The 213460-nt window shown below is 46.8% G+C and overlaps 71 protein-coding genes and 1 non-coding gene across 72 annotated transcripts; 40 read left to right on the top strand and 32 right to left on the bottom strand.

The window, feature by feature from the left end:
* Positions 1 to 4945: 4945 nt before the first annotated feature.
* Positions 4946 to 8990, top strand: EDB93DRAFT_1276132 (uncharacterized protein; the record flags this gene model as incomplete). The annotated part of the gene is made up of 13 exons (XM_041454405.1): positions 4946 to 5046; positions 5121 to 5139; positions 5185 to 5276; positions 5431 to 5533; positions 5683 to 6250; positions 6307 to 6372; positions 6402 to 6488; positions 6524 to 6555; positions 6631 to 7141; positions 7271 to 7403; positions 7460 to 7610; positions 7878 to 8178; positions 8233 to 8990. 13 exons carry the CDS (start codon positions 4946 to 4948, stop codon positions 8784 to 8786), a joined length of 2718 nt encoding a protein of 905 aa, XP_041308732.1. The 3' UTR covers positions 8787 to 8990.
* A 130-nt stretch (positions 8991 to 9120) lies between these two features.
* Positions 9121 to 10386, bottom strand: EDB93DRAFT_1139936 (uncharacterized protein). The gene is made up of 6 exons (XM_041449251.1): positions 10132 to 10386; positions 9972 to 10066; positions 9838 to 9922; positions 9658 to 9784; positions 9541 to 9596; positions 9121 to 9489 (listed from the first exon to the last, which is right to left on the bottom strand). The coding sequence occupies exons 1-6, from the start codon at positions 10231 to 10233 to the stop codon at positions 9463 to 9465; spliced, it is 492 nt and encodes a 163-aa protein (XP_041308731.1). The 5' UTR covers positions 10234 to 10386; the 3' UTR covers positions 9121 to 9462.
* EDB93DRAFT_t59 lies at positions 9169 to 9251 on the bottom strand. The gene has a single exon. It is a non-coding gene; the product is annotated as a tRNA-Glu (tRNA).
* A 1245-nt stretch (positions 10387 to 11631) lies between the features above and the next one.
* EDB93DRAFT_303297 (uncharacterized protein) lies at positions 11632 to 12520 on the top strand. Its single transcript, XM_041456029.1, has 8 exons — positions 11632 to 11828; positions 11892 to 11924; positions 11978 to 11997; positions 12047 to 12061; positions 12117 to 12155; positions 12215 to 12243; positions 12307 to 12320; positions 12375 to 12520. The coding sequence occupies exons 1-8, from the start codon at positions 11756 to 11758 to the stop codon at positions 12446 to 12448; spliced, it is 297 nt and encodes a 98-aa protein (XP_041308730.1). The 5' UTR covers positions 11632 to 11755; the 3' UTR covers positions 12449 to 12520.
* Positions 12521 to 23971: 11451 nt separating this feature from the next.
* On the top strand, positions 23972 to 25339 carry EDB93DRAFT_302047 (uncharacterized protein). Its single transcript, XM_041456026.1, has 7 exons — positions 23972 to 24170; positions 24232 to 24288; positions 24339 to 24398; positions 24456 to 24590; positions 24649 to 24874; positions 24933 to 24984; positions 25043 to 25339. The coding sequence occupies exons 2-7, from the start codon at positions 24273 to 24275 to the stop codon at positions 25247 to 25249; spliced, it is 696 nt and encodes a 231-aa protein (XP_041308729.1). The 5' UTR covers positions 23972 to 24170; positions 24232 to 24272; the 3' UTR covers positions 25250 to 25339.
* A 332-nt stretch (positions 25340 to 25671) lies between these two features.
* On the bottom strand, positions 25672 to 28819 carry EDB93DRAFT_1249393 (ABC transporter transmembrane region 2-domain-containing protein; the record flags this gene model as incomplete). Its single annotated transcript, XM_041452850.1, has 11 exons — positions 25672 to 25981; positions 26034 to 26124; positions 26173 to 26224; positions 26315 to 27020; positions 27126 to 27228; positions 27314 to 27497; positions 27663 to 27747; positions 27798 to 27910; positions 27958 to 28072; positions 28120 to 28298; positions 28352 to 28819. The coding sequence occupies 11 exons, from the start codon at positions 28817 to 28819 to the stop codon at positions 25672 to 25674; spliced, it is 2406 nt and encodes an 801-aa protein (XP_041308728.1).
* Positions 28820 to 29729: 910 nt separating this feature from the next.
* Positions 29730 to 30549, top strand: EDB93DRAFT_303038 (uncharacterized protein). Its single transcript, XM_041456028.1, has 2 exons — positions 29730 to 29976; positions 30027 to 30549. The coding sequence occupies exons 1-2, from the start codon at positions 29892 to 29894 to the stop codon at positions 30392 to 30394; spliced, it is 453 nt and encodes a 150-aa protein (XP_041308727.1). The 5' UTR covers positions 29730 to 29891; the 3' UTR covers positions 30395 to 30549.
* EDB93DRAFT_302429 (uncharacterized protein) lies at positions 30550 to 32163 on the top strand. Its single transcript, XM_041456027.1, has 4 exons — positions 30550 to 30712; positions 30781 to 30869; positions 30921 to 30998; positions 31065 to 32163. The coding sequence occupies exons 1-4, from the start codon at positions 30704 to 30706 to the stop codon at positions 31951 to 31953; spliced, it is 1065 nt and encodes a 354-aa protein (XP_041308726.1). The 5' UTR covers positions 30550 to 30703; the 3' UTR covers positions 31954 to 32163.
* An 838-nt stretch (positions 32164 to 33001) lies between these two features.
* Positions 33002 to 34812, top strand: EDB93DRAFT_1139806 (uncharacterized protein). The gene is made up of 4 exons (XM_041449250.1): positions 33002 to 33636; positions 33691 to 34082; positions 34137 to 34263; positions 34314 to 34812. Exons 1-4 carry the CDS (start codon positions 33502 to 33504, stop codon positions 34593 to 34595), a joined length of 936 nt encoding a protein of 311 aa, XP_041308725.1. The 5' UTR covers positions 33002 to 33501; the 3' UTR covers positions 34596 to 34812.
* A 1674-nt stretch (positions 34813 to 36486) lies between these two features.
* Positions 36487 to 37254, top strand: EDB93DRAFT_1249390 (uncharacterized protein; the record flags this gene model as incomplete). Its single annotated transcript, XM_041452849.1, has 4 exons — positions 36487 to 36501; positions 36562 to 36653; positions 36710 to 36787; positions 36843 to 37254. 4 exons carry the CDS (start codon positions 36487 to 36489, stop codon positions 37252 to 37254), a joined length of 597 nt encoding a protein of 198 aa, XP_041308724.1.
* Positions 37255 to 37856: 602 nt separating this feature from the next.
* Positions 37857 to 38560, top strand: EDB93DRAFT_301267 (uncharacterized protein). Its single transcript, XM_041456025.1, has 2 exons — positions 37857 to 38399; positions 38456 to 38560. The coding sequence occupies exons 1-2, from the start codon at positions 38006 to 38008 to the stop codon at positions 38461 to 38463; spliced, it is 402 nt and encodes a 133-aa protein (XP_041308723.1). The 5' UTR covers positions 37857 to 38005; the 3' UTR covers positions 38464 to 38560.
* A 1837-nt stretch (positions 38561 to 40397) lies between these two features.
* EDB93DRAFT_1249388 (uncharacterized protein) lies at positions 40398 to 41490 on the top strand (the record flags this gene model as incomplete). Its single annotated transcript, XM_041452848.1, has 4 exons — positions 40398 to 40532; positions 40586 to 40977; positions 41032 to 41158; positions 41209 to 41490. 4 exons carry the CDS (start codon positions 40398 to 40400, stop codon positions 41488 to 41490), a joined length of 936 nt encoding a protein of 311 aa, XP_041308722.1.
* An 819-nt stretch (positions 41491 to 42309) lies between these two features.
* On the top strand, positions 42310 to 43294 carry EDB93DRAFT_301185 (uncharacterized protein). The gene is made up of 3 exons (XM_041456024.1): positions 42310 to 42888; positions 42942 to 42995; positions 43053 to 43294. The coding sequence occupies exons 1-3, from the start codon at positions 42609 to 42611 to the stop codon at positions 43253 to 43255; spliced, it is 537 nt and encodes a 178-aa protein (XP_041308721.1). The 5' UTR covers positions 42310 to 42608; the 3' UTR covers positions 43256 to 43294.
* Positions 43295 to 43847: 553 nt separating this feature from the next.
* On the top strand, positions 43848 to 44550 carry EDB93DRAFT_1224928 (uncharacterized protein; the record flags this gene model as incomplete). Its single annotated transcript, XM_041451201.1, has 2 exons — positions 43848 to 44211; positions 44265 to 44550. The coding sequence occupies 2 exons, from the start codon at positions 43848 to 43850 to the stop codon at positions 44321 to 44323; spliced, it is 423 nt and encodes a 140-aa protein (XP_041308720.1). The 3' UTR covers positions 44324 to 44550.
* Positions 44551 to 44594: 44 nt separating this feature from the next.
* Positions 44595 to 47725, top strand: EDB93DRAFT_1139738 (MFS general substrate transporter). Its single transcript, XM_041449249.1, has 22 exons — positions 44595 to 44792; positions 44851 to 44958; positions 45010 to 45035; positions 45094 to 45219; positions 45275 to 45312; positions 45379 to 45388; positions 45435 to 45488; positions 45543 to 45569; positions 45621 to 45629; positions 45679 to 45768; positions 45820 to 46001; positions 46061 to 46078; positions 46133 to 46205; positions 46255 to 46305; positions 46373 to 46451; positions 46501 to 46544; positions 46597 to 46894; positions 46956 to 46983; positions 47030 to 47103; positions 47158 to 47243; positions 47299 to 47485; positions 47538 to 47725. Exons 2-22 carry the CDS (start codon positions 44920 to 44922, stop codon positions 47589 to 47591), a joined length of 1593 nt encoding a protein of 530 aa, XP_041308719.1. The 5' UTR covers positions 44595 to 44792; positions 44851 to 44919; the 3' UTR covers positions 47592 to 47725.
* A 266-nt stretch (positions 47726 to 47991) lies between these two features.
* On the bottom strand, positions 47992 to 50389 carry EDB93DRAFT_1327749 (uncharacterized protein). The gene is made up of 4 exons (XM_041455098.1): positions 49016 to 50389; positions 48862 to 48950; positions 48622 to 48808; positions 47992 to 48571 (listed from the first exon to the last, which is right to left on the bottom strand). The coding sequence occupies exons 1-4, from the start codon at positions 50292 to 50294 to the stop codon at positions 48486 to 48488; spliced, it is 1641 nt and encodes a 546-aa protein (XP_041308718.1). The 5' UTR covers positions 50295 to 50389; the 3' UTR covers positions 47992 to 48485.
* Positions 50390 to 50458: 69 nt separating this feature from the next.
* EDB93DRAFT_1139733 (mitochondrial carrier) lies at positions 50459 to 52153 on the top strand. The gene is made up of 5 exons (XM_041449248.1): positions 50459 to 50594; positions 50671 to 50839; positions 50901 to 51056; positions 51108 to 51283; positions 51338 to 52153. The coding sequence occupies exons 2-5, from the start codon at positions 50747 to 50749 to the stop codon at positions 51936 to 51938; spliced, it is 1026 nt and encodes a 341-aa protein (XP_041308717.1). The 5' UTR covers positions 50459 to 50594; positions 50671 to 50746; the 3' UTR covers positions 51939 to 52153.
* A 1409-nt stretch (positions 52154 to 53562) lies between these two features.
* Positions 53563 to 56635, top strand: EDB93DRAFT_1224916 (CHAT domain-containing protein; the record flags this gene model as incomplete). The annotated part of the gene is made up of 2 exons (XM_041451200.1): positions 53563 to 56153; positions 56205 to 56635. One exon carries the CDS (start codon positions 53563 to 53565, stop codon positions 56143 to 56145), a length of 2583 nt encoding a protein of 860 aa, XP_041308716.1. The 3' UTR covers positions 56146 to 56153; positions 56205 to 56635.
* An 845-nt stretch (positions 56636 to 57480) lies between these two features.
* EDB93DRAFT_300919 (uncharacterized protein) lies at positions 57481 to 59072 on the bottom strand. Its single transcript, XM_041456023.1, has 5 exons — positions 58853 to 59072; positions 58681 to 58747; positions 58538 to 58590; positions 57887 to 58466; positions 57481 to 57830 (listed from the first exon to the last, which is right to left on the bottom strand). The coding sequence occupies exons 1-5, from the start codon at positions 59029 to 59031 to the stop codon at positions 57792 to 57794; spliced, it is 918 nt and encodes a 305-aa protein (XP_041308715.1). The 5' UTR covers positions 59032 to 59072; the 3' UTR covers positions 57481 to 57791.
* Positions 59005 to 62860, bottom strand: EDB93DRAFT_1224913 (uncharacterized protein; the record flags this gene model as incomplete). Its single annotated transcript, XM_041451199.1, has 5 exons — positions 59005 to 59559; positions 59616 to 61296; positions 61351 to 61611; positions 62575 to 62631; positions 62687 to 62860. The coding sequence occupies 5 exons, from the start codon at positions 62858 to 62860 to the stop codon at positions 59204 to 59206; spliced, it is 2529 nt and encodes an 842-aa protein (XP_041308714.1). The 3' UTR covers positions 59005 to 59203.
* A 1591-nt stretch (positions 62861 to 64451) lies between these two features.
* On the top strand, positions 64452 to 66587 carry EDB93DRAFT_1249380 (uncharacterized protein; the record flags this gene model as incomplete). Its single annotated transcript, XM_041452847.1, has 9 exons — positions 64452 to 64476; positions 64527 to 64565; positions 64615 to 64923; positions 64982 to 65211; positions 65263 to 65775; positions 65824 to 65979; positions 66030 to 66224; positions 66276 to 66445; positions 66494 to 66587. 9 exons carry the CDS (start codon positions 64452 to 64454, stop codon positions 66585 to 66587), a joined length of 1731 nt encoding a protein of 576 aa, XP_041308713.1.
* Positions 66588 to 72504: 5917 nt separating this feature from the next.
* On the bottom strand, positions 72505 to 74548 carry EDB93DRAFT_1275952 (uncharacterized protein; the record flags this gene model as incomplete). Its single annotated transcript, XM_041454404.1, has 4 exons — positions 73732 to 74548; positions 73295 to 73485; positions 72982 to 73245; positions 72505 to 72747 (listed from the first exon to the last, which is right to left on the bottom strand). The coding sequence occupies exons 1-4, from the start codon at positions 74537 to 74539 to the stop codon at positions 72505 to 72507; spliced, it is 1506 nt and encodes a 501-aa protein (XP_041308712.1). The 5' UTR covers positions 74540 to 74548.
* Positions 74549 to 74651: 103 nt separating this feature from the next.
* Positions 74652 to 75283, bottom strand: EDB93DRAFT_1249375 (uncharacterized protein; the record flags this gene model as incomplete). Its single annotated transcript, XM_041452846.1, has 2 exons — positions 74652 to 75031; positions 75211 to 75283. The coding sequence occupies 2 exons, from the start codon at positions 75281 to 75283 to the stop codon at positions 74652 to 74654; spliced, it is 453 nt and encodes a 150-aa protein (XP_041308711.1).
* A 1474-nt stretch (positions 75284 to 76757) lies between these two features.
* EDB93DRAFT_1083563 (uncharacterized protein) lies at positions 76758 to 77856 on the bottom strand (the record flags this gene model as incomplete). The annotated part of the gene is made up of 4 exons (XM_041445765.1): positions 76758 to 77045; positions 77096 to 77222; positions 77276 to 77667; positions 77722 to 77856. The coding sequence occupies 4 exons, from the start codon at positions 77854 to 77856 to the stop codon at positions 76758 to 76760; spliced, it is 942 nt and encodes a 313-aa protein (XP_041308710.1).
* Positions 77857 to 80442: 2586 nt separating this feature from the next.
* EDB93DRAFT_1327743 (ribosome recycling factor-domain-containing protein) lies at positions 80443 to 81570 on the top strand (the record flags this gene model as incomplete). Its single annotated transcript, XM_041455097.1, has 4 exons — positions 80443 to 80898; positions 80955 to 81052; positions 81105 to 81243; positions 81300 to 81570. The coding sequence occupies 4 exons, from the start codon at positions 80443 to 80445 to the stop codon at positions 81378 to 81380; spliced, it is 774 nt and encodes a 257-aa protein (XP_041308709.1). The 3' UTR covers positions 81381 to 81570.
* Positions 81571 to 82162: 592 nt separating this feature from the next.
* EDB93DRAFT_300784 (SNF2 family N-terminal domain-containing protein) lies at positions 82163 to 87445 on the bottom strand. Its single transcript, XM_041456022.1, has 23 exons — positions 87322 to 87445; positions 87177 to 87248; positions 87090 to 87120; positions 86924 to 87039; positions 86786 to 86872; positions 85935 to 86734; positions 85492 to 85871; positions 85366 to 85430; positions 85177 to 85315; positions 85056 to 85130; positions 84954 to 85008; positions 84789 to 84907; positions 84571 to 84734; positions 84463 to 84521; positions 84129 to 84399; positions 83903 to 84080; positions 83397 to 83854; positions 83296 to 83346; positions 83162 to 83241; positions 82970 to 83100; positions 82767 to 82921; positions 82585 to 82718; positions 82163 to 82536 (listed from the first exon to the last, which is right to left on the bottom strand). Exons 1-22 carry the CDS (start codon positions 87400 to 87402, stop codon positions 82650 to 82652), a joined length of 3636 nt encoding a protein of 1211 aa, XP_041308708.1. The 5' UTR covers positions 87403 to 87445; the 3' UTR covers positions 82163 to 82536; positions 82585 to 82649.
* Positions 87446 to 97368: 9923 nt separating this feature from the next.
* On the bottom strand, positions 97369 to 98105 carry EDB93DRAFT_1240053 (uncharacterized protein; the record flags this gene model as incomplete). Its single annotated transcript, XM_041451709.1, is given in 5 exon segments — positions 97369 to 97634; positions 97673 to 97846; positions 97866 to 97867; positions 97912 to 97962; positions 98017 to 98105. 5 exon segments carry the CDS (start codon positions 98103 to 98105, stop codon positions 97369 to 97371), a joined length of 582 nt encoding a protein of 193 aa, XP_041308707.1.
* Positions 98106 to 99650: 1545 nt separating this feature from the next.
* EDB93DRAFT_1083449 (uncharacterized protein) lies at positions 99651 to 100331 on the top strand (the record flags this gene model as incomplete). Its single annotated transcript, XM_041445762.1, is given in 3 exon segments — positions 99651 to 99846; positions 99861 to 100088; positions 100147 to 100331. The coding sequence occupies 3 exon segments, from the start codon at positions 99651 to 99653 to the stop codon at positions 100329 to 100331; spliced, it is 609 nt and encodes a 202-aa protein (XP_041308706.1).
* Positions 100332 to 103832: 3501 nt separating this feature from the next.
* EDB93DRAFT_1103143 (uncharacterized protein) lies at positions 103833 to 105256 on the top strand (the record flags this gene model as incomplete). The annotated part of the gene is made up of 10 exons (XM_041447278.1): positions 103833 to 103844; positions 103977 to 104032; positions 104080 to 104204; positions 104254 to 104358; positions 104413 to 104608; positions 104661 to 104736; positions 104793 to 104999; positions 105049 to 105099; positions 105142 to 105204; positions 105233 to 105256. The coding sequence occupies 10 exons, from the start codon at positions 103833 to 103835 to the stop codon at positions 105254 to 105256; spliced, it is 915 nt and encodes a 304-aa protein (XP_041308705.1).
* Positions 105257 to 107134: 1878 nt separating this feature from the next.
* EDB93DRAFT_1327741 (uncharacterized protein) lies at positions 107135 to 109002 on the top strand (the record flags this gene model as incomplete). The annotated part of the gene is made up of 6 exons (XM_041455096.1): positions 107135 to 107205; positions 107255 to 107411; positions 107467 to 107574; positions 107615 to 107809; positions 108281 to 108403; positions 108477 to 109002. 6 exons carry the CDS (start codon positions 107135 to 107137, stop codon positions 108579 to 108581), a joined length of 759 nt encoding a protein of 252 aa, XP_041308704.1. The 3' UTR covers positions 108582 to 109002.
* A 280-nt stretch (positions 109003 to 109282) lies between these two features.
* Positions 109283 to 110145, bottom strand: EDB93DRAFT_300572 (uncharacterized protein). The gene is made up of 3 exons (XM_041456021.1): positions 110105 to 110145; positions 109696 to 110045; positions 109283 to 109629 (listed from the first exon to the last, which is right to left on the bottom strand). The coding sequence occupies exons 2-3, from the start codon at positions 109996 to 109998 to the stop codon at positions 109624 to 109626; spliced, it is 309 nt and encodes a 102-aa protein (XP_041308703.1). The 5' UTR covers positions 109999 to 110045; positions 110105 to 110145; the 3' UTR covers positions 109283 to 109623.
* Positions 110146 to 111285: 1140 nt separating this feature from the next.
* Positions 111286 to 112747, top strand: EDB93DRAFT_1048925 (glycoside hydrolase family 16 protein; the record flags this gene model as incomplete). Its single annotated transcript, XM_041444654.1, has 9 exons — positions 111286 to 111424; positions 111481 to 111608; positions 111659 to 111739; positions 111795 to 111819; positions 111871 to 112132; positions 112190 to 112205; positions 112262 to 112416; positions 112471 to 112531; positions 112586 to 112747. Coding segments are annotated over 9 exons (1029 nt in total), but the record flags the coding sequence as incomplete, so codon positions are not given.
* Positions 112748 to 114586: 1839 nt separating this feature from the next.
* Positions 114587 to 117200, top strand: EDB93DRAFT_1327738 (amidohydrolase family-domain-containing protein; the record flags this gene model as incomplete). The annotated part of the gene is made up of 17 exons (XM_041455095.1): positions 114587 to 114674; positions 114706 to 114777; positions 114839 to 114988; positions 115047 to 115118; positions 115174 to 115298; positions 115346 to 115514; positions 115572 to 115734; positions 115783 to 115807; positions 115858 to 115981; positions 116035 to 116072; positions 116131 to 116226; positions 116296 to 116455; positions 116511 to 116538; positions 116594 to 116627; positions 116681 to 116727; positions 116788 to 116919; positions 116975 to 117200. 17 exons carry the CDS (start codon positions 114587 to 114589, stop codon positions 117198 to 117200), a joined length of 1749 nt encoding a protein of 582 aa, XP_041308701.1.
* A 510-nt stretch (positions 117201 to 117710) lies between these two features.
* EDB93DRAFT_300423 (glycosyl transferase family 90-domain-containing protein) lies at positions 117711 to 120196 on the bottom strand. The gene is made up of 6 exons (XM_041456020.1): positions 119551 to 120196; positions 119122 to 119495; positions 118377 to 119062; positions 118240 to 118325; positions 117984 to 118187; positions 117711 to 117930 (listed from the first exon to the last, which is right to left on the bottom strand). Exons 1-6 carry the CDS (start codon positions 120000 to 120002, stop codon positions 117861 to 117863), a joined length of 1872 nt encoding a protein of 623 aa, XP_041308700.1. The 5' UTR covers positions 120003 to 120196; the 3' UTR covers positions 117711 to 117860.
* Positions 120197 to 120988: 792 nt separating this feature from the next.
* On the bottom strand, positions 120989 to 121607 carry EDB93DRAFT_1083378 (ubiquitin-related domain-containing protein; the record flags this gene model as incomplete). Its single annotated transcript, XM_041445760.1, has 3 exons — positions 120989 to 121212; positions 121272 to 121358; positions 121418 to 121607. The coding sequence occupies 3 exons, from the start codon at positions 121605 to 121607 to the stop codon at positions 120989 to 120991; spliced, it is 501 nt and encodes a 166-aa protein (XP_041308699.1).
* Positions 121608 to 123883: 2276 nt separating this feature from the next.
* EDB93DRAFT_1103137 (kinase-like domain-containing protein) lies at positions 123884 to 125337 on the top strand (the record flags this gene model as incomplete). Its single annotated transcript, XM_041447277.1, has 7 exons — positions 123884 to 123919; positions 124062 to 124186; positions 124307 to 124424; positions 124472 to 124609; positions 124762 to 124784; positions 124971 to 125096; positions 125277 to 125337. 7 exons carry the CDS (start codon positions 123884 to 123886, stop codon positions 125335 to 125337), a joined length of 627 nt encoding a protein of 208 aa, XP_041308698.1.
* Positions 125338 to 126316: 979 nt separating this feature from the next.
* Positions 126317 to 128638, bottom strand: EDB93DRAFT_299932 (amidase signature domain-containing protein). Its single transcript, XM_041456019.1, has 7 exons — positions 128362 to 128638; positions 127475 to 128303; positions 127351 to 127423; positions 127215 to 127302; positions 127100 to 127161; positions 126690 to 127048; positions 126317 to 126635 (listed from the first exon to the last, which is right to left on the bottom strand). The coding sequence occupies exons 1-7, from the start codon at positions 128391 to 128393 to the stop codon at positions 126360 to 126362; spliced, it is 1719 nt and encodes a 572-aa protein (XP_041308697.1). The 5' UTR covers positions 128394 to 128638; the 3' UTR covers positions 126317 to 126359.
* Positions 128639 to 129987: 1349 nt separating this feature from the next.
* Positions 129988 to 130871, top strand: EDB93DRAFT_1240048 (uncharacterized protein; the record flags this gene model as incomplete). The annotated part of the gene is made up of 3 exons (XM_041451708.1): positions 129988 to 130398; positions 130462 to 130594; positions 130651 to 130871. 3 exons carry the CDS (start codon positions 129988 to 129990, stop codon positions 130869 to 130871), a joined length of 765 nt encoding a protein of 254 aa, XP_041308696.1.
* A 2597-nt stretch (positions 130872 to 133468) lies between these two features.
* Positions 133469 to 136889, top strand: EDB93DRAFT_1275926 (uncharacterized protein; the record flags this gene model as incomplete). The annotated part of the gene is made up of 10 exons (XM_041454403.1): positions 133469 to 133898; positions 133962 to 134229; positions 134285 to 134302; positions 134353 to 134431; positions 134484 to 134614; positions 134667 to 134691; positions 134743 to 134837; positions 134888 to 135017; positions 135076 to 135114; positions 135164 to 136889. The coding sequence occupies 10 exons, from the start codon at positions 133469 to 133471 to the stop codon at positions 136577 to 136579; spliced, it is 2631 nt and encodes an 876-aa protein (XP_041308695.1). The 3' UTR covers positions 136580 to 136889.
* Positions 136890 to 137919: 1030 nt separating this feature from the next.
* On the top strand, positions 137920 to 138805 carry EDB93DRAFT_1139585 (uncharacterized protein). Its single transcript, XM_041449247.1, has 5 exons — positions 137920 to 138086; positions 138198 to 138261; positions 138313 to 138410; positions 138466 to 138545; positions 138597 to 138805. The coding sequence occupies exons 1-5, from the start codon at positions 137940 to 137942 to the stop codon at positions 138610 to 138612; spliced, it is 405 nt and encodes a 134-aa protein (XP_041308694.1). The 5' UTR covers positions 137920 to 137939; the 3' UTR covers positions 138613 to 138805.
* Positions 138806 to 139221: 416 nt separating this feature from the next.
* EDB93DRAFT_298316 (uncharacterized protein) lies at positions 139222 to 140417 on the bottom strand. The gene has a single exon (XM_041456016.1). It carries the CDS (start codon positions 140180 to 140182, stop codon positions 139382 to 139384), a length of 801 nt encoding a protein of 266 aa, XP_041308693.1. The 5' UTR covers positions 140183 to 140417; the 3' UTR covers positions 139222 to 139381.
* Positions 140418 to 140738: 321 nt separating this feature from the next.
* On the top strand, positions 140739 to 142291 carry EDB93DRAFT_1103132 (uncharacterized protein; the record flags this gene model as incomplete). Its single annotated transcript, XM_041447276.1, has 12 exons — positions 140739 to 140770; positions 140828 to 140862; positions 140913 to 141089; positions 141177 to 141244; positions 141386 to 141393; positions 141438 to 141508; positions 141631 to 141774; positions 141827 to 141842; positions 141891 to 141933; positions 141963 to 142007; positions 142050 to 142087; positions 142144 to 142291. 12 exons carry the CDS (start codon positions 140739 to 140741, stop codon positions 142289 to 142291), a joined length of 825 nt encoding a protein of 274 aa, XP_041308692.1.
* A 775-nt stretch (positions 142292 to 143066) lies between these two features.
* EDB93DRAFT_298883 (uncharacterized protein) lies at positions 143067 to 144843 on the top strand. Its single transcript, XM_041456018.1, has 13 exons — positions 143067 to 143117; positions 143171 to 143205; positions 143255 to 143421; positions 143523 to 143584; positions 143634 to 143731; positions 143786 to 143865; positions 143916 to 143923; positions 143987 to 144127; positions 144180 to 144195; positions 144255 to 144297; positions 144354 to 144362; positions 144415 to 144452; positions 144509 to 144843. The coding sequence occupies exons 3-13, from the start codon at positions 143357 to 143359 to the stop codon at positions 144660 to 144662; spliced, it is 714 nt and encodes a 237-aa protein (XP_041308691.1). The 5' UTR covers positions 143067 to 143117; positions 143171 to 143205; positions 143255 to 143356; the 3' UTR covers positions 144663 to 144843.
* Positions 144844 to 145728: 885 nt separating this feature from the next.
* Positions 145729 to 146585, top strand: EDB93DRAFT_1139514 (uncharacterized protein). The gene is made up of 4 exons (XM_041449245.1): positions 145729 to 145887; positions 145941 to 146008; positions 146057 to 146319; positions 146370 to 146585. Exons 1-3 carry the CDS (start codon positions 145744 to 145746, stop codon positions 146238 to 146240), a joined length of 396 nt encoding a protein of 131 aa, XP_041308690.1. The 5' UTR covers positions 145729 to 145743; the 3' UTR covers positions 146241 to 146319; positions 146370 to 146585.
* EDB93DRAFT_1139509 (uncharacterized protein) lies at positions 146442 to 147036 on the top strand. The gene is made up of 5 exons (XM_041449244.1): positions 146442 to 146585; positions 146636 to 146651; positions 146706 to 146748; positions 146802 to 146810; positions 146867 to 147036. Exons 1-5 carry the CDS (start codon positions 146465 to 146467, stop codon positions 146939 to 146941), a joined length of 264 nt encoding a protein of 87 aa, XP_041308689.1. The 5' UTR covers positions 146442 to 146464; the 3' UTR covers positions 146942 to 147036.
* A 1626-nt stretch (positions 147037 to 148662) lies between these two features.
* On the top strand, positions 148663 to 150586 carry EDB93DRAFT_297523 (uncharacterized protein). Its single transcript, XM_041456015.1, has 12 exons — positions 148663 to 148689; positions 148754 to 149007; positions 149061 to 149175; positions 149235 to 149332; positions 149377 to 149450; positions 149501 to 149508; positions 149569 to 149712; positions 149763 to 149778; positions 149831 to 149873; positions 149923 to 149931; positions 149988 to 150025; positions 150076 to 150586. Exons 2-12 carry the CDS (start codon positions 148864 to 148866, stop codon positions 150221 to 150223), a joined length of 837 nt encoding a protein of 278 aa, XP_041308688.1. The 5' UTR covers positions 148663 to 148689; positions 148754 to 148863; the 3' UTR covers positions 150224 to 150586.
* A 14-nt stretch (positions 150587 to 150600) lies between these two features.
* EDB93DRAFT_1139496 (uncharacterized protein) lies at positions 150601 to 151774 on the bottom strand. Its single transcript, XM_041449243.1, has 4 exons — positions 151608 to 151774; positions 151439 to 151505; positions 151227 to 151386; positions 150601 to 151165 (listed from the first exon to the last, which is right to left on the bottom strand). Exons 1-4 carry the CDS (start codon positions 151699 to 151701, stop codon positions 150956 to 150958), a joined length of 531 nt encoding a protein of 176 aa, XP_041308687.1. The 5' UTR covers positions 151702 to 151774; the 3' UTR covers positions 150601 to 150955.
* A 284-nt stretch (positions 151775 to 152058) lies between these two features.
* Positions 152059 to 153185, bottom strand: EDB93DRAFT_297423 (uncharacterized protein). The gene is made up of 3 exons (XM_041456013.1): positions 153133 to 153185; positions 152456 to 153073; positions 152059 to 152400 (listed from the first exon to the last, which is right to left on the bottom strand). Exons 2-3 carry the CDS (start codon positions 152853 to 152855, stop codon positions 152177 to 152179), a joined length of 624 nt encoding a protein of 207 aa, XP_041308686.1. The 5' UTR covers positions 152856 to 153073; positions 153133 to 153185; the 3' UTR covers positions 152059 to 152176.
* A 394-nt stretch (positions 153186 to 153579) lies between these two features.
* Positions 153580 to 155355, bottom strand: EDB93DRAFT_297444 (uncharacterized protein). The gene is made up of 11 exons (XM_041456014.1): positions 155133 to 155355; positions 154967 to 155028; positions 154823 to 154920; positions 154692 to 154771; positions 154634 to 154641; positions 154429 to 154572; positions 154356 to 154371; positions 154262 to 154304; positions 154198 to 154206; positions 154104 to 154141; positions 153580 to 154053 (listed from the first exon to the last, which is right to left on the bottom strand). The coding sequence occupies exons 1-11, from the start codon at positions 155135 to 155137 to the stop codon at positions 153900 to 153902; spliced, it is 657 nt and encodes a 218-aa protein (XP_041308685.1). The 5' UTR covers positions 155138 to 155355; the 3' UTR covers positions 153580 to 153899.
* Positions 155356 to 157887: 2532 nt separating this feature from the next.
* EDB93DRAFT_1275887 (flavin-containing amine oxidoreductase-domain containing protein) lies at positions 157888 to 160328 on the bottom strand. Its single transcript, XM_041454402.1, has 5 exons — positions 159817 to 160328; positions 159151 to 159749; positions 158467 to 159098; positions 158302 to 158416; positions 157888 to 158243 (listed from the first exon to the last, which is right to left on the bottom strand). Exons 1-5 carry the CDS (start codon positions 160156 to 160158, stop codon positions 158006 to 158008), a joined length of 1926 nt encoding a protein of 641 aa, XP_041308684.1. The 5' UTR covers positions 160159 to 160328; the 3' UTR covers positions 157888 to 158005.
* Positions 160329 to 164049: 3721 nt separating this feature from the next.
* EDB93DRAFT_1275877 (TPR-like protein) lies at positions 164050 to 169879 on the top strand (the record flags this gene model as incomplete). The annotated part of the gene is made up of 8 exons (XM_041454401.1): positions 164050 to 164185; positions 164288 to 164416; positions 164471 to 164593; positions 164643 to 164793; positions 164845 to 164984; positions 165038 to 165156; positions 165209 to 169037; positions 169114 to 169879. The coding sequence occupies 8 exons, from the start codon at positions 164050 to 164052 to the stop codon at positions 169485 to 169487; spliced, it is 5001 nt and encodes a 1666-aa protein (XP_041308683.1). The 3' UTR covers positions 169488 to 169879.
* On the top strand, positions 169598 to 169955 carry EDB93DRAFT_1139393 (uncharacterized protein; the record flags this gene model as incomplete). Its single annotated transcript, XM_041449242.1, has 2 exons — positions 169598 to 169810; positions 169871 to 169955. Coding segments are annotated over exons 1-2 (221 nt in total), but the record flags the coding sequence as incomplete, so codon positions are not given.
* Positions 169956 to 170139: 184 nt separating this feature from the next.
* On the bottom strand, positions 170140 to 172117 carry EDB93DRAFT_296019 (uncharacterized protein). The gene is made up of 14 exons (XM_041456010.1): positions 171970 to 172117; positions 171875 to 171909; positions 171680 to 171821; positions 171491 to 171528; positions 171403 to 171441; positions 171344 to 171348; positions 171217 to 171296; positions 171159 to 171166; positions 170948 to 171091; positions 170881 to 170896; positions 170774 to 170816; positions 170710 to 170718; positions 170623 to 170660; positions 170140 to 170572 (listed from the first exon to the last, which is right to left on the bottom strand). Exons 1-14 carry the CDS (start codon positions 171996 to 171998, stop codon positions 170419 to 170421), a joined length of 780 nt encoding a protein of 259 aa, XP_041308681.1. The 5' UTR covers positions 171999 to 172117; the 3' UTR covers positions 170140 to 170418.
* Positions 172118 to 174262: 2145 nt separating this feature from the next.
* On the bottom strand, positions 174263 to 175111 carry EDB93DRAFT_1204359 (putative cyclophilin). The gene is made up of 4 exons (XM_041450969.1): positions 175040 to 175111; positions 174744 to 174975; positions 174556 to 174690; positions 174263 to 174505 (listed from the first exon to the last, which is right to left on the bottom strand). The coding sequence occupies exons 1-4, from the start codon at positions 175052 to 175054 to the stop codon at positions 174399 to 174401; spliced, it is 489 nt and encodes a 162-aa protein (XP_041308680.1). The 5' UTR covers positions 175055 to 175111; the 3' UTR covers positions 174263 to 174398.
* A 121-nt stretch (positions 175112 to 175232) lies between these two features.
* On the bottom strand, positions 175233 to 176491 carry EDB93DRAFT_296409 (uncharacterized protein). The gene is made up of 3 exons (XM_041456011.1): positions 176107 to 176491; positions 175700 to 176050; positions 175233 to 175653 (listed from the first exon to the last, which is right to left on the bottom strand). The coding sequence occupies exons 1-3, from the start codon at positions 176197 to 176199 to the stop codon at positions 175315 to 175317; spliced, it is 783 nt and encodes a 260-aa protein (XP_041308679.1). The 5' UTR covers positions 176200 to 176491; the 3' UTR covers positions 175233 to 175314.
* A 183-nt stretch (positions 176492 to 176674) lies between these two features.
* Positions 176675 to 177570, bottom strand: EDB93DRAFT_1249344 (uncharacterized protein; the record flags this gene model as incomplete). Its single annotated transcript, XM_041452845.1, has 3 exons — positions 176675 to 177025; positions 177076 to 177453; positions 177502 to 177570. The coding sequence occupies 3 exons, from the start codon at positions 177568 to 177570 to the stop codon at positions 176675 to 176677; spliced, it is 798 nt and encodes a 265-aa protein (XP_041308678.1).
* Positions 177571 to 177672: 102 nt separating this feature from the next.
* EDB93DRAFT_1139362 (60S ribosomal protein L18A) lies at positions 177673 to 179046 on the bottom strand. Its single transcript, XM_041449241.1, has 5 exons — positions 178942 to 179046; positions 178678 to 178811; positions 178577 to 178628; positions 178326 to 178502; positions 177673 to 178271 (listed from the first exon to the last, which is right to left on the bottom strand). Exons 2-5 carry the CDS (start codon positions 178809 to 178811, stop codon positions 178122 to 178124), a joined length of 513 nt encoding a protein of 170 aa, XP_041308677.1. The 5' UTR covers positions 178942 to 179046; the 3' UTR covers positions 177673 to 178121.
* Positions 179047 to 180767, bottom strand: EDB93DRAFT_1139360 (JAB1/Mov34/MPN/PAD-1 ubiquitin protease-domain-containing protein). Its single transcript, XM_041449240.1, has 8 exons — positions 180481 to 180767; positions 180377 to 180427; positions 180138 to 180321; positions 179964 to 180092; positions 179648 to 179911; positions 179461 to 179595; positions 179353 to 179405; positions 179047 to 179295 (listed from the first exon to the last, which is right to left on the bottom strand). Exons 1-8 carry the CDS (start codon positions 180681 to 180683, stop codon positions 179157 to 179159), a joined length of 1158 nt encoding a protein of 385 aa, XP_041308676.1. The 5' UTR covers positions 180684 to 180767; the 3' UTR covers positions 179047 to 179156.
* An 84-nt stretch (positions 180768 to 180851) lies between these two features.
* On the bottom strand, positions 180852 to 181873 carry EDB93DRAFT_1139358 (uncharacterized protein). The gene is given in 3 exon segments (XM_041449239.1): positions 180852 to 181334; positions 181383 to 181491; positions 181511 to 181873. 3 exon segments carry the CDS (start codon positions 181754 to 181756, stop codon positions 181075 to 181077), a joined length of 615 nt encoding a protein of 204 aa, XP_041308675.1. The 5' UTR covers positions 181757 to 181873; the 3' UTR covers positions 180852 to 181074.
* A 30-nt stretch (positions 181874 to 181903) lies between these two features.
* On the top strand, positions 181904 to 183526 carry EDB93DRAFT_295897 (uncharacterized protein). Its single transcript, XM_041456009.1, has 4 exons — positions 181904 to 182460; positions 182515 to 182823; positions 182883 to 182984; positions 183036 to 183526. Exons 1-4 carry the CDS (start codon positions 182107 to 182109, stop codon positions 183345 to 183347), a joined length of 1077 nt encoding a protein of 358 aa, XP_041308674.1. The 5' UTR covers positions 181904 to 182106; the 3' UTR covers positions 183348 to 183526.
* Positions 183527 to 183950: 424 nt separating this feature from the next.
* On the top strand, positions 183951 to 185749 carry EDB93DRAFT_295796 (kinase-like domain-containing protein). Its single transcript, XM_041456008.1, has 10 exons — positions 183951 to 184096; positions 184151 to 184254; positions 184302 to 184467; positions 184517 to 184573; positions 184628 to 184813; positions 184864 to 184894; positions 184949 to 184986; positions 185037 to 185258; positions 185310 to 185530; positions 185588 to 185749. The coding sequence occupies exons 2-9, from the start codon at positions 184151 to 184153 to the stop codon at positions 185517 to 185519; spliced, it is 1014 nt and encodes a 337-aa protein (XP_041308673.1). The 5' UTR covers positions 183951 to 184096; the 3' UTR covers positions 185520 to 185530; positions 185588 to 185749.
* Positions 185750 to 186268: 519 nt separating this feature from the next.
* EDB93DRAFT_1240040 (uncharacterized protein) lies at positions 186269 to 187345 on the top strand (the record flags this gene model as incomplete). Its single annotated transcript, XM_041451707.1, has 3 exons — positions 186269 to 186718; positions 186767 to 186992; positions 187227 to 187345. The coding sequence occupies 3 exons, from the start codon at positions 186269 to 186271 to the stop codon at positions 187343 to 187345; spliced, it is 795 nt and encodes a 264-aa protein (XP_041308672.1).
* Positions 187346 to 187404: 59 nt separating this feature from the next.
* On the bottom strand, positions 187405 to 189106 carry EDB93DRAFT_1083352 (glycosyltransferase family 4 protein; the record flags this gene model as incomplete). The annotated part of the gene is made up of 6 exons (XM_041445758.1): positions 187405 to 188039; positions 188090 to 188217; positions 188273 to 188438; positions 188487 to 188815; positions 188875 to 188995; positions 189052 to 189106. The coding sequence occupies 6 exons, from the start codon at positions 189104 to 189106 to the stop codon at positions 187405 to 187407; spliced, it is 1434 nt and encodes a 477-aa protein (XP_041308671.1).
* Positions 189107 to 191565: 2459 nt separating this feature from the next.
* EDB93DRAFT_295675 (uncharacterized protein) lies at positions 191566 to 192811 on the bottom strand. The gene is made up of 3 exons (XM_041456007.1): positions 192237 to 192811; positions 192091 to 192183; positions 191566 to 192036 (listed from the first exon to the last, which is right to left on the bottom strand). The coding sequence occupies exons 1-3, from the start codon at positions 192417 to 192419 to the stop codon at positions 191935 to 191937; spliced, it is 378 nt and encodes a 125-aa protein (XP_041308670.1). The 5' UTR covers positions 192420 to 192811; the 3' UTR covers positions 191566 to 191934.
* Positions 192812 to 193920: 1109 nt separating this feature from the next.
* Positions 193921 to 194962, top strand: EDB93DRAFT_1139313 (uncharacterized protein). Its single transcript, XM_041449238.1, has 4 exons — positions 193921 to 194141; positions 194211 to 194532; positions 194620 to 194830; positions 194882 to 194962. The coding sequence occupies exons 2-4, from the start codon at positions 194399 to 194401 to the stop codon at positions 194888 to 194890; spliced, it is 354 nt and encodes a 117-aa protein (XP_041308669.1). The 5' UTR covers positions 193921 to 194141; positions 194211 to 194398; the 3' UTR covers positions 194891 to 194962.
* Positions 194963 to 196143: 1181 nt separating this feature from the next.
* EDB93DRAFT_1240038 (cyclophilin-like domain-containing protein) lies at positions 196144 to 196716 on the bottom strand (the record flags this gene model as incomplete). The annotated part of the gene is made up of 2 exons (XM_041451706.1): positions 196144 to 196440; positions 196486 to 196716. The coding sequence occupies 2 exons, from the start codon at positions 196714 to 196716 to the stop codon at positions 196144 to 196146; spliced, it is 528 nt and encodes a 175-aa protein (XP_041308668.1).
* A 327-nt stretch (positions 196717 to 197043) lies between these two features.
* On the top strand, positions 197044 to 197904 carry EDB93DRAFT_1139297 (transcription initiation factor IIA, gamma subunit, helical domain-containing protein). The gene is made up of 4 exons (XM_041449237.1): positions 197044 to 197204; positions 197252 to 197339; positions 197398 to 197457; positions 197517 to 197904. Exons 1-4 carry the CDS (start codon positions 197167 to 197169, stop codon positions 197670 to 197672), a joined length of 342 nt encoding a protein of 113 aa, XP_041308667.1. The 5' UTR covers positions 197044 to 197166; the 3' UTR covers positions 197673 to 197904.
* A 148-nt stretch (positions 197905 to 198052) lies between these two features.
* EDB93DRAFT_1275807 (uncharacterized protein) lies at positions 198053 to 200189 on the top strand (the record flags this gene model as incomplete). Its single annotated transcript, XM_041454400.1, has 3 exons — positions 198053 to 198436; positions 198596 to 199052; positions 199105 to 200189. The coding sequence occupies 3 exons, from the start codon at positions 198053 to 198055 to the stop codon at positions 200043 to 200045; spliced, it is 1782 nt and encodes a 593-aa protein (XP_041308666.1). The 3' UTR covers positions 200046 to 200189.
* Positions 200190 to 200894: 705 nt separating this feature from the next.
* On the top strand, positions 200895 to 203338 carry EDB93DRAFT_1249334 (uncharacterized protein; the record flags this gene model as incomplete). The annotated part of the gene is made up of 6 exons (XM_041452844.1): positions 200895 to 200971; positions 201033 to 201412; positions 201465 to 201484; positions 201537 to 201737; positions 201794 to 202648; positions 202703 to 203338. The coding sequence occupies 6 exons, from the start codon at positions 200895 to 200897 to the stop codon at positions 203336 to 203338; spliced, it is 2169 nt and encodes a 722-aa protein (XP_041308665.1).
* Positions 203339 to 205028: 1690 nt separating this feature from the next.
* On the bottom strand, positions 205029 to 206846 carry EDB93DRAFT_295132 (uncharacterized protein). The gene is made up of 10 exons (XM_041456005.1): positions 206592 to 206846; positions 206410 to 206504; positions 206354 to 206360; positions 206243 to 206299; positions 206002 to 206194; positions 205920 to 205943; positions 205808 to 205861; positions 205728 to 205752; positions 205349 to 205674; positions 205029 to 205289 (listed from the first exon to the last, which is right to left on the bottom strand). The coding sequence occupies exons 2-10, from the start codon at positions 206474 to 206476 to the stop codon at positions 205104 to 205106; spliced, it is 939 nt and encodes a 312-aa protein (XP_041308664.1). The 5' UTR covers positions 206477 to 206504; positions 206592 to 206846; the 3' UTR covers positions 205029 to 205103.
* Positions 206847 to 208794: 1948 nt separating this feature from the next.
* EDB93DRAFT_295054 (uncharacterized protein) lies at positions 208795 to 211180 on the top strand. The gene is made up of 5 exons (XM_041456004.1): positions 208795 to 209337; positions 209407 to 210011; positions 210064 to 210683; positions 210734 to 210848; positions 210908 to 211180. The coding sequence occupies exons 1-5, from the start codon at positions 208987 to 208989 to the stop codon at positions 211155 to 211157; spliced, it is 1941 nt and encodes a 646-aa protein (XP_041308663.1). The 5' UTR covers positions 208795 to 208986; the 3' UTR covers positions 211158 to 211180.
* A 1016-nt stretch (positions 211181 to 212196) lies between these two features.
* On the bottom strand, positions 212197 to 213171 carry EDB93DRAFT_1139246 (uncharacterized protein). The gene is made up of 3 exons (XM_041449236.1): positions 212818 to 213171; positions 212473 to 212759; positions 212197 to 212424 (listed from the first exon to the last, which is right to left on the bottom strand). Exons 2-3 carry the CDS (start codon positions 212688 to 212690, stop codon positions 212259 to 212261), a joined length of 384 nt encoding a protein of 127 aa, XP_041308662.1. The 5' UTR covers positions 212691 to 212759; positions 212818 to 213171; the 3' UTR covers positions 212197 to 212258.
* Between the last annotated feature and the right edge of the window lie 289 nt (positions 213172 to 213460).

The raw sequence follows: 213460 nt of genomic DNA, 5'->3' as shown, positions 1-213460 counted from the left end.
ATCATTTACAACGTTGGACATCTGTTTTCAATGTGGTGTCAGTCATTTGCAATCGTTGGTCACCACCTCATAGAGATCCGAAATGTTGACCGGAGGCATTTGATATCATGACCACCGCAGGTATTTACCATCCGGTCATCATGGATTTCATTAATCTTGGGATAAAATTCTTATATAACTCTGGGTCAATGTTGGCCTCATCGTGTCGGCTTGTGAGACATCATATGCACGTGGAGGAGGGCAACCAGATTGTCACTGCATGGTACATGCGAGATAGTATCCATAACTTTGTTGGAACTCCGAGAACAGAGTATGCAAAATATGGCAATGTGAAATATGGTGACCTGGTCGAGCAGAGTGCCTCTGTGTAGAGACATTATTGTACACATTGTATACAAATTTTAGTCAGATGGCCCTTGAGTACCTACCTGATCTATACTACATACTCTCATAGATACCGGATGATAACTTTGACCGGATGTCCGGTGTCACATACTCCGGCCCACCCGTTTGCCTGGAGTACACACATACTCCAGCCCACCCGTTTGCCTTAAGTACACATCCCCCAGCCCACCCATTTGCCTTGGGTACACACATAACCCAGCCCACCTGTTCGCCCTGGGTACACACATTGCCCTGGCCCACCTGTTCGCCCTGGGTACACACTTGTCTACGGCCCACCCAATGGCCTTGGGTAAACATTACATCAGCCCACCCGATTGCGCTGGGTACACACATTCACCTGGCCCACACATTCATCCGGCCCATCCATGTGTAAGTTGGGTACACACATCTGCCCTGTCCACCTGTTTGACCCGTTACACACATCCATCTGGTCAACATGCATACCCAGCCCATCTGTGTCCTCGTATGCATTTGGCCCATTCCTCTCCGGGAATCAGCCTTGGCCCATCCGTGTGAGGTGGGTACACATCCGTCCGGCCCACTCACTTTATACCCTCAGCCCACCCGTTTGCCCTGGGTACATGCATTCCTCCGGCCCACCTGTTTGCCCTGGGTACACACATTACTCTGGCCCACCTGTTTGCCCTGGGTACACACATTACTCTGGCCCACCCGTTCTCATTGGTTACACACGTCCGCCTGGCCCATCCGTGTAAGGCGGGTACATATATACATCCGGCCCATCTGTTTGCCCTGGCTGCAAACATCTGGCCGGCCAACCTGCATACCCGGCCCACCCATTTGCCATGGGTACACACAATTCCCTGGCCCATCCGTGTAAGGCGAGTGCATACATATGTCCGGCCCATCCATTTGCCCTGGTTTACAGCCCATTGCTCTCCAAAACCAGCCTCGGCCCATCCGTGTAAGATGGGTACACATCTGTCCGGCCAACCCACTTTATACCCTCAGCCCACCCATTCACCCTGGGTACACACATTCCTCCAGCCCATCTGTTTCCCTCGTGTGCACCTGACCCATTCCTCTCTGGTAATCAGCCTCGGCCCATCCATATGAGTGGGTACACACATCCGTCCAGACAACCTGTATACCTGGCCCATCTGTTTCCTCCTCTGCACCTGGCCCATTCCTCTCCGGTAACTGGCCTTGGCCCATCCCTGTCATGTGGGTACACGCATTCCTCTGGCCCACCCATCTCCACTGCACACTGTATTCATTACATGTAATGTCCCATATAGTAGTATATCTATATACCAATGTCTATACTTTTTACCCTCGGCCTACCCATCTCCATTGTAAGACCGGATTCACCATAATGTCCTGTATACTAGTACATTCCTATACTACTGTCTGTATTATATACCCCCGGCCCATCCATTTGTCTTGGATACACACATGACCTCGGCCCACCCATGTATCATGGTACAATTATTGGCATGGGCCCACATTGGATAGCCCGTCCCCATTGGTACATTGTCACGTTTGGCTGCCCATCTGAGACGGGTGTATGTTACTGTATTATGTGATCTTGGAGTCCTCCCACATCGCCTGTGCTATAGTGTCATGACGCTGTTCTGCACGCTGTCTCTCAGCAGCATCAGCAGGCCCATCCCCAAGTTCCCCATGAACCCCTCCATCCTCTCTGTCATCTATGATGCAGTTGTTCTCGTTGTATTCATCTTGATCGAGTAGGTCAGTGTCAGGGTCATGCCTCAGAATAAAATTGTGCAAGGCACACAAAGCCGCTGGCACTCGTGCTTGAATGCTCATGTTGTACTCTAGCAGTAGTTGTAAAATTTGCCACTGGTGCTTGATTACCCTGAAAATCTGTTCCACTACATTGCCCAGTTTTGCATGCCAGAGGTTGAATAGTTCCTTTGGATTCTGAGGCCTTAAAAAATGCACTGGTCAAGCAAAGCTGTGAGAATGAGAACATGAGAACATACCTGAGGTTAGCCTGCCACCATTCCTTGAGATGATAGCGCACACCGCAATATGGAACAAGCAGTGCGTTGCATGACCTGAAGCTGGCATCTGTGAGGAAGTATTTTCCAGGGGGAATATGCAAGTCCTTTGTGTGCGCGTCATTCCAGAGAGCCGCATCAGCGACAGAGCCATCCCACCCACAAAGCGAGTAAATAAAAAAGAAGTCGACATCACACATGAAAAGACAATTCTGAGAGAGATATCCTTTATGGTTCCACATGAACGGCTGGTCCTCAATGGTGGTGAATGTGTGGATGTGAGAACCATCAACAGCACCAAGGCACTGATCAAAAAATCAGACATGCGCATTGTTTAAGATTGTGGGAGAGATGGGAGTGTTGTGTTTAGGGAATTGAACCTGTGAGGAGTAAAATGGGGGTGTTGAAAAGAACAGTAACATGCGCTTGAAGTACCTAGGGTCATAAGTTTGATCTTAGACGAATTATAATACAATATTGATTCTCTACTTACCATGAGACTGTATCTGATGAACATTGGAACCTTTCTCCAATATGGCGGGTCGAGAGCCCTGTGACACAGGTGTAGTACAGAAATATTGCAAGCTGTTCCTCCACAGAAACTCCATTGTGGGACCTTACAAACCCATTGGCTTGTAGGACTTCCAACAAACCATTGAAAACATTGAGGTTCACACTGAGATTGTGTTTGATGCGATCAGGGTGACCGACCATGAGTTCCAACACCCACGCTTCGCCCATTAAAGCAGATGTGTGATAGGGTATGCGCGCATGGCAGGTTAGGAAGTGTGTCTGATAGTCTATGAGGGCCTGGGCAACAACAGCAACTAGAATAAACATCAGGCACTGTATACGCCCTTGTTGCACCATCCCAAGTGGTCCATCATAGTCAAGTTGTTGTAGGGTAGCAGCTGGCATGGTCGTCGTACAGCGCTGATGATCGTTATCGTATTGGAACCTGATACGGTAACCCAGCTTATATAATTATGTTGCATGTGACCACGAATCCGAAATTTGAAAATGGAATTCGCTGTCCAAATGGCACCTTAACAATACTACTCGAATATGGCCTCACATGCCTTCTGATCCATTTGTCTTGCTGGAGCATCACTTAACAATTTGTTTATAAAGCCGTTAAGGTCAGGATGCACCTGATAGAATGCAAATGAGGTAATCAGTTCCTGCACTTGCAGATTTTCTTGTAGATGCCTGGATGTTTTCAACATCTGACATGACCTCCGTAGAGTTGGGGAATGACTGTGTTTCTCTCAAGACACCCAGTACAGTACCTCAAGTTTGCAGTGCTGCATCTGATTTACGATTGTCGTACATACTTGATCATATATTGTATATTGATCAACTATTTGCTAGCTTCATTAAAGTCAGGGACTGGTGCTTCGACTAGCACCGCTACAGTGTAATGATGGTCACGGCGCTGGGCTCAGAACCAGCTATTTTGATACTGATGTCAAACAGTATTTGTCCGATGCACTTCTGACTACCCCGACCCGAGTCCAACAGTCCAATCCCAACCCGACACACTTTCCGACAGTCCGATGCATGTCCGATCCCGACCTGACATTCCTGCGCATCGGACCAGTCCTCCCTATGTCCTGTCCAGTCGCATCTATCCCCACTAGGTGCGTATTTACTCCTTTTGACTTGCTAAGCATTGTATACAGCGTTATTACATGTTTTCTCATGGTCCGCAGTACCACATGTCCTATTACATAGGATTCAGACCCGAAATATTGCTACTACTCTCGCCTATAGCAGTCCGAATTTCTACATGGTCACTATTTAATATCTAGTACTTCCTACCTATTGCATTACTTACTTTTCCCTACTCAGTAGTAGGATGGAAGTCATTGGATATTAGTAGTACTTTATTGTATTGCAAAATATCTATCTGCTCTTTTTCTCCAAAACACTCCGACACATCCGACACTCATTTGACTGACAATCTGACACACTTCCGACACATTTCTTTACCGTCTGACGCTTTCCCGACAGTCTGACACATAGTCCGACGCCCGGCCCGACTCCGATATTTTTGGACCCGACAATTTTCCTTCAGATGAGTAGTTCCTAGCTTCGGATTATCTTCCTATTATTGATAACTAACTATCTAAACTAATACCAAACAGCTACCCCTATAGGATTGAATGCACTTGCTCTGAAAGTATAGCAGACTAGGTCATGCTAAAGATCTACCTAAATATTTGTTGTCTAGGTAGTACGATTTCTGCTGAGCCCAGCAGAAATCAGCTCTCTACAACAGTCTTGAAATGCGATAAACATCATCATGATATCTCATAAAGACCAGGGCTTGCAAAGGGATTTGTCACCATGGTAAGGGAATCAGTTCACTACAGGGAGCACTCACGAAAACCCTTGGCATCAACACTTGCAAGCACGTGTTCGATGTTCATCACTAGTCATAGCCACCTAACCCACCTGCTGTACCACCACTCTGCTCTGTCTGCTCACACAAGACTCTCACTAGTCTTTGACTCTTTCTTGCAAGCCAATATATTCAAAGGTATAAATCCCTCATGTCACAAGCATCAGGCCCAGGTACCAATGACACCAAGGATCAGCACACCCACAATGAGCAGCCTCCCCAGCAAGATGACACCACAGGACCCATCAATGAGTAAGTTGGAGCTTCCTGGAATCTGTCACCCGTCTAACTGTAAGACAGAGGGAAGATAGATCTTAAACCTTCAGTGGAACTGCCATCAGGGATGTAAGTGTTTCTGCTGTGATGGGCATCTGCACCATTCCTCACTAGAACTGCAGCTCAAATGCTGGACCTTCACGGCTGTCGGGACCTCAGGTACAGGAAAGTGCATCCAATGTTCCACTAGTCAGAGGTTTAGCACTGTAAGTTCTTGTCAATAATGTTGTCAAATATGCTCCTCAATCGTCTCAGAGAGGAACAGGTCAGGGCGTAGAATGACAGGCCAGTGACTCTAAGCAATTTGTGAGCAAAAAACTTGAAGTCAAGCAATCACAGCTGACGACAACATACATGCAGAGCAAATATCATGAAGCAAGTCTTGGATGTTCTTCAGGACTCAACCATTGTATTGAAGACTGGCAAGGACGATCAGTCTCATTTCTGGTGGTTGTACAAAAGAGTCACAGTGGAACATGATGGCGACTTCCTTGATTGATACACAACTGACATGGACATTGTCTTGATATTCGTAAGTTTAGTGTGCTTATCTTTGTTCCATTTGGAGACTGATGTTTAGTTAGTCTGGTCTTTTCACCACTGTCAGCTCAGCTTTCATCATCGCAATGGAGTCTAATCTCAGTCCCGACCCCAGCAATACCACAAATGCCCTTTTTAAAGCAAATTGTGCTGATCGGACTCGGAAACCTCGCCAAGGCAGGATCCATGCCTGCAGACCTGGCATCTACGTGGTCTCCGACCACACCGTCCTTATGGATCAATAAGATCGCATATGCAAGTCTGTCCATGAGCTTGCTCGCTGCATTTGGGGCTGTACTGGGCAAGCGGTGGCTGGGGTACTACAAGTTGGAGAGATATGTGTGTGGCTTGGAGGAGGAGCAAGCAAAGTGCAGGCAAAAGAAGTTCAATGGCCTTGTCAAATGGCATTTCGATGCTATCCTGCAATCCTTTCTGGTCCTCCTTCAAATATCCCTTCTTCTCTTTGGGATCGCCCTCGGCGCCAATATGTGGTACAAGCAGGCGAGCACCGCTTGGGTCATTACCGGAACGACAGTCTTTGGATTTTTGTTTTATTCCCCGACTGTGATGGCATGTTTAATATCTCCCACTTGTCCATTTCAGACACCAATATCGAAGATATTACAGTTGTGCATCAAAAGTAAGATGATCTTACTGAATTATGGCGGTCATTCCTCATCTGAATTAACATTGCAGAGGTTTTAGACCTGAAGTTCAAACAAGTTTCCAGTTATTTCCAGCAGCTCAAGAAGTCACTATACGGTGAGTTATGTTTTCTTCCATGTGCGCAGGTTTTGACCCTTTCATGACAGAGCTGCCAAACAAATTGCTTGATATCGTCATATCAGGATGGACCCGATTGTCTGGAGTATTCAGAGGTGATGATCTAATCTACTATTGCAATCATACACAGTGCTCATTCACTCTCCAGGCCCTGCACATGGGGTAGGTACATTCACATGATGATATCTTCAGCGGTTAATAACTAGGCTTCGTCACTGTCTGCGTTCTTTGGTTCAGCACTCTTCAACAAAGCCTGGAAATGAAGAGACACAACAGACACAACCGCTCAGCCAGGGTTTGGCAGGAGGTCATGGCACCCTTAAACTCGACATCTCTGACATGCCCATCAGCGATCTCAATGTGCCTAGTGTCAAGTGGCTGCTCGAGACATCTACAGATCCTGAAGTCTTACTCGCCGCTACCAGGCTTGTTCCGGAGGTCGAATGGCCCCTGGGTCTTGACATTTCAGACACGCTGCATCAGCTGTTTCGTATTTTCGAGAGCTGCATTGTTCAAAGGTGCATCGTACCATCATTAGAGGAGAAGGCCCGAGCATGTAGAATGGCTCTAACTCATCTATACCATGGACGCATTCTTCAGGCATATTCTGACCGTGGCAAATTTATTGTCCATGGGGAATTTATTGCCCGTGGGAAACATGATGAGGATGTGTTTGAGGTTTTGGATGAGGGCTTGCACATAACCAACATGAAAATATTTCAAACAACCAAGAATCTTTGTCGTCTAGGTGAATCCAGGTGTTATACTTATTGGCAAGAGACTCCCCCTTCTGTCCATGAGCAGCTGTCACATCTTCTTCCTTATCACTTTGTCACTGGGCAAGTGAATAAATACACTGAAGACCTTGTGATAACAGTGATATCACAATTGCTATCACCCCCACCCCCATCATCTCCGTTGAAACAAATCGTAGCCAATTGCGTTATTCTTGCTTGTGTCATGATTGGAGTTCAGGTTGACAAGAAAGACATAGTTCGGATTGACAAAAGGTGCCTTCGACTCACTCAGTGGTTTCTTTGCCATGATTAACAAAGAGATTGTGTAGTTCTGCTCTGCCTCAACTCTGTATGCCCCTTTTGACGCACTTCCAAGAGGCTCTCGGGGCATGGGGTGGAGGTAAGGTCAACATACTACATGACCATGATAATCCCTTGAGGATCCAGCCAGAAGGAGATGACGAAGATAGCACTGGAGTTGTACACCGGGCATTGAGCCTCCTCAGCATTATCTGCCACATTCTGGAGCTTACTGAAGATCTGAATCATACTCCAATCTACAGTATATGGAATTGTACTCCATTCAGCATGATACAGGATCTACATCCCTCCAACATCATATGGAACCTGGGCATGTGTGGGAAGATTTATTCATGAGCGATGTCAGAACAATATGATACCTTGGTTTCATTGACATCGCTGTGAGGGGCATTGGACATCACATTTGCTATTGACGATATTTCTCAGGACCCTGATGGGCTGTGGGATCTGCAGATGTTGTTGAAAGGCCAATCCCACTCCCCCAACAACTTCAACTGGATGATGAACTACATCAACGATATCTATTCCAATGACCGTGAAACAACATATGACATCCTTTTTTTACTGGGTATTATGGGAGTATGCTGCAGCTCCCCTAAACAACCTCTGTTCATAGAGAGGCTCATTAACTGCATGGACAGTGGGATGCCTCATAAATTACATAATACCACTCTTTGCACTGCTCACGGTGCCCGAGAAGAAATTGCTTCAATGGATGCCATTGATGGTGTGAGCCTATGACTCTCCCGCACCATTCTGTCTGTGCTTAATCTGCACTCAGATACAATGCGGGCCCGCGATTTGTGCTATCTCAAACTGGTCTTTGCCCTCGCAAGTAAACCCAACTGGCACCCCCATTTGTTTAAGGATGGCCATATAAGTCGGTGCTTTGACATGACTCCAGTGTACTGCAATACCACCTCCATGCATACCATTTGCATAGCTGGTATTCTCCTTCAAATCACACGTGGACAGAGGTCGCTCGATTCTGAGCAGTGGCCCATGATCCGAAGGGCGTGGGAACATGCTAGGCATATTAAAGTTTTTTTCAAGCCACCCCGCGGCTATCTCAAGCTCCTTCATGTCCTTGTGAATGACACAAAGGATCGGATTGCTTTGGAATCTGATCTCGAGTGGCTCATCGGACCTGTGGATGGGTTGGTCCAAAGGCTGGAACCTGACATGCAAAATAAGAGGTCTATCCAGGAGATAGAACAGAGCATAGGAGTAGAGATGGGAGAGGAGGAAAAGCAGGATTTAAAGCAGGGAGAGGAGATAGTCATTGCTGCGAAAGAATTGAGAAACATGCTGGCCCGGGAGAGCTTTGGTCAATAATTATTAGTCCCCTAATCAGGTTGTGTCAGAATCCTGGAATTATGTGGAATAGGGTTACGAGTCTAGTGACAAAGAGGAATTCATGGGGCAGCGTATATACGGAACTGGAAGTGTCAAGTGTCAAGACCTTTAGCGAAATCATTATTGAATCATCAGTTGTGTCTGAATTAGTAGATGCTGTCATGCGTGAGGAACAACAGGCACTGACTGAATGTTGCAATGAAGTGTCGTGTGTTTGAAACGGGAGCGACGGGCGGGGGAAAAGAAATGAGGAAAGACAACGTTGACTGAGATGATAGGGTGCGTCGCAGTGCGAAGACAAAGGCATCTATGGCGTATGACAACTCCGCTGTAAATACCGCTACGAATGACAAAAAGAAAATTCGGATACGGGGAATCGAACCCCGAGCTACCGCGAATCCTAAGCTTGAGAGGCGGTAATGTTAACCATTACACCATATCCGATATATCATAGTTGTCATTACAAACCTCTACAATCAGCATCATACCGTCGCAAAGATGACATCATTACCATACATGTACCTCCTCTAAACTTCGCAACCAAGATATGGTACACCAACGCAGCCCACATTGAAACATGTTGCACTTGATAGATGTAAAACCACATGGCTGACAGTTAATAATTAAGATGATAAATGGTCCATCAGTTATCAAATCAATGACCCCTACGCGTCACGAAATTCTAGAGACACAAAATCAGACAATCCTAAGCATGAAGAAAATGCTGGCTCACGTTTAGATCTTGCGATGTAGCCACAGCAAGCACAAAATTCCTGCTCTGGTCTGTAACTATAACAATCACCGTCAGAAGTCAGAATCGTAAAACCGAAACATTCCAATCAAGATGCACCTAACGCAAAGATATTGTCCTGCAAAAAATCTGCCAGTTCCGCGAGGGGAGTCAAGGGCGTTATGAGACTGTAATGCTGAGATGCACTACGATTGAACTTGATCATGTATTTACTGATGGAGTCGCTCTGAGCGTCGGATTAAGCATGCAAGGGATTATTGATTTAATAACAACACGTACTGGCGATGCTGTGCCTGCTTCCCATTTCTCTTTCAGAGCAGCTACGTCTACGTACCCGAGCGGACGACGATCACGGTTGAGGACGCTGAACATGAAAAATTAGACCATGGCGCTCGTGGGAGATACGCACTTACGGTATATGGGAGAAGTCACGATCATATGCTGACTCCATTGCGCGAGATACAGATTCGGAAGAGGGTAAACAGAATGCAGGGGGAAGTTGCAGGTCCTAACAATCGATGATGCGTTGGGTTTATCTTAGTTTCGTACGATAATTAATCTAATGATACGCACCTCTACAACAGCGCCACGGTATCTATCATTTGCATGCATTGATGTTAAGGCAAAGATGTTGAAAGGGACTGCGTCTGATGGGAGCTGAATTGAGGTCGCCATCTCTTGAAGGTGACTGGATGAGTTAGTGTACACACGCACCACTTAAATCGTCAGAGCTTTGAAGGGTGGACCGATTCCTGTCAATTTCGAAGCGAAGGTTAACCGAACCGCACGATGCCCGATGCCGATGCAACATGTGACTGACTGTGACAGTGTGACACTGATGGCCATCTGTTCGAAACATCTCTTTCTTCTTAAGCTCCACGAGGTCAAGGACATTTTCACAGAATACTTGTATTTTGCTGTCGTATCAATATTAATGTTTTGTAGCAACTGTCGTGCAATGGCTCGGAGATCGATGGTCGACCAGTTATTCGTGACAATTGCTATAAAGCAAGTGAGTACTCAGTTTTGGAGTTCTGTAATCGAACCCATGCATGGCGATAAGTATTATGTTCACCGGTATTCTATATTATCCTAACACGAACAGCAATATTTAATTTCGCTGGCACACTGCAGTTCTTTCTGGTTTCCATGAACAACGAGTAAGTAATTGATTTATGCGCACTGGGAAGCTGTTAATCTAAATTTCTCCGCTCACAGTCCACACACCGGTCGGCTGCAAAGTAAGCATCTGCTCTGTTTTGGAATCAGGGACCCGCTGCCACAATATGTATGTAGCTGCTATCTGACATCAAGACGACGAAGAGCGACCGGCGGTCACCCCTGGATCCCACGGAGAGGCTCCAACATACATATGGACGCAATTAGTGTTCATCAATCTATAAATTCGGAGGCTTCGCTGCCCATTGAGTTAGGTCGGCTCATTTGCTAAGCATAGCCTCGACTTCTGAAAGAGCTTCCTTGACACCCCAATCGTGCCAGAAATGAGCTAAGTTCACCGCCAGTACGTCACCGCATATTGATCATCCGATAGTGTTGTGGGCAGAACTACTTGAGGTTAGTTTTGCCGGCAGAATCGGCAAAATAACCAATCTTGCCGCGTGGGCTAACTCTAGCAGTGAAATTTTCCTATTGACAACATCAACGACAATCCTACAGAAAACATTAATCCCGCCTCGTCCTATCCATCGTCCTCACCATCATGATCACGGCATCAACCTCATCTACAACAGCTTGGGGTACTATCCCTGGGTCAGCCCACTCCAATTTGGCAAAATCAAATGCCTCTCCTCCGAGTCCGAGGACCTCCGTATTGCCAATACCGACAAAGAGAACTTGGTCACCATTATCGCCTGTTTCATAACAAATGTCCGGGTGGCGGATACGGCTAGGCAGATTATTGTCACGACCTTGTATTTTGGAACAAGGTGAATTGTCGAGCCTCCTGCAGTTAGATTATCAACTACATATGGTCACTGATGGAACTGATGCAGAGGTCCCCGAAGTTACATCACGAACGGATCTTATCGGCGTTCAAATATTAGGCTGGATCTAAAAATGTGCTTTGCTTTGAAACGTTCCGAGTAGAGCCTAATTTCATGGATATCAAACCAATTGCTATAAAAGCGATACTGATCGGTGGTAGTCCTGCACGCTCTCAGATACGCCCCATCTCGAAATGACTATAGTCTCAGATGATCCCTCTTGGTGGCCGCTCATCAGTTACACTTGTCTTATCAATTATTTTATAGGTTCGTGCAGAACAATTGGGATGCCAATGGTGACACCTCAATATCTTTAACCATTTTTCGCAGCTGCAAGCTCTACTGTGGTGGCATATGACTGGGGTGAGTGAGATAATATATTCCGAAAGATCATTGATATGTATACAGCATTCAAGTATTGACATTCGGACAAGAGGTAAGTTGATGTCATGACCTACGCATCTCGCTAAAAATCGCTTGAACAGTTCGAATTAATCTTGGTGGGCAGAATCGTATATCAGAACCAAACAGGACGATGCAATTAACTCGGGGCAGAGGCAACATTGGTCCCTCATGACTGTTTTGTACATTTGTGTACGTCAATATTACTATGAGCGCAGTGGGCATGTGGTGCTGACTCCAAAATATGCTAGGTGCGCTACATTGGACTATCATATTACGTGTACGTTTGCAGGCCTGTCTACATAACACTGCAATGTGCTAATAAGTGATCTCTCGCAACCAGCGCCTACCTCTTATGTATGTGTCCTCAAATACATACGTTCGCTTCTTCTTCTGACTGGCGGCATGTAGCAAGTTTCCCCATTTCGATTCCTGACGCAGTGGGTATTATGCACCAATGCATGCCATTCCTATTCAACTACTGACTACGCTCCTATACAGGGGTGAGTGATACTCTCAGTCGGTTTGTGTTTTCAAGACAATGACTTCAACAGTTGTGAGTTTATTTGACGTATCTATTCTATCACCAAGTAACTGTGTTTCAGGCACTATCCTTTGGTTCATACATGCATGGGCTCCTATCATCGTAAATGCCATGCTGGGAGGTGAGCTCGCCCGTGGTGCCTTACGACTATTGAATCCACTGAAATATAATGCAAGTTATCATGATTGCTAGGATAAATGCCATGTATCAAGGATCCAAAAAGATGCTCATGTTTCTCATTGTAGTGTTGCTGGGTACCACGATCTCTTCCGGAGTCATGACAGTAATTGGAAATTTGGGTGTTTCAGGGCGTAAGCTTCAATTATCGATGAAAGTCCGGAACACAAGGAACTCATTGACATTTACCAGAGCAGCTTATCCTTTCCGGTTACCATATCTGTGCTATAGACACTGACGCGATGCAAGAACTGAAATATGGGCCTACGACTCTATGGGAGGTCGTCGCCTTACTTCTCACAGTCTGGATTATCATAAAACACATCTGTGAACTGCGACGATCGCCGGCAGGATCGACCATTGGGGACTATTTCACAATGTTAGCAGAGACTCACACGTTTTACTTTCTAGCGTGGGTTCGGTTATTTGAGTGTTCTTGCGTTGTTTCACTGAAGTTCCGCATTTGTTAGCTTTGCTACTATGGCTTGCCTCGCACTTGGCTTGCTATCTCCAAGTAATGTGGTGCGCCGACCTGTGACTGGCATCTATAGATGGACACTTTCTCATCATTTCTCTACAGCATTCATCATCCAATGGGAGTGCTATTTACACTGGCATTTTGTCGGTTGCCCAAATGTTGCAGATGTATATTTTGGGACCGCGTCTGATCCTCAGCATCCGAGAACATCATGCCAAGCTCGCTGCTAGGGCCAACGGGGGAACAGGCATGACATCTATTGCCTTTTTCTATGCTGGTGGAGATATGTCCGTCGGTGGAGATACGTCGACTGGCGGTGATGTGTAGCATATAAAGTTAACCGAATGTCCAACCAACTTGGGTGCTGTGCGTGGAGCATGTATATTTAGCTGTTTCGTTGTGATATTTAGCCTCGCCAAGTTGTGTATTTGTTTTGAAACGATATAGAATATAACTCCTTGTACTTGTGCTCTGCACGGACAGCGAAAAGCTCATGGGAAAATCGTTGGTCATACAAAACACCGCACTGGAAAAATCCAGGATCTGACATGCAGTACAACAGTGGTATAGTTCAAGTGCCGATTCATGACCAAGGGCGCAACAGTGCTGTCACTGATAGTAAGGGTTAGAGTGAAACGAGTGCTACTAGCATATTCAGAACCTAGAACGTGTCAGGACTAAGCTCTGTAAGGATGAGTGCACACAAGCTAGAAGACAATGACACAGGGCCGGCATCAAGAAAATGTTGAGGCAACTTGAAAGAACGAACCGGCAAACAGGCTCAAACAGGTAAGCAGGCTTCTGTTACGTAATTTAGTACTGAGTCTGCTGACGCGAGCATCCCTTCATGGTCACTTGACACAACGAAATCCGTCTCCTCCGAGTCATGCAATTACTCTGGCGGCGTTAGACTAATCATTGCATGGCCGTTGGTAAAACTGATGGGCCAGATCCCCTTACATCACCCTATAGGTCCTATTGCCGGTGTTCAAGTATGCAGCGGGTTTCAGAGCTAAAATGTGCCTTCTCGCGTGATAGGCTCTATATATAAAAGCGACTGACCGCGTTATACTATCTGCATCCACTCAAATACGCATCATTCCATTTCCGACATGATTCGAGTCTCAGATGATCCCGCTTGGTGGCCGCTCATCAGTTATACTTCTTTTATCAACTACTTTATAGGTCTGCAGAGAGCAATTTGGATACCAGTGGCGACGTCTCAATATCTTTGACTGTCGCTTTGCAGCTGTATGCTTTGCTGTGGTGGTATACGATTGGGGTAAGCGAGATGATACGTTCCGAGAAATCATTGATATGTATGCGATATTCAAGTATTAACATTCGGACAAGAAGTTAGTTGATGTTATTTCGGACCTGCGCAGCTCACTAAGAATGCTACAACAGTTCGAATTGATCCTGGTGAGCAAAATCCGAGCCCCAAACAGGATGATGATGCAGTTGACTTGGAGCAGAGGCAACGTTGGTCCTTCATGACCATTCTTTATATTTGTGTACGTTATTGTATTCCTCGCCACTGCGCAGTTGGCATGTTGTGTTGACTTCAACATATACTAGGTGCGCTACATTGGGATATTTTATTCTGTGTAAGTTTGCCAGGCTATCTATATACGCAATACTGCGATGGGCTAATAACTCAAAACTTATATATTTCGTAACTAGCGCCTACCTCCTGTGTATGTGTCTTCAAATGTGTTTGCTTCTTCAAGTTCTGACTGGGCGTGCAGTGAATCTCCCGGTCTCGATTACTGATGCAGTAAGTATTCTGCACCGATGCATGTCGTTTCCATCCTCATTCGACTACTAACTACGCTCCTATATAGGGGTGAGAGTTATCCTCGGCCGGCTTTATCTCAAGATAACGACTTCAATAGCTGTGAGTTCATTCGAAGTATCCATTACACCATCAAGTAATTGGTTTTTCAGGTACTATCCTTTGGTTCATACAGGCATGGTGCCCTGTCATCGCCAATGCCATGTTGGGCGGTGAGTCCACCCGTGACCTCCTTACTGATATTGACTCGACTGAAATATAATTCAAGCCATTATGATTGCTCGGATAAATGCAATGTATCAAGGGTCCAAAAAGCTGCACTTCTTTCTTGTTGTAATGTTGCTGGGTTCCACCATCGCCTCCGGAATCATGACGATAATTGGAAATATGGGTGTTTCAGGGCGTAAGTTTCAATTTTTTTTTTATGAAAGCCTGAAACACGAGAGACTCATGGTCATTTATCAGAGGAGGTCGTCCTTTCCGGCTATCATATCTGCTTTAGCAACATCGACACGTACATGGCCAACCTCACTTATGAGAGTGTGATACCCATCGCTGCATGGGAGATTCTCGCCTTGTTTCTTACAGTCTGGATTGTTATAAAGCACTTCCGTGAGCTGCGACAATCGCCGACAAGATCTACCATTGGGGACTATTTCGCGATATTGATAGAGAGTCACGCGTTTTACTTTCTAGCGTGAGTTCAGTGATTTCAATGTTATTATCTTCACCGAGTTCCCGCTTTTGCTAGCTTTGCTACTATGGCTTGCTTCGTGCTTGGCTCACTATCTCCAAATTTCGCGGTGCGCTTACCTGTGACTAGCATCTGGAGCTGACCACTCTCATCATGATCATTTCTCTGCAGAACTCATCGTCAGTGGGGAGTGCTATTTACGTTGGCGTTCTGTCAATTTCCCAAATGCTGCAAATGTTTGTGCTGGGACCACGTCTGATCCTCAGTATCCGAAAATACCACGCCAAGCGCGTTGCCAGAGCCGATGGGGAAATAGGCACGATGTCCATCGCTTTCCATGTTGATGGAGATGAGTTGACCGGGGGAGATGTGTAGCATCAATCACGATGCGATACTGGAAGCATACATATTTATTTGTTTCATTGTGATATTTCCCCTTGTATGTATTTGGCATTCCGAAGCGATTTGGATAGAACTTTTTCGTGCGTGTCTGTGTTGTATTGCTTGGACAGAATAATGGTTGTAGCGACACAGGTTGGACCTTGTGAAAAACTCGACAACTGATGCGTCGACATCCCCTTCGTGGCACGGAGGTAACTTCCAAACGGATTTACACTCATACCGACATCCCCGGCCAGTAAGTGCGAAGTACTAGCTTGTTCATCTGAGAGTCACAAGGCAGATTTTAGCTGGCAATTTGCTGGCATTTTGCAGATATCATTTATTAGAAAGGTAATTCCAGTGCATAGGTTATCGTACATCCTCATGATACCCAGCATATAAAAGCGAGGCATCTTCTATATCGTCCTCCGAATTATTTCACTTGATCCTTTACCACATCCTCACAAGTGACAATGCGTATCTCATTTGTCCTCGCCGTTATTGTTGCTTTGACACCATTGATATCTGCCAGTGACACTGAGAAACAAGATTGCCCTATCTTCTGCTTCTGGCCATCAACTTGTGAAGATTGCTTGTCAGAACTTTGCGTGAGTATGAGTAGTTTGCGTCCCATATTGAATTGCATGACTCACCAGTTGGCAGTTTCTCTTTGTATGCTCCTAGTGCGGTAGTGAGTCGAGTTTTTGTTTTCACATCCGCACGGTATCCATAAGGTTGATAGCACGACGTGCGAGTTACTAGCAGTGTCACAGTGTTGAAACGTTGACGGGTTGATCAACGCATTTGAAATTTTATGGGCGCTTGAGCAATAGAGATCTTGGAATACATAGAGGATTCACAGAATAGTGTGTTTGCATTTCGAGAGTTACCAAATAGCCCAAATTGGAGAATCATCGGAGAGGGTGCGAGAAAAATCATGGGACAGTTTCCATCCTAGTACTGTGTTTGAGCGGTCGAAAGATGAACATGTTACGTGACGACGAAACTCAGGTGGGTCTAAACGATCTGGCGGAGTTGGAAAAACGGTCAGACCGCTCCCCTTCTCATGGCGCAGCTGCCGGTATTCTTGTTCTAGGTAAGAGGCAGAAAGGAAAAGATGACGAAGTTGAAAGTCCAACAGGGGTGAGAGTTATCCTCGGCCGGCTTGTATTTTCAACTTCAATAGTGAGTTTATTCGAAGTATCTATTACACCACCAAGTAATTGGTTTCTCGGGCACTATCCTTTGGTTCATACAGGCATGGTGCCCTGTCATCGTCAATGCCATGCTGGGCGGTGAGCTCACCCGTGGCCTCCTTACCGATATTATTCAAGCCATTTTGATTCAAGTTGCTCGGATAGTAAATGTATCAAGAGTCAAAAAAGTTGCACTTTTTTCTTGTTGTAATGTTGCTGGGTAGCCTGGGTTCCACCATCGCCTCCGGAATCATGACGATAATTGTAAATATGGGCGTAAGCTTCAATTACTGATGAAAGCCTGGAACACAAAAGACTCATGGTCATTTATCAGATGAGGTCATTCTTTCCGGCTATCATAACTGCTTTAGCGACATCGGCACGTACATGACCAACCTTACTTATGAGAGTGATACCCATCGCTGCATGGGAGATCCTTGCCTTGTTTCTTGCAGTCTGGATTGTTATAAAACACTTCCGTGAGCTGCGACAATTGCCGACAAGATCTACCGTTGGGGACTATTTCACGATGTTGATAGAGAGTCACGCGTTTTACTTTCTAGCGTGAGTTCAATGAGTTCAATGTTATTATCTTCACTGAATCCTTGCTTTTGCTAGCTTTGCTACTATAGCTTACTTCGTGCTTGGCTCACTATCTCCAAATTTCGCGGTGCGCTGACCTGTGACTGGCGTCTGGAGCTGACCACTCTCATCATTTCTCTGCAGAACTCATCGTCCATGGGGAGCGCTACTTACGTTGGCGTTTTGTCGATTTCCCAAATGCTGCAAATGTTTGTGCTGGGACCGCGTCTGATCCTCAGCATTCGAAAATACCACGCCAAGCGCGTTGCCAGAGCCGATGAAGAAATAGGCATGACGTCCATTGCTTTCCATACTGATGGAGATGAGTTGGCATCGGCATCTCCTTCATGACCGACCGTTCTCTGTCAATACACAGCTTTGACATAACGAAGTCCTGCAGTTATTGTGCGTTAGATGGCTTGCCGCCCACTAAGTTGGATCTGCTCATCTGTGATGCAAAGTAGCCTTGATTTTTGAAGGTGCTTCCCTGATGAACCACCTGCAAGCAGTGGTGCGAGAAATGGGCTAATCTCATCCTGTCGATAGGTCCATTATGATCGGATGATGTTTGGGACAGTACTAATAATTCCTGATAGTCACTAGTCTGCAGTTAATGACGCGTCAACCTCTCAAAGACATAGACTACTCACAAATCTAGATAGTTGCGCCTAAGTCAACATTGACTCAGGCGTTCCTTGGGCGTTCCTACCAATCTGTCACTTGATTGTATGTGGACGTCCTCTTGTACCAGATTGGTCGATATCTTATAGTGTACTTGGCATGGCACCTCACTCCGGCCCTCGTGATGCAAATTGTGGTGAGGATGACGGACGAGGCAACCGTTTGACGTCGTCGTTAGGAATGTCATACGCATAGTACTAGTACATTGTTAGCCTAGCGAGTCGGAGTTTTGCCGGCTCCCCCGGTATGAGCGGCACGCCGGCAGAACCAGGCAACCTTAGCCTAGTAGTCAATTCTGCGTATGGTCACACCATTATAAAAACAATGGACGGCGGGATATCTGCATGCACTCCATAGGCCCCATCCTGATATGACAATAGTCATAAATGATCCTACCGAGTGGCCGTTCATCAGTTCTTCTTTGCTTGTCAACTATTTTGTAGGTTTGTGGAGAGCAATTAGGATGCCAATCGTGACATTTCAATATCGTTGTTGATTACTACTTTACAGCCGCAAGCTCTACTGTGGTGGTGTACGACTGGGGTGAGCAAGATAATATGTCCCGAGAAATCATTGATATGTATACAATACTATCCAAGTATTGACATTCGGCCAAGAAGTGAGTTGATGTCATTACCTGCAAATCCGCCACTAAGAATGGTTGAACAGTTCGAACTTATCTTGGTGAGCATAATCATGTATCAGTACCAAATAGGACGATAGAGTTGACGCGGGGCAGAGGCAACGTTGGTCCTTCATGACCGTTCTCTATATTTGTGTACGTCATTGCTACGAGCAGTTGGTATATTTGTACTGACTTCAACATATGCTAGGTGCGCTATATTGGAATACTATTTGCTGTGTACGTCTATCCAAATAACACTGCAATGTGTTAATAAGTCATATCTCGCAACCAGTATCAACATCCTGTGTAAGTATCCTCAAATGTGTTCGAACTTAGCCCTTTCTGACCAGTGGCGTGCAGCAATTCTCCCTGTCTCAATTCCAGATGTTGTGAGTATATTGCACCTGTTTCTGCCGTTCCGACTCAACTACTAACTACACTCCTATTTTAGGAGTGAGTGATATTCTTTGCTGGTTTGTGTCCTCAAGGAAAATAACTTCGTAACAGCTGTGAGTTCATTTGAAGTATCTATTCCACCACAAAGTAACTCGATTTCCAGGCGTCATGATATGGTACATAGGCACATGGACCCCTGTCATCGTCAATGCCATGCTGGGCGGTGAGTTCATCCACAGCTTCCTTACTGATACTGAGTTGACTGAAATATCATCCAAAGTCACAATGATTGCCCGGGTAGTTGCCATGTACCAGGGATCGCAAAGGCTATACATCTTTCTTGTTGTAACTTTGCTGGGTTGCACGATCGCCTCCGCAGTTATGGTGGCAATTGAAAACCTGGGCTTTTCAGCGCGTAAGTTTTAATTATCGATGGAAGCCTGAAACACGAGAACCTCATGGATATTTACCAGAGGAGGCCGTCCTTTCCGGATTCCATACCTGCATCGACTACATGGATACGTTTAAGACAGATCTGACTTACGAGAGTCTTATATCCACCGCTGTATGGGAGATCGTTGCCTTCCTTCTTACAGTCTGGATTGTTATAAAGCACGTCCGTGAACTGCGACAATCAAAGACAGGATCGACCATTGGGAACTGTTTCAGTATGTTAATACAGAGTCACGCGTTTTACTTTTTAGCGTGAGTTCGGTGATTCGGATGACATTATCTTGTTTCACTGAAGTTCCGCACGTGTTAGCTTTGCCATTGTGGCTTCCTTGAGACTTGGCTTACTGTCTCAAAGTATTAGGGTGCGCTTACCTACGACTGACCTCTGCAACTGAGCGCTCTCATCATTTCTCTACAGGACTCAACATCCATAGGAAGTGATGTTTACGCTGGCATTTGGGCAATTGCCGAGGTATTGCAGATGTTTGTGCTGGGACCGCGTCTGCTCCTTAGCATGCGAAAATATCACGCTAAGCTCGTGGCCAGGGCCGACGGAGGAATAGGCATGACGACCTTCAGTACTTTCCAGGTTAGTGAGGATGTATTGACTGGCGAACACGTGTAGCATATAATACGATCCAACTGATCAACCACGGTAGCATCAGGGAATCACGACTTTACCTTTTCGGCCTAATATTACTTACAGTCATTTGTATAATGCTAGGACAACTTTTTTTACCCTACATACACAGTTGTATTTTAATTTGTATTTTCCGATCAATCGTTATGACGGTCAATCTCGATCTACTACGGGACGATCCATACCCAAAGAACGAAAGCAAATTGCTGTACGAGCTTGCTGACCCAACCATACATTGTTACATCGGGAGACCAGCGAAGTCGTGAGGATGCCAGGTTTGTACAGGTCGACCCTACACCCTTGATAGCCTTGGTGCAAACGTGAGTTTTTGTTTCTGTTCGGTATTACTTATATGTGATCGATTGATGCGTCGACATCCCCTTCGTTGCACGGAGGTGACTTCCAAATGGATTCACGCTCACACCGAGATCCCCGTCCAGTAAGTGCAAATTACTAGCTTGCTCATCTGAGAGTCACGGGTGGATATCCATGGGATATCCATACCAAATTGCCAATACCTTGCTCCTACAAGCTGCAGATCTTAGGTGGCAGTTTGCTGGCATCACAGATATCATTTATTCGAAAGGTAATTCCATTGCATACTAGGTTATCGTACATCCTCATGATATCCAGCATATCATAAAAAAGCAAGGCATCTTTTGCATCGTCCTCAGAATTATTTTATTCGTTTCTTCATCACATCCTCACAAGTGACAATGCGTATCTTGTTTGTCCTCGCCGTTGTTGCTGCTTTGACAACATACATATCTGCCAGTGACACTGAAAGCGAAAATTGTCCCCTCTGGTGCATCATCCCGAAAAATTGTCGAGGTTGCCCCCAATACGGTTGCGTGAGCATGAGTATGCATTCCATATTTAATTGCATGACTTACCGCTGGCAGTTTCTCTTTGTATGCTCCTAGTGCGGTAGTGAGTTGTTTTTTTGTTGTCGCATCGGCGCAGTAACGTTGATGGCACGACGTGTGAGTTACTAGTAGTGTCACGGTGTGGACAGGTTGATCAACGGATTTTCAGTTTTATGACCGCTTGAGTATCTTGGAACGCATAGAGGATTCACAGAATGATGTGTTTACATTTCGAGAGTAAACGAAAATCATCGGAGAGGTGGTAGTCAAACCACCTCTCGACTGAGCAACTAGCAAGGATCAACGGCAGTCAGTGGTTCTAGTCCAAGAGTAAAATCACACTCACACTTTATTACTGAATTCCAATCTCCCAAAAATTTGCATACTTTTGCCGCGTCATTTGGATGAAGATGGGCTTCAAGAATCAAAGGTGTTCGGCATACTTTCCCACGCCTCTGTACGCTATCAACGGCGATAACTTGAGGAAAAAGGAACCTGTCGGTATAATGCGACACCGTCGCAAAACCATCTGGAAAATCCCAGTATTATTAACATATGACTGAGGTGATCTCTCCACTGTACAGCATAGATTGAACAAACGCCAGATTCAAACAACGTAGTACGATACAGTATGTCATGTCCAGCATAGCGTGACCAATAAACAAGGATACAAAAAAGGTGAGCTCTCTCATTAATATTCATAGTTCTACGTACATTTTCCTGACTATTACCCTACCTAGTCCCGTTCCCATTCCCATGCATGATCCACAGCAGCTAATCGAGTCTTTTGATCCAAGACCGAATCTCTTTCCCGTTCCTAGTTCGAGCCTCCTCATTCTTTGAGAAGGATCTCACATCATCACTGACCAAATGTAGTATAGTTTAGTTTAAGTGCCGATTCATCACCAGAGGCGCAGCACTGACAACGACGATAAAGGCTAGAGCGAGTTGGGACCAAACTTTGTAAGTATGATTGCACACAAGCTATAAAAGAACAACGAAAGTGCGAAATTCAACGAGGCAAACTCACATGTACGAGCGGACCGATACCAATACCAAAGGGAGTCGTGACATAATCGCATGGCTGAGTGAACGAAGTGTATCACTATACAGTACCTGGAAGCAGGAGGTACCATGAAATGGCAAGCGGTAAAAGGTTTTACCGCACCAAGCTAGAAACCCACAGGTTTAGACACGCCATCAGGCCTCATGCCCAGCTGTAACGTCTAATTAGATCAAGTACCTGGCCTGGGCATCGGCATCTCCTTTATGACCGACCGTTCTCTGTCGATACACAGCTTTGATATAACGAAGTCCTGCAGTTAGTGTGCATTAGATTAAAGATTACATGGTCACTGGTGCCGCATCTGTTTGAAGATTTGCCCCCACTGAGTTGGATCTGTTCATCTGCTACGCATAGTGGCCTTTGTTTTTGAAGGTGCTTCCTTGATAGCTACACAAGCCATGGTGCGAGAAATGAGCTAATTTCATTCTGTTAGTAATACGTCCATAATGATCGGATGATGTTTGAAACAATATTAATAATTCCTGATAGTTACTAGCCTGCGGTCAATGGCGCGTCAACTTCTCAAAGACACAAGACTGCTTACGAGTCTAGATAGTCACGCCGAAGTCGACATTGACTCAAACGTTCCTGCCAATCTGTCGTTTGATCGTGTGCATGCTTGAGGACGTCCTCTCGCATCACTGATGAATGGCAATTTCAGTTGATATTGCTGTCGAGACTACACAGGATCTTGAAAAATAGCACCTCCACTCTTGACAGAGCCTCGTGATGCAGATTGATGACGGATAGGACGCGGCAATCGTTTGACGTCGTCGCTAGGAATGTCATACCAGCCTAGCTAGATTCGGTGAGTCGGAGTTTTGCCAGTTCTGCCGGCTATAGCCGGCAGAACAGACCCTAGCCCAGTAGTTCTGCCCCGGCCTACACGCTCTAGTTGACTACATGGCCACTGACATGACCCGAACCAATCACTATAAAAACGATTTACGGCGGTATATCTGCATGCACTCCATACGTCCCATTCTGATATGACCATAGTCTCAAATGATCCCACTCAGTGGCCGTTCATCAGTTATTCTTCTCTTATCAACTATTTTGTAGGTACGTGGAGCAATTGGGATGCCAACGGTGATATCTCAATATCGTTGATTATTGCTTTGCAGCTGCAAGCTCCACTGTGGTTGTATACGACTGGGGTGAGCGAGATAATACGTCATGAGGGATCATTGATGTGTATACAGTATTCAAGTATTAACATTCGGACAAGAGGTAAGTTGATGTCATGTCCTGTAAATCTCACTAATAATAATTTAACAGTTCGAACTGATCTTAGTGAGCAAAGTCCTGTATCAGAACCAAATAGGACGATGTAGTTGACTCGGGGCAGAGGCAACGTTGGTCCTTCATGACCGCTCTCTATATTTGTGTTCGTTATTGCTACGAGCGCCGCTGCGCATTTGGCATGTTGTGCTGACTTCAACATATACTAGGTGCGCTACATTGGAATACTATTTTCTGTGTACGTTTGCAGAGCTATATACATAACACTGTAACATGTTAATAAGTCATCTCTCGCAACCAGCATTAACATCCTGTGTATGTGCCCTCAATTATGTTTGCTCCTTCTAACTAGCGGCATGCAGCGATTCTCCCTGTCTCGATTACCGATGTAGTGGGTATTCTGCACCGATGCCTGCCATTCCCATTCAACTACTAACTACTATTCTATATAGGAGTGAGTGATATTCATTGCTGCTTTGTGTCTTCAAGAAAAATGACATTCAACAGCTGTGAGTTCATTTGAAGTATTTATTCTGTTACCAAGTAACTGGGTTTCCAGGCATTATGATATGGTACATAGGCACATGGACCCCTGTCATCGTCAATGCCATGCTGGGAGGTGAGCTCACCCGCGGCTTCCTTATTGATATTGACCTGACTGAAATATCATTTAAAGTCACCATGATTGCTCGGATAAATGCCCTGTATCAGGGATCCAAAAAGATGTTCATCTTTCTTGTTGTAGCCTTGCTAACTTGCACGATCGCCTCCGGGGTTCTTGTGGTAATTGCAAACCTGGGTGTTTCAGCGCGTAAGTTTAAATTATCAATGAAAGCCTGCAGCACAAGAGACTCATGGATATTTACCAGAGGAAGCCGTCCTTTCCGGCTTTCATACCTGCGTTGACGACAATTACATAGCAAATCTGAATTTCGAGAGTCTGATATCCACCGCTGCATGGGAGATCCTTGCTATGTTTCTTACACTCTGGATCGTTATAAAGCACATCCGTGAACTGCGTCAATTACCGACAGGATTGACCATAGGGGACTGTATCACAATGTTAATAAAGAGTCACACGTTTTACTTTCTAGCGTGAGTTCTGTTGTTTGGATGTCATTATCTCCTTTCACTAAAGTTCTGCATGTGCTAGCTTTGCTATTATGGCTTCTTTGAGACTTGGCGCACTGTCTCAAATTCTTACGGTACGCTGACCCGCAACTGACATCTGCAGCTGACCACTCTCACTTAATTTATCTGCAGGCCTCAATGTCCATAGGAAGTGATATTTACTTTGGTCTTTGGTCAATCGCCGAGGTGTTGCAGCTGTTTGTGCTGGGACCGCGTCTGATCCTCAGCATGCGAGAATATCACGCCAAGCTTGTAGCCAGGGCCGACGGAGAAATAGGCATGACGACCTTCAGTACTTTCCGGGCTGGTGGAGATGTGTTGACCTGCGAATATGTGTAGCACATAAAATGATCAACCACGGTACTATGTAGGGACCATGCGTATTTAATTGTTTCGTTGTGGTGTTCAGCCGAGCTCGTCATGTTATGTATTTAGTATTCCGAAGTGATTAGCTTCACCAATCCACTTGATTACGAGGCCATGGCGAAAACAGATACTATAGTAATGACTAATTTGCGATGCAATCACTATCTATATACGATAGACTGCAAGCCAAGCGGCGCTACCAGATCACCGTCGTGTTTCGTTGTGGTATCGATATCTTATATAGCAATTGTCATGTGGTCGTGTACACCCAGTCTACATATATGCCAGTCAAACCATGCCACGTCAAAAAACCATCGCCCTACCGTTCCCGAGCCCATATACAATATCTCGCAACCCCTCACAAAAAATCTCTAACCAAAGAAAGTACCACCACATCACTTCGCCTTCAACTCCTCCCCAAGCTCCCTCACCCTCTTCTCCCACTGACACGACTCCTCAATCCGTGCCTCCAGCACACGTATCTCTTCAAGGACACACGCGAGGTATTTGGCTCCTGTGTCCTCTGTTGTTAGTGCGCGTCCGCCATCCCCCGAGGTTGATTCGCTTTCGCTAGGCGGTGTCGCCAGTCCGCTCTCACCACGCCCCTCATGAGCCTGAGGCTTAGCAATCCGGTTGAAGGTCCAACTCCCCGTTCCATCGCCTGTAAGAGTCAATATATGCGTGTGATACTTTGTCAAAGACGGTCTACAGGTGTGGACCATCAGCATCGACGCATAAACACGACACAAAGACGCACCGCAAGGAAATGGTGATCAAGGTGATCCCTAATGCCTTTGCGTGTTCATACATCTGACCTTCGACGTCGGAGCTTACAGCGGATGTGCATTCTGTTGCATCTCAGATCGGATCAAATGCCAGGGAGGCAAGAGACTCACCGTCTAGAATCGCGAATTTGGGACGGTGATAGAAAAGACGAGCCATTGCAAGCTGTTAACAAGGATATCAATATCATTCCATCTCGTTCCAACAACCCCTCGAACAAAACAAGATCCAACACCAAAAAGAAAGAAAGCTCACCCTCTGCTTCTCCCCCCCACTCAACACATCCCTCCACTCCTTAACCGCATCCCAGCCACCCTCCCTGTCCACCAAATACCCAAGATAAGCAGCATCCAGCACGCTTTCAAGTTTTGACAACGCCGCGGAGGACGCAGTGAACTCAGATACAGAGTGTGGGTAAATGACTTGGGCTAAGAGGGACCCTGTAGGGTGGTAGGGACGTTGGGGGATAACGAACACGCCAGGGCGTCCATCTGCGTCGTCTGTGGGATGCGTGAGTGCATCGTCAACAGGATGCGCAACCGCGCCGGAAGTGTGCATTGAGCCCTTGAGCATCGAAGAACTTCCAGGTGCCCAAAGCCCTGCCAGAACACGCGCGACAGCAGTCTTCCCAACCCCGTTAGATCCTGTAATCATAAGATGTATACCTGGTCGGAGGGTGAGCGTGAGTGCGCGGACGAGGGTGGTGGTGTTTGGCCCTGAGAGAGTTTCTGAGGGTGACGGTTCCGAGGATGGGGGTAGGGGAATTGATTCTGTGTGAGCTTGGAGCTCAGAGATGGTAGCGAGGGAATGAGAAGGTGTGGGTGAGGGTGAGTCGGGAGAGCTAAAGGGATCCCCTGGAATGCATATATCCACGTCCTTCAGCGCGAATGTATTACCGTCCCCTGGGAGTGCAGAGGGGAGTGGGGGGATGTTGTGGAGAGTTGAAAGGAGGGTGTAGAGTCTTTTGGTGGGTGGATAGGTCGAGTGATCCAGAATATCAAAGCGGAGTAACACGAGCAACCAAAATGAGACCCATAAGCATACCCAAGAAATACAAGGCACTCACCGCCCAGTCAACCCAGCAACCTCCTGCAAATCTTTATACGCATACATGAGTCTCCCACCCGCATCTGCGAGGGAGAGGAGAAGGCGGCGATTGGAGATGTAGGCTGTGCGAATTTGTTAGTTGTGTTTGTACGTTGGAGGATACAAACAAAGGAGGACGGAGATCATACCAAGCACCAAAACACTCACTTTCCGTCCTGCCAGCAACGATACCATCCGTGTCACTCTTCTGCTCTCGTCCCTGCTTTCCATCCACACTGTGCGAGCGGCGCTTCCTCGTGATGAGCAACGGCACAGCTATCAACCCGTACCCAGCGGCGGACCAGAGGTATTTGATGACAAAATCTTCTGTCCATTCATATGCGATGCGGATCTATGAAGGAAGTTATTGATTTTTTGAGAGATAGTTGGATTTAGAATGAGGAGAGATGTATGCAGAAAGGGATTGGTTAGAAGAAAGGACGATGGAGTGAGGTAGAAAATGGAGGAGCGTCTGATATAAACAGAATGGCTATCTGTGAAGCAAACACGAACGTACCTTGTATATCGAATTGACATGTTTGATCAATCGCAAATACGTTCTGGTGAGGATATCTCGTTCCCGTGCGCCTCCATCATAGAACCTGCGTTGGCGTTAGATCATGGCATAGCAGACAGAAGGAAGAATACTCACGCAATTTCTTCGCTCTCTCTCCCGACACGTCCGACGCCAGCTCTATATTCGCCTTCCAGACGGGCTTCTACAGCTGCGAGACGACCAAATGCAGGTGTTACGGCGCGGAGGATCTAGGTGGATGTTTATCATTGTTCCTGTGATGTAGTACTGCACAAACCTTGGCAGTAACATAATAATTGATGAAAAGCAGTACAGTACCTCTGAATCCGAGGGACCTTGCTAGTTGTGAGGTGAAGAGAAGGAGGTCGAGGGAGGGTTTCATGAGATTGCCACTAATAGAAGAATTAGTTCTGTTCAGGCGAACGAATTAAGGTCGTACTAGATACCAGCAACGCTCTCTGCCCAAGCGTCGACGTCTGCTGTAATGTACTGATCGATACCATGGAGGGGAACGCGATAGTAGCGGAGATAGGGAGCGGGTGACAGGTAGAGGTCATGGATGTATCGAGTCAAGCGGGTTCTGAACCTGAGGGAGAGCGTAGATTGAAGGTGGCGAATCTGAAGAGAGTAAAATAAATGGGGATAGAAGGGGAGTTAGAGAGAATACAAACCATGGAGTTCGTGTATATACTTGGTATAGCAAGTGCGAACCATAGAGCGAGGCCGGTCAAGAACCCCTTCCCATCTGCACTGACCAAGTCTCTTACTATGCGACCATCTAGACGGGCGACAGCTATGCTCAGCACTGTACGAAGAACGAGAAATGTAGAGTGAGCAGTGAGCAGGAGCGCTTCACGAGTGTAAAGCGAAGGGAGGACTATGCGCAGGAGCGAACGGAGCTGGTGCACAAACGGAAGACCGAGTCCTGGAGTCGCATTCACCAGCGGAAAGTGAACAGCATCAATGGCAAGCCCGCTTTGACTGTGCGTTGGTTGTAGACTGCTTGACTTGTTCGTGATGGGCTTAAACAGTCTAGATCGAAGGATGAGAACTGTCGCTAGCAGGACAAGCAATGGTTGTCGTGATGACTGGTGTCGAAACAATTTATTGAGGTTGAGCGGTTTCGAGAATATCGCCATGCTCGCAATGGGTTACAGCCTGAGCGATACAGCGAGCAGTGCAGGGCAACTTCATCGTGTAGCACCAAACGAGCATGTGATTACTGGATCGGTTAGCACTTGTGCAATGTTTGCACATGTTCCTCCCTTCAAGTAACGATACGGTTCCTGCAAGAATGTACGACTTGGGCATACAAGTCCGAGTCTAACCGGGCCAGAGCGAATACTTCAGTACGTTATTTGCATATTTTCTTGATACTCATTTGTACTTACATTCATACAAGGGTATTGACCGCGGCAGACTCGACAAGTCGCCTCTTTGTACCGATATTACATCGGAATGGCGCTGTCTTTTTTGATATTCTTGTTTATTGTCCGGTGGGGTGGCGCCCTAGTAGACGATACAAACAATATATACTAGTGCGAGGTTCTATTCTTCCAGGTTGTGAAGTCTTTGCTAATGGTCCCGGCGTTAGCGAGGACGGATGTTTGTTGAGACATCTGGGGTAGGAGCGGCGGTATGCGCTATGCGGCGATTGGGTCCGCTCGACTCATTCGTTGTCGCTACTTCTTATCTGAGGGTGGGGAGACAGACATCTCCGAAGGTCTGTTCGAGTCTCCTCGTGCGTGCTATGTAGCGGAACAGAGGGTTTGATAAAGCTGTCGCTGTTGAGGAGTTGCTGAAGTTGACTTAGCCGGTCCTAGATTCTTGGCGGATTGCCACACGTTGTTGTGCGTAACGTGGGTATGTTAATAGGAAGTACTTGACCGTCTCCTCGTTCGTTGCATTGCAGGCAGCGTGCTGTGGGAGATTTGGAGATGCGGTGGAGATACTTGTTGAGGGGAGCGTGTCCGGTTCGGAGCTGGAAGAGGAGTGAGCATTGCCGGCAAGGGAAGTCGTCGATTAGGTTGGAGAAGTTTGCTGGGTCTACGATGCGTATTCTGTCATACCGTCGCGATTGTTGCATGATTAATCTTGACTCGCGTCCTATCAGCTCGTTGAACGTTTGCTTTGCCGTTGCTTTGCTGTCCGGCAGAATGGTGGGGTGGTTTGTTCTGGTCCGCAGTGATTTTGGGAGGCGATGGCATTCTGATGCGTCCCCCTGGCTGCCCTCTTCGCGTATTCATCCGTGGCTTCGTCTCCTGCTATGCCCTTGTGACCTGGGATCTATCTTATGGTGAGTTTCCTACCGTCTTTGTTCGAGATAAGCGTTCTGAGGTCGTCGTGGAACATGCCTACGAGGTGGTGACCGGGTTGTGTTCGGAAGGCATTGGTGGCTCTTGTTGCGTGCCTCTCTAGCATTAGCTAGTAGCGATAGACACAAATGCACTGACCTGCACGGACTCGATGACCAAGCGCGCGTCCGATCTCTGAAGTTGACGAATCGCGACCACGGTCATACCTACGACGACGACCGAACTATCACTCTCGGACATATAAAGTACCTAGTGACTCATGGGTTGGTTAGGTTACTGCTTGTTGCATGGGCCAGGCCAGTCAGACGGCAAAGACCTTCAGGACCCTGTCGGACATCAATGTCAAGTAGTTCGACGTGCATGTCGATCGTTCCATGTCTAGTTCATCTCCGTCAATAAAAATTACCTCAGGAAAACATCTCGATCCCGGTATTCACGCTGTAACAGAATGAAGCCTTCAGACCGATGTGGTTACTCAAGGACAATGCACTCACGCGTTCATGGCATGGTCCACAAATATTCCACAAAGCATCGTTGTACGAAATCCACAAGGGGCTATCCACAGAAAAGGACTGTGGAAATCACCACAGTTGGTAATCATTTATATACTTCTTCCGATACTTCCACAGGACCACCATCTCCGCAAGTTGAAATACACCACTTAAGACAGAATCAAGTAGTACACATTACCATTGCTCTATAACGACCATGTCTAAGGTAAGCCTCATCGCGCGTATACCTCATGCATCAACGTGAAGACTGACTCGGACTCTCGGAATATTTAGATCTACGTTTGCTCTACTTCTCCGGGCTGCAACGCGATTTTTACCAAGTTCTTCGAGTTCAAGAAACACGAGGCCGGACATTTAAAAAAGTACATGTTTCTCTATAGTATACAGCTCTCCTCACTTACATTCGCTCACAGTGGGTACCGCTGCACCTGGCCCGAATGCGACTTTGTGACAAAGACGAAAACTAGCTACCAAATACATTCCGCTAGACAGTACGTATTTATTCACCACCGTCACCGATCCTACCTGACCACCAATTTTATTTTACTTGATTATAGTACGGGCGAGCAACGTCACATCTGTGAACACGATGCTTGTGACTTCAAGACTCATGACCCTGCCAGCTTCACACGCCACCGCCAGAACAAACATGGGTATGTTGCTCAGGCGCGCGGTCGTGGTGCCGCTGCCAAAAAAGGGTCGGGCGGGACTATGCCGTCGTCCCAACCCCCGGCACAGCCCTCGCCCCCGGCAGAGCCCCTCCCCACTGGTGTATTCCACCAATACAGACTTCAACTACAACCCCTGCCACCACAACCGATGCAACTGCAGCCCGTACCACCACAACCAATGCAATTGCAGCCCGTACCACCCCAACCGATGCAACTGCAACCCACACCACCCCAACCGATGCAACTGCAACCCACACCACCCCAACCGATGCAGCTGCAGCTCACACCACCCCAACAGATGCAGCTGCAGCTCACACCACCCCAACAGATGCAGCTGCAGCCCATCCAACCCCAACCGATGCAGCTGCAGCCCATCCAACCCCAACCGATGCAGCTGCAGCCCACACCACCCCAACCGATGCAGCTTCAGCATGTGCCGTCCCAACCCATTCCCCAACCCATGCTACTGCAACCCATTCAACGACAACCCACACCGCCGCAACCGATGCCACTGCAGTCCATTCAACCGCAATTCATGCTGCCCTGGCCCATACAATCCCATCCCACCCAACACAAACCTCATCCCACTCAATACCAACCCGCTCCACCTATCTGCAACCCATCGTTAGGGATCTTATACGGGTCAATAGATGCCGTGGACGATTATACCATGTATACCGGACCCGCGAGGGCCTCCAATGGGTGGACTGAGGGGTGCATGTGTCCTGAATTGATGCAGAAACATCCTTCGGAGATAGTAGGCCATGAATATTAGCTTTGTTAGTTTTGTATAGTCTTAAGACACGAGAATTATCTGTTACGTTTTCTTTCTTTCTTGGCTATGTTTTTCTTTGCTGTTTGTGTATCTGGGGATTCACGTACTTGTTTGTATATATCCTTTATGTAAAAGCGTTTTGTCTAAAGGCTAATACGCTCTTTTGTCAATGCAACACGGTCCAAGTTGCAAATGAAACTTTCGCCTCCCCCTCGAGTTGGATTTAGGCGCGTTCAGCGCTCTGATTGCCAACTAGTAACACCGCGTCCTAATCAAGGCGCCAGTGGCTTTTTTTGTGATTGGTCTGCCAATGAGTCGCAGTGTACATCTACCGCCCTATTCCGCCCGAGTAAAAAATGCGCGTTCGGAACCGCTGTACCGCAGACCGCAATGACAACGAACCCACTGCATTTCTAACGTTCCATCACGATCAGGCAGCCACGAGTACCAAACTCTCCTCGTAGACTCTGATAATATCCGCCAACTACTACAGAATAGCTCTGCTAAAAATATAAATATGAATTGCATCTATGGTGACTCGTGTCGGTGTACTGCTCCAAAGAACAAATCTACGACATCGACGGAGTGTTAGCCAGGTCTGGTCCAATCAATGAAGCGTGAATTTGCAATTCACAGGAACCGCGGAGTTTAAATTCAAATATGGTAGTACTTTGTATGTAAGTTACCACAAAAACATGACTTTTTATGTAATCACTCATGATGTCCTCGCTCGATCATGATCGAAGATCGGCGCCGCCTGCTTCTCCCTGCAAAAATGAGGAAATGCTGTATGGAATCTGTCAACGGGTCAGAGATCTCTTCGTTGAGTTACTTTGCACCGAGTTTGTACCTGTACGTACGCCGAGATGTGTCGCAACGAGATCTTTGTACCGAGTTCAACACTCCTTGCACCGAGTTTGTCGCACTGAGTGACGGAGCGATGCGTCATACACCGAGTTACTAATGCGCAACCGGGGTATGTCACGTTGCGAGCGGAGTTTAAAAAATAACTCGGTGTGAATTGTGTCCGCGGAACGTTCAACACCACCTTCACATGATAGAAATCCCAAACAAGCTTGGCAAAATGTTTGAACGTGAGTGCTCCACAGCACACAAGTATCTATAGGGTTTGCTATCTCTTGCGCACACTCAAAAGCGATGATTGTAGCGTCGGATCAGGAAAACCGGGTGTGTGCGTCAATACTGCCTTCATGTAGTCCTATTGACCAATTGTTGTGAATTCGAACAACCCGAGACAGACTATAGAATACTTTGTGCGACTTCTCGCACTACCTTTAGCTCAGGCTGCTCAGCCCGTAGATATCGAAAGCTTAAGCGCCAAGTGAGGCAAAAAGCCAAAGCCAAAGGGCGCCAGCGGCCAGCGCCAAAAAAACACAGGATTGAACAAGGTTTCAACGTTGATTCTAACGTACAGATAAGATGACCTAAAATTGATCAGTGCTAATCTTTCGAGCGATGGAGCATGGATGCACCAGTATAAAGAGCGGGCGAGAGTAGCATTTGTCTACAGTTCAGTCTCAATCCAAGATGTCAATCCTCACTATCCCGAAGCTTGCAGATGAGCTCTTCTTGCGACCCATCGTAATATCGATGAACAGCTTGGCCCTGTCAACCCTCATGACCTATGTCATGTCCGCCAACGCAAGTATCGACTGGAGACCGGTACGCTCATTAATTTGATACTAGAAAATATCGCTGATGCAAGTGTCTTCACAGATAACCATCTGTGTCACGTCGGATATCCTTGCCATGGGCGCTGACCACCTCAAAGATAAAGAAGAAGAATTTTCGTCAGATCGCAATACCACCAAAAACCCACGCCTCGCCTCTTGGTTTATGTATGCACGAACATTCCTCGCCGTCAGCGCTGTGCTTCTTGCATTTGCACTATCTCAGTGTCCCATTTCGACGCTCCTCACCACGGCAACTTTCGTCGCTCCTGCCTTGCTCTGGACCACTCCGATCAGTTTCAAGAAGTTTTGGCTGATCTCGAGGCGCTTATCCGGGAGGTTTTCCGGAGACAAGCGCCAGCCTTCCACCTCTGCGCCTGTCCTGGTCATCAAACGCATCCCTGGCATGAAAGCCATTTTTAATGGGATAATTCGAGGGTACGTCTGCATGTTCGCCTTGAACGATGCACACGTAAACTAATGCTTTTTCAGATGTGGCATCTACACTGTAGTCTTCTCCGTTTTGTCAGGGTCAGGCAATATGACCAACACGTTGCCGTCTTTATGGAACGTCGTTCAACTGATAGTCTGGTCGACCGTCAACCGCTCATGCCACGCTGTAAGTAGACAGTACATGATCACTTCATTTGACCCTGACCGTGTCTATAGATCATGACCGATGTCCGCGATTTCGAAGATGATATGAAGGCCGGGGTCCCCACTATACCCGTCCTTCTCGGTTCGATACTCAAAACGAAGGTCATATTGACGGCTTGTCATATGGTGGTCATGTTGACCTTCATTGAGAACCCATATATTATGGGAAGCTGTCTATTTGCTTCAGCTCTGGTGTGGATGCTTAGCAAACGCTCGCCGAAAAAGGCGTTCTTGTTTAGCTCTCATTCACAGTCTTTGTTTATTATGTGGTACCTTTTGACGACCCATATCTAGCTCCTGTCGGCAGTATCTTCTGCGACAAAATATTCACAAGTATCTTAGTAATATTTATAGATTGGTAACTGGTTGTCGAAGGACACATTCATACTTACGTAGATACTTGCCTTAGACCGCTCAGTGGCATAAGCTCAATTTCCTAGCTATAAACCAAGTTCTTCATAATGTTAAAACGCAATACGATTCTTTATCAGCATCGTCACGCATAATTACCCTGTCACTGATATCAGTCGGCATCCGTCATGTTCAAGCTGAACGAAAATATGAGTACTGAGTGCTCGCACCACCAAAATCATGTACTTAGTTGTGTCGATTACAACCTGTGCTCGAATATCACGTGTAGAATACGAACAAACGCGGTCACGTGCGATGCCTTTCCACTGACTTCGAGAGTCCGAGTCATGCTCATTGCTCACTTCGACAAGCTCCAGGCTGTTTTGCATACGCCAGTTTTACTAAAATGGAACCCAGCCTAAGACAAGAGTGTGAGTGAAGACTATCCGTTTCAAGATCACGATTTAGTTGACCCAGCTCTCTTTGTCCAGCGCACTTACCTTCACTTACTATGGTGTCCTCATGTAGTACAGTACGCCCGGCTTTATGTTCTATATGTTTACTAACAACATTATAGACTAGGTATTAGGTGTTAATAAATGTGTTCCGTCAGCTGCGTTACAAGTGAAGATTTCAGATACCTCTGTTGGGAAGCGTGTGGAGCTTGGTAGTTAAGAGCGTTAGTTTGTGCTGCGAGAGGCGAAGTGTGAGGTAGGTGTTATTGCTCGTGCAAAATATGTTGACTTCTGAGCACATAGCCACTCCTGGAGCGCAGCTATAGTCACATCGGATGTACGCATAATCTCTCATGGTTCTTGTCCGCGCAGGAGTCTCACATGCGCACAACCACTTTTTTCACCGACCAGGTTCAAGATGCTGCGTCTTTGAAGGCCGTGGGACACCTGCACTTGCGTCACCATACGGGATCGGCATACTGGTGATCAGCCCGTCTATGAGGCAACCCCTCGATAGATTCAAATTTTGAACTTTGCGCTCATCTGTCAGTGTCTGTATGGTTGCACGGTCTCTCTAAGAATGCATACTGCGTTTGCTTCCGTATACATGCACGACTCGGGCATACTTGCTAGTACGTTATGTTATACCTTTCCCTGGTATTCCCTCATGCTTACATTCATATAACTCGAAGGATGTCTACCGCGAACTCGACAAGTCCCATGTACTGTCTAGCATTAGACAGTAGCAATAGACAAAAATTTACCGACCTGCACGGACTCTATCAGTGACGTGTCCGATCTCATTACTTCGACCATCTTACCTCTGAACTTGACATTTCTCACGCAATCATGCATACAAGGGCCAAACTCTCAAAGCCCCATGCTTGGACATGCAAAACACCTAGTGACTTGAGGGATTGGTCGAGTGATTGCCTGTTGCATGGCGTGGGCCGGTCACGACGACAAAGACCTCCAAAACCCTGTCGGACCTCGGCGTCAAGCAATTTGACATCCATCCCAGTCTTTATTCAACTCTCCACATCGAGTGGATCTCCATTGACATGACTTATCTTTGGAAAATAACTCGATCCTCGTATTTACTGACGCTTAACAGAATCAAGCCTTCAAACCGATGCGGTTGCTTCAAGAACAATGCACTCATGCATTACATAGCCCACAGCTACCAGTAGCCTCAAAGCATCCCTATACAAACGCCACAAGCGGCTGTCAACCGCAAAGCACAGTGGAACGACCACCGAGAATCGTTTATATACCTCCCCCAATACCTACCCAGTACCATCATCACCCCAAGTTGAATCATACATTCACCTCAGGCAGAATTAAATAGTACCATCACTCATATTCTTCTATACCAAATCATGTCAAAGACAAAGGTAAGCCGGATCACACGCATACCTGACTGGATGACTGACTCGGACTTTCGGAATATCTAGACCTACGTTTGCTCTACTGGAGGACCTTTCTGCAACGCAACTTTTAGCAGGTTCACCGATTTCAAGAGGCACGAAGCCCTGCATTCAACAAAGTACGTGTTTCTCCTCTGTGGTCGACAGCTCAACTCACTTAAATTCACTCACGCAGTGGGTACTTGTGCACCTGGCCTGGGTGCGATTTTGCGACTATGACGAAATCTAACTACAAAATTCATTCTGCTAAACAGTATGTATTCATTCATCGCCGTCATTAATCCCACCTGATCAGCAATGTATTTTAGTACGGGCGAGCAACGCTATATCTGTCCTCACGATGATTGTGACTACAAAACTCACGACCCTGCGCAGCTCACGCGTCACCGCCAGAAAAAACATGGGTACATTCCTCATGCGCGCGGTCGTGGTGCCCCCTCCGCAAAAGGGTCGGGCGCAACTGAGTCGTCGTCCCAGTCTCACCCCCCTGTGCAGCCCCTGCCCTCTGGTTACCAATACCCCACTCAATACCAGCCTCCCCAACCTGTCTACAACCAGTCTTTGGGAGTCTTATACGGCTCGGCAGGTACCGCGGACGACTCTGTCATGTATACCGGATCCGCGATAGCCCCAAATGGGTGGACTGAGGGATGCATGTGTCCTGAATTGATGCAGCGACGCCCTTCGGAGATGCCGGGGTATGAATATAGGCGTTATTAGATTTGCATGATCTCAAGAATCGAGAATCATTTTGTATTAAGTACCTCTTTCTTGGCAATGATGTATTTTCTTTGGTTTGTTTATTCTGCGCACCAAATCACTTGATTATATCTTATCATTTATCACTTTGCGATGTTTTTCCCTAGAGGCTATATTATACATTCTTTTTGCATGTGATCCCTTCTAAGTTATGTTATGAATCCTTCAAGTGCGAGTCAGTCGCGTTCAACTTTCCCTCGTATAGACTACGTGCTCGCGGAGATTAAAATATGGGCACACAATGTCCATCTCAATACACCCACTGACGATTCCATGACATACGTCTTTTGCCCTGCGCCTTCCGAAACCAAATACACTCCTCATCAGATATCAGTCTTTGAGCACTATACAGAATCGCCATACCGAGGTGGAGAAATATTCAGTCACCCTGAAGATTGCCGAGATACTTGTTGATATGGCGCAGACACATTCCAATCCTATAGGCGGGTTTGTCAGCCGCACAGACTACACCATTGGACCAACTGTATAGTGGAGCAAGTTTTTCAAGGGACGCGTGCCAGTGAGTCTTTGCCGCATTTTGCATATTTATTACATCTGGATAGGCAAATTTCATTCTGATAGATGTCACCCCATCGATCCATACAAAACTACAAAGGAAGACATTCTCGCTTGCTACGACAAAGAGATATACTGGTACTGGTACTATATACATGCCCCCGCGTCCAATATTGATTCTGACTGATCCAAACTCATGTCTCTCGAAGATTTTGTGCAGCAGCTACGTCAGATAGAGACCAGCTTCGTTGCTGAAGATGAGCCATTTGTGCTCATGCATGGAGACTTTCACGGTCGGTATATCGTCATGCATGGCACGGAGGTGCAAGCTGTCCTCGGTCGGGAGTTCGTAAGTGCATATCCTTTGGGTGAGCTTTTGGGAGGGATGAAAGCTGATGTCCCAGAAGTCGACGATGACGAATCAGATGAGGAGAATGCACTTTGGAGCAGGGAAATTGTGCGTAAGGCTGAAGAGACGGCACGACAAAAAGGATGCGATGATTTATCAATTTTGTTACGAATCCGATGTCGCGGCTCCTACCCCATCACTAGTAGTCGTCGATCTGTGCGTTGGCGTACTGACGAAGCGGGTATAGGAACCTTGCTTGTCCTGGAATACTGTCTTTGATAATACTGAATTCCTTAGGTACATAGTCACATCCATACTCCCGCGCGGTTCTGGGTGGTTGGCGCCCAAACCTGCTGGGTTTGAGGCTGCGAGGTTGCCCACCCGCCCTCGCAGCTCACATCGAGTCACTTTTTCACAGGTCGGGGCCACTACCTGGGCTGTATTTCTTAGGGACTTCCACCCGATAGCTATACAAGCAGGGGCGCACAAAGTTCAAGATCAAGTCTGCAGTAGATTTCGCCTTAAACCTCGAGGCGTGAAGCTGGATGTACGATGTTTTGGGTGACCGAGAAATGGAATTGTGTTCTGTATTGGACTAAGAAACTGAAGACTGCGACGAGACATACAGCTTCTGGCGAGCAGGAGACAGCAAGCTGCACAGCACTGGTTAGTGACATGATTGGCTTGCAGAGTATTTTTAGTTTTCATACTCTTGCACAGAGATATATATAGATTCACTCCGAGGAAGCGTTCGTCCGTAACGCGTAACCTGACCATGCTGATGAAACATATGCCTCGAATCTCAACGTTGCAACATATAGTAGGCCCATCATATCATGCTAATAAAAAAATACTCGCAGCCATGGCACAGGCAGTAAACGTGCATGCCTCTCGTAAATATCCATCAGCACGTCGGTGGGTTCTGCGGCGACCAGGTCGGGGCCATGTGGTGTTGTATATCGGCATGTGGCAATAATATTATGTTCGGTCTGATCGGATGTTGGTGGAGCCAAAATATTATATAGAGCTGGCGTCAATATATTAAGTTCAGACGCTTACGCAGCAAATCGAACGCGTCTAAGACTGGAACCACTGCGGCTAGCACCGAACTCGAAAAATTCAAGGTTCAGAACAACCTGCTCCATGTATCACCGCCTTCATGAACTCGATATCTTTCGTAATGGGCCCTGTCGGTGCACATATACCGCCTAGCTAGAAACGTGCATCCGGAATCGTCACTGCCACCTGGAACCGAGATCGCAAAGCAGCTTCACCATGTGGTCACAGACTCTAATGACATCATCTGCTCAATTCTAGAATGTCGTTGTCAGAGCCCAACAAACCTTTTCATATTAAAATCTCTCCTCGTCCTAATCCTATTCCAAGTAAACCTTTCTATGTAGTATTGCTCGATAATTTCTAAATCTATCATGAATAAAAAAAATCAGGAAAATTACTACTCCTACATGGGAATTTTCAGGTAGCTAACTTGGGCTCTATACAGCGAGGATTGGGACGAGGATACTCTGCGATAAGGTGTAAAATGTCTCCATGCGAAGGTTTAGCTGACAAGGTAACAGCTAAATCAGGAAAGGTTCAGGGTCCTAATTTACGAGAGGACGGCCATAAGGTCAAGTCGACTAGGGTAGAGCACGGGTACGGGTAAACCCGCAGTTTGTCTCTGACGGGTATACTTCGGTAAAGCTGGGTAGAAACACATTCGAGTTGACTCGGATATCTCCCCTAAAATAATCCACGACATCGACGGAGTGTTACCCGGTCTGGCTTGTTTTTCTTCTCACTCAAAGCGAAAAGATGGTCGACAGGCAACCAGAACGTTCAACAACGCAATTTCGCATAATGATAGCTTGAATGCAAGCCAAAATGTTCAAATGTGAGTGCTGCACAGCACACCTGGGTGTGTACCAACGACCAACTTAGGTTATTGTAGGGCACCGTCTGTAATTCGAAGGACCCGAGCCGGACGATGATACTTAGAACTTCGACTTCTCGCACCGCCCGTTAGTCACGGTAGAACCGAAAACCTAAACCCTGCCAAGCGCTTGGGCGCCAGTGCTAAAAAAACACAGGATCGAACAAAGTTTCAACGTTGATGGATTAATCTCCTACAGATAACATACGGATCACTGCAATCTTACGAGCTCAGAAGGAGCATGGATGCACCAGGTATAAAAGCGGGCGAGAGTATCATCTGTCTACAGTTCAGTCTTCATTCAAGATGTCAATCCTCACTATCCCGAAGCTTGCAGATGAGCTCTTCTTGCGACCCATCGTAATATCGATGAACAGCTTGGCCCTGTCAACCCTCATGTCCTATGTCATGTCCGCCAACGCAACTATCGACTGGAGACCGGTACGCTCATTAATTTGATACTAGATAACATCACTGATGTATTTCCTACACAGATAACCATCTGTGTCACGTCAGATATCCTTGCCATGGGCGCTGACCACCTCAAGGATAAAGAGGAGGAATTTTCGTCGGATCCCAATACCACCAAAGACCCACGCCTCGCCTCTTGGTTTATGTATGCACGAACATTCCTCGCCGTCAGCGCTGTGCTTCTTGCATTTGCACTATCTCAGTGTCCCATTTCGACGCTCCTCACCACGGCAACTTTCGTCGCTCCTGCCTTGCTCTGGACCACTCCGATCAGTTTCAAGAAGTTTTGGCTGATCTCGAGGCGCTTATCCGGGAGGTTTTCCGGAGACAAGCGCCAGCCTTCCACCTCTGCGCCTGTCCTGGTCATCAAACGCATCCCTGGCATGAAAGCCATTTTTAATGGGATAATTCGAGGGTACGTCTGCATGTTCGCCTTGAACGATGCACACGTAAACTAATGCTTTTTCAGATGTGGCATCTACACCGTTGTCTTCTCCGTTTTGTCAGGGTCAGGCAATATGACCAACACGTTGCCGTCTCCATGGAACGTCGTTCAACTGATAGTCTGGTCGACCGTCAACCGCTCATGCCACGCTGTAAGTAGACAGTACATGATCACTTCATTTGACCCTGACCGTATTTATAGATCATGACCGATGTCCGCGATTTCGAAGATGATATGAAGGCCGGGGTCCCCACTATACCCGTCCTTCTCGGTTCGATACTCAAAACGAAGGTCATATTGACGGCTTGTCATATGGTGGTCATGTTGACCTTCATTGAGAACCCATATATTATGGGAAGCTGTCTATTTGCTTCAGCTCTAGTGTGGATGCTCGGCAAACACTCGCCGAAAAAGGCATTTTTGTTTAGCTCGCATTCACAGTCGTTGTTTATTATCTGGTACTTGTTGACGCAGTGTATTTAACCCCTGTCGGCAGTATCTTAGTAGCATTTCCAGATGCAACTGGCTACCAGCATTCGTAGTCAGTGGCGTTGTGGATCATTATACCTTTCCAGTTACCTACTCCTAGACCTTTTAGACGCATAAGCACAACTTCTTGGACATTCAAGATGTATATGTCAATATCGCTGTATCACTACTTATAGACTTATATTTATCTCTAACAAAATCTTAACTCGCAGTCACAGTCGTGGATTTGCATGTCTCATCAGAGTCAGTTTTTTCTACGATGTGTCTTCAGTACTTGCTAATCAGGTTTGATAATTTTATAATGCAGATACAGATGCTGAGGTACGGGGGTCCTTGTGCGGCTATGGTCGCCTCAGGGCTTGGCCATTCGTTGCGAAGCCAGTACTATCACCTGATTCGGAATGCACAATCGATGGATAATGCACAATGCACTCCAGAGCTCACCACTCTACATATATTTCATTCGGAACAGCTGGTGGACAATTATTAGCATACATTCAATAATACTACCAATTCAAAATTTTAAAATCGGTGCTGTGAAGCCTTCCCGAGATGAAACATTGTGCGAGTGTGCCCAAAATGAGTGATTTTTGGACACTAAATCCAAGATCCACCCAGATCCCATTAACCTATCAACACAGAAAGTTCAAAATATGTGAAATGCACCATCCTGAATCTACTCCAGGTGTTTCTATGTCAATAGGACACCACCACAGCATGCTATTCGCGATTCATGAGCAAAGCGTGACGGTCAGGCTAGATTGGGAAATCACACTCTCGGCTTGGTTGAGTCTCCGCTTTCTTTGCATTCGGCAGAATCGGCACATACCAGCATCTGTTCCTTTGAAGACACCAGAGGACATTGTTACATTACAAGGACAGTCGACCAATGTCAAGGACAGCTCGAGTTTTTCGCAACCGCCCTTCACCACATTCACAACCTCCTCTCACACGCGAGGATCGTGAAAAACGTATCAAGGATGCAATCGATACATGGCGTGGGGGTGAAACTAAAAGCCTCCTACAAGCAGCCAAGATGCATGGTGTCGAGCACATATATTCCACAGTGCGTAGGAGATGTGAAGGGTTGACTCTGCCACGAGACGAGGCGCATGCAAAACAACGCCAAGTCAAAATCAGAACTGGAGGATATTGCTACTGCTCTTTCGCTGTCAACCGAGGGCACGAAGTCTGAAATTTTAGAACGCATCAAAGGACACTTGGAGAATACTCCCGACCTACGCCAGGACCACCGCTTTTCTGGTCTTTACACATCTCGTGGAAATCGGGCACCCCATGAGTCAAACGGTCATGCTGGATCTTCAAGAATTGACCATACTGCTCCCATTCAAGCTACACCATCTCAGCAGCTCGTTCCAAGCATCAGTCATGGTTGTATTTCACTTACTTCCATGTTTATTTTGTTGCTGATAATGTCTGAATAGCTATGCATAGTAACGGCGCTCCCTTCTCGAGTCAAGCGGCACAGCAAATGAACGGTCCTTTACCCTTCCCCTCATTTAATCCACCACCTGCATACCCACTCCATTATCCAGGTCGCGAGACACGATTCATGCAGCCAGTGCCAGCCCCAGAAGGGGCTCGTCCTCTTCGAACTTCACAAGACCTCCCACCACAGCTACATGCTGGGCCGTCCACTGGCAGATACATGCCTTACCCCCTGCATGGCCTTCCTGCACCATTAAATAGAGTTTCAGCAAATAATGATCACTCAGCACATCCTAGTGTTTGTTACTAGATATTATTCCCTCAATGAAATTTGATTTGGAGCTCGTTATTGAAGCTTGAAGTTATGAACGGTGCGGAACACTGGACTTTCATTCGCTTTGCACGCTGTCGGACTGTGAATATCATTGTGTATTGGCCGAGGTGCCGCGCGTGACATAGTGTGACGAAATTGTGCATTTCTATTGTGTTTTCGACACCTCAACTTCCAGTGCTGCCGCTGCAACAAGCTCGCAACAAAATTAAAAAATTCTTGTTGGGCCTAATGCACAGAGACCTAAAGTATACACTACAGTAGATCCGATACGAATATGTGTTGTTGTTGTGTTGCTATTCAGCAATAAGTGTAAATTGTGCATTTCCCGTCGAATGATAGTACTTGCCAGCACTGATATGTGGAGATTCGGCGGTCAATTTACCAAGTGAACTTTTCAGCAAAGTCTCAAATAAACCAAATGATGCTCGCAAAAATTATCATGCATATATGCAGTCAGCTCTACGCTGGGCCGTCGCTGGCAGTATAAGTAAAGCCTGCAGAACTCAACAACTCAGGACAACTCAGGACATCCTCTGTTTTTTTTTTTACGATTCCCTCGCGATTAATCATGCCTATCAACACCTCGCCCCGTGCTATTCTCACTTCATTCTTCGTACTTCTCACGCTTCTCTCCTACGCATCATGTGCTCCCAGTGTTCCTGCCGTGATGCGCCGTGATGCATCTGATGTCTGGACACCCAGAATCACCTCCCCTACAAGTCACACTAAATGGACTGTTGGAGGAACATTCCTTGTCACCTGGGATACATCCTCGAAACCTGCCCAGGTGACCAACCCTATTGGCGAGGTATTCCTTCACCACAACGGTCGAACCCAATCCAATCCCATTGCATCTGGATTTCCACTTTCTGATGGTGAAGTCCACGTCACAGTCCCTCATGATACTACACCTGGGAAGTACAAGATCGTATGTGAGTATCTTGTATTGCGATATCTTGACCCAGAAAGTTAACGGTTAATTCAGTATTCGGTGACTCTGGGGACTGGAGTGCAAGGTTCTCGATTAACGCGGCCATTGAATAAGCTTCTTGCAGAAGTTTTTCAATCTCAGACGAGAATGAAAGATTGGGAAGAAAGAGCGTATGATTTGATGCTTGGTGAACTTGGCGATGAACTTAAGCCGTCATGATGAACTGAACATGCAATGAACAATTGGTATCTCATTTGACTTTTTTGATTTGAAAACTACTGTACTCTACATACATTCTTCGTTTACAACTTACATACAGGTTTCGGCGGCCAATTTAGGAAGTTTCGGCGATCACGTGATAACATCAAAACGCGCCGAAAACTCACCATAAACAGCAAACTTCCTTCTGACATGCGCAATTTAGTATTATGGGTCTTTTTGCAGCTGTGTTGCAAATTTTGAAGAAGTCATAGCCCTTGCCACCGTCTATCCTAGCTCTGGGGTATCCTCAGTAGAATCTTTGAAATTTGGCCTCCTTGTTGAGGTAAGAACGACATGAGAAGTTGAACTCATGATTGCTCGGTGAGGACACTTTTCTGTTAATGAAATACTCACTATGACATGCAGTGTGATGATCCAGTTGGCGAATGCGTGGATACGCATGCTCGAATTCGTTGGTTGAAATTTCCATTATGAACCGAAAGAGCATATGAATTGCCTGCCAGCTCAGACCATCAGGGTCGTCACGGTATGCTTTGAAATTGACGTACGCAAAGAGATATCATCATTATATAGGCAGATCAAACAACCTACAAGCGCTGAAAGGTTCATCCTTTACTCTGTTGCCATTATCACCTTCACGCCCTCTCAAAATCACTTTGAGATCCTCTAGCGACATGTTCGGGGACGAGAAATACGCAGGGATCTCTGCGTCTGAAATTGACACTGGCGCTCAGCTCGTTGCTGGGTTGACTTCGACTCTTGAGCCTGATGAGGCTTTGAGAATAAGGTACGCTCTGAAAGCTGCTTGCACATCAATATCGTTCAGAAACCTTTTGTTTCAGGAAGAAGATCGACAGACATGTTATGCCTCTGATGTGTGGTGAGTCGGCTGTTGTGGTGATTCAGTCGTCCAAGCCGATCGCATTTGACGATTGATTATGTTCAGTTCTTTTTGGGTTAGTTGGCCGCGTTCGCTACAGATAAGCGCTTACGGGCGCATAGGATCCAACTCGTGGACAAGATAACCTTAGGTTCTGCGGCTATCCTTGGAATTCAGTAAGGACTGTACATTGAGACCAGCCAAATCCGGTAACTGACGTGTGTCGCCAGGCAGGCCACACACCTGACTGTGAATGAGTAAGTTATCCCTGTCCTTGGTATTAAAAGTTTTACGTTACCTGTTGTCAGGTTCAATTGGTGAGACATTCATTACTCGAGTTTGTATAGTCCTCACACTATCTTTCAGGCTTGGCACTGCATTTTATCTCGGTTACATTCTCTTCGAGTATCCCCAGAATCTTGCCCTTCAGAGATTTCCGGTCGGAAAGTGGATGAGGTAGGCTTCGTATGCGTTATCAATGTGAATGTCAATGACAGCATTTATCAGTATTAATATCTTCGTCTGGGCAATCGCGCTTGCATGTCATGCAGCGTGCAAGAACTTTCGTGAGCTTCTTGTCGTGCGCTTGTTGCTGGGCGTATGCGAGGGGTCGAACACTGCGGGATTCTTGATCGTTGGTTCCATGTTCTACACGCGGACGGAACAGACGCTACGGGTTGGTTATTGGTGTAGGTTCCCATTTGCAACCGATTGACGAAGTCGACTGATTGAACACTTGGGAACCTAGCTATGATGCTTGGCTCTGGTGCGCTTACTATCATATATATTCGATCTTGCAGCCCAAGCTAGTGAAATCTAGCACAAGTATTCTCTGGTTTTATCAGCTTTGGTGTTTTGCATATTCACACCTCATGGTTTGAACCGTGGCAATGGTCTGACATTTTACTTTCATTGTTCCATGTTCTCTCTGATAAATCGCAGGCTCATGGTTATCACCGGTATGATAACGATGATCCTTGCCATCTTATTTTGGTGAGTTTACGAAGCAACTGTTCTTAGTGACTGATCTTCATAATTGAGACGTCTCCGCCTGATAAAGGTTCTTGTTCCCTGATTCGCCTACGAACGCCTGGTTCCTGACTCACGATGAGCGAGTGAAAGCTGTGCAGCGCATCAAGGTATGCCTGTTAAGCTATGATACCACCCATTATCTTACGATTATCACAGGAAAACCAGACAGGGGTAGAAAACAAACACTTTAAGATGGGGCAGTATGTATTTGATGCAAATGTAACTTTCCATGCCTCATGTACACATCTCTAGGATGATCGAAGCCCTGACCGACATCAAGACATGGCTCTTCGCTCTCCTCGCAGCTCTATGCAATGTGCCTACCTCAGTCTTAAACCAACAGTCACTCATCCTCGTTTCGTTTGGATTTAATTCTCTACAGACGACTCTGTTATCTTGTATTACTGGTGTGATTCAATTCTTGGTAGTCTTCACTGCTGTCCGGCTTGCAGCACGATGGCCCAATGCGAGAGCATACGTTGGTGCTATATTCTACATCCCGGGGTGGCTGGGGGTCTTGCTAATCAATTTAGTTCCTTGGTCGAATCGGGTATGTGGTTTGCTTCTGCGAGTCTACCCCGTCTTTAATATCGCATCTTACACGATATCAGGCTGGACTTCTCGCCGGCCAGTACCTGTGTGCGTGTGACACCTGTAGTGTGTTTCTATTCTTATCTCCCTATAGCTGCGTTCCCTGTGCCCGGATTTGTACTGGCATTGTCGTGGCTTAATAATGTGACTGCTGGTCATACAAAGAGGGTGGGTACTCTGCCAGTCATTGAAGTCACTCCTCGAGTGAAAACCGACCTGCAGGTTGTTACTAACGCCACTATACTCTCGGCTTACTGCGTTGGCAACGCAACTGGCCCCTTGATGTGGAAGGCACAGTATAAGCCACGGTAAGTCATTCATCGACCGACTCTAGGAAAGAAAGATATCATTAATCATGTACAGCAACCATATCCCATGGGCTGTGATCGGCACATGCTACGTCGTCTGCCCGCTACTTCTCCTTGTCATCCGTGCTGTTCTTGTCCGCGAGAACCGAATCCGCGATGCAGAGCCTGTTGGCGAGGGAGAAGAATACGTTATCGAGCGAATCGAAGAGGATGGGAAGTGTGTTAAAGTCAAAGTCGACAAGGTGCATCCTCCGAATCTCTTCATGTACAATGCTGATATTTTGTCTGCATTAGGAATTCCTGGACCTGACGGATAGGCAGAATAGAGACTTCAGATACGTTTTATGATATCAATCAAGCAATCTCGGTCCTTTAAGTGTTCAGAAATGGCATCGTGTTCATTGATCAGTGACACGGCCTACATGTATATGTTAATCACGCTGTCTGTAAACGTGGAATAAAATAGAGACTCCAAACCGCTCTCCATGTTGGTGCTCTGAGTTAGCTGAAGAATCGGCGGATGGTGTCCTCTGATGAGACAACCACCTAACAGTCGAACCTTCCGAGTCGTGTTGGCTGAGATCAATGAGACCCTCACTGCAATACAGGTTGGCCTTGACTCTAACGTTATTGAACGTTAGATCGTTAGGTGTCCTCATGGAGGACAGTCATGACATTGTAAGTACATAAATTGTTATATGGTCAATCAATCTTATTAGCAGAGATTTTGTTACAGACTTGTTCCATTCTTGATGATCATTGCTTATGCATCTTGTCTCTCTCTCGAAACTCGCGACCTCCAAGTCATATATCATACTCAGGTTCCACTTTAATAATATGGCGCTCATGGCACGACCGTCTACTTCATCGATATCTAATCGGGGCGATCAGAGAATCGGCAATCCATGTTGATCGGAAAGCAATACATTTGGAACAATATAGAGGCGCTTCCAGACTGTGTAGGGTATTGTAGTCAGAAATATGGTCCAACGATGGAACGGTTTCATCGTATGACAATGTAGTAGTAAGGTCTGGTGCAATAAAAGTTGTCCGGGATGAGTATAAAGTTCGAACAAGAAGAACCAAATACAACACAGCAAACAGCATGAAATTTGTAAGTCTCGTTCAATGGTATGGTTGGTTGCGTACAACGCGAATGCATCGCCAGCCTGACGTGGACATAGCTTCTCTGCTTAAAAAGATAAATAAATAAATTCTCTTTTAAAAAGCAAAGCCAGTGCCTCATGAGACGGGTACCGAAGGCCCAGCACCGGAACCAGCATAGACACAGTCCATCTTCACATCCGGCAGCGGATGATCGCTTGTTCCTTTTGAAAAGTGTTAATGAAGCATCATCGTGAGTATACAGGCACTCTACCAGCATGACAGTACAGAATTCCATCCTCCTTGTGTCCCCACCACATGACAGGCGACCATTCATCCACGAGGTTAGCGAGCGTCTGGAGGTGGCCGTATGCAGCCGGCTGAGGACCACACGGTCGGCGCAGTGCGATGAAAGTGAAGAAGCAGGCAAATACGAAGAGCCCAATACATAGATTCCAGATCTGCATGAATGTGTGAGAATGTTGCGACAATTTACATGGGAGTAAGTGCGAACCTGGGCAGTGAACATGACTACTGCCACACCTCCTAGGCGCTCGTTAACAGCGTCGTCAGCTGTGCTGAATGAAAGCCCAAACATCCAGTCTGTGAACCGCCAAGGATAGTGTTCAATGAGACCGACAATAAATTACTAGGTGTGAATGACTCACGCAAGAAGGGCTTCGAGATGAAAAGTATGAGACAGATCGGATCAGTCAAAACCGACTTCAGCGGGTTCGTCGCCACTCGAAGTCCTTTCCTTCCAGTAGCGCATCTCCACTGTCTTTCGTCTCGAATGACATTTGTGATGAGCTCCGAACAATGTAGCCCAAGCGTCAACGGTCCCTGGACCATTACGATGTTGACAAAAAGCAGAATCCACCACTCAGGTCCGACGTATGGCAGAGCATATATGATGTAATTGGACTTCTCGTTGTGGAAGAACGACCACGTTTGCAGGATCAGCTGGGGAGAATCAAACCCGCCGAAGAGGTCCCAGATACACATGACGAGTGCGGCCCATCCAACGCATGCTGCAACAATGACCCAAAGAAAAATGATGACTTTCCGGATGCTAGGGTGGGCATGCCACGGAGAAGGTTGTGTCTCTGGTGGTTTCGCTGGACCTTCATAAATGTTTATGTCAGACACAGGACGCATGCATCGGAAAGTAGCAGGGGTCAATTGTGTGTGGTGGACCAATGCAGCGGTCAAGTCGAATGGTGAGGAGCTCCATGTCAATATGTTGGCAGCCCGCATCCCTGACAATGCAACCATCACCTGGAGGAGGAGTACGACGCCCAACATGAGTAGAGGTAACCCTGCGATGGCAAGACCCTCTTGCCAGTGGGACTCTGAGATAGAATCATCTTCAGAACTGACTTGTAATATCTCCCGGACGTCCGGACATACGATGAGCGAGGGCAAGCTGTAAGATACAATGAGGAGGATAGCCGAGATACCGTTGAGAAGGGCGCCATTAGGGTTATGCCATCCACGAGCTGCGGTCAAAAGGCGCAAATTGGTGTTGAAATGAAGTCGAGACTCTGAGGCTAGCGCAGAACGCAATGAGATGCCGTGTACAAAGCCTACGGACTCGGTACATAATGTAACGATTAAGTCAAGTATCAGGGTCAATATCTGCCCCTGCAACGACAATCGCCTAGTATTCGAGCCGTCATCCATATCGACCACGAGGTAGGGCAGCCTAGTTACTCCCAAGATTCCGTGTTTGGCTAAAGTGAGAACACCTGCAATGATGCATAAGCAGCTGAAGATACTTGAACATGCCACTCCGACAAGGGCATATCTGCGACTCGTCAGATTGCGGTCGTAGAAATGAGTTCCAGTGTCAGATATTGTCGAGTCAAAGTCCTGGTGACCCGGGTATGTAAAAAGGCTGGATGGTTGAGAGTTTTCTTCTATCGATTTGAAAGAAGCTGCCCTCATGATTGGGGGCAGCAGAGACAGGAAGGCCAGCGCATTATAGATGTGCAGATTAAATATATTTCGCTTATGACCATAGCCTCTGGTGTATGTAGTGAGGAAGTTTATATGTGACGGTGTCACTATAGTAGCCGTTCATCACGCTCTTTCTCACTCCTGTCCAAATCGTTATTGAACTCATTTATTCCTATAACTACAATCAGGTCGATGCCAACAGCTACCCCCAGTATAAAAGCTGTGGCTGTACCCCCAAATATCAAACTTTTAGCCTAAGACTCAAAAATGCCAAGCCTATCGAATTTAGTTACGGTTAAACCCGGGTGATGGTTTACATAACCGGACCTCTACATATGTTCTTCACATGTTAACGCTCATACAGCTTCTCCTCCATGTGCTGACCGCATAGTACACTCGAACACCGTCTTTCTTTGCTTTTATTACTCCATTCCTTATCGATGGAGGCAGCATCCGGCCCATCATCTTGGGATAGCATACCCTCAATGCCCTCGTCGGCGATGCGAGCAGCAAAGGATATCATGTTCGGGAGTGTGCGTTTTTGAGGCTGATTTATTTTCCTGAGCCACAAGAATGACAATCAGTTGTGAACAGATCGCAGGCATGGTCTCCAAAGTCTTTGAACACCCATTCGACTTGACGAAAGTGCGATTGCAATCTCAAGTTCTCGATACCACTGCTAGATTCAATGGACCAATAGACTGTCTTGTCAAAACATGGGAAAATGAAGGCGTTAGAGGTCTTTACCGCGTACGTGACCTCTACCCACCAGAACCCTGCGTGAGCTCATACTGGTCGTAGGGCCTTCCGGCGCCAATAGTGGCCGCCATGCTAGAGAATGCTTCTTTGTTCCTGTCATACAGCGAACTTCAAGACGTGATACGACGGATAAATTCTCAGCCTTTGTCACACGAACTTTCGTTACCTCAGCTTGCATTGGCCGGTGCAGGCGCGGGCTCCATCACTAGTTTCTTACTGCAAGTCACTCACGCCTGGTATACAAGTTGTAATTGATTCTTATTTTTGACTAGGACACCAGTGGAGCTTGTAAAATGTAAAATCCAAGTACAGATGATTGCCCCCAAGCCGCTTTCAGTCTCGATACCTGAGTCTACCGCAGCAGCAAGCCTAGACTCAACCCTGGCACCTGTTTCTCGCCCTCTTCCCGGTCCTATAGCCGTTCTCATGTCCGTCATCCGCACAGAAGGCCTCCGCGGCCTTTGGCTTGGCCAAACTGGCACGCTCATCCGTGAATGCGGTGGTGGAGCTTCATGGTTCGCTACAAAAGAGTTCGTCGGGACAAAACTAATAAAGCGGCGCGGCTCCGAGCTTACACGTAAAGACATCCTCCCATGGGAGTCTGCGTTGTCTGGTGCATGCGCAGGCGGAGTATTCAACTTTTCCATGTTCCCTGCCGATAGCATCAAGAGTACAATGCAAACTGAGGAAGACTTGCGTCCTCGAGGCAGTAATGCCCCCAAGCCAACGTTCCTTGGCACCGCGAAAGCGATGTACAGGGCACAGGGTGTGAAGGGGCTTTACGCTGGCTGCGGTATCACTGTTGCTCGATCAATACCCAGCAGCGCGATTATATTTCTGATTTACGATGGCCTAAGTAGCCGTTTTGGATAGTAGAATGGGCACGAGAACAAATTACCCCGGGCGTATTCATAATATAGCTGACCTCTCATGCGATGTCTTGATGTCAAAGTTAAATTTACATGACATGTCCTACGTGCCCGACTCCCACGAGTGGGAGGAGGGTTTTGTCAAACGTCGGCGCTCAGGCACCTGCAATCACTGTGAGAAACTGTTTCCCCAACGTTTCCGATCAGGCTCTTTTTTCGCCGGTAGTCCTGGTCTGACTGTCAGGGAAGTTCAAAGCCGAGTTTCGAGGCCGTTTTCGATGTCGGAATTGTCCGAAGACAGGATCTAATGACAGCCTGATTTGGCCTTTGCGACCTTGCTAGCTCACGGAAGACAAAAAATGTTGCGCCTTGGCGCCTTTACTGTATCTAAACAAGGTTGCGCAGGATGCTGATGCGCTGTCGCTAGTGCCTGGATTGTGTACTTAGCATATCTGAACAGCACAGGCGAGCATTACAACCATGTCGACATTGAAGGAGTTCTTGTCGAGGATGCAATAGCAGGCTGTGTTTGCATGAGCTAATTATATTGATACAACTTGGTACGGTGTGGCGAATGCTTGGCACCTATGGGTTTTCTCGTTTTCAGGTCATTTACCTGACGCCAAGATTTGAATAGCTGGTCCGCTCTAGACAAACACGCCGTAAAACTGTATGGGTGACAGCGGTCACTCTTGACAACTCTGTGATGGCGTGTGGGTATTGCAATACGTGTCATCTTGGCACGACAATGTTGACTTGCCCTGGCCATGACATGTAACTTTGACTGTTTTGACTTCCTTCACAATCTCTGATTAGGTGTCAGTGTCGGTTATAAAATTATATGGCTGGACTATGTTGGACCACATTGCCTACAACCCGAGGGTGCCGAACATCCGCAATGCGGTACCAAGCTGTCCCCTCGACAAGAACTTCCCCAGCGCTGACATTAGGTAAGTGCCAGTGCTTGTCATGCTATCCTGTGCTAGCTACATCTGCCAGGTGCACAATTCGGGCAATAATCCACAGGGACCCGACTTCGATGAGATACGATAAACGTACATAAAGTTGGTTTTTATCGGGACCTCACAGGTTCTGCAGTATTTTCGTGACCTCCAACACACATCTTATTCTCAAGTGTTAGTTGAAATCCATCCCTTAGTCACATGTCAAGATCCATCCCTGGCCATTTCAACAACTGCCCTTCAGCCTTGGAAGAGGGCCTCAGTCACCCAGAACACCCCCAGGATACAGGACATAGAAACCTCGTGATCAGTGAAACGCTACAAGTTGTCGTCAATAGTATGTGTCACGCCTATCTTCATTTACCACGTACCGATGATTTCCCAAAGCACTCCTGGCGGCACTTTATTTCGTCGTTAATCTCTTGTTTTGTTTCACGACAAACTCCGTGTCAGACCCGCCCAATGATAGCCTCCAAGCCTTAGGCGAGGGGCCGGGCCAACCAGAACAACCCAAGGATTCAGGAGAGACAAACTTGGTGACCAGTGAAATGTTACAAGTCGCCATCAACAGTATGTGCCATCTACCTTCACTCAGCACGTGGTGCCCATGATTTTCCATGACAGATTCTGTGTCGAATCCACTCGATGATGCCCTCTCAGTCATGGATGAGGAGCCAAGCCACTCAGAACACCACACACAGGACTCGGGAGAGATACACCTCAGTGGAGTGCAACAAGTCGTCATTACTTGTATGTATCATCTATCTCTATCCAGCTCTTATTGACAATTTCCCTCAAGCCATTCGCACAACCGATCTTCAGCAGGAGCGGCCTGCCACACCCATACTTCCGTTATCGCCAAATCAGCTTTTTCATCGAGCACAGCGGTGTTTGGAGAGAGATGAAACCTGTGCCTTAGATGAAGTGATATCCCTTTATTATGATGCACTGGGATACTACAATACCGGACATGCTTACCGAGGGCAATTGCTATGTAATGCGGCTACGATGCTGCAAATTCGCTTCGAGCGTCGAGGCAATGGCAAAGACTTGGATCAGGCTATCACGCTTCAGATGGAAGCGCTGGCCTTGCACCCAGTCGGTCACACAGATTGGTCCACGTCATTAAATAACCTCGTGACCCACCTCTTCTCCCGCTTTGAGCATCGAGGCAACGACGAAGACTTGGATCAGGCTATCGCACTTCACAGGGAAGCGCTGGCCTTGCACCCGGTCGGTCACGCAAATCGGTCCATTTCATTAAATAATCTCGCAAATCAACTCTCCTACCGCTTTCAGCACCGAGGCAACGACGAAGACTTGGATCAGGCTATCGCACTTCACAGGGAAGCGCTGGCCTTGCGCCCGGTCGGTCACACAGGTCGGTCCAAGTCATTACATAACCTCGCCAATCAACTCTCCGCCCGCTTTCACCACCAACACAATAGAGAAGACCTTGAGGAGTCACGAGAGAACCTCCGTTGTGCATTGGCTCTGATGATGCAACATGATCCTCGTCAATTACCAGTCCATAGGGTGCTGGCTAGCGTTTGTTTGTCGTTCTATCGTTCAAGCCTTGGCGATACCGGCGCAGCTGAAGATACCGATAGTCTGAATACTGCCATGCATCATCTCAAGGCAGCAGCAAGTACTGTCTCTGGAGGCTTGCGATCCCGCCTGCAAACAAGTCTGATTTGGGTCGGTCAAGCTTCTCAATATTCACATCCCACTGAACTGGAGGCATATGCAACTTCCATCCAACTTCTGGACGCTTATATGTCTACAACATCTTCAGTATCGTCTCGTCACAATATCATGAAGGACTTCCCAAGTACACTTGCCGTTGATGCTGCATGCTGTGCTCTTTGTAGTGATGATGTGTGTCGTGCTGTTGAGTTGTTGGAAGAAGGCAGGACTATCATCTGGACCCAGATGACACGACTCCGCACCCCTCTTGACAGCCTTCAGACTCACGGCGATCATGCAGTAGTCCTGATGAAGAGATTCAGAGACCTCAGCTCCCTCCTTGATAAACCTCCTGCAAACTATTCAGAAGGTAACTCAAGAATCGATATAGAGGCAGAGGAAACCCGGTACAGACGTCTAGTAGAGGAGTGGAATAGAGCTGTAGAAGAGATCCGGAAGATTGAAAGCTTCTCTCGCTTCCTCCTTCCCCCCTTGTTCTCCGATCTTCAAGATGCAGCTCGTGATGGGCCTGTTATCGTGCTCATTGCAAGCGAGGCGTCGTGCCACGCCATCATTATCCTGCACAAGCAACCTCCGACTAGCATTCAACTCCCTACCGATTGGCAGAAACTCGTCAAATTGGTACTAGCACTCCGAGAGGCAGTTAAAAAAGAGCCCGGTCCTAAAGGAAACCAAACAGCGCTGATCAAAGCTTTGAGAGAGTTGTGGGACGGTGTGGTCGGTCCGGTGGTCGAAAGTCTGGATGGAATCGCACGACCAGGTTCCCGACTATGGTGGTGCCCAACGTCTCTCTTCAATTTTTTGCCATTACATGCTGCTGGCGAGTACAGGCCAAAGGGAAAGTCCCTTTCGCAGCAGTATATCTCTTCATACACGCCATCGCTCACCGCGCTGATCAAGGCTCGCAGAAGTCGTGAAAGGTCCTTGTCGGTGCCCTTCGTTGCCATCGGTCAGGATTGTCCAGCTGGTGCCTCACGCAAATTGGATGCTGTGGAGCCTGAGCTGGAGTTGGTGCGGGGACTTTTGCCTCCTCCCCCTACTGTTTCTTTTTCCAAGGTCACCAGTGTTGATGCCACGAAATCAAGAGCACTGTGTGCATTGCGGGACAATACTTGGCTCCATCTTGCGTGTCACGGGACACAGAAAGTTGACGAACCCTTCAAGTCAGCCTTTCTTATGCGCGATCAGCCGCTTTCGCTCCTCGATATCACGCAAACGGATCTGTCTCGGCATGAATTTGCATTTCTTTCAGCCTGTGAGACCGCAGTCGGTGACTTTCATACGCCCGACGAAGTGATACACCTAGCGGCTGGCCTGCAATTTGCCGGGGTTAACAGCGTCGTGGGGACAATGTGGAAGGTCACCGATAGTACGGTGCAGCACTTAGTCAAGGCATTCTACAAAAACTTATGTGGGGATGGCCCAATGAATTCCAAACGAGCTGCCTGGGCGCTGCACCGAGCGGTCCAGTCGTTGGCTCGTGACGAGGACATCATAATGCCCTTGGACCAGCGCATAGTGTTCGTGCATATTGACATATGATCAGTTCAGTGCGTCCTCCCACCTTGTTGATTAAAGCATTCTGACGACTTTACATATAGCATCCAGTCATAGCCACGCCACACCCAATTTTGACTTCAATTTTTATTTATTTTCCACTTTGTTGCCTCGCTGAAGTTAACTGATCTGAAAATGTACACTCAATCTGTATTTTTCAGTTTGTTGCCTTGAGGCCAGAGTTGCGCCAGATGTTATCGCCCCTAAGATGCACTCAGGCTGACGATTTACGGGTAAGTTGCACGATGCATAACACTCCATGTGGCAAGACACAATTTGCTATGGACGTGATAGTCAAGGGTCTGAATTGCGTGAGGGCGTTGGATTTTCTCCCACCCATCATGCAGCACAGAATGCGATATTTATGTCAAGAACCTTGGACCCAGTGGCAGTATGATAGATAGATCATGGACGATGAAAACATGTAGTCGTTAGTTCTCTTTTCGAAATAGATGTTCTGGCCTGCTGTCTCCTGCTATCTATGCCTGATGCCATGCATATGGCGTGTGGGCCGCTTTCTTCCTCATGTCATTGCACAGGTCCTTGTCAACAACCGATGCAATAAAGTCGTTAGTTGCATGCCACATATCATATCCCGAGAGAGCGTTAAGACGAGAATGTATTGTCCTACCATGGAGTACAAGTTTACAACTCTGCAAAGGGAAGAAATTGATTTTCTAAAAAAAAATATCTTTGCCGTACCGTCTAGGCGCTCACGTGCCATTCAACATACTTGATTTCTCGATATCTCTCTGTCTCCATCTTCCAAAACACTGTCATGGACAAGTCATTCAATTCTTGAAACCACCGCTATTTGAAGCCAGACGCTATCCCCGACTTCCCAAATGGCTCATAATTTAGTGCGACCATACCAAAGGAGCAGTCTCCCGTTCATCGTTTTACCCAAGTTTTACCTTAGCTTGGTTTTGCTACCGGCCAAGGAACGGGACCGTCGTCCTGGTTCTCCATGCCGGGATGCTTGAGGCAAACTGGTGTATACCCTATAAATTAGGCTAATGATCTGTTAGAAGTTTGAACCACCCAGGAGCGTGTCAACTTGTAGCTATGTGCCATGTTTGTGTTAGCCGGTATGACTGACGAGTCACGTTTATGTTGAACACTTCCGCGGTCGACCAGCCCGGTTCTTCACCTCTTTGACGGCGTTCTTCCACTGAAGTTCCGCATAGGACAGTTCCTCCACTACAGTCCGTCCTCTGCATCGACAAGAACGTCTTGACCGTTCACGTCTATTTGTATCTACTTGAGCATTATCGTAGCGGCGCTGGAAAGCGCCAGTCCCCGACTCCAAGAAACAACGATGTATAATGACAGCAAACAGTAATCAATATATGACATTCGAGACGTAGAACTGTCAGGCTATTCGCAGGTCAAAGGTAGCACTGTTGTCTATTCCAGTCTACTCCTCATCAGTCCCCAGATCCATGTCGAATAAGTCACGACCCTTCGATGGCATCTTCGAGGTCTTAGTAGGTGACTGGCCTTGGAGCTCGTCGTCGGCCTTCCTTTTTCCTTTCGAATCGTGCAGAGCTTTCTTCGTGTAAGCTGCACACGGCAGCAGCTGCATACGCCGCAGTATAAGTTGGTATGCACGGGAGCCATTAGCGTCGCGACTATTGGACTGGGCATCTTTGGGAGGTCTGATGTTCCAACTGCCGGTGGTAATGACTGTCAGAGAAAGCCGAGGACAAGGAATGAACAGACATACAGTCCTGTGCTTGACGGACCGCGACACGATTTCGTGCGACAAACGTTCAGTAACGAGCGCACCAAACTCGTGAGTGATAATCTGATGGAAAATGTCCTGATCCGAAAGTGAGTCGAACGTCAAGAACGGAAAATACGCAAGATAAATATCACCCAAAATACTTGCTCCAGCATGAAACAGGGACAGTGCACGTTGTCGAACATAACCAGCAAGCACATTGCACGTTTTTCGATGAGAGAGCCTGTTGTAGAGCGTGCGATAGCGGGGTGCGAGTTGGTGGATACATAGCTGGACATCAGTGCGTCTCAGCTTCTCTAAACGGGAGGTGAGATCATCGACTGATGCCGAAATCCACAGCAAAGACATGGCTTCAGATGCTCGCATAGCAGCTGAATCGATAGCAAGAGACACACTGATGACAGGAGGAGTGCGTAGAGCAGTGGCTACCTCAGGACCATACAAGTTATGAAACTCGGCAGCAAGCAGAGTGCCCCGCGTTGTTGCACAGCCAGGTGGGACGGGAACTGTGGAGAGACTCTCGAAGAGGATGTCATCCGACATGCTCGAAAATTTCGTGCGTCTAGTGGTGAAATGAGAAGTGATTGCGTTAATGCTACACTCCTTGTTTCGCACATCCGATTTTTTACTCACAACACGAAGCACGGATTTTCGCAGTACAGGCGCAGACAAAGCAGATAAATTTTCTGCATAGCAAGCATCCTGGTAAGAAAACCATCGAGGATCGTCTTTTAGCCTGGACGTAATACACGAGGCAGCAGTTGGGAGGGAAGTGCCTTGCCGAGCAGCAGCTCGATAAGTCTTAAAGCGCTTGGACACGCTACGATGCACGTACGTAGCAGACTCAAAATGTGCACGAGTGAAAGTCATCGAGACGTCATCCACGCGGATAGAGAGACCTACCCCATCAAAAACCACAGCAACGGAGTGACGAAAGGGACCACATACGAGACACAAACTGTCACAGTGGGAGGTGAGTGATAGTTGCAACCAACGAGAAAAAATTTCGGCTGTTGCATACACAGATTCGTTATATTGCGGGTAGTATAAAGCATCGTAGAACAGAGAATATTTTTGTATATCATGAAGAACATTATGAGGTGGACAGTCCTTAGCATCGAGAACATGAGGACATGTACTTGGGTGTTTCAAGACATCAGGAAAACCCTCCCAAGGCAAATTAGGGAGAATTCTCAAAAATTCGTAACATTAGCACAATCACAGCTTTTTATGAAGAAAGTAGCTAAAGATGATAATGTTAGACGAGTTTTTTTCTAACATAGTAAGAGTTATTGAGCATTATCTGAACATTGAAAAAGTATATCTATCTATGTACGAGTTCAACCAGAAGGAGTCACAGTCCTCGAGTACTGTATCACTCGTCCACTCTCGTTGGGCCATAACACCAAACCTCGGTATAAGATGAACACTGCGCTCAATGTCAGCAATCGACACAATACTAGCCATGGTGTCACCACCGCGCAGTGAACGCGAGACTTTATATAGTCCGCTATTGCGGTCTGGAGCTGGCGAAAACGGTGTGAACCACTCGACATATGCAAGGTGAGTAGGAAGACGGATTGTTGGTGGGAAGAGCAGTGGGATGGACTTTGGTGGTAAGGTGAAAATGACTCGAACTTGACCGACACGGAATTCTATGATCAGTACAAAGTAAGTATTACATAGTAACACTGACTGACAGTTTACACACCTCGAAGATCCTTCGAATTCGCACCCAGCCTCACTAGAGCTGTATCGGATCGGCGAGCAACGAGACGAGAGCCGAACTTGCGTTGTGGTTTTGCATGGACACTGTCCAAAGTAATGCGTGCATCGCCATGGCCGCGGGCATCAACCGAGCACCACTTGACCTTATGAAAGACAGGCAGTCGATGGAACGGAAAATGGATGTCGTGTGCCAGTACATCGAGTGCGTGACCGTGGAGTGGTGCGGGATCATTTCCTCGACTCTGCTGAGCAATATAGCGTGCAAGGGCATCTCGAAAATGAGTAGCCCCGTAATCCGTAGTCAGCTTTTCGAGGCTGACGGACTTTGCGCTGGGGTGTTTTGTCATGACCTGTTCATGGCCGAATGTCATATCTGGTGGGCGTGAATGGTAAGGATCAGACTCGTGGCCACCTGCGAGTCGCCAAGTAACATATTTTTGGTGTCGCAGAATCTTCTCCTTTCGTTCGAGCCAGCGCGTCATTTGGGCGAACTCGTCCTTGTGATTCGTAGCGCGGTAGGCATCTTTCGCCAAATCGATGTGGAGCCGTTCTGTGTACTCTGTGTTATAATTGTCAGTTGAGCCAAACAGCGTGATCATCAGAGGATAATGACGAGCAGCGTGCAACTTCGGTAGGTTAAAGTTGTTTCGAATGCCGAGGTCAACAAAAATGAGCTTGTTTTCATGAAAAAGGTCTAGTGCCTCGTCCAGTAACTGAAGGGTCTCGGTGCTATGGCAAGGGTATTGCGCAAGGTACACGAAGTCGAGTAGCCCCCGTACAGCTCGTAGAAGACGACCTGTGTTGAGATTGTTGGGCAGACGAATGTCGATAATGATGCCGAGGAGGAAGCGGCATATTTGCGCATGTTCGGTGCCGCTTACACGCGATAAGGTGGTGATACCCTTGGTGAATAATCGAATGTGATGGTTGGGAGGAAGCCGTCGACAACGAGCATCAATTTCCGTGGCTCCACAAGCGGCCTCTAACCATGCAAAAAGGTGTTTCACCAAGCCCTGATATAGCTGATGCAATACATCAGGCGTGACACTCTGAAATATGTTTGCGAACGGGAGTTTCTCCCAGAAAGGATGTATCACAGGTTTGATTCCTACTGCGGCACATGCGCGAACAAAGGCAAGATTGCCTTGATCAAGTGCTGCGAGTGCATCCAGCACCTCACCTATTTTTCGTAGGTGGAGCGGTACCGTATTGCTTTCTGTGTCATCCTTCTCGACATCACATTTCGGGCAGTCGCCAAACTTAATTCCTGTCGCGAGAAGTTGCTCTGGATAATCCCCAACAAAACTCGCGAATAAGGGGTGGCAGCGGCGAAGAGCGCCATCTCCACTGCACATGTTGATGCCCTCTAATCCAGCATGTTGCAATGGTGCAAGCACTCGACTCAGGCAAGCGTGATATAGGTTTGCGAGAGACCGACGGCGTGAAGCCTTATTGGTGATTTGTTCGAGACGAGTAGTTGGTAGATAGGCGAGTAGGATGTGGCCACCACGCGAAGGTTTGCGGCGAATTTCCTTTGGGATATTACCAATGGTGAGATACACTGGGTATGCAGACTTGTTGCGAAACATAGTGACTTGCGTTTTGTCCGTCGAGATGATAATTGGAACAATGGTCCCACCTGGACAATGCTGATCAAGTTTTTTCTAGCCAGGCATTATAAGTTACGAAGTCCAATTGATGTCACATCGAGTGCTTACCTGTGTGTTCCACCACCACTTTCCGGTATGCATGTCATGAAACAGACGCACAGTCTGATCTTCGTCAGTGTAGTGGCGCTCGGGGGCAAATGTAAGGTATTTTGCGAAGTCGGGATCGCCGTACAGCGACTTGATGCATTCGAGGATGTCGCGGTAATACACATCGAATGATTCTCCCGCGACAACGACCTGCTCCCGTTTGAATTTGGGGCGTCCGGTTGGAAGTTCGTAGTCGATGATTGTTACAAGAACATCTAGACGCTTGGGCCCCTACTATTTTTCTCCTGATCCTCCTCGTATCAGCCCTCGCATCATACCCTTACCCCGACCTCACCCTTGTCATCCTCGTCATCCTCGCATTCCCCTTCGCCCTCTACCTGTCGCTTCAGCAAAGCCAGTACATTTGGCCGGATCCTTTCGCTGACGAAGCATACCCATGCTCCGTTTCACCACCTGACTGATCCTGCGGACAGTCCCTTTGCCTTACCGTCCGGACGGAAACCTATGATATGATGCACGACGCATCCCCTTTGCCCTGTTCCCTTTTATGATCTCTGATTCGGTACGCAGTCGCACATGCGACATATACTTAGATCCGCAGTTGCACGATCGTGCCCCTGCGTGTTTCACTTATTATTTCGATCTTTGACTCACTTTCTTATCTAGCACGTTCTACCCAGACCGAACGTGCCTTCCTATTATGGTCTTACCCTTTACCGATTGCCTCTCCCGGTAGTACGAGTTATCACCCACTAATACGTTTCTTGTCCTCTATATAAACTCGCTACCATGTACCATATTCCCTAACTTGAATCTACTTGGTTCTTGACCTCCTACTCTCACCAGAGTGATCCTTCTGCCTCGCCAGCAGTCTATATTCTATCTTCTTATCTGCTCTTCGCGGATAAGCCTATAGTCTCGATCTTTACTCATCGACTTCGTCGACGAGCAAAGCCCCTGTTAACTAGTCGGACTTCTGTCCTTCTAATTAACGACGATCCTTACGATTAACCTTCGGGTGTCGTAAGCCTAGGCCGATATAGCTTATCGTCTCGCATCCGCGTGACATAAGCTACCCGATTTGGACATAGGCGTCAAATCGTACTTGCCGAAGACACGCCAAGTACGACCCCTAACCTTGGGCTAGCCCAAGGACTGTCCACCGACCGTTGACGACACAAGCTCTGTTTGAGCGTCGCCAACAGATACCATCCAAGTCGTAACAATGATCTTGTTCAGTTCGTTGGCGTTCTTGAACGACAACCCTAGACGTTCACTAACCTAGGAGTATTAGCTATTAATGAGTGATACTTGTGAAGCGGCAAAAGAAACTTACTCCATCAATCGAGAGCAGGTCCGAAAATGCCGTCGATGTTGCTCCGCGAAGTTTCGCCCATCTTGCAACCTCCCATTCAATCTGGGAATTAAAAGGATGGTATGGGTTCTCGTCATTGGCGAGATGCGCCCCATATGCCACATTGGCACCATGGTCAACTGAACCATGCGACATACTTCGGCCAGCGCGTGGATCAGGATAGGGCACCCTAACGAATCCAGACTGGCCTTGTGCGCGAGCCTCAACGTCTTGATGAGTGTTCTGTTGAATATCCTCCAACTCGTCATCTTCAAAGGCAAAAACATCATCCAGTAGGTCCGAGTCGTTGTCTTCATCAGCCTGAGGTTGCAATGGTGCAGCCTCCCATTCAGGTTCGAAGAGCAGATGCTCATCAAAATCTTCCTCATCACTATCAGCTGCGTGCTCACTCGCAGCACTGGCAGGCCTCTCAAACTCGTCCTCATTGTAAATTCTGTTGTAGTCTCCCTCATCCAAGGCAAGCTCGGCTTCGGTGTCGTCTACCAAGTTGGCTTTGTTGTTTGTTCTTGATCGCGACTGGCTGTAGAGCGTGTGACAACGTGGGTCACGACTCTTTGCGATATGCTGGCTGAGACCAGTTACAGTGAGATCATCACGCCCACAAGCTGAACATGTGCGGTAACCCGGGTCATTCATAGTTAGAAGCTGCCAGTGAAGTGATATGAGTGGGGGATGAAGGGATGACGAAGCTGAAGCGATGCGAGCAACGGGTGACGAAGCTGAAACAATATGAGTGGGTGACGAAGCTGAAGCAATGCGAGCGACGGGTGACGAAGCTGAAACGATATGAGTGGGTGATGAACTTGAAGGGATGATGGGAGGGATGAAAAAAGGGCAGGGGTGTGGTAAGTAATGGCCCGAACAAATACTAAGTTCAAGCACTAACCCACCTAGTATTGAAGCCCTCAAAAACTAATTGACTTACGTCCATTGCACGGATCATGGATCTGATTGTCTTGTGGTGGGCTGAGTAGACTGAGGTTTAGGTGGCGCCAATGGATCTGATTGTCTTGTGGTGGGCCGAGTAGACTGAGGTTTAAGTGGCGCCTAAGTACGTTTAGATATATGCAAATTATGACGAGCGGCTACTAAAGACTGACCAAGGGTGCGGGATGATAGCCCATTCTGGAATGGGGCACACTCTGAGCATTGCGGAATGGGGAGGGATGAGCAGGTAGTATGGGACCATGTACAGCAGCCATAGTGAGCAGAACAGGCGGAATGATGGTGTCGCGAAGGATGACGGTCCAATTGCCGTCATTGGTGGCCCGATCATCCTAGCAGATATTAGCACTGCAGGGTAGTTAGTGCCCGATCAACCTAACAAATATTAGCACTGCAGCCAGCAGAGTGAGGGAAAACATACTATTTGATGGTGGTGGTACCGGTACAGGCTCGTGTTTTGGGATGCCTGGGGATGGCGATGGGAATCTGAGTCACCTGAGGACGATGATACCTGTGGACGACGATGCTGATGGGGGAGTGTCCCGAAAGTCAGGGACAGACAGTGCCGCTGATACAGCGCCGGCGAAAATACAGTTTAGCGCCCTTCACCTGCTACATAATTGCCCTGTTACATTGCGTTAGTAAAATTTTCAGTCCCATTCCCTTTCGTTTGACCATCACTCACACTCGTTTTTAAAAAAATCCACCCGGGTTCCTCAACGCTCCTTTATTCTTTTGAGTCCTACACACTCTGAGTCTCGAAATTAAAGTAATAATAAAAATGACTTTACCTTGGCAGGATCAAGGTAAGTGAGTATAAGCAACTCAGCAAGTGACTGACTGTAAGGCTTGACAGGAGCGCGTGGTGCCAAGAAAAAAGCTATCGAAAATGCAGGTGAGCGACCGAAAACACCATCAATAAATCAAACTGACCTGAGATTCAGTTTGGAAGCAAGATAAACCAAGACGCAAGAATGCAACAGCAACATCAGCCCAAGACCGTCCTGCCCCAAAAAAGAGAACTGACGCGTCACCAGCACCTACTCCAAGTCGGAAGTCCAGCTCCACTGGCAAGTCAAACAGGACTAAGGCATCAAGAAAGCCGTCAACACTGAGTCTGTTGATACACTTGAAACTAATTTATGGTACTTACATGGAAAAACGTTGGGCACTGGCAGAGCGTCCGCGCGACATGAGCGACTCAGATGATGGTATCTTGCAGGCTCCACTGATGGTTGATAAGCAACTTGAAGGTCAGCCTACGCCGTGACAAAAAAGGAAGTTCGAGTCTCACATGATCACGGTGTGCAGCGCAGCTGCCTTACTATCGACGACCAGCGAAACTCTGCCGAACTTACGCTATGCAAGATGTGGCATTGCTTGAAGATGAAGATGAGCAGAGTACTGACTCTGATACGAGTCGGCCCAGGGACAAACCGAGTCGGGACAGCTTACTAATTGATTCAGACGGTAACGACTCGGAGAGCAGCGCCACTGACGGTGAGGATGAAGATTCGGCTGCGTTGAGGCTTTTCGATGAGGTCAGCTTTTCTATATCATATGCTTGTGAACTCACATTTGAAAATTTGAAGGTCGTGTCGGTCGTCACCAACAAGCAGCAGGTAGCATCGAAATCCGAGTCACGTGGCACCCCAAGTCCAAAAGCCGAGTTCAAGGCCCGAGATCACAAACAAGCAGCAGAGACTCCTACCTGGGCCAATATGGATGTCGAAGATGCAGTTTCGGAGTCCATTGAAGATCGCTCAACTGGTGGCGACTCAGAATTCCAATCCAACAACGAAGGCACTGCACCGACTCGGAAACTTACCTCTGACGCGAAGACTCGGAGTATCGCCTCGCTCATTCGAACAGAAAGTGGAAAGGTGAAATTACTTGATCAGAACCTAGAGACTCGCAAAGTCCTTCAGTCCGCAATCATGGAAGTCAAGTGCCACCTTTTTTTCACCCACGGCTATCCTGAACTGGTTGACAAGAACCAAGTCGCGCTGCAAGCATTGATAGTTGTCGCCGAAAAACGTGGTGTGCACCCAATCAAAGAACGTCTTCAATCGGACGAACGGTATGCGTCACAACTCGGTAGCTTGGTGAGTTCAAATCGCACCCTTTCTTATCAGTCTCTAACCATATGCGAGGTGGATGCTCGTGTTCCAATATTGCGTCGTGAGCTGAAGGAAGACGCATGTGCACATGCCGATGGTTACTTTCGCCTTGGACACACCGACACTGGGAAAGCTGCAGCGAGAAGGCTATTGGATAAGCTTGCATATATATATGCCTTGAAGTTTGATGTGAGATCTCTCCCCTTGTCTGTACTACTGACATTGTTGAAATTATACAGATCAATAACGAGGCTTCGCCCATTGGAAAGAAGCCCTACCAGGGTGAACTCTTAATTTTCTTAATATATCGGCAGCTCTTTCATAGCTCGAGGTCCATTGCCATCAAGTTTGTGGAACACTTCGTTGAAATCGCCAACAACAAAGGCCAGCGCCCCGAAGTCCCTATCCCTTTGCTGGCATTGGTTGCCACTGCGGTAATGTGCTTGTCGTCATTGTACGGATGCGCTGTTTAACTTGTTGCAAAGGTGTACGCAGCCCTTCTGTGGAAGTCGCAAGGTTCACCATCGAAATTCAACTTTACAGGAAATTTATTCAGCGAGACATACAACTACCATGTCAGGTTCCTGGAAAAACTGAAGAAGGACGCACCTGCAAAATTCCACTGTATGATGGCCGACATCTATGAGGCTGCACAGTGAGTTCCACTTAGGTAGTATTCCCTCGATGCTCACTCTGCTTGCAGGAAGTTGCGATACAGCGGCACCGCTGCCAGTGGCCATGCTGCTGAGCTCGAAGCATTCGAGTTACTTGACCTCGACAATATGGAAGAAGACTGAATCATCCCCCACTTGTTTTCATGGTGTACAATACGGAATTGTGAAGCTGATACATAGTCTCCCGGTTGGTCATAGCGCGTACTGTTATTTAAATTAGCCTACTGCCCATATACCCATTTTTAATCAAATTTAATTTTGTTCTTGTTATCTTATTCTGTCTGATTCGGTTGGAACCCTCGTCTAAGATCAAACAATCAATTCTACAAGTTATGATAATGTGTTTGAATTGCTGAAAATCATTGCTAATTCTTGTGTTTTTATTAGGGGGTAAAAAAACCGAACTAAACTTGCTAAAACTTGAATTTGTAAAATTTAGACATAATAACGCAGGATTAGTTCTAATGTTACATCTTTAGTCAAATTTGTTGGGGGAGGGTTTTCCTGATGGAGAAACATGGACATGGTAAAATATAACTGAATACGAAGGTGGTCAATTCACTTATAACAAGCACATGGAGAGCAAAGAAAAGACGTACGCAAATTTCTTCCTGTAAAGATGAGTCAGACAATCAAACGACCTGAGTGAACCGAATCGCGCATGCATTGATATCCATTACTATCATTCCGGGTAATTTGTAACATGCATGTAATATGCAAAATGTTCAAAACACCACAAAGCACTGCTCAACTCACTTCAAAAAAAATTCATGCATATGTAGACTACTTATATATGATATACTGTCCAAGTAAAATGAAAATTTCTTGAGTGTTGCAGCTGCGAGAGATGAAAAAGTGGTAATTTGTAAGCATGCAAGAACATAAATCACCCAGATCCCATAGATCCTGCAGGTATATTCATGAAGTTATACCTGGAGCATAACATGATCACCTTGTCAGGATTACAGTGCACAATTTCGATAAAGCTCATCTTGTCATTTTAAGATGCTATAGAGGAAGAATTGACGACATGTCTGAAAACGTGACAGCCAGATAGGAGAGTGTGTAACAAATTCAATCTCCTCTACGGCACACTCGGCAAGTGCACGAAGACTTGCATTGTTATCTCTTGCATTATTACAATGGCACCAAACCACAGACCTACTACCAGGCAGAAGAAAGCTGAAGAAGAGATTCGTGAAGCCAACTTCACTGCTGCTATTCAGGCTATCAGAGAGAAAAAGACCAAGAACCTCCGAACAGCAGCTGCAGAGTTTAAAGTCTCATACCATACTCTTTGTCGACGGGCTCATTCAAAAGCCCACAAAAACCTCCAATTACTTACTGAAGGGCAGGAAGTAACAATATGTGACTGGGCCAAGTATCTCGCTATGACAGGTCACCCTCTCTCCAAGTGCAACCTTTGTGCAAAGGTTTATTTAATCCCTCTCGTTCTCGCAGGCGGCATGTTGAAATTGGCAATAACACTACCGAGTCAGTACCGCAAGACACGCCAATTCATCAAAATTCGATGCACGCACCATTTGGCACCTATCAACCACAGCCTATCCCTCAACCCTCAATGTCACACATAGATCTTCCCTCACTCGGCAGGTATGTGCCTCCACCCATTCCCCAATTTGTGCCGGCAGCTGGTAACAGAGGGGAATTTTGAGTTGGTGCTGAGGTACAGATGTATGATGGCAGGAGTCAACCTTATTCAGGACCATATCAATGGCAGTACACTCACAATAATAATTACATGGATCATGATGCATAATGGTTGATGACAATATATTGCTGTATTCCAGACCAAGCTTCCAGTTCGACAACTCAGTACTCAACGCCAACAGATCAAGAGCACTTGCGCAGTGCGGAGAGTCAAAGTTGACTGTGCCAGTGCTATGCCGAGGTGTGACTCGACGTGACCATATTTTGCAGATTAGCAGTCAGACCCTGAATTTTCTCGGCTTTCATCCGACACCACACCACAACGTCCTAAAAATGAGGAAAAATGATATCTATATAGAGGTGGTACAAATCTACAACACTCTAAATTCGTGGAAGATAATATGAAGTGGTTGATGAGCTACAAAAGATTTGCTGAAAATGTTGCAGATTACCCGGAGTGATAGTATGGACGATAGTGTGGCTGAACATATGACCAAACAAGTCCGTGTGATGTCATCAACACCCCGACACAACATTTGAATGCAGCAATTAACTCAGAATGAGACCTCCCACCTTGCGATACTATCATAACAACATTAAGTAGATGATTATTGTATCTACATGACATATCCTAGATACTAAAATATGTACACAATGTCGTATAGGTACTGTAATCAAAGTCTTTGCACAACATACAATGAAAATGAAAATTTGATGCGCCGAGCATTCGATCGATCGAGAAGTGTGCTAAATACATCAAAGTGCGCCATATCCTTCCTCTGCAAGCATGTCATCATCGAGCTCCTCTCCTTCGTCAGCCATGACTCTACCCTCATCATCACCTTCTTCATCACTGCTCTCGCTGTCAGCATTGTCATCCTCAATATCCTGCCACTCCTCCACTGTATCAGCCACGTCTGATACGTCGGCAATGATTTCTTCAAGCTGATCACCCTCTTCCGGTTCTTCGGCTCCATGTTTCTCGTGTTGGAGAATATTGTCCCAGTCTCTGGTAGCTTTATGGCCGATTCCACCACCATGAAACCTCATGAACATGTCTCAATCGACAAATCTATATACATGATGTAGATATATCAGCCTTAGTTGCAAGAATAAATAAAAAACAAATGCGCACATGTTCACATATTGAAAACGGCAGTCAGACTCAGGATCTTGAGGATCCGAACAATGTTGAAAACTGGGAATCAGATGAACCCCATGAACGACAAAGTCTGGATCCAAGAATCCATATGTGTCAGGACTGTCTTCATCGAAGAATTCGAGGTGCTGGAGGCGTTTTGCAGCCCAACCTGCAGGTGAACTATCCCATCTGAACCATCGGACAAATAAGAAGTCCATCCGAGTTGGGTGTGAGTATGTCTGAGTGTCATCCTCATGGTATTCAACATTGATATGAAAGATCCCGATCACATGGGCATACCAGTATGGATGAATCTTCTCATCTTCGTGGGAGAGAAGCATAATGTCGGCACAAGTACAGGGATTGATGGTGTCCTGTTCGCATCGTAGATCGTAGGTTGTATAGTTGATGCGCAAGATACTGTGATGGTATATCTTGTTGTCTGTGAATAGAACCGAGGTGTGATCAGCATCGGAGAAGTCATGCTCATCTCCGTCATATGCAAAATTGCGAAGTCGTGCAAGGAGATGGTCCTTGAGTCGTGGAATAAACTCCTAAGAAAATACAATGAGAATGTGAATACACATGTACGAAAATAGCTTACCTCGATTGCAAGATCAGGCAAATCTCCAATGTCTCTGCACTCGATTAACCAAGAGGTGATGTCGTCATTTGTGCGAGCATATGTTGCAATTGAATAATGATCCGAAGGAGACATTCAGGTGCGTCATGGTCTCAGAATCTGCTTTGCTGCAAGGGCAGCAATCACCTCCTCAATTAGGTGTTCCCATGCTTCTTGAGAAGTCATGCTGGATTGGGTTTGATCTGTCTTCTTGGCTGTGCGAGGGTATCGGCACTTTGATTGACGGTGCTCGAGTTCTCCCTGTATAATATTAGATATTGTATGAATAACATTATGAAGAGATCACTTACTGGTTGTGTTGAATAGCTATCTGAAGTACCAACTCGCTGGATAGTATTTGGGTAATCAGCGAGCGCATGATATTTGTAGGTGAAAAGATTTAAGGTTTTCACCTTTGGGTTAGACTTCTGCAACGTGTTTGCAGAACCCACTTGTTTTGATGCCAATGCAGCCTCACGGCATCCACGTGCAGCGTACTCGTTTGGAAGTTCAGTTGTGTGATAGTATGCACAAACAGTGCATTGAAATTTGCGAACTGATTGTCCGAGGATCACAGTGACAGAGTCGAAGAATGCGAGAGTGTCGTCCGTATGTACACTGAAGTTTTGCGTAAGCGTGCCAGGTAGCGAGGTTGAAAAGGAGGTCAAGAACAACTGTATCATGTTCAGGAGGGAGTAGTCCTTCGAATACTGGGATAGCGCACTTGAAATGAAAAGCCCATCAAATTCTGATCTGAATGTCTGATCAGATCGATCTTATCTGCAACATGTCTTCGAAATCACGGGCCACCAGACGCTTCATCGCAGATGCATTTTTATGGAAATGTCTGATCGTTCCCCTGCCAAATGTAGGAACTTGACGGTACCTGTATATAGTCTTATAAGTGTTGTGTTACTGTGGTGAAAAACACTATGACTTACCTGAAATTGAGATCTTTGACTACTGTACCACCTGCAGCAAGAAGAATGGGCATCAGATGTATGAAAATAGCTTTCCACACACCCAACTCAAACTCGTGAAGCAAGTCCACGACAAACATTGAAAAAAAATTGAATGTATATTTGAGGAACCAGATAGAGAATGTGTTCTGATATGAAGTATTGAGGTATATATATAAAATTCATACATAAATTACTTACCCGAGTTGGAACTAGTGACTCGTCTTGTAAAATCCTCTTGATGCATTGGCCGTTGATACCAACACCACATTTAAAAATGAGCCTGCGGGCTTTTTCAATTTTGCGATGACATCATTCGTCATCAACATGCTGAGTTGCTTGGTGCTTCTCAAGATCAATCTTCAGTCCCATATTGGGTATGTCTTCTTTCTTGACAAGGCAGCGGGGGCAAGGACATTCGCCAAGAAATTTGATGCAAGCAAGTAGAATCCTGTAACAATAGACATAGAATGAGACACAAGTATAAGAATTAAAATCAAAACACGTACTTTTCAGGATAGTCTGCGGAGTAAGTAAAGAAGCGGGGGAAAACACGTCGAGTGATACCATCACCACATCGAATGACAATACCATTTTTGTAGGCGTCCATGAATTTTTCATCCAGTAAAAGTGCCCATATGGCTTGCATGAGCTCACGTTTGCAGTGAGTATAGACATCACTGGATGATGCCTCGCCAAAGAGACGGCCATAACGGTCTTGGAAGTCATCAGGAAGCTTAATACATCAGAATGAGTATAATCAAATTAATAAATCACAGATGTAACTTACATTAGGAATATATGCAACATGATGACAGGCAGACGCTGTTGGCTTGCCTCGCATGTACTTAGATTGATTGCCAAAACAGAGGTAGAAGGGCCAGAGAGACGCATCTCCAAAGCTGGCAAGATGAGTGCTGTTGGACCACATCATCAGCAAGGCTACAACTCACTCGAGATTATTGCCTGGATCTCGGGGAAGTGCGTTAATCTCCTCGTAGGCTCCCAGAAAAGAAGCCGAGGAATACGCCTCGCTGTAGACATTTATAACATGACCTTCAGAGATCTTCCATTGCTGACGGAAAGGCGTTAAATGAAATGTCAATATGATCTTGTCCTCAAAGATGAATGTAATAATGTCAGTGAGGGAGCAGTGATGAACACCCAGGATCTCCAATTCTGGGGCTTCTTCTTCAGATGCAAATGCGACCTTTTCTTTAGGCAGGCATATTTTTACTGAGGAGCAGCGCCAGCCATTCTCCACACGGAATGGGTTAGATCTGTCTTGAAGATATGCATTCATAAGCTTCTTCTCACGCACATCATCAAAGACACGCATGACTTCTCTCTCATATTCATTGTTATCTAGAAACAACCATGTGAGGCATTTCATTTCGGCACTCGATTTGGAGTTCATGCCAGAATACTGCCAGCACATTATGGTGCAGTTCACCTATGCGCCACTACTTTAGTGCAAAATTTCCAGTGTTGTGAAAAAAAGTCCTAGGATTTTTCTATCTTGCAAAAATGCTTAGCTTACTGATAGAAACATATTGTCAAGACCAATTTCGCATAGCGTTAAATTTGAGCAAGAAAAATTTTTGGACAAGACCCAAATTGGCGGTGAGGGCTACGGTACCGGTAAAATCAGTCGAAAAGACATGCAAGAGTCTCCAGTACATGTCTATGAGATTTGTACTTCCTTGAACTGAACTCCTTGACCTGCAACTGTGCTGTTTTTGTCTCCAGACCTGACTGGTAAGCACTCATCCACCTGTGCATCCGATGTTCCCATAAACGGATTGTACTGAGACGTACGGAAGCCATAGCCTTCGGCAAGTTGGTCTTGAGCGTTTCGAAGGTGTAATCGCAGTTCTCGTGCAGATACCTCTTTACTGCCCCCCAAAAAAACTCGATAAAATTGAGCTCGCAGTGGTATTTTGGCAAGAAGATGCACAAGTGACCAGCAGCCTCAATGACATCTTGCACAAGTGGTTTCTGCTCAGCGAAATCTGGTTGAAGTTCGAGAATTCGTTTGAGGCAGCAGTTTGTTGCCTCGTCAGGACACTTTGATTGGCACCTGCCTCGATGTCTCCCCTGCAAAAGACCACATTCCTGGAGAACAGCCTTGATGCCCTTCGGTTCATTTGGGTGATCATGGTGATCAGAGGGAAACATCATGGGCTGAATAACTTTTTGCCCACCAGCATCAATGAACCAACCATCTTTCATCTGTGCCTGCTTGCCCCCCGGATTTATATTCATGCGTGAGATCGGCAACACATCGTCGGCATATGCTGAGTGTCCCTGAGAATTATCGATGAGGAACAATGCCTGGTAACCAGGTCCGTGAGCACGTTCGAATGCTGGAATTATTTTGTTGTGGAGCTTCCCCTATTTTCAGTTTCATGCATGATATCTGAACAACGACACCCACCTGCGCAACAAACATTTCCCCATTCCAGTATCCATCATAATTTTTGCCATACTCGATGGTGTGTGCTGCTTCCTCGAGATGTCCAACAGTTGAGCAAATGATACTACTCTGATGCAATCCTTGACCCGCTCCTTTCTTTCTCAGCTTGTGCTCACCATCCGGCACCCAGCTCATTGACTGTCCATCGTTTGCTTGAGTGGTCATCTCGTCATGTGCACAAATGACGAGCCATGTTTCGACAAAATTGGAAGGAGGGATATCAGACTCCTTCTCGACATCTCCAACAACATATCGAACAAGACGACGCTCGTGTTCCATCATTGCAGGAAGAAAGACATTTTGTCGATATTCAACAACATCTGGTCGATCGTGGCCGTCAAAATACAGCCCTTTCTTGTATGCCATGAACCGAAATCCTTCAAGACGGAGCCAGCGACAGGCTGTGCTCAATGATACCCCACGCCCAACCTTCATGTGAATACGAGGAAAGAGCTCAAGCTCGATGTATCTCTTCAGCCCCTGGGGCATTTCAGTCTGCACAAGCCCCTCGAGATATTTTGTTGCTTCGGTATGGAGAAGTTCGTTATTGGTGAATTTCGCCAGCTTCTGAGGGTCCATTGACCATTTGTTTGAGCGCATGAATGTGCGGAGCTTGGATGCGATCACAGGGTCATCAAGGAGTGACGAAATCTTGGCATGCCATCCCCATTGTGAAACTGGAAGCATTCTTGTTCGCATCCACTCACAAGTCCACCCACAAACCTGGCGTCCTCCCCACTTTGCAGCAAACCCGTTGGTCTCTGCAGCCATTTTGGAGGCCACCTTGAAACTATGCTTGTTCTTGACCACAAGCATGAAGTGAACCTCGATAGTACGTGCACGACATGCCTGTAAACCACATGGACCCCCAGCAAACACCGTCTTTTTCGACTTCAAATGCTTCGTGATATCTTTGTACGCGTGCTCCAGGTCAGCTTGCTTTTGTTTTCGCTGCTCACGATATGGAACCTCGAGTTTTTGGCGTTTCCGAGGTAGTGCCGAGGAAACACGACTGGTGCCATCACGATCGTCACTGTGATCCATGTTGGTGTTGCTATCCCCATCATCTTCATCACTCGAGAAATCAGAAAGGAAGCCCAGCAAGCTTGGAACATATTGCGTGGCTGCGGGGCATGCTGCCTGATTGTGCACTGGTGCTATCACTGGCTTTTGTGCAGCACCCTTTTGTGTAAATGCACGCATCATGCTGATTTGTGGATCGGTACTGAACAGCCACACCAGTAAGTGTTCTGATCTGATGGGGTTGTTTACTGAAGAGTCCTGCTCACCTTGTCTTTGCATATTCATGAAAATCCTCTCAAGCACAAGCATCATGCAGTCGACACTCCTGCGTGCGCTTGGAGTGTCCATCATATCCTAATCCTCGGCTTCTCTCAGCTTTCTTCCAGTTCTCGCCTGTCTTGGGTCCAGCCACCTTCTGATAAGGTGTGGGTTCTGCCAGTGAGGTAACCTCGTCTCTCAACTGTGCCAAACTACTTTCAAGCTCTTCGCCCGCCAGCTCAACAACACTCTCTCCGCTATCTGATTCTGAGTCCCAATCGATCTCAAATTCTGAGTCACTGTCGGGGTCAGGCAACAAGCAGTGAACACCGCCAGTAAACCCGCAATCGAAGTTATTGTCGTCGTCGTCACCATTGTCGTTGTTGTTGTCAGGCTCCCGCACAGTAGCAGGATTCACTTAAATTTGTCGGGCGAGTCTCGCGCGAGCAGCTGCCAATTTGTGGTACTTGCAAGCCATTGTTCAAAGGTTGAAATAATTAACTTTAGCCTGTACATAGTACTACACTTGTCTGTCGCGACTCGCAATCCGACACCTTGTACACTAGCATCGAAGCTGTGGTCGCTGCCGCACCTACCATTTTTAGCAACGGGATTAGAGTTGGAAATTTTGGCCCTCGATTTGGCGGTTGCCCCAAAGTAGCGGCGCATAGGTGAACTGCACCATAGCAAGCTCCGATGCCCGAGTTGTAACAACTTGGCAGCTAGCACGTGACAAATCACAACATCTCAAAACACGCGATGGTTAACGTTACGACTTGAAGTATCACTGTGAACTTGTTCCATTCCGAGATAGATCGGCTCTATACCTTAGAACCACAAAACTCTGACAGGTTCAAGTTGAAGGATTGCTAGCCTCGGGAGCTAGAAACGCGTCAGGCCGTTGCACAATGATTTGCCATTACCTTTATACTCCGAATCATCGACATCTTTCAAATCATACTAAATTCATTGACTTCGCATCATGATACCGTATCTCCGGTCTCCTGCCGGAATATGGATCTTCAAACGCTCCCGAAAAGGGTCCTATGGCGAGTAGGTTTATGGTCTCGATATGCTAAAGGCCACGAGGCTTGAGGTCTGGAGCTTTCTACCCTCTCCCCACTAGCACCGTAAAATGTCCTACCTGTGAGTCAATGTCACGCAGCTGGGCGGTCACCGAACGCAGTTGCAGTTGTGCGACGTGAACCTGTACTCCTGCTAGGTATACAGGCTCAGCACTATTATCCTAAACAGAACGAGAAGGTCAGCGCGGTTGGGGTAGCAGTAGCCCCCTGACGAGAACTTTCGCAGGTTAGAAACCGCCGCCATTCCCGCTATCCCGGTGTTCCTCTTGCCCTACTAGTAGCTAACATACTCTTATCTTAGTACACGAGTAACTGCAGCGCGTGCTAAGAACATGGTTTGCCTCGCGGCACTCTGCTGGACGATCTGGTTTGGTCTTCGCTCATCCAAGCCAGTTGATATCTATGCGTTTCCTGATGAGATGGTACTTTTGGCCGGTTGGGACCGTCTCCCATCCAAGGTCATGTAGTGGGGCTTGGAATGTACTATGTCGTGACAGGAAACCACCTCTCTCCATTCACAATCATTCTACGTATCTACAACTGCTCTCTCGAGCCAATCGGAGTCGTTACAGTGGTATCATGCTTAGACTTTAGTGATAATAGACTTCATGGGCGCAGCATCATCTAAATTTCGTCGATGGCGGATCCCGACTGATATCACAAAGCGATCACGCGTGACAGTGCAATTTTATGGGATGAAGCAGTTGCATTTGATTTTATGGAGAATTTGGCTAATCGTAGCTAGGAAATTGCGCTTATGCATATAAAAAGTCTACGTAGGTAATGTAAGATTTATAATGGGTTCGACGGGGATCGAGATATCGATGGATCGTGAGAGACGGGTGAAGAGGGAGTCTATTCTAAATATACGGAAAGTAAGAACAGGCTTTTATATCTAAGTGAGTGGCTAGTATAACAGGAGTTTTATAGCCAGCAGCGACAGTAACTTAACACGACAAGTACAGTGAGAGAACTCAGAAAAGATATAATCTATGCAATTGACCACGAATATATCCTTCGATAGCCAGTTGCACCAGGAAACGTTCCTGAGCTACTTACTAATGATACTGCCTTGTCTTGAACAAATACCAAATAATGAACAGGGACTGCGAATGAGAGCTAAACAAGAACGCCTTCTTCGGCGAGTGTTTGCCAAGCATCCACACCAGAGCTGAAGCAAATAGACAGCTTCCCATAATATATGAGTTCTCAATGAAGGCCAACATAACCAGCATATGACAAGCCGTCAATATGACCTTCGTTTTGAGTATCGAACCGAGAAGGACGGGTATAGTGGGGACCCCGGCTTTCATATCATCTTCAAAATCACGGACATCAGTCATGATCTATAGACACGATCAGGGTCAAATTAAGTGATTATGTACTGTCTACTTACTGCATGGCATGAGCGGTTGACGGTCGACCAGACTATCAGTTGAACAACGTTCCATGGAGACGGCAACATGTTGGTCATATTGCCTGATCCTGACAAAACGGAGAAGACCACAGTATAGATGCCACATCTGAAAAATATCAGTTTACGCGTGCATCGTTCAAGGCAAACATGCATACGTACCCTCGAATGATTCCATTGAAGATGGCTTTCATGCCAGGGATGCGTTTGATGACCAGGACAGGTGCAGAGGTGGAAGTCTGGTGCTTTTCTCCGGAAGACCTCCCGAGAAAACGCCTCGAGATCAGCCAAAACTTCTTGAAGCTGATCGGAGTGGTCCAGAGCAAAGCAGGAGTGACGAATGTTGCCGTGGTGAGGAGCGTCGAAATTGGACACTGAGATAGTGCAAATACAAGAACCACAGCGCTGACGGTGAGGAATGTTCGTGCATACATAAACCAAGAAGCGAGGCGTGGGTCCTTGGTGGTACTGCGATCCGACATGAATTCCTCCTCTTTATCCTTAAGGTGGTCAGCACCCATGACAAGGATATCCGACGTGACACAGATGGTTATCTGTGAAGATAATTGCATCAGTGATGTTATCTAGTATCAAATGAATGAGCGTACTGGTCTCCAGTCGATACTTGCGTTGGCGGACATGACACAAGATATCAAAACTGACAGGGCCAGACTGTTCATCGATATGACGATGGGTCGCAAGAAGAGCTCATCTGCAAGCTTCGGGACTGTGAGGATTGACATATTGGTTAAGACTGAAGAACAGGAAAACAATACTCCCCTGCTTTTTATACTGGGCAACCGCGTTCTCAAATTTCAAAGACTGACACGAATCAATCTAGGACATCTCATCAGAGATGCTTGGCAGCAGATTGGAAAACCACGTACCAGCGTTCAAACCTGTGTTTCTCATCACTCGCGCCCCTAAAATTTTGCGTTGCTTCAGGGAGGCTTAGGCTTTTATTATCTGTACGCCGGGCCACAGGCGGTGCGAGAAGTCGCGCAAAAATTCTGTAGTCCGGTCCAAGCCGTACACAAATTGTGTCCTAAAACAGTTGGTCAGTAGAAATACACGAAGGCAGTATCAACAGACAATTCCCAGGTACATGTGTACTGTGCAGCACTCACATTCAAACATTTTGGCTTGTATTGATTTCTGTCATGCAAGTTGAACGTTCTGGTTGCTTATCAACCATATTCTCCTTTCATGAAAGAGGATACCTGGCCAACGCTCCGTCGATGTCGTATGTTTGTTTTTGGGGTATGGCTCATTGTACCCAGGTACACCGAAAGTACACCGATCATCATGACTATACTACGTTTGAGATCAGGGTGTCATTATTTTTAGCAAACCTATCAATGTACCTGAAGCCATTACAATCACTGTATGGGTTCACTGCAGGAACGACCTTCAAGCTGCCTGTGATGTCATTCGTACCCAAAGCCCATTATTGGGATCTATCCTTGACAAGGCGACCTTGGTAGTCGTATCTGTCTGATTCTGGTAAAAGGATAGAAATGATGTGCCTTCCGGTTCTACGTGGTACAACAGTTCCTAACGCGCATTTTCTAGCCGGGTGGGAAGGTGGTATGTGTGCATTTTGACTTTCTGGAAGAGCGCATCAAAGCTAGAATGCATAGAATGCAACAGCACCTTGATAAAGAGGTGATGATACTGGTTAATTGGTATATGAAACGAGCAGGTGGTACCGGACCTTGGATTCTTGTGGGCACAATCAGTGACGCCTAACAGCGCCCAAGAGATATGCTCTAACGAGCGCCGGCCCAGGCACGAACTACTCCACTGGCATACGATCTAGAATAGCCCGACACTGTCAGCCCCCTGAATTCACCGGGGTGACCAGGCACGGGCAACGAGGTACTAGCGGATGTTTGCGAGATCATCATGGTTGCCCACCCGGGCCCATGCTAGATCCTGTGGCGGTGAATGTTTGCCTTTGTCGAAAATTCCTAATTTTGATATCAACACCTTGGCAAGGCATTTCAACGTTCGACGGTCTTGAAATGGGTTAGTCGTCCTTGAAATCGCCATAGATATGCGGTCAAGTATGGCATGTCCTGTGTCGCAAAAATCCGAACATGGTTTGCAAATTGCAAACTTCGACTCCCACGTTCAAGTTAGTGAAGGAGGGTCACATACGTCTAATTATATGCCTGCTACATAGTTCTCGATTAATTTCGCGGAGGTGACAATGGGTGAGATGCCATTATTGACTGCTCGAAGGCCCTCTCTTGCTTTGCAGTGACATCCACGCTCCCTTGGGGTTCGCATTGACCCTTGTGCGCAGCATGGCACGAGTCACTATTGCTATCAACGCCAATAGTTTTATTCAAAACCGGTGACCCCGTTGTCCCCACTGTTAATAGATAACGAGGACAAGTCACCTTCTTTCGTTCTTACCACTACGCCCAAATAGGATAGATCAGCTCTGGCCAGAGCGCCAGACCTCGTTGCAGCGATGAGTGGGCGCCAAAAAACGTGTTGATTTCAGATACGCCGTGGAGGGTGCCATAACCTGGGTACACGTTCTTTCCCGAACATCTCGCAGTTTATGCAACAATGCGTTGATTCGGAGGCTGACATGTATCGACGCGAACGTAAATGACGTAGAGAGAAATGCGGGGAAGCACAACGACTTGATGGACTACGAGGAAGCTAACATGTCGTGGGTCAGCGGAATCATAAGGCTGTGATAAGGACTGCAACTGTCCAGCTATATCAGTATATCTCAACCAACAAATCCTGGAGGTAAAGGAAGGATTCGAATGGAAGGCCAAGGAGCATGTGACTCTGTCGTGGAGAGCAATATTCTCGCTCAAATGTCCGTAATGTTCGTGGTGATCTCATTAAGCACAAATATAAGTTGTGAATTGTGGATAGACGAAATAAAGTGGACTCATCATCTCTCTGAACAAACTCTCGAAATTCGTTTCTGCGAAACGGCTGCGATCCTTGAGAGTGACAAAACAGTCGGTATTCTACAGCTGCCCAACTTGAAAAAACCCGTTGCAAGCCAACCGAGTCTGCCAGTGCGTGAGTAGCGTTACTGATTTGGTATCTTTGAAATGAATTTGGAAGGAATCTTGTTATCTTTCAACATGTTGCATATAGTGATCACATTGCAACGTGCCGTACCCCCAACGTTTTGTCAAAGGTTCGTGAGTAGCGGAGTTATGCATTACATAAGTTGGTAAGCGGAAATTACCGAAATATATGACGGCTACATTAGGAATTTCCGACATCATGTGACATTGGGTACCTACTAACGAACTTGGCAAAAATTACATCCAAGTTTAAGACAACTCTACATGTCACTACTCAGTGCTGTGCGGCTTGCTGCCTACTGCTCGCCAGGAGCTGTGTCTCGTCGTAGCCTTCAGTTTATCAGAACAACACCGAACAGCTTCACACACAATGCCATCTCTCGGTCACCCAAAACATCATGCATCCGGCTTTACGCCTCAAAGTCTAAGGCGAAATCAACTGCAGACTTGGTCCCGGGATCTAAACAAGCTCTTACTTCTGAGGCCGCTCGTTTGGAATATGGAAAATCTGAGGCCAAGATGAGTGCCGCTGTCGAGTGGTACCGCAAAGAGGTAGCTAGTCTAGAGACTCGTGCAAGTGGTCGTGTCACCCCAGCCCTTCTCTCGCCAGTACGCGTGGAACTTCCAGGAAAAGGAAAGGACCTCTTGAAACTCGAGGAATTAGCCACTGTTGGCGTTCGAGATGGTTCGACCTTGATTATCACGGTGTTTGAGGAACATGTGAGCACCTCGTCGCGGTTAGGCTTGAGGATATTCACTTATTGGTGCACCAGTAGAATTTGAAAGCAGTAGAACAAGCCTTATATGCCGCAAAGCTACCAAACATAGTTCCTCAGAGACAGGACTCCAGGACAATCAAGATTCCTATACCTAGGTCAACTCGCTCCGTCTTCCTGTGGCATGGTCGTTCATCATATCTCTTTTAGGCCAACAGTTGAAGCCCGAAATGCGCTAACTACCACTGCTCAGCGAATGGCAGAGGATACCCGGGTACAACTTCGAAAAATACAGCAGGCCAGTGTCAAAAAAGGCGACTATAAAAAGCACTCGGTTGAACTCGAAGAAGTGAGTCTAACTTATCTTTGACTCAATTCATCATTTTATCTTATCCAACCCATTAGTTTCAGAAGCTCGCAGATAGGAACACTGCCGAAATAGACAAGATTCTTGCACATATGAAGAAATCAACTGGGGCCCGGTAGGGTGTCCCTCCTGGGAGGATCCAGAGTCGTACCCTGACAACGTGTCAGGCCTCACTGTCCGTATCTGTCATTATCGATGATTGTACTAATTAAAGATTCATGATACATGCCAGCCTTCCACATACGATGGAATTTTTCAACATTACAAGTGAAACCGGAAGAGTCGACAGTAAGAATGTCGACGGCAGCCACTGCACTGGGCTAGCTAGTGCGACTCGAAAACGATAAATAATAAGTCGTGCAAGGCCATATCCGCGGCAGGGCCCTATTTGAGATTTTTTCCTATGTATATCATTACAAGGAAGACCATCAAACCTATGCGACGGCGCAAAACCAAACAGCTGTTCACGGGATAAAGTCTTACAAAAATTCAATACCAACGGCGCAAAAGAACCAAGAATGCACCAAGATTGTCTATCGATGTTCACTCGGCGTACGACTGTGCAAGGTATCACGACAAAAAGCAGACCAATCACTACATCGCGAAGTACAAATGGAAAGTCGGTGGAGGACCGAACGTTGCCTTTGAGCAAAGTCACGAGCGCGCGAAACACGCACTCTTGAGAATGAGCGACCACATCTGAAGTCAAAAGACGCGGAGAGTGGCAACACTTTCAAAGAGTGATCTTCGAGTGATCTTGCGCGCGACAGAAACGTTGAAACGTTGACACCCTCAATCATCAACGACGTCATACCGTGACTGATCCGAGATTTTGTACGTTGTTAGTTACAGAATGGAAAGTCTGGCGTCCACGACGGCAAAAGTACTAGTGTTGGTTTCGACCTCGCTCTAGACTTTGCGTGCAACGAGCACAAGGTAGCTTCATGAGCTTGAACAGCAAACAATTTCGATCGGCCAACTACGCTACTACTATTGTAGCTCCTATCTGCAACAAGAAACTTTGAAAATTATACATTGATAGCCATAACTAACTCAGGACTGCAAAAGACCAACGGGATCTAAGGTATAAGTATATGTGCGAGGTATAAGTCTACAAGTTCGATGAATTAGGATAATGATAACCGCCAGAACAATTTTACAGCAGCGCCAATAGCAGGAAAAGAATGAAGCATTCACAATGCGTGAAAAGTTTTCGGGTTATGTGGTATTATGCGTCTCATCAAAGAAGGTTGCCTCGGTGGTCGAGACCAAACACTGGCCAAGCGTGAGTAAACGTGCATGAAAAAGCAACACAATACGTACAATTTGCTAGTTCACGGACACTCATCCCTGCAATCAAAAGTGCCTATGAGCAACGTCTCCAAGACTCATGGCGAATACTTACGGCCAATCTTCTTTCCAGAGCCTTCACCAAGGCTGCCATCCGCAAGGTTTCGCTGAAGCTGTATTAACAGAGCACAAACATAGAGTACAATTTGCTCTACCTTGCGCTCCTGAAGAGCAAGAACACGATCCTCGACAGTATTGGCAATGACCAACCTGTGTACGAAGACGTCTTTCTGTTGACCTAGACGGTGGACTCGGTCAAACGCCTGGCTTTCGATCGCTTCGCTCCAGCCAAGATCCAGTGAAATGACGCCTGTGGGGGAGTCAAAACGCAGCGATATAAGAAACTGGAGAGGCTTACGATTGGCCCTTGTCAGATTCAACCCAACACCTCCACATTTCAAAGACATAAGCATGACCTGTGCAGTATTGCCCGTCATGAAGACTCGGACAGCCTGATCCCTTTGACTGCGACTCATCGACCCTTGATACCTAGACCGAAAGGCAACATCAATTCAAATAAGTATGCATGAGGTCATCAGAAGATTCGCACTTGACATGGGGTACTTTCTTCTCCACAAGGAAGTCGGAGACGAGTTTGAGACATTCGGTCCACTGCGATATGATTATGGTCTGCAAATGTCATCAACATCACGATCACTGCATTGTTTGGAAGTCAAGCCGCACCTTGTCTCCGGGATATTGCTTAGCCCATTTCTCTAGATGTTCTATCATGTGCTGAGAGACGACATTTAAGACGATTTCGGAAATGAAATGCGACAACCTACATTCATCTTTGTAGAAGGAAGGAAACGCGACATCATTCTAACTTCACCAGTGGAAGCAGGCACCTGCCTAGGGTTTCTGCCTATGACCACGTCTCTCTCGTCTGCGTCAAGTTCATCATCAGACTCGACGACTATTGCGCGGCGCGTTCTCAGACGTTTCTTGATGTTGCGCCTGGCATCCTTCTCTTCTTCATCCTCGCCATCCTCGACAATGAAATCACTCATGTCGTCGTCGTCATCATCTTCTGATTCATCATCCGAGTCGCACACAGCACGCTTTTTACGGATGCGCCTAGCCCCGCCTTTGCCTTTCGATCCCTGAAGTATCATCTCAGAGATCTCGGGCATTTCATCATCGGAAGACGCCAATATATCTCCCGACAACTCAGTATCAGTGGGTTCGAATGCTTCGCGGATGAAAATAACATCTGCAGAAATGGGAGCGCGACAGCTAGGACCTGCAAAATAAAATGAGTGTGGCAACAAGCTTTACGTGCGTGACTCACAAGGCTTCTCATTACTACGGTATTTACGAGGGTCCTGTGCGTCTTGGACAAAGGGAGTATTAAGGACGCTGGCAACACACTCGCGACAAAAGGTATGACCACATGCCGTTATACGTGCTTCGGTGAATGCATCCATACAGATGGGACATTCCTCACCATCGGCAGTGGCATCCAGGGACTATATCCATGTCAACATCATGAAATCTATTTGACAGAAGAAACATACCTCCTTTTCTGCTTGTATACGTGCCAGCGCGCATTGGAAATATTTTGCTTTCAGCTTCGTGACGAAATCTGATGACACCACTCGAGCTGCGCGGGTCAGCTCAGCCTTGAGATCATGCCCACCATCCAACTGATCTGCTGCAAGAAGGGCTTCGGAAGTCTCTTGAATAAGAGCGGGGTGGGAGCACACTTGTCGAAGACGCAGAAGCATCACAAGGACTGTTTTTAAACGAGTCATTAACGACACTTGACTTAGCGAAATGGTGCAGTACCTTGGTGATAGTTTCTAAATGAGTGATAATTGAGTAATTTCCTTCAAACAGTGAGTGACTTACTTCAAGACAGTGCCAGCGCGGAGAAAGCGATTGAACTTAGCTTGGGAGCGAGCTTCGACCTGAAAAAAATGAATGAGCGCGACGCATATATGCACTGGTAGAATATACCATCTGGTATATTTCGCGCTCTTCCTTGGAGAAATCTAGTTTCTCCATTTCTACGTGTTTTGTGGGAAGTTCGATCAGTCTCTTGCCGTCTAACATTGAATCCTTCTTGCGACGCAGCATAATTGATATGAAGATAGCTTGGAGTCTCTTGCTGGCCAATTCAGCTGTAGTGCAGCATAGTTAAGTGAAGGCGAGATCTTGGGCGAATATTGACGTACGATTCTTTCTCTCGATAATGGAGACGTGCCCATTAAATTCGTGCCAATCATACCAAGGACGGAAGCGAAGGAAGCGAAATAGCGCATATGCATCAACTAGGCCGTTGATAATGGGAGTGCTGTCGAGAATTAACAAATAGTGGTCATGATGGATGAGATGCTCACCCTGTGAGGCACCAGCGGTAGATCGTGTCAAGATCGATGACGCTGCGAGATATTCCTACAAGGTCATAAGTATATATGATGGTAAAAAATGGCAAGTATTACTTGTGCGCCGGTTGCGAATGTTCTGTGCTTCATCAAGAATAACACGGTACCATTGGACTTGAAAGAGAAGCCCCACTATATAAAGTCAGTCTAGGTGACCAGAGTAATCGCTGTGGCTCACATTCTCTCTTTTTCTTTTTAGGTTTCTTGTCACCCCCCGAATCGCTTTCGATGAAGGAATCGGTCTTCCTCTGGCGCTTCTGAGCCTTCTGCTTCGCCTTTTCTTCTGCCTCCGAGTCTGGCCATTCCAGTGCAAGAGTCTACATACCCAAGGTCAGTAATCGATGAAAGATATCGCACTCGAACGCACATGATAGGTAGTTAATACGACATCGTATTTCATCAAGTCGGTTTTCTTGCGGGGTTTGTTGGAGCCTCAATGAAAGAGAACGTGAGACTTGCATTAATCGAGACTCATACGCAACTCTGAACGTACCATGGTAAATGAGGCACTTCAAATTGTTGGTGGTCTTCATCTCGATCTCAAGCTTCCATTGTTCCAGTAAGGCCAACGGAGCAACTATAAGGTTCGTCTTGCATCTAGGATCATTGGAGGGGTTGGCGACGATCACCGAGATTATTTGCACCGTCTTCCCCAGGCCCATCTCATCGCTCAAACAGCCTCCCTTGTCGCCAGATTTCTCGCGTTCCAACGCCCATGCGACGCCGATAACCTGGTGAGCCAGCAAAGAAATAGCCATTCCTGGAAGAAAATTGTACAGGCTCTTCAATCCGAGTTTTTCGAGGGCCTTGTCGACACTGGCATTGCCATCGAATTGCTCCGCATTGCCAGCAGCAATCAAAAACTTGTTGATACTGCGAACAGCACAGAAATGAGAACGTAAAAACACATATATTCAGAAGGATATCGCGACGTACTCGCCCGGATTTGCAGTCGGTCCGATAAACGAATCTTTACCTCTACCGTAGAAGTCGCCATCCTCGTCAAAGCGTGTGTCATGAGTACCAGCACCGCTGAAGATATTGGGCAGCTCCCAATCGTCCTCTAAGTCTGTGTCCAACCCCATAGCAACGCTGAGACGAACGTGGGATCCCGATGCAATAGGTTGGCGGTTAAAAGTTGGATAAGAATATCCAGCATTGTCGCCATTGTGGCGAGGGACTAGGGATATCATAGCGGAAGTTCCTTGATCGACGGTCCTGTCTTTCGTCAATTTAGAAAGCTTGGCTAGGGAGCTTAGGTTGTTCTGAATGTTGGCGATTCTTAAATGGGTTTCATCAGAACTGCGGTGCAAGGATGGCTGGTGGGCCACAGGAAGCACAGCCTTTTGATCTGCGAGCTGTACAGGATTGTGGCCTTGCGAAGGCTGCGTGTTAGAATTGACAGGCGCCTTGGACAGGTGGAGAATTGTGCGCTTAGATATAGGGAGAGTGGAAACACCAGATTTGTCTTCCTCGTTCTCCGCACCAAGAAACATGAGAGACGAAGAAGTGCGCTTGCGAGGAATGACAGCGTCAGTCGGCTCAGGCTTTATGGCAGTCCCAGCATTTTTGCGCCCCAACGGTAATGACACGAAGGCTCTCAATGAAGGGGCTCGTGGCGCAGATGCACTTGTGCTGGACAGACTATTTACATTCAAATTTGCATCGAGCTGTGCCAACAAACCACCTCGCGGCGGCTTTGTATCAACGGCGATGTCTGGCACATGTACATTTGGCTGCGCAATCATTGTCATCATGGAGGTGGCAGAAAACGTGACTTTACTTACGGTTTCGTTCTTGATCGCGTTCTTCGCATGAAGCGTTTTGACGCGCAAAAGCCTCGCCTGTTTGTGCTTGGGTATACTAGCATGGACCTAAGGAGGTGATGTTCATACGCAAATTGACTTTCATGCGCAATACCATACCGCATAATTGGCCAAACTACCAAAACCTTCTGCTTTGCCATCCGAGCGGCCGGATCTGGCATTCAACGGGATATTGATGGTGGCGCAAGCCTGCTCCAGGCATGTGATCACACCATCTACAAATTTAACTCAGCGAAATTTCACATCCACAATAGGAAGTGCATACATCCAGTCTTTGGTTGCAACGTGACTCTGAACTGTAATTGGGGTCATTAAAGATGTATTGATGTGACGCTGGATGATAGAAGCGTACGTTGGTGTCATAAGGATCTATATCTAGATGCCGACGAAGTGCTGTGAGATAAGACTTGGGAATAGACGCGTCCTGGGATATGCCAATTCAGCCTGCCGCACAAACGACACCGCACAGACGAGCACCAATTGAATTGTGTGCTTACCTTCGCGTGTTTCTGAAGGCCGAGCTGCTCCCTTGCGATAGCAAGTATATCAGGCTGATGTGGCAATGTTGATGCGTCCATGATGGCATCAAGAAGTGAAGTAAGTAACGAAATGGAAGAAGTGCAAATTGAAAGACGGGACACGACGTGACGCGACTTTCTGAAAGGCGCGTTTGTTTGCCATTCTTTGCTTGTCCACCCACATTTGGATTGGATGACCCAGCTAAGAGCAAGATTTAATTTCTTCCCCTTTGAGCCCATCTATGACACGGTGACTTCAACTTCTCCAATGTGCTTTGACTCTGTTCTATCTGCGTAAGGGACAACTATCTTTTGAGCGCTTGTCGATCATTTCAAGGTGGTTGCCTTATAACCAGTGTCCAGCCCTACTTCTGTGATGTTGGGTCAATGGATGTTCAATTAAACCGCAGACCTCGGATGTCGAAGCTCCTCGGGCTTACCATTGCATTGAAATGGCATCCAGTGATTCGATGATAATGTTGCGTTCAAGAACAGCCTCAGAAGAAGAACAGTCTGTCTTTCGATACAGTCATCTCGCAATTCACCTGGTAGCATTGTTCAAGCTCGAAATCTCTCGCTCTACAACTTGAATATTGGCGCATTTCCTGACATTTGTACTTTGTTTAATTAATTAATTTTGCACTCTTTCGTGTCACGTGAGGTTCGTTGGATTTGTCATCTACTTACCGGAGAGAGACTCAGGCTGTTGCCGATCCAAACTTTCAATAAATGGATCCCATGGCCATAGGCCAAATATCGATCTCTTCTGGGAGCCTCCAGATCTACTATCAGGCAAATTCTCGGTACATGGTCACCTGAAACGATCGCTGCCCTTATGCATTCAAGTCATTCGTCCAGAACCAACCTCGTAGAGGACCCTGTCAGCCCCAATTCTGACTTGCTAAAGACCCGAAGACTACACTGATCGGCATCTGTTACTGTACAACGGTATCTGCAGAGCACCACCCCGAAGACGACCCATATCTCGCGAGCAACACACTACTCTTTACACCCCGTCTTGCCGTCAACCATGCTACGCCGAGTGACTGTAAAAGCAAAATATGGCTCATATGCACCAAAAGAGTACCTGACAGCCGGTGAGTCATGTGCCAATCAAATGCGGGACGCAAACTACTCATACTCACGCAATATCCATAGTGGCAACCGATACATTCTGTAGGCCAGACGCAATACCACGAGCATTGGGCGCTGTCAGATGTAGTGTCATTGGCAGATATTAATGCTGTCAAAGCAAGAACAGCGTCGAGGACAAAATAGGCACGCATTGTTGTGAGGATGTGATAAAGGATCAAACAATTCTGAGTACGGTTTGGAAGATGCCTTGTTTTTATGTACTGAACATCATTTTTGTGTCCTTGTTTATCCTGTGGGGCTGAACCCTTATTCTATTGGTCCAGGCGAATGCGAGGACTGATGCGCCAACTGAAGGCAGGTGGTTTCTCATTGCACTGCTTCGCAGTCTATTCATTGGCTCTTTGTTGCGGAGGAGTGACATCTCCAAAGATGTGTTGTAGTCTTTCCGTTCACCGAAGAGGTTCGATGTGGTCTCGACTATCGAGCAGTTGTGCAACTGATTTGCGCGTGGTTCAGGCGAATGCTATATATCATAAAGATGGACGATGTTCTATACACTGAAATCACCTTTCGAATAAATGATATCCACAATGAGTCAATGACAGCCAATTGGCACCTATGACCTGTGATGCCAGCAAAGTTGCCACCTGAATCGCTTCTTGGACCCACACCAAGTGGCACCCCGACTAGGACCCCAGAAAATCCACGTCAACACTGCGCTCAACGGCGCTACTGCCGCTCAACTAACTCACCCTAGCAACACCAGAACTCTAAATAGACAATGCCTGGAGGCAGAAGAAGCATCAGCGTGGGAGCAGGAACCCCCCCAGCATCCACCCAATGCACCTCTTCACCAACCTACAGGCTCAACACCTGCAGAACAAACAGGTCGGCCATCACACAAGACTCTATCGAAGCCCTGGAGAACACTGTCAAAAACGCTGAAACCGGAAAAGCATACTTGTCTTCCAGACTTCTGTGTCAAGCCAATCAGCCATACACTATTAATCACTTAATCTCGATTCTATTTCACATCATGCAGATCTCCACCTCTATTCCGGTGTCAGTAACCACAGCCATCCGTGCAGTCGCATTTATCCTCAAGGAACATGAAGCACACAAAATAGTCGAACAAGTTGCAAAGACATGCACAGATGACATCGCCATGAAACTTATCGACAGGATATCAGATGGTATCATCCCCCAAATCACCTCAGCCCACTCCGACCTCATCAAGGAACACACTGCCTCCAAGCTAGTAGACCACATTATAGCCGCCATTGCACCACAGGTAGCATCAGTACACTCGGCCTCCCAATCCATTGAGACAACCATAGCAAGAACCAAGGCGTTGCACACCCTAATAGGAAGAGAACAAACTGAAAGGGAGGATTCCACAACGACAGCAGCTGAGCGAGTAGAGGAAGCTGCAGATGCACTATACTCATCCATAGAAACATATCAACAACTTTTGCAAACACTAACCCCCTCTTTAGATGCCACCCAGGAAAAGGTCAATCACCTCTCAAAGCACCTCTCATCAGCCGCAGTACAACAAACCGTCCACACAAAACCATCATACAGTGCTATTGCATCAGCCCAACTCCCACCCATAGTTGAAAGAGCAGTAGGACACATGGCCATCCGTGCAAGAGAGGTTCTATTGGACCCAACACCGGGTGAAGCCTTCTTCCCACCGGACATGTCCAACTACGAAATAGCCAGAAAAATCAAGGAAGCACTCACCAAAGCTCGGGATGACATGACACCACCTGGCACAATTCGATCGGTCAAGTCCTTACGCAATGGAGGACTAGTAGTAGAGCTGGAAATGGAAGTGTTAGCACAATAGCTTAGCAGTCCATCAGGGAAAACAGCACTGGAGAACCACCTAGAGACCACAGTATCGTTCCACCACCATACCTACACTCTGGTGCTAGAATACTTACCTATCTCAACACAGATCGAAAAGGAAGGATTCCTCAGCCAAGTCGAGAAGGACAACGACTTCCCTCCCTCCTTGCTAGTCAGCATTAGATGGATAAAACCACTGCTAAAGCGATCTCCGGAACAATGAAAGGCCTTCGCTCTCCTTCAAGTATCTGACATCCACCTAGCTAACAACATTCTTCGAGAGGGACTCTGCATCACTAACAAACATTTCAACACACAGGGACAAGAAAGAACCAATTCGGTGTGCGAGATGCCAGAAATTCAACCACATCGCGAAGAACTGCACAGCAACAACAGATACCTGTGGTACCTGCAGGGATCAACACTGCATGAATAACTGTAAAGTGTTCAAGACCACCAGATGTGCTAACTGTCACAGCAATCAACACACGAGTTGGAGCTGCATCTGCCCTGAATTCACCAAACGATGCAGGGAAATCAATAAAAAGTACCCAGAGAACAGCATGCCCTACTTCCTGACTGAGAACATATGGACTCACATCACCCAGCCATCCAACCCGCCCAGAACATCCATCTCCCCGACCACCTCTCCTCAACGCAACCAAAACCCGAGACCGAGACAACTCCAGCAGACCAAGATCACATTCGAACCTCAAACTGTCTCTCCACCTGCATCTCAACCCTTCTCTCAGCACCAACATGAAGAAGAATTACACTGTGCCATCTCCCAATCCCAATCGTCTGGTTGGGGTGACCCAATGGCTATTGCAAGTACCTCCTCACCCTCCCTTTCTAATGTCTGAACAAACTAACTCACATAACGCTAACCTTCGCATCTGGCAGCAGAATCTCAACAAATCTATGTCTGCCCAAGCCTCTCTCCTTAATAGTAATATAGCCTTGAAATGGGACACCATAGTAATTCAAGAACCACACATCAACTTCCTCCGTAATACCAGCACCAACCACTGCTGGCATGTTCTATATCCAACCCCATTACACTAACCCTCAACAGTGTACCCACACTATAACACTCGTTAACACATCCCTGAATACTAACCTATGGAAACAGCTTCCCTTCCCATCTCCAGATATAGTAGTCATCCAATTCTCTGGACCATACAGCCGCTGCACAATCTTCAACATATATAATGATGGTGTCCTGCAGAGCACCCTAACAGCACTTAGCGAATACCTAGAATGGCACATTGGCATCATCAGGCAGCATGACAGCGACCACATGCTATGGATGGGAGACTTCAACTGTCACCACCCCTTATGGGAAGATATATGCAACCGACATCTATTCAATCATGAGGCAGCCTGTCCCCTGCTGGACCTCATCGCCGACTATGGCATGTTGCAACTACTCCCCCAAGGCATCCCCACCCTGCAAGCATCCTCCACGGGCAACTGGACTCGACACGACAACATATTTGGAATGGAACACACTGTGAATGCCATCATATCCTGCAACACCAATCCGGCACTCTGAGGGCTATGCATGGACCACATGCCCATCCAACTCACATTGGAACTAGAGACACCCCAAGAAGAAAATACCCCCCGCAGGAATTGGCATGACACAGACTGGGAGGAATTCAACATGCACCTCAGCAACATCCTCACACCATCTCCTCCCACACCATTAGCATCAGAAGGTGAATTTCAACAAGCAGCCGACAGACTAACAAAAGCCATCACTGAAACCATCGAAGCCACAGTCCCATTCACCAAACCTTGTCCTGACTCCAAGCGATGGTGGACCTGTGAACTGACTAACCTTCGCAAACAGGTTAATGAGCTCAACTGCAAGGCCTATATGTTGCGCGGCCTACCCAATCACAAATGTCACGGGGAACTCAAAGCCATCAAAGCACGCTACGCCAAGGAGATTGAGATGACAAAAACGCAACACTGGATAGAATGGCTCGAAGATATTGAAGGTAAGGACTTATGGACAGCTAACAAGTACATTTCATCAGATCCCAAAGATGGCAGCAAAACGAGGATCCCAACGCTCTCAGTCAAACGACCCGATGGTACAATCTTAGAGGCCAACACCAACAGCGAGAAGAGCACCATTATAGCTAAGTCATTCTTTCCTCCACCTCTGACTCACGACACCATTCCCCCCGATGCAGAATATCCAGATCAAGTAGAATGACACGCCCCCTTCACCTCAGCCAAAATCACGCAAGCGATAATCAAGCTCAGTAGATACAAAGCCCCAGGCCCAGATAGAATATGCAACATTGTCTACAAGAATTGTGCCGACACCCTGGTACCATACTTCACCTATCTGTTCAACACCGCGTTCACCCACCGAACATATTATGACCCATGGCGCCGTTTCACCACGGTAGTGCTCCACAAACCAGGTAAACCGGATTACACCGTACCAAAAGCTCACAGACCCATAGCACTGCTCAACACCATGGGTAAACTGCTGACAGTGGTAGTAGCCAAATGCATGACTTTCATCCTAGAACACTACAACCTACTCCCCAGCACTCACTTCGGAGGCAGGCCAGGATGTTCAACCACCGACTCACTGCACCTACTCGAAGAAAAGTGAAAAATGCCTAGAGATCAGGCAAGGTAGCCTCGGCCCTCTTCTTGGACATAGAAGGGGCTTTTCCCAATGCAGTCACCTCACGCCTCCTTCGTAATATGCGTAAGTGTAGACTACCAGATGAACTAATATGTTTCACAGAACAGGTCTTATCAAACCAGCAAACTCAGTTGTGCTTCGATGGATACACATCAGACTGGATCCCTATTAATAATGGTATTGGTCAAGGCGACCCTCTCTCTATGATTCTATATGTTATCTACAGCTCTGACCTGGTGGATATAGCCAAAATGTGGCTGGGACGCGAATCACTTACTGAACTAACACTCACTTTTGTTGATGACACGGCACTTATTGCCATTGGTAAGGATTTTCATTCCACTCATCAAATACTAACAGATATGCTAGAACATCCTAACGGAGGCTATGAATGGTCCAGAAACCATAATTCTAAGTTCGAGACTAACAAGTTTGCCCGTATAGACTTCTCAATGAACTGCACCCACCTTCATCCCAACATGCACATCCAAGGTGCGATCATCCGCCTGGCTGCCACACACCATTTCCTAGGCGTAATAGTAGACCAAGAATTACATTGGAAGGCACAAGTCGATAACACCATAGCCAAAGGACTCATGTACATATTCCAACTACGCCGACTATCCTCAGCTGCCAAAGGTATCCCGCTACGACTCATGCGCCAGCTATATCAAGCTGTAGCCATCCCCAAGATGACCTATGCCGCTGACCTATGGTACATGCCAGCATACCATACTGGATCCAACACTCCTCAAAGAGGCTTCATCAGGGTGGCCAAACACCTGTCCTCGGTACAATGCATCGCTGCCCTAGCAATTATGGGCACAATGAGGACAATGGCTACCAACACCCTCAAAGCCCATGCCAACCTGCTGCTCATCTCCCTACTCCTGCAGAACATATATTACAGAGCCATAACATGCATCGCCTCCCATCTGAACACACATCCTCTACACCTCCCAATCCGCCATGCTGCTCGACATTTCATAGGGTCTCACTGCACATCCCTGCACTGCCTCACACGGCAATATGCTACAGATCCGGCAGAAATAGAGATGTTAATCCCAGCACGCCGTGCCCCAATGAGTTCAAACTCATACAAGACTCACATTGCTGCATCCAAGAAGCAGGCAATAGAGGAGCACGACCAGATCACTGACGACATACAGATTTACTGCAACGGATCAGGACATCAAGGTAATATAGGAGCGGCAGCAATTTTATTCAGAGCTGGCAAACACCCTCGAGTACTTCGCTACTACCTAGGAAAAGATGTGGAACATACCATCTTTGAAGCAGAAGTGGTCGGACTATCGTTAGCAGCAGAACTCATAGCAATGGAGGAAGACCCAATGTTCCCAATATCTATCTTCACTGACAATCAAGCAGCCATCCTATCAGGTGAAGGATTCTATACGCACCCGGTGAAGATGAGGAATCCAAACTGTGGGGAAAGTTGGTGCTAAGCTAAGCAAACACAGATAGACCCGGGCGCGAGTGAAATCATCGTCCCAAGGGCAGCTAACTGAGTAAAGGAAACCTCTCTTTGTAAAAAGAGGGACACCAAACAACTAATGAAGTACTAAGTCTAAGTAACGCGCAAAGTGGAAACGATGCGATGTACGAAAGGTGAACACGCGCAATGACACGCAAGTGCGAAAGGGCGAAGGTCGAGATGCACGACGTGGAGGTAGTGCGCACGAGCAAAGGCAAGGGACAAGCAAGCGAGAGAAGCAAGGGAAAGACAAGGTGAGACGAGTATCAACACCCCAACTATGGTTGGCTGATGCTAAGACGGAAACCGAGAACCGAAGTGCGCAACTTTGGATAGTCACTTGCAAACAACAAGTAAAATTCTTAGTATCTAGAGACACACAGAAAGTGGGTGGAAAATTGACCCAGAAAATAGAGTAAAGAAATAGTATAAGTAAAGTAGCTAAGCGGCGCTAGGCGCGCAGGTCCGATGTAACGAGCTGAACAGACTAAAAATAGTACACAATGTATGTAACAGGGTCTCGGTTATGTGCGAAGCGCAGAGCTGAGAATTAGCGATAGAAACCAATTAATTGAAAAGGGAATATGATGGGAAAACGCACCAATGAACATCTAAGGACATGGGATGGACGGACAGATGAATGCGCGGACTATGCGAGTGCGAATGTGCAAAGTGCACTGATGCGCTAGACTAATCCTGTGGATTAGAGCTGGAGTTTGTAGGGAAAGTGGGAGAATTTGGAAGGAAGCATCTGTGGAGATGCGAGGCTCTACACTGGATGCATACTTAATAGATCGTTTTTGCAGCAGAATAAAACAACTTGCCAGAGAACATAACAGCCCCAACATCACCATGCACTGGATTCCGGGACATTTGGATGTACATGGCAATGAAGAAGCTGATAAGCATGCCAAGAAGGCTGCAGAAAGTCACCAGAACAATAGCCCACCCGCCTCGCTTCCAAAATTCCTCCGCTCTAACACTCTCCCTCTCAGCATCCTGGCCCTCGCAGCAGCACATCATCAATCAATGCACAAATGATGGTCACGAATCTGGCGCAAATCACCCAGATTCAATTGTACTAACAGAATTGATCCTAAGATTTTGCACCATTCCTTTGTTAAACTGACTGCTGATTTCCCCAAATGTCTTACAGGTCTCTACATGGCACTGCATATGGGTCACGCCCCTCTTTGACAACATCTCCACAGAATAGGCAAAGAAACATCCCCATACTGCTCGCACTGCCCAGGAATCGAAGAAACGGTACCCCACTACCTCCTCGACTGTCAACATTACCGCCATCAAAGACATGTTCTGTCAAACGCTCTGGGACGCAAGGCTTCATCACTCTCCTACCTCCTGTCCGACCCTAATGCCACTCCCCACCTTACTCGTTTCATCAACATGACAGGCAGACTCCATCAGACATTCAGTGAAGTACCTTTACCCCGCAAACCACCAGATTGAAATAGCACATCCCATATAGCACACCACACGTACATATCAATAGTACAAACTGTAACATCTGTAACATCATCAACTCCTCAAACTCCTCAACCTGTATCACAAACACTCACCCAACATGGAATCACCCGCCAAAACTGGTCACCTAGAAGTAACAGAAGCTCCCCACAGATCAAAACAAGCTCACATTACTTCATCACATTTGTACCACCCGATTCCTGTACACGCTCACACCCTGCGACCGAGTATGTGTTCAACCTATATAATAGACAGTCACCCATATTGCACATAACCCAAACCTAGACATCTCACCTACACTAGATTGTGCATCTAAAATAGCTGGCGGGAATGGTGGACTGATGGGGCACAGCTCACATCAGGGCATTTGCGGATCTAGAGATGCAATCAGGACACTGGGGGTCCTTAGAATAGAAAGTAGTGTCCTACATAGAGTTCTATTCTGCAAGGGACAGAAATTGGAATTAAAAAAAAAAAGTTGCCACCTAAGATCTGCCTTGTAGAGCAAGGTATCAAGTAATGTGGTATGGATATCCACCTGTGACCCTCAGATAGGCTAGTACTTCGCAAAACTTACTGCCATCTGGTGCGAGGATAAGTCCGTTTTGAGGTTACCTTCGTACCATGAGTGAAAGTCGTCACCAGTTGACAAATTTTTCTTGTTTTTGCATGAGGTTGAATCTGTGTCACTACAAAGTGGCATTACGCATCAGAATCTTGACTCCTGGCATACTTGCAGCAATTTGCATAATGGTAGAGGCTGGCAGTAATTTCCAAAAAAAGTGTGAATTTATTTTCGAAAAGTAGTGCTACAAATATTGATTTTTATCTCAACAACGAAGCAAGCTATTGACATGGTCCAAGCAACAAATCTGATCAGAAAAATTGAATGCAGACGACCAGCGAAAAAACTAAGTGATTCGGTGAAGTTGATGGTCACCTGCCCTTAGAGCCAACAGTCTACAACAACACTTTTTTCTCCAGCCGAATATCTCCCTTACCCCACTATGAAAGGTCACAAATTGTCACCAGAACTATGCGAAATCATCATCCAAAATCATGGCATACACTGGTGCAAGCAAATCAACAATAGAAAAAATTATGTGATGCTATAAATCGACTGGGGAGCTGTATAAAGAAAGCTGGGGTGGTAATAGTGGTAGAACTCAAATGATGGACTTGGAAGATATAGAGGTGCGTTCATATTCAATCTCTTTCTGCACAAATTCTGACATAACAAAAGTACATGCATGGCTTTTTGTCCCACAGCTGTGATATGTATCTAGATGAGCTCCATGATGAGATTAGCCAGGCTTGCAGGAAACACCTGTCATTGTCCACGATCTGGCGAACACTTCATTGCACAGGCTTCTTTGGTGGAATGGGCCATGGCTGTGGTTTTCTTTGAGATGACTTCCTGACTTCAAGGATCTTCCACCTGTGTACCACTGGGGGGCTGTAATTGCTTTTTTTGGGGACAGCCATGTTTGTTGGGCTCAAATCCAGGTGTGAAACAACACCGCATCTGTGACCACATTATCTCCGGCATTACGTTTTTCTTTGTCCTCATCCAGCGGTGTTGTAGGCTACCCTGCAAGGCAGGATCATGCCACTGATGTAGCATAGTATGGGCATTAGCAATTCCATAGTTTTCAGACCCAGGGTCGCTCTGGGTCACCATAGGCATGTCTATAGGTAGAGGTAGATCAGTGCTGTGTGAACAATACGCAGAAAGAATGACTTATGCCCGAGTGTCTGGATTGTGTCAAGATAGTAACTAAGGATCAGCTGTGGGTTCCGGTTTGAGTGCCAGACTCTCATCCACATAATGCGCCCCGAGAATGGCTCGATGCCAGTATGGAGGCCAAGACCGTACCTCAGCCACTTGTCGTGTTGGTCGACTGTGAATAGATCGTTCACGCCTGCAGCCCAAAATCATTTCCTGCGAAGGCGATTGGCCTTGCACTGGCAAACAAGATCTGGCTTGTATGTATGGAAATAGGATATTACAATGCTCCTGTGATACAAGCAGTCGTCAATTAAAGGATACATGAATGAACGAAAATATCACCTGGACACACTCATATTCCATTCATGAAATAGCAAGCTTACAACTTCACATGCTCCAGCATTTGGATACATCAGATGTAAATGAGTCATAGCATCACGGATGGTCTCAACATTATGATTTTGCTGGCGTGTTCTTCAAAGACCCAGTCCTGATGTAGCCGTTCCCACATCTTGGCAGGGGTCAGCAGCATCACCAATGCCATTGAGGCTCATGGGTCCCATTGGATACTCAACCCACCATGGATCATATTCAACTGAACGTCAGAGATGGGCCAAACTTGCATATGCTACTCCTGGCAGCGCAATGGCTGAAACTATTTCACTAGAGATCTCAGCTGTTCATGAAGCAGGTGGGCGCAAGAAAGCAAGAGGTATATTAATTGGAGTAAGATTTTTCCTATGTTCACTGTTATAGCTAGCTAAACTGGCACATTCTATCTAGAATATCTGTGAGGGCAAGAAGGATATTGATGCCCAGATTGATGCCCCAAGCCTCATCAACTTAGCTATGAAGACAGTTCTGCCCAAGCTACATGCGTTCAGCGGCACCTTTCTGTGGCGCAACCATGAATTCATCATGCGAGACTTGAAATGGGTCGATTTCACAACACACCAGCCATCAGTTCCCTATTTCTACTCACAGTGTCTTCAGCCTGCCCGCAAAGGTCCAACAAAGGCCCTGATATTCAAGACAACAATTCAGCCTTATGGTCATTGTGCCAGAACTTCAATGGACTGAATTTGAAGATTGGCAAGAAGCGAATGAAATGGTATGTCTATTTGTTGTATGATTGTTACCTACACTAACTAACACTTAATTGTACAGGCAAATGAACGAGCGAATGAAAGGGTACATCTATTTCTTGTATGATTGTTACCTACACTAACTTACACTTAACACTTAATTGTACAGGTGATTGAACCCTCAAGTTGTCATGCTAAGGGCAAGGGCAAGGCGGACCCACTCTTTTTGGCCAACTTGGTGGCATCACTAGCATACACATACTCAACTGACCTACCATTCGACCCGGCTGACCCACCATTTGACTCTGAGTCAGCGCCGAACATATCATCTGCCACCATCACAGTCCCAGCACTGAATACGTCATCTGCTGCCAGCACAGGCAGCCTCACCAAATGGACTCATGAGTGTGTGATAAGCTCTACCTCTTCACCTCCTTGCAAACTCAGTATTTCTCATAATCCCCCGCCTGTTCTCTGCTCTCCTGATTGCAATGACCTGAAGATAGCCTTGAAGATTGGAGGAGGGGCAGATTTAGATATGCAGCAAGGTACGTCATCTTTTGTTGATGTATGTGTTTCAATACACTCACCTAGATATAAGTGTCTAAGTTTCAGACCGAAAGCATTCATTTTTACCCAATCTCCACCTGACAACTCAATGAACTTTTGAGGTGTACCCGGTACCATTCATTTTCTGTGGATAATGCTGATCCATCAGTGGGCTACAAGACTGTCGACACATCCCCTGAGGGTCACATCAGCATAGGTGGATTCAAAACTGCACATGCAGGATGGCTGACATTGATGTCACCTCCTACCTCAGGCCTTGGATCCAAGGCACGGCATGATGTTGTCGTGATGTGTTCATTCAAGAAGGTGTATCCCAAAGGCATGCTGGCCAGTTTGGATTTCAAAATTGGGCGCTTTGCACCCAAGGATGAGTCAGCTAAGTTATTTAGGGAAGCAAATGTCCTATACTGGGCAAAAGCTCTGTTAGGTCTCATCTACAACATTATTGACCGTGCTGTGGCAGTTGCATCTGAGCCTGTACCATTCAATATTCCCCATGTGCGCTTTGTCGAAGCTGGTCTCGCTCTAAAGATAGTAGCAAGCCTGCATCAAAGGTTGCATCAGTGCGTGCATGTTTTCTCTTGGAGGAAGTTATCAATGGCGAGGACAATGATTTCATGAAATATATTCATAATATGGACCCCAATCTGTTACTTGATCCAGACAAATCCGGGTATGACTTTGCACTGTTTCTTGCCTTCATGCAACATGTGCAGCATGTGAAGACAGGTGGGCTGGTCTTCATCTCTAATTATCAAGGTATGTACTTTACATTCTTGCATTGTGCATCGGCAATTCTGACATTGAAATTGAATAGGCAATACCAAGCTGTTAACTGACCCACAGATTATGACACACCCTTTGGTCAGTGACACAAAAGATATCTTTGGAGGAGGCAACATCGAGAAGGTGGTCAGTGAATTTGAGACTCGCCACATTTGCAACCACTTCTGCAAATGGCCAGGGTTTGAGCTTGAGGAGTTTGGGGGCAAAGTAGCTTAGATGACGCTGGTTTTCATTTGGCGTATGTTTTCTTGGGCAGTGTTACAATGTACTACAACTTTGGATTTTCATCGCTATACACTCAACTTAGATTCAAACACACTACTAGGTTTGCACTGATCAACATGAGCAAATACACGATCACGGTGCTCGAGGTCCGATTACTATATGAGGTAGTACTTGCTTAACTAGCACACACCCGTTGTGCCTTTGGCACAGGAAGCAAAAAGAGCGCTTCATGCTCTTTGTTGGCTTCCTGGCCTTCGGCTTCATCCTACCTTTGGGTGTTTTAATAATCATTATTTTAGATCTTGAAATAAATTATATTGTATTCATTGAGTTGAGCATGATATATTACAATTAATGGGATTAGACATATTGAACCCTCCTGTCCTCCTGTTGTTCTCTGGTTTTCTCATTCTCCTGTTTCCCTGTTCTCTGTGCAGATAAGAAAAGTAAAAGTACAATTGAATGTGTTGATTTCCCCTTACCTCCCTGTCATCCTCCCGTCCTCTTGTCCCCTTTCCTGTTCTCCCATTTCCCCATTCTCCTGTTCTCCCATTTTTCCCATTTTCCTGTTTTCCCATTTTTCCCATTCTTCCATTTTCTGTTTATCCTATTCTCTTGTTCTGCAATTTTCCTCATTTTCTCTGTTCTCCCATCTCCCCCATTCTCCCATTCTCATTTCCCATTTCTCAATTGACTTTTCTTCTTTATGTAGTTAATTTTTTTGTGTGTATATAATTTGAATTTCATAAATAATAAATGTTTTTAAATGTGTGCTGCCCTAACAGGCAGCGGACTCTTGAAATCACATGACAGCCACGCGAGTTTCCAAATTGAGCTTTAAGCGAGGTAAGTGAAAACCACATGGCGTTTAGCGAATCTAAGTGTATCTATGTGGTGCAAGTGGAAACCATGCGAGTGTCCATCCCTTCCCGCCACCATTCTCCCTTACTTAATAGATTTATAGATAATTGAGCATGAGTGTCCGGCTTTCCATAGTAACATGTGGTTTTGGAGATGTCCAAGTTTGACGTGTGCTAGTATAACATACTTATGTCTGCACGATTGCAACAGTCTGCTATGGCGCTGGATCAGTTCAAAAATTATACACACACCCAACTCACTCACACACAGATGCCAAACACACACACAGATGGCTAAACACACACATGTCTCATATTGTCGAACATTCAGTACTATACGCACATTTTCAAGTTGACCGTGTGTTCTAACTAAGGCGTCTTGAATCATTGGGCCGCTGCAGCCCTGGCAAATATCTCACTTGTATTGCAGAAAATCAAGCACTACCGATAACTGAGAGCAAACTGGTGTGCATACCCTCATTGCGAATGATGAGTTCATTGAAGAATGCAAGACTTGGACCAGGTATGAGACCGCACTTCTTGAGTCAGGAGAATGGACACAGTTAAAGAGCAAGCAAGCAAAATTGGTGTATATACCCTCTTCGCAGCTGATGAGAATGTAAGACCAGGCATGAGACTGCGCTTCTTGAGCCAGAAGATGGACGCGGAATTGAAGTCAGGTGCAGCTAGTGTTGGAAGAACACACTCAGTGTTGGGGACAACAACTATATTGACGATCTATATACCTGTTGGAAGAACACGCTGAGATAGATCTAAGTAAGTGTGAAACTAGCAAAATAAGTGAGACACGTACCTCAGTGTTGGGGACAACAACTGAGGGATGCTAACAGTGAGACGACAAGATATTTGTACTGTGCAAGAGACGGAGCAAGAATGACCAGAGAAGGATGCTACCATGTGGCACCAAGTGTGTCGCATGTGGTACGAGATGGCAAGGTTGTCTAATACCCTAATGTAATGTTAATCAATACGAGAACAGAAACCCATACTCCAACAGCTAGCACAGGAATGGCCTTCTTGTGGGACTTCGCATCAACAGATTTGACAGGTGTTTGCGATGTTGTTACGACTTGGATGGTATCTGTTGGCAATGCTCAAACAGAGCTTGTGTCGTCAACGGTCGAGGATGTCCTTGGGCTAGCCCAAGGTTAGGGGTCTTACTTGGCGAGGCTTCAGCAAGTAAGATTTGACGCCTATGTCCAAATCGGGTAGCTTATGTCACGCGGTAGTGAGACGATAAGCTATATCGGCCTAGGCTTACGACACCCGAAGGTTAATCATAAAGATCGTCGTTAATTAGAAGGACGGAAGTCCGACTAGTTAACAGGGGCTTTGCTCGTCGACGAAGTCGATGAGTAAAGGTCGAGACTATAGGCTTATCCGCGAAGAGCAGATAAGAAGATAGAATATAGACTGCTGGCGAGGCAGAAAGGATCACTCTGGTGAGAGTAGGAGGTCAAGAACCAAGTAGATTCAAGTTAGGGAATATAGTACATGGTAGCGAGTTTATATAGAGGACAGGAGACGTATTAGTGGGTGATAACTCGTACTACCGGGAGAGGCAATCAGTAAAGGGTATAACCATAACAGGAAGGCACGTTCGGTCGAGGTAGAACGTGCTAGATAAGAAAGTGAGTCAAAGATCGAAATAAGAAGTGAAACGCGCAGGGGCACGATCATGCAGCTGCGGATCTAAGTATAAGTCGCATGTGCGACTGCGCACCAAGTCAGAGATCAAGAAAGGAAACAGGGCAAAGAGGATGCGTCGTGCATCAGATCATAGGTTACCGTCCGGACGGTAAGGGCCAGGGGACTGTCCACAGGATCAGTCAGGTGGTGGAACGGAGCATGGGTATGCTTCGTCAGTGAAAGGATCCGGCCAGATGTACTGGCTTTGCTGAAGCGATAGGTAGAGAGCGAAAGGGAATGCGAGGATGACAAGGATAACAAGGGTAAGGTCGGGGTAAGGGTATGATGCGAGGGCTGATACAAGGAGGATTAGGAGAAAAATGGTAGGGGCCCAAGCGTCTAGATGTTCTTGTAACAGATGTCAGTTGTTTATGTTTCGTCATGGTTCAGGATAAGCTATTGATCTATAGGCAGCAAAGGAGGATCTAGTCACATCGTATAGTAAACAAGACCGTGGCATGTAAGTCACATTGCGTGTGTTTCAGAGTCTGATTCACCTTGCCGAATGTTCCCACTTGACCAGCCGAAATCCATCCAAAATCCACATCCAAATCCACGTCCAAATCGGCCTTGAAATCCAGCTTTGAACTCCCCTATAATGATATAATATATATAATGGCTCATTTCCTCCTTAATGGCCACAATCCTCGAAAATTCCAAGAAGGTATTGAGCACTTGGGCCAGAAATTAGAAGGGTCAATCCAGAGTGCTGGAAATTGCTGCTTCAGATAGTGGAGAAAGGAACAGCATTCTGTCTCGCTTTTGATCTCATCGAGGTGATTCAAGACGCCTTATTTAGAACTAGTGATGTGCAGGGCCTGGCCTCAAGCTGTGGGCTGAGCCCAGCCAAGCCTTGAGGGCGGCTAGTAGGGCTCATGGCTCGGCCTGAGGTATGTGAAAGCCAGAGCCGGGCCGCCAAGCCATGGCTTTCAAAGTAGGTAGGTTTTGATCTTCGCATGGCAAACACCGAATAACTAAATAGTTTTTTGTGCACTTGGCGCACCATAGCCTAAAACTTAATACTTCCAGTCATCTTATCTCTAAATGACTCCGCATGTCTATTCAGATGACAAGGATGCACCTCCACAATGTCCTAAACGGGTTGTTGTGCCATCTGCCAAGGTAATCAGCGCTGACAATACTGCTGACCTTGAACTCCATTCTCACAGAAAGGCTCACAGCGCCACCAATGCTGCACCCTCACACATCCAAACCCCCACCACTGTCACTGCCTCTAATGAGGATGATAGTGACATTGACCTGCTTCACAGCAAACCCAGACGGCTCACAAAAGGTATGTCATTCTTTTGTTTTTCTAGTACTGACATTTTGAATCCTCACAGGCAAAAAATGTGCTCGTGCTGCTGCCAACAGCAACAGTGAACTGTCTGCAGGGGCTGAACTTGAGCCAGATAGCCTCCTGAATGAGGCGGGCCCATCTGCAACTAGTAAGTCATGACCTGCTGCATTTGATGCTGACAATCTTACCTGTACATGTGGAGTCAATCCACCACAGGCTCCCGCTATCGTTGACAACGAACGCGATGCCAACGGATTTCTAAAGGACATGCAAGTTATGGACATCGATGAGCCCAAAAAATCACACCAAGAGCAGCGAAGCCGCGACACCAATAAAAAAATTTCAGCCCCATATTCTGACGATAAAGGCAAGAAGTATCACCATTGCATGCTATGCAGGTAAGTTCCCATTGGTCTCACTCATGTTGTACTATAACTGATTATATATTAGCAAAAAAACAAAGAAACCTGTTGCTTTTGTCAATGAAGTAATGACCATGCACCGTCACATGGAGGCTTTGCATTGGGTAAGCATTTCTGATGCTTATGAGTGACGTGTAGTACTAACTTTGTTCATTTGTAGAATGAATATATCCAATGGGCCGACCACAACAAATTTACTTCAATGTTACCGAGGGACATAAAATGTCGCAAGCTAGACACTGCTGCAGACTCTCAAGCTCGACTTGATGCCCACCTTTCTGACAAGAAACCAAAAGATCGCATCATCCCATATTCGGATGCACTCTTTTGCGATGCCGCTATCAAGTGGTTAATTGAAACTGATCAGGTATGTTTCACTTGTTGCCATTAGGAACATGCTTATTTGTTCAACCTAGCCCATCAATGCAATAAATCACAAGTCTTTCAAGTATATGATTGACACAGCTGTGCGTGCTACCAATGGTGTCAAACTACCAGGACGATGACAGACAAGGCAAGCTATTATCGACCTTTTCAAACGCAATCTTACTGATCTTCGCAACCGGCTACTTGTAAGTGTTCATACTCATGCATTCTTAGCTCACTAACATTGAGATACTTTAGAGTGAGGCAGTCAAAGGCTGAATCAACCTCACGTGTGATGCATGGCAAGCCAAGAATGTCGACAGCTACTTTGCCGTCACAGGATCTTGGGTTGAGGAGGTGTCACCACGTGACTGGAAAGTACAAATGGCACTGCTTGGTTTTACCCGCTGTCCTGCATGATGTGGGAATCATGCATGGACATGAATACTAGGTGACCCTCAAAAGATAAAGTCTGTTAGCTTAGTCCTCAGACTAGTCAACCCATACCTTGGTTTCAAACCATGGTCCATATTTCCAGTTTTTCCCCAAGTTTCATGATCTGAATATGTTTTGACGGAAAAAGTCTAATGTGAGATGGGAATCACATTTAGACCTAGTTGATGTGAGAAGGGAAATGAAGGTTAAGGTATAGCCTTGCCTTTGGCTTATTCACTTTGGCTAGAGAAAACCATAGAGAAAAGTACAAAGCCAATAAAAAACCTATCCAAAAAGACCGTGTTTCAATTCCTGCCAACTGCATTATTTTTTTGACTGTGTTTCAATTCCTGCCAACTGTCTTATTTTTGCTACCTACTTTTCTCTAGTGTTTCTTTACTTTACTTTTTCATTAGGATGCTTTGACTCACCTGACACTTCATAAAATTGTACCCATAAGGTATGATGTCATTATGATGTCATAAGACTCCACAGATACTCCTGCAGGTATTCTGTTGAAAGATATTATGTCATCAAGCTCTAGATTATTCTACTCTACAATGACATCATTCATGATGTCATTTCCTTCTAGAATATTCTGCTCCACAATGACTCACTCTGACTCACTCATGGAAGGTTCTGGAATCTTTTGCTCCACAATGATGTCACTCTTGATGTCATAGCTCCATCTTTCACGTATTTTATTCTTTTATTGGGTTTGACCCAATATTTTGATTGGTCCTCCTTATTTTTTATTGTTTGTAAACCTAGGTTACTTTCCCACACAAAATGTATATAAGGAGAGCCCATTCTCCCCCCAAAAAAATATGATCTCCCATTTGTAGCAATCTGCCTCTCAGATATTTTACTTGCAAAGTTAGTCCCTTTGAAGTGAGACAAGTGCAGGGAAAAGAATTCCCTTGAGATTATAAGTTTCTTACCTTAGAAACTTATTAGTGCCATAGACCAAGTGTTCTTGGTCATATATATTGTCTTTGAGACCCCTTTGTCTCATTGCTCTGTGCCCTTTGACTAAGCGATCTTAGTCATCTATCATATTGTTGAGACCACGTCTCACTAGTTGTCCCATAGACCAAGCGATCTTGAACATATATTGTATATTTGAGACCATTGTCTCACAGTCAGGTGTCCATAGACCAAGCGATCTTGGTCATATTTTGTATATTTGAGACCACGTCTCACTAGTTCCAGTATCCAAGTCCAGAGCCTAGAAGGAGATTTCCTAGGCAAATACATTCCAGAAACCAAATTACGTGTCTAGAAGCTTATTCCTAGACAAGAGATTTGAGTTTCAATAAAGAAAAGTAAAGCTCCGGCTAGGTTGATCTTTATAAAAAGATTAGTTTAGCGAGCCTCCCAAGAACTCACACGTTATCTACCACGAAATAGGAAAAGTTGTAGACCGTGTTAATCGAGGACTGGCAAGCAGTCTTATCCAAAGTGTAATTGTGGTGTCATTACATTTACACAACTTTATATAAGACCCTCGGTTATTAAGACACTGCCTCAACAATGCACACAATGGGACACAGCTTGGACAAGCTCTTTTTAAGGTTGTGAAACGAGTTGGTATTGCTCATAAGGTCCAGTAGACAATTTTCACATGTTCACGTCATGACACTGATGTGTTTGTAGATTGGTTATGTTATGTGTGATAATGCTGCAAATAATGACACCATGATGGCGCATTTTGGTATGCATATTGAAGAGTTCACGAAGGAGAAATTTGACCACAAGAAACGGCGACTGTGGTACGTGTTCAAAGAATATATTTTCAATGATTGTTTGACATTTCCCCAGCTGCCTTGCACATATTGTTAACCTCACTACACAGGCATTGCTCACGGCCCACAGCAAATCCGAGCATTTTGACCCAACAAAGCCAGACACGGTTCTTTTTGCCTCTCATGGAATCCAGCGTGATGAGGTTGGATTAGTTCATGCTATATGTGTCAAGGTCTGGGTTTATATTTATTTCTTAATACACAACTAACTTAAGGTTTGCTCAACAGGAACGCTCATCAGCTCAGTGTAAAGAGCTTTTCAAGATAATACAGCTGCGTAATGAAGACAGTCATGTACCAAGCAAGGAACACAAGCAACTGTTGATGGATATGAAAGTATGTTGGTCATCAACGTATGTCATGCTCGAATGAGCAGAGCAGCTTAAGGATGTATGTTTACGTTTTGATCTATGTCTTCCACTATCCGACGTGCATATGTATTGCAGCTGAAGTTGATGGTATGGATGGAAAGCTTGACGAGGAAAGGGAAAGCTGGGATGTCATGGTTGAAGATGGAGACTCAGACGATAATGGTTTAGCTAGTGATATTGATGATTCTGAGGATGCAGAGGTACATATACTAACACTAGACAAAATTTGATTTTTTCTGGTGACAAGCCCTGGCCAAGCCTGAGCCATCTATGCAGGCTCGGCTCACCATTTTTCAAAGCCTGAGCCTCGTCAGGCCGAGCCCTAGCCCCGGCTTTTGAGCCGAGCTGGGCTGGGAACATCACTAGTTAGAACAACACATTTAACTTGAAAATGCGCCTATAAGTACTGATCAAATGTGTTACAATGAGACATGTGTGTGTTTAGTCATTTGTGTGTGTTCGGCATCTGTGTGTAAGTAAATTTCCTGTGTGTAATTTTTTGAACTGATCCAGCGCCATAGTCTGCGTGCTGAATCCTAAATACACAAATGCCCAAGCGTAGGCAAGTCGACTAGTCACACACTGGTCATACCACGTGACGTTTACAGAAACTGTTTTGCCTGTCTACCTATATCTTTTTCAGGATTCTCTCGGTTCAATATTGATGACAGAGCACCACCCCGAAGGACCCATATCCACTACTAGTTCCACGCCGTCTCACCATTAGCCATACTGCACTGACTGAAAAGCAGAAATATGACTCACCGCGCACACAAAGAATACCTGACAGCCGGGTGAGTCGTGTGGTTAAATCTGGGACGCAAACTACTCATACTCACGCAAAATCCGTATTTGCAATCTTTACAGTCTGGAGGCCAGGCGCAATACCGTGGGCATTGGGCACTAGCAGATATGGTGTCACTAGCAGCTATTAATGCTGTCAAAGCAAGAACGACGTCGAGCAAAAAATAGGCACGCATTGTTGTGAGGATGTGATAAAGGATCAAATAATTCTGAGTACGGTGTGGAAGACGCCTTCTTTTATGTGCTGAATATCATTTTCATGTCCTTTATCTTATGGGGCTAAACCCGTATTCTATTGGCCCAGCGAATGCGAGGACTGATACGCCAACTGAAGGCAGGTAGTTTCTCATTGCACTGCTTCGCAATCTATTCATTGACACTTTGTTGCGGAGGAGTGACATCTCCAAGATGTGTTGTAGTCTTTCCGTTCACCGAAGAGGTTCGACTATCGAGCAGTTGCGCAACTGATTTGCGCGTGGTTCAGGCGAACCCTATATATCATGAAGATGGACGATGTTCTATACACTGAAATCACCTTTCGAACGAATGATATCCATAATGAGTCGACGACAGCCAATTGGCACCTAAGACCTGTGATGCCAGCAAAGTTGCCACCTAAGATCTGCCTTGGCAATGTGGTGTATGGATCAATCCACCTGTGACTCTCAAATAAGCTAGTACTTCGCAGGGTTTACTGGCATCTCGGTCATTGCCAGTGCAAATCCGCTCCGAGGTTACCTTTGTACCAGGAGTGAAAGTCGCCTACGCGTTAGTTGACGAACTTTTCTTGTTTTTGCACAAGGTCGAACCTGTGTCATAGTACTAAGTCTTAGATAATATTGTCCTCTGATATACATCCACAACATGACCCGAGGGAAGTAGGTTTCCTTGGCACTGCCTTCCGTTAGATGTTCTGACGTGATGGTATAAACTCATTTCCATGCCATGTTCAACGATTCATGTCGAGTGCGTACAATGATACCCTCGGAACAGGCATCACGGTCGTAGGCAGCTTGCGAATTCGGCGAATAGGTTGATCCACTTGGGGCTCGTCCGTTACGACGGGTTCCGGCAACTTACGATATGAATATGAGTTCTGACTGTTGTGGGTCATTCCCTGCGAAAAGTAATGGGATCATTCTTCGATGGGTAATGACTCAACGACTGACTGTGTTATAATCGTGAGATGGGCTCTTCGCTTCATCTCCTGTCAACGCTGATAAGACATTTGCCTGATTAAACAACTTAGAGCCGCATAATCACTATGACCACTTGCACGCACCTTATTATTAGCTTTTGATGGCCGCCCGAAAGAGGACGTATTGCTGAATGCACGGGAAAGAGTGAGACGCTCGCGTTTCAAATCTTGGTACTCTGAGAGCGTTTCATCTAGTCGGTTGTGTAGTTCTGCCTGCTCCTTGCGAAGCTTCGCAGCCTCCGCCCGGAAAGCGTCTCTCTCCCGACGAATTTCAACGAGATCGCTGAGCAATCTAGCGTTATCTGCCTGAAGTTGTTGGATAACCTTCCGTTGACGGGCGTGGACGTTTTGCAATTGTTCAATCAACATTGCCGAGGGCTTTTCCATGGTGGCGAATAGGGAGTGCGCAGAAAGTCAGGACTGCGGCGGAGTGGCTTGAGTGTCTATCATTAGAGGCAACTTCTCTTTTATTAGCGGAACGATATGATCGTACTATGCATCACCATCAGGACAGCATGGTGTTTGATCTGAAAACGTGCACATCCACACGTAGCTAATACTAGCAGTGACATGTTGTATACGTTAACAACACCTGTTCCAGGTACTGACCATGATGGGGCGATAAGTTTCTATTTTCGTTGGCTGCCTCCCGAACTATTGGCTGTGCTGCCGTTAATTTGTTTGATGTCCGCGGTGCAAGGTTGATAGAGCGTATGTACAGCTTCTGACTGCCTCTTGGTGAAGAAGGCCGACATCAACACTGCGAGCGAGGCAGATCATGATAGTTGGCTGTACAACAACAAGCATCAACAACCGTTAGCCCAATGTTATGACAATTGACCGTGACATCCGAACCAATGCGCACGCGGCACAGGATTTGGATAAGTCCAGCGCTGTCATGGCGTGGAAGAAAACTGGAAGATAGCATTGTCAATGTTCCGGCCTTGAATCCGTCGGTATGAAGATTAAGTATCAAGTGCTCGAGTAATAAGAAACATTTAAGCTTCACGCCTGTTGTCAATGCTACTCACCGTACTATTAGTAGTACTAGTACTTGGTGTGTTTCAAAGTGGGTCGGCAATTAGAAAAATATGAATCAAATTTGAGAATGCATTGCCATGACTCGGACAATCAACTTCCTCGAGTAGAATCAGTAGATCATATACCAGGTGTAATATGGTATGTTTGTATTTTCAATATGTTTGATATATTTTCCCACGGATCTGAGTCAGTCCTCAGTCACAGCTATGTGTTTCAGACCTTCGAACATCCCTCCAAAAACATATATTTCCTTGCACCATCCCTTGGCCAACATGGCATCCGGTTTTCAGTTCGGAAGCGACCAAGTATTTTTGGTGGCACACGTAATCACCCCACTATAGTCACGATACCATCAGTTACGGAAGGCCAGGCCTCAGGCAGCCTGCTTCGCTTCTTCTATCACGCGCCTCATGTTTGTTCGGATTCAGTATTCTGTTGTGCGCGTGAGTCCGAGTCGCCGAAAGCCACAGCGGCGCGCGGTTAAGTATGTAAGGCTTCATTCCACAGGGTCTCGAGCTCCAGGCCACCCCTTCTCCAGCCGCTAGCGCGGCTACTCGCCCGCTACTCGAAGATTTGCCGGCTATATGAATACCTTCGGACTTTCCTCTGCTCATGTCTTCACACTTTATCACCATGAAACACTGGCTTGTGTTTGAGGTCTTTGCTTATTATATATATTCTGTGAGCGGCTATAGTCTCGTCCGCGAATATTCGGGCAAGAGCTTCTTCGATCTTTGGGACTTTTACGGCGCTTATGACAACACGACTCTGGGTGAGGATCGTATTCGTCATTCCTTATATCCTGCTACAACATATAACATGATACAGGTAATGCCATATGGGCCAACGAGTCCTATGCAACTAGTCAGAAGCTGGCGTACATAGACAGTCAAGGAAATGCCATAATCAAGGTGGACAACACAACAAACGTGCCTTTGGGCCAGAACCGCAGCACGGTGCGCAAATCACAGGAGGAAAGCACCCGATACTTATTAGAGCTCAACAGGTTCGCATAACTACTCAAGACACATATGATATCGGAAGCCTTTGGATAATCGATCTCAGTCACATACCGTTTGGATGCTCAGTAAGTTATGGGAAGCTTTTTTACTTACTGTTAACATCTGAGCTATCTACTCGAGGTATGGCCCGCATTTTGGACTTTCGGTGCGCGTGATGTTGTTAGTTTCGACTTCAATTATTGATGCAACTTTGTAGGGCCTAACTGGCCGGAGGATGGGGAGATTGATATCATCGAGGGCATCAATATGATGACCGCTAATCAAATGAGTATCCACACCACGCCAGGATGCACTCATAACGGATCAGAATATGAACTTGGTGTAAGCGGTACAACAACCGACTGTTCTCTACCCCCTGGATGCACAGTGGGCGAAACTTCTCCGAATAGTTATGGAAGCAGTTTTGCAACAGCTGGTGGGGGAGTTTATGCAACCCAATTTGATGCATCGGGTATCTTGTACGTAGTTATACATGTCATATCCTTATCATCCTTATGACTAACAATCACCTATAGTATCTGGTACTGGAGTGTGCGGTTTACTCTTGAGTTTGATAAATATTGTAATATGCTGACATATTTTTTCAGCGACCCGACGTACCTGCTTCCATCAATCAGGCGGCTCCGGTGAACGTCACTCAATGGGGAACTCCGCATGCCAGTTATTTTTCTAACACTTGCAACATCACCCAACTTTTTACTGCGCAGAACCTAGTTTTAGATATTACTCTTTGCGGAGACTGGTAAGTCTTGCCATACCTCGTAGGATACGACCTTCATGATCATGTTACATACAGGGCAGGTGTTGAAGACATCTATGATGCATCGTGTAGCAACTCGGGTCCAACAGGTACATGTGTGAGTGCTAACAGCTGAAAATACTATTTTTTGTGTTCAATGCTTGTCATACAGTACGAGGACTGCGTAATTGGATCTGGCAGTCCACGATATGATGATGCATATTTCAACATATCCTATATTCGTGCATACACCTCTGCTCTACCATCTGCCACTCCAACGACATCCTCCAGTCCCACAAGGGTAACGACTACGCGTTACAGTGGGAAATCCACCCGGAATTACAATCATAATGGATGGGGCGCAGTGGTGATGTTTCTTATTGCAGCCCCAATTGCCGTGATTGGTTCATGGCCACTCATGTTCAAGAAGTGGCATTACCGGAGCATACCAGTGTAGCCTGGGTAGTTTAAGCTCACTCGTAACTGTTTATGACTCGGGGAAAACTAAGCTAGCTCGCGATTACATTTATACCTAGATTGCACGATGGACGACAGAATGGACAACAGACTAATGTACTATTGTTATGTAGAAGTGAACAACAGACTTACTTTTCATGTGACACTGGTACTATAATCCCAATTGTGGATGGACACCGATGTGATGTGGCAACTGTTCTGATCTATAGTTTCAAGTCCACCTTCACATGTCCTTGAACAGTGTATGTATTCAATTTTCTAGGGATGCGATGTTAATGCCTTTCTTTTGTGCCAGTAGCTGATGGATTTTACTACTAGGATGAGCTTCACACAAGAACGAATTTAATTCTTAGACAACTCGTTTTTGGCGGCTTCAAGGTTTTCGCTAAAACAATCTGGACCCGGTACTTTGTTTTAGAAACTAAGGACCGCACAATCGACAAATCGGCTCAGTCATATCGCCCCCTGTTCTTCTCTGAAGTGATGTTGTTCTGTGCTTGATGTTCTTTTCGGAACATCACCTTCCCGCACGTCAATCTGTGTGGAATTTTAACTGACCTTTTTTTTGTATCCATTTTTGTCCATCGAGAGAAGCTCAACGTACGTAGGACAGTACTTACGTGCTAGTCATGTCCATCGCTACCGTTGACACATCGGGGGCCTATTGCAAGATTTCAATCAAGAATTTGGACCAGGCCAGAGGATTCCAGAGCACTCTAGACTACCTTTCGAATGGCAGCAAAAGGTCAGTTTCCCTGCTTTGCGAAACCAAATTTCAAAGATAGGATGTTGCCCCTCTATCGGCGATAAGTGACCGCCGCCGTACGAGCGGCAGGAACGCGACAAGAGCTGCGGATAGTGCGGAGGGCGCACATGGGTCTCAACTCCCTGTTGTGCAAGGAAGACCAACACAAACAACCGAAGAGCAACATCCTGCTACCGTCACTGACAAACAATAAGACAGTGTGATAGTAGTGTGTTGTGCACTGGATTGTTCATTTTGTTCGTCGTCGGCCCACAGCTCGGATCAGTCTGGTGTGTCAAAGGAAGGACCTCGCGTGCCTCGACATGATTACGTATCCTAGTAGTCACAAACTTCAGACGATGTGATTTTTGGCGCAAGAACTACTCTACTCACTTTTAACTTGCTAAGCGTCGTCTCTTCCATCAACTGACATCTCCGAGGATCACCTCAACAGACGCGAGTCACTGGAGGTCACCAGTTGTGCAACTGTGTCCAGATATCACGTGTAAATCCTCAGTTGCCTCGGGCCATCAACAGCTCGCCCGCACTTTTTGTCAAACTTTTTCCTCGACAACAATCATCAGTACACGTTCGTAACTGTTGGCAAGTCAATGCCGACTTGAATAGAGTACTTGAATTATGCCGATAGTAGAACTGCGGGATTTAGAAGCGCAGTAGGTTGCTATGATGGTGACAAAGATGCGAAAGGAGTCCAAGTTGAACTTGAAGGGCACTGAGCTTAGCAAATACACCGCACGGACGTACATATAATTGGTTCAAGTTGCTGGTGACGTTATATATCTTACATAGGTATAAGTATCTTCATATATCCCCATTCCAACTTCACACGACATGGGACTCTTCTTCACTCCTAGTCAAGTCGGCAAGTGCCAGCGGGCAGACTAATAGTAGTATCAATTCACCTCAGAATCGAAGCTGGTGGGCTAGATCATGGCTCCTCGCACTCTTGGTTGCGCTGGGGGCGACAGGAGGGACCTTGACTTGGTTTCAACTTCAAACCCATTCATTAGACTATGCAGTCTGTTCTGCTAACCGCACAATCTACACAGTCGACTCAGATCTTCCGAATGTCCAATGCATCCTTGTACACGATACTCTCATCTCAGACACAGGTGATCTAGGTACGCGCAGGTCAAAGTGGCCTCGTTCATGCATCCAATTCACGCGGTACGCTTGTGACAGAGGACATAACTTTGCGCTGGCGGGATCGATCGCGGTTAGATATCCCACTGGCAGGCGTCATTCACTTACATCGGCCATTCAATTTTCTCGAGCCATCTCTGAGAGTGATAAACCTTCAACCTGATAGTATCGTGGTTCCCGGGCTGATTGGTACGACGAATTACCAATGTGATTTCGAATTTCGAGCTCTCATTCTTGACCCTTGAAGACCCCCATGTTCATATGTTGCAATATGGTTTTAAGATGAATCTCAACTTGGAAGACTGTATCTCTGTTGATGGTTTGCTTCAACTAACATTGTAGTCCATGCTCGACTTACTGATACGGCGTGAAAGATGTCTTGAGTCGCTTGAAAGCTTATGTTATATCACATCCTGATATTCTAAGCGATCCAACTCGATGGATAGAGGGCATGGGATGGGATCAGAATAAATGGCCTGGAGCGCAATATCCTCATGCCGTATGCCTCTTTTTACTTTCTCTTTGCAGCTCCTCACAACACCCAAGGACGACTTTGACAGGGAACCACTTCTTCGCGGTCGGCGGATATCTCTGACCCATATTGATGCTCATGCCTGCTGGGTATCTAATCGCGTGCTGCAACTCATGGCGCCCCTCCCCGAGGGTGACATCAATGGCGGGCTGATTATTCGCGACAAGCACGGAAAACCGACCGGTGTGTTTCTCTTCTTGAGGTAGTGCCTCTTTGTCTGAAACCTCCACGGAATCACAGGAATACTCGTCGATAATGCTATAGATCTCATACCCTTAGAACCCTTCAGCGAGGCCCGCGCGATGGAGTACTTCACCCGCGCTACTAGTGACGCGCTCGCGGTGGGTCTGACTAGCGTGCATGACGCATTTTCTATTCCTGAAGAAATACAGTTTTACAAGAAGTACGTGGCTCATGCTTTCTCAAAAATTATTTATCAATTATCTTCCAGACTTTCAGAGACTCAAAAGTTACCTGTCAGCTCTTTTTCTCCCTGAGCGTAGCAGTTTACTGACACATGTACCAGCTCCGTTTTTATCTCATGGGTGGTGTGATCTCTGATGACTACTGGGGAGGCCAGATTCCAAGACTGATCCAGCACGGGTTTGGTGGACGATTGACAGTGCGCAGCGTCAAACTGTTCGCAGATGGTCGGTTCTGTCCGAATCGATGTTTTGTGCATATATTCATATTCCATAATTAGGTGCGCTTAGTTCATTTGGCGCTGCACTGCTTGAGCCCGTGAGTAACCTACCACGTTACCATTCAAGCATGGATGTACTGATATGAAAGATTTTAGTATAGTGATAATCCATCAACAAGCGGTATCATGCGGATGCGGCCGGAAGTATTAGCGAAGCTGGTAAGGGAGTTTTCGAACGATGGTTGGCAAGTTGTAAGTGGCTGATGTTCATGATCTTTTCTCATCCTTGTACTAGCTTAACTATTTAATCCTTGCCATTAGAACATCCACTGCACTGGGGATCGGGCAAATCATGTCGTACTTGACATTTATGAGGACATGCTTGCCAACGCCTCGTTCTCCATAGACACCTTGCGACCTCGTATTGAGCATGCGCAGATTTTGACGCTGGATGATATCAAACGAACTGGAAAGTTAGATGGTGAGAGGTCCGATTCTTACTTCGCGTTGGCGTTGTCGATGGTATATGATTCCAGTGATACCTAGCGTGCAACCGACCTATGCGTGAGTCCGTCGATAGATCTTGCCAACTGTTTGACCGATGTATTTCGTCTTGCAGGACAAGCGACATGTGGTACGCCGAGGATCGGTTGGTAAGTTCATTTTTGACATCCGTCTTAGATCACATCAAACTGAGTTCCTACAGGGCCCAAAGAGAATTCAAGGCGCATATGCGTATCGAACTCTACTCAAGTAAGTTGCTTTCTTCTCTCGCCATGTACCGAGCTGGCACTGATAGCCCATACCCCACAGCGCGTCCCCAACCAAAATATTGCCCCTTGGCTCTGATTTCCCTGTCGAGGGCATCAACCCCCTTCTTGGTTTCTATGCCGCTGTTTCACGCCTCTCTGTAACAGGCGACTCGCCTCATGGTCCCGGAGGATGGTGAGATTCTGTCATACGTTGATTTGAAAGGTATTGATTCAGTTTCTTTTTCTAGGTACCCATCCGAGCGCCTCACGCGCGCTGAAGCCCTCAAAGGCATGACGCTCGATGCTGCATACGCGTCTTTCTCTGAGAATATTCTCGGTTCGCTTTCAATTGGGAAGAAAGCTGATTTCATCGTTCTGGACCGTGATATCATGACGGTGCCTATAGAGGATATCTTGAGTGCCAAAGTGATAGCGACTGTCATCGATGGGGAGGTCGAGTATGGAAATCTATGACCAGCGGCTGCATTTCATATAATGTGAGTACTACCGAATTCAGGCAACTTTCCTGTCGATTCCCATGAAGGGCGATTGCACGCATATCCGCCGGATCGGGCGCAATGTCATGCTGCGTTGTTGCGTGTCCATATGGTTCTCTTTCCTGTTTGCAAGCAGCGGCATTCGCACAGATTCAAGGATAAAATTTCAATACTCTACATGGCCACGATGCGGCGTGTGACCTTGGCGATGAAAATGAAGGTTGCCTTGCACTACCAGATGCTATTGAATTCCTCCGAGTCCGCACCCCTGCCCAATTACGATTTATTCTCTCGCGGATTGTCCTTGGAAGGTATGCGACTATGTCACTATGGATGAAATTTCATGAGATACTATCCATTGGCCACATTGGCAATCCATGGCACAGACATCCAAAATGCATGCGATTCCCATTCAAAGTTCGACATTGCAGTGAGTAATGACTAACGACAGCTAGATAAACAAAACCGGCTGGATCCTCGGAGGGAGTCAATGGCCCCTCGTATCAAAGCAGTTGCAACTTGTCATTGTCCACGAGAGCATCATGGAATAACCGGGGAACTCGGCAATAAAGATTACCCATATATGTACCGTATGTCCATCAACCCGCGTGATCCTAGAAAAGTCCAGTACGAACTACTACAAGTCTTCTTTGTATGTCATTGCCTCACGATCAAGACTGGAGACGCGTGCATACTCGAGGAATAAACTTGAATCAACTGGTCAAGGACGACTGCCTGCTGTGAAAAAGATGGATCCTACCGGAACGTGTATGCTGTCAGATCTTCCTGTCTCCAGTATTGTTTGCTCCATTCGCGCCCGGCTCCTGCTATCTTCTTCGCCAAGTCTTCATGCGCACCTTCTCCTTGAGGTCCGCCACGGAAGAAAGTGAACGCATCATATAAATCAGATAAATCTATCTGCACAGGCACATAGTGTACCCAAGGTGCAATTCGATCCATAAACCTACGAACATGGATTGTTTCTTTTGCGCCAATTGGACTAGACGAGTACTCACCACTCAGGGTATATCGTAGTTTTAAATACAAGTGCATTCGATGTGATGAGGCGCTTAAACCGCCCTGACCACCCATGTCCATCGATCTGAAAGGGGGTAAGTAGAGTGCCATCATCGAATCTAACAGACCGACTGACATCAAAGACATATTTATAATTGCCAGCCTCTTGAAGCGTTTGCATTTTTCTCCAGTCATAAAGTCTATCCAGCTGATCACAGAGGTCTTCGCAAGAACCTGCCTTTCCGGCGAATTGAATGTCAATCAACGCAGGATTGAGGTATGCTTTGCGCAAAGGTACGGGCTCTCCAACAGGCTCAGAGTCATTCAGAGGCGAACGAAGCACGTCCGCTGTTCCTGCCATATCGTTGACAAACTGTATCATATGGTCTCTGTGCCCTTGCCGCCATCTGGTCTTGGCGCCATGAAATATGCCAGTATTAGTGCCACGCCAGAGTAATCTTTCGTCTGTCCTCTTTTCCCATGGCGGGTTGTCTGAGTCAGGAAGGTCCTCGACCCAGCTGTAGGGAACAGCCGGTCGAATATCATGATGAATTACAGTCGAACAGAGGGAAAAACGCGGAACGAGCGTGCTCCGAGGATCCGGCCCTGCGTCGTGCGACAAAAACTGGCCGTGGCTGCGGAAAAGAGAAGGATTCAGGCACGGGTCCATAGAGAGGCGATGGTCGGAAATGAAGGTTTTGTTCAATGGGTGCTCGGCGGGTTTATCGAGATCGACGGGATGTTGCCACGCGGGAGATGATGAATGGCAGGCAGAAAGCCACCCTGTCCGCTGCACGGGTGGAAATTCATTCTGTTTCAGAGCTTAATATCGTGTGAGCAAAACGTGTCACAGAGCAATAAGTCAATTAGAATGAACATACTGTAACGGGAAGCGGCCGCGTCAAGTGCCATGGATTTAACACCATAATCCGATAGCATAGAGGGATTGTCATGAGGCGAAAAAACGGCACGGAAAGGAGGCAGATCATCTTTTATATCCTGGAGGAGTTGTAGGACATTGTCAATGCGACTGATGAGCCTTGAGACACTATCTGGTGGTAAACGATAGCCGACGACCTCGACCGAGGAGCTTTTGTCTGTTTTTGCAATAACGACAGTATTTTCTTGCGCCTCCAGTTCCTCTATGTTCTTCTGGAAATCCAGGGGATCAATGCCCCAGAAAGGCTCCAAATCTTGGTATATCTCGTCGTATTCATCTGGAAGTTGGACGTTGTGTGCCACTACATAGTCCCACCTACAAGTGACTCTATGAAGCTCGTGTGACCTTGGTTTGTATGCTGACCACGTACCATTTCTCGAAGTGAATGGGAGGAGGCCTGTGGTATCTTCGTTTGTATTCTGCGACGGCTTCAGCTAGTGTCTTGCTTGCGCGGCCAAGCTTCTTTTCCCAAGCCTTCTCAGCTCGGTCGATAAGCTCAAATATTGGATGAGGACCGTTTGGGTTGACCACGAGCAAACCGTCATCACCATAATGATGATGGCCGAGTGGAGGAGGCTGTTTCTCCCATACATGGTCAGTGTTTGGTATGTCATCAACAGAGCCGAATCGGTCGTCTTCTGTAAAATAGTTAGGAGATATGGGAGAGTGTGGCGACGTGGGAGAATCAGAATGCGGTGAAGTTAGAACCTCGACCTCGATGATGGTATTATTAGGCGGTGCAAATACGATACTGCGAAATGTGATCCCTAGAACGCAGGCAACGACGACGATTGCGACCGACCTGGGTGAGAGACGAGTCATGGATAATGGGAAAAGGTGAGTGGGAGAGAGAGTTGTCCACGGCCATCATACTAGTCAACCGCTGACAGGTTACTTAGGGAGGTAGCTATAGAAGCTCGTCGGATCACTGGCCGGAGATGATAATCTTTTATAAGTTAGCTGGCACCCAAATTCATGTGTTTGGTTTTTCTGTATCAGGTAGAAAGCCGGGAGAACCTTTGGAGAATCAAGTTCGAGCCAAAACGTATTATTAAACTACCCCTAGATTATGTAATACAATGGCACCGCAAGTTCACAGACATCGAGTTCGCGACGTAACACGCTGTCTGTAAACTTTCAGTGATATGATATACGTGTATTAAGAGAAACAACCAGGAGACTTGGGGAATCATGTTCATCTCAGTCAGGAGAGTGGCGAACTCACTTCGGAGGTCGAGGTCGAGGCTGAGAATCAGAATCCAGTGATCCTCCAGCTTCTCTCGATACAGATGCCAGCACTGAACTGTCGAAGAAAAAGGTAGAGAGGCATCTCAGCATCAACACAAGAGTAGATTGAACTTGCATTCGACTATATATATAAACATGAAACGTATTTTGGCTTATTTACACCCATGCACGATAAACCGTGTCCCTATTGTCACCCTTTTGCGGTTATTGAGCCACTGAGGACTATCATTGTTCAACATTCGATGGGGATTGAGAAGAGTTGCAAGCAAGGTTCAAGTTTGTCCAAATGAGTACTATAAGTCATAGATGAATTGAAGGTGAAATGTGTAAAGAAGTGATCAGATGAATTAGCTGCAATAGTATGTTATATGTCCACCCGTTTCTCGAGCAGCACGCGAAAGATACGTTGCATACCATGGTAAAAAAAAATCAGTCCTCCTCCATATAAACAAACTTATCCCACATGTTGTTAGCAGACATCACGCGCATTCGCGCTCATTCTGACGTGCATCTTGGCTTGACATGCTTCCAGACCAAACCGACGAATCGTCGGGACCACATTAGCAAATAACGCATCCACAACATCCCGATCCGGTATTATCGGCACCTTCGTGCACGATCGCTGCGTCGTTGTTTATTGTTCCCCTACGGGAAAATGCATTGCTAAGACGTCTTTTCTTCATAGTATCATCAACCGTTGAGGTGTTCGAGGGGCGAATAGAAAGATGAACGATTGTGGGCAGGGAAGCCGAATCTGACTGTAAAGAAGTTGGAAATGCAAGATCTTGTAATCACACCATTCGTTTATATAAGCAAGACGTCATGAGTGACAAGCACACTCACGAGTAAGAGTGTCCTCGTCTTGCAAAATCTTGCCTAAATAAAGAATTCGCAAATGCGATGGGGCTTGGGGACTTTCATCTTGCCAATCTGCGGACGAGAACAGTTATAACAATGGAATCCAGGACTGCAGGGTTTATAACACCCACCTACGGGCCACGCGTTCCATACCAGTTCTTTGACCCTTCCAATTGTTATTGCTGGATCGAACGACATAGTCCGCCTTCGGCCAGAGACGAGGAGGAATGTTAGGGACACTTGAGATGTCTGAGGTACAACGTTTTCTGGTGTAGGAGATCCATCTACTGCAGACAGTGCAACTGCTTCAGCGTCGTTCATTGGAGTGTCCGGCGAAGCTTGTCCCAAAATTGAGTTTGGAAGGGCAGGATATGCTCCAAAGTTCGGAACGCTGTCGACATCGACATGAGTGAACGACGTTCGTGCACTTGGAGAGTTGTATGGGCCTGAGGTGAATGTAGCATGTGGGAGCACACTTGAGGTACCGTGAACAGTGAAAGGGCGTTCAGAGGGTGGAACAGGAGGGTAGAAAGTTCCACGACCTAACGAAGGCGAAGCACTTGCGTGCGCTGTCGACGGACGCTCGCCAGCGTCTGACTGCGGTAGGAACGAGGGTGGATCATCAGATGAAGGTTGATTTTCCATAGCCTGCTCATGTGAGGCAGTGGCAGGTACATCCATCGCGCCTAATTTTGAACGCAACAGTCGGGATAAAAGACAGACAACTGAAAATCGAGTCGTTCCTGAACAGGTACAGCACGTTGGAAAGCACTTCACAGCAAGCCTGCAGGTGTCAGGCTGCTGGTTCAACTGATAAGATGAAGCACAAAATGAAAGCGAAGGTGGGAAGTTAAGCGCAGTCGACAATCAACCCTGGGGATGAGGGAAATATCCGTGTTAAAATGCCTACAAAAACCGCTTGTTTCGATCTGAGGGTGCGAAGGCCCTGACCGGTTGACAACGAAAGCTGATCACCGAGCACACGAGGCGACTGATCAAGCGACTATTATGACACTGATGTTCGCAGGGATAGTGGAGGCTTTGGGCGAGTGGGACAGAATCACTGGTGAGATGATATGTTCACGATGGGAGGAATGGCTAAATATGACGCGGTAGTGTGAGCTCCACTTATGATTGACAACGGCTAATGGTGCTATATTTATCAGACTCAGCCCCACAATCCATGAAGGAGACAGATAGTACCCACGTACTTAACGGCGTGAGGCTGGGTGTATAGCAGTGCTAGGTCGTCGCGGATCTCACCTGCTGCTGAGACCGACGGAAGACACGACTGGTGAAAGTAGGGTGAGTAAACAATGGATAGTCTATAAGACCACAAACGACCTACTCACCCTAAAGGACTGATACGAAAACCCAGGTAAACCTGACGCGGTAGACGCTAAGTTCCTCGACAAACGACAAGCGGAGTAAGGCAAATGCTTCCGGGACTGCCACTGCCTGGACTGCCAGTAAAACTTTAGGCAGAGCACAGCCAGTGATATCCTAACAAAAATTGACAAAGTCGTCCGAAATGCTCCTCACTACTGCTATCGTTGACGAAGAGGAGAATTCGAAGAGAAAGGAGTATTAGTAGTGAATGAGACCATTCCATTCAGATTGTTTTCCAGTGTTTACTTGGGCGTTGTTACGGAGCCAAATTTGAATACTCAAGTGTACCTTGATGCTACTCACTGCATTACCACGATGAACACAAGCACCGGCAACATTTTTATGACCCAATCTGCCTCCACAGACCTCTCAGTGACACATAGGCCTACTTGTTGCATCAGAGACCGATACTGGTCTGTATCATTGTTTCAAGCTAAGGGTTTCTGGAACGATCGTGTGACACGGAGCTTGTGAGAAGACTTCCCGTTTTCGTTGAGTTACAGCACCTACTACTAGGGCTCCTCACTGACGCCATCAAACTCAGTCTTCATCTTCAACGGGTTGGACTCTGTAATGTTAACTACGCTCCTTCAGTTCAGTCACTCAACACTTGAATTTAAACACAACGAAAACTCCGCGTCGTCTCCCATGTTGAATATACCCTGGGATGATTGCTGCGAGCCAGCAGGAGCCGATTCCTCTGGGATACCTCTCTGGTAGCCGAATGTTTGGGACTAAGAGTTTTCTCCATGGGACTTTAGGGTCGGCAATCTTCCGCTTCGAGGACTGGTTTGGACATATGCATCAGGTATGGTACGGTTTAGCAGCAACCCAATCGGAACCGTGTTAAACATATATCGCTTCCGATATTAATAGGTTCCTTCAGGTTGTGTTCCGCACTTATGTTATGTCAGAACGTTTGAATCGTTGATCCTCCAAACACAACAAAATTCAACGCAGCGTGGTCGGTCTGCTTTGGAAGCGTATTTTGTCAGGAATGATTGACTTTGCCATTGTCGCACGATAACATTTTTCCTCCTGAGGGTGTTACTGAGGGATTTGGGTCACTTCCTGTGTTTGTTACTTCATGGATGGAAAATAGATCACTAAATGACTATTTAAGACGGAAAGTTAATCTTTCAAGAGAGAAGAAGTTGACTATGGTATGCATTTTCTATCTGTGGTGACGAGTGAAGTCCTGACTTGACATGTCAGGTCAGGAAGTGGCAGCTGGCTTCATTATTGTGAGTGGGCAATCGGTTGTTGCATTTTGGTTGTTTGATCTGCTGCAGTGCATGACAATAATATCAAGTCCATGGTGGCCTCACTGGCGTAGGTGTTATTTTCCACCCTACTCCAGCCGGAAATGACGGTTCGGTAATCTAGACTAATATCTTGATCAGCGGTGATGGGATGCTCTATATCGGGAACTTCGGTTTATCGATGATCCTCGCACGTCGGGAGACTGACATTTTACCACCTTTTGCCGCCAGTAAAATTACATTCGAAAGGTATTCTAGAGTGCTCTGGAACGCTCTAGGCTAGGTCTGGGATGCTCTAGCCAGGTTCAGATATGCTTTTGATTAAAATCTTGCAAGAGGTAAAATGTTGAAACCCACAATATGTCGCAGAATCCGAGACTATCTCCATGCAGGCAATATCCGGTGGATGGCGCCGGAGGCACTTATGGGCATCATCAAACCAACCAAGGCCTGTGATGTGTGGTCTTATAGCTGTATCATGATGCAGGTGTGCTGCATGTTTCCATTCAATGTTATATTATTGACATCGTGTAGGTGTTTTCTGGACGTCAGCCTTATCACAATGTACAGAACGCTATTGCTGTTTTTTGGTCGAAGACGCGAGGGGTTGAACTGTTCTCCCAGTTGACGAAGACATCCAGGTGGTCGCACGACTCGGAGGATGCTGGTCAAGTGAAAAGTTTTGTCAATTGCTGACATTGCGGGCTTCTTCTGGTTACGGACAAACATCACAGAGACTACGAAGGCGTTTCTGTCGAATCTTGCAGTGAAATCAACCCACAGACAGTTCTTACAAAGTGAGACTGATATACCGATGGTTTCAGCTACCCCAGTTCGACTCTGAAATGTGAGTGTAGTTGCAGGAGTCGGACATAACCGAGGTTAGTGCATTCGCATATATTGCTGGGCTGTACATAACTGACCAGCCAACAGGTTTCGATCAAGAAAATGTCGGATAACGTTAAAGTCAGCATGACTTAGACAAGATACATTGTGTAGGGTAATTATCGTTGATTCATGCGTTTCTCGATAGAGGATCCGCTGTGAAGGAAATACGAGATATGTTTCACCCGAGCATATTGCTAGCTGTGGCTAGACAGGAGTACCAAAATCAACCAAATCCGGAGATGTGTATTCGTATGGCTGCATCGCAATTCTGGTGCGTTTATGCAGTACATCAACCTTGGATACGTTTTACACTTGTACTCTAGGTATTGTTGGGCAAGATGCCGTACTAATGGATCCAGAAAGAGAGTCGAGTGCTTTTTGAAAAGATAAGGGACAGAGTCCTATCTTCTGACTATGGAAGTATGATCCTTGCGAACTTTATCTGATGCAGCTCAAGTTCAAAGATTGATGAGATGCACCTGAGCTTGGTGACGGTGCCTGTTGGAAGATAATTCTCGTCCTTCGATCGAGAATGTTCTCTATTCAATCTTAGTCAAGAGTCTTGGGTGAGTTATCTTATTGCACGCTACTGCTGGGCTCATCGTCTTCAGCGTTGTGGATCTGACAGAGTTTATTCAACAGCTCAAAAGGGAAAGGGTCACTGCAATTCCAGAGGGTTTGCATATGTTCTGTCTCGCCATGGTTAGAAAGCGCCTCTCTGGCGGGATGCCTTCAGCACAAGCATGAGATAGGACTCAAATAACTCCAACACTTTGGGTAGTCCATTCGCAGTCAATAGTTCACGGACCTGAGCGGTGTGCGTGCGTGCCAATGAAATCTATGAATGTCCATCTGAAGCTTCTTTGAAATGATATCCTCGTTCACAAGAATAGAAAGGCACGCCTCGCTGATTTCGGTCTCTCTGCCCCCTTTCCTGGAAGCATAAGACAGGCGTTGTTGCCTACCCAATGCCTCATGCGCTACGTAGCATATGGCACTAGAATACTGGATATTCGATGATGAAACCAGACTTCATCTAAAAGAGCGATGTGTACTCCTTCACAGGGATCATGCTGCAGATGTGACTCGGATATGGATTATCCGCACTAAACCCGCTCATCTTCTTGCAGGGCGAGGTTCTATACCATCCCCAGATACGAAACCATGCTTCACCATGTATTAAAAGAAGTAAGGCCCAAAAGCCGTCTATATCTCTGATCACTAGCCGGGATTTCAATTCTGAGGAGTTGGTTAGAAGATACGGAGCGTCAGCTCTGCCAGGATTTGTAAAAGCACGGGCTGGAATTCGGTCATCAATTGATGCCGCTTCCTGTGCATTTGTCAGTCATTTGCAGCTATCAAGTCTCCTATCACACGCACAATATAAATTATGTAAAGTACGGAAAATGGACGCCCTGAATCATTATAACAAGGTTCTAGCAATATGACGACTACAGGGACGTGAAGCAGGAACATTTGATAACAAACAAAGATAGTGTACAAGTTTACCGCATAGATTTAACGATGGGTCACCCTAAAATTCCCGGGGAACGAACTTGCGACCACATGCCTCGAGAGCGTCTTCAACGACCTTCATCCCCTGCAAGACTTTCTCTTCCTCAAAACGCTTTCCAACGACCTGCACGCCAAGGGGCAGTCCGTGCATTTTATCCGCGTCGTAAACAGAGTACGCTCCCTTAGAAATCAATCCCATGTTCTTGTATTCGGAACTCTTCATGAAATCCTTCGGTAGCGCGTCCGACTGGCGGTCAACAAAAGATACCGGGAGAACGCCAGCAACATAGTCCAACTATTCGCCATTAAGCCAACGATGATAACACGATGACTAAAATGAAAAGCTTACGATATTGAAAATCATCATGTAGGAAGCAGACACCAGGGTCGCCTTCTCTGCGGTTCCAGTAGGGATAGCGGGCAATGCATATGGAACCGTCAGGACAAAGTCGAATCTTTCATCTTCCCATGCTTGGTTCCACTTTTCTCTGTACTCGTCTCGGGAGACGACGAGCACGCGTTCCTCGGCTGGGGATTTGAGGTGGACCGTCTCGAGCATTGATGCCCAGACCTCATCACCAGTTGTTTTACGCGTTATCATCGCCAGGAACTTCTTGATCCAAAGGGGCATCCCCAATAAAGATTTGATAGCAACCATCACGGGGTCAAGTTTCTCGTCCTTGCGCACGGGATTAAAGAAACCAGCCCCTAAGAAGAGTTCAGCATATGTGGCTCACAGCGCAATAGAAAGACGCTCACCCCCATCTCCAAAACATAACTGGAGTCCGACATTTAGACCTTCTGGGATGCTAGGGGGTGAACTGGGTGATGCTATTGATCAGCAAAATTCAAGATTAGAGCGGTTTGGACGCACAAATCAACTACTTCATGGCCTTGCTTCTCCAATGCATCACAGACCCATTCCAAAGCACGACGACAAGCAGGAGAGGGAGAAACAATGCCTATGCATATGAGGAACGAATGTAAAAAGCAGCGTAAAAAGGGCTAACCATCTTCCCAAACGACTCCAAACTTTAGCTTCGTCTCTCGAAGGTTTACGGGTCGCCAGGGTAATGGAACACACTGCAGCAATCATCAGGTCAGGCGGACGCTTAACACGAGAACTCGACGAACCGTATGATCATACTCCCATGGCCTCATCTCCACGACACGCTTCCAAAACTCTTCAAGATCTTCCAGTCTTCGAGACATCGGAGCGGATATAGTAGCCACCGACTCTAGTCCAGGTATGGGGGAAAGCGTGCCCTGGCACGGAAAACGTCCAATCGAAGACCTCATAGCATATATTCCACAAAAATGGGCAGGCAATCTTATGCTGCCACCAAGATCTGTGCCGACTTCTATAACGCTCCCTCTGCATGCAAGAAGTGCGCCCCCACCACCCGTCGAAGCGCCACTGGAGTAATTCTGGTTATACGGATTACTCGTTCGCCCAAAAAGGTCTGATGATGTTTCTAGTCCGAGAAGACCAGGAGGTACGGTAGTCTTCACGTGAGTAATCGCCCCTGCATCATGAAGAAGTCGGACTATCGCTGCCGACGATGAAACGGGATGATTAACTTTAGAGGAATAGCCCACGGTGGTGTCGTAGCCTTCGATATCGATACAGTCTTTGATACTGATGGGAACACCAGAAAGGGGTTTCGGGCGTTGGTCGGGAATGTCTGTGCAGTCTGAACCGGATGGAGAAGGTGGAAGTTTGGGGTTTAGAGCTTCTTGAATCATGACTCCGGCTAGGCAATTGGTGGATTTTTGTGCTGAGATTGCTTTCTTTCCGTAAGCATTCAGAATGCTCGCCGTTGATAGTGATCCTGCGTTATGGCGCTGGACTAGTTCGCTTAGGGGCAATTCAAGCACCTTATTATCGGACTCTGTGCATGGCTCGAAGAACGACGAGGGTAAACTATCCAATGACCTCTGTCGTTCCTCTTGTTTGGCGGCGCTGAGAGATGAGATTCACGGGTAAGTGTGTAAACACAGGGGAATAGCTGGATACACACCAGTCAAGTCGATGTTGGGACTGGAAGAACATGTCGAGGAAGAGATTGGGGCCCAAAGCCGGTTATGCCAATCGTACAAGACTCTGCTCCATTATAAGCTTTCGGCAGGTCTAATTGATTCATGTTTTTGGGCTGCTCGCGACCGGAAGGCAGGATACCAGATCTCAGGATGCCATAATTAAAAAAAATTCAATGGAGATATCGAAACATGCTCGGTCAGATATATTGAAGGTTTGATCACCTGTCAGACTGAATGTTCTCTGACAGGCAGGCCCAAAGAAGAGGTCGAATCGTATCTTCCAGAACGTAGCAAAATTTGGAATTAGAACAGCCTCCAGTTGCACTGGTCTGCGGAGAAAACGCGAAGGCTATCAAGTACGGGGCACCGTGTCGCTGGCATTTTTGGTCACGACACGACGCTGTTTCGACTACGAAACGCGCGTGATTGGCAAAATATGCTCAGTCCGAATTAGATAGACCGGTGATCGGAATCAGCAGCTCTCAAAAGAGCCAAGATCAGGTCCTAAATGTTGTCCCTCATGAATACATAGCCACCTCGGTAACGCCACAGACTTTGAGCGCTTTGAGCCGCAGCTTGGATTAGTTTCAGGACCCCGGCTGGGCTTGCTTCTATGCGAAAGTCGGATATTGCTTTTGTCGATTCTAAAAACAGAATCGACGAAGGCCGGAGTGCGGAAGAATGTTTTACCATACTGCTACCGCCCTAGGTAATACTTCAAATGCTAACGTTTCGTTTTCTTCCGCGTGTCACTGAAGAAGCATTTTAGAAAAAATCAGCACACTAAAGAAGAGCAAATACTAGTGTATATTAGTCAACCGAATAAACATCCTGGTGGACCGAGTGCTAGCGCAAATATGTAATCAAGGTCGCAAGTCGTAATGCCACTAAGGCCGTGACAGCCATGATGAGGTGCTTGCAGTTCTGCTCAGTCACTCATCCGCGGCAAAAATGAACGGCAGGGCACAAGCCGCAGCGCCGCTGTCATGGTGTGCGATGCGCATTCATAGTTCAATGCGCGAGTGACCGCCACGTCATGTGCTGTACCGTCACTAATATTTTCCTAGATTGCGTCTCAATCTCATGTTCATTTCAGTTGAGTGCACACCTGGCAAGCTGATAATTTTCAGCATAGAAGTTATACCCTCGCCCTGATCATGTTCAATGGCCGAATTAATGATCGCCTCGGTAGTTTCCAGCAACCACCTCCGGAGTCATCAATTTCGTGCCCGTGTAAGATGCCTAGATGTAAAAAAACGCTGAACGAACGAGTAGTCGCCACGTTGTTCATGAATGAGAAGCTGAAGCTTACCATTTTCGTGCCGAAGAACTTCTACAATGTTGTATTTAATTTGGGTGGTAGGCAATTTGATACCGTTTTATCCGCCAGCATGCCACCTTTGTCGGCGATCATGGTCATATCAAGGGGCTGTTCCAATGACTTGAAATGCCGGCCTCTGCGGGTCGAGGCAGCGGTCATAGTATTGTCATGAACTTGGTGTGGAAGCACTGAACACTGTTTCAAACACGTCAACAAACTACAACAAACGCGCCACTCTTGGACCGTCTCATCATTCGCCACGGCAACGTCCAACAAGATGCTGAGCATGCAAAGTTCTAGTCCCATCTTCCAGACTCCCTCTACTCCTGGACGTTCATCTTATTACTCTGCAAGGAGTCACCAACCGCTTGCTTCGTCACCCCTGGCTTCTCCAAAATCATCGCCGGTAGCTGCCGCACAAGCAAGACGACAAGCCCAATATAAAGCTCGCGTAACCAGTTCATCCAGAAGTGCGGCCACTAAGCTCCCATGCACGCTTTCTGGTAGCCAGACTCCAGAAAACCCTCAAAAAACATTTTTACGTGATCGTTTTAAAGCGCGATGTCTAGAGCGCGCCCAGAAACAACGACATGATAAAGTTGAAAAACAAAGGACGAGTAGCAGCAGTGACGTGTTTTTTGATTCTGAGATGGACTGCGATGAGGATGAAGACGATGAATTTGTTATGCAAGACGAGGTAAGTGACTTTCCTGATAGGGGGGAGTTTGACGACGCTCATTAACGGACGCTCGTCTCTCAGCTCTTTCGGAGAATCATTGCCAATACTGCGCAAAAGCAAAAGCATTCCTATCGACTTTCTTATTCTTACGATGTGGGATCTTCGCTCGACCCAGACATGGAGGATGTAAACCGGTGGGAAAGTGAATTGCAACGTCAGTTTCTCCTATTCTGAACGGTATCAAATGGGTTCAAGTTGGATGTGCTCCAGAAATGCCCCCTGACAGTTATAGTGTGACGCCGGAGGATCTAGAGCAAGAGGAAATCGAGGCTTATGCCGCGGAATATGCAAGTTTGCAAGAATTGTCGGATTTGGGCGTTAGCATCGATGACTTTTCTGCGTGGAGTGATATAGATGATACTCCACCGTCATCGCAAATGACGGACAAGGCAGGACGACCGTCAGAGGATCTGGATATGGATGTGTCCTAACTGAAGTCGCGTGTTCTCTGTTTCTGTGTTATGGACTGACGTATCGTTATCTATTGTTACCAGCTGTACATTATTAGCAAAGTGGAATCGGGTGACCGTGGCATAGCCACGTCAGTAGTACTAGGCTGATCTTATCTTATCAAAACGTACCAAATACCACTACTCCACACCTAGAGGTCCTCGGATCCGAGGTCATGCATCCTCATTCTAAGTAGTGCAGGTCCAGTTCCTGGTATCATTCAAGGAACGGGTGATTCAGGGTACACGCCAAGGTTTGTTACCTGCGGGGCACCTATCAAAGTCACAAAGTTCTCTTCGTAAAGCATTTGTTACACACGTTATAACATTGATGAGCAACTCGGAACCGGACCGTTTAGAAGCTGAAGATACTGCCAAGCTAGATCTCACTCCTAAACGAACACCAAGGAAGGGCACAATGCACTCTGATTCAAGGGTTTCGGAGGCCGCGGTATTCAAGAAATGTATAGGTTAAATGGTCACTCGTGCTGCAGTTGTCTTCAATGATTCTGCATCAACGCTAAGGTGAGGTCGCCAACTTCAACTTGAAGTTGTCAATGAACTTTGAGCGAGGTGCCTCCGCGGAAACTCGTCCACCAACTTACCGCGTGTCCGTGAACGCCGGACAACACTCGACGATTCTTGTGAGATAGACCAACGGACTTACGCCAGGGCAGATAAGAGTCGTAATACGCGAAGCGGGGAAGATGTGCTTCGTCGGCGTTGATGTGATTAATATTGCCGTATCTGAATAAGAATACTGATAGGATTGTTGGGAATATATACATCTGCGACATTCACGGCGAACATTGAGAAATTTGACACTCACTGTAACGTACACAGGAGGCCCCTGGAGAAGTTGATACATTGTAAGTCGGACATACGATTAGAACTCCCCAAGCACGTGTTAGGGGGTCGGTGCATCCCACTCTTGCACAGACAGGGGCGTCATGCTCACTAGTACTACTAGCTGTCAATTGACCACAAGCTGCATCTGCGGCCATACCTAGATGTAGAATTAGATCACCTACGCAGGGCTGTTATCTCGGATCAATGCAAGCGAAAGTAAAGCGAGAGGGCGCTAGTAGAATCTGAAAGGAATCATCTTGCTCTCTCCATAACAACGTGCAAAATTACCCACGAATCTGTCAAGGAGCGAGGCCCAATTGGATATAGAGAGATACAAATACCATAACTATCAATTGGAGCACAAGTTCAGTCGCTTCCCAAATCACTCATCTTTTTTTAAAGGAAAAAACAATATGCAGACTCACCAGGGTATCGATGTGAAGAAGCTGTCAAATTTTACTATCTATCAAATTTTGAGGATTTGTAGGTCCTTCGTGGGCGTAGAAGTTTGGCCTGAACGAGTCAAACACGTTCCAGATAAGACGAATGGCTTCCTTCGGTAACGTCTGCCTAGTAGTATCAGTAAGACAGACCAGCATCAAACATATTTGATCAAATTACAAGCGTCAAACTTGTCCTTGAGATGCAGCGAGTGTCCGACAAGGAGGACCATATCCATTACCTGTACAATTAAACATTAGCGAAATATAAATTGTCCGAGTCATGTACGTGGACGCACCAAATGATCAACAGCTTTTTACCTCGCTCCAATAGCAGTGACCTCGAAACTATGGTACTGGTCACTTGGGCGGGACATATTGTAGTGTCATGGTCGAACCGAGCGAAGTTTGCAGACGACACAGCCACCCTGCCTCTCTCCTCAAATTCTTCAACACTGCCACCAAAAGATTTGCAGCTCAGTTTTTCCTGCGATCATGGTACAATAATATTGCTCGAGCATTACCGTATTACAGGTCAGGTTGAGCCAGGTTCAAGCAAGCTCAGATTTTGCTGCTCGCGCAATTCATTTTCAGTCGCCTTCGCAGGATTCGCAGAACCTGCTTCTGTCAGCGCCCTTGCTAGTCGCTGCGCTTGGTTTGATCTTTTTGGCACTCGATGAAACACTTATAGTTGTCTGTTTCCAAGCAGTATCGAATACGAACAGATGCTGGGATCGCAAGTACTAGTTTCCTTGCTACCGTTGGCATGGTCTGTCACTTTCTCTTGCGACCAGGATCGTCAGTCAGGTTTGTGCAATGATTTTCTCTGGCCTTCGCCTACGCTTCTTAAAGCTTAATATTGCACTGTGGACCCAAGAAGTCGCGAACGGGATCACCTTTGGGACATGGAATGCCCTCGACATGTTGCGCCATTCTGAAGAGTTGCCAAATCTGGGCAGCGACCGACCTAAAATGGGGTATGCAATGACATTAGATGGTGAAAGCCAAGCTTCTTTCATCACATTTTATTGGGTTTTCAGCATTCCAACCTCGAAGTCCCGTGCGTCATATGTTGAAAAATGAATATAAACTTTGCAAGTTCATTTTTCCTCGTTTCTTCCTTCCCCCCCCCCCCATCATCACACCGCTACTCTTAACGATTTTAACACAACTCCTCCATCCTATTCGTATTGCAATCGTTACAGTTCACCGGCGTTCACCTTACCTAAAAGCTTGCCCTTCGCTTGCTTCCTTTCTGTCCCGCGAACTCACTTGCCCTGATCCTCCAGTATGAGCCTTTCTTGCTCTTCGCCACCGCAATCTGCCGTTCTGGCTTTCCCAGCTTCTCCTACCTTCGATAACAAACAATTTCAGCATCTTGAACATAGCACCTCAGCCGGTACTACCTGTGACACTGTACCGAACACTCCGATCTCTTCTCGTCAAGCGCCACCCACACCGCCGGATTCAGATTCGTCGCCGCTCAATAATACCCTCACTAGCACTACATCATTTTCTTCATCTCAGCCCAACCTTTCTCTCTCTCCGTCTCAAAAATTTATCATTGCCAGTCCCAAGTCCAATAGTTCTTTGCATTCTAATACTATCTCTATGTCTACAAACCACGCTGTCACTAGACCAAGTAATCCGTCTCTCAAGCTACAGGACAATGGTACGGCACCGTCTTATAGTCTTCCTACTGCAGTTTCATCCAATTCTCGTGAGATTTTATTTTATCAACTATGATCTCCCCGACTTATCCACATTGCGTATCGGGTTGCAGCCTCGTATAGCACCTCCTGTCCTACAGGCTTGCAATTTCCATATGACCACATGTTTCCTGACTCAAGCGACTCACAGTTGTCGTTGAGTCCCGAGACGCCTTCCCAGCGCCTCCCAAGTGCGTCTCGCGCATCACACCGTACCCCAAATGTGTATATCAATGGACTGCCTCCTCATTTTCCGGAGCAGGAGCTCTTTGCTCTCACTCGCCCATTTGGCGAGGTGAAGAGTGTGAGGTCATTTACTAGGCATGTGAGCGAGAAACCAACGTATGTCCGGTTTTCCCATGGCACAAAATTCCAAAACTCACGTTCTGGTAAACAGAGGGTATGGTTTCGTCTTGTAGGTGGATATGTATTTTGTGCGATCGTCCACCTCACATTCTTGCAAAGGTTCAGCGACGTCGATTCGGCAGAAAAATGTATCGAAGGTCTTCGTAAATATCGCAATCTGCATCCATCGTTCTCAAAGGTCAATTTATTGTTCTTGTATGCACCCGTATTCTTAAAAATCTCCGGTACAGCAAGTCCATCGTATACCTGGCACGGTGTACGCCCAGCAAAGCCCTTCTCAGATAGAGCAAGATGAAGATTCTTTCAAGGCGCGAATGGAAAAGCTGAAGGATGGCTTATCCACCAACCTATACATCGAGGGGTAAGGATCGCCTCGATACGAGCTCGAGCTGATACTGACCATCTCTTTTCAGACTTCCGCTCTCGATTGACGAAGAGGTATATAAAGCTGATGTTCACGTATCCAACGTTATTTACATGCGAACACAGAGCCTTGCTTCTTTGGTGCACCCTTACACCATCAAGAGCAGCCGCTTCTTTAAAACAAAGCTCAGCGAACCTCCTCGCATAATAGCTTTCGTTCGGTCAGTTTTTTCACAAAATTGAAGTTCTACAATTGATTCACCCGGTATAGACTCGAGACTCGTGCAGCTGCAGAGGATACCATTGAACGCCTGCATGGTCGAATGGTCCGTGGATGGAATGACCCCGGATGCAGGATTTCCGTCCGTTTTGCTGACAGTGCTGAACAACGGGAGCTAAGGGTCGGTCCGCTGATTGAGACGCATCTTGCTTTAAACTGATCCACGTGTCTCGTGTTAGCGATCAGAGAGAATATCCAAGAATGGGGACCAGTCTCCAGTCCGTTTGACAATCGCTCAAGCTGCTCTACTCAACCTTCGTGGCCAAGAGCTTCAGGCCCACGCTCGCAAGATCCCGCTTAAATCGTGCCCGTGACATCCCCATCATTGGGCAACCTCGTGACGAGATTTCCCTATCGAGTATTCATCACTCCTATCCGAACCTGAATCTAGCCTCCGTGTCAGCAGGGAACATTCCCGTATCTACGTCGTTGCCAGGGCATCTTGGTTATCCGTACGACAGTTCTCCGTTGACTAGGCACCAGGACCCTCAACCGAATCCCTACACCGATGACCTTCTGCATTCACTGCAACACAATCTGAATCTAACTCACGCTTACTCGGGGTCGACACTTGATCAAGAGCATGATGCTCAGCGCGCCCATCTTCAAGCCCTCGCAAATGCAACGCTGTATACGGCTAGCGTCCAGCCGTCTGCACAGCAGCCTCGCAGCCAGATACAGGCGAGGAACGGCTTCACTCCCGCCGAGGAGCTCATCCTTCAGGCTCACGCGAGGATACGCGAGCAACAGTACCAGCAGCTGCAGACCCAACAGCAATTTGTGCACTCACATGATTCCGCTCTTCCTCGGCGCGCCTCTTCATCTGGACGATTAGAATCCGGAAGTAAACTCAATGCGAACGCGCAAGTATTCCACGCCCCGGAACAGGTTGGCGCTTATCCGCTCACTGGTCGAGCCCTAAGTGGGCCGAACCGGCCGAAGTTCTTGGGCGACGCTCTACCGCCAATCTCTGAAGACGACTTCCATGCTCTTGGCCAACATCAGCTGGAGTCCAGGTCACATTATGACCTCCCCACCCATTATCAGGACGAGCTGCATTTCCGGAGTGACGCTGGCAACGTCAGGATCCCGAAACCGCCTAGTCGTGCTATCGAAATTGTTGCACCACCCCAGCATGATTCCAAGCATTCTCCTTTGCAGTCGCACCATCGCTCTCAGTTCTCTTCGCGCTCGCACCTTTCTCTGCGGCAGCAAGCACAAGTCGCTAATCTCCCTCGTTCCCCTCTCGCGTCGAATTCATCCCAGCACAGTTATCAACACACGGACAGCCGCTCCAATAACCTAAACAGCACTATCGCTACGTCCGGTACCAACGATCAATCCGATAGTAATCCGCAGAATTATCTTCATTCGCCACAAATGTCCCTGCCTCGGTCAGATGATCAAGAAGATCATCGTCGCAGTTCTACTTCCGTGTCCTCAAAAGCATACGTTCCTATGCAGAAGTCACCGTCTTTGGTCAAACAACTATCATTCGAAAATGACATGAGGTCTCCTACTCTCGTATCTCCGGCGTTAACTTACTCGTCTCGTGCCTCATCTACTCTCAGTCCAGCTACTCCTTTCTTTGGATCATTCAACGGCAGCCCAGAGAATTTCGAGTACAGGCCAGACGATGGCGAGATGGTGGAGAACGTGAAGGTTGGATCAGGTACGCACTAGCTCGTCGTTCTCATCCAGTGACAGTTTCCGGTGTGTGTTATTCTCTCGTGTGACGATCATAGTACCCTTTAGCATGATGCAACATACAAGTTTTTTTATTTCCATATTCATTTGATGTTCCCGGATCAGTATATTTTGGTAACGCGGCCATTGCGCGCGAGTACGACTAGTTTTGTACCTACGCACTTCTTAGTATTTCTTGAGATACAGCAGATATGTCTATGTTCCTCGAGTCAGCGACCTAATCACGCGTGTAGTACTTATAGCTTGTCGTGACGGTATGCACATACGCGATATAAAACACTTTATTCCCCAACACGTATCGTGGTACCCCTCAAATTCTCAAATCACTTTGAGCCTGGGTCTATCGTCTTGCATAGGTCAGACCCCCATACATGCCACATAAATTCATGGCGTCCTCGTGGGATATCTCCGAGGTGTGGTCTACAAAAGTGAAAGTAAACTTGAAGTTGTAGATTATGATCATTCTATCTATTGACGTTCGGATGTTCAAATTCAAATCTGAAACATGCATGCACATGACATGTGCGTGTAACGTATACGCTGATGCGTGGCTACGGACACCATGTTACTAACAAAGTCGTATTCTAATTTTCCCACACATGTACACCATAACAATATCAATCATCTGCCCGTGAGAAAAGCATTGCACAGATTAGTCAAAAGAACGTACGTTTGAACGGGCATCGCGCGACGTCGATGGCAACTTTGATGGTAGCGTGCAAATAATCTGATAAATTCGAATTCACATTTCTGTACACAGCTGCGTAACTCGAAAAAGAGCCTACATTCCTGCGCGCAGCTGTTGAGTATTTTTATGGCCCTATACATATCGTATTTCCTACATCACACTGCGGACCGTGGCGGCAGTGAAAGGGCTACGACTGCGCGGGTGCCTTTTCGTAACATCCCATCATCCATGCGTTAGAATTATATTGAATTGAAAGCGGTCACGTGAGCTGAACCAACATTGAGTCTACCATACGGATATATTTTGTAATTGTGATAATGAGATTCTGCAAAAGATCGGAACGTTACCGGGCTACTCCATCGTTTCCTGAAACACTAGTAATATGTATATAATATTGTTGTAATAATGTGTCAGGCATTCCCAACACCCCACTTCCTACATTGCACCATCCGAGTCGCTTCATTGTGATGGATATCACTGAAAAACAGCAGTTGTGAGTGATACGCGCACGGTATCTTCATCTTGACATTACAATTTTACCAGGTTATTCCACTTGACCGCCAATCTCGTCGCAAATAGTACTGGGGATTTTTTATTTTTGCTCTCAGGATGATCACAGATATCATAGGTATTCTGGTATACGATCATATGGTGACCCTCCCAGAAGAAGTCGCGTTTATTTGGCGTCGTCCGAAAATACTGTCTTCAATGTTCTTCCTCGTCAATCGCTATCTTGCCCTGGTCGGCAATATCTTTGGCTTGTGCATCGATTTCTTGCCTGCCGTTTCAGATGAGGTTTGGTTTTTTCAATATCATCCACCCAGATATTATGGCGGGCTCACAATTCATTTCCGCAGAGGTTTCAACTCTACTTATTAAGATGTTGTCGTTCTTACCAAACGTTTTAGCTGCTCAAGATACATGCTAGTCAGAGAGCTGTTCCTTTTTCTTCAACAAATCATCGTTTGCCGTGAGTGAGGAAGTTGGTTCGCGAGAGATGCATGCCCTGATAGATTTTCAGTCACGTTGACTCTGCTCATTTATGCCCTGTACGATCGTAGCAGACGCTTGCTTAGTTGCATGATGATCATCGGTCTTGCTCTTATAGGAGGAGCGTCTGTACGTGTTCGCATATCCTTTCTCGTTCTAGACTGGATCGTGCTGATCTTTTCAGGCGGGTTCTTTCGGAAATAATTCAAATGTTGCGACTTACGTTCAAGGAAGTGATTGTCACAACACATTAACAGAAGAGACGTATGTCATTTCCTTCATCGGTATGCGTGCCTGCTCAAAAAATCGCGGCAGAGCCATCCGTCAGTGAATTCTCAGCCATGTCGCATGCGAGTTGATCATGCCATCACCTCATCCACTTGCAGGTTATGGGCTGGCTTGGATTGCAGTTTTTATCTACGAATTACTCATATTTGTCCTCACAGTCTTCAGGACTTGCAAGACTAGGGGATTTCTGCCGTTCGCTCGATCCAGCAGAAATATCTTTGATGTCATATTTCAAGATGGTATTTTGTTTCGTCGCACCTGTTACATAAATTCTGAAACAAGTAAATGCAGGTGCGATGTATTTCGCGTAAGATTGATGGTCGCACTGTGATTCGAGTGAAACTGATCTGCGTTTATTCAGAGCGATGGTATTGATTAATATACCCAACATCCTGACATACTACGTAAGTCAACAAAAGTGATTTTAATGGAGTCGCACGGCTCACACCATCATGGTTTAGTGTGGTTCAGTAAGCACACACCGCATCTTACGATCGCGTTGGCTATTTCCTGACAATTGATAAGGATATCACCAGAGGAAATCTAGCCACATTTACTAGTTGGTGAGTGATTGATGCGATGAACGATAAACACAGATCGATTTTGAACATGGACCCCAGCATGTCCGTCACTCTCATCTCTCGGCTAGTGCTTAACCTGCACAGATCTACGGATGATGGCATTTTATCCACCACCATCCGGGACGATAGCCTCGCCCTCGATGTCTTTACCACCAGACTCGACGTGCCGACTGTTACAGTGTTGACCTCATACTGATTATAGCTGATTGGATTCTGTTCACGATCGCAGAGTTAGCGTGTTGTAATTTTGCAGACGAGATGCAGAAGATTCCAAACTAATTGTTTTTTTGATCCTTGTTTATTGTCTGTTGGAGCGACGCCCTGTGTTAGACGATACATGTTGTATACCGTGTGTACGTTTTTTGTTGTCTTGGATGATGGGTCTCGTTCCATGGTCCTTGGTTGGAGCGCGGACATTGACACCAGCTGAAGGTGAAAAGGATAGTGGGTACAATGGGTGCGCTTCGGAGTCTCCGTTAACTTCTTTGCTGGTCCTTCTCCTTGGACGGAGTCACCGAACACCATTTCGGAGTCTTCGTGAACTATGTTCTTTGCTGGGCCTTCGCTATGGGCGGGGAACGTGGCACTGAACACCATTTCGAATCTTCTTGAAGTTGCGACGTACTTGAACAGGTGTGTTGAGCAAGCGGGTTCATCGAGTAAATGCTTCATATGGTGCGCTTTCGTGTGCAGTTCTGCGTGTAGGGTATTGGGTTGTCTGGTGTAGGCTGGACAAATGAATAAAAAGTAGTGTACTGATTCGTTGCTTTCCTCGCACTGTGAGCATGTTGCTGTTGCTGACTTCGTTATTCGACGTAGGTGTTTGGTGAGTGGTGCGTGACCCGTACGGAGATGGAACAACAGTGAATTACGTCGGCGTTGCAGTCGTTCGATGATGTCAGCGAAGTGATTTGATGGGTCTAATAATACCGTACGTAGCGGGGGGAGTTGATGATGATTTGACCTGCCTCCTGATGCAATTTGATGATCACCAAGAATACCTCGGGTATCGATTCCCAGTTGTTGAGGCATATATGGACTCGGACATCATAAGTAAGTAACCCATGGTAACAAGCATCATAAAACACGAGCGGAACTTACCGAAACACATGTCCGCCTCCGCCACTCTGGTCTATCCAAGAGTATGTGCAAAATACAACCGGTGGACTGTTAGCTGAACAAACGGCGTATCGCATCATCCGATTCCCGACCGCCGTATCTGTGCTAGTGCTGCACTGCATGTGCTTAGTACATAGCGCCCATCAGTATTACCGAAACAGTCGATTCTATACCCTTGGCCTTGGAGCCTGATCAATCGCCGTGCGGGCAATTATTCTTGCAAGACATAGCGCATTACCGTCTTGTCGATGGGATACTTAGCAGTGTAAGGGCTTGAGGGATCATTCGTGCACCAGCAATACACTGATTAGTATATGAAATAGCTTGGAACATCGCCCTCTGTACACAGCATCAATGATTATCTGCGGAGGAGTACGAAATACGCCAGCTATATAGTATAACACCAATATTAAATCGTGAGTTCCCATCAACTCTCAACACCCTTTCCTCTTATTATATCATCCTTCTAATGTATACTACTGACTTTGGAGCACAGCAGGTGTGAGTGATAAACGCATGGTGTATTGCTGATCCCGACCTAACATCACAATTTGCCAGGTTGGTGCACTTGTATACTCTTTTCATGGCAATCAGTATTGCGATTTTTTATCTTGATTCTCAGGACGATGACTGAATACTTTAGGTATCCTAATATACGATCACATGGCAACTCTCCCAGAAGAGATCGTGTTTATCTGGCGTTGTCCGAAAACGATGTCTGCAGTGTTGTTTCTAGCCAATCGCTATTTTGCCGTGCTCGTCAATATTTTTGACTTAGCTAGCAATTTCCTGACCGTTTCAACCAAGGTTCTGCATTCTTGTGCGTGTATTTGACTGGCAGGCTCACTTCATTTCCACAGAGGTTTCAGCTTTGCTTTTTGAATATCTACTATTGTACTCAACAAAGACTTAGCTGTTTGGATATCACGTTGGTTGTACAAGTGTTACGTGTTTCCCAACAATTCCTTATTTGCCGTGAGTTGAAAGTCTTTCGCGAGAATGACACTGAAGTTTCCAAAATTTCAGTCACATTGACTCTTCGCACTTATGCTCTCTATGGATGTAGTAAGCGCCTGCTTAAATGTATGGGAATCATCTACATTGCTCTTGGGGTAGGAGGGTTGGTACGTGCTCATGATTTAAATTTTGAAGTCTGCTAAAATTTTAGGCGGTATCTCTCGGATATGAGTCAAACAGTGTGGTCGACGGCGACTGCATTCCAACATACACAACAGAGACGTATGTCGTTCCATTCATCGTTCCGCACGCCTGCTCAAAAGTCCTGGCAGATCTATCCGTCAGTGCATTCTAAGTCACCGTCGGATGTCAATTGATGATGCCACGGAATTACCCAATCGCAGGTTATGGGATGGCATGGGTAGCAACATTTATCTACGAATTACTCATCTTTGTCCTCACAGTCTTCAGGACTTGGAAGATTAGGGGATTATCGCGGTTCTCCCTAATATCTAGGGGAGATATCCTTGATGTCATATTCCATGATGGTATTTTTTTCATCACACCGATAATTACAAATACTGAACTAACCGAGTGCAGGTGTGATGTACTTCGCGTGAGCTTGCGAAACGATGACTGGAGTTAATCTGATGCTTTCTCTTAGAGGGATGGTATTGGTCAATCTACCCAACATTCTGACGTACTTCGTAAGTCAATGAATGAAGTATTATTTCAGTCACGCTCAGACCATGATTTAGTGTGGTCCAGTGAGCACATACCCGTATGTTTTCACCAGGTTGAATGTTTACTGACTATTTACAAGGAAACCAGTATAGGCAGCCTTGGCCCATTTACTTCTTGGTAGGTGGTTGATGCGATAGACATTGAACGATCTTAAGCCTGAGTATGACCCCTAGCCTATCTGTCACTCTGATCTCTCGCATGATGCTTAACCTGCACGGATGTATTGACACTGGCATTTTATCTACCCCTACCGAGACCAGCTCCGACGTCCTCACCACCAGGGTCGACGTAGAGTCTGCGGTCTGCTCAGACCATTGGTAGGTTGGTATTGGATTGGAAACTCTCGGGAGTTAAAAGTTGTTCTTTTGGTCCTTTTCTTAAGAATAGCATGTTATGATAGTTTCATATCAATGTAGAAACGTATCATTTAGAGTATGTAGTGACCTGTTGCCATTCCGAAGCACACCTACATTATCATATCCTAGTTGTCGAAGAACCACTTACTTAATTAAGGTTTTATGTAAGCATTCCCATGTCCTGTCATTGTTTCGTCACGAGACTTGCTATCAAGTACGCACGTTTGCTTGTTGACATGATTCATGCAATCCTTTCAACTCGTCGACACACCACAAGTTCTCCACCTTATTGGACAGGTGACGAACCTAACCACAATGTGTCACACGTTCTACCCCCCTGCAAATCCTTGGAGTTCGAACCTACTTAATGTGCATTTGGTCACACCTCAGTAGGTCCCAGATGCATATGTTCACAAAATTATCATGACTTAAGGAAAACTTGACGAGGATTCTCCTGATGCAACTTATCAGGAGTATTTCTAGTTCTCTAATGTAGGTCTAGTTATAAAAGAGAGGCACTAGCAGGTGCGTTGTTTAACTTGTGGCTTCGGGGTCCTACTCAGGCGCCACTTGGTAGGAGCGATCCTAGCATAATATCATGTAAAGTGGATGTGGTCAGAACGTCGCCAAGGCTTTGAATAACGGCCCTATAAGTTCCTTGTGTCATCTCCTGCGACACTGGTAAGGCGTATATAACACTGTTCCAATAGTACGTCAGACTCTCGACACCCACTCGCTACTTGATTGCACCATCGCCTCACTGAAATGGATTTGACTGAAAAACAGCAGTTGTGAGTAATTATACGTGCATGAATCTCACGACCTTGACATTATAATTTACCAGGTTATTTCACTTGTACACTGTTCTCGTGGCAAACAGTATTGGGACTTTCCATCTTTGTTCTCAGGAGGATAACAAATATCACAGGTATTCTGATATACGATCATATGGTGACTCTCCCAGAAGAAATCGTGTTCATTTGGTGTCGTCCAAAGATACTGTCTTCAAAGTTCTTTCTCATCAATCGCTATGTTGCCCTGGTCGGCAATATGTTTGGCTTGTTTATCGATTTCTTGCCTGCCGTTTCAGATGAGGTTCGATAATTTCGTTATGCATCTACCAGGCTTAAAATTTAATTCTGCAGAGGTTTCAACCCTGCTTATTGGATATATTGTCATTCTTACCAAACGTTTAGCTGTTCTAGATACATGCTTATCAGAGAGTTGTCGCTTTTTCTTCAACAAATCATTGTTTCCTGTGAGTAAAACGTTAATCGCAATAAATGCATGCCTTGATATATTTTCAGTCACATTGACTCTGCGCGTTTATGCCCTGTACGGTCGTAGCAAGCGCCTGCTTAGTTGCATGATAATCATCGCTCTTGCTCTTATAGGAGGAGCGTCTGTACGTGTTTACATATCCTTTTTCATTCTAGACTAAATTATGCTGATCTTTTAGGCGGGTTCTTTTGGAGGTCATTCAAATACTACACCGTACATCCAAGGAAGTGATTGTCATAACACATTCAGTGCAAAGACGTATGTTATTCCCTTCATCGGTATGTGTGCATGCTCAAAAGTTGCGGTAGGGCTGCCCGTCAGTGAATTCTCAGTCATGTTGCATGCAGGTTGATGATGACTCTACCTTATCCACTTCCAGGTCATGGGCTGGCTTGGGTTGCAGTTTCTGTCTATGATCTACTCATCTTTGTCCTTACAGTCTTCAGGACTTACAAGACTAGAGGATTTCCGCGCTTAACTTCATATAGCAGAGATATCCTTGATATCATATTCCATGGTGGTATTTTCGTTTCTCGCACCTGTGATATAAATTCTGAACCAAGCAAATGCAGGTGCGATGTACTTCGCGTAAGATTGATAGTAAAACCGTAATTTGAGCCCAGTGAAACTGATTTGCGTTCATTCAGAGCGATGACATTGATTAATTTACCCAACATCCTGACATACTACGTAAGTCAACAAACGAGATTTTGATTGAGTCACACGCTCACACCATCATGGTTTAGTGTGGTTCAGTGAGCCACTGCAGCTTATAATCGTATTGGCTATTTCCTGACAGTTGATAAGGATATTACCAGAGCAAATCTAGCCACATTTACTAGTTGGTGAGTGATTGATGCCGATAAACACACACAGATCGATTTTGAACAAAATCTCCCAGCATGTCCGTCACTCTTATCTCTCGGCTGGTGCTTAACCTGCACAAATCCACGGATGATGGCATTTTATCCACTGCCATCCGGGCCAATGGCCGTACCCTCGATGTCTTTACCACCCTCGACATGCAATCCGCGCTCTCCTCTCACGATTTTTAGGCTGGTTCTGGTTGATTGGATTCTGTTCCTAGTTGTGCAATTTCTCTGCTTTTAGTTAGCGTGTTGTAATCTTACAGACAAAATGCAGAAGAATTCGATTTGATGATCACGATGAGCCCGTCTTAGTGCCGATTTACAGCTGACAATGAATGCGTTGAGGTTCGAGGCATATGGACTCGGGACTGTCATACCTGTGCGGCACCGTGCACTGCAGTGACAAGCGGAGTTGGAATAAAATACGAGCGGAACTTACCGAAGGACATGTTCGCCTCCCCATCACGAGTCTATCTGTCTATCCAAGAGTATGAGAGCTTGAGATTCTGAACAGAATTTGCTAGATGCAGCAGGTGGACGTAGCTGGAGAGATGGAAATGCCACCATCCCAAGTCTAGGTCCAACGTATTACCGAAACAGTCGATTTTACTCCCCTGGACTTTGATCGATCGCCATGGTGGCAGTTACCTCTAGGTCCGAGGCAGTAATCATTCCGCTAACCATATACTGGTTAGTAGAAGGACTAGCTTGGAACATTGGACGCCCTGAATGCACAGCACTCAAACGTGTATACGATACTTTCGACTCCCAAGTTCATCAGGGAAACATAGTTTGCTACAGAGTGCTTTATAGCACTCTGTAGCACTCTGTAACACCCTGCAATACTCTGTAGCGTAATACATCCCGTTGATAACGTTCCACCTGTTGCAGCTCTTGTTGGCTACATAGCTATTGATGGCACAGTGGATCATGATGGATGATCAATACTCGAGAACGGAGTGAGACACGCGGGCTGTACAGTATGATACCAGTATAAAACCATTCTGGTCAATCAGACTCAATCTCAAGTTTCTCGGACAATCCTTCCTCTTGTTATATCGCCTTTGTGATGTATGCTACTGACTTGGAAGTACAGCAGGTGTGAGTGATAAACGTATAGATTTATTGTGTATTGCTGATCCCGACCTAACATTACAATTTTCCAGGCTGAACTCGTACACCCTTTTCGTGGCAATCAGTACTGCGACCTTTATCTTGATTGTCCGGACGATAACTGAATGCTTTAGGTATCCTGATATACGACCATATGATGACCCTCCCAGAAGAAATTATGTTTATCTGGTGTCGTCCGAAAGCAATGTCTGCAGTGTTATTTCTCATCAATCGCTATGTTGCCGTCCTTGGCAATACCCTTGACCTAATTAACAATCTTCTACCCGTTTCGGCCAAGGTTCTGCATTCTTGTGTGTGTATTCGACCGACAGGCTCATTTCATCTCCACAGAGGTTTCAACCTTGCTTTTTGGATATCTGCTATTTTACTCAACAAAGACTTAGCTGTTCGAAATACCTGTGGGTCATATACGTCTTGCGTCTTTTCCAACAAATCTTTATTTGCAGTGAGTTGGAAGTCTATCGCGAAAAAGACACTGAAGTTCCCAAAATTTCAGTTATATTGACTCTTCGCACCTATGCTCTCTACGGCCGCAACAGACGCCTGCTTAAATGGATGATAATCATCGGCCTTGCTCTCATAGCAGGAGCATTGGTACGTGTTCGCAATTTAAATCGTAGAGTCTGCTGAACTTTTAGGCGGCAATTTTTGGCCATGATCCAAACAGTGCGGTCAATGCCGACTGCCTTGAAATGTATACAACAGCGACGTATGCCATTCCCTTCATCGTTCCGTACACCTGCTCAAAAGTCCTGGCAGATCTATCCGTCCGTGCATTCTAAGTCATATGTGGACGTAAATTGACGGTATTACTGAATCATCCAATCGCAGGTCACGGGACGGCATGGGTAGTAATGTTTATCTACGAATTACTCATCTTTGTCCTCACAGTCTTCAGGACTTGGATAAATAGGGGATTACCGCGGTTCTTCCCAATATCCAGAAGAGATATCCTTGATGTCATATTCTACGATGGTATTTTTTCTTCGCACCAGTATTGTAAACACTGAACCAACCGAGCGCAGGTGTGATGTACTTCGCGTAAGAGTGCTAGCAAAGCTATGATTCGATTGAATCTGATCCGCTTTCTGCTAGAGGGATGGCATTGGTCAATTTACCCAACATTCTGACATACTTTGTAAGTCAATGAATGGAGTATTAGTTCAGTCGCACGCTTACACCATGATTTAGTGTGGTCCAGTGAGCACATATTCGCCTGTTTTCACCGAGTTGACTATTTGCTGACGATTTGCAAGGAAATCATCAGAGGCAGCCTGAGCGCGTTTACTACTTGGTGGGTGGTTGATGCGATAGACACTGAACAATCCTGAGCCTGAGTATGACCCTCAGCATGTCTGTCACTCTGATCTCTCGCATGATGCTTAACCTGCACGCATGTATTGACACTGGCATTTTATCTACCCCTGCCGAGACCAGCTCCGACGTCCTTACCACCAGGGTCGATGTAGAGTTCGCGGTTTTCTTGGACCATTAGTGGGTTGGTAGTGGATTCTGTTTATGGATGCGAAGTGACGGAGACTCTCGTTGAAAATTAACGATTGTTCTTTTAGTCCACTTCTTGGATGCAACCTGGTATGCGAGATATTTACGTAGAAACCTCTCATCTAGAGTGTAGTGACCTGAAGCAGATTGGCTCCCAACAGGGTGGGAACACGAGTCCCTGAACACGTCAATTAGCATTAGTGTCTCCGACTGCTCGGTAGGCATGGTTCCTTGCCATTCTCAACTTGTCAAAGTTAAAGTTCAAACGTTCATTGCTCTCGCGTGTGCCTGTCATGCACTGTTCTGCCACGTTTGTGTCACTCCCTTCAACATCCATCGCCGAGCTAGCTGCTCCGAATTCTTCCCTCAATCCTCTGCGTGCTCTCACTTCCTACAGATGATACGAATCTCAGCGCTTGGCAACACCGACGGACGGACCTTGATTAGAGTCACCGCATCGCAAAGTTAAGGCAGCGCTTCCCCATACACCACTTTTTGGCTTCTTCATCCTCATGTGCCCGTGTCCCTCGTGTGCCACCCTCACCCATACAGAACTTGGGTAGCATCATCTCCTTGACAATGTTTTTGTCCTTTACGTATGTTCAAATTCTAATCATGAAACAACGTGTCTTTAATTTTCCGATGAGGATGCCATATAAAATTATGACCACTGATGACAGGAGCATGTATGTAGACATTGATATATAGTAGATTGTAGGAGAATAAGGAAAAATACAGGATGCAGCGGAAACCACTGAAGAAAGAATGTGAAGGCGCACGCAACCGACAACTTGAGGAAAAGGCAATTGAGGGGATGTCGACCAGCCGGGAATTTGGCCCTAGATCTTGGTGCGAACGCGCCACGCGGCGCCCGGTCTTGTTCCAAAAAAAGAAATTCACCACCGACAATGATATAACTAGGGGTGTGAGATTGGTGTCAAGAGTAGTACGAGCGGGATGATGGAATTCAGGTACTAGGGTTGAGAAAAAAACAAGGTAGATGCACGAGGGGCCATCATGCTGCGGCAGCTGTGCGCAAAAACCGCGAGTTCAACGAATAGGACAACTTACGAAGATGATATATAAGTACGATAATACATTGAAAAAAGCTTCATACATCAAACATTTCTCCGACACAGTCTGCGTCAGTTGACTGCTGAATGGGAACATGGTTTCTGAAAGATAGAGAGGTCGCACATCACTAGTCACTCGCGGCCAACTTGACCTTATGGCCGTATGCAAATGACTTACATATGCGGACTAAACCTTCGAGAAAAACCTTTCCTGATTTGGCAACAACATACCGCGACTTATGTTACCTCGGGCTGCCAGGTATGAACACAAACTATTGGACCGGTAGCAGCCTGAGGAACATTTACGAGACGACGGCCGTAAGGTCAAGTCGACATTGACAACAACAACATTTATTAACCAGGCCTGAAAACCAGGCCTGAATGAACCAGGCCTTATAACACCATATGAAACCGTTCCGGTCGATCTCAAGCTTCAACACCCCCTCCTCTTATGACATCCTGTTTCTCATGTATAGTACTACTGACTCGGAAGTGCAGCATGCGTGAGTAATAAACGAATACTCTTACTATGTATGCTGATCCCGACATAACATTCCAATTTGCCAGGTTGGTGCACTTATACACCCTTTTCGTGGCAATCAGTACAGCGACCTTTATCTTGATTGTCCGGACGACTTAGATAACTGAATACTTTAGGTATCCTGATATACGACCATATGATGACTCTCCCAGAAGAAATCATGTTTATCTGGTGTCGTCCGAAAGCATTGTCTGCAGTGTTATTTCTCATCAATCGCTATGTTGCCGTGCTCGGCAATACCCTTGACCTAGCTAGCAATTTTCTGCCCGTTTCGGCCAAGGTTGTACATTCTTGTGCATATATTCGACCGACAGGCTCACTTCATCTCCACAGAGGTTTCAACCTTGCTTCTTGGATATCTACTATTTTACTCAACAAAGACTTAGCTGTTCGAAATACCTGCTGGTCATACACGGGTTACGTCTTTTCCAACAAGTCTTCATTTGCAGTGAGTTGGAAGTTTATCGCAAGGAAGACATAGACATATTGAAATCTTCAAATCTTCAGTCACATTGACTCTTCGCACTTATGCTCTCTACGGCTGCAACAGGCGCCTGCTTAAATGGATGTTAATCATCGGCGTTGTTCTCATAACAGGAGCGTCGGTACGTGTTCGCGATTTAGACTTTAGAGTCTGCTGAAGTTTTAGGTGGGAGCTTTTGGACACGATTCGGCAAAGAGTGTGGCCAACGGCGACTGCCATGAAATATACACAACAGCGACGTATGTCCTTCCCTTCATCATGCCATACACTTGCTCAAAAAATTCGGCAGATCGATCCGTCAGTGCATTCTAGGTCACAACTGGATGTAAATTAAGAGTGCTAATTATCCAATTACAGGTCATGGGACGACATGGGTAGCAATGTTTATCTACGAACTACTCATCTTTGTCCTCACAGTCTTTAGGACTTGGAAGACTAGGGGATTGCCGCGGTTCTCTTTGATATCCAGGAAAGATATTCTTGATGTCATATTTCACGATGGTATTACTTCATCGCACCGGTATTGTAAACACTGAACCAACCGAGCACAGGTGTGATATACTTTGCGTGAGTGCCAGCGAAACTATGGTTGGAGTAAATCTGAGCCGCTTTCTCTTAGAGGGATGGCATTGGTCAATTTACCTAATACTTTGACGTACTTCGTAAGTCAAGGAATGAAATATTGGTTCACACGCTCACACCATGATTTAGTCTGGTCCAGTGAGCACACACCCGCATGTCTTCACCAGGTTGACTATTTACTGACGATTTGCAAGGATATCATTATAGGCAACCTGAACGCATTTACTACTTGGTGGGTGGCTGATGCGATAGACACGGAACGATCCTAAGTATTACCCCCAGCATATCTGTCACTCTGATTTCTCGCCTGATGCTTAACCTGCACAAATGTATTGACACTGGCATTTTATCTACTTCTGCCGAGACCGGCTCCGATGTCCTCACCACCGAGGTCGACATAGAGCTCGTGGATTCCTCAAACCATCCATAGACTGGGGTTGGGTTCTGTTTATAGATGCGAAGTGGCGGAGACTGTCGTTGGAAGTTAAACGTTAAACCCTGCTCTTTTAGTTCTTTTCAAATCTTGGAGGCAGCATGGGTATGTTAGACATGAATGTAGAAACATCTCATTTATTGTTATTATTACCTTTGCCTTATGATAATAGTATATAGTTTGCACGTACGTTATGAATTGTTGGCTAATTCGACTACTTATTCATACGCGTTCTGCGACATTCATGCCGGTCGTTACACGTGAAGTTTCATGGCTTTCGGACAAACTCGTAACCATTGTGACAGGTTCAACGGAGCTTCCCTTTTTGGACGTGTAGTAACCACCGACTTCTACCTCCAGGTACCGGTGGTCTTTGTCCGCACGATTGAATGAGCGACAGTCGATAATCAAACCAGTGGCCCTAACACGGTCCTACATAAGTCTCATAACATGATCAATTTGCCACTATCTTCAAGGACCACTAGCTCAACAGCTGCACAATCAGGCCAGACGACTTGAATCAAGTTCATAACACAATCCAAGTAGTAGCAAAACAACAGTTCGTTAAACCACGACGTCCAAAACCGTCACGCCGCACATTAGGTCATAGGGCTGTAAAAACTGACATTCCCAAGGCAGTTATATGTCCACGAAGTGGAGGGTCCTGAAGAAGAAAAGATAATAAACAAAGGGATATCTGTATCGGAGTCCCAAGTCCAGAAACGAAAATTAGGCAACGACCAAGCCAAGAGCAAGAGCGGCAACCATGCTCATGCCTACAGGAACGTATTCCGCAAATGCACCACCTGTTTTGGTGGATTCTGCAGCCCCAGCACTGCCGGACGCGGTCCCGGTAGAAGTGCTACCTGCGCTGGTGGTGGTTGTGGGGTAAGACGAACCGAGAGCCTTGATCTCGAAAGGCTGGCTTTGAGCATAGACCTGTGATATAAACAGACATTGAATACAATTTTGTCAACCAGCCTGAGAAACGTTCACGCACGTCAGTGGAGTTCAGAGTGTTGGCCAACTGAACAACGTAGCCAGTGCCGGCGGGTTGCGCAGACTGCTGCTGGGTGATGGTTTTGGAACAGTCAAAGTTTTCTTGAACAGCAATGATGGCAAGGGGTGCAGGGAGAATTTGGGAGTTCGGGTTGGCGAGACTACAAAAAATGTGAGTTGGCTCTCACGCGCACCAAAGGAGACCGTGCGCACAGAATGGTGAAGTTCAAATACGGGGAAGTCGAACATGTCCACGCGAGTGTGTTCGTCGACGACGCGACTACGATAGAGAGTTACAGGATTAACCGACGGAAGCCAAGAAGGATACACATATAATTATCAGCATCGCAACGTCTAAAGGTCTGGGATTCTGAGTACTCACCCCACCAGTCATTGGTACCAGGAGACGTGACGGTCAACTGTGCAGACACAACACTGAGCAAAGCGGCGCAAGCGAAGGCAACACGACGGAACATGGTTAAATTTTGGTGTGGAACGTGTAAAGACAGAGAACACTGCAGATTTTAAACGAGCGAGTACTTCGAGGAAACGAACAAGGCTTAAAATACTTTCCAATATTCAGATTCGAATAATTTAAGATTTATTCTCCGACAATTTCTAGCACTTGCCGCATCGATGCCGAATTCGAAATAACATACACGAAGTTACAACGATGTTTTTTATTCGCGGTATTTATCATAATATAAGTAGTCATAAATACCGACACCTTGTTATACAGTCCGTTCCATTCGTGAGTGCGAATATCGTGATGAAGTTGTTCTGATACAAAGAACTTTAGTTCGAAGAGAATACCAGGAAAGACCGGATGATTATGACCTGAGGCCAGCCTCAGGACGTTGAAATGACGTATGAAGACGGAAATGAAATCATGCAGTGGTCTTTGAGGGAATAAAATAGTCGTGTGGGGAAAGGTGGGCGTGTGTCGAATGCTTATGATCTCAAGACACCAACAATAGCCCCAACGATAATGCCAATCATGACGAGGAAGATAAGGAGTGCCCAAGCAGATTTTTTAGCCCACTTGATCTCAACATCTCTCATGATGCGGATCAACTCCTGGCGCTCATCCTCGGGTTTCGTTGGTTCAAAATCGGGAGGGGCCTCGAGTGGCAAGAGCAGAATGATTGCTCCAAGTGCCCAGAAGAGTGGGAAACCTGAGAGATTCGATCAGAAAAAATAGGATAGGCACAGAGCGAATGAAGTACTCACAGAATCCACATTTGAACAGATACATAGCAAGCGTCACAGGCTCTGCAGGAGTGTAGCCGTACGCTGGAGGCTCAGTGGCATCTGCATATGGAGGAGGCGCTTCTTCATCTAAAGCCACGGAAATGCGACTAGGAGCGACGTATAAGTCATGACGACTCTCGCGAGTCGCACGGGTGCGAGTCACCCCGAAAAAGACATCCACCAGGTCTGTAATATTGTCATTCTGCTGAGGTGTGTGCGTAGGGGTAGCAGCAGAATAAGCTGCCTGGATGGCAGTGGGAAGGGTGAAGGAGGCGCGTGCCCCAGTAACGGTTTGTGCCTCAAGATCAATGTCAACTGAGGATATGGAAGTCTTGCGCCAGTTGCCAGAGACGCTGGAGATTATGGGAGAGGTAGACATTTTAGATCGTGGTTGAGAGAGATTCTTCAAGTGATAGAGGTAGGTTTCGTCAATCTATCAGAAGACGCGGCGGGGCTGGTTTGTTGGGATGATGGGACGAACATAGCCCTAGATATATACCCGAGAGTTCAAAATGATGCAGGAAGGCAATCGAGAGAGCAATTGCCTGTGGACCAACAAAAGAACTTTAAAAGAAGCCAGCGCCAAGGCAATTCGTACTGCAAAATTTACTTTTTCAGTAATTGTCAAACACGTTTCAAAGCACGTTTGGACCCACGAGGATATATAGCTAGCGGTGCGGCGCAAACGCAGCAAGCGACGTTTTCAACATCGACATCGGATATTTTAATGCTGCTCTCATAAATTTTCTTCAACGCGCTTGAAGTTATGATCAGAGGAATGGAAGTCCTTTGTAACGTGAATCTCTTGCCTCTTGAAGCTTGATTGATTGTCGATTTCGCTTACAGGACAGCATCTTCGCCCATTGCCCACCTGAGAGGATCCATCTATGCTGCAACAGTATTAAATGACCATGCACAAGCCAGAGATGCTTGCGGCTTCACTTTTGCTTTGGTAGCTTACAAGATTTGCCGCCAGAGCACTAACACCGAGTATCATGAACATGAGTCGGACTCTGAATCTGTATGGAGCATGATGGGATCGCGCAAAACTGCGAAACTATATCCGAGATGGTATCAGAAGATCTATAGGGGAGCGTCGGTTTTGTGATGTAGATTAGGGTGGGAGTGAAAAGCTCAATAATAATCTCAACCAGGGATCTTAGGAGCCGAGTGGCCAAGCCTCGAGGGACTACTAGCCTGATTAAGCATACATCGATCCTACAGCATATTACGGACGAGCATATACAGGATAAATATTTAGCATATAAACATAGGGCGCACCCAAATATGATAATAATAAGATTTCTACATACGTTAAGCATCGCCCGCGCAGTGCAGTGCTGTGTTTGAGAAAAAAACCAAAAGAACAGCTTTCCGCTTCGAGCAAGAATCCCTGCAAATTTGGATCCACAAATATAATCTATCAATGGTGGGAGGAAAACGCGGACTGTACGTCAATCCTGGTGGTGAGGACAGGGAGGCTTGGGCCATCGTCCTGGATAAGGGTGGAGAAAATGCCAGTATCGAAAGTTTGGTGTAGATTAAGCATCAACCGACAAATGAGAGTGACGGAAATGCTAGGCGTCATATTTAATATTAATTTGTGCGTATCGCATCTGCCACTTACCAGCTAGTAAATGTGCAAAAACTCCCTCTGAGGACAACCTTGCTAATCGTCAGGAAAAACAATCAGATACAAGGCGAGGGATAGTTATGCTCACTGAACCGGACTGATGCAAGTTGTGAGTGTTCTGTGATATCATCAATATTCACTCAGTGACTCACGTAATACGACAGGATGTTCGGTATATTGGACAGTGTCATCGCTCTGGAATGAGGATCAGAACTACTCGATCCACTATTTCGTCAGTAACCTCACCCAAAGAACATCGTACCTGCGTTTGATCGATTCAGTTAGCACAATGTCAATACAGATACGATGAAGAATTCACCATCGTGAAATATGACATCAACGATATTTTCCCTGCCGAATGGAGATAATCGCAGTAAGCCTCTGGTTTTGTAAATCCTGTACACGGTGAGTATGAAGATGAATAGATCGAAGATGAATTCGGCCACATATGCCACCCCAATTCCTGCAATCAGACAAGGTTATGACATCATATCGCACGCAAATGTGACTTAGAAATCACTGACGGGCGGATCTGTAAGGACTTTTGAGCAAGCACACAGAATGGGGATGAGGATGACATACACCGCTTTTGAAAATGTTTCATCGCAGCCAAATCCTGGAACGATGATCAAATCGCTCGAATATTGTCCAAAAGTATCTGCCTAGAAACGATCAGTAGACTCCAGAGTCCAAAATTTTACGCAAAAACGTACACAGCACACTCCCACAAGAGCAACCATGACGATTACTATCCAAGTAAGGAGGCGCTTGTTACATCCATAGAGAGCATAAGTGCGCATAGCCATTGTGACTGAAATATTCTGTATGTGGATTTCGCGCAACAAACTCCTACTCACTGGAGACGAGTATTCCCTGGAGGAAAAGAACGAGTTCTCTGTATAGCGAAAATTTCCAACAGCTAAGCTTTTATTGAGCAAAACAGTATGCTCAAAAAAGCGAACCAAACCTCTATATAAGTCATGAACATGCCAGTTCAGTACACGCATAACAAAATGACAGAACCTCATCTGAAATTATAGATTGGAATTCCACAACCAAGCTGGAGATATTGGCGAACAATGCGACATAGCGATTGAGCAGAAATAACATTGCAGATAGGGATTTCGGACGACGCCAAATAAAAGCGATTTCTTCCGGTAGGGTCACCATGTGGTCGTATATCAGGATACCTAAGATATCGTGTTATCGTCTTGATGCAGAAGGAAACAAACTCTAGTACTGTTGCCCGCCAGAATGGCGTACATGGTGAACAACCTGTAAATATCCAATCGCCGTCAGGATACATGATGAATCTACGTGTGTATCACTCACACTTGCTGCACTTCTGAGTCAGTAATATGCATCGTGATAAGGCGAAATTCAACAGAATAAGGATGCTGAGAATGTGCGGTGATCCATTATATACTAGCCGTGTTCGACCCTAACGTTCATTCACGCGATCACCGAGCAGGTGCTATGTATGCAAGTCAAACACTGCCTGTAACGAGTTGAGCCGTCGACTCAAAAATCAAGTTCTATAGTTGATACTGTAAAGCTGTGTATGAGTTCGTCAGGGAATTGCGAACATGAGGACGAAGGTGTGAGACGTGTATATAGGTAACACGAAGACGAGCATAGCAAGATGTTAGAGATTAAGACTTTCTTTGAGGCGTTCTGTTGTGCTTGAAGCGGGGAAATCAGAGTATACGAATACGATTCTGCTATCGAAAATGAGTGTGCATGAGGTATACGTATACGTTTTCGGGCGGCTTACTAGTCCTGAAGAGGTAACGGAGCATACCGTGAGTGTGAGAATAAACGGTGAAGGCACGGAGATCATGATGTTCGAGCACAAGGTAAGGTGATGAAGGAGAATAAGCGTCCGCTTAACTCGGATGCGATGCGTGAACTCCGGGTGAAGCGTCTTTGCATCCGTGAGTCACGTGGATGGCTGAACCTTCCTAAAGAAACCGTTGGTGTGCACTGTGTAGTGAGCCTGAATCCTACGAACCAAACACGACTACCACTCTTCACTGAGTTACTAATGGCCCTCAATGCCACACCTGCTTCCGAAGCTTTGAAACTACTAGATAATGTACTGGTATGTTTTTTTACAAATATTAGCCTGCTTCAGAACTCAAAAGTCTGGTCCTCACCCTGCCAAATTTGATCCGCTCTCTCTGCACCACCGCATCAAGCCTCACTATGGCGTGTCAAAAGCCTTGTTTAGGCTGGGTCAAGTATGTACTAACATCAACATCCAACATCCACACTCTGCCGCGTCACATGTGCGTCAGTGCCGCATCAAACAAATTGTGCCATGTCGATGCTGCATCAAACCTCGTCCATGCAGCGTCAAACTTCATTCATGCCACATCAAAACTCACCACTTTAATAGCAATTGTCACACTGTCCGTATAACTTGGGTATATTTTATTTTATATCTGTCATAATAATTGATATTCTAACAGTTTTCCTTTTCATCCTGACAGAATCAGACGACGTACACTGTAATTGTCCATAGGCAGGGCTGCGTCAAATAGCTTTGATCAAACTGGAGGCCCTCATTCTCTTGGGTGTGAAAGTAGGGACGGAGGATAGAACAGAGTTGCAGTCCCGCTCTCAGGACGTGCGTGTTCTCGTCTCTTGGCTCGCTTACCCGACGCTGATGGTTCTCTGGCCGCGCCCCGCTCTCAGTCCGTGTGTTCTTGTCTTTTGGTCCGCTTAGCCGACGCTGATGGTCCCCTGGCCGCGTCCCGCTCCGCTCCCAGTTCGTACGTGTTCTCGTCTTTGGGCTCGCTTACCCGACGCTGATGGTCCTCTGGCTGCGTCCCGCTCTCAGGAAGTGCGTGTTCGTCTTTTGGCTCGCTCACCCGACGCTGATGGTCCTCTGACCGCGTCCCGCTCTCAGCCAGTGCGTGCTCTGGTCTCTTTCTCACTTACCCGATGTTGATGCCCCACAAAGTCAAAGTCCCGACTTGTCATTGACACAGTGCCTGATTTCAATGCTGGCAGTGCTTCGGCGACGGTTTATTCTCATTTGGTGTGTAATGTCGTCTGTTGACACGTTTACTGTTTTTTTGACCTTGACGCCTCCAGAATGAATCTCTCGGCCTTGGCCCAACGATATCTCCTCAACAAAATCACATTTCACCCTCACACGGTATGTAATGTTTATCTTTTCAGTTAAACAGCTGAATCTAACTTCTGTCGTGCCGTCAGACAGTGCGTAAGGGTCGAGCGGAAGGTTCAGATGATGACCTTCCAGCCGACAGCGTGGAGGATTGTGAACAATGGGAAGATTTCGATGACGGGGAAGATCCTGAGAAGACAACTTTTTACGTCGAGCTTTGAATATAGCATGAAATTACCGGCCCCTGTAGAACTGCAGACTCAGCTTCATAATCTTTGACGTTTGTTTCCCTATGTACTACAACATGTCCTTCAGGAGCTGGTATGTAGAGGGCCCGTGTCTTGATGTTCTTAAAATAAATAAAAAATGGATTCGCATCATCCCCGTAGATTTAGTAGTTAGACGAGTCAGAAGGAAGACTATTAATATTCAAAGAATAAGACTGTAGTGGAACGTTGATACTTCTGGTCTTCGTCCAGTTGTGTAGAGTGATGCCTGTCTACATGATCGAGCACCGTGGAATAGCACCAGCTACTTCAAGAATTTTTATCGAATTCCCTTCCTATTAGATGAATTCGTGCTCACCGAACACGATGTGATACAAAGATTCAGTGCTTCAGGAATCACACGAGTGGTCCTCAAAAGTTAACGGAAACATACAACGTATTTCAGTTCCTCGGAACAAACAAATCATACATGATAGTACAAAGCGAGTGATGTTACATATTCAGTCGATGATACCAAGCTAACTACTACATCTTGTTCAAAACTTCACCTCCCCAGACAATTCACCAGCATAGGCTAATCCCATGTGAACTCGCAGCATAGTGTTCGCCTCTGCACTGTCTTTATCTTTACCACACAAGGGTGATGGGTGTACCCACTCGACGTTTGTGCCCCACAGTTTGAAGAATTTGTCAATGGTGTCTTGAGGCGTTCTAGAAGTAAGCAGGTATTCGTACACTGCGCGCCATGCACTGTCCAACGCACCAACAACCCATCTGCAAGTGTCATTGCCTTTGAATTTTAATCATCCCAAAGACGACTGCTTTCACTCACCCATGACGGGTGCTAATAGCTTCTCCAGCGAAGTGGAACTTCTTGTTCTGATTTGGAACAGTGAGAGAGGTGTATAAATCTTGGAAATCTCCAGGCCCAAACTGCGCAAAGGCACCTGTAGTGGAGTGAGCATCGATTGAATCACATCAGTATTTACAGACTCACCCATGGTGAGCGGGTCGCAGGTCCAGTCCCATGCATGCATGTCCTTGAATTGGTCCAATAAGAACTGATAATTAGCTTTGTCTCCGTGTACTGCCGCGAGATCGCGCAGCACGAGTTCCTTTAGTTGCTCGTTGTAACTGTCTTTACCACTGTTGATGAGCGCTCCCAAGCGTTCTGCGTCATTTGTCCAACAGTAACTCGCGATCAGTACTGTGGATGGTGAGCTACTGTAGATCCCGTAAGAAGGGTAGACGATAGTTCGAATGGGAAGGTCGGTGAATGATTGGCCTCCTTCGATACCGAACAGGTCCGTCCACCATGCTGATTTGAAATAGATCCCAACTTTGATTGAAGGACCGTACTGTAGCTTGCGCAATGCGTTTTTCTGCATCACGTTTAAACCAGCACCAGAGAGATCCATTGCCCGCAGGCATGGCAGAGGGGTGGTCGATATAACATGTGAATATGTGTATGCGGTGGTCACCTTGCCATTTACTGTGTTCCTTGCAGAAACCTTCATGGTGTCAGTATCCTGAGAGATGCAAGTGACTCTGTTGTTGAGCTTGATAGCACCGGGTTTCTTCTTTGTGATGTAATCCGTCATGTACTCGGTGAGCACCTGAGAACCGCCGCTGGGTACGGGAAGTATGAGAGCACGAATTTGGAGACAACGGGCATGCTTACTTGAAACACTTCCATTCCACGATGCCCGAATCGGCCTTGGCAAACGCCAGCGACTCGAGAACCGCTTCAGTTAGAGCGCGGTCATATGAGCCGGTGCTGTCTTCGAATGTCTCGCACCAATTGATAACGTTGGTGGAAAGATGCATAGGCGGGAGCTTGAGGTTGACGCTGGGAATGTACTTGAACAACATGTATGCGCGAAGCGAGTATGCGTCGTTCTTCTTCATGACCTCCCATCCCTTAGTGACCTGCTTCTCCAAATCGTCTATGAGCATGCGGGCGAATGGCTCAATGACATCGTCGACAATCTTCTTTACTCCTACAGTGACATACTCGGACTCAACACCCATTTTCCCTGCATGGAAGTCAGGAGGGTGCGATTTATCGGAGACTTGGTACTGTTCATTGTTGAAGTAGAGGAAAGATCCTCCTCGCCTCGCCTCGTAATAGTAATCGATAAGTTTGGACTTCAAAGGTATGATTTCACCGTCGTTGAGCTTTGAATAGTTGATTAAATCGCCTAAGCGCTTCATGATACCGGTCTTGTAATTGCCTTCACTGTCTTTCTGCGGCAGGGGGAACCTCATGGCACCAACATCCTACGAGAGAGAAAGGAGGTTAGATAGTGAGCATTATTGATACAGCAGCATAAAGCGAGTAACATACATAGTAGTCATATTCGTTGCTATCCGGGAACTTGTAGGTGAAGAGGCGGCCACCGGTGTGGTCTGATGCCTCCAAGATCTCGTACTTGATGTCCAGCGAATCTAGCATGAGAGCGGTGTATAGACCACCAACCCCTGCCCCTAAAATTCCAACCGGGTGGCTGTCCTTATTACTAGCGCCATCCGGAGAGAGCGGAAGCTTCGATAGTGTTGGTAGCTGCGGGATATGTCTACGACCAGCATGGTGTTCGGAATGTCCAGGAAGCTTTTTGAGAAGAACACTATTATGATCATGGATGATGTTTCGACCCAAGTAGCCGAATACGTCTCCTCCAAAATCCATGGTAAGCGTAAGTGATATTGAAGATGGAATGTGTTGAATAAGACTGCTCTGGTATGAACAAAACCGAAACTCACATTATATATTGTGCTTGATTCGGAGAATAAGAAACGTTGACCAATTCCGTGACTGCATAGCGCAGTAAAAAATTGGACAGGAACACCCGTACGTCGTTTCTTCAATGAATTCTCTGGAGTGGCCGTCTGGGGTCAAGACTAGACCAAATTCAGTATGGAATGAAAGTTAAACTTGACCCCAGATTTTCCGGGGTCATATTCGAGCAAACACAATTCAGTGGGCCTTCGTGCTAGAAACCAGTTCCAGGTCAAAGAGCGCAAAATACCTAGTGTGAGCTGGGATGTTGGCGCTTGCAGATAACAGGCGCAAAGTAGCTGACCACGATCAAAACGCCATCACTGCTTAGAACTATGCCGTCCCAACATGCTGTTTTATTTTGGTAATGTCACTTAGTATGAATCCTGGAACAGCCAAAGTATGTACTTACATGCCAGGTTACGGTTTTGCCCATCCCTATGTATCTTCGATCGGGGTTTCGCATGTGACCGTATTTGTGAATTGATGCGCAGTATCTGCTGAGTCAAGTGCCCAGCATTACTACTACATAGTACTAAGCAGGTGATTCAAGTTAGAACCGGTCACCAGCAACCCATCATACTACCTGTCAATATTGAGGTCCTCCATATTCCATGATCTGTGGCCGAGGCTATATCAATTGAAAATGTAGCACTCATCTCGACTCCACATGGAACTCTGAACTCAAGTATGATGACATGACCACTGCTAGTTTTGAGTCTGACTGCCTCACTCAAGACTGACCTTGCAGATGAAATTTCTCCTTCGACGATTGAGAACTTCTACATCCTACTGCATGAGCTCTGTTCTGGTAGGTCTTGGAAGTGGAGATGAGAGCAAATTCTAGGGGTGGTTTATAATCATCGTGTCAGAGTCTGGAAAAATGTTACCACTGTTGTCTGAGAAAGAAGGGAAGATGTTTTGGGTGGATCCGAGGAAGCCTGCCCGGGCCGGCAATCCTAAAAGCCACAGCCTAATTTTTGCTACAAACGTTACTGGCGCTACTCCCTTATCCTTCTCTCATGGTTTCTCCTCACTATTCGTAAATCAAGGCGCTACGCCTCGCCCCCATCTGTCACGGTATCACTCATGATTTCAGATTGCGATCTTGCAACGGTGGGACGCCACCTGTCATGTATCATCGTGTGTCTTTCACAGTGAGTGTTTGTCTATCTTGCCGCCGGTTCGTTGTTGCCCTGTAGACAACTCTGCACAGTTCAACCGAAAGAAATATGCTGAGATCGCGTGTGCAAGGAAGAGATCTCATTATTCTCTGATGTTGAACAAACACTGACCCCCCTTCTACCTGTCCTCAGATGAATGCAACTCTTCAGCGCCTCAGATTGTCTGTGCTGTATCGGACACAGGTATATTTGTATGAAGTGAACTACTGCAGGATTTGAAACTGTCAGGCTGGACAGCATTTTCCATATCATGCACCACTGCCGATTGATATACGGCACGTTCCTACACAGCAATTGTACTCATATCTAACGCAAAGGACGAAGCGAACATCTGCATCAGTAAAGGAAGACCGGCATAATATCTCATGCAGAAGACGAGTCAAAATGGTCTGGGTGGTCAGATGGAGGCATTAGTCACGAAGCGGTTACGAACATGCCTCGTGCAGAAGTTCAGAGCCTCAGCGGATAATCGACTCACCGAGCGCGAGTTGATAACAGATCTATAGATGATATGCACATCTCTCGGGCGAGTAATAATAAAGCTTCGTGCACGAGGTTTCGGCCACAGCATTGAAACGCGGACTCAGCGCTCATATTCAAGTTGTCGAAGTCCATGAGCCAAAAAGGCATACCAGTGAGGACGGCTAGGGTAACTTTTGACCACATACCTGCTTTCCTGCAAATATTCGACGGATGTGATGAAACATAAACTTTGAATGCTCGAGATTGAATCAGCGCAGTAATGTTATCGTAGGCGTTTAGGTGCAATCGAAATTTCAATCGAAGAGTTCTATACGTCCGATTTCATTCATAGACCGCAGTACCTCAGCGCCCACAGCTGGCAACATAAAGCATGTAGCATCCAAGGTTTCATGTAATCTCGTCCCGAACACGGTTTTAATAAATAGAACATCAAGTCCCTGCGGCCTCCCTAGAGCCTAGATCCATCGTGTATCTCAGGCGGATAAAACTACATGACTTCGTTTTTCCATGTATTATTAGTCTAGATCTGCTCGACCTCGATCAAGGCATGAAAGCAATGAACTCATCTGCGACACAAAGCACAAGCACTCTAAGTATGCCACTCGAACTTCACAACAACAGCCCAATCATTCACCATGCGCACCGCAGGATCTTTCACGACCAATACCCCCATCCCAACTCCACGGGAAAATCTCATTCGACCTCCCTCTCGCCATCCAAAACAACACCCAAATGCTTCTTCCCAAGTCCAAGAACAACCAACTTCACCACTCTCACACCCCTCACACTGCGCGCGGACTCGTTCATACAGTCGTACGCACCGAGTGCCGCCCTTGCGGCATCAACAGACGAGATGTGCACCATACCATTCCTTCGTACTCTTCGCATTGAACCTACACCAAATAAAATCCCTTATTACATACCCATACGTCTCACCATCATCAAGATTTACCTCCCTGTGTGTTCCCAGAAGTATCTAAAGTGATGCGAAGTGTGGATGAATCGTGTTTCGTCAGTGGCAAGGACTGGCGCGGGCGTCTGCGCATAGGGACGACGGAGTCTCCACAGATGAGGAGGGAGATTCGGGATGTGGTTGGTAAAGTAGTCGTAATAGACCCAGATAGTTGAAAGTGCCAGGGCTTGGAGAAATGAAAAGAGGAAACGAACGAACCTGATCCTTAGCAACATACACGCTGCGAGGACGAGTCCTCTGCAACAGAATCCGGACTGGTGTTTTGAAGTCGGAGTGTTTGAAGGCAAGGTCTGTTAAGAGAAAGCATAGTAGTATCTGGATGGTCCTGGGGACCGCATTTTCCTGGTGTATCTCTGGGACTAAATTTACCACATTGCACACTTCTATAACGTGGTGTTGATCAAGGACACAATTTAAACTTGTAGGTCGCACATATGAATGTTGTGATCAAAGTCTTATTGGAAATTAGTATGCTTATTCGGGTTGTATTCTTGGCTCACTGGTAGTGCCACGCTTGACCGGAAAAAACGGTTATATTTCTTCAAATTGAAATAAGGGTATTCGTGGATATCGTTGGAAACTTTGAACCTGGCATTGCAAAGTTAGAAACTATGCCAATGGAAGAAGCACTAGATGTGATTACATAATGCCTGCTGGTGGCCGGCATCAACTTCGATGTTATCCTTGATGCACGTGTGCTCCTTGCAGCAAAATGCAGTCATAGACGTTCCTTCTCGCGCAACATATTTATTCTCTCAGACTCAGAGCAGTATGATGGCCTGTCAAGCTTAAGGGTAGTCACATCCAGGCAGTGCGGCTTCGTAGTATTCGAATTCTTGCGAAAGTATGGAATGCCTTGCTCCGGTATCCTTTTCGTTTCAGGTGCTTTAATCAATATCGCACCATACAGGCTACAACGTGCTTCTGTTGCACAAATCTGACGCCCACTGCACATGATGCACAGGTTATGCGTGGCGCGATATCCTGCGAGTCACTTAGGTCCTAATGACATCAGTGCTGTAGCACAGTGTGGAATGCCACATGCATGCCGTGACCCCCTCACTTATAAGCCATCGGGACCTCACAGGTTCTGCAGTATTTTCGTGACCTCCAATACACATCTTATTCTCAAGTGTTAGTTGAAATCCATCCCTTATCCACATGTCAAGATCCGTTCCTGGCCATTTCAATGACTACACTCCACCCTTGGGAGAGGGACTCAGTCACTCAGAACACCCCCAGGACACAGGACATAGAAACCTTGTGATCAATGAAACACTACAAGTTGTCGTCAATAGTATGTGTCACCCATCTTCATTTACCACGTACCGATAATTTCCAAAAACATTCTTGGCGGCACTTTATCTCGTCGTTACTCTCTTGTTTTGTTTCGAGACAGACTCTGTGTCAGACCCGCCCAATGATAGCCTCCAAGTATCAGGCGAGGAGCTGGGCCAACCAGAACAACCTCAAGATTCGGGAGAGACAAACCTGGTGATGAGTGAAATGTTACAAGTCGCCATCAACAGTATGTGTCATCTACCTTTACTCAGCACGCGGTGCCCATGATTTCCCATGACAGATTCCCTGTCTGATCCACTCGATGATGCCCTCCCAGTCATAGATGAGGAGCCAAGCCATTCAGAACACACACAGGACTTGGGAGAGATACACCTCAGTGGAGTGCAACAAGTCGTCATTACTTGTATGTGTCATCTATCTCTATCCAGCTCGTATTAACGATTTCCCTCAAGCCATTCGCGCAACCGATCTCGCTCTTGGTCTTCGACGGATTCCCGCTGGCTTCCATGTGGTAATCAAGGTTAACGGTGCTGAATATTGGACAAGCAACAAATCTGCACATGTGGATGAAGCTGTCGTCGAATGGCACGAGCGCATTCTTCTGTAAGTGGTCTTCAACCCCGTTTGTCTTGCAGGCATTGAGAAAGACTCGAGGTCGTGCGAGTCATCTTCTAAAGCTCGGGTCAGCGTGTATGCATCATTTGAATTGGGTCACATGCTCTGTCACGGAGAACTCCTGCGCACATTCGAGATCTCTGTTGGAGAATTGCTGGATCGCAGCGAAAGGTCTCATCGTCAGTATTGTCCATTGCAAATAACGCCTGACGGATGCTAACGACTATCACAGCCATAAAATTTCAACCGAAGCAGGGCGAAGTCGTATCTACTTGTACTTCACTGTTCATGGTGGTGGAGCAGCGGTTTTCTGATCAAAACGATGGGAGAATTCTTTGTCCCCTTACTACCGTGAGTGGTCAATGCAGTCTGGGATTCTAATGCTGATCCCTGTAATTTGTAGCTTACATCTCGCGATATGGATGCGTTAGCTCAAAGGACGGATGCCGGACATCGTCTTCTCGCACGATACCGCAGGACGCAGAACGACAATGATCTCGACCAATCCATAAATCACTTCGAACGCGCCTCAGATCTCTGCCCTGTGGATCATCCCTACCGCCCTGCAGCAATGTTCAATCTAGCCACTGCAAAGTTTATTAGTTGCCAAGCCAACGGAAGATACCTCGACCTCGACATACCTATCTCACTTTTTCAAGACGCACTTGATTTGTATCCCACTGGTCATCCAGACCGACCCACCACCCAACTCCATCTTGCTATTTCTCTGCTCTCTCGCTTCGCGAGACGGGAATTTCAAAGAGATGCCGACACAGCTGAAGAGTTACTGAGCGAAGTACTTGATGTCTGTCACGCCAACAGTCACATTTACAGAGCAGCTTTGATTGCAATAGAAACATCCGCTCTGCATTCTGTTGGAAGCATAGATACAAATGATCTTCAGCAGGAGCGGCCTGCCGCACCCATACTCCCGTTATCACCAAATCAGCTTCTTCATCGAGCACAGCGGTGTTTGGAGAGAGATGAGCCCCGTGCCTTAAATGAAGTGATATCCCTTCATTACGATGCACTGCGATACTACAATACCGGACATGCTTACCGAGGGCAATTGCTATGTAATCTGGCTGCCATGCTGGGAACTCGCTTCGAGCGTCGAGGCAATGGCAAAGACTTGGATCAGGCCATCACACTTCAGATGGAAGCACTGGCCTTGCGCCTGGTCGGTCACGCAGGTCGGTCCACGTTATTAAATAACCTCGCAACTGAACTCTCCTTCCGCTTTGAGCACCGAGGCAACGACGAAGACTTGGATCAGTCTATCGCACTGAACATGGAAGCGCTGGCCTTGCACCCGGTTGGTCACACAGATCGGTCCACGTCATTAAATAACCTTGCAACTCAACTCTCCTTCCGCTTTGAGCACCGAGGCAACGACGAAGACTTGGATGAGGCTATCGCACTTTACAGGGAAGCGCTGGCCTTGTGCCCGGTCGGTCACACAAATCGGTCCGCATCATTAAATAACCTCGCGACTCAACTCTCCTTTCGTTTTGAGCACCGACGCAACAATGACGACTTGGATGAGGCTATCAGACTTCACAGGAAAGCGCTGGCCTTGCACCCGGTCGGTCACGCAGATCGGTCCATGTCATTATATAACCTCGCGAGTGAACTTGCCTCCCGCTTTAAGCACCGGGGCAACGACGAAGACTTGGATGAGGCTATCGCACTTCACAGGCAAGCGCTGGCCTTGCGCCCGGTCGGTCATACAGATCGGACCAGGTCATTAAATAACCTTGCGAATCAATTATCCTCCCGCTTCAAGCACCGGCGCAACGACGAAGACTTGGATGAGGCTATCGCACTTCACAGGCAAGCGCTGGCCTTGCGCCCGGTCGGTCATACAGATCGGTTCAGGTCATTAAATAACCTTGCGAATCAATTCTCCTCCCGCTTTAAGCACCGGGGCAACGACGAAGACTTGGATGAGGCTATCGCACTTCACAGGCAAGCGCTGGCCTTGCGCCCGGTCGGTCACACAGATCGGTCCATGTCATTAAATAACCTTGCTAATCAACTCTCCTCCCGCTTTAAGTACCGGGGCAACGACGAAGACTTGGATGAGGCTATCGCACTTCACACGGAAGCGCTGGCCTTGCGCCCGGTCGGTCACACAGATCGGTCCATGTCATTAAATAACCTTGCTCATCAACTCTCCTCCCGCTTCAAGTACCGGGGCAACGACGAAGACTTGGATGAGGCTATCGCACTTCACAGGCAAGCGCTGACCTTGTGCCCGGTCGGTCACAAAGATCGGTCCATGTCATTAAATAACCTCGCGACTCAACTCTCCTCCCGCTTTGAACACCGAGGCAACGATGACAACTTGGATGAGGCTATCAGACTTCACAGGGAAGCGGTGGCCTTGTGCCCGGTCGGTCACACAGATCGGTCCGGGTCATTAAATAACCTCGCGAATCATCTTTCCTTCCGCTTTCAGCACCGAGGCAACGAGGAAGACTTGGATCAGGCTATTAGACTTCACAGGGAAGCGCTGGCCTTGTGCCCGGTCGGTCACACAGATCGGTCAGGGTTATTAAATAACCTCGCGGCTCAACTCTCCTTTCGCTTTAAGCACCGGCGCAACAACGAAGACTTGGATGAGGCTATCGCACTTCACAGGCAAGCGCTGGCCTTGCGCCCGGTCGGTCACACAGACCGGTCCATGTCATTAAATAACCTCGCGACTCAACTCTCCGCCTGCTTTGAGCACCGAGGCAACGCCGAAGACCTGGATCAGGCTATTGCACTTGACAGGGAAGCGCTGGCCTTGCGCCCGGTCGGTCACACAAATCGGTCCACGTCATTAAATAACCTCGCCAATCAACTCTCCTCCCGCTTTGACCACAGAGGCAACAGAGAAGACCTCGAGGAGTCGCGAGAGAGCCTACGCTGTGCATTAGCTCTGATGATGCAACATGATCCTCGTCAATTACTAGTGCATAGCTCGCTGGCTAGCGTTTGTTTGTCGTTCCATCGTTCAAGCCTTGGCGATACTGGCGCAAGTGAAGACACTGATAGTCTGAATGCTGCCATGTATCATTTCAAGGCAGCGGCAAATATCGTCCCCGGAGGCTTGCTAGCCCGCCTGCGAATAAGCCTGCGTTGGGTTGATGAAGTTTCTCAACATTCACATCCCACTGAACTGGAGGCATATGCAACTTCTATGCAACTTCTGGACGCTTATATGTCTACAACATCTTCCGTATCGTCTCGTCACAATATCATGAAGGAATTCCCACGTACGCTTGCCGTTGATGCTGCATGCTGTGCTCTTCGTAGTGGTGATGTGTGTCGCGCTGTCGAGTTGTTGGAACAAGGCAGGACTATCATCTGGACCCAGATGACACGACTCCGCACTCCTCTTGACAGCCTTCAGACTCACGGCGATCATGGAGTAGCCCTGATGAAGAGATTCAGAAACCTCAGCTCCCTCCTCGACAAACCTCCTGCGAACTATTCGGAAGGAAACTCGAGAGTCGATAGAGAAGCAGAGGAAGCCCGGTACAGACGTCTAGTGGCGGAGTGGAATAGAGCTGTAGGAGAGATCCGGAAGATCGAGGGCTTCTCCCGCTTCCTCCTCCCCCCCTTATTCTCCGATCTTCAAGATGCAGCTCGTGATGGGCCTATCATCGTTCTCATCGCAAGCGAGGCGTCGTGCCACGCCATCATCATCCCGCACAAGCAACCTCCGACTAGCATTCAACTCCCTACCGATTGGCAGAAACTCGTCAAATTAGTACCAGAACTCCGAGAGGCAGTTCAAAAAGAGGCCAGTCCTAAAGGGAACCAAACAGCGCTGATAAAAGCTTTGAGAGAGTTGTGGGACGGTGTGGTTGGCCCGGTGGTCGAAAGTCTGGGTAGAATCGTACGTCCAGGTTCCCGAATATGGTGGTGCCCGACGTCTCTCTTCAATTTCATGCCGTTACATGCTGCTGGCGAGTACAGGCCAAAGGGAAAGTCCGTTTCGCAGCAGTATATCTCTTCATACACACCATCGCTCACCGCGCTGATCAAGGCTCGCAGAAGTCATGACAGGTCCTTGTCGGTGCCCTTCGTGGCCATTGGTCAGGATTTCCCAGCCGGTGCCTCATTCAAATTGGATGCTGTGGAGCCTGAGCTGGAGTTGGTGCGGGGACTTTTGCTCCCTCCCCCTACTGTTTCCTTCTCTAAGGTTACCAGCGTGGATGCCACGAGATCGAGAGCATTGTGTGCGTTGCGGGTAAAATACTTGGCTCCATCTCGCATGTCACGGGACACAGAAAGTTGACGAACCCTTCAAGTCAGCCTTTCTTATGCGCGATCAGCCGCTTTCGCTCCTTGATATCACGCAAGCGGATCTGTCTCGGCATGAATTTGCGTTTCTTTCAGCCTGTGAGACCGCAGTCGGTGACTTTGATACTCCCGACGAAGTGATACACCTAGCGGCTGGCCTGCAATTTGCCGGGGTTAACAGCGTCGTGGGGACAATGTGGAAGGTCACCGATAGTACGGTGCAGCATTTAGTCAAGGCATTCTACAAAAACTTATGCGGGGATGGCCCAATGAATTCCAAACGAGCTGCCTGGGCGCTGCACAGAGCGGTCCAGTCGTTGGCTTGTGACAAGGACATCATAATTCCCTTGGACCAGCGCATACTGTTCGTGCATATTGGCATATAATCAATTCCGTGCGTCTTCCCACCTTGTTGATTGAAGCATTCTGACGACTTTGCATGTAGTATCCAGTCATAGTCACGCCCAACCTGTGAATTGCAAGGAGTTCGATATTGCAGACTTTGAGATTGTATACCTACACGATATGTACACCTAATTTACTGATCTGAAAATGTACACGAAATTTCGGCTTCAATTCGTGTTTTCCAGTTTGTTGCCTTGGGACCGGAGTTGGGGCCAGATGTTATCGCTCCTAAGATGCACTCAGGTTAATGATTTACGGGTAAGTTGCACGACGCATAACACCTCATGTGGCAAGACACAATTTGCTATGGACGTGATATATAAGTCAAGTGTCCGAATTGCGCGAGGGCGTTGAATTTACTCACACCCATCATGCAGCACCGATATACGGTATTTAGTATGCCAAGGACCTTGGACCTGGCAGGATAGATAGATCATAGACGAATGAGAATATGTAGTCGTTCGTTCTCTTTTCGAAATAGATGTGCCTGGTGTACCATGCATATGGCGTGTGGACCGCTTTCCTCGTCATGTCATTGCACAAGTTCTTGTCAGGAACAGATCCGATAAAGTCGCAAGTGCATGCATATCCCGAGAGAGGGTTAATAAAGTCAGACAGGTTAATCATAAGATACTTCGAAGTATTGACTGAAGCCTTGATCCCCAATCTCGTGCTCCAACAACATTCCCGTCGTTGAGAGGCTTGCAGTTTTGTCTGATTATGGACGAGTATATATATATATGATGATTGGAAAATAATTAGCATACAACACGCATAGCTGCTGTTGCGGGTGCAGCGTCGTCCACGGTCACGGTCCACTCCTCCATTCAAAAAAACGACTACAAGAACTTTTCGCTCCCACCAAGTATCTCTGTAACTTCGTGTCCAGAAACAGAATCCAATATAAACCTACTAATCTTGAGAGGAGGTAGCGGACTGTACGTTAATCCTGGTGGTAAGGACAGCAAGGCTGGGACCTTCGTTCTGTGCAGGGATGGAGAGAATGCCAGTGTCGATAGATTTGTGTAGGTTGAGCATCAGTCGAGAGACGAGAGTAACGGATAAGCTAGATGTCACAATTAATATCAATTCGTGCTTATTGCAACAATAACTCGCCAGCTAGTCAATGTAGAAAGACTGCCTCTAATACCAACCTTGCCAATCGTCAGGAAATAGGAAACCTGAATATGAGGTCTGGCTCACTGAACCAGACTAATTCAGGCTGTAAGCAGTCTGCGACGCGTTCGATGTTCATTCGTTCACTCACATAATACGTCAGGATGTTCGGTATATTAACAAGCGCCATGGCTCTGAAGGGCATGCAGATGATCACATCAGAATTACCTAAATCACGATCTCGGGTAGCAACCTCACCCGAAATACATCGCACCTGCATTTGATTGAGTCAGCGTGCACAAATCAGATGCAACGAAAAATTCACCATCGTGAAATACGATATCAACTATATTTCTCCTGGTGACCAGGGACAGCCGCAGCAAGCTTCTAGTTTTGAAAATCCTGTACACTGTCAGGATGAAGATCAGCGTTTGGAATACCATCTCTGCCAGCCATGCCAACCCAAGACCTGTAATTGGACTCGAGTAAGATTGTGACATCGAGTTGCATGCAAATTAGGGTTGGAATTCACTGACGGGTGGCTCTGCAACAAATTTTGAATAATCATACACAACAACGAAGAGGGTGGCGTACGTCGCTGCTGTATAAGTCTCATAGCAGCCAACTCCTGGCAAGAGGACTGCATCGCTTGAATAATGCCCCAGAGATCCCGCCTAGAGATAATCAGTACAAGAGTGTAAAATTATACGCGAAGACGCACAGAAACTGCTATGGAAAGAGAAAACATTATGATTGTCAAACAAGTAAGCAGGCGCTTACTGCCGCCGTATAGAGCATAAGTGCGAATGGCCATTATGACTTCAATTCTTAGTGTATAAGGTTCTCGCAATAATGAAATTCTACTCACGGCAAACAACGACTGCTTGGAAAACAAAAGACACCTGTCTAAACAGAAGATACCCTGAACAGCTAAGTATTTGTTGAGCAATATTCAAGAACCAAAGCAAGACAAACCTCTATAGAAAGAAGTTATGAGCCTGCTAGTTCAGTATACACGTGATGAAACCATTGAACCTCAGAAGAAAGCGGCAAATACATTATAACTAAGCAGGAGATGTTGACGAGCAGAGCGAAATAGCGATTGACCAGAAATAGCGTTGCAGACAGGGCTTTTGGACGACGCCAAATAAAAGCAATTTCTTCGGGTAGGGTTGCCATGTGGTCGTACATCAGGATACCTGGAACATCAAGTCATCATCCCGAGACTGAAGATAAAGCTAAGCTTGATTACTGTCTCCCACCAGACCGGTATACATGCATAATAATCTGTAAATATCCAGTCGTCATCAGCCGCATACATGATCAATCTGTACGTGTATCACTCACATTTCCTGCGCTTCCGTGGTGGTATCCATTTGTACAATGAGCCAGCATACGATAGAAGACTGTTGAGAATGTGAGACGATCCGTTATATGCCAACCGTGATCGCAATAGCACTATGGATGTAAGTCTGCAGTCAAACACTTCCCAGAAACCGGCAAGCCGACGGCTTTATATATAGTGTTGCAGCTGCATAATTCTAGTTGGCCCATCAGCACATCACTGATTGTGGCCACCATGACGATCAAGGCCCAAGGGGGATCAAAAGTAAAGTGGCAGAGGAGGCACATCCGGCTCGTGGAAGGGCGTCCATGCAGAACAATTCAGTCGCTATCAGGATACATAGTCATGCATGCATCACCCACATTTGCTTCGCTTCCGAGGTATTCATCACTGGCCCAGGCATGGGATACAAGAACGTTGGCATTGAAAATGTACGGCAATTCCGTATATAGCGCTGTGCCATCAGCGTTTCAAATAAAATGTTACTAGCCTCGCATGGATAGTGAATGTTTGATATCTGATCCCTGCCATTGGAAAATAATGCAAATTAACTCTTTGCTAGAGCACAGGATTAATGCTACCATGGCGATCGAGCCTCACGTTGGGTCAGGATCTAGCAGGAATAGACACTGCTCACTGGAAATCTTGCCATTGAGTTGAAGGTGAATGCGAAAATAAAATTAAAATAAAATAAAAACCAAAACTCCCGAGTCAAGCGTAATGTTGATGGCAACCTGGAATTCTGATGTGAGTATAGCTGTGTAGCACGTGGCTTCTCTTTTCCACTTGCCACACAGCAGTCAGGGACATGTACTAGTAGGACTAGGACATGGTCGTCTGTATGAAGTTTGCGGTGTGCACAGACTTCGCTGGGGACGTGATCGGCGGAAAGTTCCGCAGCGTCTACGTCACCAGCCACCATTCTATGCCAACCACCATCATGTCAAACTCATCATTCTTATAGGCTTTCTATTGCGGTCCTAGTCACCTGGAGGGAGGACATGACTGAGAGTTGCAAACAAGGACGTGTGAGTACCGTAGGAAATAAGCAAACACTGAACCGAGGAAGTAGTAGACGGACAAGCAGGCATGAGAGACTCCTAGGATCCGAAGAGATGGTGGTAAAGATCCTGGTGCGGCAAAGGTTTGACGAGATGATAGTGACATCGTGCGGTAGCCTTGACAGACTTCCTGAATCCGAGCAACCCACTGACAGCACACAAGTTTGTATCCAGTGTGCATCAACCTCACTTTCTGCACACAGCGCTCAAGGTACACTCCAGCAAGCTTCAGTACCCTGTCTGCAGCCGCCTTACAGAGGTTTCTTTTCTGCCACAAAATCCAGTGAGTTCACATCCGCATGCAAGTCCGGCGAGGAAGCCGGCCATGAGTAGAGAGCACTCAAAGGTTCTATAACATTACTCACTCAAACTTACTCGTGTAGGAAGTCCACTGTTGTGAACTCTTTCAGAGAACCAGACAACGGAAGGAATTATCAACCCAGCCACCATGACACAGATGGGCCAGCACTTGTGACTTGTGCTCGCGTAAACGCCTTCTTACTAATTTTGTTACCAACTGTCTCCTCATCTAACCTCGTTTCAATGCATTGTTTTTATGGCTCCTCCAATTCATGAATCTGAGGTTCACTTCGCTGCATTCGCGTACTGATGTACTCACCTCGGCTCACTTTTGCATATATAGGCCGGCCATAAAACTATCTGCTTGCAATCAAGCATACTGTAAGGACCGTATATTCTCTATGCCCCGACCATGTACTCAAAACGAACACGCTCGGACTTATCCAGCCATCCACGTATGCTTCGCATCCGAGTCATACGGATGCATCCTTTTCTTTTCCTTCATTATCTCAACGTCGTCGTCAACCAGCACGGTCCCAGTTCCCAACCAAATCCTTCACTGCTGTCGACCCTTGTTCCCTTTTCTCGTTACTGTCACTCCAGTTCCAACACAATTGCCCGGAATCTCTATAAAGCTCTCATTGTTCTGCAAATGCCAAAAACCATACCCTTTCATACCGCCACTCGTTGGTACTCCACCCTGCCAAGTTCAGCAACGCCACCTCCTTCTGCCTCCGTTTTTACATAATCGTTCGGCCTAGCCATAATTGAGGACTTCATGTACACTTATACCTAGTACGCTGATTCCCCGCTCCAAGCACGTCCCCACATCTCGAAGGAAGTCATCTGTCCTTTGAACTCAACCTTACAATTATTATATATATACATAGGCTACACCTATGAATAGAACTGAACGTAACGTTTCATGGATCTATGATCATCTAATCTCTACGATTGAATTGCATATCGATAAGATCATAAGTAATACTGGTTTTCTAACAACGTACAACTCATTCGTGACGAATAAAAGTATCTTCTTTCTCCGAACCTTTCTGCATTAGTCACATATCTTACACTGTACCGCTAGCGGCGATCTTGATCTCGGCCTTAGGCTTGCCAGATTCAGTCCCGTACTTCTCGATCGCCTTCACAAGGTCCATGCCCTCGACAACCTCACCTGATACATAAGTTAGTTTTGTTCAACATCTGCTGAATGAACATCCTTACCAAACACTACGTGAGCACCGTCGAGCCAGCTAGTGACGATGGTGGTGACGAAGAACTGCGAGCCATTGGTGTTCTTGCCTGCGTTTGCCATGGACAAAAGTCCGGGCTTGGTGTGCTTTAGTTGGAAGTTTTCATCTGAAATATATCAAGTTTAGATGCCGCATTCTAGTGGCGCCTATGATCCTCACCAGCAAACTTCTCGCCGTAGATAGACTTGCCACCAGTTCCGTTGCCTCTGGTGAAGTCACCACCCTGAAGCATGAAGGATGGGATGATGCGATGGAAGCCAGAGCCAGCATATCCATAACCGTTTTGACCGGTGCACAACTCGCGGAAGTTTCTCGCGGTTCGCGGTACAACGTCATCGAAGAGCTTGAAAACGATGCGCCCGGATGGGTTACCGTTGATGGTGATGTCGAACTATAAAATCAGATAAGCCAGATATAAGTCGCCTCGTCGCGAATATCGCCGATATGACACTCACGTAAACGTTGGCCATGATGGATAAGAAAGAGACTTGAGATTGAAGGTTTGCGAGAGTTGCTCTGATAAAAGGGAGAGTCGGACGATGCCGATCTGAGTCGGAGATGATCATCGGATTTCGGAAGTGATTATCTTGCACCACCGTGCGTGGGGAGTTGCCTAATGGGCCTCCGAGGCAGTTCCGTGATCACAGCGGTCTGCAGCCGTAAGCAGCGGCCTCTGGCCCTCTGCCGACCAATTTGAACCAACCCCTATAAGTATTCGTACGTCATTAATCTAGCTGCTGAATATTCGACTGAAGAAACCAAGTTTTGGCAGCTCTGCCTCATCTTTGTATCTGATCATAATCCTGCCATCCCGAGACACAACTTTGAGCTCATCCCCATCCCAATCATTGCCATCAAACCGATGCGAAACGTCACCGACAAAATATCGCCGCGTATGCCCCACAGTGCTTAATATAGTGCTCTGTTGCAGAAGATCGTCGGAAAGCTTTGCACTTTGCCTGGTAGTCAAGAGAAGCAAACCGTGGAACGACCGAGGTAGAAGGACGGTTACTCGTCCATCGCGTGAATAGACGTCCAACAGGAATGACGCAACGATCTTGACTGTATTCTAGGGCACATCAGGCGGTGCGATGTTAATAATGATCAATACTCACGATTTTAGCTGTGATACTTCCATCGTCGGAACTTAGCGAGAGGGTAGTGCGGCTACCATTTCTAGGAGCAGCTTCTTCTTGACCGATCAACCAAATATCAGCATCGATGCTCCCATCCTTTGTGCGAAGGTAAAGATTCTTTCTTTCCTGATCTGTTTCTCCAGTATTCATTGGAGGAAGCAGACTAGGGGGTATTTCCATCAGAGGGTCGATGACATAACAGCCTCGTATGGCTTTATCCTTGAGTATAAGCGAAAGAAAATTGGTAGGCTTGGAAGGAGGCTGAAGCTCCGTGGGACGTGAACTTGATGTGTGTTGCACAGGTTTTGAATATGCTGGAGGTGGTGCATCCTACGGACAGTAGTCAATGATGGCGGCAGTGTCTGGAAAATATCTCATCAACGAACATCCATGGCGTTGTTCCCTGCTTCTGATTGATCTTTCCCGGCCTCTGCCACCTCTGTATAGTCATCCTGGAGCTGCTTCTCTGAGATGATCATTGGGGACTACTGAGTGGTGATGGAGGTAAAGTCATCAATTGGGGTGAGTTCGCATGCAAGGACAAAACGCTGCGGCGCTTTCAAGGTACTGCGGCTGCGTACTGCGGCAACGAATGATCGACACAAAAAGGCAGGCCACATGCTGAGGACTGATCACACGCCCCTAGTATTCAGGCCAAATTCAGGCACCTGGTTGTCGCTTTCGGATAATCTTTCCTTTTTCGGAAGTTGTTCTAGAGCCTTTTGTGACGCATGCGTCTGTCTCTGTTCTCTGTCCGGACGCATACAAGATATTAACTCATAGGTCAATTCCTGAGAGAAAGTGGGCGATTATATGCGTCAGCCCAAGTGACATTGGTAGGGAAAGCAGACGTGATTGAAGAGCGGGACCTGAGGAGTGGGATTCAGAACGTAAACGATCCGACAGAGTCGGGAATTGGAAAATAGTCGTACAAGTGACTCCAAAAAGTACCCACTACCACCCGAATAACCGACTCAAAAGACCTCCTTTGCTGGTATCGTCTGCACTGGTATGCTCTTCAACGTATCTTATCCTGATCTTTCCATGTTTTCCTTCTACCCGCAGTTCATCCCCAGGCCAATCGCTATCATCAAGCGTGGAGAAGTCTCCAACAAAATATCTGCGAGTCAAATCCACTTGACTGAGATGCGTGCAGTTCTCGGAAAGAGTATCGGAGAGTGAGACGGAGCCGTGCTTGGTCGTCAGAAGAAGGAGACCGTTAAAAGAGCGCGGAAGAGAGACGTTCACAGCACCGTTACTCGCAGAAATGTTCAACAAGAAAGGCGCAGCCCTGTGAGTAGTATGCTGGAATTCCGATCAACGAAAAGCCCATGGCAATCAGATAGACGACATACAACCCGCGCAGTGATAGAACCATTTTCAGAGCCTATATCGAGTATCGTGCGTTTTGTGGGCTTCTTAGAATCGAAGGGTTGGGCGTCTTGAGCACCAAGTAGCCATATTTCTGCATTGACAGATCCATTTTTCGAGTGCAAGGATAGATTCTTTCTGTCTGCCTCGCTCTCTTCTGGAGACAGGGGTGGAAGAAGAGAGGTGGGGATGCTCATGCCAGGGTCTATGACGTACTGCCCCTTGACAGAGCTATTCTCATTGAAGAGATGCAAGTAATTTGTTGGTTTAGACTTGAATGCAGGCTGAAGAGGACTGCTAGAAGAGGATGCACCCGCAACTGCATCTTGTTCAGAGGTGTTGTTATAATATGATGGAGGAGGCTGTAAGCAAGATCAGTAAAGTGGGATAAGTAGAAAGCTTTTGCGCACTGCTTCTGCGGCAAGCTCATTCTCGATATCTTGTGGAGATTTGAGTTCAGATGGGTTTGAACCTGTCATGGTAGGGTCCTGTAAAGGGATGATCATTCTGCAGTGTAGTTATCGCAAAGTTAGAGTCGGTTTTAAGATTTTTACTACTCTATGGGAACTTCAGCTTAATGGACTTCCACCGTAGTACGCTGCGGCTGCGCAAACTTAGGTAATGAAAGGCTGGGCGCTGATTTCTTCCGGACAGGAACGTATGCACAGCTTAAAACCGTCTTTGACAAGTGACCCAGATTATGCCTGGCTATCAAAGACCATCCACGACGTCTTTCGTATTTTGAGAGCACCAGAGCTGCTCAACAGGAGCTCCATTCATGTTACAACGTGATGAATGAGTCAGATCATGCCGACGTGTTCCGTGATCAACGACAGGTAGAATCACCCACGATAGATCGTCGAGTTTCGATCACCTACAGATCTCGCAAAAGATGAAAATCATGAGCTTGGATGCCATATATGCATGTGAATATCGACCATTGCAGGACGAAGAAATTTTACATATGAACCCGTACTTAGGTATGCATGCAAACCCATACTCCGTAGCGCCTTCACATCGTAAAAGACAATCAGAAAGTGGAAGGACGAGTAGCAACGAATGTCGCAGCAGATTTGCTGACACGGTGAGGAAGAGGGAACTTGAGGTTGGGGGTAAGGAGCTGCTTGATGTAGGGGCGGCGGACATCATCAGTCTTAGCGATCTCAACAACGCGGAGGATCTAAGGAAGTGCAAATATCAACGTGATGAAAGATGGGAAAATGATAGAGCATACGTGGATCGACCGGAAGCGGGCACGGTGCCTGGCAGCCATATCCTGGTAAAGGCTTTTGACTGCATCAGCACGAGTGAGGTCACGGAACTCCTTGTACATGTTGTGGGTTCCTGATCGCGAGTCGTAGCGGAGCCAGATACCGAAGTTCTTGACCTTCAGAGGTTTTGCCTCATGTATCTGTAACACAGGTCATATAGACCGTTAGCAATCCCGTTCCGCCTGCCACTTGAACGGCTGCAAGGGATACACACAACGTTGACACCAATGATTTCACCACTGGCTTTCTTGACCTTCTTCAATTGCCTGAGTGGATGTTACAAGACGCCTCAAAAAAGTCTAGAGGATAGCGTACCTGAGGAAATACCAGAACCGGGATTTTGCAACAACTTCATTAGGAGCAAAGATGCGCATGCGATAGATTTTAGGGTTGGGCTCATTTGTGGTGGGTAAGTGGCGTCCGACGACCTGGAATTCTTTAAGGCCCATCTGGTGTATAACATGTCAGTACACATCCAGACACGAAAATGAACATCCATCAAGAGAAACAGGTTTTCTAGCTTGTTTTCCTCGATAAAGCTCTCTGTATGTATGGGAACGTCATAAATGAGTTGCTTACTTTGAGATTGACTTATTCTTGAGGCGTTGACGTTGGCGAGGAGGGCGAGACCACTATGTACACAAGGTTTGAGGGAGTTGTTTGTCAATGTTTGTGGCTGTGGCGAATCCTGCTGCTCTCCGAGATCTGTTTCGGATCAATCGTTATGGAGATTCTTCATGAGGATGTAGTGTAACTTGTACCATACAAAGTACAAATGATTAGGAAATACAGATCTATTCGACACTCATTGCAGTATCAATCATCTCTGCGACGTGAATGGCCCCAGCCTGCTGACTCGGTCGCGAAGAAAAAACGATATCTTTCAAAACCTGAGATATCAAACCGTGTTGAGCCTCTGCGGCAATTTTAATGCTATCAAAACATAAGTTTAAATGGATTACACAAAAACACAAAAACACAAAAACCTACCTATCCTTCACACCCTTTGCGAGTTGATTGTCTTCTTTCTTCTTTTCGTCCTTCTGCAACGAACAAGCATGAATATTTAGTGCACGGATAATTGAAACGATGATATACTTTGGGTACGCTTGATGCCTTCTCCTCCTGTCCCTTCACTATTGGCATAGGCGCCCGTGTGCTTGACACTGTGGCCTGGGCCTTAGAGAGTTTCTGATGCAAATCTACGATCTGTGATACTGCATACGCCCGATTCTATGCATGTGGTTGTATGAGAAAACAATTGAAACTAGGAGAAGCTTCTCACAGAAATTAAAGGGCTCTGGCTGAGCGTGTTGACCCAGTACTTATTCCACAACAGACCAAGCAGTTCAGTATCCAAGCTCGATTTAAACACCTCCACGTCTAGTGGGTAGTACTGGTTCGCGTGCACACCAAAGTCTTCAATTTTGCTCAGGGGGATGGATTGGTATTCGGAAGCAGATACGTTAGGAGGCGTGTAATTCGATGGGTACGTGCGGAAGGCACCAATATCGACTTTGCCAGCAGAGATTGTGCGATTTGGGTCAATCTATCACATTGAGAGTCAGACCAGCAATCGGGCCGGAACAGAATGGACGCACCACGACGGCCACGAAAGGATCCTGGAACTGCTGGTTGTTCATTTGGGTGTCCACATCTATCCCCGAAAGCCAGCACCCATAGCCTGGATGTGAGTGGTACCAGCCAATGGCATTCTCCAATCTTTTGGCCTAAGGGGAGTGAGCGCAAGTTGTCCGGAAGGCTCGATCCCATACCTTCTCGCTCTCCGAGATATACTTTACCATGTACTCATTTGCTTCATTCGCAGCATTAACACGCGTTTCCGTGCCCTGCACAGGAAGTGCAAAGGAGTCCATGATGACAAGCGAGTTTCCCATAACCTTGCCTTGCATCAGTCCCATGATCTCATGTGGCACTCCTGATCGTGCATGAATAACCTGCAGAAGAAACAGTGTCAGATTTCGCGTTGAAGCCTGAACTGTTCGAGCTTTCCATCTTTATTAAAGCGACGGCTGAGATCTTGCATGATTTGAAGTATTGTGGACTATCAGAGAGGTCAATGAGGCCTGCTCAAGTGATATGGGATTGCCGACATACTCCTTGTCCCATGGTGCCTCCCGGTTTATCCGCTTATTAGCCTCGACATCAAAGGCATATATCTCATCTTGAGGCGAAACTTCAAATATGTCGTTCGCTATCGAGAAGGTCTTGAATGCGGTGCTAGAAGTCATATGTAGTAGTAGATGACAAGGGGCCACATGAATTGTGACGGAGGCAGATTCCAAATTAGTACAATCCATACTACAGCAGATAACTTGGTCTAGTAATGGGGCCTTGCACGACTTAGCTCGAGGAGGCACACGAGCACCGGAATAACAAAAAAACTGCTCCTCGATACGTTGAGGAGTTTGGCTGTTAATGTTGACTGTACCATGCGCGACCCATGTATTAGCTTAGTATAAACGAAGTCAAACCCAAATTAATGTCGTCGTAGGCCAATCAGACATAGGTGAACTCCTACTAGCCATAATACTAGTCAACATTTCGGGAATAGTAACCACTTAATGCCTTCATACAACATCTGGATGTTTATAGGAGACATCATCGTATCATCTAAGACTAATTCTCCTCTCATCCTTTCTATCGGAAGCCGAATGTTAGTATTGGCTAGCTCCAGCTAGTAGCCACAAACTAACTCTCTGTTTCAACTGCAGCTCTTCGCTCCTTCTTCTCCTTCAACTGACGTTCCATTTCTTCGAAAGCGTTGAGGATGACATCTTGCCTCTTTTCAGCAGCTGGTGGATTGGTTCGAACGCGGTCCGGCCACTCGGAATCTGGTATTGAAAGAGCGGAAAGCGAGGAGCGCAAGGCCACAATCGACTTCTTGTAAGCTTCCAGAGATTCTTCATAAATGTCATAGACACAAATTGCACATCCTGACATGCAACATTCTTGCCCTATGTTAGACACTGGGAACTTGCCTTTGGTAAAACATTTACCTTCATCTGAAGGTGGTATGGGTTCTTCGGGGATCAAAAGGCCCGCGATGGTATTGGGAGCGTTTTGCGCACCATAGTGCGAGGAGGATGTCGATGAAGGCGACCTGGCCTTGGAATGCATCCTCGACGTCCTGAGAAATCTCAGATATCTGCTTCGCGATAGCATTTTTCCCTCGAAGAGTATTTTCTAGTCTGCGGTATCGTTCAGTGAGATTTTGTCCACCTCTCCTTCGACTGTTCCAATAGTTTCGTGAGATGAATGGTATCGACAAAATAGCGTTGGACGAGCTCGTCGTATTCGTAGTCAACGAGTGCAAGCATGACGTGTGAGTGCATGCTACTACCGCTATCCTCCGATGGCCAAGAGACAGCATGCATACTCCTGTTGTCTTGTGAACCGCCCTGCTCAAATCGCAGGTTAAGTAATGAGCTTGGTACTCCTGCAAGTCTACTGGAGATGATGTTTGATGACAAACGTTGATGAAGAGCAGTGCAGTGTGCTGAGTCAGCCAAGAGGTACGTGATGGGAACCAATCATTCCAGGATCAAAAACATGCATCAAGAGCAGCATTGAAGTCTCGTAATTTCAAAGCTTGGTGCTGTGCTTTGGCTGTGTTACTCTCAAGTTCGTCGGGTGGAACTTGTATAAGTAGCAAGTACTACACAGGCTGCCTCAGGCTAAATACCTCGCCCGGCGCGGCGGCCTTCCTTGGAGCACTCTCACATGGTTTCTATCAACGATCCTGGTGAACATTTGGGAAAGGTATTCGCAATTCGTCGGAGGCGTCCCACAGAGTTCAGATGCATACAACGCAATTTGTCAGTCACTGACTGGCATGAGCGCGATGGCTCCATCCCCGCAGACGTCCATTGTCTCATCTCTTCAAATTCTCCAGCACACTCTGTTTCTGTGTCCAGTGAACTAGGTCTCGATGTCTCCACCAATGTTTCTTCCGCCAGATACTCCTGGAGTGTATCATCTGCTCGCGAAGCTTCTGACCCAGGTACAATGTCATTTGCTTGCCCTCTAATGGAAGTTGCTATTGCTAGATTATCGGCCATCCTACAAGTTATATATGTGAGACCTTATTCCATTATGAAGATACATATTGATTTCAAAGGCCTCCAACAGAGTTGTGGTCAGCACAAGGTGGATCTAGATCGTCTGACATTACGACTTCATCGTCTAGTAAACTGGTATTTGTGGAACGCCACAATTGCCCGGGATCCATTTGAACGATCTCGGAGATATTCCTTAGTTAGGTATGCGTTTTGTCGATGTGTGCTTGAATTTACTTGGGATCGAGCCGCACTCAGGATTCTGCAAGAAGCCTCCGCACAGCTGAAAATTTTGCATATACGTCGTCTTTCGTATACATCTGTCGCACAAGCTATCGCTAAATGTTCCATTGAAATTGACCGTTATCTACTGGGCTGTCTAGTTGGGTTCTACTCTTTAGATATTTCCTGATTTAAATTAACAAATTTCTACTTTTCTAGTGGTTTCAGCTGCAACAAAGTCAAAACAAAATTCGCAATGTGCCGGAGGGTCGTCAGAACCACGAACATCCAACACCAGTGAACTTCTACACCTCGTTCCAGGTCTGCCTCACAACGATGACAATCTAAGAAGCTTAACCACGGTTTCTTTAGCAACTCAATAAGATGCTTCAAGTTCTGTTTGAACGTGACTCGATTGCAGCCCGAAATAATGTCACAGAGGAAGAACAGTACGAGTCGTCAATTGACAGGGGCACAGGATTAGCCCAACCTACAAGTCACGAATGGCAAAGCATCGAAGCAGGCACGAAGACTGTGATGAGGGTTATAATTGACCAACAGGGGACCTCTGAAATCGACTACCAATGTCACTTTTGTGGCGCTGTGAATCGCCTTGGCGTCGAGATTATTATGCATTTGCTGGAACTATTTCAACGTCAGGCTGGTTGCTCTATTGATTGGTGAGTATGTTTGTCTACTATGTACTAATAGCGCCTCATACCAGGAAGCCAACTATGCAAACTACGATTTCAGATCTCCTGTGTACCTGCCAGTGCGGAGCTAAGCCCTCGGCGTGCACCGCGCAGCTCGTTGCACGACCACCTCAAACGAAATCGCTTCAATTTGTCTGAACGTCAAAAGTCCGATATTGTAAGTTGATATTTTGTGGCACGGATAAGCCCTTCAGTTCTGACCTCGAATGGGCAGCTATTTGAGGTGGCGGATGGTATTGAATATCGTCAGTATATCCCATAGCCAACAACGCACGGAACTCATACGCCCCTCAGTGCATAAGCAGGGCATTGTGCATGGTAATCTAACGGGTGTATGCTTCGATTACTCGGGTAACGTGCTAAGGAATCTCACCGCATCTCCAGGACACCATATTCTGTGATGGTTCAGGCCGCGTACGTATCGCAGATAATCAAATATTTAGCGAGCAGCTCCCAGGAGACGCGAGGTACATTGCACCCGAGTCTATTACGCATGATTATCGAGCAGAGGCACCAAGACCATCAAAAGCCGGAGACATATACTCATATGGCTGCGTCGCGATTCTGGTGTGTTATGGGAGCAAAATAGCCCTCGACGCATTTCACACAAGTATTCTCCAGGTTTTAGCGGGAAAGTTGCCCTATTGGTGGATTTCAGAAGAGGGCCAAGTCCTTTCGGACAAATTAAAGGGCACAGAGCCTTTTGACACGACTGTGAAGGTAGAATTCTTGCGAAGTGTTTCTTATGCAGTGCCTCACCGAATCTTGACTCAGATGGATGAAGTGCAGCTAAACTTGGTTCGACGGTGCCTATCTGAGGAGACATCTCGTCCTTCAATCGAGAAGGTCCGCTACTTAGTCTTAGTCCTAGGCTGCGGGTAAGTTATCTTTGGCTGGATGCCGCTGTTGGGCTCATCGTCTTTAGTGCCGTTGATTTGACAAACTCAGTCCAACGACTAAACAAAGATCACCACAATTCTGGAGGGTTTGCAAATGTTCATAGGTGCAGGCTCCATGCAAGAGACATGGATGCTAGCGTCCCACAATTGGGCTCCCGCTACCAGATCTCTTCTACAATGGCTTGCGATGACGTAGGTGCCTTTCAGTTGATTTTTGTCTAAATTCCTTCCATCGATTTAGGTTGCAGTCAAGGAAGTAAAATTTGGTGAGAATCCAGACGTGTTGAAGATCATCAATGTCAGTAGTTGGCATATATTTTCTGGTCTCATTTTACTGACTTTGGTCCATCAGCGACTGTTCCGAGAGATCAAGCTATGGTTGCAACTTGAGCATGAGAATATTGTTCCTCTCCTTGGAGTTACGGATGGATTTGGTTCCCTCCCAGCACTCATCTCTCCTTGGTTTCATCATGGCACTTTGACTGGATATCTTCAGCGTAAGCATAAGATGCTTTCCTACAATGCAAAATTTGCACTGGTTGGGTCAATCATTATCTCACCATATTCATCATGCTAAGGTCTCTTTAGCTCAGGGATGTAGCTCGCGGACTCCAATATCGTATGTTCAGTGATTTTATCGTTGATGTAAGAGCCTATTAACACTGAATTGTAGTCCACTCGCAGTCAATCATCCATGGAGACTTGAGCGGAGTGCGTATGCCATCATGAGATCCATAAACGCCCAACTGAAGTTTTCTTAGAATAATGTTCTTATTGACAAGAATGGAAAAGCAAGCCTTGCCGATTTCGGTCTCTCTGCCCTCCTTCCCGAAAGAATGAGTCAGGCATTACTGCCCACCAATCCCACGTGCACCGCACCATACATGGCGCCAGAATACTTGATATTCGATGATGAAGGTAACACATTACTGGAATTCAGTCCAAAAAGCGATGTGTACTCTTTCGGAGGGATCATGCTGCAGGCACGTAGCCTACTCGGATGATCGTCACTGAATCAGCTCATCTTCCTGCAGGTTTTGGAGGGCAAGATCCCATACCATTATATTGCCAGATATGAAGCAATCATCAACTGCATATCACGAGGGATAAGACCCAAAAGGCCGCCTGCGCATGTGGTCAGCGACGTCGACTGGCATTTCATTCAGAGTTGTTGGTCACAGGATATGGAGCATCGACCCTCTGACGAAGCCATCCTAGATTTTGTGGAAGGACGGCCGTCCTGAATTAGTCTTAGGTAACTATCTACTGTAGGACAAGAATGTGGTTTGTCGTGTTAACATCGAGCGCCCAGCAAATAGAGCCCTTTACCAATACGAAGTATCCTCATAGGTCTGGAACCATAATTCGAGAATCAAGCTCGAACTCGAGCAGATACTGTCTCAACGATTGTCCTAGAACTCGTATAGTTGAGAGGAAGATTTCAAATACGACTTTCCTTGTCAAAGATCAGATCGGTACCAATGATTTGAATTTCATCTGCTGATGATCGCCGAACCAGTTTTTGTTCTGGACTGCTGGATTCACATTAAATCTCATCTGCACATGTCTGCGTAGCGCGCGTCACACGCATGCTTCTCTAGAAAAGCGATAATCTCTCTGCAGGATGGCATTAATGGCTCTACTTTTTATAATAGCGCTGGCTATACCGAGTGTTTTGACCGCACCTGCAGTCCCTGGGGGTGTCAGCACAACCGTCCAGATGGCCTCTGCGGTGATCTCTCCCTCCGTTAGCCAGTCTTTCCACAGTCCGGCACCAATGTCCATCTCTGTCGGCACAACCTACCTGTCAATCCCTTCAGAAGCTGCCGTCACAACACTCGATACAATCGTAGTCACCGACATCGTGACAACTACGATTGTAGTCACTCCCATGTCTACGGCTACAGTCGTCGAGACTGCGACTGCAATAACCACTGTGACCAGCACTAGCACGTCGTGGGGCGGTCGGACAACATGGACGACTCCTCCGAACATGAAAGACTTGTCTGCGTTTAACGTCACTCATTTTCCCAGCGGGAAGCAGAATGTCGCCATCATCGACAATGTCTCTGCACTTGCCATCGTACCAGGAGGATCTGTATATGCCCAGGATATAATCGAGCCAGAGAGCACAACGGTCACACAGAACGTTACAGACTTCACCGCTGCCTTACAGCTTGTTTACCCAGCATACTCCGTCAACCCTTCCAGCAAATCCCCAGGTGGGGCGGAGTTTTATGCGTCGCCATTGAACCTGAGCGATGCCAAGAATGTCACAATGGAATATAGCGTCTACTTTCCTGCGAATTTTGACTGGGTGAAAGGGGGAAAACTTCCTGGTCTGTACGGTGGCCATACAGGCTGTTCCGGGGGCGCTGCTGCCGAAGACTGCTTTAGCACACGACTAATGTGGAGGCAAGGTGGTGCCGGCGAACTTTATCTAGTCTGTCAATTTAGTCATAATGTTATTAAAGAGCTGACCTGTCCACAGTACGCTCCAAAGAGGAAGCAAACAAATGCGTTATGTTCCGATCCCCAATCCGTCTGTGATTCCGAGTACGGACTCTCGATCGGAAGGGGATCGTTCCACTACAGCACAGGGAACTGGACGTCATTGCGCCAGGACGTTGTGCTCAACACGCCTGGAAAGCAGGATGGAGCGTTCGCTTTGTTTGTTAATGGGATGCGGGTTATCAACCGGACAGATATATTTTATCGTGACGCACCTAATAAGTCGAAATCAAAAACTACTTCCAAGTCTTCGACATCGCCAACTCCGCCACAAACACAAGGTGGTCTGCTGGGAATTTTGGCAGTGACAGCCACAGCGCAAGAAGCTGTGGCTTCTCGATCATCTGTCATCCATGCAACGCAAGATGCACTGAGGATCCTCGTCGCCGACAGGATCTCTGCCTTGGATAATAGTACCAGTCATTCCAGCGATGAATCAGCGGTTGGTTTTGTTGGGCTTTTCTTTAGCACTTTCTTCGGCGGACACGGAGACGGCTGGGCCACTCCCAAACAACAGTATACGTGGTTCAAGGACTTCGCCATTACGCGCAACTTTTGATATGGTCCTGACCTATCAAATAACCGCAAAAAAGGTCCTGTCCATTCACAATCAAAGAGCTATCCTGAAAACGATCCATACCGAAAGATTAAAACCACCAATAACCCTAGAACTGCAAACATCACAAGCCACATCCCCGTTCTTGACACTTGTCCCATAGATACTGCTTCTTCCAAAACTGCCTCGAGGGACTTCGCCATCGCCTCCATTCCGAACATCTTCTTGGCACGGTCCCGAGCTCTCTGCGAGAGCGCTTTCCTATCTGTCTCTGAGAGATTACAGATTTCCTCCAATGCTTGAGCCCACACCGATGGCTGGGGTCGGTAGAGCCATCCGGTCCTCTGACCTGCTGGCTGGTCGACGACGGTCTCTGTGGGGCCACCGCTGTCGCAGGCAAGTATTGGCAGGCCACATATCATGCCTTCCACTGGTCCAATCCCGAAGTGTTCGTTAGCTGGAGTATATAATAGAGCGAGTGTAGATTGAGCCTGGAGTAAACCTGAACGCTGGGTAGTGGTAAAGTTTAAAAGGAACAATATATCCGGCTCATTCGGGGTCATCTTCGGGAACGATGGTATTGCCACGCGGGACTGCAACGGGGTTATGACGTTGTAAGTTAGACCACTGAACTGTGCCAGTTCAATCAGAGACTTCAGGGTGCGTATGTTATCCTCTAGGCGAGGATCATAGCCACCTGGAAGATAGTCAGTAAGGAACTCGTATGATGACTTTTACTCAACCGACCAGCAAGAACAAGCCTCACATCTGATGTTTTCGGATCCCTATTTCGCAGAATCGCAAATGCTTCTATTGCCAAAGCAGCATTTTTCTTCATCTCAAACCGGTTAAGGGACAATAATGTCCGGCGTTGTCTTCACCGAGAGTGTTTGAAAGTCGTGCATGAAAGAAGGCAAAAAATACACTCACGAGGAGACCTGAAGGATATCGGAATCTGATGGGTCGATTGGCGAAATATAGGCTTCAATATTGATTCCAGGATACACAACTTTCAACTGGTGTCTAAGGGAAGAGAAGTGTGACTTGGTTACTCGTGCAGTAAATTTTGAGTTGGCGAGAATCATGTCAGCTTGTGCTGGGTTTCCAGTCAATGTGAGTTCTGTACGAGCGTTGGTACACATACTCGTAGTCACTTCCTCTAGCCAATCCATTGGGAAGCGATAGATGTGTTTCAAGATACTGACGCTCTTCCCCCGCTGGCCCTCTACATAGGCACCGTTCGCAAGAAGCTTGTCCGGAAAATGGCAGTAAAAAATGACGCGCTTCCCGCACAACATTCGGAGGAACGGTATGCAAGTAGAGAGTTGATCAACAAAGAAGACGTCATATTGATGCGCTGACGTGCATATGAGGTGCATTGTGAGATGCAGCTGCCTTGCATGTGCAAACATGATGTGAAACTTTCCCTGTATAGACCGAGGTAGTGGTGGAATTACATGGTGGACGCGCAATCTTCCTGTAAAGGAGAGCTGTGCAATGGTGACGCGGTCCTTTGACGAGTATTTCCTGACGTACCGTCTCTTGTCTCGTCAAAACAGTGATGCTGGTCATGATGAGAGGTGTATATATCCACAGAGTGACCCAGGGATTGTAAACCCAATGCAGCATCTACAACCAGCCTTTCGGCTCCTCCTACGTGTCATAATATGAGCTGAGCTCCATATTCGAATTTGCCATGAGATACGCACCTATTCCTAAGTCAGGGTGAATGAACGCAATACGCAACTTTGAGCTCTTCGTCATCGTTCACATTTAACGAGGGCCCGTGTGCATCATCCAAAGCAATATTTGGAGGGCGTGACGTGACATTGATGGTCGGCGTGATTTCTCGGACGCGTCAAGGCTTACGAGATGCCATAGTTCACCTCGGACTTGACCTGGTACTACTGCATATGCATATACTGAACTAGCAAGCAGTGAAAGGGTCTGTACTTTTACGTGCATGATTAATGTCACTGACTTACTATGTTTTTTCTAGTATTTGTGCGGACTTCACCGCAGCGGACATCCATTCTCATGAAAATGATGAAATACATTGCGACACATGATTCTACCCAGAAATACAGAAGCGGAAGCGCTCTGTACATACGCCTTGAGGTAAAACGCAAGTTTCTCTCATTTTTATCTTGTGAAACGAGTTTTAACGCTGATTTAGGTCGATAACAAATAGAACTGGTCCAAGACACTCGTGGCAGTCCTGGCAGAACAGATACAGGAAAATTTGATAGGAGGATATTGAAGATTAGAAGAAGGAATCAAACTAGAAAGGCAAACAGAGAAAGAGCCTTAGTTTTTGCCTGCTGATCTTGAAGAAGAGGCCGCGAGGGACCGCTCGAAATGGATCAGAAAAGGGGGAAAAGCGGGCTGGCGGAGTTCTCAGCCTCTTTCATCATCTTCATAGCAGGCAGTCACCCCAAAGCCGCCCCGAGTGCCCCAACTAGCCTTGAAGCACAAGTCCGTTTCTCCTATCTTCGGCTTGCTCTCGCCAACATACGATTGTTCCATTCCTATGGAGACGAAAATTCTCCCAAAAGTGGTGGAAGGGCACTTTACAATGGCACTTACTGATCGGCTAGGTCGTGTGCGACTAGGTTATCGGTCTCAGGAGAAACAGAAACGGACGATGGCTTGACCTCCCATTCCGGGAAAGAAGGGTAAAGAAAAAGAGGTGGCACAAGGACCGACTGCATTAACATCTTCAGCAGCTCAGGAGCGCAAACGCCATCTCGTCAACGGAATCGAGCCTCAGACATCACGAGCGGTCGCGGTGTCTCCAAAGTACGAGTCAGCATATCCTCTTCCATCACTGTATAAAATCGGAACATCACCCCTTCAGTCAAGTTTCACTTCGTTCCCCTCCTCATCCTCCACGTAATCATACAGTGCAGATGCAGCTGAATCTCCCCTGAAGCATCGCTCGACGAACAAGGTGGGCCACCTCGTTAAGAGACTGGGACAAGGTGCTTCTATCATAACTTCGTTGATCGTGACAATTCCCTTCCCCGGTCTGCTCCAAGGCGCTCGTCTACGTCAACGATAACAAGCCTAATATCTCACATGTGGAAGGAATATAGCGTTTGTTTTACTATGAACTAAGTGCATGTGTTAGTCTCCCGTGGGCGATGGCGGAGACGAAGATCCGGGCAACGACTGGGTTTAAGTTACGTTTTATGTGTTCCAAACCATCCTGAGTGAATTTATCAAACGGAGACAGTAGGATGATTTATGCAACGAGTTGGACATACTAAAATCAAACTAATCAGATCGTTCCCCGCGCTTGTCATTCTTTTTCATCTTGTGCAGGATATCCAGACCCAATAACCCACACAACTTCAGGACAGACATACTCATTCTACAAGCGGGCCAAATTTGAGGGACGCTAGTGCGCACATTCCATTTTTAGTTTTTCCTCGGCCGACGTGGATAGAGTCAAAACGAAGGTGTATTCTAGGTTTCGTGCACATTTCCTCTGCGAGGCATCGATCTTGCAATGTGCCTGCACGCTTTAAAACTCTTGTCGATCAAGGAAAGACTCGTGTACTGGAAATCTGCCAGACACCTAAATAATCGGAATGATTTGATAGGTTCAACGGGCGCATGTCCGAGGAGAGAATCAGGTTTGAATATTGAATTGTCGGCCCGCTGCAACAACCGTGAACAAGATTCTATACAGGGCCTAGAAGAGCCTGTGTACGCCCGGAGACTGCGATCAAATATTCTGTCAACAGAGACGAAAAGAACCTTTCGCGGCATCGTTTTGGGGTACGGCGAGTAAATTCTACTGCCAGCTCGGTAAAGGTGTTCTCCATTTGGTCAGTCTTCCCCACTTTCTCCTCAGAACATGGTAACGAGTGGTGTGGACGAGAGCCCACGAAGGATGCAATTTTTGCTTCACCAAGCACTTGGAGGGCAAGAATACGAGCCGTGCCTAAGGTAAATCTCCTCGTTCTCGATATAGTTGTCGAAGATACGATGGCTAGGGACGCCAAGGCCGCGAGCTAACATGTCAGTGGCTCACGTCGTTTTTAGTCCTATTGAACCTACCAATGAGGTGGAAGCCTTCAGCAAACTACACGATTGGACCGCCAGAAGTGGTGTATGGAATTCATACACCGTCCATCATACTGCTGCTGGCTCATCAAGGTCTTGGCCCTCTTGAGTACTAATTGAAGTCACATGCAAACCCGGCAGATTGGCGCTTGCGATAAGATTTCAATTTATTGGTTTCATAGCTTTTAGAGCGCCTCCGGAATTCGGATATAGGAATTGGCTCCTACGTACATCATACACCATTATCAACTTTTGTCTAATCTACATTCGAGAATCTCAATGCTAACCATGTTGTACATCTAAGCCAAGCATCTAAAGATGCTTCAACTATGCAAGCGTGCAGTGGACGCTGTGATCAAAGGACAATCGATGCAAAAGAAATAAACGAACGAAGTTTCGGAGGGTATCGCCGAAAAAGTGAGCGCATGATGATGCCAAGGTAGTGGTGGGTCATTGAAAGAGCAGATCGCGAAAGTCACGACATCCACACACAATAATGATTGGCACCTGCCGCTGGGAGATCAGACACCCACAATGGTTACCATTGCTTTAATGGGCTTAAGTTGTGCATTGGTTACATTGCCGGGGATACTGGAGGACCGAATTATTGGAACACCCAATGTCTGCAGAGATGTAAAATTCAATGGGTATACTGCAGTTAAAACGTGAATACTTACGAGGATGTCGCCGTTCTGCAAGAGAGTTTGTTGCACTATTCGGGTACCATTCACATATGTTCCATGTGCGGTGTTTTGATCTCGTATCAGTATCTGGAATGCATATTTAATGTCCGTCCGTCATCTTAGAATACACGCTTTCTAACCTGTTTATTTTGAAGCCAGATCTCAGCATGTGGCGATGAAATGGATATTGAGCCACCCGGGGTGAACGCTGCTGGTCCCAGGGGAATCCTGGCATTGCACGTGAACGATAGCATAATGGCCTCGAATGGACAACTGTCGGCCGTTGGGGACAGAGTGAGACAGGGTGAAATGCAAAGGTTCATTGGGAAGAGAGGTGCCAGAGTCAAAGGTGGCGTTCGAACAAGAGCAATTCATGCAATATATATGTGTGTGTATTCGCGAACCACATTCGAAAAAAAGGGTGCGAGCCCTGAGGTACGGTGGACCACCACCAGGTTAGGATGGTTTTGGAATGATGCCTAACACAGGGATAAGACTCCCAAATGCGGGTTTCATATCGAAACGCCCACGTTCCTTGATGTGAACGGAGTCGTCCTAGAATGATCGAGGGGCTACAAAATGAAGATAAATACTAACGGTTAATTCAGTTTACGGGATATTTGTGAGGTGGAGGATTGATTACGCGAAGAACTGCAGCCTGGGCTGTGACTGTGATCAGTGACTGGGTGGGAAGTGGTGGTTTTCATTCCGCGACCTCGTGGCATCCGCGCGTCGCCTCTCTGATTGCGCGTGCATTACACTGATCTGAGTCCTGATCATTTCAAGGAACTTCTTTGGATGCAGCGAGAACTACGGCAAGCTCGCATTTAGGACGTGCTTCCGAACGGGAAGGTAGACATTAATTTGCGCTCTCGCGCTGGCCCCAATCGTCAACGTTCCAGCATTGATGTCCACGTCATCTCAACAACTCGACGAAGAAGACGACGAGGACGCTACATAATGGCGGCAGAGGGTTTGACACACAATCCTTAGCGATTGATGCTAGGACCGCTATCCCGACTAATGCTATGGTACGATCAGCTACGATCCTCTATGACTGTAGAGATCCCGATTGACATTCCCGGTTCCGAAAATCGTACCTCTCTCAAAAGGGCTCGGAGGTGATAAAGGTGGACATAGGCTGCGCATTCACAGAGGATGGCCTAAAATGCTCTTCTTAGCAAGCAATATAATACAAACCAAGTAATAATAACCTGGAGGACCCGAGACCGGAGACATCGAGGGGGTCGTGCAATGATGACCAGATGGCCCAACGGTGGGCTCCACCTAACCAAACTTGAAGGTGACAAGAAGTGTGCCAGCACAGTGATCAGCTCGCAGGGAACTGATGGGTGGTGTTATATTGCATAGGCAAGATAACGCGACGGCGAGCTCCACCAAGGTCTTGATTAAGTTTGAAACTTTGTCTGACACTGGCCTCTGGCAGGCAGTTCACTGAGGTTCTGTTGAACAGAACAACTCCAAGGTCCCATACGTAATGTACCCTGGTCTAGCTGCCGCGGTTTCGAGCACAGCAATGCATGTTCTGCTACATAAATAAATAAATATTATGTGGCATTTATTCCATATCCCTGTCAAGACCCTCTCTTCCTTGCTAGTGGAAAAATGCGGTGTTTCTCGGTGCAACGGGTGTCAAATCCTGATCTGCAAACACTGATGGTTTCCTGGAGTCGAGATCAAGTCGATGATACCGGCAGGTCACCTAAGATTTCACCCGATCGGGATGCCGGATCACGATCACGTGACTTCCAGCATGTCTAGACTCGGCTAAGCTTTTTTAAAGTTTAACGTAGTGACCCCATTGTTTACTATAATCCGGGTTTCCACGGCTAGCTGCAAGTGTTTCGAATTCAGTTTCTTGAACGAGCTCCCCGACCCGCTCAAACATCCTTGGATGGGCCATAGTGCGACGCTTGTTATTCATCTAATCAATGTCTTCCCTCTTCATTTTACACCCGAGCTTACAGAACGTATTTTCACCCGTGGAAGTTACAAGACGGCTGTCTAATGAACGGCTCAGCCTTGTAGGTAAGACAATTTGGTCATCCATGATGTGTATTAACTTCTTCATTTTCTTTCTACCTATTTGGCAGGGCGTCGCTTGCTTGAGTCGTATTAATTGCCAGTCCTGAATTCCATCCCGCGGAGTCAACATCAATATAGCTATGAACCTGTTCCTTCTTGCTCTTTAAATACCTACCCCTGGGATGAATACGTCGCCCCTCAGTGGTCTCTGGGTCGGATCCTACGATTAGACCCAAACAGCTTCCCAAGATGTTCTATGAACCCACAGAAATTTGAAAATTCACCCTCGAAACAGCCAGTAGCTGCTAAATTGGAAAATCTGTTGACGGCAAACACTGGTGCCACTCCACAAGAAGTGTGGATCTTTACACGGGGGAATATCGCCAAATTGTACGTTATCAGCCTCATGCTATATCACACAACAAGACCGAAATTTAGTATTTGCGATCATCTATGCTGACACGTTAAATGTGTCAGGGTGTCTCATCGCTTGCTTCACACTCCCGTTCTGCCGCATATCCTACTGCCAGGGAAGGTTGAGGGTGTGCCCACAGAATTCCATCAGAAGGCGCCTGTCCTTTGCGAACGTTTGGGTAACGTCAACAGGAATCTGTTGTTTCAAGAACCCGCGTCGGATCGTAGTCCTGCGGATCTCGAGGCTGTAGATACCGGCGCCAAAGAAAACTGTGTTAGTGTTCATTTTCAGCGGATCTTGCTGTCTCATTAATTTTTCTCGTAGGGTGGCTAGCTTCTGAGTTTTCATATCTCTCATCCTAATTCATGTTCATTTTGCATATTGATTGTATTGATTGCAACGACAGTCTATAAGTCATGTGCTAAGCAGGGTTAAGTATGAGCCAAACCCGCATTATTTGCGGTTTAAACGAAAGTTTCGCGGAGGGAGGTCCAAGCCTTAATCAGTGACCGGCTATGACCGTTAAGGTTTCCCCAATGCCGCCGGCCACTGATAGTGACAAGTTCAGTTTCGTTCTGATTATCTGTTCCCTAGCAGATCCTCGTTGCAACCGCGTTGGCATTGTTGCTGTAAAGCTTCATGATCAACAATTTATGTAAGCTCCTTTGCTTCTCTACACGCTAAATCAATCATGTGATGGACCGCTGGTGATCCCAGCCTGTTTTCTCGTTCACGCCATCTCCATCTAGTGCATCCCATGCTAACGGCGATGTTGAAAGAGGCAATCATGCGCAATGGTCACCTGCTTATCACACGGCTCCGCCCGTCGACGTAGCTTCTTCATACCCGTCGATCATCATGATCCGTCGTGCATGGTTTGACTGCTACAAATTGTTCTCCATTTCGCGGGTTTGCTATCAAATCGGGAGTGCACACGAGGCCGCGGCTATGGTTAGGCCGACACTCCTCCTGCTTCAATCGAAACGATGCAGGATCGTCTCGGCAGTATAAGTACATAGTTGCATCACTTCTTGACCGCCCGTTGATCTTCTGCCAGCATATAAGTGATTCAGACGCGAAGACGTTTATAAGCAACCAGCTCAACGTTGCCATGCATAATGAAACGCATAATGTGAGCCTGCTCTCAGACTTCTTTTTCCTATGATTCTTACTTGAGACCTAAGTCGTGCATGCCTACCCTACAGATACATCCGCAATAACGTTGTATTGGTGAATCTTGATGACGAGTGGGTACGAGTCGTAATACGTGATCGGCCAAGTTTGCTTAGACCCTGAGTTTTACCTGCAGACGTTTTCGCTCCAAGGGCCCAGGGGCGAATTGTCTCACAACAGTTATCGTCAGTATCATTCGCCTAAACGAGGAGAAACACAAGCAGAGGGACAACATGACACCAGATGCATGCTTTCCCCACATAGCATAACAACACGACTCATGTTTTTTCTAAGCGGCCTCGCGTCCTTATGTGATTTTCACTCGGGAAGTGCCATAAGTCTCGAACGTTTATGCCGATTATCATCACACCACTGTTTGGATTTGGGGTGAATACTCCACCACTTGTTACGTGTCAATTTACATGATTGGCCTTGCCACATCCGCCTATCCACACTGGTACATTGGGTTTCCCATCGACGTCTCCAGCAACTTTATTCAGCTTGTCCAGGACCTCAAACCCTGCTTTCAATTCGCCAAACGCTACATATTTGCTGTTCAACTTTGCAAGCTGCGTCTCGTCATCCGTGAGCACAATAAAGAACTGGGAAGAATTCGTATTTTTGCCGGAGTTGGCCATCGCCAGGGTTCCTCTTCTCATCTTGATCTTCAAACCATCCTTTTCATCGTTAAATTTGCCGCCATATATCGACTGAGTGAAATCAGAAAATTAATTAGTTATATTTCGAGCACGAACCTCGCCGCCACTGCCATCTCCCCTTGTCACGTCGCCCCCCTGCGCCACGAAATCTTTCACGATACGATGTATAGGGCATCCCAAGTAATATAACTCTTTGTTACGTGCATTTTTACACTTTCCTTTCTCCCCCGTACACAGCGCAGTGAAATTGGTCGTCGTTTTTTTCAGAGAGGCCTCGGGGTTCAACTCAAAGACGAGGCGGCCGACATAAAGTGCCTCTGGGGGCATGAAGCGTAGTACACGCGATTTCTATCGACGATTAGAGAATGAATGTCTTTGAATATGTTGGCAGCAGAGCATCGGCAGGAATGCAAATACATCGATTTCCCTGAGCATCTCTTGTTGCTCTGATGATAGATGTTGTGGATCGGATGGCAAGCCGTAGATTGCTGCATTATTAGCGAGGAAGTTTCGGGTGGCGATAAATGCAGCTTCATCTAGTTTGTGCAGTTCCTGGTCTCCCATGAAAATATCGAGATAAACGGTGGAAGACATTTGCATAGAATTTGAGCGTTGCGTTCATTGATGGACACAGATCGCAAAGTTGCACACCCTTACGTGACGTCACACGTCACGGTAGTATTACTCACCAACCATTGCAGCTCATGGCATGGTCAGAAGCGGTTCTCCACACTACTGCCTGTTTTACTCTGAAGCTGAAGACAGCTGCAAATTAGCATGGCTTCAGCGTACTATGAGTTTTACCGAGGGTCATCGTATGTTCCAGCGGTTTACCTGATCGTTCGGATGTTCACGGTCACAGAATTGGAATGGCCCTGACAGACTCGCTGGACGAGCTTATCACCAGCGGCGCTATCACACCGCAATTGGCCATGAAAGTCCTTCAACAGGTATTTGTTGGTTAAATATCTGTCATGTCCAATGAGCGTTGACCACAAGTTCTCATAGTTTGACAAGTCGCTTGCAGACACGATGGTCAAGCAGGTGAAAACAAAGACTACCCTCAAGGCTCGTCCGTTTCTGGTTTGAAAGGAATTGACTTCTCATAACTTTCATCCTCCCTTCAGGGCAACCTTCGGACATACCGTTTGTGCGATGATGTTTGGACATTCATCGTCAAAAACCCGTCCTTCAAGATGGAATCGAACGAAATGGTGTCAGCGGCTCGCATAAAAATAATCGCATGCAAGAATGGAGATGCCATTGAAGCAGGAAAGAAGTAGCCGAGATATATCTGAACGCTCGAGCCATCTCTTATGGCAGTTACTTCATACTTATGCATACAATGTTGTACTACCTTTCCACGCTGTTGTTTCTCACTGGTTGTCATGGATAGATAAGCAAATACTGGCTTCATTTCCGATACAAGTTCTTTAAAATCGTCGTAGGCTCGAGTTAAGACTGGGTACCGATAGTCTGAATACGATTTTGAGTAGACAAAGAAGAGGATATGGGAGACATGAGTACTACGCCATCCCCAAAGAGCCAAGCCTTCAAAACCCACGTGGCCATATATGGGACTTTCCATCAGTTTCAGCTCATCCAACTTGTTGTTCCTGTTCCGCCTTTTCTCACCGTGAACACATCCACACCATCGTTCGCCATGACGCCTTCCGCATACTTGGCCAACTATCCGGAGCCACCAACGGACGCAGCTGTTGCTGATGCTCGCAGAGAGCTCCAATCCCAGCAAGAGCAGCTCTTAGCGCTCTCGGAAAAGATTGCATACGCGGAAGACGCCCTGGCTCAAATTATGGTCGAGAGAAAGCGCGCTATACGTGACCTACGACGCGAAAAGTTGTTATTGGAAGAGAAAGTAACATACACCAAAGCCTATATCTCTCCTATACGCCGGTTGCCACATGAACTACTTCGCCATATCTTCCTCTTCAACTTCGATGATCATCCTTGCTGTGCTTGGGTGCTTGCATCTGTCTGCACGCTGTGGCGAAGACTCACGCTGTCAATGCCGAGGCTGTGGTCCAAGGTGAGATGATACAATTCTTCGCCTGTCAACTTCGTTATTGCGTCATAGAAGATGGCATCGATACCCTCGCATGTGCGTGCGGTGGAGGTGGTTACTGTCTTTGTACTTCGTCTTTGATCTCCTGTGTTTCGTTTTATGATGTTGAATCCTTTATACTAGATAAGGCTTGTAACGAATCAAAGCGCAACCGCTGATACCATACGGCTTTGGCTGGAGCGTTCTGGAGACAAAGTGCCGCTCGATATCGAAATTTACTTGCGAGTAAACGGTGTTTCCAACGAGGGCTCATCGAACCGTACCCGACCTGCTTCACCTACACCGTGGTTGCATCCGCCCAGTCCACCACCTCATTATGTGATCCCTCACCCTCCTGGGACAGCGATGCTCCTACCTCCCGCCCACACTCCTATCATTGTCCCGCAATCACCTTCACACCACGACTCATGGGGATCACCCCCTCCGCCTTCTTCAAGAAATACTCCACAAGCTCAGCGGAATGCTCACTGGGGTCATATCGCAATATTCTACCTTATCGAGCAGATGCACCGATGGCAACGGTTTGTCTTCAGGTTTGATAGACAGTTTCCATCCATGTCCGCGCTGAAATCAATAGCCGGTACGTACCATTCCCAAAGCGATTAAATGTTGTCATTTAATGAGAGTAATAGGTGATGCTCCCATACTTAGAGAATTTGAAATTTCTTGCGCCGAAACTATTTATGCGAGTGAATGGCCGTGGATACCGAGTTCAAGTCCGGCGACCAGTATGTCTCTTGGGAAACTAGAGTCACTGATGCTACACCATGTTCCATTCAAATGGTCATCGCCAATATTCAAGACCAATCTACGGTCTCTCAATCTCCGTTCGCTCCCATCAAATCATCTACCCTTGGATCGCATCATGCATATCATCGCAAGTAACCCAGATCTTGAATCACTCACCTTGCATTTTGCCGTTGCTCTGCCAGCTATTCTTCCCCTTGTCCAGACCTCATTATCTCGACTTCGTGAACTCACCTTTGGCGGTCACTATCATATGTCGCAACTAGCGGACTCCCTCGTGCTTCCATCCCTTGAGATACTCAACCTCGACGTAGAAGCTCGTGATCCGATAGAAGACACCATTACCAATCTCCTACAACGTTCGAACAATCCACCGATTACTCGCCTCTCTGTCTCGTACGGCAGCACCTCGAGCTCGACGCTATATTATGGGCCCGGCGGAGTTGTCATCTCATGGGGTTTCCTAACGGATCTAAATCATTTGCAATCGTTGAGTATAGGTGGGACGCCGCTCGAGCCATTTTTGTCAGCGCTCGGAATGCCCGACGAAGAACAAACCCATTGGGCGTGCCCGAATTTGACGACGGTGGCGATGAAAAGTTGTCATGCGCATTCTGATGGGATAGCGAAGCTGGTGCAGCTTGTGGAGGCTCGCAATCCAGAGTCGGGATCCGCGACGATGGTGAATGGAGTTATCCCGACGAGACTGCAGCACCTGGAGTTGTATGATTGTGCAACACTGGGACAGGACGTGATAGAGTGGTTGAAGAAGAGGGTAGATGAGGTCATCTGTACTGAGCCTTCTTCGTATGTAAGGTCTCCTTGAGGTTGTGTAACCCGAACTGGCGTTGATACTATTTATTACGCAGGACTCGCGGCTCTAGCTGTTGTGGTTTGGTGGCATATTTTTGATTGTTGTACATACAGTGTTGTAATTCACTTACAGTGTATATGTATTTATTTTTGTTTTCGCCTCGTCTTTTCGTGATCCGATGTATGTATGGAGCAGCCGTAACCTGAGTACACTTGGCAGTTGCTTGGCGCCGCCACGAAGATGGGTAAGTGCCTTGTGAAGTCCTTCTGCCGATTTTTACCGTGTAGTTATATCAAGACTTGTTCCGAGTATTTTGGTTCTGACTTGCAATATTAATATAAGTAGCCTGGCAGAATAAAAGTAAGGTCGATTGGTGATGAAGGAGATGTGATTGGTCCACCGAGGCTTGGTAAGAGCAGATCTTATAGTGTACTAGTTCATAGGCGGCCTTGGCAAGAAGCTTCACTAGCCAGTGCTTGGCTGTTGCTTTATTACTTACTCGGGTACTCAATCTTCAGTAGAGCTCGAGACTACCACATGCCAGCATTGGTCCCTATCGCTGTCAGTGACATGCCACTCACGACACATCTGCATCGTTGACGTAGGGCAGACAGAGTGCAAGACGCCAGAGTTTTACATAGCAGAACTAAATATATGGAAAGGCTAAGTGCTGCGCTTTACGTCCATTTAGTAAACAATGAAATACACGCGGTGCCAAGATGCACCGGATTTCTTCCGGGAAACCCATAAACCTAGAGATATAAAACCCAATGGGTTACTTCGGAGTAGGCTTACCGTTCGCCCAACTGAACCATACTCTGGTGGTCAACGCCCTAAGGGCTTGAAACAAACTTGAGTGGAATGCCTGTCCCTATTCCCGAAACACACGGAAACAAGGCCAAATATACTATAGCATTACCGAAAGAGATTACGAGTAGGTACGTAGAAACCTGATGCGGCGCGTATCTGCTCCTTGATTTTGAACCGTCACTATCAAAGGTTCGCTCCCAACACTCTCGATTCCTCCTCCAACTCGCGCTTGGCGCATTCGGACAAATTGACCAGATCCTTTGTCCATAACGAACGTTCAGTGAAACCCGAGGTGACGATGCAGCGCAACGGCCACGGCGACCACGTCCATGCTGTTGCGCAGGATACGCCTCTACTACCTGGCACCGTTCCGTTGCCGCAGCCATCGACATCGACGGCCGTCATAGAATGGGACTGGGATGTCGAGCACCACGACCGACGGCTCGAAGCTAAAGCAGATGCAGCACTGCATGGCGCACAGCCCTTTCAAGTCGACCGACGAGTCCTTAAGGACGTCGTACGAGAGATGACAAATTGTGAAGTTGGCCGAATAAATTTCATGAGTTCCGGTACGTTATCTTCGTCTTCTAGGACTACCAGAACATTAAATCACAACCTCAGGGACGTTTCATAAGGCGAGTGTGCAGCTCAGGGGCCACCCTATTTATTTTGACATCCTGATGTTTGCTGCAGGCATATCTCGTTACTCTTGTTGACACACGCGAACTGGTTGCTCGCGTCGCTCGTCGGTTCATGCCTCGCCTCAAAACCGAATCTGAAGTGGCTACTATGCACTATCTTCGCAAACAAACATCAATTCCTGTTCCGGATGTCTATCATTATGATGCGAATCCCTATAATCGCCTAGGGGGTGAATATATCCTCATGTCTAGGGTACGTTATCATATCGTTCTCATGTCAAGTATCTTGGAGGTCACGTGTCATGTCAGGCAAAAGGAGTTCCCCTGTCACGCGTATACCACACGCTCTCTAATCAAGAACTCAAGTGTCTGTTCGCAAATGTCGCAGCTATCATAGTACCCTTGTTCGCACAACGTTTCTCGCATATCGGATCCCTATATCTAGAGGGTGCAGGCGTAGGCGCCCCGACCCCTCTCTCGGTCGGGTCATCAAACTCTCCGACACCAACGGCGACGCGTCCTACAATTAGCGGCTTTAAATTTATGCCACTGTTGTCGATGAACTCTTTTTCCAACGCCACGGGTTCCCTAGACAAAACAGTCTCATGGCCAACTTCAGCTAGAGAGCCTCATATTGGTCCCATCGTATCATGGCCCTTCTTCGGATCAAATCGCGGAGATCTCTCCCATCCAGATGAGATCGACCGTGGTCCGTGGTCTAGTACTCATTCGTATCTTGCCTCGTGTGTGGACCGGGAGGTCCGGGGCGTGGTTCTTGAGAATGAGGGCAAGACGGCACCGCACCGACTACATCTTGACCCAGATGAGATACAATCCTCCAGGCATCACCATTTGAACGCAGTGCCCGGCGATCAGAGTGATGATAGTGATGAGTGGGATGCACAGGAAAGCGAGGAAGAATGGGATGGCCCTGGTGATGTCATGTACAGGGATTACAGGCGGATGCAGAGAAGCACGTTCCTAATTGCCCACATCATGCGACGTGAGGAATCTGTACGAAAAGAGATGGGTCGCTGGATGCGCATGATGGAGAGACTCGGGGCATGCGCGGATCATTCTGGGGAGACAGAAGAGTTCGGCCTGGACTGCCATGACATAAGTCTGGAGAACGTGTTTGTCGACGAAAATAACCCCACAGAAATAGTAAGCTTTGCCTACTTGCATATATTTTCCGTTCTGATGAGTGATCCTAAACAGACGTGTGTTATCGACTGGGAATCCACGACTACCCGACCACTCTGGGCATGCGCGCATCTTCCAACGTTCCTGCAATCCAGTCCGTTCACGACTCGTATGTTCCGAGCAGCGGTCGAGGATTTAGCTTGTGGCCGAGCCCCCCGGCCAACGCACCAGGGAAAGAACAATGGTAAACCCGTGAATATTGTTGCGATTGCAAAAGAGTGGCTGCATTACGAAGCCATCGGTGCACGCCTGCGCATGGCTCACAGGTGTGTCGAATGGGACGGATGGGAGGAAGGCCTCGTTGATAGTATACTTGGGCCCGAGGACACTGAGGACGAATGGTTCAAAGATGCCGAGTGTACTGCAGATGCGCTTTCTACCTCGAGTGTGCCTGTGTGCGCAGAGAGTCAAGCGAGCAGCTGTGGGGCAAATTCCGGTGCTTTGCATGCTGCGTCATTCAAGCGGCGAAAGAAGGCTGGGCACATACCCTTGAAGAAAGAGCGGGAAAAGGAGCAGATGTTAAATACCACTGGTGACATTTGTGGTGGGCGGGGTGGGGAATTGGGGCGTAGACTCGAGGCCTGGCTGAGCGTCAACGGGGACGGGACGAGGAAAAATTGGGATGAGGAGTATGATGCGGAGGCGGAGTGAATTTGTCTTGGACTGTTTTTTCGGTATGTAGACTAGATCTCGGTGAGTGGATCATTACGCTATGAGCTATGCTTGGACTTAATACTGTATGATACATACCTTATGTCGCACGCAATCACATTTGTCACGGTACATTCTTTTATTATCCTTTGGGCTCCGTCTGTCAATTGATGATTTCTCCTACGACTGAACACATGATGGGCTGTATCTGCTTGATCGTTCGTACGTTTATTAGTGCTTCGAGTGCTAACTGGCATTGAGCCTTGCGGTTGTCTTCAATAGTCGAGTTTTCCACTCAACCCCTACCAAAGCCTCTCTAGTGACTGAACTGACTTTCACTTTGGGAATTAGATGAAGATTTCAGCCAAGTTGCTAGCCTTTTGCGTCCAGTAGTAGTACTCTTCAAAAGTTATCGCTCAAGGCTGAAGCCTGAGGCTGGTTGGAGTCATGCAGGTATATGCTGAGGGAGTCAAATCCTGGGAAAGAGTTCGTCATACGCCGCTCAGTACCAGAGAACTTCAGATCACTGATACCATTTCTTTATTGACCGACTTGGAATGCATTGAAGATTCGTTCGAAATGCGCAGTGAATATGCACAAAGTCACATTCGATCACTCAAAGTTTCCATTCCATTCCATTCTCGATCGCGGCAAATATGGATGATAAAATGTCAGCTGTCGCCCAAAACTGCCCGCCTGATATCGCGATTGAAATGAGCGAGGGGAATCTAGAAGTCACGTCAGTGGTCGTCGGATTGAAATATACTCTCTCCCCGAGAAGCGCGTACGGAAAAACGAATATGAAGCTGCTCCTCATCCAGAGATGGTCATAATGGTTTGATCGATGAGCATCGACCATATTGTAGGCATGAACGTATGTCCAAGGCATGGCAGATGCTACGCCAGGAGACATCGCTTTGCTCAGCTTCTTCATTTCACTTACTTTGGGGTGCTCTTTCGATCAACCCGTTGTGGTTGTGGGTACGCCTCGCCCCTGTTCGATTTCACGTTGGGGTCCGAGGGGATGAACATTGATGCTGATATCCATGAACTGCTGACCCCTGCAGGGCGGCGTGATGTAAGGGCACTCGTCAGGTCGCCTTGTTGATGCCTTCGAATTCGCTGCAAATATTATATCCAAACCAAGATATGGATGTAGTCATGGTCATGATCAGGGATGATGAAAGAAGTACTGCCTTGTGACTTTTCACCAGGAGCGAGATTCGGGCTGTGACATCACTGCCCTTCGCGACGTTTTCCGAGTTCCTTATTGGGACCTTGTGCAAACCATGTTTCCGACTACGGGCACTGTCTATGACCAGTACCGAGATTGGTACACGTCAACTCTCCCCAAGGCATTTCTGCCCTCAATCACAATCTACATGATTGCAATGACGCTGAAGCTTGAGACCAACCATCGTCAAATGCTCGTTCCTAGTCGGACTTTCGCGACCGCAGATCCTCACGGTGTAATGCCTCGCCTGTATCCTGATGATAGTCATCACATCAAGACAAGAGACCCTGCTATTCAAATACAGACAGCATTATACCAACACTTTGTAGACTTCTCTGTAGGCTTGTTGATTTCTGTGCAGAGGCAGTTGTCATGCAGGTAGGAAAGGATTTCCCGAAAAAGCGCAGTAGTGCCCAAAGATATGTCCCCACCACAAGTCGCATTCAGACTAGTGTCTTCAGTCTCGACATGGGCTTCGTGACGTTGTAGTCGCTTACAAATACTTCATCCTCCGAGACCAACATCTCTCTCCTAATTATCACTTCCTCCTGTGCTATATTTAGATGTGATGTCCATTGGGTAATCGCCGATTGTAACGGCGTTGAACTCCAAGGATCTAGGGTGGGATGACGAGTATCTCCCAGATGTTCCAACTTTAAGGCTGAAATTAGCGCGTTTAAGACCGGCGCGGACGATAATGAGGAGAGGGGTCATTGTCTATGTTTAACCCTTGATCAGTTATCATCTTTGTGAACGCTCGGAAACTGGGGACTTACAGCGACTTGCATTGCAATATCAATTGCCACTAACCCCGCAACATGACCTGCTACCCATAAAAAGAACATCACGCATGTACAAACTGTGATGAGCGCCCCAGATTCCACGATCGCCACGATGGTGCTTTTGTACTTGAAGGTGCCCCAAGTGGTCAGAGCAGCTGTCTGTTGTCCTGTTCGCCAGATCCGGTACACGATACCAGTAGTTACTGTTATATTTAAGATCATCTCGAGTGACCATCCGGACAATGCGAAGGCTCGAAAAGTATGCGAAAAGATGTCGGTGTGCTTGGGCGCGAGCAAGGCGACGGCGATAGAAGCGGTAACTGTGGGAGTCATGTTTACATGATGATGCAGTAACTGAAAGATGGATGCGTACCACAGTGAGCTACCCACATAATGAGCTAAAGAAGGCGGTTCAGTGTCATTAGCAGCGTCCAAATCCATGATCTGAATCACCGGTACAATGCAAACTTTGATATTCTGATTCCAGACGATGTAGAGTCTCCATATCTTTAAAAAAGGTTTGTGCATGAGAAAATACACATGTTCTCTCGCCGTATGTACTGACCAAAAGTAGTTCTTGAGCAAATACCTGCATCGACAATTATTGTGTTCAAAGTCAAGCGAGAGAGATAAAATTTCAAACCCACATTGAGAAAGTACATTGACTGAGAAGCTAAGAAAATACGGTTTCCTGCGGTAGCTGCATAATAAAAGTTTGCCCCGCCGGGGACACCAGTGTTCATCGTGCTCGTGAATGCAATCATCGCTTGTACAAACATCAATATCACATGTGCAGTTGCCAGCGCGAATTGAAACGAGGTGGCACCGAGCAGAAGCTTGCTATTAACAAATCAGGACGCAGACGAGAGTGCAGTAATGAATATTCACCTGTGGGCTGGATTCCTAATGGAGATGACACAAATACACGTCCCGAATAATATACAACTGCGATTTTGATTCAGATCTGTCCCCACACCCTATTGAAAGTGAATGAATTACTTGATTCCTGCACAAGTATTCAGCATTTGCAATTTCTGCGAAAGTTTACACTCTACCGTAAAGTATGGCTTCGAGCCACATACACGTGAGATTCATCTGGGCAAGCGTTTGCCCAGAAGACATTTTATTTGATGGGATTAGAAGAGTTGGTCTTTATAATTTCGTCAACAAAATTTTATAGCGGCAGTAGGCAAGTTTTGATCGGCTTCAGCCTGAGGAGAATAGCATTGTGACTTACTGTACCTTACTATGTGGCAAACAACTTGAAGGACTCCCCCTTCGGTCGCTGCAGGAAAGTTATAAACTACTTACCAGCTCAGCGTATCGCAGAATGGGGTCATCCGCTCCGGCAATGATGCCGATGGGTTCCAAGAGACTTTCACAATTCGGAGTAAGCAGGAAGGACCAATGGAATCTTGAACTGGTATCAGTCGCGGTGGATGCTTTAGTCGCTAAGTTTGCAGATGACGAGTTCAAGTGTCGGATATCGGATGTCACAGGATTCACATGAATCACATTGTGGTTAGGGTTTATTTCAATCAATGATGAGATCAACTATCAATGATGCTAAATCGGAGCGGCGTACGATGCCAAAACTAAACTAAACTCTCTAGGGTGACACTGTACAAACTATGCGCATCGATGCATCATATTCAAGGATGCTGTATGGTCTGAAGGTGGATTTCTCGTCGTGGACTTGCAGCCAATCAACCATTTACATCGAAAGTGTTAAGATGATCATATGTCGTGCTTCACAGAGTGCTATGATCTGTGCGGATGATCATCGATCACAAATGCATCAATATGTATTATCCGGGGGATCAGAACAATATTGTATGAGATTCATGTATTTGACTACTCTTACATCCTGGACTCGGAGTACTGCAATGGAGTAAATATGAACGAATACTTCGGAACAAGGCATAAATAGAACATAATTGATGTTTAAATAAATACCAGAGTAAAAGATACAAGCCTGGAACAATATGACATCATTCCTCATTCTCACAGCTGGAAGGGGTCCCCGGTTGACCTGCACCGAGCTAGAAGTAAGTCTCCGCAGCTGCAGTAGATGGTACGGGAACGTGCTTGGTAGCGACTTTCGGTTGAAGTGCCTACAGAGAAATAGCAAATGATTGACTGGAGCGTTTTGAGCACTTCAAACCAGTACTGTGCCATAAGACGGCACTCTGTCATAACATAGTCTTCGATCATGTCCTTAAGCAAAGGCTCATCCTGGGCAATGCCCTCAGAGGTGGAAGTTGGGACCTGATAATTACGGTAAGTCGCATGAAAGCAGAGTTACTCGACAAGTGAGAACATGCAGAAGTATCAGGCAGATCAAAAGGCTTACGAAGGCATTGATGTATGGCTCCTCGATGTAAGTGTGTAAAGCAATAAAATGCTGCCACTCTCAGATCTCGACCCGCTCCATTTCAGCGTGCTTGTGCCCATCATATAGCCGATTTTCTCCTCATCCTGTAGCGTACAGGTACATAGCCAAACGCTCGCAAAAGACACATGACGGTATGCAAGATCACGATCTGAAATTATGAGTGATACAGGTGGGGTCCGGGGTTGAGGCGTAGCGCCTTTATTCACCAAGGAAGGACCATGAGGAAGCGAAAACGCCAGCGAAGAGCAAGCGAATAGTGAATCAAGTCCAAATGAGGTCGGACCGGCAACCAAGTGGAGCCGTGTCGGACCCTAGGCGCTCGTTCCAGAAATAACCTTGTGGCCTTGCTCATAACGTTGATATCCTGAATCCTTCAAAATCCTTGCAGACTCCAACTCGCAGACTCACTGGCACTCCATGACGCTCGAGGATTAAACTGACAATACTGCCAATAGTATGGGCTTGATACTTCTAGTTTGAATTGCCGGCCTGGGCAGCGCCTTCCTCGGATCCAACATCTTCCTTTCATTCTCAGTCCGCTCGCGAAATTTCAGACGACAGAAGCGGTGGCCTTTTTCCAGACTTTGGTCACGAGGAATGAACGTAAGCTATTTCTATCTTTCAAATTGAGTTTCTCCCATTTCGCACATTTTGGATCTATCAGAACAAGAAGCTCTCAATCATCAACGAAGAAATTTCATCTGCAAGGTGAGTCTTCATATCAGATTGAGGCAGTCAAAGCTTGATAAACCTAACGGTCATGTCATCTGACAAGTTTCGAAGCGTTCATACTTCCATTGCGCAGTCGAGATGTGCCACATTTCCAATCAATTGGAACCAGGACAGGGTTGGCCACGGATCATAGCAGCAACATGAAATATGGAAGACCTCTATTTTCGCGTAAGTGGACAAAGGCGTATCTTTCTTACCAAACATTCATGTTTGTGATTCATTGACAGGTAGCTCGTGACCAGTATTACATGCCTCGTAGTTTGAGAGCACTTGACAGCGCGCTAGAATGCACAAATCAGCACAACTTCCCAGCTGACAGCCTTCGCATCAAGTATTTTAAGTACGAATGTTCCTGTCCAAATGTTCACTGCGCTGTGCGGTTACGGAATTGGTCAATCCTTATTCTCCGAATGAAAAATACGATATATAATGTGGGTTACGGTTGGGCTCATACCAGAGGAGTCTTATCCAACACATCCCATCTTCAATATCACTCACGCTTACCATGAATTTTGGAGGAGACGTGTTAGGCTACTGGGGTCGAAACATTATCCATGATCATGACAGTGTTCTTCTCAAAAAGCTTCCTGGACAATCCGAGCCACAGGCTGGTCGTGGACAGACTCCGCAGCTACCGAAGCTACCGACGCTATCGCAGCTACCGCTCTCCTCTGTTGGCGCTAGAAGTAAGTCAAGCCTCCCGGTTGGAATTTTAGGGGCAGGAGTTGGTGGTCTATACACCGCCCTCATGCTAGATTCGCTGGGCATCAACTACGAGATCTTGGAGGCGTCGGACCACACCGGTGGCCGCCTTTTCACCTACAAGTTCCCCAATAGCGAGGAATATGACTACTACGTATGTTAATTTGATCCTGCCGTACCAATAATGCTAACTAACTAACCTCTTTTCTCTCTCGCTAACTAGGATGTTGGCGCCATGAGGTCCCCCCTGCCGCAGAAAGACAGTGAAGGCAAATACAAGACCGGTATCATGAAGCGCTTGGGCGAGTTGATCGACTATTCAAAGCTCAACGACGGTCCCGTACCTCTCAAGTCCAAACTTATCAATTACTATTACGAGGCGAGGGAAGGAGGATCCTTCCTATACTACAACAATGAACAGTATCAAGTTTCTGATACATCGCACCCTCCTGACTTCCGTGCCGAGAAAATGGGTGTCGAGTCCGAGTATATCTCTGTGGGAGTAGAGAATATTGTCGACGACGTCGTTGAGCCGTTCGCTCGCATACTCATAAACGATCTGGAGAAGCAATGCACTAAGGGGTGGGAGGTCATGAAGGAGAACGACGCATACTCGCTTCGCGCATATATGTCATTCAAGTACATTCCCAGTGTCAACCTCAAACTTCCGCCTATGCATCTTTCCAATAATGTTATCAATTGGTGCGAGACATTCGACGACAGCACCGGCTCGTATGATCGCGCTTTAACTGAAGCAGTTCTCGAATCGCTGGCGTTCGCCAAGGCCGATTCAGAAATCATCGGAGACGTAGAATGGAAGTGTTTCGAGCAAGCATGCCCGTTGTCTCCAAATTCGTGCTCTCATACTTCCCGTACCTAGCGGCGGTTCTCATGTGCTCATCGACTACATGACGAAATACATCACCAATAATGGCACCAATGCTCTCATCAACTTCAATAAGAGAGTCACTCGCATCTGCCAGGGTGATCACACCATGGAGGTTTCTGTGCGGGGCGAAGGTGCTAGCCGCACATATTCACATGTTATATCGACCATCCCTCTGCCGTGCTTACGGACGATCGATCTCTCTGGTGCTGGTTTAAACGTGATGCAGAAAAACGCATTGCGCAAGCTACAGTACGGTCCTTCAATCAAAATTGGGGTCCGCTTCACATCAGCGTGGTGGACGGACCTGTTCAATATCGTAGGAGGCCAATCATTCACCGACCTTCCCATTCGAACTATCGTCTACCCCTCTTACGGGGTCGATTCTGCCTCACCATCCACAGTGCTGATCGCGAGCTACTGTTGGACAAATGACGCAGAACGCTTGGGAGCGCTCATCGGCACCGGTAAAGAAGAGTACATCGAGCAACTAAAGGAACTCGTGCTGCGCGATCTCGCGGCAGTACACAAAGGTGAAGCGACTTATGAGTTCTTGTTGAGCCAATACAAGGACATGCATGCATGGGACTGGAACTACGACCCGCTTACCATGGGTGAGTCTGTAGATACTAATGTGATCCAATCGACGCTCACTCCACCACAGGTGCCTTTGCGCAGTTTGGGCCTGGAGATTTCCAGGATTTATACACGTCTCTTAGCGCTCCAAATCATAACAAGAGGTTCCATTTCGCTGGAGAAGTCATCAGCACCCGTCATGCGTGAGTGAAAACAGTCGTTTTTTTGGATGATTACAATTCAAGGGCAATGTCACTTGCAGTTGGGTTGTTGGTGCGTTGGACAGTGCATGGCGTGCAGTGTACGAATACCTGCTCGCTTCTGGAGATGGATCTGAAGAGTCTCAAGCCATTATCAAGAAATTCTTCAAACTGTGGGGCGAGAACGTTGAGTGGGTATACCCATCATCCTTGTGTGGTAAAGAAGAAGGCAGTACAGAGGAAAACACTATGCTGCGAGTCCACATGGGATTCACATATGCTGGTGAAATATCTGGGGAGGTGAAGTTTTGAACAAGACGGAGTAGTTAGCTTGATGTCATTGACCGAATATGTAACATCACTCGCTTTGTACTACTACCATGTATGACTTGTTTGTTCTGAGGAACTGAGATACGTTGTATGTTTCTTGAGGACTACTTGTGTTGATTCCTGAAGCACTGAATCTTTGCAGCATAACATCGTGTCCGGCGAGCACGGTGGGTTCGTCTAAGAAGAAAGCGAATTTGATAAAAATTCTTGAAGTAGCTGGAGCTGCTGTTCTACGGCGCTCGACCCTGGCATGTAAACAAGTACTCTACGCAACGAGACGAAGCCCAGAAGTATCAACGTTCAACTACAGTCTCATTCTTTGAATGTTAGTCTCCCTTCTCACTCGTCTAACTCCTAAATCTACGGGGATGATGCAAATCCATTTTTTATTCATTAAGAAACATCAAGAGACGACCATCAGCGTCGGGTAAGCGAGCCAAACGACGAGAACACGCACTCTCTGAGAGCGGGACGCGGCCAGAGGACCATCAGCGTCGGGCAAGCGACCCAAAAGACGAGAACACGCACTTTCTGAGAGCGGGACGGGTCCAGAGGACCATCAGCGTCGGGTAAGTGAGCCAAACGACGAGTACACGCACTTTCTGAGAGCGGGACGGGTCCAGAGGACCATCAGCGTCGGGTAAGTGAGCCAAACGACGAGTACACGCACGGGCTGAGAGCGGGACGCGACCAGAGGACCATCAGCGTCGGGTAAGCGAGCCAAACGACAAGAATACGCACATTCTGAGAGCGGGACTTGGGCAGAGGACCATCAGCGTCGGGTAAGCGAGCCAAACGACGAGAACACGCACCGACTGAGAGCGGGCGCGGCCAGAGGACCATCAGCGTCGAGTAAGCGAGCCAAACAACGAGAACACGCACCACCTGAGAGCGGGAAGCGGGCAGAGGACCATCAGCGTCGGGTAAGCGAGCCAAACAACGAGAACACGCACCACCTGAGAGCGGGAAGCGGGCAGAGGACCATCAGCGTCGGGTAAGCGACCCAAAAAACGAGAACACGCACTCTCTGAGAGCGGTACACGGTCTGAGCATTGTCGTGAGTGGGTTAAGGTTGTTGAGTTTTCAGTCTAAGACTGCTAGTGAAGTTTCGTAGCAACATACAATCTGTTGAATGTGAAAGTTGCGAATAAGGTGCATTTCTGCTTCATTTTCGCGAACGGAGTCAATGGAGGATCGTGTCGTCCTGGAGCCTCCGTTGGAGATCTGAAATCGTCGTTTGCATTTTCGACTTTCGATTGTCAGGCACCGCCAGCATCCAAAAGACAAAAATACTCACCAAATGATTGAGCAACCAATCTGTGAATACTTGGCGCTAATTTGATTGACAGTGCCGCAAAAATGACATTTATGTTTTACTTCAGGGCGTGTTTCTTCTTCAAAAACGATCCTCATGACGATCGTTGTTCCTGCTTCAATGCTTGGCCATTTATGGTTTGTCAGTCGGGTTACCTGCTTGTCATCGTCAATGCACAAATCGTACTGTCCTTGCTTCATATACTGTTTTTGTACTCGAGCTTCAATTGACTCGCATTCGAACAGATCCTGGAGTATCTTATTGAATTGCTAAAGAGAATTTGATGAGCAAGCTTCCCAGTATAGATTTTCCATTGGGGAGGCAAACCTAAAATGAGGTGCAAAAGGTCACTGATATTGAATGTTCGTAGCCCGTTGCGTCAACCAGTTTCACACAGTCAAGTGTGACAGCCGCGGTTAACTGCGTTGTGACGAATCTTTCAGAATCATGCTGCGTCTCTAGAATTGCCAACGCTTTTTGCACGTTGTGTGCAATCTGCATTTGAGATGAAAACTAATAAGGCAGAATAGTGAGTGCATGCAAATAATCTTGGGAGAGTAGAACACAACCGAATAATCCTCTAGATAATCGCCGATTTCGCTGGAGCATTCGATGATAGCTTGCGTAACAGATGCGTATGCGAGACCACGGTTGTGCAACTGTGTTACTTTGACTTGTATGCCTTGTAGCATCCTAAGTGCAACTCGACGTCGGGTAAATTCAAGAACACGTCAAAAAACATATACTTGATTATGACATCCCTCCGGTTTTGTTCAGAGGGATCCTGGCTGGTCGGGGCGTTGCACAGATGTGAACTCAGACGACGAAGTCGTGACTCCAGGCGACCTAGGTCCGCCTTATTCTGACCCTGTCTCTGTGACGGCCATTGAACCAAGAAACATCCCAGTAACAAAACGAGCTCTCACATCTATGACTTGCAGGATTGACGATAATCCACTAATGATAGCTT

Source organism: Suillus bovinus, assembly GCF_016758785.1.
Source record: "Suillus bovinus strain UH-Sbo-P2 chromosome Unknown EDB93scaffold_20, whole genome shotgun sequence".
Taxonomy (NCBI): Eukaryota; Fungi; Basidiomycota; class Agaricomycetes; order Boletales; family Suillaceae; genus Suillus; species Suillus bovinus.
This window is presented reverse-complemented; position numbering and strand designations above follow the sequence as displayed.

Bases quoted from the DNA above. Each gene is read 5' to 3' on its own strand.
- EDB93DRAFT_1139733 (XM_041449248.1), top strand. From the start codon at position 50,747: ATGGAGGCAGCATCCGGCCCATCATCTTGGGATAGCATACCCTCAATG. The intron at 50,840-50,900 runs GTGCGTTTTTGA...AGTTGTGAACAG, and splicing joins AGGATATCATGTTCGGGAGT to ATCGCAGGCATGGTCTCCAA. The intron at 51,057-51,107 runs GTACGTGACCTC...TACTGGTCGTAG, and splicing joins GCGTTAGAGGTCTTTACCGC to GGCCTTCCGGCGCCAATAGT.
- EDB93DRAFT_1139297 (XM_041449237.1), top strand. From the start codon at position 197,167: ATGGCTTCAGCGTACTATGAGTTTTACCGAGGGTCATC. The intron at 197,340-197,397 runs GTATTTGTTGGT...AAGTTCTCATAG, and splicing joins CCATGAAAGTCCTTCAACAG to TTTGACAAGTCGCTTGCAGA. The intron at 197,458-197,516 runs GCTCGTCCGTTT...TCCTCCCTTCAG, and splicing joins AAACAAAGACTACCCTCAAG to GGCAACCTTCGGACATACCG.
- EDB93DRAFT_1139509 (XM_041449244.1), top strand. From the start codon at position 146,465: ATGTTTATCTACGAATTACTCATCTTTGTCCTCACAGTCTTCAGGACT.
- EDB93DRAFT_1275887 (XM_041454402.1), bottom strand. From the start codon at position 160,158: ATGGATTTTGGAGGAGACGTATTCGGCTACTTGGGTCGAAACATCATC. The intron at 159,750-159,816 runs GTATGTTACTCG...TCTCTCTCGTAG, and splicing joins GCAACGAATATGACTACTAT to GATGTTGGTGCCATGAGGTT. The intron at 158,244-158,301 runs GTGAGTGAAAGC...TGACACTTGCAG, and splicing joins GCTATTAGCACCCGTCATGG to ATGGGTTGTTGGTGCGTTGG.
- EDB93DRAFT_300919 (XM_041456023.1), bottom strand. From the start codon at position 59,031: ATGTTCTCGATGCTAAGGACTGTCCACCTCATAATGTTCTTCATGATA. The intron at 58,591-58,680 runs GCACTTCCCTCC...CTTGCTATGCAG, and splicing joins TCGAGCTGCTGCTCGGCAAG to AAAATTTATCTGCTTTGTCT. The intron at 58,467-58,537 runs GTGAGTAAAAAA...TTTCACCACTAG, and splicing joins GAAAATCCGTGCTTCGTGTT to ACGCACGAAATTTTCGAGCA.
- EDB93DRAFT_297444 (XM_041456014.1), bottom strand. The intron at 154,772-154,822 runs GTACGTTTTTGC...GATCGTTTCTAG, and splicing joins CTCTTGTGGGAGTGTGCTGT to GCAGATACTTTTGGACAATA. The intron at 154,054-154,103 runs GTAAGTGGCAGA...TATGACGCCTAG, and splicing joins TTTTGCACATTTACTAGCTG to CATTTCCGTCACTCTCATTT.
- EDB93DRAFT_295796 (XM_041456008.1), top strand. From the start codon at position 184,151: ATGGATGAAGTGCAGCTAAACTTGGTTCGACGGTGCCTATCTGAGGAG. The intron at 184,814-184,863 runs GTTGGGTCAATC...AGGTCTCTTTAG, and splicing joins ACAATGCAAAATTTGCACTG to CTCAGGGATGTAGCTCGCGG. The intron at 184,895-184,948 runs GTATGTTCAGTG...ACTGAATTGTAG, and splicing joins AGCTCGCGGACTCCAATATC to TCCACTCGCAGTCAATCATC.
- EDB93DRAFT_300423 (XM_041456020.1), bottom strand. From the start codon at position 120,002: ATGACTCGTCTCTCACCCAGGTCGGTCGCAATCGTCGTCGTTGCCTGC. The intron at 119,496-119,550 runs GTACGTGGTCAG...AGTCACTTGTAG, and splicing joins CCCATTCACTTCGAGAAATG to GTGGGACTATGTAGTGGCAC. The intron at 119,063-119,121 runs GTATGTTCATTC...CACGATATTAAG, and splicing joins CGCGGCCGCTTCCCGTTACA to CTCTGAAACAGAATGAATTT.
- EDB93DRAFT_303297 (XM_041456029.1), top strand. From the start codon at position 11,756: ATGACTATAGTCTCAGATGATCCCTCTTGGTGGCCGCTCATCAGTTAC. The intron at 11,925-11,977 runs GTGAGTGAGATA...ACAGCATTCAAG, and splicing joins TGTGGTGGCATATGACTGGG to TATTGACATTCGGACAAGAG. The intron at 12,156-12,214 runs GTACGTCAATAT...AAAATATGCTAG, and splicing joins TGACTGTTTTGTACATTTGT to GTGCGCTACATTGGACTATC.
- EDB93DRAFT_299932 (XM_041456019.1), bottom strand. From the start codon at position 128,393: ATGTTCTTCCAGTCCCAACATCGACTTGACTG. The intron at 127,049-127,099 runs GTGAGCGTCTTT...AACTCTTCTTAG, and splicing joins GTTATGTTTTGGAGATGGGG to GGGCTGGTTTCTTTAATCCC. The intron at 126,636-126,689 runs GTAAGCTTTTCA...AATGGCGAATAG, and splicing joins ACATGATGATTTTCAATATC to TTGGACTATGTTGCTGGCGT.
- EDB93DRAFT_300784 (XM_041456022.1), bottom strand. From the start codon at position 87,402: ATGGACGCATCAACATTGCCACATCAGCCTGATATACTTGCTATCGCA. The intron at 84,735-84,788 runs GTACGTCAATAT...GCTGCACTACAG, and splicing joins CATTATCGAGAGAAAGAATC to CTGAATTGGCCAGCAAGAGA. The intron at 83,242-83,295 runs GTGCGGCTTGAC...TGACATTTGCAG, and splicing joins AGCAATATCCCGGAGACAAG to ACCATAATCATATCGCAGTG.
- EDB93DRAFT_296019 (XM_041456010.1), bottom strand. From the start codon at position 171,998: ATGGATACCACCACGGAAGCGCAGGAAAT. The intron at 171,910-171,969 runs GTGAGTGATACA...GGATATTTACAG, and splicing joins ACCACGGAAGCGCAGGAAAT to ATTATTATGCATGTATACCG. The intron at 171,529-171,679 runs GTATTTGCCGCT...TCTTCTGTTTAG, and splicing joins ATCTCCTGCTTAGTTATAAT to ACAGGTGTCTTTTGTTTTCC.
- EDB93DRAFT_1139362 (XM_041449241.1), bottom strand. From the start codon at position 178,811: ATGGGCCTTAAAGAATTCCAGGTCGTCGGACGCCACTTACCCACCACA. The intron at 178,629-178,677 runs GTACGCTATCCT...ACATCCACTCAG, and splicing joins CGGTTCTGGTATTTCCTCAG to GCAATTGAAGAAGGTCAAGA. The intron at 178,272-178,325 runs GTATGCTCTATC...GCACTTCCTTAG, and splicing joins CCCGCTTCCGGTCGATCCAC to ATCCTCCGCGTTGTTGAGAT.
- EDB93DRAFT_295897 (XM_041456009.1), top strand. From the start codon at position 182,107: ATGGTTTCTATCAACGATCCTGGTGAACATTTGGGAAAGGTATTCGCA. The intron at 182,461-182,514 runs GTGAGACCTTAT...GGCCTCCAACAG, and splicing joins CCATCCTACAAGTTATATAT to AGTTGTGGTCAGCACAAGGT. The intron at 182,824-182,882 runs GTTGGGTTCTAC...CTACTTTTCTAG, and splicing joins GTTATCTACTGGGCTGTCTA to TGGTTTCAGCTGCAACAAAG.
- EDB93DRAFT_297423 (XM_041456013.1), bottom strand. From the start codon at position 152,855: ATGTCTACCTCTCCCATAATCTCCAGCGTCTCTGGCAACTGGCGCAAG. The intron at 152,401-152,455 runs GTGAGTACTTCA...CGAATCTCTCAG, and splicing joins TCTGTTCAAATGTGGATTCT to GTTTCCCACTCTTCTGGGCA.
- EDB93DRAFT_1139360 (XM_041449240.1), bottom strand. From the start codon at position 180,683: ATGGATTGTACTAATTTGGAATCTGCCTCCGTCACAATTCATGTGGCC. The intron at 180,428-180,480 runs GTATGTCGGCAA...CCTCTCTGATAG, and splicing joins GAGGCACCATGGGACAAGGA to TCCACAATACTTCAAATCAT. The intron at 179,912-179,963 runs GTGCGTCCATTC...TCAATGTGATAG, and splicing joins ATCCTTTCGTGGCCGTCGTG to ATTGACCCAAATCGCACAAT.
- EDB93DRAFT_1204359 (XM_041450969.1), bottom strand. The intron at 174,691-174,743 runs GTGAGGATCATA...GATATATTTCAG, and splicing joins CTACGGCGAGAAGTTTGCTG to ATGAAAACTTCCAACTAAAG. The intron at 174,506-174,555 runs GTAAGGATGTTC...CTTATGTATCAG, and splicing joins CGGTGCTCACGTAGTGTTTG to GTGAGGTTGTCGAGGGCATG.
- EDB93DRAFT_297523 (XM_041456015.1), top strand. From the start codon at position 148,864: ATGATGACTCTCCCAGAAGAAATCATGTTTATCTGGTGTCGTCCGAAA. The intron at 149,333-149,376 runs GTACGTGTTCGC...CTGAAGTTTTAG, and splicing joins TTCTCATAACAGGAGCGTCG to GTGGGAGCTTTTGGACACGA. The intron at 150,026-150,075 runs GTGGGTGGCTGA...TATTACCCCCAG, and splicing joins CTGAACGCATTTACTACTTG to CATATCTGTCACTCTGATTT.
- EDB93DRAFT_1139246 (XM_041449236.1), bottom strand. From the start codon at position 212,690: ATGAAGCAAGGACAGTACGATTTGTGCATTGACGATGACAAGCAGGTA. The intron at 212,425-212,472 runs GTGAGTATTTTT...GACAATCGAAAG, and splicing joins ATTGGTTGCTCAATCATTTG to TCGAAAATGCAAACGACGAT.
- EDB93DRAFT_296409 (XM_041456011.1), bottom strand. From the start codon at position 176,199: ATGATCATCTCAGAGAAGCAGCTCCAGGATGACTATACAGAGGTGGCA. The intron at 176,051-176,106 runs GTTCGTTGATGA...TACTGTCCGTAG, and splicing joins CAGGGAACAACGCCATGGAT to GATGCACCACCTCCAGCATA. The intron at 175,654-175,699 runs GTGAGTATTGAT...GATGTGCCCTAG, and splicing joins GAAGTATCACAGCTAAAATC to AATACAGTCAAGATCGTTGC.
- EDB93DRAFT_302047 (XM_041456026.1), top strand. The intron at 24,875-24,932 runs GTGAGTTCTGTT...TGCATGTGCTAG, and splicing joins CACACGTTTTACTTTCTAGC to CTTTGCTATTATGGCTTCTT. The intron at 24,985-25,042 runs GTACGCTGACCC...ATTTATCTGCAG, and splicing joins CACTGTCTCAAATTCTTACG to GCCTCAATGTCCATAGGAAG.
- EDB93DRAFT_1139496 (XM_041449243.1), bottom strand. From the start codon at position 151,701: ATGTTCCGTCGTGTTGCCTTCGCTTGCGCCGCTTTGCTCAGTGTTGTG. The intron at 151,387-151,438 runs GTGCGCACGGTC...CATTTTTTGTAG, and splicing joins TATTTGAACTTCACCATTCT to TCTCGCCAACCCGAACTCCC. The intron at 151,166-151,226 runs GTGCGTGAACGT...TTTATATCACAG, and splicing joins ACACTCTGAACTCCACTGAC to GTCTATGCTCAAAGCCAGCC.
- EDB93DRAFT_1139936 (XM_041449251.1), bottom strand. From the start codon at position 10,233: ATGGCGACCTCAATTCAGCTCCCATCAGACGCAGTCCCTTTCAACATC. The intron at 10,067-10,131 runs GTGCGTATCATT...ATCGATTGTTAG, and splicing joins ACCGTGGCGCTGTTGTAGAG to GACCTGCAACTTCCCCCTGC. The intron at 9,923-9,971 runs GTAAGTGCGTAT...TTTCATGTTCAG, and splicing joins CGTGACTTCTCCCATATACC to CGTCCTCAACCGTGATCGTC.
- EDB93DRAFT_1139313 (XM_041449238.1), top strand. From the start codon at position 194,399: ATGAACCCACAGAAATTTGAAAATTCACCCTCGAAACAGCCAGTAGCT. The intron at 194,533-194,619 runs GTACGTTATCAG...TAAATGTGTCAG, and splicing joins CGGGGGAATATCGCCAAATT to GGTGTCTCATCGCTTGCTTC.
- EDB93DRAFT_1139738 (XM_041449249.1), top strand. From the start codon at position 44,920: ATGAATTGCCTGCCAGCTCAGACCATCAGGGTCGTCACG. The intron at 46,545-46,596 runs GTATGTATTTGA...ACACATCTCTAG, and splicing joins AAACACTTTAAGATGGGGCA to GATGATCGAAGCCCTGACCG. The intron at 46,984-47,029 runs GTGCGTGTGACA...ATCTCCCTATAG, and splicing joins TCTCGCCGGCCAGTACCTGT to CTGCGTTCCCTGTGCCCGGA.
- EDB93DRAFT_298883 (XM_041456018.1), top strand. From the start codon at position 143,357: ATGTTGCCCTGGTCGGCAATATGTTTGGCTTGTTTATCGATTTCTTGC. The intron at 143,732-143,785 runs GTACGTGTTTAC...CTGATCTTTTAG, and splicing joins CTCTTATAGGAGGAGCGTCT to GCGGGTTCTTTTGGAGGTCA. The intron at 144,453-144,508 runs GTGAGTGATTGA...AAAATCTCCCAG, and splicing joins CTAGCCACATTTACTAGTTG to CATGTCCGTCACTCTTATCT.
- EDB93DRAFT_1139806 (XM_041449250.1), top strand. From the start codon at position 33,502: ATGTCAATCCTCACTATCCCGAAGCTTGCAGATGAGCTCTTCTTGCGA. The intron at 34,083-34,136 runs GTACGTCTGCAT...ATGCTTTTTCAG, and splicing joins TTTAATGGGATAATTCGAGG to ATGTGGCATCTACACTGTAG. The intron at 34,264-34,313 runs GTAAGTAGACAG...CCGTGTCTATAG, and splicing joins TCAACCGCTCATGCCACGCT to ATCATGACCGATGTCCGCGA.
- EDB93DRAFT_1139514 (XM_041449245.1), top strand. From the start codon at position 145,744: ATGATGACCCTCCCAGAAGAAATTATGTTTATCTGGTGTCGTCCGAAA. The intron at 145,888-145,940 runs GTTCTGCATTCT...TCATCTCCACAG, and splicing joins TTCTACCCGTTTCGGCCAAG to AGGTTTCAACCTTGCTTTTT. The intron at 146,009-146,056 runs GTGGGTCATATA...CTTTATTTGCAG, and splicing joins CTTAGCTGTTCGAAATACCT to TGAGTTGGAAGTCTATCGCG.
- EDB93DRAFT_301185 (XM_041456024.1), top strand. From the start codon at position 42,609: ATGCAAAACAACGCCAAGTCAAAATCAGAACTGGAGGATATTGCTACT. The intron at 42,889-42,941 runs GTTGTATTTCAC...ATGTCTGAATAG, and splicing joins CGTTCCAAGCATCAGTCATG to CTATGCATAGTAACGGCGCT. The intron at 42,996-43,052 runs GTCCTTTACCCT...TCCATTATCCAG, and splicing joins AGCGGCACAGCAAATGAACG to GTCGCGAGACACGATTCATG.
- EDB93DRAFT_303038 (XM_041456028.1), top strand. From the start codon at position 29,892: ATGCGTCCCCCTGGCTGCCCTCTTCGCGTATTCATCCGTGGCTTCGTC. The intron at 29,977-30,026 runs GTGAGTTTCCTA...GAGGTCGTCGTG, and splicing joins GACCTGGGATCTATCTTATG to GAACATGCCTACGAGGTGGT.
- EDB93DRAFT_301267 (XM_041456025.1), top strand. From the start codon at position 38,006: ATGTCTCTCGAAGATTTTGTGCAGCAGCTACGTCAGATAGAGACCAGC.
- EDB93DRAFT_295675 (XM_041456007.1), bottom strand. From the start codon at position 192,419: ATGAACCTTTGCATTTCACCCTGTCTCACTCTGTCCCCAACGGCCGAC. The intron at 192,184-192,236 runs GTTAGAAAGCGT...TATGCATTCCAG, and splicing joins TCTGGCTTCAAAATAAACAG to ATACTGATACGAGATCAAAA. The intron at 192,037-192,090 runs GTAAGTATTCAC...ACATCTCTGCAG, and splicing joins TGCAGAACGGCGACATCCTC to ACATTGGGTGTTCCAATAAT.
- EDB93DRAFT_295054 (XM_041456004.1), top strand. From the start codon at position 208,987: ATGAATTTTGGAGGAGACGTGTTAGGCTACTGGGGTCGAAACATTATC. The intron at 209,338-209,406 runs GTATGTTAATTT...CTCGCTAACTAG, and splicing joins GCGAGGAATATGACTACTAC to GATGTTGGCGCCATGAGGTC. The intron at 210,684-210,733 runs GTGAGTCTGTAG...ACTCCACCACAG, and splicing joins CTACGACCCGCTTACCATGG to GTGCCTTTGCGCAGTTTGGG.
- EDB93DRAFT_295132 (XM_041456005.1), bottom strand. From the start codon at position 206,476: ATGTCTTCTGGGCAAACGCTTGCCCAGATGAATCTCACGTGTATGTGG. The intron at 205,944-206,001 runs GTGGGTTTGAAA...TTGTCGATGCAG, and splicing joins AGTCAATGTACTTTCTCAAT to GTATTTGCTCAAGAACTACT. The intron at 205,675-205,727 runs GTACGCATCCAT...TGACTCCCACAG, and splicing joins TATGTGGGTAGCTCACTGTG to TTACCGCTTCTATCGCCGTC.
- EDB93DRAFT_1327749 (XM_041455098.1), bottom strand. From the start codon at position 50,294: ATGAGGGCAGCTTCTTTCAAATCGATAGAAGAAAACTCTCAACCATCC. The intron at 48,951-49,015 runs GTGAGTCATTCA...GGCGGTTCACAG, and splicing joins CATCTCGAAGCCCTTCTTGC to ACTGGATGTTTGGGCTTTCA. The intron at 48,809-48,861 runs GTTCGCACTTAC...ACATTCATGCAG, and splicing joins TAGTCATGTTCACTGCCCAG to ATCTGGAATCTATGTATTGG.
- EDB93DRAFT_302429 (XM_041456027.1), top strand. The intron at 30,870-30,920 runs GTACATGTTTCT...ATTCGCTCACAG, and splicing joins GAGGCCGGACATTTAAAAAA to TGGGTACCGCTGCACCTGGC. The intron at 30,999-31,064 runs GTACGTATTTAT...ACTTGATTATAG, and splicing joins CAAATACATTCCGCTAGACA to TACGGGCGAGCAACGTCACA.
- EDB93DRAFT_300572 (XM_041456021.1), bottom strand. From the start codon at position 109,998: ATGGAAAAGCCCTCGGCAATGTTGATTGAACAATTGCAAAACGTCCAC.
- EDB93DRAFT_1139358 (XM_041449239.1), bottom strand. From the start codon at position 181,756: ATGCTGTCTCTTGGCCATCGGAGGATAGCGGTAGTAGCATGCACTCAC. The intron at 181,335-181,382 runs GTAAATGTTTTA...ACATAGGGCAAG, and splicing joins CATACCACCTTCAGATGAAG to AATGTTGCATGTCAGGATGT.
- EDB93DRAFT_1139585 (XM_041449247.1), top strand. From the start codon at position 137,940: ATGGTGACCCTCCCAGAAGAAGTCGCGTTTATTTGGCGTCGTCCGAAA. The intron at 138,087-138,197 runs GTTTGGTTTTTT...ACCAAACGTTTT, and splicing joins TGCCTGCCGTTTCAGATGAG to AGCTGCTCAAGATACATGCT. The intron at 138,411-138,465 runs GTACGTGTTCGC...TGATCTTTTCAG, and splicing joins CTCTTATAGGAGGAGCGTCT to GCGGGTTCTTTCGGAAATAA.
- EDB93DRAFT_298316 (XM_041456016.1), bottom strand. From the start codon at position 140,182: ATGCCTCAACAACTGGGAATCGATACCCGAGGTATTCTTGGTGATCAT.